This window comes from Xenopus laevis, chromosome 8S, assembly GCF_017654675.1.
Source record: "Xenopus laevis strain J_2021 chromosome 8S, Xenopus_laevis_v10.1, whole genome shotgun sequence".
Taxonomy (NCBI): Eukaryota; Metazoa; Chordata; class Amphibia; order Anura; family Pipidae; genus Xenopus; species Xenopus laevis.
The window spans coordinates 7,276,135-7,512,833 of NC_054386.1; the positions used below are offsets into that span (position 1 = coordinate 7,276,135).

The following is a 236,699-nucleotide window of genomic DNA, read 5'->3' on the forward strand; positions in this document are numbered from 1 at the left end:
CTCTTCGCCTGTAGAATGTCACAAAGCCGCGGTATTTTAATCACTGTCACAATTAAGTGGTCGATTCAGAGCCAAGCAGGCAGCTCCCCTTTGTTTTCCTGGCAAATTGGTCTTTTTAGTTGATGGTAAATTCGTTCGATCGTTCTGAGAAGATCGTGGTCTCACGATCAGGATCTGATCTTTTAAAAATCTCAACATCTATGGCCAACTTTAGAGCACAGTTAAAGTCGGATTATTTTTATAACATATTCAAAAAAAAAAAAAGCAGAGCATTAAATACAGTATGTACAAAGTACTGACTTTGTTTATTATGAACAATCACCTACGTATATTGAAAAGAGTAGTTGGAAAAGGAAAACAACTCTGAAGTAGTCTCTGTTTGTTTTAATATCAATTCTTAGCAAAATTGCAATTGAAGGTGGTTCAGCAGTACTGGGGTTAGAGTTGCTGTCTCGCATTACTGGGGTTCCAGCTGAGATGTTATGGGGCAGATTCACTAACGGGCGAATTTTCACCAGCGTCAGCTTCGCACCCATCGCACCACTTTGCCAGGCACAAATACACTATGAATATGATAATTCACTAAAATTCGAAGTATTGTCCGGGTGTCGAAACACTGGCAACTTTTCGCTAGCGTTACTTCGGCTGTGTGAGCATTTCATAGTGAAGATGCGCCAGCATTCATTTGTGCCTAGCGAAACTTCGCTAGTGATCTTGCGCTTAGGTCAATTTGCATAGAGCGGGAAATTTGTATGGACGTCCTTATTATAAATGTCGCTGCAAATGGTTTAAGTTACCGGTTTATATTACAAATGTCCAGGGAACCTTAATAAAGACAAGAGAGTTAATATAATGCCCTACACATGAGCCCACTGTAAAATTTATGTTCCATATGTTAGGAAATGTCTGGAAAAAATTGGTTCCCCAAAAAAAGTTTGCTAGGACTTTTGCAGGCAATCACGCTGAAAAAAGGAAAAGTCGCCAACTTTTTTTGAACTTTGATGCATTTTCCGGCTCACAGGATATGATGTAAATGTCAGAAGATTTAGGAAGATTTAGCTGCTTTATAGCACTTCGTCTGGTCTGAGGTGTATAAGGCAACTCTGGCGAAAGAGATAACGTTCCGTAAAATCCGCATTTGCAGAGTAACGTCCGTTTGTCAGAGAGAAAAGTCATCTGCCGATAGAGTGCGATGACTAGCGAATTGGAGCCTGTGCCTGTTAGTAAATCGCCAATGTCCCTGCGGGTGGCAACGCTGGCGAAAAATAGCTAGCGTTAGCCACTTCGCTCTTTAGTAAATCTGCTCCTATGTGTATGGCATTACAGTTTGTTGTGGGTTTCATCCAGGTCCAGAACATGCAGAGAATATCACTTGACTGCATTTCACAATGTCAAACTACACGCAATATTCTGGTTTGTAATCCTTCATCAATTGTTATAGGTGCGTGAGTGTATACTGTATTCCCTTAGTGCAATAAAAGGTGCATCTCGGTATCCCCGTATCCCTATATCAAGCTATTTTTAAGTCTCACAGAGCAATATCTTTTTGAACTCCAGGGTCAATGACTCCAATGGGAAAGCTGGAAAGAGGTTGCAGAGAAAGGCTAATAGTTAAAACATTATTAAAAAATGAAGAATAATTTTTAAAAGCTAAGAAAAGGACATTCTAAGACATAATAAAAGATGAACTTCTATAAGTTGGCCATACTCAATAAGTGGATGTTTTATGGATTTTAAAATGTGACCATATCAACAAAGCAAACCTTTAGTTTCTACCTTCACATCAAGTAGATGTTGCCCATCAATGTTACCCTGACTCTGAATGATCTTTCCCATGACCGTTAGTCGTGGGAAAGATTAACATTTTTATGTGTATGGCTTTAGGCTGATGGCACCCAGGGGACATTTTCTCCAACACTGAATTTCAACTGGCATTAAATAATGACTTTGCTTCTATATCACTTATATAGTGTATTATTACTTCTTGTTGCTAATATTGTGACTACACAATACTTAGAATACTGTACCGAAAATGCAAATAAAGTTACGTATTAAAAAAAAAACAGTTATATTAAGTATGAATCGTTTTACGGCTCCTTTGAATAGAATTTCATTTATCAGTTTATTTTTAGGTTTCCTTTAAAGAAATAAAATTAAGTGCCATGTGTTTTTCAGCAAAATGAAGCCATTTGATCCAACTTAAACACTCGCGGTGTTTAACAGCCCAGCCATTATTCTTATAATAATAATCACATTTCTCTCTTCTTGCCAAAGCAATAGAACTACAAGGAAAGGGCCTCTTGGTTCATGTTTTCTATAAGCCGGTCTCTGGGAGCTCAGGTATTATTTTCAAAGAGCCCTAAACCTGAATATTACAAAATAGAGAGCCCGTGGTCTGCTTTGGATCATGCAGTCGGGAACTGCATATGGAATTCCTTATGGTGAGTTTTTTTTTTTTGTTCACTTTTTTATTTCCACCATGACTTGCAAATTGTAGATGTTTGAGATGCAAGCTCCATTTATATTTTCATAATGTTTTTAAACATGTTGCCGTAAATCATGTTTTTATTTGCTGTTATAATAATGTTCTCATTTTTTTTAAAAAACTATATGCTTCCCTAACCCATTCCCTGAAGCCCCTCGGGAGGGTGCGGTGCATAATAATGGGTGAGAAAGTCTTTCCTAGGGGCTTGGGTTAATTAGGGTTTTTGCTCAGAGAGGTTCTACATTGTAGCAAAATCACAGACACTGTAAGGGTAAGAGCACACGCTAATATTGGGGGAGATTTAGTCGCCCAGCGATAAAACGACTCTTCTTCGGGCGACTAATCTCCTTGAAAAGCCTTCTTGCTGGCTAGAATCTAAATTGGCGGCGGGATGGCACTCGGAGCGCTTCGTTTGGGCGACTTCGGAGTGCCGTTCCGCGAGTGATTTCGATTGTAGCCGGTGGGAAGGCTTTTCAGAGAGATAAGTTGCCCGAAGAAGAGGCGATTTATCACCAGGTGACTAAATCTCCCGAATCTTAGCGCGTGCCCTTACCCTTACTGCTGTTGTAACAATATTTATTGTTCATCTTGATTAATGATGGGCGAATTTATTCGCCAGGCGCGAATTTGCAGCGAATTTGCGCGATTCGCCGCCAGCGAATAAATTTGCGAAACGCCCGCGAAAATTTGCGGCAAAAATTCGCCGGCGTCAAAAACGTTTCGCTAATTTCACGCTAAATTCACGAATTTTCCGGCGAAGCAAAAGGGCGCAAATTCGCCCATCACTAATCTTGATGTTTGTTACATATTGTTTTGAGACTTTACCAATGTACCTCAGTTATCATGAACAAGAAAAGGTTCCTTTTGAAGAGTATTGTAACTTTTACTTTAGTTTTAAGTGTACTTTAGTTTAAGGGCTCTTAAGTATATGAAACAAAGATTGTTAGCAAAAAGCTTCCACATTTAACCTTGTTTTAAAGATTTTGATCCAGAAAACTGTATTCAAGGATAATTCGCTAACACAATTCCTTATTTCTGTATTTGTCTTATGTTCTGAACCTGGAGCTCTTGGTTTGCTGCTCTTGTTGCTTCTTGCAGCTGCTTAGTCTTATTTTAAGGTCTAAATCAAATCAAAAGCTGCACTGAACACTAAACAGACTAAAGAATTACATTAAGGCAGGGGTCCCCAACCTTTTTCACCCGTGAGCCACATTCAAATGTAAAAAGAGTTAGGGAGCAACACAAGCATGAAAAAGTCCCTTAGGGTGCCAAATAAGGGCTGTGATTGGCTATTTGGTAGCCCCTATGTGGACTAGCAGCCTACAAGAGGCTCTACTTGGCACTATACTTAGTTTTTATGCAATTAAAACTTGCTTTTAAGCTTGGAATTTAAAAATAAGCAGCTGCTTTGAGGCCACTAGGGGGAACATCCAAGGGGTTGGAGAGCAACATGTTGCTCACGAGCTACTGGTTGGGGATCACTGCATTAAGGGATATATTTACAAAGTATTGAATGAGGAAGTCCGAAGGATTCTGTAATAAAATCTCACCCTGGTAGTCTAGTGGGGGGACGCCCGCCGAGCTGAGTTGCTGCTCCTCTGCAGGCGCAGGTTACTTTAGGGGCGCGCGCGCGCACTGGGTCTTGATTTGTAACGCATGGGCGCTGGCAGGATGACGTCAGAGCGCAGTGGCGCGAAATTTGAAAAGTATTTAAAGGGACTTCTGTGTTTATTCAGTGCCCGTGATAGGATTGTATTTCCTGGTGCTCCTGAGCCTTGTGCTATCTTCTGAGCCTGTTTGATTCCTGTTGTGACCCCTGCCTGGCTATTTTGACTATTCTGACTTCTGGATCCTGACCCTTGCCTGCTTACGACAACTCTTCTGTTTAACCCCTTGATTGATCACCCGGTTTTGACCCTTTGCCTGTTTGACGATCCTTGCTATCTGCCTGCCTCGACCCAGCCTGCCTGACTACGATTCTGCCTAAACCTTTGTACCGTGACCTTCGGCCCAAAAAAGACTCTGCTAACAGCCATTGGCCTTTGCCAGCCAGAACATCTCGCCTTGTACCCCTTGTTAAAGGTCCCCATAGACGCGACGATTCTTCTTGCCGAACGACCGATTTTAGGGAAGCCCGACCAATCCTTCGAAATTATCGTGCGGTTAGTGGTATTCGAACGATCGTACATCTTACGATTTTTCGGCCGACATCTGTCGGGAAATTGATCGGCTAGGTCAAAAAATCTTTGTCGGTCCCAGTGCAATCTCTCTATGTTTGCAGGGCCAAGCAGGCAGCTCCCCTTTGTTTTCCTGGTAAATTGGTCTTTTTAGTTGATGGTAGATTCGTACGATCGTACGATCGTTCTGAGAAGATCGTGGTCTCACGATCAGGATCTGATCTTTTAAAAATCTCAACATCTATGGCCAGCTTAAGTCCAGGTGGCACCCAAGTAAGCTGAGGGCTCCTCCCGAAGCCCAACGGTGGTCACACTACTGGTGAAGCCGAGCCGAGACCTGGGTACTTGGCACTTGTTCTGGTATTGGGTGCCGGTCGTGACAGATTCTTAACAGTTTGATTATGACAGTCCGTTTTCGTGACTGTCAGAAACATTTATAAAGAGCTGGCACATGTAACAAAGCTGATTAATGTGTCAATTTAATCCCGATGTGTCGTGTGTCACTTTGATCAGTCGAGTACATTCATTTTCTATAGAATATTGTCAGCAGAAATACCCATTGAATTGTTAAAGGAAAACAAACCTTCTTGGTTCCCTTTTTAAACTGATCACCCACCGACCCGCTGCAGAGACTCCTGCGCCAATTGAACGACATTAGTGCTTTTCCTTAAAAGTCAACGGACCCTCGTAATTCGGTACAGTAACTGCAGAGTTGTGCAGCAGAATTGGTTATGCAGGGGCCAGAAACCGCATCTAAATCTTTGCAACTCTGCAGTTTCAAAGCAATAATGCATACTTCGGTCTATTTTATTATATTTATTATATGCATTATATATTACATTTTTTTTTTTAATTATGTTATTAGTTATTATTTCATAACAGCTAAAAGGATAAAAAGTATTTACAGTACCTTTATAAATCAACTTTCTGTATTGCTTGCTGCCTGGCGGAAAGACTTAAAATGTCACAAAAGGATCTACTCAGGCATTTAACCCACCGACAAAATGTACAAAATTATAAAATAAATAAAGGATTGTCATGGAAAATCTGGTTTCTTATCTGAGTACACACTGAGATAACTGATAAGTCTATCGAGACAGTTTCCTGTTTTCTTTCTGCATTATCATTTGAGTGTAAAAAACGTTTCAGAAAAGAGCCGATGATCCAGATAAGGGAGACCAGGAAGTTGCCTAATTTAAAGGCCATGAAATTATATTCTGGTTATTATTTATTCTTCTTTTCAGAATGGAAGCTCCAATGTCCATGATGTATTGGAAAGAACTGCTTTTATTGCACTTCTTCCCTCAATGATCTTTTGTCACGGTAATAAAGGTTCATCATATGAGGCACACTAGAGCAGGGATCCCCAATCTTTTTCAACATTCAACAGCAACATTCAGATGTAAAAAGAGTTGGGGAGCAATACAAGCATGAAAAATGTTCCTGGATGGAGCCAAATAAGGGCTGTGATTGGCTATTGGTAGCCCCTATGTGGACTGGCAGCCTATAAGAGGCTCTGTTTGGCAGAACATCTGGTTTTTATCCAACCAAAACTTGCCTCCAAACCAGGAACTAAAATATAAGCACTTACTTTGAGGCCACTGGGAGCAACATCCAAGGGTTTGGGGAGCAATATGTTGCTCACGAGCTACTGGTTGGGGATCACTACACTAGAGTATAAAGCTAATTTCACATTGGTGTTTTCTCCTCCACATCTAGAGTATACAATTGTCATTGTGCCTTTTTTTCCACTGTATCTTTCCATGTGCCCATGAAGGAGCCTTTCGACGCGCATGCGCAATTCTAAATATCTGGAGAGGGGATCTGGCCTGGCGGGGGCCCACGAGGGTCGGGCCCACGAGGGTCGGGCCCACCGGGTTTTTTCCCGGTATCCCGTCGGGCCAGTCCGACACTGCCTGCACACGTGATTTCAATAAGGAATAAAACATCACAGTGCAATGCATTGTGGGTTACGTAGTTCCTGCATGCTGTCTGTAAGCTGTGGAGAAGTTGTTCCAATTTGTAACATCAGTGTTTAGTCCCTCCTTCCCTGCCAGGATTTCAAATGTTTCAAATGATACAGAAAAAGATAAACTCTTAAACAGCTGGATTTCAGCATAGAAAATGACATTTATTCATACTTTCTGTAGAAACAGGTAACTGTGATGGATATATTAGGGGTTTCTGTGTTATGTGGCCTCTTTATCAAATTTTGGTTTGGAGTTCCCCCCTAGTGGTATACATGAGAATAGCACCAAAGCAGGAAAACCCCTAGGTAGCACAACTTGGGTCATGGTGAAATACAATGGAAGGGGCTCAGAATTAGGCACAATGCACTAAGATGGTTGCCTCCACACCAATATTAAAGCTTAAAGGGATTCTGTCATCTGAAAACATGTTTTTTTCAAAATGAATCAGTTAATAGTGCTACTCCAGCAGAATTCTGCACTGAAATCCATTTCTCAAAAGAGCAAACAGATTTTTTTATATTCAATTTTGAAATCTGACATGGGGCTAGACATATTGTCAGTTTCCCAGCTGCCCCTGGTCATGTGACTTGTGCCTGCACTTTAGGAGAGAAATGCTTTCTGGCAGGCTTCTGTTTTTCCTTCTCAATGTAACTGAATGTGTCTCAGTGAGACATGGGTTTTTACTATTGAGTGTTGTTCTTAGATCTACCAGGCAGCTGTTATCTTGTGTTAGGGAGCTGTTATCTGGTTACCTTCCCATTGTTCTTTTGTTTGGCTGCTGGGGGGGAAAAGGAAGGGGGTGATATCCCTCCAACTTGCAGTACAGCAGTAAAGAGTGATTGAAGTTTATCAGAGCACAAGTCACATGATTTGGGGCTGCTGGGATATTGACAATATGTCTAGCCCCATGTCAGATTTCAAAATTGAATATAAAAAAATCTGTTTGCTCTTTTGAGAAATGCAGAATTCTGCTGGAGCAGCACTATTAACTGATTCATTTTGAAAAAAAAAATTCCCCATGACAGTATCCCTTTAAAATATACATTTGTTGGTACAAGAACAACATTTTAAATGGTGGAGTGAATTATTTGCAGTGTAAACAGTGTCATTTAGAAATAAAAAGTACACCATAAAAACCATGACAGAAATAGTTCACCAGCAGCAGGCCGGGTATCGCTTGTTTGTCATCATAAAGCATCTGCGTTAACAAAAATATTAACAGGTTCTAACTGAGCCTGAAAAAAAAACACATTATCCTTTGAGATCTATTTTAATGAGTTTCTGGTCTGCGCCTCGTAGTTTACTTTCCAGACCCTCTTTCATTAAATGGTTGCATTTGCCTTCGACTGACTAGCCATCATTTCACAGCCTGTTGGGCAGGGCAGCCATCAGGGGGGGGACAGGGGGGAGAGTTGTAGGGGGCCCCGAGGGTAAGGGGGGCCCCGGTCACGCCACACTTACTTGATTAGCCGGGCCCCCCATCTTTCTGAGAGCTGCTGACTTCGGGAAGGCATGGACGTTTAAGGGGCCCTGGCCACCAATTTTCTTATAATATGGGGGGGGTCCTGGCCACCAATTTTTTTTTCTCATGTGGGGTCCTAGCCACCAATATTTTTTAATGGGGGGGGCCCTGGCCACAAATGTTTTTTTATGGGGGGCCCTGACCACCAATATTTTGTTATTTTTTATTAACATGTGGGAACCATAGCCACCAATATTTTTTTTGTTTTTTTACTGTGGGGTGGGGAGGGCGGACCTGTAGGTGGGGCTTGCGGTGGGCGCAGCCCAGGGGGCTCAGGAAATTTTGTCGTATGGTGGTCCTGCTGTAGGGTAAACCACTATTAATTCTAAATGCACTTACAATTTAACATTTTACTGGGACTGTGTCACATGTGGAATTTATTGCTAATTCTCTAACTGAAAGTTGCTGTATTATAGGTCAAGTTGCTGAAAGCTGAAGACAAGCAAACTGGCTCATGTTGGACATTATTGTATATTATCTGCCATTGTGCTTGATCACACAGCAAACGTTCTACATGGTCGATACCTGCTTTGATAGAAATGGTTATTGAAGTTTTAAACACTCAGTATATTAAATAAACATGGAACCTGACATTCCCTTGTCAGACTGAATTCCGTAGAGCAGAGAAGGGCACTGAGCATATAATGAGATTACCCTGTGCATTGAGCATGTCCTTGTTAAATCCGCCAACGACTGCATTTTTATGACTCTCTGGGGGTTTCGAAAGGTTATTCTCCCAGTAAAAGGTAATGTTTTCGTAACATCTCAGGGACACAAGCTAAGGAAATCTGCAGACAAGTTAAACCACATAATGTGCTTACATCCTACTAAATGTGAGAAAATAATGCATTGCTCATACAAGTGGTGTAACTAAGGGTAGTGTCTGAACACACTAGGGATTTCTTTTTCATAAATGCTGTCTGCTGTGAGGGTCAAATGATTGCATTTCTGCTGCCCCAAGTACTTCACATGTATATAATATTACTTACCTTGTTACCAACTATATACAGTCATGTGAAAAAGTTTGGGAACCCCTCTTAATTCTGTGGCTGAGCTTTTTAGCAACTTCCTTTTAATATACAACATGCCTTATGGAAACAGTAGTATTTCAGCAGTGACATAAAGTTTATTGGATTAACAGAAAATATACAATATGCATCATAACAAAATTAGACAGGTGCATAAATTTGGGCACATCAACAGAGATATTACATCAATACTTAGTTGATCTCCTTTTGCAAATGTAACGGCCTCTAGACGCCTCCTATAGACTTTGATAAGTGTCTGGATTCTGGATGGTGGTATATATGACCATTCGTCCATACAAAATCTCTCCAGTTCAGTTAAATTTTGGTATAGCACACGTTGTATTGACGTTAAGGCTCTTATTAAATTGAACTCTTGACAGTTAAATTTGATGGCTGCAGAGCATGGACAGTCTGCTTCAAATCATCCCATAGATTTTCTATGATATTCAATTTGGGGGACTGTGACGGCCATTCCAGAATATTGTACTTCTCCCTCTGCATAAATGTCTTTGTAGATTTTAAAGTGTGTTTAGGGTCATTGTCTTGTTGGAATATCCAATCCCTGCAGCGTAACTTCAACTTTGTGACTGATGCTTGAATATTATCCTGAAGAATTTGTTGATATTGGGTTGAATTCAGTCCCAGTCCCTGAACTAGCCACACAACCCTTCTGCTTAATGGAACCTCCACCAAATTAGACAATAGGTAGCAGGTGTTTTTCTTGGAATGCCGTGTTCTTCTTCTGCCATGCAAAGCACTTTTTGTTATGATAAAACAAGTACATTTTTGTCTCATCAGTCCAAAGCCCTTTGTTCCAAAATGACTGTGTCTTGTCTAAATGAGCTTTTCCATACAACAAGCGACTCTGTTTGTGTTTGCGTGAGTGCAGAAAGGGCTTCTTTCTCATCCCCCTGCCATACACATGTTCTTTGTGCAAATTGTGCTGAATTGTAGAACGATGTACAGATACACCATCTGCAGCAAGATGTTCTTGCAGGTCTTTGGAGATGATCTTTGGGTTGTCTGTAACCATTCTCACAATCCTCCGCATATGCCGCTCCTGTATTTTTCTTGGCCGGCCAGATCTGGGTTTTACAGCAACTGTGCCTGTGGCCTTCCATTTCCTGATTACATTCCTTACAGTTGAAACTGACAGTTTAAACCTCTGAGATAGCTTTTTGTAGCCTTCCCCTAAACCCTGATACTGAACAATCTTTGTTTTCAGATCTTTTGAGAGTTGCTTTGAGGACCCCATGCTGTCACTCTTCAGAGGAGCGTCAAACAGAAGCACAACTTGCAATTGGCCACCTTAAATACCTTTTCTCATGATTGGACACACCTGCCTATGAAGTTCAAGGCTTAACGAGCTAATCTAACCAATTTGGTGTTGCCAGTAATCAGTATTGAGCAGTTACATGCATTCAAATTAGCAAAATTACAAAGGTACCCACATTTTTGCATAGCCAGTTTTTTGCATTTGATTTAATTTCATACAACTCAATACTGCTTCACTAAAAATCTTTGTTCAGAAAACCCCCAGGACTCCTGGGAAAGGATGTCTAATGTGCCCATGATGTGTTAAGTCTGATCTTGTACTTTAACTCCTACTATCCACAAAGAATAATGAATTTATTATACTCTATTTATATAGTGTGGACACATTTAACCAGCACTTTACAGAGACAACAGAGCCTCTGCTACAGTGGAATGCAAGGTCAAATTAAACATGGACATATATCATATATATATATATACTATATATACACATTTTTCTATTCCTTTTGGAAAATGTATTGCATTGCATACTAAAAGTGGTGTAAATTTTAAAACAGTTTTGGTCATTTGTCAGCTGGTAGAGAAAGGGTCAGGGAAATGACTCTATAGCACCAGTACTTAGAGGCTAATTTTATGTTAGAATTAGTTACTCAGGTGTACTAATTTGAGTAAAGGTTTATACAAGTGTGTGTTCCCTTTACATTCATTTAAGAAATTTAAATGAAATTCTTTGTAAATATGGACCACTTACACCAAAGGGCAGTGTTGGACTGGCTCAACAAGGTTAAAGAAATACTTCTAGTGGGTCCAGGCTGCTCCCTCCTGTTTATTCAACCATTTGTCCTTTTGTACCTAAAAGAAGGAGATTTTTGGATCATGTGTGGAGAGTGCCGACATCTTTCGTCCGGCGGAGATCGGTCATTCAGATTACCCCCGATATAGCCATGCTCGTTAATGGCATATCGGGGAAAGATCCGCTTGTTTGGCGATGTCGCCAAACTAGCGGATCTTTGAGTCTATGGCCACCTTTAGTGCTTGTATCGTTTTTTCTGCTACATTGGCCTGATGTTTATCTTAAAGGAGAAGGAAACCCCCTGGGCGCAAAACCCCTCCCCCCTCCCCTGTGTTGCCCCCCTCCCTCCTCCCCCCTGGCCTACCTGTCCCCCTGGGCAAATGCCCCTAACTTGTTACTGCGCATGCGCCGAATGTCACGAAGTGAAATCGGAAAACTTTGTGACATTCGGCGCATGCGCAGTAGAGCCGTACCGGTAAATGTTCCTACTGCGCATGCGCCAGAAGACGCTGGTCAAAGCCGAAGTGAAATCGGAAAACTTTGTGACATTGTGCGCATGTGCAGTAGAGCCGTACCGGTAAATGTTCCTACTGCGCATGCGCCAGAAGACGCCGGTCAAAGCAGGAAGAAGACGCGCGTGGGAGAAGATGGTGACTGTGAACTCCGTGGACAGGACCTGCGCAGAGGTGTGAGTAACAAGTTAGGGGCATTTGCCCAGGGGGACAGGTAGGCCAGGGGGGAGGAGGGAAGGGGGGCAACACAGGGGAGGGGGGAGGGGTTTTGCGCCCAGGGGGATTCCTTCTCCTTTAATTCAACATCACAAATAAAATTGAGCCAAAATGCTCTCTAATTCCTATCTCAGGCCTTTGAAAATGCAGCTGCTTAATGGGCAGTTAAACTAGAAGCCTTGGTTGCCCAATGTTACTCATTAGCACTCACTCGAGTTGTGATAGCATTCCCTCATCATATCAACTCTCATGTGCTTCATATAGCAAGATTCCCATCATTTACAATCTGGACAGTTGGCAAGTCTTTCCGTAGTGGCTGGAGTGATGAAAAGCTGGGGGGAGTCATTACCAGAAAAATGCAGATACAGAATCTCCTGTCTGACTCTGGCTATATACAAATACTGTATTTTACCAGTCGGAACAAGATAACGGCATGTTTTAGCAGCTAAACATTACACACAAAGCATGATTCAGCCGTACACTGTGTGACCTGGTTAAACTGACTAGAAGTCCAATGATTTTACTCAAACCACAAGTTTAAAGATGAAAAACTTGATAATTCCCAGATGGTCATATAAAGCGCATGATTCTGGGGCACTCACTTAGGGGCAAATTCATCAAGGGTCGAATATCGAGGGTTAATTAACCCTCGATATTCAACTGGGAATTAAAACCCTTCGACTTCGAATATCGAAGACGAAGGATTTTTGCGCAAATAGTTTGATCGAACGATCTAAGGAATAATCGTTCGAAGGAACGATTAAATCCTTCGAATCGAACGATTCGAAGGATTTTAATCCAACGATCGAAGGATTATCCTTCGACCAAAAAAACTTAGCCAAGCCTATGGGGACTTTCCCCATAGGCTAACATTGGGTTCGGTAGCTTTTAGGTGGCGAACTAGGGGGTCGAAGTTTTTTCTTAAAGAGACAGTACTTCGACTATCGAATAGTCGAACGATTTTTAGTTCAAATCCTTCGATTCAAAGTCGATGGTCGAAGTAGCCCAAAAAACACTTCGAAATTCAAAGTTTTTTTACTTCGAATCCTTCACTCGAGCTTGGTGAATGGGCCCCTTAGTCTTACTAAGTCATTTCAAGAAGTTATAGAATTGAATCTGTGAAAATCGAATCCATGTGTCAGATATGTTCATAAAATATGAATTTGCCTTTGTTTAAAATACATTTTTACATTTTGCATCGTATGCCTTATGTTTTTCGTAGCTTCCCATTCGTAGTCTTCAACTCTCTTCTTTTTATTTCCTATATTGTTATTTTGCCTTTATCCCTATCCTTTATTTAATCTGCTATTACTTTGAGTAATGTTTACATCCTTTTTTATTTTCATTTTTATATCTTTCCTGTCGTCTGCATCTTCATTGTCATCCTAATCTAATTTGTTATTTTATAATCTGTTATCTATTCTTATGTTATACCCTTTACCTCTTTGTTTTACCACTATATTTCTGTATCTTCCCATTTCCACCCATTTTTTCTTGCCTTATTTGCTCTCCATTCTGGCTGCTTTCCTTTCTTTTCGGCTCTGTAGTCAGGGTCGGACTGGCCCAGTTGGGGCTCACCGGGTTTGAAACCTTGGGGGGCCCCTCGCGCATGTGCAAAAGCCGGCGCCCAGCATGTATGCGCAATAACCGAAGCGAAAAATGCTGTTCACTGCGCAGCACATACATTTTTTTAGTTTTGCCCGATCACAAAGTAGCTACAGGATTTGTAACTGGCACCTAAGGAAACCTGATGAGCGAAGTTAAGTTGATATTTCAGCCAAGAAGAAAACCAACTGTTGTATAAATAGACTATAAATAGTCAATTTCATGATCCCATCACCCACTAACAGAGATATAGATAGATAGAGAGGGTATAATTCAGAAACGTTGGTGATTAGGAGCATGAGTGTTTTTTGGGGTTCATAAGGATGGTTGACTTGCCCCAAATTTTTTAGTATGGACCACAGGGCTCTATAACACTGCCTTTAATGCACAGTATTTCATATACTGTGTTTTTATATCAAATGATTAATTTAAAGAACAGCAAAACCCTACCTGAAGGGTATGTGCTACAATGTTCCTCCAATAATCTCCTTCTGAACCATATCATTTTTTTCTTTTTAAAAAAAAGTTACATCGCTTCATTATTCCAACCTCCGCCTTGGCCACTTAATTTCTGGAAGTGAGTAGGTGAGGAGTATCATAAAACTGAAGGTGCATTTGACTTTCCGTACCCTTTAGCAATTATATAATGAATGGTAAAGACATATAAAGTAAGAGAAGTTTAGTCACGTGTTTTTAAAACATCAACACTTTTATTTGTTGTTAGCATCAATGGCAGTCCAATAGAGAAAGTGAGAATAGTCTATGAAACAGAAAAGTGGATTCTCATTGTTCTCAAAACCTAAGCAAACACTGACCTTGTCAATGACCTCCCAAATTGTATGGGAATTCCACCCATTGTTACTCACCTCACTGAACAGGTGAGCTAAAAGCTTGAAATGTGTGCTTTTCAAACAAGACAAGATGCACTCCAAATGTATTAGTGTTGACAGTCTCGCTGACAAAATATGGACCTTAAAGGGATACTGTCATGGGAAAAAAAATTTTTCAAAATGAATCAGTTAATAGAGCTGCTCCAGCAGAATTCTGCACTGAAATCCATTTCTCAAAAGAGCAAACAGATTTTTTTATATTCAATTTTGAAATCTGACATGGGGCTAGACATATTGTCAATTTCCCAGCTGCCCCAAGTCATGTGACTTGTGCTCTGATAAACTTCAATCACTCTTTATTGCTGTACTGCAAGTTGGAGTGATATCTCCCCCTCCCTTTTCCCCCCCCAGCAGCCAAACAAAAGAACAATGGGAAGGTAACAGCTCTCTAACACGAGATAACAGCTACCTTGTAGATCTAAGAACAGCACTTAATAGTCAAAACCCATGTCCCACTGAGACACATTCAGTTACATTGAGATGGAAAAACAGCAGCCTGCCAGAAAGCATTTCTCTCCTAAAGTGCAGGCACAAGTCACATGACCAAGGGCAGCAGGGAAATTGACAAAATGTCTAGCCCCATGTCAGATTTCAAAATTGAATATAAAAAAATCTGTTTGCTCTTTTGAGAAATGGATTTCAGTGCAGAATTCTGCTGGAGCAGCACTATTAACTGATTCATTTTGAAAAAAAAGTTTTTTCCCATGATAGTATCCCTTTAAGGGACAACTTACAGCCAGTTTTGCTTATTTATATTCCTATGTTACAAAAGGGGGTTCTTTACCATACAGGTCACTAAAGAAGGGGTGTTATGAAAAATAATTATAACCCTATAGTAGCCTAGGTATGCAATCACTCATTTATACCTTCTGGCAAAGTACAGAAGTTATGTAGTTAATTCTTTGGATCTAAGATATAGCTACTCAACTGGTTAAATTCCTGTCTGATTATTCATGCATGATATAAGCGATCTTCACCCAAGAGATTGCATTGAATTAATAGTAAAAAGAGCGATTTGTGGTAAATGTAAAAAATATGTTAAAAGAACAAGTCTTTTTTATTTCAACAAGTTCTCTGTGTTTAAACAGAAAAAGGGTGTGTATGATAAGTTGATAAGTGAACATCTGCTGAATGGGTAAAACAACTAAAAAAAAACATATTTCTCTTCCAGACTGGGGCAGCTCAGGCCAGAAGAGAATTTCTGCTGAATAAGGTCGTTCTGTTGCTTTACTAAAAAAAGTGCCTTTGAACTGAGCTGTGGTTTTTGGCCTGGGCAGTTTTTTAAACAGTCGTTAACACATGGGATAAACAACACAGTGTCAAATAAATAGGAGGTAGATTAAATAAAAAATAAGGGGAAATATTAAAAGGTGAGAACCTTGACCTCAGGAAGCAGCAAGTGGCTAGTTACAAGGGGAGGCAAAAATCCACCTCTTGTAAATTTAAAGGGATACTGTCATGGGAAAACCATGTTGTTTTCAAAACACATCAGTTAATAGTGCTGCTCCAGCAGAATTCTGCACTGAAATCCAATTCTCAAAAGAGCAAAAAGATTTTTTTATATTCAATTTTGAAATCTTACATGGACATATTGTGAGTTTCCCAGCTGCCCCCAGTCATGTGACTTGTGCCCAGTGGCGCAGGGGGTGCGAGCGGGCCAGGGCCAGCACCCCCTCAGGGCCCCCCGGCAGCCCGTGCGCCACTGACAAATGTGGCCGTACGGAGGGGGGTGGGGCCCAGCTGCGCGTCACGCACCAGGGCCCACCCCCCTCTAGTGACGCTACTGCTTGTGCCTAGTGATGGGCGAATTTGCGCCGTTTCGCTTCGCCGAAAAATTCGCGAAATTCGCGAAACGGCGAAAAATTCGCGAAACGGCGCCGGCGTCTCGTTTTTGACGCCGGCGCCCGTTTTTTCGACGCGGGCGCCTGTTTTTGGCGCCGGCGCCCGTTTTTTTACGCTGGCGTCCGTTTTTGACGCTGGCGTCCGTTTTTTCGGAAAATTTTTTTTGACGTCGGCGAATTTTTGCCGCGAATTTTCGCGGGAGTTTCGCGAATTTATTCGCTGGCGGCGAATCGCGCAAATTCGCCGCGAATTCGCGCCTGGCGAATAAATTCGCCCATCACTACTTGTGCCTCGCTTTAGGAGGGAACTACTTTCTAGCAGGCTGTTATTCCTCCTACTGAATCAGTCTCAGTGGGACTTGGCTTTTACTATTGAGTGCTGTTCTTAGATCTACCAGGCACCTGTTATCTTGTGTTAGAGAGCTGCTATCTGGTTACCTTCCGATTGTTCTTTTGTTAGGCTGCTAGGAGGGGGGTGATATGACTCCTACTTGCAAGACAGCAGTAAAGAGTGACTGAAGTTTATCAGAGCACAAGTCACATGACTGGGGGAAGCTGGGAAACTGACAATATGTCTTGCCCCGTGTCAAATTTCAAAACTGAATATAAAAAAATCTGTTTGCTCTTTTGAAAAATGGATTTCAGTGCCGAATTCTGCCGGAGCAGCACTATTAACTGACATCTAGTATAGGTAAATCTAAAACAACTGGATTTGCTGAGTAATCATCGAAGACGTTTCACTATTCATCCGAGCAGCTTCTTTAGTTCAACTGACTGGTGTGGGAAATTCTCGGCATATAAACTCTTCTACTAATCCAATCACAATGGCACATTGTAACTCTTCAAGGTGACATCTGAAGAAATTCACAGAGGTGTAGATTCTGTATAGTTACTGTGATAGGATTATCCAATGTGTCATGCAACTCCTAGATACAGGTGTTAAGATGGCCATAGACGCAAAGATCCGATCGTACGAATCAACGTACGATCGGACTTTCCCATTTCCCGACCCTCCACTAACCATTCAGATCAAAGTCTTTACCATTCCGATCAAATAAGAACAGATCAGCCAATGTTCTGCCCCTGACAGCAATCGTACGATACTTATGTCTGACAACACTAGTGACAGTCTCCCACTGAAAATCGTACGATCGGCAATACACGCAGAGATATTATCGACAGCCGACAGAAATTTTCTAACCTGTCCGATCGACCAAACGACCGATCTCCGATGGACGAAAAATGTCGGGACTCTCCATACATGGTCCGAAAATCGTACGAATCCACGATTCGTACGATCGGATCTTTGCATCTATGGCCAGCTTTACTCATGAGAGTTGCATGAATGGATGTGTGAAGTGTTCTGAAACCACCAGGGTACAGATGTTAGAACAGCATTGTATGTAGCAGACATGTGGTGTTCAGGGATGGTTTTTCCCACCTTGACATGAATCGCCTCTTTCACGCCTCGTTCAAACCAGCGGTCTTCTTTATCCAAAATTTGGACCTTCCTATCTTCAAAGGAGTGTCCCTTGTCTTTTAGGAGAAGAAAGACAGTCGAGTCTTGCCCTGTAGAGTTCGCCCTCCTATGCTGAGCCATTCATAGGAGGGCGAACTCTACAGGGCAAGACTATATAAACTATAGTAGTGTTTCTGAAGCAATCGCAGTTTTATCAGTGCAGGGCAACACTACATTATATTTTCATTCATTTAAAACACTTTCATTTTTTGGTGTTACTGTTCCTTTAAGATCAGCGTAGCATTTTAAATGGCTATAGCTGAAAGAATAGGTAATTACATAAATACATCTGTGAACTTTTTTGAAGTCACTTACATATTGCATTCTGTATTTTTTCTACTTTTGTATTTTTTAAATATTCTGTATGTTTCAGGACATGTTCATCACAGGATCCTATTATAAGTTTACATCAGCAATCCTTATACAGACATATACTTTTTATGCTTCCTGTCAACTAATATTGTGTTATCCTTATGAAATTTCCCAAACTGTGATGCTGGAGGGGATCAAATCAGTTAATGGGGGAAACTTGGAGTCAAGTCAGGGTGCGATACGAGATGGATGCCAATTTCCTTCCCTAGAAATTCTTTCAAACCCAGCCTGAAGTTAATTTAGGTTAGAACCTATAGGGAATACTAATGTTATTTGTTAGATATTCATCCCAAATTGCGTTCAAATATGTGCAGCTCTTGTTACGGTTTATTTTTAATCATATCATTTTAATATCTGTGTCATATACTTTACTGTCAAGTAACAATCATTTTAAAGAGTAAATTTCTGCAGAAACTTAAATGTTTAAGTTTCAACCTCAACTGTCTTTTGTGTTTAAAAATAAAATGAAAATTCAGCACTCGAGATGAAATCAACCCCTGACACTTCTAAAGTCTGCTGGTTATGACACACGTTGTCACTTTTTAGCCACGGGCCCCTTTTGTACTGAATGTGGTTTTTCGTTTTTCTTGGATGCATGCCTTTTTATCCATTTAGTACAACTAATTTTCCCATTTCTGCTACATGATATTGAGTTTCTTTTTTCTCTGTGATGATCTGTATGATTTATGTCTACCTGCATCTGTCTCGACAATATATTTTAGGTTTTGTTTAATCTAGAAAATTCAATGTGTTGCTCTGTATATATATATATATATACAATGTATATACAATAAAGATCACAATAGGGTCCGAAACGTTAGAATGCACAGTAATTGAGAATAAATGTATATATATTTTTGTAACATACCCTCGTGGTCTAGTGGGCTGACGGGGATGCCAGTCGCATGGTTCCTTGTCCCTGGTTCGTTCCGGTGTGTCCTAGGGCACACGCACCGGGCACATCCGGGTTTTACACGCCGTCCAAGTGACGCCATCACGTTCGTTTGACGCGAAATTCGAATATTTAAAGGGGCTTTGAATCCAAACTATCGCCCGTTGTTAGGTCTAACTTGTTTAGTATCTGGGTGTGAATTCTGACTGTTTTGATTCCAGTTTTGATCCTTGCCTGCCTGACTATTCTGAATTCTACCGGTATTGACCCTTGCCTGCCTGACTATTCCTTAAACGCTGCCTGTACCAACTCCGGCCTGATTGACTTTGCTTGAACTCCGCCTGTACCGACCACTGCCTGCTGACTCTGCTTAAACTCTGCCTGTACCAACCCCGGCCTGCCTTTTAGTCTATTCCTTGAACTGTTGCCCTCTGTCCAATACCTTGGAAATGCACATGCCCCTTTCCTCATTCCTGGCGGCATCTGAGTAGCTGAGGGCTCCCAAGGCCAAAGGCGGCTGCTACAGGTGGAAGGTTGAGCCATGACCAGGGAGCTTAGCACTTGACTCGGCTCAATCGTCCACTTGTAGCGGCCGCCTTTGGCCTTGGGAGCCCTCAGCTACTCCGCCAGGTCTTACCTTGAGCAAAGCAGATGTTCTGAACAAGCAAAGGGGCACGTGCGTTTCCAAGGTTTTGGACTGAAAGCAACAGTTCAAGAAATGGACGAAAAGCATAGTCATTTTTTAAAATTGGGATTATTTGGATAAAATGGAGTCTATGGGAGACAGCCTTTCTGTAATTTGGAGTCTTCTTTTCATCTTTCTTTTCCTCCCTCTTTTTCCCAGACGCTTGTGAAGGTGAGGGGTGTGCACTGGGTATAGTTTTTTTGCATATAAGGAATATTATGTAGGGATCTATAGGGTTAATTTCCCCTATGGTCCTAAAAGTACCACATGGTGGGAATTCCCCTGTCTAGCCAGCTATGGGTTGGACCTAAATTGGATAAGGGAGGGGGAGGGAACCCTTTGTCCCTAATGCAGTGTGTTCTTGCAGATATCGAAGTTGTCCAGAAAGTGTAAGCAGGTTACAGCAATGCGGTAATGGCAGAGCACACCCCGCTCCGTTCTGTCTCCTGCTCGACCGCAGCTCTCGCGATATGCCGGTCACCTCTTGCCGGCTACATCATCAGTTCAGAGGATCGCTGTGGAGTGCTGATCAAAGCATTCAGGAGTCCAGGCATCTTTAATAACAACTCGGCTTTATTCAGACACACTTAAGGATAACATTATAATGGTGAGTGTGTGGATCTAACGCGTTTCATGCCCGCAAACTCTGCACTTCATCAGAGGCCAGAAGGTGTCACTGCTGTGTAACTGCTTCATATAGCTAGAGCCATGTGTTCAGGCTCGAGTTAGTTTCACTTTCACTGAGGACAGAGTGAACAGGAACTGCTGCAAAGATAAGAGGAGCCTCTGGAGGGCTTGTGGTATGGGAGGCCCAAGCCTGGATGCATGACCAGGAGGGTCTTGAGCTCAAATGCAAAAGAGGACTTTTTGTGTGCTCACACTGCACAAAGTGCTGGGAGCTGTGTCGTGAGGAGTAAAGAGGGTTTGTTGTGCTCACACTGCAGATAGTGTTGGGAGCTGTACCCTGAGGATTAAAGCAATCTTTGTGTGCTTGGCTGGAGGATTTAATCGCTGTGGATGCCTGTTCCAGCACTGTGTGAGCCTGCCCATCTGTGTGAGTCCCCAGGTGAGTTTGCCTGTGGGAGGGTAGTGAAAGTGTTGGAGAAACAGGCTGTGTGTGTCTGTTACGTGGTAGCAACTACCTCTGTCCAGCAGGAGAGATATTTGAGCAGGTAGCGCTACTTGGGGAAAGTTTAAGAGCTCTTGGTGGAAAAGGGACTGAGACTCTCTTTGTCCTCCAGGAGTGGAGTGTGGGACTCAGCAAGGAGGTGCCAGGATTGGACTGCAAAGGGTTCCCCAAGGTAGTGGGTCAGTGATATGTAACTTGCAAATTTATACTTATATAAAGTTATTTGTTATACAGCACTTGTTGTGTAATTATTGTTTCCTAGTGGGGCCACCCGCAGGTGTATTCCTGGATCCCATTAGGTGGAGGCACTGCCTTGAGAGGTAAATTCCCAGCACCTTTTCACTTAGCAAAGGGGAGTCAGGACCTGTATATGGTAAGACATGTGTGATGTGTATCCTATATTAAAGGAAGGGAATAAAAAAGGGTTACAATTATATTAAAATACAGTGACAGGTTTGAAGTAGCACTGTCCACTTTATTGTGAGAGCAGCAAAACTGTAGCCTTTATACTAAAACTCGAAGCTGCACCCACATGTATAGCTTGTCTCTCCGCCAGGGTTGGCAAAACGGCAACTTTAATAGGCAACAGCATGAAAATATGTGCCCACCCCATCATTACAGGCTCTTAATATACACTGAGTACTGTTGCATGTGTTGTTCTTGATATACCTCTGGTAGTTCAAATGACCTGCTTTGAAATGATCAGTAGCACCTATGATATTAAGGGTATTAAGGGTATTCTTATACATTTCAGCTGAAAAGCTCAGGTATCATTTCTGACTGCTGAAGTAATATTCTGTATCTTTTATAATGACAGTATTACACTGATTTTCCATCAGAGTTCTTTTTCTAAGGTCATTTGAAAACAAATGCATAGGGTGGAAATAAACCAGCAAAGTCTTCACTGGAAGAATTCTAGTATTTTCCTTGCCTCAAGACAGAATATTCTGCTTCACACAAAAGGTTTAGCCAGGACACTGACTCCTCTCTAATCGTGTGCTACAGACTATCTGGAGTCTTTAACAGTTCTCCTCAGCTGTTTTACTGGACCACAAATAAAACCTCTCATTTGAAATGTTAAATCCAGCGTTTAGAGGTTATTTCTAATAGTTTCCATAATGGTGGGTTATGCCATATTATGAACCTGGTCATTAGGTCGCACAAACCAAGAGCAATAGATCAGATTTCTACAAATAGGATGGATTCAAAAAATTCCAGTCTACAAGTACCATCAGAATTTGCAAAAAAATCCAAGCTTGCATTATTATTCCTAAATAGTTAGTTATCTTGAATAAAGTTCCATAAACATTTACAGGCAGATTTATCAAGGGTCGAATTACAAATTCATGGGAGTTTGTAAAAACTGCCATAAACTCCCATGAATTCCAATGAACTGGAAATTCAGAAAAAAACTACCAATCGTAATTTTTCAAAAAAAATTAATTTTTCAAATTCAGGTGAACGGGATCAACCAGCAAACTCGATTAGAATCAAATTGATTCAAGTTTTTTCACCAAAAGAAACTCAATTTTCAGGATGTCTCCAAACAAGTCCAAACTCCTAGCCCCCATAGGCTAAACTAAAACATAAATTCGGCAGGTTTAAGGTGGCAAATAGTTGAATTCGAAGGGCCAGTACATGATGAATTTCGAATTTCGAAATTCGATTTAGATTTTTTTTTAAAAAAAACTCAAATCAAATTTTAACTATTCCCTAGTCGAATTACACTGAAATAGACTCGAAAAAAAATGGATTTTTGAATTCGAAATTCAAATTTTCACTTCGAACCCTTAATAAATCTGAACAGTTTTTACTTGTTATCCTTCAAAATGAGACTGTAAAGGGTATATTTATCAAATGTTGAATTCACATGAATTTTTTTACTCGAATAAATTTGAATATACTCATAACTCGAATGGGTGATTATTTAAGAAAAAACTTGTACGTCTAAAACTCTAAAGACTATTACCAACCCGAAAACTCGAATCGAATTAGACTAAACTGGAAAATGGTTTTCTCTGAAAAAAACTCGGATTTCAGGAAGGCTAATAACATCTTCAAATGGGTCACTGGACCTCTGCCATTGACTTCGACATGAACTGAACAAGGGTCAAGGTATGATAAATCTTGAATTCGAATGCGAGTTTGGATTATTCCCATCTCAAATTTGTCCAGAAACCCAACTCGAAATTTTGAATTAGAATTTAAAATTCGAACCTTAATAAATCTGCAAATTAGCCTTTGAAAAAAGTGTTGCTAGAGGATTACTGAAAACAGAAACTGCAAGAAAAAGTAATTTCCGAATGCGGTAAATGAAGAAGCGAACGCCATGCATTTCTTTGGAACTACTTGCTTAAATTTTCCAGATCGCTCTTCTATTAGAGGTGAAAAAATCATTCAGATCTCTCTGAGGTCGTATTTGCAAAGTGAGGCTGTATGGGATTAATGAACTCCTCATCGTCGTTTAAACTGCCTCCTGCTGCGTTGACAATGATCAATCTTTAACTTCCAGTGTTTTCCGGAGACACCATTTTAATCTTTGCAATGTCATGTTCTAAAATGGAATCCAGCTGTGGATTCCTCAGGCCTGTGGATGGATCCAGTGCATGATGTGTTAGTTCTAAGTACTATCAAGTCAACACATATTTGCCTCCCATTACAATGCAAATGGAAAAGTAAAACCATAACTAAGTAATGCAAAGTTAAAGTGACAGTATACTCGTTGTTCAACGTGAGTGCAGTTATAAAGGCTTGTACTCAACATACTTTTTGCCTGACTTTAATCACAAGAAAAGCTAGCTTTTTATTTACTAAGCTAAAGAGGGCGAACAGAGAAATTAAAGCTACTCCATGTTTGGTCCTTTTAAGATACATAATTAGAAGGGAGGTGGTTGTATACTAGTTATCTTATTATCTACCTTCCAAGGACTAAAAATGAAGTGTCTTCCTTTTCCCCGTTTGTCCTGTTTAAGGAAAACAGACATTAAGGAATTCAAGAAAGTACTTCAAGGTCCCTTTTGAATGGCAGTTTTTCTGTTTGGCATTATCCAATGTCTCTTACTACTAGAACAGGATATTCTTCGTTAAAAGGGCTAGTCTGTTTTATATGATATGTAGCACCCTACAGACTGTTTGAACATTATAATGCGGGACTATAATTAGTATTAATGGACAATGGATTACTAAATTGCTCCCTGATGTGATAAAACAGAGACTGCAAACATTTGATATTTCTGGAGGCAGAACTATTGCTTGGGGTTAAGAACTACATTTCCAACAAGCCCTTGCTCCAGGAAGTGCATGGAGACAGCCAATAGGAGCCCAACCCAGGAACCGGAAGGGGAGGGGGAATTAACCAGCAAGGAGGACTGTGCTGTGCTGGAAGACTTAGTGACTGGGGCAGTTGTGTTGCAGCCAGGATTAGTGATTAGTCAGAAAGAGAAACTGTCACTAATCTGCAGAGGAAGACACTGCAGTTTTGCTGAAAGTTGGTTCCTGTTATTCCCTGGAGGGAAAGTGCACAAGGTCCCAGTAGTCAGTGTGATCCTGGGTTGTGGCCTTCCAGCCAATTTTGATCAGGAGGAAAATCCAGTGAGAGGAGAAGCAGAGTTCCTGATAAACTGTGAGTCATCATTAACCCCGGCCCTGCCAGTTTGGAAGATTAATACTCAGCCTTATTCTATCTGTGAGACTGTGTGGTTTCTATGGACAGAGAAGCCCCTAAATTGCTGGATGTTTTCACATGTGTTCAGATGTGCCTCCTTTTTGTTGTTACAATCATCAGCTGAGAGTGTTGCAGTGAACCAGTAAAGTTACTGAAGGTGATTTCAGGGATTGCATAGTCACCTCATCAACCTGCAAGGATTATAAGAAAGGCTGACAGCATTGCATTCATCACAAGGGGCCCCCACCTGTACACACACTATATCCAGCTGGCAACTTGTTGGGAGAGACTTAGGTGTGCACACCAGGGTTACACTGGGCTATTCTTACAGCTGTTTTATATTGTTGTTATGTTATTTTATTTACTACTATTCAAAGTAACTAATCTCTTTTCTTACAGCTTCTGCTGTTAAATAAAATAAGGCTGTGCCTGTTGCATTGCCATTCTTGTTTGTCTGTTCACTGGATCTGGGGTGTCACCAGTATACTTTGCAAGATCATACCCAATAGCACAATTTCATAACACACTCACGGGTGTGCTACATTTGGGGGCTCGTCCGGGATTGGGATTCACTTACTGGTACTGACTATGCCCATTTCCCTCAGAAGTTAGCAGACATTCCAAAGATTAAATATGGATCCTCAAGCTGTTGCACAGTGGTGTGAAGCTGTAAATGCCAACCCAGATCATTGCCTGGCACTGCTGCTTCCTATAAAGGATATGACTTCCAAACAGATATATCAGCTAATGGATGAGGTAATTCCCCAGAGCCGCTGCTTCATAAGAGGCATGAAAAGAGACCCTGTTACTGATACCACTAATGTATTATTGGAGTGGGATTGCCAGATACTAAGCTTGGATGTGCTCCCTACTGTAGAGTTTGGAAAGGAGGGTCACAAAGCCCAGCTAGTCTTTCCCCTAGAAAACCCACATGCCACTTCCACTGCTTCTGGATTATCTTCAGCTGCATCTCCAACTATAGGTTCAGAATTTATAACTGCTCTTGGCATCCTTGTAGAGAAATGCAAAAAGAGCAGCGCTTTGTATGCTGGGTTTGGCTATCGCAAGCTGCGGTCCTTCTCTGGGTCACAGCCTGTTCCTACAGGGGAAGATGATTATGAGTCCTGGATGGAACAGACTATGCAAGTCCTGGATGAATGGGATATCCCTGAAGCCCATAAGAAACAAAGAATATCTGAGAGTTTGAGGGGAGCAGCTGCAGATACTGTGCGGAATCTGAAGCTCAGTAAACAAGACTGCACTGCCTATGACTATTTGGAAGCCTTGCAGGATGTGTTTGGCAGAACTGAAAAAGCAGCTGACCTACTATACCAGTTTGAGCACACCTATCAGGAGCCTGGGGAGAAACTATCAGACTACATTCGACGTCTAGATAAGACCCTACACCAGATATTGCTAAAGAAGGGTTTGGATCCCAAATTGGTGGACAAGGTAAGAGTGAAACAGATTTGGCAGGGGGCCCAACCCCTTGACCCCATCATGCTAAAGTTGAGACTGAAACTAGGGGAAGAAACTCTTATTTACAATCAACTGATTAAAGAAGTCAGAGAGGAAGAGGCCAGACTGGAGGAAAAAGGATCTATGGTGAACTCTAGATCTGTACTAAAAGTTGGAGTCAAAACTATATGCCCTATGGAATCGAGCAAAGAGGTTACCCAGTTGAGGGCACAACTAGACATGCTAACTGAGCTAGTAACCCAATTAGCCAAGACTCATGTATCTACTCCAGAGGTGGCTGGCACTATGCTCAGTACAGCAGCTGCAGAAACTGAGAAGCCTCTTCATACCCAAGCTCACTCTGGTGGAAACACAGAGATATGTTATAAGTGTGGCGAGCCAGGCCATTATAGAAGACAATGTTGCAATGAACCAAATCCAAAGAAGGTAATTGACAAATTATCAAAATTATTGAATGAGGAGAAGAGAAAGGCACAGGGAAACTACAAAGCTGGGTGCCCATCTAAAGAAAGCTCCAGGAAAACCTACAGGATTTCTAAAGGGCGAGAGGCAGCCACCCCAAACAAAAAGATTGACTCATTTTCACAACCTCCAATACCTCCCCATCAAATTCCAAAAAAATATAAATGTGATCGTAATTCACTCAAATGGCATACTGACACAGCAAAAGGACACCTACAAAATCGAAAGAACAACATCACAGTTAACTGTCAACAAGGTGGACCAGACCAAGATAAACTGTTGCAAAAGCCAAGGTCACCAAAAAGCCTGGTTGGTCCACCTCTCATTGTACCTGTGCAAATTGAAGGTGTTTACTCCGAGGCACTCCTAGATACAGGAGCTCAAGTGACACTACTGTACAGAGATTTTTATAAGAAGTACCTATCACACATACCTCTGGAGAAGTTGGAACACCTGGAAATATGGGGTCTGAGTGAAACCAAATTCCCCTATGATGGTTATGTCAACATTAAATTAGAATTTTCTCCTCTTGTGGCAGGGACCAAAGAAGTATTTGAGACATTGGCGGTAGTGTGCCCCAGACCTCCAGGAGCCCTGCAGAACTCTTTAGTGGTGGGCACAAATACGGATTTGGTGAGGCGAATGTTAGCTCCTCAATTGCAGTTGAAATGGAAACAGAGAGCCCCAATACACCCATTGCTACAGCCAGTACTGACTTCCCTAACTCAACAGAAGGAGGAACCTTCAGATGGAATAGGAAATGTGTGGTCACTTCAGAGGAAAGAATGTCTAGTACCACCTGGAAAAATCACCTGCATGAGAGCTAGGGTAAAAATGTGCTGGGAACATACTGGACCGAATTTGATGATTGAAGGTGGGCAAGGGATAGATCTACCTACTGGAGTAGAGCTGATTCCTGAAACCTTTCCAACTGATTGTCTGAAGAAGAACCAAGGCACTGTCACTGTTGGGCTGAAAAATACAACCAGTGAACCTGTTGTTATTCATTCACATATACTCTTAGGAAAAGTCTACTCAGCTAGTCCTATGCCTATGGGTAGCTTGGTGAGTGATAGAGCAGAAGCCACAGATGAAGACGAAGTTTTCAATTTTAGTAATCCTTTCATTCCCCTTGAGTGGAAGAAGCGCTTACAGAAGCATTTGAAAGAGCACAGTGATTTATTCTCCAAAAGTGACATTGATATGGGATGCGCTACCAGCACACAGCACAGAATCCGTCTCAGAGAAGATAGACCCTTTCGTGAAAGATCACGGCGCATTGCTCCAGGAGACCTAGAAGATCTTCGCAGGCACCTGGAAGAGCTAAAAGCTGCTGGAATCATTAAAGAATCACGAAGCCCTTATGCATCCCCAATAGTAGTGGTACGTAAAAAGAATGGTTCAATCCGGATGTGTGTGGATTATCGCACTTTAAATCAGCGTACCATTCCAGACCAGTATACCACTCCCAGGATTGAGGATGCTCTTAACTGCTTGGTTGGGAGCAAGTGGTTCAGTGTATTGGACCTGAGAAGTGGATACTATCAGATCCCTATGCACCCAGAAGACAAGGAGAAGACAGCATTCATATGTCCTTTGGGGTTCTATGAATTTAATAGGATGCCCAAGGCCTCTGTGGAGCACCTGCCACCTTTCAACGCCTCATGGAACGCACAGTAGGTGACATGCATCTTTTAGAAGTACTGGTATACTTAGATGACCTAATAGTCTTTGGCAAGACCTTAGAGGAGCATGAACAGAGACTGTTGAAGGTATTCAGTCGGCTTGAGAAGGAAGGCCTGAAGTTGTCCCCAGAAAAGTGCCAATTCTGTCAGCCCTCAGTGAACTATGTGGGCCATGTGGTGTCATCAGAAGGAATAGCCACTGACCCCAGCAAGATTGAAGCTGTCTCATCATGGCCCAAACCCAGAACAATTACTGAACTGAGGTCCTTTTTGGGTTTCTGTGGGTATTACAGGAGATTTGTGAAGGGGTTCTCAAAAGTGGCTCAACCGTTGAATCAGTTGCTGCAAAACAACCCTGAGACAGAAGAATCGAATGAAGGCAAGAAGTCCCGAGGCCAAGGATGGGCCAGAGAGTCCATAGAAGGTAGATGGACTCGAGAATGTGAACAAGCTTTTGACCAGCTAAAGTATTGCCTTACTCATGCACCTGTGCTAGCCTATGCTGATACATCTAAGCCCTATGTGTTGCATACAGATGCCAGCAGGGAGGGCCTTGGAGGTGTTCTATACCAAGAGTATAATGAGGAACTAAGACCAGTAGCTTTCATCAGTCGAAGCTTGTCACCCTCTGAGAGGAACTACCCTGCTCATAAACTTGAATTCCTTGCACTAAAATGGGCAGTGGTGGATAAGCTACACGATTACTTATATGGAGCAGAATTCGAAGTACAGACAGACAACAATCCACTTACTTATATCTTAACCACTGCAAAGCTGGATGCCACTGGTCATAGATGGTTGGCCGCACTAGCACACTACAAGTTTAGTTTGCGCTACCGACCAGGTCGGAATAATAAGGATGCTGATGGGCTGTCTAGACGACCTCATGAAAATCTGCATCCAGATGATGAATGGATTGAGATTCCAGCACCTGGAGTGAGAAGCATGTGTCAAGGGGTGACTTTTAGACTAACAAGTGAATGTTTCGCAGAAAAGGTTGGAATGACTTCCAGTGGGATTCCTAGGCTTTATTGCAATGTGACTTCGGTTGAGACATCCACCATCCCAACTCTCAGCAAAGGAGACATCAAGAGAGATCAAAGTGAGGATCCTCTATGTCAACTGGCCCTGGAGGCCTTAAGGAAACAACAAGCTGATTTACTCAGAACTGATCTTCATCCTCTGGCCAGATTGCTTCTGAAAGAGTGGGACAGACTGCAACTACGAGGTGGTTTAATATACAGACGGGCTCCAAGTATAGCAGACACTGAGAAATGGCAATTGATGCTACCACAGAAACACAGAGACTCTGTTCTTATGGCCCTTCACGATGAACATGGTCATCTGGGGTATGAGAAAACTCTAGGCCTTGTAAGGGATCGTTTCTATTGGCCATGTATGAAACAAGATGTAGAAGACTATTGTCGTACCTGCCTCAGATGTATACAGAGGAAAACTTTGCCAACAAGGGCTGCTCATCTTCTGCATATGGAAAGCCATGGGCCCATGGATCTAGTTTGCATTGACTTTCTATCCATTGAGCCAGAGGGTGGTATTAGCAATGTTTTGGTGGTAACAGACCATTACACCAGGTATGCCCAGGCCTTTCCCACCAAAGATCAAAGAGCCATTACAGTTGCAAAGGTTCTTGTGGAACGTTTCTTCGTTCATTATGGCTTACCTAGAAGAATCCATTCGGATCAAGGAAGAGACTTTGAAAGTAAGCTAGTGCATGAGTTGTTATCAATGCTGGGAGTTCAGAAGTCAAGAACCACTCCTTACCATCCACAAGGTGACCCTCAGCCTGAAAGGTTCAACAGGACCCTGTTAGACATGCTAGGCACCTTGCCCAAAGAGAAGAAATGCCACTGGAGTCACTATATTGCCACAGTTGTTCATGCATACAACAGCACAAGAAATGATTCCACTGGGTACTCACCTTACTTCCTAATGTTTGGGCGCGAGGCTAGATTACCTATTGACATAATATTTGGGGTCACAGCTGATGACACTCCTGTCAAATCGCATCAGAGCTATGTAGAAAGGCTAAAGAAAAACCTCCAGCAAGCCTATGAAAGAGCTGAGACAGCGGCTGGTAACAAATGCAAGCAAAACAAAAGCAGATATGACAAAAAAGTGAAATATCATGATTTGCAGCCAGGTGATCGAGTACTTCTAAGGAATATGGGAATCCCAGGCAAACACAAGCTGGCTGATCGATGGGGATCACAACCATATATTATTTGCTCCCAACTACCAAATCTACCAGTATACCAACTTCGCCCAGAAGGGAAGGACAGTCCTATAAAAACCTGGCACAGGAATCACATTTTACCTTTAAGGGAAGCCACACGGGAGACAAGGTCTCAACCAGCAAAGAGACAAACGAATACTAAACCGAGAAGATCTCAGAGGCTACAAGGACAGACTCCCTCAAGGAATGATAATACCATATCTGAACAGCATTGTGAAGATAACAGTGATGATGATGATGATTGGGGGTTAGATTACTTCTTCTCAGATGGTGCAGTGGAAGGAACTCTCCATGATAACTCTGAAGTCAACAGGAACTTAAATGCCAATGCACCTGAGTTTGTCCCATGTATGCCAGAGTTACATATAGTAAATTCAGGGGCTTCTCAATCAGCCTTCAGAGAGCTTGAATGTGACTCAACTGGCGTAATACATTCTACAGAGACTGATCCCTCTTCAAGAGATCAGCTTGAACTTAATTGTCAAGATGAAGGTCAAGATTTAAGAGACTTAAATGAGGCCCAAGTAGTCAATCCAAGGGAGCCCAGAACTATTAGACCTCCTCAAAGACTGACTTACAATTCTCTAGGAAATAGTACTGAAGAGAGTGTTCTCACTTCACACAGATTGGTTTCTGCCCAGGAAACATTTGTTGAAGAAAAATCTGGTGGCACCCCATATAAGACTCATGTTTGCAATGTGAAACATAAGATTGAAACAACCGTATAAAGTATTTTAGGTGTACTATTATGTACCTATGTGCTAGATAATATGTATGTGGTTAATATATTAATGCCATGTTCATCTTGATGGGGCTCAAGAGTTGTGGTGGGGGGAGAGTGTAGCACCCTACAGACTGTTTGAACATTATAATGCGGGACTATAATTAGTATTAATGGACAATGGATTACTAAATTGCTCCCTGATGTGATAAAACAGAGACTGCAAACATTTGATATTTCTGGAGGCAGAACTATTGCTTGGGGTTAAGAACTACATTTCCAACAAGCCCTTGCTCCAGGAAGTGCATGGAGACAGCCAATAGGAGCCCAACCCAGGAACCGGAAGGGGAGGGGGAATTAACCAGCAAGGAGGACTGTGCTGTGCTGGAAGACTTAGTGACTGGGGCAGTTGTGTTGCAGCCAGGATTAGTGATTAGTCAGAAAGAGAAACTGTCACTAATCTGCAGAGGAAGACACTGCAGTTTTGCTGAAAGTTGGTTCCTGTTATTCCCTGGAGGGAAAGTGCACAAGGTCCCAGTAGTCAGTGTGATCCTGGGTTGTGGCCTTCCAGCCAATTTTGATCAGGAGGAAAATCCAGTGAGAGGAGAAGCAGAGTTCCTGATAAACTGTGAGTCATCATTAACCCCGGCCCTGCCAGTTTGGAAGATTAATACTCAGCCTTATTCTATCTGTGAGACTGTGTGGTTTCTATGGACAGAGAAGCCCCTAAATTGCTGGATGTTTTCACATGTGTTCAGATGTGCCTCCTTTTTGTTGTTACAATCATCAGCTGAGAGTGTTGCAGTGAACCAGTAAAGTTACTGAAGGTGATTTCAGGGATTGCATAGTCACCTCATCAACCTGCAAGGATTATAAGAAAGGCTGACAGCATTGCATTCATCACAAGGGGCCCCCACCTGTACACACACTATATCCAGCTGGCAACTTGTTGGGAGAGACTTAGGTGTGCACACCAGGGTTACACTGGGCTATTCTTACAGCTGTTTTATATTGTTGTTATGTTATTTTATTTACTACTATTCAAAGTAACTAATCTCTTTTCTTACAGCTTCTGCTGTTAAATAAAATAAGGCTGTGCCTGTTGCATTGCCATTCTTGTTTGTCTGTTCACTGGATCTGGGGTGTCACCAGTATACTTTGCAAGATCATACCCAATAGCACAATTTCATAACACACTCACGGGTGTGCTACAGATACATTTATAGAGATCTGCAATGTGCAAAGTGAATTTGAGGGAATTTTCGAAGTGAAAAAATTCGAAATTCGAAGTAATTTTTTGGATCCATCGACCATCAAATAGGATACTACGACTTCGAATTCGATTTGAAGCAAAATAGTTCCAATATTCGACCATTAGATAATCTAAGTACTGTCTCTTTAAAAAAAACATCAACTTCAATACTTCGCCAAATTAAACCTTCCCGAAGTGCTATGTTAGCCCATGGGGACCTTCTAGAGCATTTTTCTACATTTTTTGAAGTCAAAGTAAAATCGTATGATCGTACGATAAAATCGTTTGAATCGTTCGATCTGAAGGATTTAATCGTTCTATCGAACGATTTTACTTGACCGCAGAATACCCAAATTCTATGAAAAAAGTTTGAATTCTATATTCGAATTCAAAGTATTTCAATTTGATGGTCGAATTTCAAAGTATTTTTTACTTCGAAATTCGACCCTTGATAAATCTGCCCCTAGATGTCACTGCTCTCCCCACATTCCCCCAGTTCTCTTTACCATTTAATTGTGTAGCCAGGACATGGGGATGGACATCAGGTCCCCCATTCTGGTGCACAAACAAGATTCTGAGATGATACAAGACTTGTCTTAATAACAGTGTCCCACAAAATGGCTCCTGTCTGCTTGTTATAATTATGAATTCCCAGACTGAAGGAAACAAGATTCAAATAATTTATATTGTATAATTAAAGTTTATTCTGCTTGACTAATGTGATAAAATAGGATTTTGAATATTTTTTTGGGTGACGGGTCCCCTTTAATCTATAGTAATTAAATGTACTTTAAGTAATGTTTGTAGTGCATAAATATGTTCAGTGGCGTAACTAGTTGTTACTGGGCCCCATAGCAAATTCAATTTAGGGCCCCAAAATATTTATAAGTTGGCCTATTTTACCAAGATATATTAAAATTGCTCATTAATTAGGGTCTCACTGGGCCCCCTACACTCCTGGGCCCCCCTGCAACCGCAGGGTCTGCTTCCTCTATAGTTACGCCCCTGAATATGTTCATTTTAGGGATGCACCGAATCCAGGATTCGGTTTGGGATTCGGCCTTTTTCAGCAAGATTCGGACAAATCCTTCTGCCAGGCCGAACCAAATCCGAATTTGCATATGCAAATTAGGGGCGGGAGGGAAATCACATGACTTTTTGTCAGAAAACAAGGAAGTAAGAATTTTTTTCCCTTCCCACCCCTAATTTGCATATGCAAATTAGGGTTTGGTTCGGTATTCTGTCGAATCTTTCACGAAGGATTCGGGGGTTCGGCCGAATCCAAAATAGTGGATTCAGTGCATCCCTAGTTTATTTACATATAGACATGCACAGACTAGTACCGAGAGTGGCAATTAATTATTTATAAAATACAAGTTTCAGTGACAGAAACTGCATCACTAAAACTGATTGCTGATGACTTACTACCACTATAACAATATATTTCATAGAATATATTTCATAGGTTATATTTTTATTAGGGATGCACCGAATCCAGGATTCGGCTCGGGATTCGGCCTTTTTCAGCAGGATTCGTATTTGGCCGAATCCTTCTGACTGGCCGAACCGAATCCAAAACCTAATTTGCATATGCAAATTAGGGTCTGGAAGGGAAATCACATGACTTTTTGTCACAAAACAAGGAAGTAAAAATGTTTCCCCTTCCCGCCCCTAATTTGCATATGCAAATTATGGTTCGGATTCGGTTCGGTATTCGGCCCAACTGCCTTATGCTGACTACTGATAATTGCAGGAGAAATAAATAAATTAACAATTTCCATTTTCTCTGTTTTATCAAAAAGGTAAAAAGTTGTGTCTATCAATCATTGGATGAGCTCAGCAGTTTCCTGATACAGGGACACGCCACCAGCAAAGTTATTGAAATCTATGCTGCCCTCTATCAAAAAGTCCTCACCTGATTAGAAATGACCTGACCACTCAACTAGAACTCGTCACTTCATTAGTATTTGTTGAAGAGTGTAGCTACTGTAGATAGAAATAGTAATTGGTATGATTGGTGCACTCATGTTTTTCTGTGCAGATTAAAAATTCTAAATATTTTTCCTGATATTTCAATTAGATTTAAATGTCTTCAGAAGAACCAACCTCTACATTTTCATAGCCACAAAGTTTATAAATGAAGAGGAATAGAATAAAAAATAACCTTGTTTATGACTATATATTGCCTTTTATAAAAAGTCCACTAAGGGAATTATTTTCCAATTTATCATGGTCGGATATCTCCTTTATTTTAGTTCATTCACCACCATACCATCACTTAACTTTGTCTGATTTGTTGCCTTAACCATACACTTCACCATCAATTGTTATTACTTAATTCTAATTAGAAAGTGCTTGTGCTTATAACTTAACTGATTTACTGGTATCACTTCATGAATTCAGTGTTTTTAATTTCTCCTATGCCAATTGATTACGACAAAGTTAAATTATCAAGTGCCTAGACGTCTCAATTCTAGTGCTTAATTAATCCTTTAAACCCCACTTTTCATATGTGGTCCTAATAAGGTGTGCCAATTGATCGTTAAAAAGTGACTAGTGCAGATAATAAATATCTTGAAGTTATGAACTCTTTAAATGGAGTCCGCTCACTTACTTATAGTTTGAGAGGAGGAAAACAGAATATAGATAGTTGGTGGAGTTGCTCCCAAAATCTAACTGTAATTTTTTCTAAATCCCTAGGAGCACCACAAAGTGGGAGAAGGCAGAATCTGAGGGGCTGCGGACGGTCTTGTTATTTAGTCTTGAGGTAAGAGGCTATTTAACCCTGAAAAAACGCAAACCCTCCAGTTCTTGGAGAGAAAATAGATTCAAGATACAGGTGAAAGTAAAGTAGCTGTGATTTAAAAGGTTTAAAAGTATAAGAGTGTCAGGACTTACCCTGGTGGTCTAGTTGGCAGCGGGGTCCACCGCCGCTCCTTCAGCGTGGATGCCTGCTGCGCATCTCCTTCGAGTGCCGGTTCCCCTATGGTGCGCGTGCCAGTGCGATTCTGGGTTTATGTGCTGGCATGATGATGTCATGCACTATGGCGCGGAATTCAAAAGTATAAAAGGTAGGGATGCACTGTATTCACTATTTTGGATTCGGCCGAACCCCCGAATTCTTCGTGAAAGATTTGGCCGAATACCGAACCGAATCCGAACCCTAATTTGCATATGAAAATTAGGGGTTGGAAGGGGAAAACATTTTTTACTTCCTTGTTTTGTGACAAAAAGTCATGCGATTTTTGCATATGCAAATTAGGATTAGGATTCGGTTCGGCCAGGCAGAAGGCAGAATCCAGGATTCGGTGCATCCCTAATAAAAGGGAAATTCAGTATGCATATGATTGTTGTTAGGTTCAATTTGCCTTGTTCCTGGGTGCTTTATAACTTGTATTCTGATTGATCTACTGTGTTTTGACCCTTGCCTGCCTGTTTGACTGGTCTGACCTCTCCAATCCTGATCCTGCCTGTCTGTGACTATTCTGACCTCTCCAGTCCTGATTTCTTGCCTGTCCACTGACTATTCTACATTCTCCAATCCTGATTCTGGCCTGTCTGACGATTCTCTGCTTGTGCTAGCCCGGCCTGCCTGTTCCTGGTGGTGTTCTTCCTTCCAGTATCCTGGTGAGATGCTCGTCCAGAACCGTTAGCCTTGCTCCCCTCTCTGGCGGCATCCATTTAGCCGAGGGCTCCTCTCGAGGTGAAAGGCGGTGGTTAAAGGCAGAAGTGAGAGCCGAGACCAGGGAGCTTAGCTTGGGTTCTGGATATAGGGTGCCGAACAGACAAAGAGTCTTGTCTGAAGCAGGTCAGGCGAGACAAGACTCTAACCCCCACATGTAATACAAGGCACTAGGTTTGCCCAGCAGCAGTAACCAGTAGCAACCAATAATATGTTTGCTTTTAAACATGTGACCAGGAAATTCTACCTGCTGATTGGTTGCTATAGGTTACTGACCCTGGGCAAACTTAGTGCCTTTAATTACATAACCCCATTATGCTTTTAAACCTTTTAAACTTCTTCTAACTTTCTAACCTTCTAACTTCTTACTTACCCCTTGGTGTAGATTCAGGCATCAGAGTTCACGGGCGCCATCTTCAGCCGCTTCAGGAATCTTCAGAATGAGACCGACGCTTAGGCAATTCTCATGAGTTTCAGCGCATGTTGTCAGGAAACAGAAAATTGCTCCAACTGCGCATGCGCCGAAACTCATGGGAATTGCCAAAGCGCCGGTCTCATTCCGAAGGTTTCCAAAGAGAAGAAGATGACGCCCGCGAACTCCGATGCCTGAATCTGCACCGAGGGGTAAGTAAATGTTAGGGGCATTTGCCTGGGGTAACACTTAGGCTGGGAGGAGGAAGGGGGGTCTATGTAGTGTAGGGGGTATGGTTTTTTTAACGTTAGGGTTTAATTCTCCTTTAACAATGTTCCTCTCTGTGTATGAAACAATTCTAGAATGGGATTTGCCCAGTAGCCCATTAAATTATTAGATCAGTCAGTGGGATAGAGCAAGGTGTAGATGATCAGACTTTAAGATTAACCAAGGCAACTGCTCACTGAATTAAAAACAGAAACCTAATATATGTCCCAATACTCCTCCATATATAGCGATGTTCATAAACCTATCTGACTTTTAAATCTCAAGAGCAGAATGATGTACCACCAGAAACAAATGAGGGAGGCTTGCCTTTCCCAAAGAGGATCTAACAGAGACTTTGATTAACCTCTCAAATACAAAGTCATCAGACTTCTCATCTGGGAGTAAACAAACTGCAGGAAATGATAATAATTGACACGGCTCCTTTCTGCAGCCAAAGGGACTGAAATACGAGGGCAGGGCACAGTTTCCATGACATTGGAATAACTGTACAATAGAGCCAAAATATACAGATGCCTTTGAATTTTCAACTTTACTCCTGAAATCAAAGAATTGAAGAGATTTATTGTCTTCTAAGTACATGGGAAACCTTTAACTGGCTGGGGAGGAAGTATATATATTATACAAATCTGGACAGTACTGTGTTGCATAGCAAAGGCTGGCTATCATCAAGTCCGCTCTCCCCTCCGTTTATAGAGAGACATTTTTTTAAATGTTGAGTCTAAGTGCTTTTGTGGTAAGAGGAGGGAAAGGAATAGAGTGGGACGGAAGGTCTGTTTAATAGCATTTCTAACAGATTTCTTTGGTTGGAGTTGCAAATTTATTTCTCATCCCTTGGGTGGTTGTGTCCCGCTGTGCCTGCCAGAGTCCACTTCTTTGTTTGCCTTATCAATGCAGGTGTTGTTTTTTTGAGTGCAACCACCCAGATTCTACAGAGATCTGATAAAGATAAACACTTTCCTAAGTTCAAGAAGATAAGACGAGGGTGCAGCAAATCTCTCTAAGGGAGGCTAATACTGCAGCCATGTTTTACAAAGGCATAAAGAGGTTGTAGGGAAGTTTATGAAGAGGAGATATATCAGCACTTAGATTATGGTAAATGGACTGCTGAACAACAGAGCCAATAGCAGCCTCCAGTGGCATAAAAGGAAAACAGCAAAACAAAAGCTGTTTGTCCTCACTACAAAGCAAAGTTTTTATTAAAAATTTAGCTCAATTATTTATCATAGAAGAGAAGAAATGTGAAGTCTATGGCATTGGCGCTCGCTGAAGTGTCAGAGCTGTAGATTTTAGGATCTGTGCCATCTGTAGATAAAATAGGTCGCTCATTGATTACTTTTTTATTCAGAGTTCCAAACTGGGATGATTAAAATAAAAGTTACATTTTACTTTATGCAAAAAAAAGGGGAGGTTGTGGGAGCCAGGGTCGGACTGGCGCATCTGGGGCCCACCTGGTTCCAAACCACAAGGGGGGGGCCTCGCGTTAATGTGAAAAATCCGGAACGAGGCGCACATAGGTAAAATCCAGAAGACAACACACGTGCGAGAAATCCGGAAGGCATTGCGCATGCACAAAATCCAGAGCACTGTGCACTGCATATATTTTTGTTTAAAGGGATACTGTCATGGGAAAAAAAAATTGTTCAAAATGAATCAGTTAATAGTGCTGCTCCAGCAGAATTCTGCACTGAAATCTATTTCTCAAAAGAGCAAACAGATTTTTTATATTCAATTTTGAAATCTGACATGGGGCAGTCCGTTCGCCGCTGAAAATGCCGGCAAATGCGGCCATACGGAGGGGGGCGGGGCCCGGCTGCGCGTCACGCACCAGGGCCCGCCCCCCTCTAGGATCGCCACTGTAGAAGTAATCTCGGAGTTCCATGACCTGTATAAAAGCATACAGCCTTCAGCCTTATATTTTACAATAGGGAGTACTTTATTCACTATATAATTATACCAGCATGCACAAAGTGTGGTGTGCCATGGGCTGTATTGTTTTCATGTTTTAAAAGACACAGGGGGTTATTTATTAAAGTCAGATTTTTTTTCTGGTCAGACTTTTAAAGGGGAAAAACACAATTTTTTTCGTAGAGAATAAAACTATAAATTTTTGAGATTTAGTAAACCCCCGTGGTGTAAAAAGTCTGAATAAAAAAGTACCTGCCGAGTTCATGTAGAAGTTAATGGCAGATGTCCCATTGACATTTTGAAGATATCCTGATCTATGGGTTTCGTTCAATATCCCGGCAGAACCGAATCCTAATTTGCATATGCAAATTAGGGGCAGGGTGGGAAATCATGTGCCTTTTTTGTCAGAGAACAAGGAAGTAAAAAAAGTTTTTCCCTTCCCACCCCTAATTTGCATATGCAAATTAGGGTGCGGATTCAGTTCGGTATTCGGCCGAATCTTTCACGAAGGATTTGGGGGTTCGGCAGAATCCAAAATAGTGGATTCAGTGCATCCCTACTACATAATAAATGAGTTGTGAGTGCTGTTTCCATGTCCTTTAGCTATTGCTATCCTGGGGAAATAAGTAGCAGATATTATTATGTGCCAAGACTGTATATCAGTACTATGGGTATACATTACGGGGCCCATTTACTTAGTTTGAGTGAAGGAATAGAGGAAAAATAGTTCGAATTTCGAATGGTCGAATATGGCTACCATCGAATGGGCTACTTCGACCTTCGACTACGACCTTCGACTTCGAATCGAACGATTCGAACTAAAAATCGTTCGACTATTCGACCATTCGATAGTCAAAGTACTGTCTCTTTAAAAATTTCTTCAACCCCCTAGTTCGACACCTAAAACCTACCGAGGCCAATGTTAGCCTATGGGGAAGGTCCCCATAGGCTTCCTAACAATTTCCTGATCGAAGGATATTCCTTCGATCGATGAATTAAAATCCTTCGAAAGATTTAATCTTTAATATTCCTTTGATCGTTCGATTGTAGGAATAGCGCAAAATCCTTCGACTTCGATATTCGAAGTCGAAGGATTTTACTTCGATGGTCGAATATCGAGGGTTAATTAACCCTCGATATTCGACCCTAGGTAAACGTGCCCCTACATTTCATAATGTTTCCTAAGATTAGTATACCCACTTGATTCAGAACTAATCCCGTATTGGATTTTACACATAAGCACTAGGGACCTGACCAAAGATTTGAGCAGTTATCCAATCACATAATTAATCTTTGCTTTTCTCCCTGGTGCTTATCAAACAGAACGCGGCTTTTCCCTTTCAGATATTTTGGCATGGAAGTAACAAGAGATGCAGATGCTCTCTGAATTTATATGCTCTGCTCTTGGAACTGTGATTAAAAAGCTGCCAGATCTCCGATGGTCTTGCTTATATTTTCAGTAGGAATCCATAACTAAAATATATATATATTTTTCTCAAAAAATCTATTTGAAATGGAAGGGAGAATGTGGCTGGTGTGAGACATTCAGGGGCCCATTCACCAAGCTCGAGTGAAGGATTCGAAGTAAAAAAACTTCGAATTTCGAAGTGTTTTTTGGGCTACTTCGACCTTCGACTACGACTTCGAATCGAAGGATTCAAACTATTCGATAGTCGAAGTACTGTCTCTTTAAGAAAAAACTTCGACCCCCTAGTTCACCACCTAAAAGCTACCGAACCCAATGTTAGCCTATGGGGAAGGTCCCCATAGGCTTGGCTAAGTTTTTTTAGTCGAAGGATAATCCTTCGATCGTTGGATTAAAATCCTTCGAATCGTTCGATTTGAAGGATTTAATCGTTCGATCGAATGATTATTCCTTTGATCGTTCGATCGAACTATTTGCACAAAAATCCTTCGACTTCGATATTCGAAGTCGAGGGATTTTAATTCCCAGTCGAATATCGAGGTTTAATTAACCCTCGATATTCGACCCTTGATGAATTTGCCCCTCAGTGTTGGATTGGCCCACAGGGATACGAGGAAAACTCCCTGTCGGCCCAGGTGTCAGTGGACCTCTTGCTTCTTATCATTTGGCCTATTTCATGGTCATTCTCTATTTCTTTATGAGAACAAAGAGGTTTAATAATGGAAGAATAGAGTATAGTATGTAGAGAAAAGAGACTAGGAGAATAAAGAGGTTGAGTGAGGAGAGGAGGTATAAATTTTGGAAAGCGGGCATACTGATGAGAGCAGGGAGGTTACACCGTGAGCATTCATTCATTGCACTTCTGACCCTCGACACATTTTCAGCAGAGAAAGCTTTTGGCCTTGACAACAAATAGATTTCTCTGATTACCCAGCAGCGTCTCCCTCCTGACCCCTTTGGGGACATCAGTATACGTTTACAGAGGGATTACTCCATTATTTCTCCATTGACAGCAAAATGTCACATTTCCTACATAAGGCACGCGTGAATTATCGAAATATTCTTTTTATGCATAAACATTATGGGGGTTATTTATCAAAGTCCAATTTTATCTCAACATTTTCTGCTACAAACTCTGATCAAATTCGCTTGGGTTTTTTAGGCTTATTTATTATTAAATTTTCCTGTAAAAAATTGCTTTGCAGGAAAAAATTTAATTTTCACAATTTTTTTCTGATTTTTCACCAAAAAACTACGATTTCTTATGCATTTTTGTCCGAACCTCAGAAAACTTCAGGGTATTGCACGAAACCCATCGCACATCAAAAAATCTTTGGGATTTCTCCCAGGTCTGAGATGCTGGATTTTCTGATTTGGACTTATCCATCCTCTGGGTCTAATAAATTCTGCAAAATTCGGGATTTTTTTTTAAAAGTCAGATTTTATAAATAAAATAAAAAATCACGAATTTTTCAAGATTTTTGCATTCGGAGTTTAGTAGATAAACCCCTAAGCAAATTTCGAAAAATACAGAAGCTGAAATATAACTTATTTATAAAAAGACATCTAGAAAGCAGAAGGATCTTTGGTTTGCAGACACCGTATGGCAATGGAATGAAAGCAAAACAATAAGCAAATTGGGCAGACACTTTCAAGTATCTTTGCAAATAGTAGAGACGGGGGATACCATCTCAGGGGGGGTGTCTTACATTAATATTTATACTTGTAGCACCTATTTGGCTGTATTTAGTCAAATGCCAACTAGTGTGATCGAGCATGGGCTACACACGACCTCCTTTCTCCAGGATGGGCTTTCGCAAAATTGGAAACACACGTGCTGATGTTGTTGGACTACAACTCGCTACTGCCAAAAATACACAAAAATAGAGTTGGATGCCAGGGGTTCTTTGCAAAACAGTAGAACAGGTTTTATTTAAAAAAACACGCCACAGGCTGTGTGCTTTTATACAGGTCATTAGATTACTTCTAATATCCTCATAATATCCACTTTATTTATTATAATACACAAGTTTTAGTGAGTCATGTGACAAAAATGACATCACTACTCACCATTTATAACTGATGACATCACTAGTCACCGTTTATAAGTATCTAATTTACAGAATATTCACGGCTTTTGTGTATTATATTTGAATCACCATGAAACCAAATTGAATGAATAGCCTGACTGCATGGCAATGCCTGCGCCATTCCAGGTCGGCTACTGACTCACTGAATTGGCCAAATTACTCAAAACAAAAATCCATGGACTTGTGATCATACATCAGGAAATGACTGAATGGCATAAGAAGTCAGTCCATGTGAGAAGAACTAAATGGTAAATGTAACAATAGCAAGTAGAGAAAAGGCATGAATCTTTATTATCAGAGCACAAGTCACATGACTGGGGGCAGCTGGAAAACTGACAATATGTCTAGCCCCATGTCAGATTTCAAGATCAAACATAAAAAATCTGTTTGCTCTTTTGGGAAAAGGATTTCAGAGCAGAATTCTGCTGGAGCAGCACTATTAACTGATGTGTTTTGAAAGAAACATTTAACAGTATCCCTTTAAACCAATCAGCCAAATTCACATATGTGCTTACGTGTCTGTGCCTTTTACTGTGTACAAATACAAGCTACTGTTTTATTATTACACAGAAAAGGGTAATCATTAAACATTTGGATTATTTCATTATAATAGAGTCTATGGGAGACATCCATTCTGTAATTCAGAGCTTTCTGGATAACTGGTTTCCAGATAACGGATCCCATAACTGTACAAGAGCACAAATGGAAAAACCAATTAATAGCAGTGTTTTACTAGACATACAGAAAACGTAGGGGCCGATTCACAAAGGGTTGAATATCGAGGGTTAATCAACCCTCGATATTCGACTGGGAATTAAAATCCTTCGACTTCGAATATCGAAGTCGAAGGATTTTAGCGCAAATAGTTTGACGGAACGATCGAAGGATTATTCCTTCGATCGAACGATTAAATCCTTCGAATCGAACGATTCGAAGGATTTAAATCCAACGATCGAAGGAATATCCTTCGATCAAAAAAACTTAGGAAAGCCTACGGGGACCTTCCCCATAGGCTAACATTGACTTCGGTAGGTTTTAGATGGCAAACTAGGGGGTTACTTCGAATAATTCACTCGAAGTTAGTGAATCGGCCCCATAGCGTTGATTAGCATTACTTGTGGCGGCAACTAACCACTAACATTACTCGCTTCTAAAAAATGAATTTTTTAAGCACTAGCGGCGGATGCCAGCAGAATCAGCTTATTTTACTGTGCACCCATAGGTTCTCATACCACCCCTATGCTTTTGCACCCTTTTTCCCTATCACAACCTTTTGCTACCATTAATACAGGTATGGGATCTTTTGGAAAGCTCCAGATTATAGAAAATATATAAAAATAAATAGTTTAAAAGTTTTTAAAAATGATTTAATTTTCCTGTAATAATAAATCATCACCTTGTACTTGATGGTAACTCAATGGATGAATCCATATTTGTGTCTATTAGGTTTATTTAGGGGCCGATTCACTAAATTCGAGTGAAGGATTTGAAGTAAAAAAACTTCGAATTTCGAAGTGTTTTTTGGGCTACTTCGACCATCGAATGGGCTACTTCGACCTTCGACTACGACTACGACTTCGAATCGAAGGATTCGAACTAAAAATCGTTCGACTATTCGACCATTCGATAGTCGAAGTACTGCCTCTTTAAAAAAAACTTCGACCCCCTACTTCGGCAGCTAAAAGCTACCGAAGTCAATGTTAGCCTATGGGGAAGGTCATGGCTTGCCTAAGTTTTTTTGATCGAAGGATATTCCTTCGATCGTTGGATTCAAATCCTTCGAATCGTCCGATTCGAAGGATTTAATCGTTCGATCGAAGGAATAATCCTTCGATCGTACGATCGTAGCATTTGCGCTAAATCCTTCGACTTTGATATTCGAAGTCGAAGGATTTCAATTCCTAGTCGAATATCGAGGGTTAATTAACCCTCGATATTCGACCCTTGATGAATCGGCCCCTAAATGTCTACTTGATTTTTTAGCAGACCTAAGTATGGAGATCCAAAATATGGAAATATCTCTTATCTGGAAAACCCTGGGTGCCAAGCGTTCATACAATTATAGTATGCAACTAAATGGGAAGTGATTTAGGACACGTAGCATCATTTTGATCAAAATTCCACCTGCTACTAGTGCTCTAAAACGGCACTTTTTATCGTTTAAGTTAATAGATGGATTTAATTCCGGTCTCTGTATAAATTCACTTTCGAATTCCATTGAACCTTTTGGCTCTGATAGGGTCAAATTAGATTTACTATAAATATCATTGTCAGCTTTTATGTCATATTTTGTTTAGATGCCACACAATAATTTATTGTCGTAGACTGAGCGTGGCAGAATGAACCGCTGCTTTATAAATTATAACATTATTATTTTAATTCCCGCTGTTAAAGATGTTCTTGTTAATTTCAGCTAAACATACAAGCAGACAGAACATTAACCATATCTGGGCCCACATTCATTTTATTATTAATGTCTTTCAAGGTCTCCTACACAAATCCCATCTCCTGATAGATGTGCAGCAGCTGTTATAGTGCTTTTCCGGGGCTGAAGGTCTTTGTGTGCAATTTTCATGCTCACATTTAGCAGACTGATGTTGCGCATTTAATGAACCAAAATTATACTTTTTTTAAAAAAAAAAAAACATTTGGCAAGGCAAATTATACTTTTTAATGTAGCCATTTGTTCATTAGTATTATTTTTCTCCCAAAATGAAAGGGGTGTTTAATCGATTTGTTGAATGGGAAATATTCCCTTATTAATATTAAGCAAACATGGAATGGAAATTTCTTTGCAACCACGAATGGTCTGTCTTTAGTAATGTCAGTTTTCATTATGGACCTAGAAGTAATTATATACTGCAGCCAGGATTAGACATCGATCTTATCATTGAATTTATAGTACTTTCCTAGGCAATTTCGTGATGGGATTGGGGGCAAAAATGCACAAAAAAAGTAGTGTATAATGTGTATTTTTTAACGTCTGCTTAAATGCTCACATTTAACATTCAAATAAAGAAAGATTCGCTGAAAGACTATTAGGAGAGAGAGAATGAAAAAGGAATGGTATTATTTAAAAACACAACCAGTTTAGGCTGACAAACATCAAACCAGAAAGTCAAATAATTAAAGCAATAAAAAATAAAGACCATTTGTGAATTTGAAGTCTTCTTCAAGATTTTAAAAGTGTATTTCCTAATATGGCAAACAATCTGGGCCCTTTGTAAGGTTTATTTTCTCCAATTATTTAATTTTTTTTCCCCCAGAATTCCAGTGTTTTGCATCTGCTGCAAAACTGTATGCCGGTATATAAAATGAATATATAGTAGTAATATAGGCATATATCTTGGGCACATTTGTACTGTATATTTAGAGCAAGTTGCGTCTATGTCATTATGGGCTCCGTGTGGGAGTGGCATAGGTGTTCTGTAAGTTGGAGCAAAAATGAAATAATAGGTAGGCACTATTGATACATGGATGAGGCTGAACCTGGTAGACCTGTTTTTTCTGGTTGTCTCGTACATCTTTAGGGCAAAGTCACAAGAGCCGATTTTACGTGGCGTTTTTTTAAAAATGTGCGGTCTAGCGTATTTTAGGAAAGTATGTTTTCAAACCTGCATATTCCATAGATCAGCGGCCCCCAACCTTTTTTTGCCCCAGGGACCGGTATAAAGCCAGAATTTTTTGCAAGGACCGGGGGGGGGCGGCAACTGAACGCGCCATGTCAAATTCGTTGCAATTTTATGCATGCAGCATTAAATTTGGTGCATCTGTGTCAAATTTTCGTAAAATTCAGGGCGTCTGCATAAAATTCGGTGTCTCTGTGTCAAATTAGGTTCGTCCGTGTCAAATGTAGACTTGACTCATCGGCCCAGTTCAGGTATGTCCACGGCCCAGCAGTGGCCCGCAGGCCGGCGGATGGGGACCCTTGCCATAGAGTTTAATAATATCAATAAAAAATGCAAATACTGGTGTCTTGTGGTGGATGTTGGTTCACAAAAGCCCACTAGTGGGAATTGCTATAGTGAGTATTTCATTATTTTCAGTAGGGCTTCATTTTGTGTATATTTACGCTTGACCACGCCTTTTTATAAACACAACATAAACATGCCCCGTGTGACCATGCCCTTAGGTTCCACCTGTTATTTCTCCCCTCAGTTGGTCATGTGTGGGCTGTACTGCCGCCAACCTAACCCTTTCCCAACCCTCCACCCTACACCAACCCCACACCTGACAGTGAAACTGATTGTTATTTATATACTTGCACCTACCTAGTCCTGTGACATGATGGATGGATAAGACATGGGTACATAAATTGATGTGGTATGGTTAGCGCACGTAACTAGTGGACACAAAGGGGCCGATTCACTAACTTCGAGTGAAGGATTCGAAGTAAAAAAACTTCGAATTTTGAAGTGTTTTTTGGGCTACTTCGACCATCGAATGGGCTACTTCGACCTTCGACTATGACTACGACTTCGAATGGAAGGATTCAAACTAAAAATTGTTCGACTATTCGACCATTCGATAGTCGAAGTACTGTCTCTTTAAGAAAAAACTTCGACCCCCTAGTTCGCCATCTAAAAGCTAACGAACTCAATGTTAGCCTATGGGGAAGGTCCCCATAGGCTTTCCTAAGTTTTTTTGATCGAAGGATATTCCTTCGATCGTTGGATTTAAATCCTTCGAACCGAAGGATTTAATCGTTCTATCAAAGGAATATTCCTTCGATTGTACGATCGAACTATTTGCGCTAAAATCCTTCGACTTCAATATTCGAAGTCGAAGGATTTTAATTCCCAGTCGAATATCGAGGGTTAATTAACCCTCGATATTCGACCCTTGGTGAATCGGCCCCAAAGAGTGAAGTTAATAGTGAAATTCCGCCACTTTCCATTCATTTCTATGGGATTTTTAAAGGCGTATTTATCAAGGGTGAACTTTCACTTTCACTCATTGATAAATATGCCTTTTAAAATCCCATAGAAATGAATTGTGAGCTGCAGAATTTCACTCTAGTGGCGGAACTTCACTCTTTGATAAATTTACCCCAATATGTGAAGCAATTCCTTTCCATCATGCCTGGTCAATGGCTGGTGTAGAGTAGAGAATTTCTTTGTCCCATATTGTTCCACACTGTGCCTCAAGGTTGAATTGCCATTACACCAGAAATTACAATATTACCCCAATCTGTGCATTTCCCAGTTTTGCGTCTAGCACTAGGTTTACTTTCCTGCTCTTAATTAAGAATAGATGCCACTACAATACAACAGTATTTCCCAAAGAAACCATCACTAAAGTCTGACTGAGGTCTCAGAGCTTTCGTCCACTCAACAATCTTTTCCTATATAAATATTTAATGAAGAAGGCATGCTAGGCAAAAAAGGAAACATCTCCAGGTAAGAAATATAGATTCCTATCAACTTCACATTTCCTCTCTTGTTTGTGCTTCAGGGGAAAAAATAAACCAGTCCATAACCCATCATTTTCCCAAAACCCATGTCTGTTTATGTTTTCTGACTTCCAGATAAATGAAGCAGAACTGGTTTCCTATGGAGTGGGACTGGTGTGAGACGGGCAGAACTAATGTGATTTTCCTTCAAACTAACTGCTTATTTGTTCTTTAAAACCTGTATCATTAGTCTTTTAGAACCGATGGTATTTTGTTGAGAAATTACATTTGCATCATGAAATACTGTGTTAACATAATTGGCAAGAAAACTGACTTTCATAAGAACATGTATTTATGTTATATGAATGATTAATTTAGAGCAAAAAACAGATGGTCATTATTAATCACATGAAGGCATATTACCATCTGGTGAATATATAACTAGCTGCAGAAAAATAAAGAAAATAAAGGATACTGAAAGGCTATTCTGTATTCAAAAATGGCATCTGATCAAGTTTAGGGCCACTTTGATGCACTTGTGGGCTCAGGGCAAAGATTTGTGGCAGTGCTGCCCTCATCCAGCTTAATATATAGATGAAGGAGCACTTCCATGTCCTTCAATTGTGTGTAATCTATCTGGGGAAATATGGTCAACGACAGGTGCACTACATACATTATTTACTATTATTTACTGACTGCTCAAAGAAGGCCAGCGACAGACACTTCACCATTTAGTAAATCTAATCAAATTTATTATATCAAATATAATAAATAAATAAGTGTGTGCAGATTTGCTTTAGAAATGTCTTAAATTTTGTTTATAATATACTTTCTAAAGAGAGAAATATTGTGGCTAAAGATAGATGATAGATAATCTTGAATAGTAAGATTTATTAAATGACATTTTGATTAAGTTGCAATATTTTAGTGGTGTTGACCTACAGTTATGGATTTTAGTATTGTCTGCAAGGCTCCAGCCCTTCTGTGTTTGAGACTGAGCTTTCTTTCATGCTGTGGTTTTGACATACAAGTCAACTATTCTTTCTAGGAAGAAAAAAAGGCCATTTCTCTGAAAAGCAAAAACAAATCTCTTATTCAGATAGCTCAATAAGCAATAATAGTGGTACCCTGGCATGAACTTTAACACATTTATACATTTGCTGTATTCAAACCACATTGTTATTATAGGTCAAAGTCATACTCTGATATTGGTTCCTGTAGAAATGAATTCTACCCAAAGGCTTATCCCCAGAGAAACAAAATGCTATAACAAGACTGTATATTGTAAAGGTGCATGTTTCAATTGTCAGTGTATTTTGCTTTCTTAAAGGAGAATCCAACCGTAAACTTTAAAAACCCTACCCCCCTACCCTACAATGACCCCCCTCCCTCCTCCCAGCTTAAGTGTTACCCCAGGCAAATGCCCCTAACTCTTTACTTAGCTGTAGAGGAAATCGCACACCCACGACAGACGTCCAATATAGTGGTACCTGGTGCCCGGTGATAAAGGAATCGGCAAACCTCTCAAATGGATACGAAAAAGCACACCGGCACACAGGATTTGAAGCTGCAGGGCAAGCCCTTGCAATTTTTTAATGCAGTGCAGGTGCAACGTTTCGGGGTCACGCCCCTTTGTCAAGCATCATGCTTGACAAAGGGGCGTGACCCCGAAACGTTGCACCTGCACTGCATTAAAAAATTGCAAGGGCTTGCCCTGCAGCTTCAAATCCTGTGTGCCGGTGTGCTTTTTCGTACCTAACTCTTTACTTACCCCTCGGTGCAGATTCAGGCATAGGAGTTCACGGGCGCCATCTTCTTCTCTACGGAAATCTTCGGAATGAAACCGGCATGATGGCGCATACGCAGTTGGAGCAGTTTCAACTGGCATGCACCGAAACTCACAAAAATTGACAAAGCACTGATCTTATTCCGAAGATTACTGAAGCGCTGAAGATGTTGCCCGTGAACTCCGCTGGACTGAATCTGCAAAGAGGGGTAAGTAATAATTTGGGGCATTTGCCCGGGGCCGGGCTGGAACTAGGGGTAGGCAGAAGAGGCAGCTGCCTAGGGCGCAACGATTGGGGGGCTACCTCTTCTGCCCACCCCTAGACCAGACTCACCTGACATTGAACGTGAGCGAACGCCGCTCTGCGTCACCACGCATGCGCAAATCACATCACTGCACATGTGCGAAAGCCCTTTGCATCATTGCGTATGTACAAAAGTGTGCCACATCACTGTATATGCGTGAGCGAGCAATGACGAAGATATAGAGAGGGTACAAGTCAGAACAGAACAGGAAGCAGGAACAGGCAAGGCAAAGTCAGGCCAAGGCAGAAATAGGTTAAGGCAAGGTAAAAAGTAGGACTGGAGCAGAACCGGGAGGGAAGAACCAGGCAGGAACAGAACACGGTAAAGTGAGGAGGTAAGGTTCAAGGTAAGGCAGGACAAGACAAGGCAAGGCAGGGAAAGGAGGCTAGAGCTGGAACCCTTAGCTAGGAATGATGCCACACTGCTAGTTTGGGAAACAGGCAAGTAGTGTTTTGAGGGCTGGCCTTAAATATGGCAGAGTCAGCACTGATTTGCTGACTGCAAACCAATCAGGCTATTTCTGGGCTAGGGCTGCAAAGGCCAGGTAATAGACAGTGAACAACCTTGCAGGCTGCCCACCCGGCCCAATGGTCAAGGCAACGAGCCAGAAACCCAAAGGTCTCTGGCTTGAATTCCAGCAGAGCCCAACACATTACCATGTACTGTCCTCTCTTACCAGCCATTATAGGCTTAGATAAGGATCACTGTAAGGTCCGTTGGTAGGCTTTTTTTTTTTTTTATACAACTGTTTTATTGTTTTCAGAAATAAAATAAAATACATACATGTAGCAGAGGTGACATTTCAAGAACCGTGCATTATCTATTTCCTTGGTAGGCTTTTTAATAGGAAGTCTAATGTGAATGGGAAAAATTCAAGGTCAGAGCCATTTGCTAGATATATTTTGTTGGGACAAACTCCTGAAATATTCATATCTATAATTCCAATGTATTAAATGTTGAGTGTTACTATAACATAAATAAAAGGCAGAAGCTACTGGTCCCTCATCAGATTCTTTAAGGGTTCCCCAACCCTAGAGAAGAAGATGATATTTTGGTTCACACACAAACTGCCCCCTGGGAACCTCAGATTATTGAGTTGTTCCGTTAATAAAAGGATTGGTCTTTATTTTTGCCCTAGGAAGCATTTGAGAAGTTGTAGAGAAACACAAGTCGTTACAGGCCAATGGTTGGATTAAAAAATTAAAGGGAAGCAAAGTGGTTTATGGCACCATTCAGAAAATTACATTTTAAGTGGACTGTCTGGAAAACTTAAAATATCAAGAACTCCTGGAAGATTTAACAAGGTGCACACACTCCAGGAGAGTCATTAAATGGAAAAGGGGAAATTTAAAATCTAATTTGTTCAAATTGTTCTGGATTCATAAGCAAAATATTAGTCAGGCTCAATTTCATGACTTAATACTTCCAAGCGATTTCTAAATAGTTTAGCCAAATAAGTAGAAATATTTAGCACCGTATAAACTTGAAAAGAAAAAAAAAGCTGCGAAGTGTGACATTCACTTCCAGGCAATGGAAAATGTTCCCGCGAAATAACATTTCCTCCACCACATGCTGCAAAACAAGGGTCCCTTTCATTTGCATGGGTCTAAAAACAAGAAGTCTGGTTGTAAGAAGCAAGAGAGAAGCAGTGATTTTTTTTATGTATTCTCTTGGGAGTTGCTTCATGGAAAAAAAAAGCCATTTTGTTTGATTTCTGGCCTAACCGACCATTTTTTTTTAACCTGTAAAACCGAGCCGTGTTTCTTGCTGGTCTGTCATATAAATGAAGCTTGCCGCAGAGCGTGGCATCTGTCCAGGAATTAGAAGCAGTTTGTTTTTCTATTATAAAACAAAACGTTAATATTTCTATGAGCTGTGGCTATGAGGTATTTACTATGTACTAAAACAGCACCTTCAATGTTGTTTTTCCCCCAAAGACGTATATGTTGTAGAATGTGAAGCTGCAATGATGATCCTGGTCTTACACATGTTTAGAGGAATTTTTAGTGGTTGTGGTCCCCTTGTAGAACATTATTTGCAGGACCATATTACTATAAACCTTACAATTTATAGGAGTCATTTTCTTCAGTGTGCAAAAATGGGCTACAATCTCCAATTTTGTGAACTTTGCAGAAGCCTAATTTTATCAGAAAGTTAGAGCAATGGATACCTCCCAAAATTTTGGAAAGAGAAAGAGGGACAAAAAGAAACATTTTTTGACGATGCCCATTTTTCGTGTCTACACCCTCTAATCATGTTCATTTTACAAAATTTGGCAGGTTATGAAAGTTTGAACACATTTCTGAAGTTTTTATGTGTTATTGAGGTGAATTGCCCTTTATGCTGCAAGTCACAGTTTCCCCAAGAGACCTGCTTATCTTAAACTGTTACAATTGCTTCTTTCCTTATCTTAAATTGATACAAAACTTTTGAAGTGCACCTGGTGGCTGTTCTGGGCTCTCTGCCAAAAGCCAATTAAGTTAGAAACTTTGTATATTTATCTGGCTGTTCAGTGCAGGAGATCAAAGAGTAAGTCGGGACATTTCAGTAACAATCCTGGACTGCAGGTTGCGCTGTCAAAATCGGGACTGTCCCCCTCAAAATGAGACAGTTGGTAGGTATGGCAATGTCTAGGAGGAGTGGGTGGTGGTGTCAAAGGCTGCAGAGAGATCTAAAAGGATTAGTATAGAAGAGTGGCCTTTACTCTTTGCCAGGAAAAGAACATTGGTTACCTTGGAACAGTTTTTGTTCAGGTATTGGATTGAAACCAGACTGCAGAATAAAGTTGTGTTAGAGATGCTGGAGACAGGGTGATAGTTGCTGGGATAGCTAGGATCAAGGGAAGGCTTTTTGAGGATGGAAATCATTAGCACATGTTTGTATGAAGATTTAGGGGCACATTCACTTAGGGCCGAATATCGAGGGTTAATTAACCGTCGAAGTTAAATCCTTCGACTTCGAATATCGAAGTCGAAGGATTTAGCGCTATTCGTTGGATCGAACGATCAAAGGAATAATCGTTTGATCGAACAATTAAATCCTTCGAAACAAACAATTCGAAGGATTTTAATCCATCGATCGAACGATTTTCCTTCGATCAGAAATTTGTTAGAAAGCCTATGGGGAAGGTCCCCATTGGCTAACATTGATGCTCGGTAGGTTTTAGGTGGCGAAGTAGGTGGTTGAAGTTTTTTTTAAAGAGACAGTACTTCGACTATCAAATGGTCAAATAGTTGAACGATTTTTAGTTCGAATCGTTCAATTCAAAGTCGTAGTCGAAGGTCGAAATAGCCAATTCGATGGTCGAAGTAGCCAAAAAAATACTTTGAAAATTCAAAGTATTTTTTATTCTATTCCTTCACTCGAGCTAAGTAAATGTGCCCCTTAAAGTACCAGGAGAAAATCAAAGATTAAATAGGTGGGTAAGTGCAGGACTGAGTATATCAGAAATTGGGCAAAGTACAACGTAGAATATAATATTTAAAAATATCATAAAGTGGCAGCTGTGCAACATTTGTGTTACATGGAGTCCACCAACCTCTGAATTACATTCCACAATTCTTCTGCATTTCTTGCTTTTGCCTCAGAAACTGTGTCGGACTGGCCCACAGGGATACCAGGAAAACTCCCGGTGGGCCCAGGTGTCAGTGGACCCTCCTGCTTCTAAACAGTTGTTTTATTTCATGGCAATTCCTTATTTCCTTAACAAAGAGGCTAAATAGATGTAATAACAGATTATAGTAGGTAAAGAAAAGAAAATAATAGAGGTTGAGTGAGGAGAGGCAGAAAATAGTACTGAGAGTGACCCCTGATCTAAGGTTTTTTGGTGGGCCCCTGGCGTCTCAGTCCGACACTGCTCAGAAACAGTATTTTTTATGTCACCCCACAAGTCTTCTATTGGATTAAGGTCCGGGGATTGGGCTGGTCACTCCATAACGTCAATCTTGTTGGTCTGGAACCAAGATGTTGCTCATTTACTGGTGTGTTTGGGGTCATTGTCTTGTTGAAACCCCAATTTCAAGGGCATTTCCTCGTCGGCATAAGGCAACATGATCTCTTCAAGTATTTTGATCTATTGAAACTGATCCATGATCCCTGGTATGTGATAAATAGGCCCAACACCATAAGAAACATCCCTATATCATGATGCTTGTGCCACCATGCAATTACACGTCATGACTGTTGGGTCTGTTGGTTTTCTACTACTTTACTACATTTACTAGTAAATTATTTGTCATGAAGAAATAGAATTTCTACCAAAAACAGTGATTCATCAGGTTAGTGATGATACACACACACATATAAACTATTATATGCCAATAGTTATACTAATTGTAGATCTTGGTATCACTATAGCCTTGGACATTATGTCTGTTCAAGAAGACATCCAAGCCACTCTTAAAAGCATTAATATAATCTATATCGATGATCTCTTATCCCCACATTATGGCATATAATATCATACCTGCCAACATTTTGAAAATAAAAAGAGGGACAGAAAAGTTGCCGCACACGTAGTACTACGTGCATTTTTGTGGCCACACCTCCTAATTACCATGTCCATTTTACAAAATTTGGCAGGTTATGAAAGTTTGAACATATTTCTGTGTTTTTTTTTCAGTTATTACAGTTTTGCTAATGAAGGTGAATTGCCCTTTAAGCTTTGAGTCTAACTTTTCTCAAGGGACCTGTTATCTTATACTGTAACAATTACTTATTTGCTTATCTCAAAATTATTACAAAAGTGCGCTGTAGCTGTTCTGGGCTCTCTGCCAAAAGCCAATTAAGTTAGAAACTTTGTTTCTTTTTCTGGCTGTTCAGTGCAGAGAAAATGGTGACTTTCCAGTATAAATGAGGGACTGTGGGTTGAACTGTCAAAAGAGGGACTGTCCCTCTAAAAATGGGACAGTTGGGAAGTTTGTGTGTATTCTTATTTCAACCCTACACTAGTTTTCCTGATATAAATAGTACATGTGATGTTATTTTAGAATGATTGTAACACAAATACAACAAAAATACAGTTTGACAAACCTCTACAATAAGGGGGTTATTTACTAAACTCCGAATGCAAAAATCACGAAAAATTCATAATTTTTGTTTTATAAAATCGAACTTTTAAAAAAACTTTTCAGAATTTATTAAACCCCAAGGATGGGAAAAGTCCAAATCTGAAAATCTGCATCTCAGACCTGTCGAGGTTGCATATAAGTCAATGGGAGAAGTCCCAATGATTTTTTGATGTGCGCTGGGTTATTGTCAATACCCTGAAGTTTTCGGAGTTTTTGGGCAAAATTCAGGTGAAAAATCATGAAAATCGGATAAAAAATGTGAAAAAATTGTGAAAATTCGTTTTTCATGATTTTTTCTCTCAAACAAAATTTTCAGTAAAGTGTATTAATAAATAAGCCCAAAAAACCCATGTGGATTTGAGTTTTTTTTCAGAAAATATTGAGATAAATTCGGACTTTGATAAATAACCCCCTAAGGGTCAGGCCACGCTGGGCGTTTTGGGGAGATTTGGTCGCCTGGCGACTAATCGCCTAGTTTTTGGGGTGACCAATCTCCCCAAACACCTTCCCTCACTCTGCGCCGGCTAAAATGAAAAAACGCTGGCGCTAATCACACGTGGAGATTAGTTTTCTGAAGTGCCGCGTGTGATTAGCGCCGGCGTTTTTTTCATTTTAGCCGGCGCAGAGTGAGGGAAGGCGTTTGGGGAGATTGGTCACCCCAAAAACTAGGCGATTAGTCGCCAGGTGATAAAATCTCCCCAAAACGCCCAGTGTGGCCTGACCCTTAAAGTAATGTTTTCTGCTTTACCTGTTATAAGCAGCAGTCTCGTAATCACAATACAACTACATTTACAAGAATTTGTGAAAAATAAGAGAAGTTTTCTCCCAGGCACAACTGAGCTCAGATATTATATCAACCCAATGGACAGAGCCTCTGGATGGGTCGTATAGATGGTATGTAAAATATTTCCTTCTATGCAAATATCTTTGTCAGTAATGCTTATTTGTATTTACAAATACGAGAAAAAGCTGCCACATCGCTTCACTCTACTGAGGCTTTCTACAAAGGATATAATCAGTGTATCAATCACAGTTACAGAGGAATGTTCTTTATGAGAATGTCTCGGCATTACCTTGCATTATGGCTGCTCCTTCTCATGTAAATGCAAATACGTAAGAAGAAATGCTTTGCACACGGGTGGAACTATGTCCAAATATTTTAATGTCTGCGTAAGGTAAAATAAATTGTGTGTGTTGTTCAGCAATTTCTATAGTGACTTGGAGCTTGAAATGTTCTTGTGAAACACGTCAGGATGTTTCTATTATTGTGTGATTCCCATAGCCCAAAATGTAAAAATTAAAGAGAGTCATTTGCAAGGAACCAATAGTAAAATGATAATCTGAATATTTACCGACAAAACACAGCTTGACATGTTTAGCGCAACTAGCACATAGGGGCCGATTCACCAAGGGTTGAATATTAACCCTCGATATTCGACTGGGAATTAAAATCCTTCGCCTTCGAATATCGAAGTATAAGGATTTTAGCGCAAATAGTTCGATCGTTCGAATAGAGCGATTCGAAGGATTTTAATCCATCGATCGAAGGATTATCCTTCGACCAAAAAAATTTAGGCAAGCCTATAGGGACCTTCCCCATAGGCTAACATTGAGTTCGGTAGGTTTTAGATGACGAACTAGGGGGTCGAAGTTTTTTTCTTAAAGAGACAGTACTTCAACTATCGAATGGTCAAATAGTCGAACGATTTTTAGTTCGATTTGTTAGATTTGAAGTCGTAGTCGAAGGTCGAAGTAGCACATGCGATGGTCGAAGTAGCCCAAAAAACACTTTTTTACTTCGAATCCTTCACTCGAAGTTAGTGAATCGGACCCTAAGTCACAGGCATAGCCCTTATCCCAAAAAATGAATATTGCAGCAATGTACTTTAATGTACTTCACTGCACAATTCTGAACCGTAGTTGCAGCAAATCATTCTGGGGTAGTTGGATACAGACAAGCTCCCAATGTACCCTTCTCCATTGCATCCATTACAGCTGCTAAATGACTCTGAACAATGAAACAAAACATTATAGCTTTCTGTAAACACAGGCAGAGAAAGTGATGGTTTCTTATTCTTACATTAGAGGAATAACAAAAGGCAGGACGAGGTGTGTCTGTGAACCAAATATTTCATCAGTCACCAGCAAAACTGAAGACAAAGGAAAGCAATAGGGTAGGGCTGCTCCCAAAGTCTGGTGTTCTGGATGTAGATGAGGGTTGACATCTAGTGGTGATTGGGAGCTACAACTGAACACTCGCAAGGAAACTTGGGCGACTACGGAAAACGATATGATCCGAGTGCCCTCCCGCCGGCGATTTACATTCTAGTTAGTGGGAGGCAATTAGGGGAAACTAGTCGCCCCGGGGAAGAGGAGATTTGTTGCCAGGCGACTAATCTCCCCAAATCTGAGAGTGAGCCCTGACACTAAAGGAATATAGTGTATAGAAAAAAGGAAGGGAGGTTCAGTTGTTTTTCATAATTAACTGAGACCACTTGGTTGTCTAGTGTACAGGGCAGGAGTGTATGTAGGTCTGATACTGCCCTAGGTACCACATCTAAGTGTTTTAACCCAATCCCCCCTTGTTCCACTGCCAGATTTATCTGAAGGAGTAGGGGACATACTGTTATGTTTGCCAAGAAATATTATGTATATAGGCAACACCCTAGTAACAGGAACTCAAATGCCTATATGTTCCATGTGGCCCTGGTTAAAGGAGAAGGAAAGTCTTCTTCCACTTGGGGGTGCCAAATATCAGGCACCCCAAGTGATTGTATTGACTTACCTGAAACCCCCGGGCCGGTGTTCCTATCAGCAGAAAACTACACCGGCCTGGGGTTCTTCCATGGAGCACTACAAAGCCACCCACTTCCGTCTTCTTCTTTCTTCTCGTGGATGTGCATGAGCAGTAGAGCGAAAAGCGGAACTTTAACTAAAAAGTCTGCGCATGCGTCTGCCCCGGGAAAATTTAAGAAAGAAGAAGCCGGAAGATTATCACTTTGTAGTGCTCGCTGGAAGAACCCCCGGGCCGGTGCGGTTTTCTGCTGAGTAGAAAGTAAATACAATCACTTGGGGGTGCCTAAGTGGAAGAAGACTTTCCTTCTCCTTTAAAGGACAAGGAAAGGCAAAAAAATAAAATCCAATTTTTACTTTCTTTAATGAAAAAGAAACCTATTTCCAATATACTTTAATTAAAAAATGTGTACAGTTTTTATAAGAAACTTGACTGTATGCAGTGAAATTCTCCCTTCATTTACTGCTGTGGATAGGAATTGTCAGATGGTCCCTAACTGCTGAGCAGGGAAACAATCATACTTATGAACAGCAGGGGGAGCCCCCGCCTTACTTCCCAGCCATGCAGAACTCAAGCAGCTTTGTTTATGACGATCCCTAAGCAGCCCAGACCACACTGAGCATGTGCACAGTCTTGGTCTTGCAAAGATGTATAACAAAGTTACAAGATGGTGACCCCCTGTGGCCAACTTTGAAAGCATAAATCATTTGTTTGATTAGGCTTGTGGTGCACTAAGTTCATGCTTATATTTAATATACAAAATACAGCATTTCTAGCCTTATTCTATTTTAGAATTTCCTTGTCCTTTAAAATAGTAAAAATGTATTTAACATTTAAGGAGAACGAAACCATTAGTAACACCTTGGACCTCATTCTTTTGCTCTTTATAAATTGTCACATATTCACTGGAGATATTTACCCTGGAGAAAATGTGGTTGGGCCGATTCAAAAAGAATTTATAACCAATGCACACTTGTACTTGTCCACTGGGCAGCTACTTCTGGGGTTCTGATATATTATGGTAAGGACTGATTTACCAGAAATATCATGGAGTGCAACAATTATTCAAGCTCATCCCATTATACCATGAGCTGTCCATGCATAGACCCAGTATCCATGTTATTTGCTGTTATAACCTCAAAGCTTCCTGCTGAAGCCTAAAACACTGTAGCCATGTATGTAGCCATGTACTAAAAGATGTGTTTGGAAATGGTGACCCATAGACTACATTTGGCCCTTAAAGGAATTGATATGGCCCCAGTGCTGCCCAATGGCTCTTAGATTTCTTTGTATAATAAAATCTGCTCCAGGGACAGATGGAATACTGTATAAAGGGGCCAGTTCCCAGTACAGCCATGCCATGCACCAAAACAGTAGCTTTTTGTCATTAGTTGCACAGTTTCCTCTATCCAAGTCCTGAAGTTTATAAATCATATATAAATCATAATTGGCCTTTAATGATTTTTTCCCCAGAGATATTGCAGTCACTTGGTTCCATGGGCTCCTCTTTCTCAGACAAATGAGAGCGGCTTAAAGGCTCCAGTGGTACTTGCTCACTAGCTTTTTTACTTTTTACTTTCTTCTGGATATCTTTGGCTATTTTCTTCTCTGTGTCTTCTAGTAGAGAAGTCAGTAAGTTAAATAGAAGAGAAAGCCATGCTAGTCCAAATAGAATCCAAAGGCACACCAAGGCACGGAAGCCACGGAATGGCATGTAGTGCTGAGGTCCTAAAATTTTTTAGAAGAAACATAAATCACGTGTTTTCTCAGGTTGCTTAAACTTTTAAGGAAAACAGTTTCTAAACAAGCATTGGATCCGTTATACAGAAACCCATTATCCAGAATGCTCTGAATTACAGAGACTCCATTTTATCCAAATAATCCAATTTTTTTTAAATTATTTCCTTTTTCTCTGTAATAGTAAAACAGTAGCTTGGACTTGATCCCAACTAAGATATAATTAATCCTTATTGGAAGCAAAACCAGCCTGTGGGGTTTATTTTTGGGTTTATTTATCAAGGTCCGAATTTCTCTCGAATTCCCGAATGGACCTTATTTATGAAGAAGAAAGCTCGAAAAAAATAGGGTCGGGCAAACGTCGGAGCTTTCCCCGAAAACTCAGAATTGTTCTGAGTTTTCCAAAAAACTACGATTTTTCGAGGTTTTTGAGCCAAATTATCTGATATCGGTACAGACATCAGCGTAGATGCCGGGGTTTTGGATTCTGAGTTTTTAGACCATCTGACTTTAATAAATGTTGAAAAATTCATAGTTTTTTTTTTTGCTCCAAAACGACGAATTATTCCACATTTGGAGCTTGATAAATAACCCACTTGGGGGCAGATTCATTAAGGGTCGAATTTCGAAGTTAAAAATACTTCGAAATTCGACCCTCGAATTGAAATCCTTCGACTTCGAATATCGAAGTCGAAGGATTTAGCGCTAATCCTTCGATCGATCGAAGGATTTTTTTAAATCCTTCGAATCGAAGGATTTTAATCCAACGATCGAAGGAAAATCCTTCGATCAAAAAAAGGTTAGCAAACCTATGGGGACCTTCCCCATAGGCTAACATTGACTTCGGTAGGTTTTACCTGCCGAAGTAGGGGGTCGAAGTTTTTTTTAAAGGGAAAGTACTTCGACTATCGAATGGTCGAATAGTCGAACGATTTTTACTTCGATTCGTTCGATTTCGTTCGAATTCGAACGAATTTAACCAATTCGATGGTCGAAGTACCAAAAAAATACTTCGAAATTCGAATTTTTTTCATTCGAATCCTTCACTCGAGCTTAGTGAATCGGCCCCTTAATGTTTATATGATTTTCTAGTAGACTTAAGGTATGAAGATCCAAATTACGAAAGATTTGTTATCTGGAAACCCCCTGCTCCTGAACATTCTGGATAATAGGTCCCATACCTGTATCATAATTCAGCCAGTGATTTTTGAAACAGTATTGAAATACTGCCCTTCTAGTATTTCCACATTGTACATTTGCTATTTCAGTTTTTTGATAACATAAAACAGTACAAATGATTTACATAATCTTAATTTCGTACCTTTCTAGATGCGTTATTAAAGTTATAAGATTTGAGTTTTAGGGGCAAATTTATCAAAGGTCGAATTGAAAATTCGAAGTAACAAAATTTTAATTTCGAGCTAATTTTTGTGTATTTCAACTAGGGAATAGTCCAAATTCGATTCGAATTTGAAAAAAATTAGAAAATTAGAATATCGAAATTTAAAACTTCGACTTCGACCATTTGCCATCGAAAACCTGCCGAATTGCTGCCTATGGGGGACCTCCTACAACCTACATGGAGTAAATTGGTGGACTTTGAAAAATCGAAGTTTTCGTATGATTCTAATTCGAACAAAAACAGACCTATTAGATCGAAAATTGGACCTATTCGGCCAAAAAAAAATAAAAATTCCGTTTGGTCTTTTTGAATCCGAATTTCGAAGTTTTTCAAATTCGAAATTCAACCCTTGATGAATCTGCCCCTTAGTGTCACATACCATAGCCGACAACATAGTCGCCAAATCCAATGGTGCTGAGTGAAATGAACGCATAGTAAACACCTTCTGTGTAAGTCCAGTTTTCTGTTTTTGTAAGTAGCAGTGGTGGGAGCCCCAAAAAGACAATCATTCCAGTCACCAAGAAAAATATCATTGTCAGTACTTTTGCTTTTTTCTGTGGGAGGAAAAACACATATATGAGTTTATCAGTTTATAAGTAGCACGGCTAGATTGATGCAAATGAATGGTACAGGGTAGTGGTAGTTTTGGGCTCATCCACAGCTAAAATAAAGTGGTGGAAAATATGCCCTGTGTGCCATTTAATTATGTCATGGATAATTCAAAAAAGGTTAACTTTCCATTCAGTGCAGTTCTGTTGCCTACAAATAATAATGTGCATGGGCGAATTAGTCCCGTTTTGCTGAAAAATTTGTGAAATTCCTGCAAAATACGCGAAATGGTAAAAAAATGGCGAAACAAGAATTTTGACGCCCACATCAATTCTGACGCTCACATCAATTTTGATGACGGCGTTAAAGTCAATGGGCAAAGAAATGCGAAGATTGCACACTCAAATTATATGAAAAAAAGTAATTTATTCCATCAAAAAACAAAGTTACAAAAATGGCCCCAAGGCATATGCCCTATGCGTTTCGACCCTAAAGGTCTTCATCAGGAGCAAAAAATACAAAACAAATAAAATAAAAACAGGCAATTAAAGTCAATGGGAGTCCGAATAATGTTGACGTCCGACCGTTTTGACGCAAACGATTTTTCTGAGGCACGTCCAAAAATGTTTGACGCCGTTGAGCTTTTGCGGCAGTTTAGCTAATTTATTCGCCGGTGGCAACACACAGAAATTTGCTGCAAATTTGAGCCTGGCGAATTTATTCGCCCATCACTAGCATTGAGTAAATATTCACAGAATCACTGGCAGAAGAAATAGCACTCTGGAGGAAAGGTTGCTTATAACTTATAATATCCTTATATTTTACAAGAGGGGGTTCTTTACTCACTATATAAATTGTGTTAGTGATGTCATCGGTTCAATTTGGTGTTTAGTACTGTGATGTTTAGTATGGTGTTTAGTTTAGTTGTGCATGGCTTGCTGAAACGTTTATATAGTATTATGTATAATGTAAAATAATGAACCCCCTACTTTCATATATAAGGATATTAGGGGGCAGATTTATCAAAGGTCAAAGTGAAAATTCGAATTAAAAAAAATTGAGTTTCTAGCTAATTTTTGTGTACTTCGACTAGGAAATAATCCAAATTCGATTAGATTTTGAAAAAAATTAGAATATTGAAATTTATCATGTACTGTCTCTTTAAAACCACGACTTTGACCATTCGCCATCTAAAACCTGCCGAATTGTTGTTTTAGACTATGGAGGACCTCATAGAACCTATATGGAGTCAATTGGTAGGAAAATCTAAATTTTTTTAAATACTTTGAATCAAATTAGATCAAAACTGATCTTATAATCGAATACAGCCTATTCACCCTAAACTTTGCTTTTTTTTAATACATTTCGGTTGATCTTTTTTTATTCGAATTTTGAAGTTATGGGAGTTCAAAAAAGACTCCCATTACTTCAAAATTGAACCCTTGTTAGATCTGCCCCTAGAAGTTACCTTGGTGTTCCATGACGTGTTTAAAAGCAATCGCCCTACACCCTTATACCTTTATATGGTCATGGAAATCTTTGGTGAATACCAATATCCATATATTTTACAGGGGTATATTTTTCCTTATATTATTTTTAGTCTAGGGCACATGTATAACTATCAGTGAGAGTTTTTTTCGACCTTGAAAAATTGTTTCTGCAATAAGCTTTTTGGGTAGTCCAATTAACGGAGACCCAATACTGAAAGCTCATAATTGTTGTGATATACCCCCTGGTTGGACAGGTATAGTTCAACAGGGCCACACATTCTACTAGAAGGACATGGCAATAATGCTGGAGATACATACATCCTGCTAAATGGACACTTGAAAGGGCAGATTTATCAAAGTCGAGGTGAATTTTCGAATGAAAAAAATTCGAATTCCAAGCTATTTTTGTGAACCTCGACTAGGGAATAGTCCAAATTCGAATTGAATTTGAAAAGAATGCGAAAATCAGAATCGGAATTTATCATGTTCTGTCTCTTTAAAAATTCGACTTTGGCCTATGAGGGACCTCCTAGAACCTAACTGGAGTCAATTGGTGGACTTTGAGAGATCAAAGTTTTTTTGGGGGAAAACTTCGAATTGAATTTGATCGAACTTCGATTCATACAATTCGAATTTGCCCGAATACGGATCTATTCGATCGAAAACGGACCTATTCGGCCAAAAAAAACTTAATTTTGTTTGGTCTTTTTGAATTTTTACCTGTTTCATTCCCTTATTAAAGCAATACTGGCCAAATCTGTGGCACATTCTTGAAAGAAGTTTTCCAACATGACCCAGAACAATAATGTTCAATGGGATTCCAAATAAAGCATAGATAACACAGAATATTTGTCCTCCTGGAGTTCTGGGTGCAAGTGTGCCATAACCTATAAAATAAATAAAAACACTATATCAGATACACAGAGCACTATATCTATATCAGATACAACTGGGCGGGTACCTTTTGAATATTCTTCTGCCCACTCCAGCATATTCTGCAGCGCTGTACAATAAGGGGCAGATTTATCAAGTGAAAATTCGAGTTTTGAGCTAATTTTTGTGTACTTCGACTAGGGAATAGTCCAAATTCTAATCAAATTTTTTTTTTGATTTTTCAAAAATTCAAATATCGAAATGTACTGTCTCTTTAAAAATTCAACTTAGACCATTCGCCATTTAAAACCTGCCGAATTGCTTTTTTAGCCTATGGGGGACCTCCTAGAACCTATTTGGAGTCAATTGGTGGACTTTGAAAAATCAAAAATCGAAGGTTTTTTTGGAAAAATTTCTAATCGAATTCGATCAATTGCTGTGTTACCTTGATTTGTACATTTTGAATTCAAATGAAAACGGCCTATTCCCCTGAAAAAAAAACTTTGGTATTTTTTTTGATAAATTTTGGTTGGTCTTTTTTTATTTGAATTTTGAAGTTATGGGAGTTCCCATTACTTCAAAATTCGACCCTTGATAAATCTGCCTCTAAATGTGTATGTACATTGAACAAACAAATTTACATACAAAACAGCCAGTATTCAATAACAAGAGGTCACAATAGCAGCTTCTCCTCCTATATAGATTAGGGTTTTGACAACTATAGGGTGAACGTCTTGAATAGAAAATGAATTAGAATTTTTTTTTTTTTGACTGGCCTTTCAAAAAGAATTTTTTTTTCTTTATGAAATATTAGGGGGCCGATTCATGAAGCTCGAGTGAAGGATTCGAATTAAAAAAACTTCGAAGTGTTTTTTGGGCTACTTCGACCATCGAATGGGCTACTTCGACCTTCGACTACTACTTCGACTTCGAATCGAACGATTCGAACTAAAAATCGTTCGACTATTCGACCATTCGATAGTCGAAGTACTGTCTCTTTAAGAAAAACTTCGACCCCCTACTTCGGCAGCTAAAAGCTACCGAAGTCAATGTTAGCCCATGGGGAAGGTCCCCATAGCCTTGCCTGAGATTTTTTGATCGAAGGATATTCCTTCGATCGTTGGATTAAAATCCTTCGAATCGTTCGATTCAAAGGATTTAATCGTTCGATAGCAGGATTTGCGCTAAAATGTTCGACTTCGATATTCGAAGTCGAACGATTTTAGTTCCTAGTCGAATATTGAGGGTTAATTAACCCTCGATATTCGACCCTTCATACATCTGCCCCTAGATGTAAATTTAGGACTCGCCAGAAAAAAGGATGTTACAAGTATGGGATCAGTTATCCAGAAACCCAGAATTATGGGAAGGTCATCTCCCATAGACTCCGTTTTAATCAAATAATTCAATATTTTAAAACATATTCCTTTTTTCTGTGTAATAATAAAACAGTAGCTTGTACTTGATCCCAACTAACATACAATTTATCCTTATTGGATGCAAAAGAATTCTATTGGGTTTATTTAGGGGGTTGTTTACTAAACTTCGAATGCAAAAATCCTGAAAATTTGTGATTTTTTTTTTTATAAAATTGGACTTTTAGAAAATCACGAATTTGTTGGAATTTATTAAACCCCGAGGATGGAAAAGTCTGAATTAGAAAATCCGTCATCTCACACCTGTCGAGGTTACATATAAGTCAATGGGAGAAGTCCCAATGATTTTTTGATGTGCGCTGGACTTCGTGCAATACCCAAAGGTTTTCAGGGGTGTTTTGGGCAAAAAAAGCATAATAAATCTGAGTTTTCAGGTGAAAATTTTTCGGGAAAATTGAAAAATAAATAAGTGTAAAAAACACAGAGTTTGTAGCAGAAAATGTTGAAACAAAAACGGACTTTGATAAATAATCCCCTTAGGGGCTGATTCACTAAGGGTCGAATATCGAGGGTTAATTAACCCTCGATATTTGACTAGGAATTAAAATCCTTCGACTTCGAATATCGAAGGATTTAGCGCAAATACTGCGACCGTACGATCGAAGGATTATTCCTTCGATCGAACGATTAAATCCTTCGAATCGAACGATTCAAAGGATTTTAATCCAACGATCGAAGGAATATCCTTCGATCAAAAAAACTTAGCCAATTTTTTCCTGCTGCAGGCTTATGTTATCAGATGGATTTCCTGTGGAGTGTGGGAAGAAACCCACACAGAGGAAACCCACAGTCACAGGGAATTGAATTGCATGAATTTTTAAAAAAATATTGTCGGGTGATACCTACCAATTGTAGTCACTACTGTACCAGCAAAGAAGAAGGAGCTGCTCATATCCCAGTTGGAGTGGCTGTTTTTAGTTTGATTTTCTAGAGGATGAATACCTTGTTTAACAGCCTCAGTAATTACCTGCTCTTAAAAACAAATATGTATTAATTTAAATAACATCGCATTTAGGGGCAGATTTATCAAGGGTCGAATTTTGAAGTGTAAAATACTTCGAAATTCGACCATCGAATTAAAATACTTCGAATTCGAATATCGAAGTCAAAGTATTATACCGAATTTGGCCATGGAACGATCGAAGTAAAATTGTTCGATTCAAACGATTTTAGAGTACGATCGAACAATTTTACTTCGATGTGTTAAGACTTAAGGTCCCCATAGACGCGACGATTCTTCTTGCCGAACGACCGATTTTAGGGAAGCCCGACCGATCCTTCGAAATTATCGTGCGGTTAGTGGTATTCGAACGATCGTACATCTTACGATTTTTCGTCCGACATCTGTCGGGAAATTGATCGGCCAGGTCAAAAAATCTTTGTCGGTCCCAGTGCAATCTCTCTATGTTTGCAGGGCCAAGCAGGCAGCTCCCCTTTGTTTTCCTGGTAAATTGGTCTTTTTAGTTGATGGTAGATTCGTACGATCGTACGATCGTTCTGAGAAGATCGTGGTCTCACGATCAGGATCTGATCTTTTAAAAATCTCAACATCTATGGCCAGCTTTAGAAAATGGTTATAGAAGGTCCCCATAGGCTAACATAGCACTTCGGCAGGTTTAATTTGGCGAAGTATGGAAGTCGAAGTTTTTTTAAAGAGACAGTACTTCGATTATCGAATGGTCGAATATTCAAACTATTTTTACTTCGAAGTAAATTCAAAGTCGTAGTATCATATTCGATGGTCGAAGTATCCAAAAAATTACTTTTAATGTCGAATTTTTTTAGAATTGAATTCGAAGTAAATTCAAAGTCGTAGTATCCTATTCGATGGTCGAAGTATCCAGGCCCGGACTGGCAATCTGTGGGTTCTGGCAAATGCCAGAGGGGCTGCTATAAGGTCCCATAGAAAGTCAGTATTTAGTGGGCTGGTGAGAGATGTTTCGGCCTCTGTGTGGGCTGATTGGGCCTCTGTGTACCTGAAATGCCAGGGCCTATTTTAATTCTCAGTCCGGACCTGGAAGTATCCAAAAAATTACTTTGAATTTCGAATTTTTTTACTTCGAAAATTCCCTCGAATTCACTTCGACCCTTGATAAATCTGCCCCCTGAAGTCATGATGAGGCCTGTGGTACTCAGCAACACTGACATTTATTGTGTTAAAACGCTGATGTTTTTGTATATTTTCGGGATGCACTGAATATGAGATTTGATTAAAGGATAAGTAAAACTTTAAAAATGAATGTAAAATTTCTCAGGGTGCTTATCTAAGCACTTTTGCATTAATTATTTATTTTTTTCAGTTTCAAAGAGATATATATTAAGAAGGGAAATAGAGAAGAGCACCATCACCAGCTTCTCTGCTTTCCTTCTGAACATATTTCTTTTGACTCTTTGTTACAGTTACAGCAACTGACCATGAAGTGGCGCTGTTGTTGCATCCTTTAACTGTAGGATTAACACTGCTGCAAAAAGCTGCTACTTAGATGAGCCAACTCTAAAAGGAACAGGAACATCAAAAAATGAAATAGTTTTAAAGTAATACAAAAATAATGCAGTATTGCCCTGCACTGGTAAAACTGATGTGCTTGCTTGTTTATATGAACTATAGTAGTTTTTCTGAAGCAAACACATTGGTTTTACCAGTGCAGGGCAACACTGCATGATATTTTCATTACTTTAAAACACTTTAATTTTTTGGTATTACTGTTCCTTTAAAGTCTCGTAACTTCAGGTATGTGGTAGTGACACTTTCTTTATTTATTGTGAGCGTATAGATAGTTTGGTTTTAGTATATGTGGTATGGAACCACCGGGTTCCATAGCTCCCGGACCCCCACGGCACACGTGTCATGCATGCGCGAATGCAGACGCATGTGCACATGCGCGAACGCTGCCACGTATGTGTGCATGTGCGGACGACATCAGGTATGCACGGACATCGGCGTGTATGTTTGTTTGTTTTTTAATGGGCCCAGCCAAACGGGGACTGTGTCTGGGCCGACGGGGGCCCACAGGGCCCAGTACGACCCTGCGCGGTGGCATCTGGGGCCTGGAAGGAAGTTTAGGATTAATAGCAGTTCTGGGCTAGCGGGGCCCACCGGGTTTTCTCCCAGAGTCCCGCCAGCCCAGTCCGACCCTGTGGGCAGGGCTATGACGTGGCTGGTCACCATGTCAATCAGGGGAAATCCTTCCTTATTTGGAAAACCGGGCAGACCGTCTTGACCCGGGCAGACCTTCTGAAAACTGAGCTGTCCGGGTCAAGGTGGCAACCCTACTGCCTTCATTACTGTGATATAACACCCACAAACTGTGGAATGGTAAATAATTAGACTTTATTCAAAGCTGACCTTTTTTAAGAAAAAGAAAGCAGCAGGGAGGGGGATTTCAACACTATAGAGGAATCAGACCCTCCCTTTTCCCTGGGCCCCCCCGCGTGCGACTGTGGGGTCTGCTTCCTCTATACTTACACCAGTGACTAGACTGTAGCATGGAACATTATGTTCAGCACTATCTCTTTTTCCCAGGCTACATAACAGAGAAACCAGTGTTAAAGGACCATACATGGGCAAACAAATGTATACAATTCTTAAAGGGGAACTATCGTGAAAATTAAAATTTTATATTAGCTCCAGCATACTGAAATAAGAAGTTTTCTGAATATAATCAATTAAATATTCTGTACTGTTTCTGAAATAATCAAGTTTATCTTCACTATTCCTCTCTCTTATTTCTCTTCATTCTCTCTTTATGCAGCAGTTGGGTGTCAGATATTCATTGACAGTTAGATCCAATATATCTTATAGGGGGGTTCCTTTTGCCTAGAAGATGTATCAGAGCTCACGCTATTAAATCACCAGACATCATGTCTCTCTACATGCAGGATTTGTGCAAAAGGCAGTTATTTTGTTAGATTTTGTTTGTACTGGAATTTTACTGATATTTAGGCACCGGACCTAAACACGGGCCTTATGTTGCGCGTTTGGCACCAGTGTGCCGTGCTTGTGACATCACACAGCATATGCCGTGTCTGTGACGTCACTTCCGCGTTTTTCCTCGGCCCCCCTACCCTTCACCCCCAGCTCCGTCACCAGAGTTACTATGGAAATCTGTGGCTGAGGGTGGGGAGATTTAAAAAAAAAAAAAAAAAAAAAAAATAAAAAATGTGGGTGCCTTAATATAAATACGCCCTGACTGGAATCAGTTATTTGAATTAGCTAGCTCCTATAAGATATATTGGATCTAACTGTCAATAAATATCTGACACCCAACTGCTGCATGAAGACAGAATGAAGAGAAACAGATGCTGAGAGAGTGATAGTGAAGATAAACTTGATTATTTCAGAAATCATGGCGAATATTTAATTTATTGTATTTTCTTATTGTATTTCTTATTTCAGTATGATGAAGCTTATATTACATTTTCATTTTGCGATAGTTCCCCTTTAAGATTCAGCTGTCAGATGACATATCCTAGATCAATTCAACTGTTATGAATGGTTTTGTGCTTTCAATGCCCTTAAATCATTAGTGAAATTAAATAAAAGTGAAACTAATACAAAGCCATGTGACACGCCACACAGGCTGCTTAATGCTTTTACATTTCTTGAATTAATTGAGAACAGTACTGGGTTAATATTAACCATATTTGTTCTGTGCATAGAAACAATTGTCTGCATGTTGTAGTAATGAACTTACAGTTATAAATGGGACTAGTCTGAAGTTTAGTGTCTTCATTGACTCAGTGTATGTTTGTTTGTTATAACACACATTATGGGGCAGATTTATCAAGGGTCGTAGTGAATTCGAGGGAATTTACGAAGTAAAAAAATTCGAAATTCAAAGTAATTTTTTGGATACTTCGACCATCAAATAGGATACTACAACTTCGAATTTGATTCGAAGTGAAATCATTCGAATATTCAACCATTCAATAATCGAAGTACTGTCTATTTAAAAAAACATCAACATCAATACTTCGCCAAATTAAACCTGCCGAAGTGCTATGTTAGCCTATGGGGACCGTCTAAGTCTTGACACATCGAAGTAAAATCGTTTGATCGTACGCTAAAATCGTTTGATCGAACGATTTTACTTCGATCGGTCGATGGCCAAATTTGGTGAAAAATACTTCGATCCGATATTCGAATTCAAAGTATTTTAATTCGATGGTCGAATTTCAAAGTATTTTACACTTCAAAATTCGACCCTTGATAAATCTGACGCCATATGTATATACATGCAATATTACAAGTAATGCTACCAAGGTGCTCTAGTATAGCACCTCTACCACTACTCCAGTCAGTATCTGGATACTCCTGTCTTCACCACACTAATGGACACATTTACAAAGATTCTGAATGATCCTGTACAAGTTCTTGCGCTTTTTTGTTTTTTTTTCAGAAAAAAATGTTTCTTAATGCAGTTTATTATTTTTATCCCACATTTAAAGGAATACAACAATTTTCTCTCGCATGCAGAACCTAATCAAAAAATTGCCATTATATATATATATATATATATATATATATATATATATATATAAACTGCCATCATAAAAAAAAATCACCCTAGGTGAAGCAAAAAAAAATAAAAATTTGAACCACATTTTTTAAAGAGTGCTGAAATGTAAAATACATCCAAGCCGATCTACCAAATTCCTGCTTTGAAGAAATATAAATATATATTTAAAGGGGAACTCCGGCTTCCAAACCAAAATTTGATAAAGAAGCCCACATAACACATATACCCCTGATATACCCATCACAGTCAAAAAGTATAAATAAATAAATGCCATTTTCTATGCTGAAATCCAGCTGTTTAACAGTTCTTCTCTTTCTGCATCATTTGAAATCCTGGCAGGGAAGGAGGGACTAAACACTGATGTTACAAATTGTATCACCTTCTCCACAGCTTACAGACAGCATGAAGGAACTACATAACCCACAATGCATTGCACTGGGATGTTCCTTTCCTTATTGAAATCACATGTGCAGGGAATTGTGGGGTTTGGAGGATGCAGGCTGAGGACAGATGGCTGTTGATACAAAGTAACAGTAGTCAGCCAGCTCAGCAAAGTAGTCAGACAGATCAGCAGGAGAGCAGGGGGCTAGGCTTAGGGAACTGTCGGAAACCATTAAAAATCATGAAAAGTCTGCATATTTTTTAATTGATGTATATTGCAAAATTGCTTGAATTATGTTTACTTTTCAAAAAGCTTGAGTTATGTTTTTGTGGAGTCCCACTTTAATAGAAATATAATGTTATATATAACTCATCTTGGCCATTGAGCAAACTTTTACTATGTATAATTGTCATATCTGCTCCCCGTCCCATATTATTAAGACCTGTAAAATTTGCTATGGGTGACAGGGCATGCAGAAGAGGTAGAGGTGGTTCTGAGAAAGAAAGAAAGAGAGAAAGAAAGAGAAAGAAAGAAAGAAAGAAAGAAAGAAAGAAAGAAAGAAAGAAAGAAAGAAAGAAAGAAAGAAAGAAAGAAAGAAAGAAAGAAAGAAAGAGAAAGAAAGAAAAAGACCTAGGGTTACATATGTGTACAGATGATACTTGGCTAGCTATAACTGTAAGCAAGCAACCAGCAGGTGGTGCTGCTGTACAGAAATAGGAATAACAAATTAAAGGGGAAATAAACCCAGAAATAAAATTTGGCAGAGAAAATACAATTCTTCAAAGGCAACTTTGTTTAACATATTAATTACAAATTACAAGTCTTTATTATGTGTCATAGTAACAGTGCCTTGTATCATTAGGATATTCTCTCTCCAACACAAACTTCACTACACTGATTGCCTTAACTTTGTGCAAATATAAGCACTTATTTAGGCTGCAAGAATGTAACACCGAGCAAGTTTTCATCAATGCTCAAAACAGAACTTTTGACACCTCCTCCGTGCCTGTATATACAATAAATAACCATCATGCTTCCAAAACAATGCCTAAAGTCGTCTGACTGGGCAACCCACATCCCAATACTCTGTGACCCCACTTGGCGCCTTGGGTTAAGTAAACTACTGAACAAACTGTACGTAACGAGTAGCAATGCAGAGATGTGTAGGTTTACACACCTACAGAGATATTTTAACGTTTTTATAATTCTTAAAATCTTTTAACATGTGTGACTAGCCTTGTCCCCCATGCCCCCAGTGACTACTAGCTCCATTGTAGCTCATGTCCCCTGCATTTGGAACTGTGCTGGACTCTCCATATTACAGATATTTACCAACCAAGTGGATTACTGGGTGCTGTGCACTGAAGGCAGCTACTTTATCTGTGACCCTGGAGTTTGATCATAACAGTACTTGTAAAATCCCAAGGGGCAGATTTACTAAAGGGCAAAGTGGCCAATGCTGGCGAAAGAGACTGGCGCTAGTGCCCGCAGGGACATCACCAATTTACTAATGGGCACAGGTGCCAATTCACTAGCGAAAGAGAGAGACGCTAGCGGTCATTCGCACTCTATCACCAGGGAATTTTCACTCTGGCGAATGGACATAACTGCGCAAATTCACTAAAATTTGGATTTTACTGAACGTTACCTCTTTCGCCAGACTTGCCTTCGCCACCTCAGACCAGGCAAAGTGCAATAGAGTTGCTAGATCTTCCTCAATCTTCTGTCATTTACATTATATTCTGTGAGCCGAAAATGCATCAAAGTTTAAAAAACGCAGGCAACTTTCCCTTTTTTCAGAGTGATAACCTGCAGAAGTCCTAAACAAATTTTTTTTTATATAAACGGCCTCCCCCATACATTTTCTAACATATGGAACATTAACTCTATTGTCTTTAATATGGTTCCCTGGACATGTGGTTTAACAGTGGAAATGTTAAGTATTTGAACCAACAATAAAGACGTCCTGACCTGAGCGCAAGATCACTAATTTTCGCTAGGAAGAAATGAACACTAGCGCATCTTCGCTTTAAAATGCTTGCACTAACGAAGTACCGCTAGCAAAAAGTCACCAGTGTTCGGCGCCCAGGAGGAAACTCTGCATATAAGTGAATTAGCGTTGTCTGATCGCATTTGTGAAGTGTTGCGCTGGGTGTGAAGCGGATGCTGGTGAATTTTTGCTGGTAATTGAATCTGCCCCCAAGAATGTGTGCATAATGTTGTCCCTCAATACATTATCATTCTGGCAAAACAACATGCAGGGCCGGAACTAGGGGTAGGCAGAGTAGGCACGTGCCTAGGGCGAAAAAGCTAGGGGGGCGCCAGGCACGTGCCTCTCTGCAAAATCTTCTTCTATTTGGCCTTGTAGCTGTGCTTCCGAGCATGCGCGCGAACATCAATTGGCGCATACACGAGCAAACGGCAAAAGGCACATACGTGAGCGTCGGTTTGCACAAAAGTGGGAGTTTGCGCATGCGCATCGCCAAGAAGTGCCGGTTTACGCAAGTGCGCGGCTAGCAGGCACCAGTCTGGCCAGGTTGCCTAGGGCATCCTGATGAAGGGTGGGTGTTTCCCCCCCCCCGAAACGTTGATGTTTGGTGGTTGAATAAAAGGGGATAATCCCCGACTGCACTAATCGGTGTGTGTGCGGATCCGTTTCTTTTACACTAGGGCGCCTGGCCGGCATGGCCCGGCCCTGTCAACATGCTACCCATATACAAATTGGAGGCAGTTTTAGGCTTTTGGGGGGTGTATAACTGTGTCAATGGAGCAGAGTATGTGCTCCAGTATGTAGCTAATATGATACCACTTCCCTCCTGCACATTTTAAACACATAGTTGAAGGACATTGACACACAATGTATTTTGATGCCAGTATTTTGTCACAGCTACAAAATGACCATCTCTTAGGAATACCGTGAATCTTTAAATGCCATGTGCTGTGAGATTTATGGAGGTTTTTTGTTGGTTTTTGTGTGGCACTGCAGGTAGCGCTTCATGAGTAACCCCCAGTAGCTCTGGGAAAATAAAGTCCTAATTTCCACAACTATTTAAAGGCCAGCTCTGTATAGTGAACACTGGGTTGACTGTAGCAATAATATTTTAAAGTGCAGTCTATTACTGTAAGCAAATCCTTATGCAATGGGAACTAGACTGCCCTGCTGATTCCCAAGCATGAAATATGGCACAGATGCAGGTAGTTTAAAATATAAGTGAGCCCTGCGGGTGACCTAATAGTTTTATGGCCCTAGCATTACCAAGTGGCAATGCTTAAGGGTTAAAACAGCTTCATTCCAGCAAGGTTACTAAATAATCCCTACTTACACTGTATGGTTTCAATACACTAACTGGGAAATGGTGCAGTATCCTTCTTTGGAGAGTACCCCAACCCCACTACTCTCATGGACTCCTCTGGACACACAGGTGCAACCATACAGAGACGGTAACTTTCTGCTGTATACAATCATTTATACAAGACTAATGTTTAGGTAAGTTTTACATATCTCCCAACTGTCTCCAGACCGCCCGATTTTGACAGCTCAACCGGCAGTCCCAGGTTTGTAACTGAAATGTCCCGACTTTCTCTTTGATCTCCTGCACTGAATAGCCAGAAAAAGACACAAATGAATTGGCTTTTGGCAGAGAGCCCAGAATAGATACTTAGGGGCTTATTTTGTCAATTTCCCAGCTGCCCCTGGTCATGTGACTTGTGCCTGCACTTTAGGAGAGAAATGCTTTCTGGCAGGCTGCTGTTTTTCCTTCTCAATGTAACTGAATGTGTCTCAGTGAGACATGGGTTTTTACTATTGAGTGTTGTTCTTAGATCTACCAGGCAGCTGTTATCTTGTGTTAGTGAGCTGCTATCTGGTTACCTTCCCGTTGTTCTTTTGTTTGGCTGCTGGGGGGGGGAAGGGAGGGGGTGATATCACTCCAACTTGCAGTACAGCAGTAAAGAGTGATTGAAGTTTATCAGAGCACAAGTCACATGACTTGGGGCAGCTGGGAAATTGACAATATGTCTAGCCCCATGTCAGATTTCAAAATTAAATATAAAAAAAACTGTTTGCTCTTTTGAGAAGTGGATTTCAGTGCAGAATTCTGCTGGAGCAGCACTATTAACTGATTCGTTTTGGGGAAAAAATGTTTTTCCCATGACAGTATCCCTTTAAGTTGGCTAAAATTGTCAATTGAGGCACTCTTAAACTAGTTGCCAGCTTATTGGTCCTTGTATGGAACCAAAAGGGGAGTCTCCTCAACCAAGCTGGGGTTCATACCATCACAAATCTATTGGCTGGGATGTACTATCACAAAATAATCCCATGAGGCTGTAGTGTTTGTCCTCCCATGAATCTTTATACCACTCCTGTTTGATACAATCATTGCTCTAAACGATTGGATAAGCACAACATGGTCCAAGTCCAAGCTACACAATAACTCTGCAATGTGTCATTGGCACATATGGCGGTAAACAAGTTAACAACAATGGGGAGAATAAGGATGATATATGTTGAATTTATGGTTGCTATGGATATTGCACTAAATAAAGCAGAAAAACAATACACATACCCCAGTTGGCTGACTTGCTCCTGGCAGAGTTTATGACTCTGTACAGTTTTGAAAATAGTTTTCCCCTGAATGAATGGATGTAACATGCTCTTTATTGCAGAAGCTGCAATTTTTAACGGAAGCCCCTATCAGTGCGATGGTAAATTAATCGTGTTCCATGCACATGGCTTTGATAAAACCCAGAACACCAGGCAGATCTGTCTTTTTGCTGTGCGCTGCAGTTTTTGTGAAGGATTGCTGGAGAAAAGTATTAATCAAGAACTAATGAAAATGTGTAATGGGAAAAAGCAGAAATCCTGTTGTGAATATTTATTTATCTTTGTAATTTACTGATTGTAAGTGAATATGTATACCGCAGTTGAGGCAGCAATGCTGAGAACCTGAGATATGGAACAGTAAACAGAGAACATGAGAGAAGAACAAGCTGCCACTTACAATGTTCAAATCTAGGGGTAGACAGCAGAGACAGGGGCTCATGGCACAACAATTTTGGGAAACTTTACCCATAGCAGAAGGTCTTTATCTGCCACTAACTAAGTCAAACAGGGTGCGATGGCCTAGTGGGACTGTGAATGTGGCTTTACTCAGACTCTGCTACTCAGAAAATAAAGACGCCAGCATTTCTTCTGTAGCGCACCCTTGAGTGTACTTTTGCTGTGTGTTAATGCTGTGTGTGACCAGGCTAAAACTGCTTATAATGTGCTCCAGACCCAAGGTACACGTGCAACTCCTGGCAACTCCTGGTACCTGGTGTAATTCAGTGCAGCAGGATACTCAGCCAGACAAGTTTCTTTGCAGTAAAATAGGAGCACTTGTTTATTAACTGTTGCAATGGAGTAATTCAAAGGTACTTTGATATTCACAGAGAATAATAGAATAGCTTCAAACAGCAATATTCCCTCCAGGGGGTACAAGGTGTTCCAGGTGAGCCAATATCCAATATATCAGAGTAACAGTAATAATAGACTTAGAAGATAGGCACTATCCCTCCAGATGAACACTCAGCCTGGGATCTTGTCTCTCGACACCTTATATGGTCCTCACCTCACCCACTGTATTTAGCCTGGGGTCTTGGGTCTTTGTAACCTATCTGGTCCTCAACTCACCCGCTCTAGTGGTTTACACACCACGGGGTCATAACCCCTCTACTTCTCTTCGTTGGAGCCATATCTGCTCACTAGCTACCCTGTGCTGACTCTCACTCCTAGAGTGACTATTACTGTATCCAATGTTTGCATTGGGTCCCCTCACAAGATTTTTTAGCTGGAGGTGGGGGGGTATAATTTAGACATTTTTGAAACTGGTTTTCATTTTCTTTCTCCATTGTGAAATGTTGGCAGTGCTCTGGTTGCTAGGGTCAGCGACCCTATCTGACAGCTGCAGAAAAATTTTTTTTTCAAAGACTATGAAGACCAATTTAAAGGAGACATAGCATGTAAAAACCATGTGCACCAAATTTACTGTTTTTAAATTCGCCCATCCCTCTCCACACATCCAAGCCTGTTAATCTCTTGGAATAAAAATAAAATGAATAATGAATGTAAATTGCAAAAGTCTTTAAAATTCATAACATTTTGGAAATAAAAAGAGGGACAAAAAAGTTGGAGCCTGTAGCGTGTCAAAATTTATTTGACCACGTCCATTTTTGTGGCCACACCCCCTAATTACCATGTTCATTTTACAAAATTTCACAGGTTATAAAAGTTTGAACATATTTCAGTGTTTTTTTTTCAGTTATTACAGTTTTGTTAATGAAGGGGAATTGCCCTTTAGGGTTTAAGCACACAGGCAGATTCGGGGAGATTTAGTCTCCTGGCGACTAATCGCCTCTTCTTCGGGGCGACAATATTCCCAAACTAGCTTCCCCTTGCCTTCCGCCTGGTAAAATAAAAAAACGCCTGCGACAATGCACTCGTGGCGCTTCGATTTCCGAAGTTGCCCATAGTTTCCAAGTGAGGCACTCACTGAAAATTGTACGATTGGCAATACACGCAGAGAAATTATTGGCAGCCGACAGAAATCTTTTAACCTGTCCTATCGACCAAACGACCATTCTCTGTGGGAAGAAAAATGTCGGGACTCTCCACACATGGTCCGTAAATTGTACGAATTGAGGATTCGTACGATCAGATCAGATCTATGGCCAGCTTTAAGCTGTGAGTCTAACTTCTCCCAAGGGAGCTGTTATCTTACATTGTTACAATTACTTATTTGCTTATCTAGATACATTTGAAGTGTTACAAAAGTATCTAATCTGAAGCTGTGGCTGTTCTGGGCTCTCTGCCAAAAGCCAATTAAGTTAGAAACGTGTTTCTTTTTCTGACTGTTCAGTGCAGAGAAAATCAGGACTTTCCAGTACAAACGAGGGACTGTCCCTCTAAAAACGGGACAGTTGGGAAGTATGATCTCAATTTTAACTTATTTTAAAGGTTTCTTTATCTTTTAAAAAGATAAATGGCTTATATCGAATTATCAAAGCAATTTTGTTAAAACTGTGACTTCAGAGTCGGATTACTCCGGTTTATATTGAAAGCCCCCACAATTAGCCTGTTTTAGCCATCGACTCGCCTCCTATTGTGACCAACAGATACTATTCTCTTTTCCCACAGATAAAAGGAAACGGTTCCCTCCACATACTGCGCCGGGAAATGTAGTTTGCTGAAGACGGCAGGTAACGGAACAAGAGCAGGTAGAAACTACAATCCCCAAAATACCCTGCGTGTTATCAGCGTTCCATGCGCACGGGTTAAGCGTCCCATTGTATCCTATCACACCAGAGGATGATGTCACCTGCACTCGGCTACACACAGCGGCGAGGAAGGATATTGTTTTTATAGGGTCTATTGTATGCAGATTCCGTTCCGCTTGGACTGATAGAGAAGCATGGCTTTGTGCAGGTAAAGTAGTGCGCCTTCCTATACAGCTGCTTGTGCAACTGCTCTCAGTGCCGGTTAATATGCGTCTTGGTGTGAACTCCAGGAGACAGGGAGATGCCTATAATAAACCAGTCGTTCAGGTTATGGGTGTGCCGGGGAAAGCTCTTGTGCTGCAGTTCTACTATTTACCCTATGACTCTTAGGGTTAGTTCACATGAGGAGATTGGGGGAGATTTTGTCGCCTGGTGACTAATCGCCTCTTCTTCTCGGCGACAATCCCGAACTGCCTTTGCATGTTCCTCTTAAGGCGACTTCGGAAAACACAGCGCCTCGTGTGCTTTAGCGCAGGCGACTTTTCATTATAGCGGATGGGAAGACACGCGGGGGCAGTTCGGGGAGATTGTCGCCCAGAAGAAGAGGCGATTAGTCGACAGGCGACAAAATTTCCCCGAATCTCCTCGTGTGAACTAAGGGCAGTGATACACCAGGAGATTAATCGCTAGCGATAAATCGCTGCTTCTCTGGGCAACTAATCTCCTGCACTCTCCATAAAAAGCTTTCCCATAGGCAATAATGTGAATCGCTAGTGGTTAAACCCATGTGTTGCTCTGGTCTCCCAAAATCGCTACAAGGCGAAACTTCAATCGATTTTGAGAGACTGGAGCGACACATGGGTTTAACCACCAGCGATTCACATTATTGCCTAGCGATTAATCTCCTGGTGTGTCACTGCCTTAACCCTTAGCAGTGCTACTTGTCTTGTTCAACTGGAGCAGGGTTGCCAGGTCTAATTTTCAAAACCAGCCAAAGTTGGCTACAAAACCAGCCTAAAACGAGTCAAGAGGCACTTCAAAAGTAGCCCAAAAATAGCACAACATGTGCAGTGAAAAAGTCTTAAAAATATATGTGAAAATACACCATTTTCAAATTTTCTCTGTGTCATTAATTTTTCCATGAAACAAAACGGGACAGAGTTGCCCGTCGCTACAGAGGGGGGCCCTAATACATATATAATTAAAATAAATATTGGAAAAACGGGTCAACCTCTAGACATTTTGGTGGCCAGCAGATTTTTGTCACTGAAATTGAGGAAAGTCACCGGAAAACATGAGAATGTTTAAGAGTGACAGGAGACTGGGGTACAGAGCCCAAAATCTGGTAACTCCCGACTTCTACATCGACTTCTGCTGCCCTAGGCCCGGGCCTTTGTGGCCTTTCCACGAATCCAGGCCTGCCGGTGGGAAGGCATTTGGTGAGATTAGTTGCCCGAAGTCGCTGGGCAACTAATCTTCCCGTCTGCCACCAACCTTAATTTCATTCCCCCTTTTGGGGGGAGTCAGAAGCAGCCGTACAGAGAATAGCAAGGGAAGGCTACTGCTTCCAATAGCAATTAGGGATGCACCGAATCCAGGATTCGGTTCGGGATTCGGCCAGGATTCAGCCTTTTTCAGCAGGATTCGGATTCGGCCGAATCCTTCTGCCCAGCCGAACCGAATCCTAATTTGCATATGCAAATTAGGGGCGGGGAGGGAAATTGCTTGATTTTTTGTCAGAAAACAAGGAAGTAAAGAATGTTTTCCCCTTCCAAATTAGGGGTCGGATTCGGTTTGGTATTTGGCCGAATCTTTCGCAAAGGATTCGTTGGTTCGGCTGAATCCAAAATAGTGGATTCGGTGCATCCCTAATAGCAATTACATTTAAAGTAACATGTAATAAATTAAAAATTAGAACGTTGTTTGGAATCACATTTTCTTCTATTAAGCACATTTCTATTTTGGTTCTACAGCTCATTTAAAACAAGTAAGAGATTGTATATTCATGCGGATCAATAGATCCAACGATAGCTGCAAGCTATGAACTTGAATGAATGACCCACTGTTGTGACTTAAAGCCAGAGGAGGGGCTGGCACCCTGAGTAGAGTTTAGTGATAACGGGTTATTAGGGGCTTTGCTAATCTGTTGAATAAGTGAGACAAGCCTCTTGTTCGTTGAATTGCTTTTCTGATCTGCTGCTCATAACAATGGTTCCGCTTCTGTGCTATGCACTGGTTTGAAATGGTTTATTTTCAAAGGTGCATAGAGTATGGTCATTTAAAAGCATTAGGGTTAGTTCACACGAGGAGATTCGGGGAGATTTTGTCGCCTGGCAACTAATCACCTCGTCTTCTGAGCGACTATTTCCCTGAACTGCCTCAGCGTTTTTCCCGTAGGCTACAATTAAAAAGTCACCTGCGCTTATGTGGATGGCATCTCTCTCTCTCCAGACACAGTTGGTTCACTGTTTACATTGGACAACAAATCAGATAATGTGCAGTAAATTCTCAGGAAACCTGTTAGGTTTCCTTAGTGGCAGGGAAGGTGGTTAGGCAAGTTACTAACTAATAATCTTTAGGGTCAGGGAACATGCTCAGATCAGGGCCGGATTTACATAGTGGGCACCCCTAGGCCCACTGCCGTTCGTCGCCCCCTGTCTCCTCCCCTTTATTTGTGCAAATTTTCATCATCTGGAATGGAGCAATGGGGATTGGTGCACGGGAAATTTAAAAAATGATTGGATCTCCAGTGCATCCCCAGTGTTTTTGAACCAAAGTGGGTGTGGTTGGGCAGCATGCCACCTCCTAAAATCCTGCCGGCCCAGGCCCGGGCCTAGGTGGCCTTTACAGAAATCCGGCCTTGCTTAGATTCGGGGAAGACCAGGCTGTTTGCCATAAAATGTACCAATAAAGGCATTTTAAATTGATGGGTGCTGTACGAAAATTTCTTCTTTGGATCAATGGTGGATGATGGACCACTGATGGTACGTGCACCTGATACTGCTTTCTGATTAAGGAATCCAGCTGACTCAAGCATACAAGTATTGCTTAGATTCGGGGACATTAGTCGCCTGGCGACACCACTTATTCTTCGGGTTGACTAATCTCCCCGTACTGCCTCCCGGCGGCTAGAATGTAAATTGATGGCACGCGATTTGTTTTCCGAAGTCGCCCTAAGTTTCCTCATTTGTTGTCTGTCAGTACACCCAATACCTCTGGATAGGGTGCTGTGAAATCACATCTTGTAAATAGTGTAATGTTAAAGGGATACTGTCATGGGAAAAAAAACATTTTTCAAAATGAATCAGTTAATAGAGCTGCTCCAGCAGAATTCTGCACTGAAATCCATTTCTCAAAAGAGCAAACAGATTTTTTTATATTCAATTTTGAAATCTGACATGGGCTAGACATATTGTCAGTTTCCCAGCTGCCCCAAGTCATGTGACTGATGGGGAAGTCACGGACTTCCCCATCTCCCGACCTGCCACTAACCCTCAGTTTAAATAAAGTAGTAAAAGAACAGACGATGTTCTGCCCCTGACCGCAATCGTACGAAAGTTTATGCGACAAAAGCTGGTGACAGTCTCCCACTGAAAATTGTCCGATTGGCAATATATACAAATCTTTTGAACTGGCCGATTGTCCAAACGACCGATCTCCATGGGACGAAAAATGTCGGTACTCTCCACACGCAGTCCAAAAATTGTACGAATCGAGGATCGGATGTTTGTGTCTATGGCCACCTTTAGAATAAGTATCCAGAAAATGTACATATACCAGTGTGGCGCTGATTCTCTCTGGCCAGAGGACTAGATAATCAAGTTTCACTGTATTGATACAGTTCTGCAGTTCAACCCTTCCTTATCCCAAGGCGATGATGATTATCAGCTTAAACCCACCCCTGGCTTCTACCATTACAGCCATGGAATGTTTACAGGTTATCCCTGCAAGAAACTCATTAGACACACACCTGTAAAACTTAAGCAAAATAAAAATGTCCTGGTGTGTGAAGTGTGACTATTGAGTTGAGATTAAAAATGATCATTTCGTTCAGTAATGCGTATCACAGCCTATATGTTATTTGCTTATTTGTTATTTGCTTGTTGTGGCGATTTAAACTGTACTATGTTACACCATCTATTTCATATATATTGAATTATATAGAATGGTTTGTGTCATTTATGTGTGACCACCCCCTAAGGGTAGTGGCACACGCTGCTACTGTCTCCCAGTGACAAACCACCTCTTCGGGCGACTAATCACCCCTAAATGCCTTCTTTGGGCGACTAATCTCCCCCGCTTCGTTTTCCAAAGTTGCCTCATAAAGAAAACTTTGGGCGACTTCCGAAAGCTGAAGCTATCCGAGGGCCACCCCGCCGACGTTTTACATTCTAGCCGGTGTGAAGGCATTTAGGGGAGATTACTCACCCGAAGAAATGGGATGGTTTTTTGTAGCACAGGTAGTGGGGGCAGGTGTAACACTTGTAGGGGCCCTAGTGCACTCAGTCTGGCATGCATGCCTTCTGGAATTGGTTGTAAGTGGGTGATTACTAAAGGTATGTTTAGGGGAGGAGGGTTTTCATTGGATTGTGAGTGTATTTTGCTTTTGAGTGAATTTGAGGCTGTTCGCAAGCTGCAGCTCTCTTATGGGTGAACCTATACCCTCAGCTTGTAGCAATGCATTTCATTCAAGGAGATGTAAACACGCAAATAAAATGTGACGGCTGAAAGAAATTGAACACTTTCCGACATTGCGTTTATTACAATGTGGCTTTTGAATAAAATATAATAAAACTGTCCTTTTCTGGGCTCCGGTAGTTTTGACTTCTGAAACAATGTAGCAGAAGCCAGCCGATTAAAGGTGGCCATAGACGCACAGATAATATCGTACTGAACGAATTTTCGTACGATATTCGGTGCATGTATGGTGGGAAAAGAACCGACCGATATCGGCAGAAGACTTGGATATCGGTCGGCTCGCCGATCGGGTGTCTTTGAAGGCCCCCAAACATTGGCCACCGTTAGTGCTGAATCATCAGATACAGGTAGAATTCTATTGTTTCTACTTGTATATCCGATGATTCAGCTGTACACGTGTGTATTTAAACAAACAATCTTTCTTGGAAAGATCTTTTCCTCGAAAAGATCGTAATTGTTACGTCTATGGCCACCTTAAGGGTCAGGGCACACAGGCAGATTCAGGGAGATCTCCTCTTCTTCGGGCGACTAATCTTCCCGAACTGCCTCGCCTGCCATCCCATCGGCTAAAATGCAAATCGCCGGCAGGATGGCACTCGGTACGATTCGTTTTCCGAAGTCGCCCGAAGTTTCCTCGTGAGGCAACTTCGGGCGACTTCGGTAAACAAAGCGCAGCCGTCAATTTACATTCTGGCCTGCGGAGAGGCAGGGGATAGAGAGCTTGAACTCTACTAGCAAGCGCAGAATGACAGCCTAGATAGTAGATGAATGAATGTGGTAGCACAATGATTATTCATTTTGGATTATGGATTCCCCATAACAATGTCACCTACACAATGAACTCGGGAGAGCCATGTTGGATGTCAGTGCAGACAGGGCTTTGGTTAGACGGTGGCACAGCTGCGGGATACTTGAAAAGAGACAGAGATCTGTCCGGCTGCCTATCTGTCTGGCAGAGTAGGGAGAGATGGGCCTGCCGTTGCCTTAGTAACACTCCCTGCCAATAAAGCGTTCACATCTGCTCGCAGCTCTTCTATAGAGGTTGGCTTGTGCTGGAGGCAGTGTGGGGGGCGTTTCCATGGGCGGAGCCGGCTGCACGCTTGTGCTGGTTCACTATTCCCGGTGTGTTACTGAGTGTGCGGAGAGCGAAGGAGCGAGAGGGGAGTGAGAGGTGAGTGAGACAAGCTATTTTGCCGGCTGTTGCATTTTGTAGGTGCCGGTGTAGCATTTGGTACTGTGGTATGTGAGCACCCGGACTGGCAATCTGTGGGTTGTGGCAAATGACAGAGGGGCTGCTATAAGGTCCCATAGAAAAACAGTATTAAGTGGGCTGGTGGGGTCTAATTGGGCCTCTGTGTACCTGAAGTGCCAGGGCCTATTTTAATTCTCAGTCTGGACCTGTTAATGTGAGCGTGAAGAACAATCGCACTGCAACAATTGGTAATATTCCGTTTCATTCCCGGGATTATGTGTCAACTGGACAGTACTTTCCTCCCTCTCCCGTTTTAGGATAGGACTACACGGGCGTTTTCTGTGCGATCCGACGCGCTGTGCAAAAACGCAGGTGTCAAATCGCAATGCAACAGAAATAAGGTAAGTGTCGCATCAATGCTGCGACTTCATCCAACATCTCCATTACTTACCTTATTTCTGTTGCAACCGATGTGACGCCTGCGTCTTTGCACAGCACGTTGGATCGCACAGAAATTGTCCGTGAAGTCCTACCCTTAATGCAGTTAGCAGGTCTGTGTGTTTGGGCTTCAGCATGCACTCTCCTCGCATATGTTTCTAATATGTTTCCTTTAGCTAGGCTGTGCTGCCCGGGGGCCCTCCGTCTGTTCATTGACAGCTGATGGTTCTAGGACCAATACATTGCACTTCAATAGAATATTCTGCTGCTGCAGAACCTCTTTGGAAGGTGCTCATTGGGCAGGGACACACATTCGCTTGTCTGCACTGTGTTTCAGTGTTAATTTGTGAATTTCTGCTTCTGGAAGGAATACAGGGCAACTACAAATGTACAGAATTGGTATATGTGGGCAGATTAACTTTCTTTAATCTTCATTGCCAGCATTGGACAGGAATATCACTTATATGTATAAATGTCATGAGTATTAATGCAGAAGTGCTAATTTTAGTGATGAATTTAAAATTGCGTGAAGCAGAGGGATTTGTGTATTGCTTGGGGTACAGGGAGTTAGACTTGGCCAAGGATTTCCTAGTGCCCGAGTCTAGTACCTTAATTTGTAAACCATTCCCTCTCCACTGACCCTGCATTTCCATAAATAATGCTTATGGTGAGGCTGAACTCCTCTCTTTCATTCATTTGTCCCCCTTCCTGTTACTGTACAATGGATTGTAAGCTCTGTGGGATAGGGATTATGTGCTCAGAAGTACTTGTGAAGCATGCCTGTTAAAGTGCAACCCCCCATGTGTTTCATTACTGCATGTTGCAGAAGTGGCCAGTTCCTATTTGCCTGTTATACAGAGTTGCTCATCGGGTATTATTTGCTTACAACGCATGTTTACTTGTGCTCTGTGTGCTCAGAGATTGGTGTTAGCACCTAGTCTGGTGTTTAGAGAAGCTCAAGTAAATGCAGGCTGATAGTGAACTTTGTTCTTTTTCTTCCTCCCAGGCCTGCTGTGCACGCCAATATATATGTCACTGCAGAGGGCACCGGCACAGATTAATGACCGATTTAGGGAAACCAATGCTTCACATGAGTCAACTGTACAACTGGCACAACAGCTTTATTTACTCTTAAAGGGGAAGGAAACCTAGTCGGCGCAAACCCCCCACCCCCCCCTCCCGTTTGTTGCCCACCCTCCCTCCTCCCCCCTGGCCTACCCGTCCCGCTGGGCAAATGCCCCTAACTTGTTACTTACCTTTCTGCGCAGGTCCAGTCCAGGGAGTTCACAGACGACATCTTCTTCCACGCGATCTTCTTCCTGCTGTGAACGGCGTTTTGGCGCATGCGCAGTAGGATCATTTCGCCGGTACGGATCTACTGCGCATGCGTCAAAAGATGCGCAGTAGATCGTACCGGCGAAATGATCCTACTGCGCACGCGCCGCTCAAAGCAGGAAAAGGATCGCGTGGAAGAAGATGTCGTCTGTGAACTGACTGGACCTGCGCAGAGGGGTAAGTAACAAGTTAGGGGCATTTGCCCAGCGGGACGGGTAGGCCAGGGGGGAGGAGGGAGGGTGGGCAACAAACTGGTGGGGTGGTGGGGGGTTTGCGCCGACTAGGTTTCCTTCCCCTTTAAGCTGGTCATAGACGCAAAGATCGTACGAATCGAGGATTCCTAAGATTTTCAGACTGTGTGTGGAGTCCCGACATTTTTCATAACGCGGAGATCGGTCGTTTGTCCGATCGGACAAGTTAAAAGATTTCTGACGGCTGACGATAATATCTCTGCGTGTATTGCCGATTGTACGATTCAGAGGGAGACTAGCTTTTGTCGGCCATAACTTTCGTACGATTGCGGTCAGGGGCAGAACATCGGCTGATCTGTTCTTCGAAATGGTTAGAGGCAGGTCGGCGTACGATGATTCGTACGATCGGATCTTTGCGTCTATGGCCAGCTTTAGAGGACACCGTTCTTGTAACTGGGAATGCTGCTTTATTTTAAAGTGAAATGGTTATTTACAGGTGTATGTCAAGCACTGTATTAGAAGTTGGGCAGGATTGGTAGTCATGGCTGTCCAGCTGAACTATAACTATTAAGCCCAGCTAGCAATACTGGTAGTTTGGTTTTCACAACAGCAGATATGTCCAGCCAATAGCCCTTTAGTATCTGCTCTCAGCACCTACTTTTATTGCCTGATATAGTTGCTAGCCTTGTCTTTGGCATGTTTCATTCATGTCTACCAGAGCTCAACACACATGTTAAGATATGCTTCCAAGTTCACTGATGGTGTGTGTGTCTGTTCCCATTCAGGATAATGGGACAACTGACAATTTTGGGTGTTTTTCTGGCTGGAAATGCATACCATCATTCTAAAGGGTATTTATGGCCAAGTTATAAATATTATTTGGTAGATAACCTTCTAAAAAAAATCTTTGGAAAATTATGTTGCTTAAAATTCTCCAGACAACAATGAAACCAGCCCTCTTGCATTCTTGTCATTCTCTCTCTGATAACCAAGGTCTCTTATATTTGTGTTCCCTGACCATGGACTTCTATAATTGGCATTTAAGGCAGAATTGTTTATCTGTTCTCTGGTCCTGATAAGCCATTTATTCTCCAGTCTGTTAAGCTGGCCATAGACGCAAAGATCTGATTTTCGGATTGTGTGTGGAGACTTCCGACATTTGTCGTCCGGCAGAGATCGGTCGTTTGGTCGATCGGACAGGTTAAAAGATTTCTGTCGGCTGCCTATAATATCTCTGTGTGTATTGCCGGTCGTACGATTTTCAGAGGTAGACTGTCACTAGCTTTGGTCGGACTTAACTTTCTTACGATAACTGTCAGGGGCAGAACATCGGCTGATCTGTTTGATCGGAATGGTTAGTGGCAGGTCGGGAGATGGGAAAGTACGATGATACGATGATTCGTACGATCGGATCTTTGCGTTTATGGCCAGCTTATGGTCGGTGGCACGCGGGGACATTAGTCGCCAAACGCTCTACTGCGCATGTGCAGCCGCGCAAAGAAGGAGGAAGCTGGAAGAGGATTGATGGTATATTGCAAAGTTGCTTGAAATTATGTTTACTTTTCAAAAAGCTCAAGTTATGTTTTTGTGGAGTTCCACTTTAAGCAGAATATTCTGCATTTTAATGTTTGCATGATATGAGTTGAAGCGGCCAGAATTGTTGCCTCTCTCTGTTGATCGCAAAAAAACAATAGCGCCCCTGCTTGTTGTAAATAATCTACTTTTGCTGTCACTCTTTGTGAGTGCCTCCGATGACACAAGCAATATGGAAGTCCTCATTAATGTTTTTACTGTTATTGTAAAAAATGTATCGTTGTATTCTTTCTGCTCTTCTCAGTTGTATTGTGTACAATTCATTCCATGAGCAATATGATGTTTTGATTGATTAAAACTGTGATTTCATTAATAGGGTTAATATACTGTGTGATTCTGCAAGTGACTGTCCGTAGATAAAATCCCATCATACAAGAGACAGTGTGTGCTCTCTTTCTCTTGACCTTGAAGCGTATTTGGCCTTTCAGCGAATAAATGCAGCTCTTTATTTATTTGACAACTCTTGTTTGGGTAGGTCTCCCTGCACCTCATGTACTAAAGAATTCTCTATCTGCAGGCATGAAAATCCAACATGTGCTTTGCAGGGTTATTAGTTGGGACAGGCAAGTGGATTCCTGTTTTGTTTTGCTTATTACATGGAATGTTGTGGAGTCTGCCTATTGCTCTCAGGTTTCATTCAGAGGGGAATCTTTTATGCGTGTAGATTACATTTTAGGGTAAGGCCACACGAGGAGATTCAGGGAGATTTTATCGCCTGGCGACTAATCACCTCGTCTTTTGAGCGACTATCTCCCCGAACTGCCTAGGCGTTTTTCCCCATAGGCTGCAATGCAAAGTCATCTGCGCTAATGCACACGCGATGATGCGTTTTCTATAGTCGCCCGAAATTGCCTCAATGACCTTTGTGCCACTGGTTTGTCTCTCTTGTAAGCTAAAGTTGAATTATATCTGATATATGAAGACTATTTTGTGACATTTAATTAATCCTTTGTAAGCAGTTTCTTCATGGGCTAGAATAAAATATGTATATAATTTACTAAGTGTAGCTTTAGTTTTTTTTGCCCTAGTTTGTTCAGAGATTATACAGTCACAAGTTATCACATTTTTTTAATATATCAATATATTTTGTATCTATAAATGTAACTGTTTAAATGGCATCCGATTCGTCCTAACACATCTTCACAGGTTGACCCGCACCTGTCCAATCAGTATGAAAGACGTGTGGTGTTTGTGGGCAATTTGATGGAGGTACCTTTTTAGTTACTGGATAGTCTAATCTGTGTTATAATTTGTTTAAATTACGCTGGTATTGTTGGCTATGTCTGCATTAATAAGCACTGTAATACTTTGTGGTGCCAGTGTGCCAAAGGCAGTCTAGTTCTCACTCTTCTAAACCAGGAGATCGCTGCGGCTATTAAAGGAATTGTTCAGTAAGAAATAAAAACTGGGTAAATAGACAGGCTGTGCAAAATAAAAAATGTTTCTGATATAGTTATTTAGCCAAAAATGCAATCTAAAAAGGCTGGAGTGACTGGATGTCTAACATAATAGCCAGAACACTACTTCCTGCTTTGCAGCTCTCTTGCTTTCCACTGATTGGTTACCAGGCAGTAACCAATCAATGACTTGAGGGGGGCACATGGGTCATAACTGTTTGCTTTTGAATCTGAGCTGAATGCTGAGGATCAATTGCAAACTCACTGAACAGTTATGTCCCGCATGACCCTCCTTAAGGTCGCTGACTAACTCAGAGTTAGAGAGCTTAAAAGCAGGAAGTAGTGTTCTGTTAGACATCCATTCACTCCAGCCTTTATACATTACATTTTTGGCTTACTAACTATATTAAAAAACATTTTTTATTTTGAACATCTCTTTACCAAGTTTTTAATTTTACACTGAACCGTTCCTTTAAGCAAATTTGATTGGAAGCAGGACAGTATTTGTGGAAAGGCCACCTAGGCCCGGGCCTAAGGCGGCAGGATTTTAGGGGGGCGGCATGCTGCCCAACCACACCCACATTGGTTCAAAAACACTGGGAATGCACTGGAAATACAATAATTTTTTTTAATTTCCTATGCACCAATCCCCATTGATGATGAAAATTTGCACGAATTAAGGGGAGGGGACAGGGGTGACGAATGGCAGTGGGCCTATGGGCGCCCACTATGTAAATCCGGCCCTGATTGGAAGTACTGTGCCGCTTGTGCAAGGTGCTACAATTAGGGATGCACCGAATCCAGGATTCGGTTCGGCCTTTTTCAGCAGGATTTGGATTCCCCCCCGAATCCTTCTGCCTGGCCGAACCGAATCCTAATTTGCATATGTAAATTAGGGGGGTAGGGAAATCACGTGACTTTTCACAAAAGAAGATTTTTTTCCCACTTTTTCCTTTCCTGGCCCTAATTTGCATATGCAAATTCAGGTTCGGTTCGGTATTCGGCCGAATCTTTCACCAAGGATTCGGGGATTCGGCCGAATCCCAAATAGTAGATTCGGTGCATCCCTAGCTACAATATCTTTATATTCCCAAACACGTCATGGCTGACTGCCATTTTCTGATAAACAGCTGGCCATTTTTGTGTTGAGGCAGCAGAAAGTGGATACTCGGAGGGCACACATAGCAGTCCTTGTGCTATTCCCTTCTGTTGCGCCTCTCCTTTGGGAGTGAACTGATGAAACAAGCCTATGTGCCTGGAATGCTCAGAACTGAAGGCTTCATAAACAGGGCTCACTGTTCATCCCTCACAAATGAGCATATTCACTAGAATGTGGGGAGATTTAAATAGCTGTATTGATCCAGGTCCAAACATTGCTGGCCATATGTATTTGAAGAACTTGCTGCTATTTTGGTTGTGGGATCCCTACCCTTAGAAGAAAATTACAAGCTACTCTTGTATAAAGAAGAGCGGTGTAATATTCACGGTTAAGGTCATACATTCCATATCTCTGTACTCAGTGAGCAAACCCATAAAACAAAAACCACACTAAATATATGACACAGATATGAGCTCTTCTTTTCTGAAATATTAGGAACCTGATAGAACACCTAAGGATGAGAGCTAGAGGGATTATTTTACTTCTTTATCTGTCAGATTATGGGAGTTGTAGTTACAGTGCATTTGGCAACCTTGATAGTACAAGTATGTGATTGATTATCCAGAAAGTTCCAAAGGTCCTCCCAAATTTACAAAAGCGCCTAACGCTAGCGCAAATTTGCCAGCGTGTTGTAATTTTGTTACTTCGCCATTTACTAACGGGCACTGGTGTAAATTTGCTAGCGAAGTGGACCTACTCTAGCGCTACTTCGCACCCTTACGCCAGACGAAGTTGCGCTCTGTCGAAGGGTCAACGTAACTACGCTAATTCACTAACTTGCACATTTTACAGAGCGTTACCTCTGCGCCAGACTTGCCTTCACCACCTCAGACCAGGCGAAGTGCAATAGAGTAGATAGGGATTGCTTTTTTTTCTAAGTCCCAAAAAAACGCTGGCGTCTTTTCCTTGTTTAAGGGTGATAGGCTGAAAAAGATCGTACTTTTTTTGGGGGTACCCTCATTCCCCCCTACATTTCCTAACAAATGGCACCTAAACTATACAGTGGGCACATGTATAGGGCAAAATAACAACTCTATTTTATGAAGCTTTCCCAGGCTTGTGTAATGTATTTGCTGCTACATATACGTCCATTGTACTTTAACTTGGCGCCGTATGCAAATTAGGCATCGCTAGCGTAACTTCGCTTTGCTTGACAAATTAACGCTAGCGCAACTTCACTACCGTTCGCCTCCCTGAGTGCATCTACATTTTTTAAAAATATTCTTTTCCTCTATATTAATAATACATGACCATATACTTAGATATAATGAATCCATATTGGAGGCAAAACCATCCTATTGGGTTTATTTGATGTTCCAAAGTTTAGAGAGACAGGTGCCCCAGAATATATTGTAAATATATCACCAAGTAGTAGATGTGGTCCGGGTGTACCAGGCCCAGACCCCCAGCTTCAGGGAGCGGCACACCAGAAAAATCGATGAAAGAACAGGGCTGGCCGGCACTCAAAACGGGAAGCCTATGATTACCGTATATACTCGAGTATAAGCCGTCCCGAGTATAAGCCGAGGTACCTAATTTTACCTCCAAAAACTGGGAAAGCTTATTGACTCGAGTATAAGGCTAGGGTGAGAAATGCACCAGCTTCTGGTAAGTTTCAATCAAAAAATTGAGGGTTTCTGCTCCCATTGGAGGTGCCGGCGTCTTGTTTTTGGATGCCGGCGACCATTCTTGGATGCCGGCGAATATTCTTGGAGACTATTCTTGGATGCCGGCGACCATTCTTGGATGCCGGCGAATATTCTTGGAGACTATTCTTGGACGCCGGCGACTATTCTTGGACGCCGGCGACCGTTTTTGCGCTTGACCCGAGTATAAGCCGAGGTAGAGTTTTTCAGCATATTTTGGGGGCTGAAAAACTCTGCTTATACTCGAGTGTATACGGTAAGTACCCTGTCGGGTGCGAAACGCGCAGGGCGGATGGAGATAGTATACATTTTTAACTTTTTAAAATAAAGATATATTTTTTTACTTAAAACTTTCCTGGTCCCGTGGATCCGTTTTGAATGCCGGGCAGCCCTGTTCTTTCATCAATTTATTTGATGTTCACATTATTTATTTTTGTTGTTCACCTTTGAGATACATTTTAGTATGATGTAAGAGAGTGATATTCTGACACAATTTACAGTTGGTTTTCATTTTCTATTATTTGTTTTTTTATTTGTATTTTTGACTTATTTAGCTTTTTATTCAGCAACTATTCAATTTGCATTTTAAGCAATCTGGTAGATAGGGTCTAAATTCCCCTAGCAACCGTGCATTGATTTGAATAAGAGACTGGAATATGAATAGGAGAGGCCTGAATAGAAAGATGAGTAATAAAAAGTATCAATAACAACACATTTGTAGCCTTACAGAGCATTTGTTTTTTAGAAGGGGTCAGTGCAGCCCATTTGAAAGCTGGAAAGAGTCAGAAGAAAAAGGCAAATAATTATAAAACTATAAAAAAATAAATAATGAAAAGTTGCTTAGAATTGGCTATGCTATAAGTTACCTTAAAGGTGAACCACCCCTTTAAATAAGGAAATCGAAATTACGGAAAGATCTGAGCATTTTGGAAAACTGCTCCCATACCTGTGCCATGTATTTAAAAACATATTTCATAGCACTGCACAATAGATGGACCTGTGACTATAGCTCTGCTGGGCCTCATGAGGAAAATGGCTTTACTTGCTTGGAAAACAGCGCACACATTACTATATATCGCATACTATCAATCCCAGTAGCCGTGGGTTAATCTCATAGCTCCCCATCCCCAGTAAACTACAATAAGTCATCATTGTTGTCTTAAAAATTTTGGAGGACAGAAAAGAATGCTTACCTTTAAACTATATACTACTATACTAAAAGTTATATCTTTCAAAGCACAAAATTCTGAAGTTCTAAAAGTTTTGTCCGTGAGCAGTTGCCTTATATTAAATACAATGAATAACTCAAACTCAGAGGATAGTTGTATTCTCTAACTGTTTTCATTGTATATTAAGAATGAGTTGGAAGTTCATGTGAACTGTCTGGAGATTATGTGGAATGACTTGGCGGCTCTTTGCTTTCTCGCATAGATAAGACTGCTATTTGGCGTGATGTCCTGTTTCAACCCGAATACCATTGGTTTAAAGTTATTTTAACGAATGTTCTCCTAATATGGAGCAGGACCTAGGACACTTCTATTTAAGCTCTAGTGTAACACACACATGAATTGCCAACAACTACAAACCAACCTCCAACACAGATGGAGATCCTCTGGGAGTCCAACGTTTCACCAAATAAACCCATTTCATATACAGGTATAGGATCTCTTATCCGGAAACCCGATATCCAGAAAGCTCCGAATTATGGAATGGCTGTCTCCCATAGACTCCATTTTATCCAAATAATCAAAATTTTAAAAAATGATTGTCTTTTTCTCTGTAATAATAAAACAGTAGCTTGTACTTGATCCCAACTAAGATATAATTAATCCTTATTGGAAGCAAAACCAGCCTATTGGGTTTATTTAATGTTTAAATGAATTTCTAGTAGACTTAAGGCATGAAGACCCAAATTACGGAAAGATCCGTTATCCGGAAAACCCCAGGTCCCGAGCATTCTGGATAACAGGTCCCATACCTGTATATACAAAAGCCTCTCTGCTATATCTCCGGACCCAATCGTGTCATTCAATTGGGTCCGGAGAAAGTGGGAAAGTGAGCTGAATTATGAACAGAGGAAACATGGAGGAAAATAGTATCTCTCAAATTCTTCTTCTCCATGCTGCAAATTCCAAGAACAGAACTACAAAATCATTTCACATTGGTACAGAACCCCAACCCAACAAAAACAATTCTTCCCCTCACTATCATCCTTATGTTGGAGATGTAAGGCTGAAGAGGGAACATTATATCACATTTTTTGGGGGTGTACAGCACTAAACAGCTATTGGCAGACCGTCACGGACACAGACATTCCAAATGATCCGATACAATTGCTATTACATGGCACACAGTTATAGAAAAATACAAGAAATCTCTCATACCAGTCCTATTGGACACAGCAAAGATACTCATTCCTAGACATTGGAAGACACAAAACATCCCTACACTTAGGGGCTTATTTACTAAACTCAGAATGCAAAAATCATGACAAATTAATGATTTTTTTTTATAAAATCTGGCTTTTATAAATTCACAAATTTTTTCGGAATTTATTAAAGCCCGAGGATGGAAAAATCTGAATTTGAAAATCTGGCATCTCAGACCTGTCGAGGTTGCATATAAGTGATGGGAGAAGTCCCAATGATTTTTTAATGTGGGCTAGGTTTCGTAAAATACCCCAAAGTTTTCGGGTGAAAATTCCAGATGTGAAAATCGGATGTGAAAATCGGATAAAGGGGTTGTTCACCTTCCAAACACTTTTTTCCATTCAGTTGTTTTTAGATTGTTCCCCATAAATAAAGACTTTTTTTCAAATACTTTCCATTATTTATTTTTTACTGTTTTTCCAAAATCTAATTGTAAAGTTGAATGTTTGTGTCTTTGTGTTTGAGTCTGGCAGCTCAGTAATTCAGGTGCAGATTCTAAAAGTTTTGTAACATTTAGTTGATCCATTTCTCAGCAGAATCTCTGGAGTATCAGCAACTATTGTATCAAGTCTAACAGCTGCCTGTAATGAAACCCAGAGATTCTGCTCAGCAGGGAAAAAGATAAGAAATGTATCAATTTAGAACAGTTTACAGGGTCGGCGACCCTGTCTCTCAGAGCTGCTTCAGAAGGTGAAAATTACACTTTACTCTTCAATATTAGAAAAACACACATAGAAAATAGAAAGTCATTGGAAAAAGTCATTATTTCTGGTGATCTATCTGAAAATAACTAGTTGTTTGAAGGTGAACCACCCCTTTAAATAAAGTAAATGAAAAACTGAGATTCGAGGAACTAAAATCATACTCATGACATGAAACTCAAAATTACATCCAAAGATGGTTTTACTGGACAAGGTTTAAGGAAACAGAAGACTATAAAAAATGGATTATAGACTCATAAATTAAATCAGAATCGACCTAGAGAAGCCTCGCCAAGTAGGTAAATAAATCACTCGCAGTTCAAGAAAAGAGATGCACATTCTCACAGAGAAGAACAAAAATCAGCAGCAGATGAATCATAAGAAATCACACTTCATGCTATAAAGGTTCTAGGTGGACCAGCGCTTGCCCCAAGTCTCCAGACCATGCATCCGAATCCGCATGGAATGAAATTGTCTTATTAAAAAAAATGCAGAGAAATCTGCAAACGCACAGTCAGACTCATGTATCCAGCTTTGGGTAAAGTTACAGTTAATGTTAACTTTATCCCCCTCTCAATGTGCTCATATGCTTATACTAATCTACTAGACATTTACTTCTGCACCAAATGACTAATACAATAACTGTACACGATGTATAATGAATGGTTGCATTGATATGCCTCAAATTCTGCTTTATTTGTATTGCTATTTAAAAAAAAAAAAAAAAATGAATAAACGTATATGAAAATAAATTCTAGTATACAGAGATGTAGCCAATTATCGAATTTTTTTGCTCTAGACCAGAAGTCCCCAACCTTTTTCACCAGTGAGCAACATCCAGATCTGGCAGCCTACAGGAGACTCTGTTTGGCAGTACATCTGGTTCTTATGCAACCAAATCTTGCCTACAAGCCTGGAATACAAAAATAATCACCTGATTTGAGGCCACTGGGAGCAACATCCAAGGGTTTGGGGAGCAACATGTTGCTCACGAGCTACTGGTTGGGGATCACTGCTCTAGACTTTGCTGGCAAGAGTGAGACTTGCTCCTGGAGCTTTTACAGATATGGTCTGTGAGCAACTTGTTTCCTTTTTCCAGTTGGCTGCAAAACTGCTTTATTTGGGTAGAAGGGTAATGCCTATGGTACACTGATTTTGTTATAATCCTTATATGGCACTTTACTGCTAACAATTTACATTATTAGGTATATTGGTGCCTTGATCCAACATTAGAGATAAAAATGCACCGGTATTTTTGAGGATTATTTTTTTTAAAGAGGTATTTCAACTTTAAATTAACTTGTACAGGTATGATACCTGTTATCCAGAATGCTCAGGACCTGGGGCTTACCATAATTTGTATCTTCATACCTTAAGTCTGCTAGAAAATCATATAAACATTATATACACCCAATTGGCTGGTTTTGCTTCCAATAATGATTAATTATATCTTTGGATCAAGTACAAGCTACTGTTTTATTATTACAGAGAAAAAGTAAATCATTTTGAAAAATTTGGATTATTTGGATAAAATGGAGTCTATGGGAGATGGTCTTTCCCGAAATTCAGAGCTTTCTGCATAACAGGTTTCCTGATACCTGTAGTATGATGTTGACTGTAAAATTCAAATACATTTTACAACCAACCTTTTTATTTTTAGATGTTTGTCATTTTTAAATGATTTAGCTTTTTTATTTAGCAAGTTTCCAGGGAATTTCAGCAGCACTCTAGTTGCTGGGATCCAATTTACCTTCGCAGCCGGCTGGTGTGAATGAGAGACTGGAAGATGATAGGAGAGGGCCTGAATAACAAATAAAAAGTAAAATTGAAGCCTCCCAGACATAGTTTTATGGCTGTTGGAGTCAATGACCCACCCCCTCCCCCCCACCACGTTTGAAAAATGGAAAAAGGCATAAGAAGATGAAGGCAAATAGTTAAAAAACTATAGGAAATAAAAGAAATATATACCAGTTGAATACAACAGTCCGTAACACACTAAGTGGATTGAAAGGTCAACTACACCTTTAAGCATTATATCAGAAGTGTCATGCAGTGCTCCACTGTGCAGAAATTATATGAATGGTTCCTCTGTAGGACAAGCCACATGACTGGCTATCAGCTGAGAATCTCATGAGAATGTAGCTGTCTGCATTTCCTATATATATATATTACTATTGATGGCATGACCATTAGCCCAGTTAACTCGGCACGCTGCTTGGGGGTCATCTTTGACCAGTCCCTCTCCTTTAATCATATTAATAATACTGCCAAAACCTGTCATTTCTTCCTCCGTAATATAGCCAAGATACACCCCTTTCTTTATAAAACAACAGCCAAAACACAAACCCATGCCCTTATCTTATCCCGTTTAGACTATTGCAATCTCCTCCTAACTGGTCTTCCTGACTCCCATCTCTCTCCCCTCCAATCAATCTTAAACTCTGCCACCAGGATCCTTCCTCTCTCTCCTAAAAGGGAACCTGCTCAACCCCAACTAAAATCCTTAGCGTGGCTGCCTGTTAAGCAAAGGATAACATATAAAACCCTTCTACTAACATTCAAAGCCCTTCACTCCTCTGCTCCTCACTACATTCCTTCTCTTGTCTCACTATACGTTCCCGGTCATCTTCTCCGCTCTTCTCAGAGCCACCTTCTCTTCACGCCATCCACATCCACTGCCACCTCACGTCTCAAACCCTTCTTTCTTGCTGCTCCTTACCTCTGGAATTCCATCCCTGAATTCCTCCATAAGGAATCCTCTCTCAAGCTTATCAAGAAAAAACTAAGAGCCTACCTTTTGAAGCACTAGTCCTGTGACTACTGTCTATGCCTTACCTTGTGAACTTTTTCATCTCCAATTTGTGCTTGTATGTTAGCCTCCCATCCACTTAGACTGTAAGCTCTACGGAGAAGGGACCTCCTTCCCACTATGGGGCAAATTTACTAAACTTCACCAGCGACGGCTTCGCTCACATCTCAACACTTCGCCAGGCGTAGATTCGCCAGGACAACGCTAATTCACATAAATCTGAAGTTGCGTCCAGGGAGCTGAACGCTGGCGAAGTTGCACTAGCATTACTGCGCCAAACGAAGCGAAGTTGCGCTAGCATTGCCTAATTTGCAGGGAAGTTAAAGTTCAATGGACGTATATGTTACAGCAAATACATTACACTACACGAGCCTGGGAAACCTTAATAAACTAAAGTTGTTATATTGCCCTACACATGAGCCCAGTGTATAGTTTATATGTGCCATATGTTAGGAAATGTAGGGGGAAGCTGGTTACCCCAAAAAAAGTTCACGCTCTTTTGCAGCCTATCACCCTGAAAAAAGGAAAAAAAAAAATTCAACTAAATTTTGAGGAAGTCCTATCTACTCTATTGCACTTCGCCTGGTCTGAGCTGGTGAAGGCAAGTCTGGCGCAAGACGTAACGTTCAGTAAAATCCGCATCTTAATGAATTTGCGTAGTTACGTCCATTCTCCAGAGCGCAAATTCACCAGCCGTTAGGCAGCGAAATACCGCTAGTCTATCTGCTTCGCTAGTCAAGTTACGCCACCATTAGTACATGACCGTTAGTAAATCGGCGAATTTTATATATATTATACTTTTATGCACTGTACAGTGCTGCGGCTGCTTAACAGCGCTTTACAAATATATATATATCCCTTATATATCCAAGGAACCTTCCAACCTTTGCTGAGTTTTGTTACCTGCATGCACACACTGCCATCTGACGTTTTTTAATAAAGACATTTTTTATAGTGATTCATCACATAGCAATCAGTACTCCCCAAACCAGACATATCGAAAAAGCAAGTGAGTCCCATAGAAATCTGGCTCACATTTTTCTTTAATTACTAATTGTTTTTCTTGGTCCCAGAATAGATTAAATTTGATATACTATAATCTGGATTTGTGTTCTTGTTTGGGTTGCTAAACGCAGTTTGTCAGATTTACACATGATTCATACTTTCTGGAAGATTTATTTTCATTCTAAAATAAAAGAACACGTATTCTTCTGGGTTTTTTTTTTTTTACATTTAAAGAGCCAATATACTCCTAGAGCTTTAAGCAAATAGATAAATATATTCGGGAAATGTAAAGTCATCACCAGTGAAAGGAACGGGGCTAACCGAAGGAGTGCGCCTTGAAAGTAATTGTCATGAACATGGAATGACTTACATACAGTAGGTATTTCAACAGTAGCCCTTTTTTTTAGTAGGCGTTTAATTAGTCTGTATATGAAGTCTATTGTGACCGACAGGAGGGATTTGCAACTTCCATTTAATTACAAGTTTTCTACATCAGAAATTAAGCTCCTTTCAGGATATATGCTAATAAAACTAAACCCATTTTAATTTCTTTTTCTGTGCATGCTCCGCTTTTCCATATCTTTTTGGGTTAGTTTGGTTTTTGTAGTGTTTATAATCCACCCTCTTTCATTTTGCAATGAGATAAAGCCTGACAACCTGATGTTCACTGCATACAATGGCTAATGCTCTGTTTTGTCCTACTGTTGAGTCTGAATCAATAAATTGATCTGTCCCACAATGCGTATATATATATATATATGTAGTGGCTGTCCTGCGAGCAGTAGAATTGAGGTCACTCTTCAGTCTGGCTCAGAATAAAATCTGGGACATACAAATTGCCTCCAACGGGCTTACACTGAATAGAAAAGTAGGTTGTGAGGCTTATACACCAATCCCTTATTGAGAGGCAAGTAGTGTGGAGACACGAAGAGTTTGCTATTTGTTATCTTTGTAATATTTGTAAAGCCTTTGGGCCAAAACTATCTAATTTCTCCATTTAATGATATTTATGTGCATATCTCACTAAGTGAATATACTTTAAGGGGAATACTCTGGGCTGTGCAAATACTGAACTCAAAAGTCGGGTAAAATATGCAATAACTTACATGGGCTGCACCCATAACACAATGCAAGGTTTTATTCTACACAAAGTTCATGACAGCACCCTACTTAATTTCCCATGTAGGCAGTGGAATGATGATATACAATAATAGGGGTTGTGGGATCACTCATGGGGTGTGGGGTTTACCTTGACGTGGTATGGTGGCTTATCAACTTTATGATCATAACGTTGTAACAAAAAAACCCTGTTTTGTAAACATATGCACTTGCGTTTTTACTGATTTATTTGTGAAACCTGGGACCAAGGAATGTGCATTGAAAAATAGCACTTCCCTTATACTTAAATATAAATTATACTTTTACTTAGCCTTTTGAGTACTCCCACAACCCCCTATTATTGTATAGTGGAATGATGATCCCATTCAAGCCAGTTAGTGTACACACTGGGTAGTAGCCGGTCAGCATCCGAAAAATGCAGTCAATTGTGTTATCCCATGGAATGAGTAGTACAATTGCATAGGAATCCATTTCTAGGGCATATTTAAGATGGCCATACATGCAAAGATATAGTGGAACCAAACTTAATTTTGTACAATTTTTGGACCGTCTGTGGGTGTAATCGTCCCAGCATTTTTCGTACCATGGCTATTGGTCGTTTAGTTGATCATGTGCAGGCCAGAAAATTTCTTTCGACCAACAATAATATCTTTGCATGTATTGCCTATCTGACAGTATTCATGGGGGTATCCATACTATTTCTCGGACATAACTTTTGTACGATCGCTGTCTGTCTGTGAATGGCCAGAACATCGTCATCGAGTTATTTTTCCTCCTTGTTTTAAACTGAATAGTTAGTTGTAGATCATTACTTTGAAATAGCTGATCGTTCATTGTACAAAGAATAAAATCTGCACGTCTGTGGCCAGCTTTAGTGTTTGGACTGGACTCAATTGCAGTCTAATTTGATTGTGACAGTAGGCGTGCCATGTGGTGTTACCATTGCCCTGAGAGAGTTTAAAGAAGAACTAGAGCCTATTATGGCATAGGGCCATGGTGCTGCTTCTCCTTTGCCAGCAAACCCACAGTATACCTATACCCTTACAGTATATCCCTTAGGACAGAACAGTTCCGTTTTATCTGACCCATTTTGGTCCCTTGAAATAGTCACCCTTTGTGGCACACCACCCCGGGGTGAGGGGTACAGATGTACAAGTTTATTAACTACATTGTACCCTATCAGGGGAATGTAATAAAAGTCGCAAAGAGCAAAGCAATTCGCACCAATAAGACTAAAAATCCACATCTCGCAATGTAATATTGTTCCTTAAACTATTATTGCATTGCGAATTTTAATTGCGCATTGCGAATTTTAATTGCGCACTCATAAGAAGTGCTTGAAGGTGTCGTAATCTTTTGGAGCAAACATAACGACTTTTTCAGTAAGAAGTTTAATTACATTGACTGCGCATTGGTGCAAACTATAAAATTCGCAAACGGTCTTTCACTGTCGGAAGTGGTCGCTAAACAGTTTCCGGGCTCGCAAAAGCTATATTAAATTCGCACAAAGCAAAATTTGTTCGCACAAAGGCATAACTTTTCACATTGCGAATAGTTTTTCCGTTTGCGATTTTTATTACATTCCCCTGTATGGATTCTAGGACTGGAGTTTCAGGGCTGTGCTGGAATTATGCAACAGTGTGATTGTATTATATTTGGCACAGGGTTGTTGGCTGTCCTTTGCCATACGTTTATTTAGAAGAACCTAACTTTATTAAGGACTTTAGTTGCCTTTAGTCAGTTTAGGAACATCACCTGTGTGGGACCAACTGGTTTCACTATACGTTTAATCCCTCCTTTACACAAGTATTCTCTTTATTTTGGAAGTTGAATCAGACTGAAGGGATATCACCGGTTAAACTCACAATTGAATAATGAAAACAACTTCTTGGACTGAGCAACATGATTATGTAAGAAGGAAAGCTCAGATAGATCATAGAGATGAATGTTAATGTCTACGGAGAACTCTTCATAGTTAAATATTTTCAGCTGCCTAGGCTCATCTTCCTTTGCTAAAAGATGGATAGAAATGCTGCAAGCCTACATTGGCTTCTCTCCATTAATAGTTTCTGATTTTCTATCTTTTCCCTTATCCTACGCCTCGATGCACAGTGTGGAAGCCTGTAACTCTGCCCCATCAAATCTAGGCCAGAAGTCCTCTATGTGCCGCCATTCCTCCTTAAGTGTCATAAGAGATTTTCTACATCATTGTATTGGGAGCCATTATCCCTTGCCTCTCCGAGAAGCACAGTGGAGATATTATTAGGTTCAGAATTTCCATTTCTAGTTTCTGAATACACTGTGGCCATATGTTTTACTGAGCATTTACAGGAGAAAGCAATGAATGTAAACCTTATGAAACCGTTGAGCTGGTAATAGTCATGGGTTGTGTATAATGATTACACAATCAACATGTTTTCATTTTCCATTGGTATCTCACTGTAATTATATCCTGTAATTATAGTTTGCTTTACTTTTTTAATGAAGCTGGCAGACGTTGAGGGCATAACATTCGCCAAATTATATAAGTTCACATATTTAGCTTTGCTCTGTTCTGGTTCTAATGAATGCTTCATTCCCGTGGATAACTGATTTGTGAGCACTTTGTTGCTGTGCTGCCTAATATATCAGCAGCCTGAGAGCTGTATGCAGGGATTTAATACTGATTTATATTTGTATTCATATTTTCTTAAAGGAGAAGGAAAGTCGTTTCACACTTGGGGGTGACAAATATTAGGCACCCCAAAGTGAATCAGTGCAAAATTGAATACTCATTGTCAGCGCTGACCGATCACACAGTGTGGGAATAAAGCAGTGGGTGTACAAAGATCCAAAACCAACGCGTTTCGTGCCCCTAAATTTGGAACTTCCTCAGGGTTTTCTTAAAGGAAAAGGAAAGTCGTTTCACACTTGGGGGTGCCAAATGTCACTTACCTTTTGTATAAAAACTCAGCTGTTGATAGTGAACTGTTAACCTATGACTAAGGAATATACTCCCGAAACGCGTTAGGTTTCCACAGCAGTAACTCAAATAAACCTAATCCCAGAAGTGTCATCTGCCGGTTGAGTTTTGGTGCCAAATGTTAAGTCACCCCAAGTGAATGTATTGACTTACCTGAAACCCCAGAGCGGTGCTGGGGTTTATATTCTGATCTTTCAATACACTCAATGACAATTGTGGTTTAAGTGTTTGCAAGTTTAGCAGTTGTTTCAAAAACCACTAAAATCTGACTTCTAGGGATACTTAAAAATCAATATTTTAAACGCACTCTTTTGTCACAGGAGGCCCCAATGTTTCCGGACTACTGACCTGTTCGACAAAAGCATCACAAAAAAAAAATGTAGGTCTTACCAGTTCTAAAAGAGAATTTTTATTTGTACCAGATTATTATCTTGTCAGTTCAGATGTAGAATTTTCAGGTTTATAGCAACCCTTGGGGATTATTTTGTGCTGCCCTTTTGTGAAGTTCATATATTAGCTGCCGTAGCTATTGATACATTTATGTCAGCTCAAGATAGGGTCAGACTGGGCCGGCAGGGAACTGGGAAAAAACCCGGTGTACTCTAGGTTCAGCCGGCCAGACCCGCTCCCTAGACCCGCCCTTTTTCGGGCAGGTCGCACCGAAGCAGGGCAGGGGACCCGGAGGCTGGCCCTGCGGCAGCAGCAGCTGTGGGCCCCGGTGGCTCAAGACATGCAGTCCTTACTGTAAATTTCAAGCACTCTTTCAGTAGTTGTGTGAATGTGTTTCAGCCAGTTTTATCCACTTGTACTAAAGGCAAACATATAAAGCTCTGTCATGTGAGCTGTCAAGTATATACACCTCTCGGAAATTGTGCTCTTTCAACTCTTCCAGCACCTGAAATAAAAGCAATAAATGATAGGACCAGTACCATCAAAAAAAATTGTTAAAAAAATTTGTTCATAAAAAAAAAACCACCAAGACAAATTAAACTTTAAAATCGTAAAGTCTTTATTAAGAAATAACCTACCGAAACTCCGCTTACACTCCTCTTCAGACAGCGATCGGGCGATCCATCGTGCAGCAGTCGATTTCTCCTCCTTGCCTTCCTTATAGTAGACAGCCAGGGAGGAGAAATCGAGCGCCGCACGATGGGTCTACGCTGCGTCGCCTTTTCTGAAGAGGTGCGGAAGCGGAGTTTGGGTAAGTTATTTCTTAATAAAGGCTTTGCGATTTTAAAGTTTAATTTGTCATGGGGTTTTTTTTCAAATTATACTAACGAATTTTTTTTTAATGTACTTGCAGATTCTGTCTTGTTTTGCTCATCCACAGATTCTTTCTTAGAGACACACGCTCAGATTCGGAGAGATTTAGTTGCCCGGCGATAAATCGGCTCTTCTTTGGGGCGACTAATGGCCTCCGAACTGCCTCCCACCGGCTATAATCTAAATTGCAGGCGGGATGGCACTCCGACCGTTACGTTTTCCGAAGTCACCCTGAAGTATTTTCGTGAGGATACTTCGGGCGACTTCAGAAAACGAATCGCTTTGATTGCCATTCCGCCGGCGATTTACATTCTAGCCGTCAGGAAGGCAGTTCAGGGAGATTAGTCGCCCCGAAGAAGAGGAGATTTAGCGCCACGTGACTAAATCTCCCTGAATCTGAGCATGTGTCTCTGCTCTTAAAGTCTTATTCCACTGGTGGCTGTATACACATATCAACCACTACAGCCTTTGTTGCTCATTGATTATTGATAGCTGGCCATAAATAAAGATATTATATTGTTATTTTTGATCTCTTCTCTATTCAGAACGTCTCATATTCATATTTTTTATTTTCAGAAGAGCAAAACAATCCAGACACTAAGAATGAGGACCAATTGCAATTTGTCAAAATAGCACTGTTCATATGATGTTTAAAGTTAATGTAAATGTTCACTGCTTAAGGGTAAGAGCACACGGGCAGATTTGGGGAGATTTAGTCACCCGATTTTTCATTATAGCCGTCAGGAAGGCAGTTCGGGGGGAGATTGCCACCCCGAAGAAGAGGCGATTAGTCACTGGGCGACTAAATCTCCCCGAATCTCCCCGTGTGCCCTTACCTTTAAGTATGAATGTGTGTAATGCAGTTTTTCCCATCAATGTGTCCCTCAAAGTGTTCCTTGCTGGTTTAGTTGCTTTTGGTGATAAGGAATCTGTGTTCGTTACAGAGTCTGGGTGAGATAGTGGCATCAGCTGATGTCTAGTGATCTAGAACTAATGCAATAAAAAGCTCTCGTTCTGGCCGGTAGCCAGCAATGGAGGATGGAATCTCAGCATTCCTTACTGCTAGGGAAAAAGTGTCTCGGATGACATTCACCTACAGTGGTGCTTAAAAGTTTGTAAAGTCTTTAAAATGTTCTATATTTTTGATCTAAAACAACATATGATTTTCAAAGAAGTCCTAAAAGTAGAAGAAAACCTAGTCAATGAAACACAAATGATTATATTTGGTCATGTTTTTATTAAAAAAATGATCGAATAACATACTGTATATGCATGTGGCAAAAGTAAGTGAATCAGTATTCCGTTACTTTTGCTCCCCCATGCAGCATTAACTGCAACTAAACATTGCGGTAAGGGCAGGGGCACGGGCAGATTGGTGGAGATTTAGTCGACTAGTGACTAATCGCCTCTTCTGCGGGACGACAATCTCCCCGAACTGCCTTCCCCTTCCTTCCGCCTGCTATAATGAGAAAACTCTTGTGCCAATGCACTTGTGGCAATTCAATTCTTGAAGTCGCCCGAAGTTTCCTCGCGAGGCAACTTCGGGCGACTTCGGAAATAGAAGCACGCGAGTGCCATTGCACTGGCGGTTTCTCATTATAGCAGGGGGATGGCAGTTCGGGGAGATTGTCGCCCCGCAGAAGAGGCGATTAAATCTCCCCTATTCTGGCCGTGTGCCCCTGCCCTAACTGTTGATCAATTTGAACACACCAAATGTTACTGAGCAAAGACTCCAAAATTATCACTTGGGCTAAGAGAGTTGGGGTGTCCACAAGAAACCAATTAAGAAATGTATGCTTAACTTAACCCCCAACCATAGGCCCAAAGGTAACAGAAATTCTTAAATAATCAAAAGATAATTAAAAAGGCAATATTTATTCACAACCATGCCCTTATGCACATTTAAAACCAATTACAAATGTGAGGTGTTGCATGTGGGAGAAGGGATCCCTTTCAAATAGATGCTTAATCTTACAATCCAATATGAGTGAATCAGATGTGGGAAAAATGCGTACAAGGTTATGTATACAGGCTAAACACCTTATCTATAATATAAATGCACAATGAAGTAAGTCAAAATATGACATATGCAATAATATTAAGCATCTGTTGGCATAACTGTGTAACATGTCACGGGACTCAGAGGCCTTATAGGAGAAGGAAAGCTACCAAAGCAGTTTATTGCCAATAGATTAGCCACAATAGTGCAAGCTATTATTCTGCAGAATACTTTACCATACCGGAGTAAACGGCTCTAGAAGCTCTCACTATTTGTTTAGAATAGGGGCTGCCATATTAGCTTGGTGACATCACTTCCTGCCTGAGTCTCTCCCTGCACACTCATAGCTCTGGGCTTGGGTTAGAGCAGGGAGGGGAGAGGGAGAGAGAAGCAAACTGAGCATGCTCAAGCCCTAGCCCTGGAGGTTTAAGCTGAAACCAGGAAGTCTGATACAGAAGCCCATGAGTACACAATAGAAGGAAAGAAATGCTGTGTTTCTTTTGACAGAGGAATCAGAGCAGAATTACTTTGAGGGTTTACTGGTTTATTTATATATACCTTTCTGATAAAGCTTACTTAATTTTTGCCTTTCCTTCTCCTTTATAGTGAACAGAAGGTGATATGATGGTGTGGTCACCATAAGTTATTCGATATAACTGATATTGACACAACTGCTGCAAGCAAGGTAAACTTTGCACCTTTGATGCAAAAGTGCATGAAATGGCTTGCTAAAGGGGCGTAACCCCTAAACTTTGCACTTTTAAACGTTCAAAGTTTACCTTGCTTGCAGCAGTTCTATGTGCCATTGGATTCCCTTTTTTCCCCAATCTGATTTTAGGTTGCCAAACCTCTACCACAGAGCACCAGACTTAAGCAGTCAAAGGAGGCAAGGGTGTGGGAGAGCCTGCTGATACATACTTAGCATTGCCAACTTTTATCCATTGCTATGTGCAGCTATAGGGTGGAATGCAAACCAGTAACAGCTGATTTTGCTTTTGCTCAGGGACATGATCTATTTCATGTATATCATGTGCTGTATTTTTTTTGTTTTAGGGGGTGGGATGGGGAATGCGATTTGTTGCACAAATATTTGCTTTCTTGTAGCAGTCTTTCTGGAGAACTTGTCAACACGTAGCTCGTAAATATATTGTGCAATACAAGAGATGGTGATTGAAGGGTTGTGACATTGTTGTATTTTAACTGATGGGGAAATATTTACATTATTAGACAATTTTTAGACTTTTTAAAAGAAAACGTTATCAGCAGACAGGCTGTAACTCAATATAATATACACTTACATCAAGATCTGAACTACAATCAAAATCGCATTCTTTGTTCCGGAACCCGTGTGGAAATGTAGCTAGGTTAATATGTTTAACAACAAAGAGATTTTGTTTCATGTTTGTTAGGGATGCAACTATTTTGGATTCGGCCGAACCCCCGAATCCTTCACGAAAGATTCAGCCAAATACTGAACCAAATCCGAATCCTAATTTGCATATGCAAATTAGTGGTGGGAAGGGGACAACATTTTTTACTTCCTTGTTTTGTGATAAAGTCGCACGATTTACCTCCCGCCTCTAATTTGCATATGCAAATTAGGATTCGGATTTGGTTCGGCCGGGCAGAAGGATTCTTCTGCCTGGCCAAATCTGAATCCTGCCGAAAAAGGCCAAATCCCGAACCGAATCCTGGATTCGTGCATTCCTAATTTTTTTCTTTTCATGATAATTTTTACCGTTCTTTAAATTTGTTTTCCCTACCGCAGCAAAATAGTGCCTAGACAAGGTTGTGGCTGAGCATTGGCAATGCCAAGAGAAATATTGCGTCTCTTTCTGTCTCAAGTATTTAATGTACAATAGAACTGAATGGGAAGAGTTATATCAATCCTATGCAGTTTTCCCAGCACTTCCCTTAACTTTTAGTAAGTGGGCTCACCTTCTTAATTGGGTCACACCGTAAAGACCAAAAGATTCACGTTGTATGAAGGAGGCCACAAAGCATCCGCAGTACTGTGCTGCAAAACTTTTATTCCAAAATACACAACATGTTTCGAGTCAACAAGGACTTGAGAAAGGGGTCCTTGTTGACTCTAAACATGTTGTGTATTTTGGAATAAAAGTTTTGCAGCACAGTACTGCGGATGCTTTGTGGCCTCCTTCATACAACATGTATTGATGAATGGGAAGAGGGCCTGGCTATTAAAGGTGGCCATACATCGATGTGTTGATATGGTCCTCATCTGACAGAACTCCAGAAGCCAGCGCTTGTGGAACATCAGGTCTACTGGACCAAAATGTTCAGTATTTAGTTCTCACCTTACTCATACATTAGTAAAGTTTTGGCCTTAGGGTTGCCACCTGGCCGGTAAAAATTATGGTTGACCCCAATGTTATTAAACGGGAAAAAAGATAAATATATATATAATATAAGCAAGAGGAATTGCCTTTTCTGTGTTACTCCATACATTGGGTCGTTAAATATTAACAGGAAAGAATGGAATCTGATATTCATCAGCTTATTCCCATATAATGGCAGGACACCGCAGATTTATGTTGTGTGGCTCATTCCTCGGGCATAATCAGGACACAGACAACAAAAATAAATAGCAATTCATGTATTAAAGGCATAGTATATTTACGTTGTTGGTGCCATACATTAGCTAGTCATGATCTGTGAGATGTTCCTTCATTTTCTCTTTCTAGACTACAGTGATGTTAATGAAATGTTTCTTGTTGTGGGCATGAGCCTTGGGTCTTGATTCTGTAGGCCCAGCCGCAAAGCCCTTGCCCTGGATTCATACTGATGAAGAAAAGCCACTTTTGAGATTGCATTAGGCAGTAAGATTCTATCAATAGAGCTTGGTATGCTCACCTTTACCCTCTGTATAAGGGCAGAGACAGATAAGAAGATTCGGGGAGATTAGTCGCCCGGCGACAGATCGCCTCTTCTTCGGGCGACTAATCTCCCCGAACTGCCTCCCCGTTGACTAGAATCTAAATTACTGGCAGACCTTCGTGGGGCAGTTATCAGGGGCAAATTAATATTGTTCATAATGTGTTTATTTTAGCAGTAGCCACAAGGATCCTTTAAGTTCTTGTGTCTCTGGTCTAGATAGTGAAAGGTGTGTGTGGGGTGGGGGTGATTAAAATGTGCACCAACATTTCTTATTTGTTGCTCTTTGTTTTCTAGGCAAAATATATCTCCAATCTAAAAAGCTGCCGTCCTTCTCATCTGCACTGACATGTAAGTACTGCACGACTCGATGGAACAGTAATACTGTTACTGTACAGTAATGTTTGCTTATTTATCATTCACAATTGTCCATATCTTGACTGTATTGTGTTGTACAGAAGATCAAATAAAAGTATTTCCCTCTGCCTTATCATTCTCTAGCAGCTCTGTCTGGCTAAACAGGAAGTAGTGTTCTGGCTATTATGTTACACATCCAGTCACTCCAGACATTATACATTACATTTTTGGCTGACTAACTATTTTAGAAATATTTTTTATTTTGCACAGTCTATCTATTTACCCAGTTTTTATTTTTATACTGAACTGTTCCTTTAAAGTGGTACCCTATCACAATTCCTGTACTTTTTATAATCCCAATTGATTCTCCATTTTAAATGGCTCTGTGGAATTTTTATGAAGTCCATTAGATGTTAAGATTTCATGTATTAATGAAAATTTTGTTTTCCGAAGCCGGCCGAAGTTGCCTCACGAGGAAACTTCGGGCGACTTCGGAAAACGAAACGCCACGTGTGATTAGCGCCGGGGATTTTTCATTTTAGCCGGCGCAGAGAGAGGGAAGGCGTTCGGGGAGATTGGTTGCCGCAAAGACGAGGCGATTAGACGACAGGCAACTAAATCTCCCCAAAACGACCAGTGTGGCCTTACCCTTATGCTTACAGACAGTCACTATTGCAAATGGCCATTATTAGCCCTCCTAGATAAAGAACTACTTATTTTCTATGGTCTAATGATTTGTAAATATTGGTTTTAGAAAATGATTTGGGCCTCTTAGGTTAGTCGCCCAAAGTTGCCTAACGAGGAAGTCGCCCGAAGTTGCCTCACGAGGAAACTTTGGACGACTTCAGAAAACAAAGCGCTCAGAGTGCCATCCCGCCGATGATGTATATTCTAGCCGGTGGGAGGCAGTTTGGGGAGATTAGTCACCCCAAAGACTCGATTTATGGCGGGGCGACTAAATCTCACTGAATCTGAGTGTGTGTCTCTGGCCTTAGTCTGTCCATAATAAAAATGACGATAATGATTCCTAGGTACAGTACACAAAAGAAAAGCAAGTGTTGGGGCAAACTCTCTAAAGTTCTTTATCGTAATGTTTTTGCCCAAGAAATCACAATTATGTTTACAGTACTAGATCAATATAAACATACAAATTCTGTACCCGAAAATGTATCCCTCCTGGTGTGTTCTCTATTTGCCCTCCAAAAATAATTTCCAACAGTTATATAACATGCACATGTCACAGATGAGTCAAAAGCTGTGTAATTGTTATTGCTGTACCCTTCAGAGATGTCTAGACATAACAGTGAAAGAGTAGTGGCAAAGAGTGGCCATGGTTTCATCTGGGATTTAACTGGCCGACAATCCAGCCTGTGCAAGGTAGAACTGGTGGGCTCTGCACAGTATCATGGTAGTTATGTCACCATCACATTCCAGGGGTTCCATACTTGTATATATTGATGTAATCGTGTGTGTTGGTATGTGTATTTATATATACGTACAAATATAATATATATTCTATTGTTACAGAACGGCTGACAGAATACCTGGGAAAGTCCTGGACACAGTTTATGTTTCTCCCAGGTTTCTGACAGAATGGTTCCAGGCCATGTAGCCGGCCCAGGTTTTCTTGCTAATTTAAATATCTTTTCCCAGTGAGTGAGGGGATTGTGTGAGTATCTGGGAGGGAGACTGGGTGTTTCCATACTGAGCTGCATCTTGCTAAAGTATCATTAAAGGTGGCCATAAACGTAGAGATCTGCTCGTTTAGCGATGTTTCCAAACGAGCGGATCTCTCCCCTATATGCCCACATTGAAGTTGGTGATATCGGGCTGATCCGATTGTGGGCCCTAGGACCCAACGATCGGATCATACTGCATCTGACACAGGCGGTCGAATCACAGGACTGTATACATGAACAGAGGCGGCCTGGATTTTTTAACTTGCCCGATCGAGATCTGGTCGACTTTCAGCCAGATATCGATCGGGTAAGCCCTTCGGATGGCCCCACACGTGCCAATAAGCTGCCTATTCAGTCTGTGGTCAGCGTTTATCGGCCCATGTATGGAGGCCTTAAGTGACTGGAGACAGGAACCGAAAAATCCCTCATAAGAGACAGTTTATAAAAAACAGCGGACACTGGGACTCGATAACGCTAATGCTGGACACCTTTTTATTTCTGTATACACCGATGTGGGTGTTGAAGTGGGACTGCTATTCCTAATTTGCAGCCAGTGGGTTGACCTTGTTCATTTTGTTTATAACAAAAGCCATCAATATGGGGGGGTTTGTGGATGCACACCTAAGGCCAATTTCAAAAAGTATAATTTCAAAAAGTATAAAGCCCTGTCTAAGTAATTCAAGTAAATATGCCAGTGCATGTAATTTTGAAACAGGGTTTTTTTGTTACAAAGTTATGATCATAATATTGATAAGCCACCATACCACGTCAAGGTAAAACCCCACATGGTGGTCCCTAACTTATTTATCTTTAATCATAGTAAACAAGGTACATTACCTCTCTGTAGTAACAATTCTTTGTGTAAACATCTCCTGTGCCTTGGTTTCAACTCTGTGCTAGATCCTCCCCCGCCAACTGCATATATATATATATATTCATCTTTCCACTTGAATATGCCCTGACTTGCCCTCCTGTTATGCAATTTATGTAGCCAGAAACTATTTTCCATCATGTCTGTAATAAACAAAACAATGTCTGCAACTCCCTGTATTGCATAATTGTGTTGATTCTTATCACATTCTTACCATACTGGCCTGGATGTCTGCTATTAGGCCTTGTTTGTTTATCTATATACTTTGATTAATATCTTTTTTGTCACCAAGCACAGTCATTGTGTGATCGAAGTTATTTGCCTGTAAGGGGAACCTTTCCTGATGTTTACTACCACTTTTCTGTACTGCCATTTCCTTTATTCATAGGTAACTAGAGAACGACGCCACCATCTCTGATTCTTACAGATAAGTGGAAATACATTTTTAACAAAAGGTGAACCAATATGTTCAGGTTTGCTTCTCCCATATATCTGCCTGTTATCCAGAATGCTAAGAATCTGGGGTTTTCCCGATTATGGGGCTTTATGAAATTTTGAACGCCAGACCTTAAGTCTAAAAATCTTAAGTGCTAAAAATCACTTAAATATTAATAAACCCAATAGAACTGAGTAGGCTCCAATAAGGATTAATAATGTCTAAGTTGGGATCAACTGCATGGTACCATATTATTATTATTACAGAGATAAAGGAAATCATTTTAAAAAATGCAAATTATTTCATTAAAATAGAATCTATGGGAAATTACCTCTCTGTTATTCAGAGCTTTCTGGATAACTGGCTTAAGGATAACAGATCCCATACTTGTACTACCAATAATACATAAAATTGCAATAGGGGGGCTGGAGGTCCGCGCTTGCTGGGTGTCAGGGGGGGGGGTTTGAGCTGCACCAGGAAAAAGTGGATCCACGTATCCACAGATGAGTAAATTGATAAAGCAGAGGTAGGTGCGCTTTTTGCTGGAGTAACTGGTATTGCCTAAAGAGAGAAGAGGGGGACCCGATAGTGTATTATCCTTTTATTAGCAAGTGTGGTGTATGCTGTGGAACTACTCACGGGGAGATGCGGGTTTGTTTCACAAAAGAGACTCCTAGTGACTTCGATCTGGCTTGTGGTTCCTAGTGATCTGTCTGGAGAGAAATTTTCATAGCGCAGAAAAGTCGATGTGCGGGTGCGGGAAATAGGTTTAAATACTCTTACCGGACTTCACAGCATTCTGGAATTATACTGATGGGTATCGGTTGGTGCCTTCCTCCTGGGTCTGATCGATCCGTCGGATTCAGATGTATCTAGGCAATTGGAATCCTTGTGGGTAGCGGTCCTGTGGCGCCTTTCGCTTAGGATTCTTGTCGCTCTTCTCGGCGATCTGCAGGTATGGTTGTGGGGATTAGTGATGGCTGCTGCCGGAAGCTGTTTCTCTCCTTGTGTGTAATTCCTCGGGACTCAGCGTATCTTTTCGCTGTAGATTTCTTTCAGGCACTTAGTTAAACACAGCGCAATGTTTCCATAATTAAACTTTTATTTGCATAAATTAGAATTTAACAGAGCATAAATAGCCCAACGCGTTTCGTATCTTAAAATACTTCCTCAGGGGCGAATTTCCCACCTTCCCTTTTGCTTCTATTTATCGGGTTTGTGGGTGGGTATGTCAATTACCTTAATTGGTGTAATTGAAAGTTAATTGGCTGCAGGTGAATGATATTCCGTTTTAAAAAGCCTTCTGAAGACGAAATAAATTACTTTAAAAACGAAGTACCTTAATTGGTGTAATTGAAAGTTAATTGGCTGCAGGTGAATGATAGTTCGTTTTAAAAAGCCTTCTGAAGACGAAATAAATTACTTTAAAAACGAAATTACTTAATTAGAAGACGAAAATGATCAAACTTAAAAACAAAATTAGTCAGTTAAAAAACATTTCAAGTCTATCTCGATATTTAATCCTTTTGGTGTTAAGGTTTTTAATTTATGGATCCAAAAGGTTTCTTCTTTAGAAATTAAATTAGTTATATTGCTACCCCGCCAATGGGCTTTTTTAAGGGTTATTCCCATAAAGGTCAATAATGAAGGATCGGAATTGTGGTGGTCTTTAAAATGGGCGGAGACACTATGTGTCAAAAATCCTTTTTTGATATTGTTAAGGTGTTCCCTTATTCTTATTTTTAGGGATCTGCCTGTCCTACCTACATATTGTAGTTTGCATGGGCACTCTAATAGATATATGACATTTTTACTGTTACAGTTAATATGCTGTTTGATGTCAAATGTTTCGTTTGTTACGTTGGATTTAAATTTAAAGATCCTTTTTTCGTTATTTTTGCAAGTTCTGCAAGCTTTGCAATCCCTGCAGGAGAGAAAACCCTTGTTTTCTTGTGAAAGAAAAGTTTGTTTTTGTTTCTGTTTTGGTGGTATACAGCTTGGTGCCAAAATTTGCTTTAAGGTTTGTGGTTTTTTATATATTATTCGTGGATTATCTGATATGTGGTTAGATAAATCCTTATCTTTTTTTAGAAGGTGCCAATGTTTTTCCAGAATGTGTTGGAATGTTTTATTTGACTGATTGTATGTGGTAATGAATGGAATGTATTTATTAGTTTTATTGTCAAATTTTTTCTCTTCAAATTTTTTCTTTTTGGTTTTTAACATTTCGTTGCGATCTTTCGAGTCGCACACTTGTTTTGCCTTTGTGACAATTTGGTCACTATATCCCTTCTCTTTGAATTGTTTTTGTAAAAGTTCACATTCTTTAGCATAGTCCATTTGTTTGCTACAGTTACGTTTTGCTCTATTTCGTCTTCAGAAGGCTTTTTAAAACGGAATATCATTCACCTGCAGCCAATTAACTTTCAATTACACCAATTAAGGTAATTGACATACCCACCCACAAACCCGATAAATAGAAGCAAAAGGGAAGGTGGGAAATTCGCCCCTGAGGAAGTATTTTAAGATACGAAACGCGTTGGGCTATTTATGCTCTGTTAAATTCTAATTTATGCAAATAAAAGTTTAATTATGGAAACATTGCGCTGTGTTTAACTAAGTGCCTGAAAGAAATCTACAGCGAAAAGATACGCTGAGTCCCGAGGAATTACACACAAGGAGAGAAACAGCTTCCGGCAGCAGCCATCACTAATCCCCACAACCATACCTGCAGATCGCCGAGAAGAGCGACAAGAATCCTAAGCGAAAGGCGCCACAGGACCGCTACCCACAAGGATTCCAATTGCCTAGATACATCTGAATCCGACGGATTGATCAGACCCAGGAGGAAGGCACCAACCGATACCCATCAGTATAATTCCAGAATGCTGTGAAGTCCGGTAAGAGTATTTAAACCTATTTCCCGCACCCGCACATCGACTTTTCTGCGCTATGAAAATTTCTCTCCAGACAGATCACTAGGAACCACAAGCCAGATCGAAGTCACTAGGAGTCTCTTTTGTGAAACAAACCCGCATCTCCCCGTGAGTAGTTCCACAGCATACACCACACTTGCTAATAAAAGGATAATACACTATCGGGTCCCCCTCTTCTCTCTTTTAGGCAATACCAGTTACTCCAGCAAAAAGCGCACCTACCTCTGCTTTATCAATACATAAAATTACTTCCTTTATATTGAGTAGTTATTGCTATCTAGTACTTGGAAAAAATGTTTTTTTGTTGAGACAAAATATTATTATCAATTTTATAATTGCAGATGTCTATTGTACATATTTATTAAGGCAGTTAATTGGAGGTGAGGGGGAGGAGAGAGAGCTGAATTCTTGTCCTAGAAGCCTCCTCTCAGTGGCACTGTGATGAAATGGAGTCAGTATATGTTGAGTTATGGCGTATATCATGTATACATTTTGGCGTATATCATATATACATTTTATACATACTTTGCAGTGCATTCAGTTGCCATTCACGTTATGTAGGGATGCACCGAATCCACTATTTGGGATTCAGCCGAATTCTTGGTGAAAGATTTGGCTGAAAACCGGACCGAATCCGATTCCTAATTTACATTTGCAAATTAGGGGCAGGAAAGGAAAAAGTGTGAAAAAAATCTGCTTTTGTGACGAAAAGTCATGATTTCCCTACCCTTCCCTAATTTACATATGCAAATTAGGATACGGATTTGGTTCCACCCGACACAAGGATTCTGCCGAATCCGAATCCTGCTGAAAAAGGCCGAATCCCAAACCGAATCCTGGATTCGTTGCATCCCTAACGTTATGCAAGTTTCGGTAAGTTGTGGAGTATCTAGACATGGAAAATGTTAGCCAGGACTGTGGTTCTGCCCCTTTCAACATGTTCTTTATATAAGATTGGCTTGTACTCATTGTAGAAGCATATGTTAATCAGTTGCTATCCTTCTGCCTGTCAAATGAGCAAAAGATTCTTTTCAGTGTACATACCCCATGCTCATGCTCTCAACCTTTATGGTAGTGGCACACGTAAGTTGCCCAGCGACAAATCTCTTCTTCCCACAAATCTCCCCAAAATGCCTTCCCGCTGGCCGAATGGCACTTGGATCGCTTTGGAAGAGATCCGAGTGCCATCCCGCCCGTGATTCAGATTCTTGCCGGCGGGAAGCTATTTCTGGGAGATTAGTCACCTGAAGAAGAGGAGATTTGTCGCCGAATCTGAACGTGTACCACCACCCTAATAGACTACCATGTTGAGCTTACAGGGCACCGTTCAAATAAAAGTGTGACAACAGTGTTAATTTATTGATATTTTACAACAGGGAGCTGCCTGGCTGGTTGATTTCTTACTGTTCTAATGCAAAACACTAGCAAGACAGCTTTTAGCTGTTACTTTAAGGAGCAGTCTGTTTGAAGAACAAACTATAAAATAAAGTACCCCTTGAGAAGAGCATTTATTGTTTGCACAAACAGAACTGTAAAAGAACTCCGGAGATAACCGACTTCTTGGAATAGTAGGAAATTCGCCTTTTCTTAGAGAGGATTTTTTTTTAAATAAAATAGTTTTACAAAAGTAATAGTAACTTAAGGGGGAATGTAATAAAAGTCGGTAACGGAAAAAATATTCACAATGCGAAAAGTAATGCCTTTGTGCGAACAAATTTTCCTTTGCCCAAAATCTAATATAGCTTTAGCGAACCCGGAAACAGTTTAGCGACCACTTCCGACAGTGGAAAAAGTTCTGCGAATTTTATAGTTAGCGCATGTGCTCAGCGAATGTAATAACGCTTCTTACTGAAAAAAGTTATGTTTGCTCCAAAAGATGAGACGCCTTCAAGCACTTCTTAAAAGTGGGCAGGGCGCCATTAAAATTCGCAATGCAATAACAGTTTGAGGAAGAGTATTACATTGCGAAATGAGACTTTTTATTCTTATTTGTGCCAATTGTTTTGCTCTTTGCAACTTTTATTACATTCCCCCATTAGAGTTGTGATTATTGTATCTTTTGGAAACTCCTCTCTGAACATTGCGTATGAGTTGACATATGGAGGCATTTTACATTCAGTGCAAAGGCTTTATGATTTATTTGTAACCAATGGATTATCGTATATACTCGAGTATAAGCCGTCCCGAGTATAAGCCGAGGTACCTAATTTTACCTCCAAAAACTGGGAAAGCTTATTGACTCGAGTATAAGCCGAGGGTGAGAAATGCAGCAGCTTCTGGTAAGTTTCAATCAAAAAATTGAGGGTTTCTGCTCCCATTGGAGGTGCATCGTCTCGTTTTTGGATGCCGGCGACCATTCTTGGACGCCGGCGAATATTCTTGGAGACTATTCTTGGATGCCGGCGACTATTCTTGGGTGCCGGCGACCGTTTTTGCGCTTGACCCGAGTATAAGCCGAGGTAGAGTTTTTCAGCATATTTTGGGGGCTGAAAAACTCGGCTTATACTCCAGTATATACGGTACTGTTTCTAATATTAAATGAAAAATGACCTTGGCTGAAGTGCACAGTATACCCCCCACAATATGCTCCCTTGCAAATTCAATTGTATATAAGCAGCAAAGGAAAGATTGCGCAGAAATATACTATGAACGTTATCTCATGGAACTGAGAATTTTTGTAACTGTAACCAATTAAATATTCTGTACTCTTTCTGAAATAATCAAGTTACTCTTTAGTATCCCTCTCCCAGCCATTGGTCTCTCTTTAAAGCTCCGTGCTGAAAAGAATATATTATGAGTAGCTTGATTATTTCAGAACTGGTACAGACTTGTTCAGTGATATTTATTTCCATAAAATTAAACTTACAGTATATTACATTTTCATTTTTGCCACAGTTCACCTTTAAAGCATTCCTGGTCTTGCTGCAAAATTTTTTTTATAAATTGGCGAACATAAGTTGGGGAAATGCTGAGATATCTAATCTCCCATTTATAAATTTGTGGCCTACCTTACCCAGTATACATTACACTTTACAAACACCCATTGAAGAATCAGGGGAATTTCTACAGTCTTCCATAAGGGAAAGGGCACACCTGGCGATTCGGGGAGATTTAGTCGCCTGGTGACTAATCGCCTCTTCTTTGGGGGTGACTAATCTTCCAGAACGGCTTCCGCCGGCTGTTATGAAAAATCGTCTGCAGCATGGCACATACAGCGCTTTGTTTTCCAAAGTCGCCTCACAAGGAAACTTTGGACGACTTCAAAATACGAAGGGCCGCGTGTGCCAGGCCGCAGGCGATTTTTCATTATAGCCGGCTGAAGACGCGGAAACCGTTTGGGGTGATTAGTTGCCCCAAAGAAGAGGCGATTAGTCGCCAGGCAACTAAATCTCCCTGAATCACCAGGTCCTTACCGTAAGACCCCTGGGTCAGATAGTTGTTTAAAGTTATTAAAAAAAACTTTAAACCTAATTGGCTATTAAGGAAAACTGAAACCCTGGAAACAAAACATATTATATACTTCCCTTAAATCGTGTTTGCTTTACTAACGGTTACTGGAACGTATTAAAGGAGAAGGAAACCTAGTCGGCGCAAAAACCCTCCCCCCCTCCCCTGTGTTGCTTCCCCTCCCTCCTCCCCCCTGGCCTACCTGTCCCGCTGGGCAAATGCCCCTAACTTGTTACTTACCCTTCTGCGCAGGTCCAGTCCAGGGAGTTCACCGACCCCATCTTCTTCCACGCGATCTTCTGGCTGCTTTGACCGGCGTTTTGGCGCATGTGCAGTAGGAGCATTTCGCCAGTACGGATCTATTGCGCATGCGCCAAAAGTCACGAAGTCGGAAAACTTCGTGACTTTTGGCGCTTGCGCAGTAGATCCGTACCGGCGAAATGCTCCTACTGCACATGCGCAGGTCAAAGCAGCCAGAAGATCGATTGGAAGAAGATGGGGTCGGTGAACTCCGTAGACAGGACCTGCGCAGAAGGGTAAGTAACAGGTTAGGGGCATTTGCCCACCGGGACAGTTAGGCCAGAGGGGAGGAGAAGCAACACGGGGGAGGGGGGGAGGGTTTTTGCGCCGACTGGGTTTCCTTCTCCTTTAAATTCTATTTTTTGTAAGTCGGTGGCATTTTGTACGGCAGTGACAGAATGTGCAGCACAACCACGTGAAAGATATATAGACGTTCCCATTTCGCACACATTTAAAAATCTCTGCTGAGGAGAATATACACCCTGGCCTTTTAAGAACATGCCCTTCACAAGTGCAAACTTTATGTCCATATTTCGGAACAGTGCGGAATTTGTAACTATAACATTGGCTCATAAATTCTAATCTATGAAAAATGAATTGCCTTACTGTTTTCTAAAACTCAAAAATATATATATTTTAACGTGTGGTCAGGTCACCACTTGTTTATGCTGATTATTCCTTACAGCAGTTCTTTATAGGATCGTCACATGTTTAGCTGTGGCTCATTTAAAGGGACAATCAAACATTTTTAAGTGTGGATAACTAAAAAAAATAGTTTTGCTTTTTTTGTTCTTACAGTTCAGACTGTTGGCTTGGAAAGATAAACTTATACAACTATCTAAGGGTAAGACTACATGGACGTTTTCGGCGCGATCCGATGCACTGCGACAAAACGCGACATCCGACACGACTGTTGGATGCAGATGTGGCATGCTACATCTGCATCCGACAGCCGTGTCGCGTCGGATCAACGCTGCGACTTCAATCGCCATTTTTTATCTCTTACCTTAGTTCTGTTGCATGCGACTTGTCACAGGCGTTTTGTCGCAGCGAGTCGGATCGCGCCGAAAACGTCCATGTAGTCCTACCCTGAGGGCATGCTAAGATTTTCCTTTATTTTTGTGTATAAAATGTCTCTGGATAAGAGCCAGCTGTGAGACAGTATTCCAGGTGCGGTTTTGCATCATTACTTCTATTTTTTTCAAGTTTCTTTTGGCCAGAAATATATGATTAGGCACTTTTGACAATTTAAAAATGACCCTAAAATGTAACTGTTTCGTTTTTTTTTCTTTTTCTTAATTGATGTAGTGGACAGCTGCTCCTGCATACATAAATCAGGTATGGCTTGCCAGATCTGCAAATTACAATTCACTTTGTTTACAGCGCTGGGAATTAGCTGAGGAGTTGTTAAAGGAGAACTAAACCCTAAAAATGAATGTGGCTAAAAATCCCATATTTTATAGACTGAACTTATTGCACGAGGCTAAAGTTTGAGCTTGTCAATAGCAGCAATGATCCAGGACTTCAAACTTGTCACAGGGGGTCACCATCTTGGAAAGTGTCTGTGACACTCACATGCTCAGTGGGCTCTGATTGGCTGTTGAGAAGCTAAGCTTAGGGCTCGTCACTAATTATCCAGCAGAAAATGAGCTTCCCTGGCTGTAATATAAGGTGATGCTACAGGTTTGCTGATTATTAAATTCTGATGCTAATTGCACTGGTTTCTGTGCTGCCATGTAGTAATTATCTGTATTAATTACTAATCAACCTTATATTGTTACATTTCTATTCTATGTGTACTGTATATTGTGAGTGGGTCCCTAAGCTCAGTAAGTGACAGCAGCACAGAGCATGAGCAGTGAATCAGCAGAAAAGAAGATGGGGAGCTACTGGGGCATCTTTGGAGACACAGATCTTTACTGCTAAAGGGCTGTGGTTGCCTTGGGCTGGTACAGAAGCACAAAACATCATGTACAACATTTCTAGCTACTTTGTTTTTAGTAAGGCTTTAGTTCTCCTTTAAACACTGAAAACTCTGCTTTGTCATTTCTGAATTCATTACCATGAGAACCTTCAGACATGTCTGTCACTGCTCTGCTTGTCGCTTCATACTAGTGGGCTTCTCCGGTGGGCTGGCTCTTGCAGGTTCTGCCCATTGAGATCTGTGTCATTGGAGAGAGGAGGAGGAGGAAGAGGAGGCAGGGCATACCCACTGCATCAATGAAGAGCCACATCTGTGACCCTCAGTGTAACCAGTGCGGCTGGAGAAGGGGATAAGGGGGGTTGTGGAATATTCTGCAGGCTTTAAAAGAGAAACACATCTGCCATGAGAGAGAGAAATGGTGAAAGGTGACTAGATGCTTGGAGACATTGTGTTAATGGCTTGCCGGGACTCGCCCTGTGGGAGTGAGGAATCTGATTGCTGCTTTACCTTGTCCTTCTCAGCAGGTAATGAGGCATCTACGAGTGTGTGTGTGTGTTTGTACTGTAGATTTAGCATGCGAGTAGTGTACATACTCCTGTGTCTCTCAATATGTCTAGTGTATATATATGTGTGTTTCTGAATAATATTGTGTGTGAATATGTAATATCAGGCAGGGTTTCCCATATTATTTGTTTCATATTGAAAAGAATATTTATAATACTGTAGCATTAGATATGTGTTTATTTTCTCTATATATTGCTGTGATTTAGTTTTTTCGTAAACCCAGCAAAACCCTCAAGCCTCAAAAACCTGTAGCCCTTCTGCCATTGTAGCCCAAGGGCTACTGTGTAATGATATCCTTAAGGGCAGAGACACACGGTCAGATTCGGGGAGATTACTCGCCCGGAGGCAAATCTCCTCTTCTTCGAGGCGACTAATCTGCACGAACTGCCTCCCCTGCCTTCCCACGGGCTACAATGCAAATCGCCGGCGGTATGGCACTCGGTGCGATTCGTTTTCTGAAGTCGCCCGAAGTTTCCTTGTGAGGCAACTTCGGGCGGCTTCAGAAAACGAAGCGCTCAGAGTGAAATCCCGCAGGCGATTGACATTCGAGACGGCAGGAAGGCAGTTCGGGGAGATTAGTTCCCCCAAAGGAGAGGAGATTTGTTTTAATCTCCCCAAATCTGACCGTGTGTCTCTGCCCTAAAGGGTTTTTATTTCGATTGCCTCCAGTCATCCACTTTGAAAGCATTGGGTTATATGTATATTTTTTTTGGACTTTGGGAAAAAAAAAAAAAAAGATTTCCTATAGATGACTACGGCTATTACAATTTGTATGAAATACTTGAATACCATTTGTTTGGAGTAGAATTCGAGTTTTTGCTTTTTATTTAAAATGTAAAGTTTACTGTCAAATACGTTTAATGAAGGTTTTATGTTTTAAATGCTACCGAGCGTGGCCAGAATTTTACACGCTGTTGGCCGGCCACTGCACAGAAAGGCTGTTGCCATGGTGATTCTAATAGATGTCTCATATTGGTGTGTATGTAGTAAATGTTAGGTACCGTATGATTAAACATTACCGTGAGTCTCCATACCAGATTAATTAAGGGCTTTACTGGGAAAACTCATTACTCACACCAGCCTTTTGCAATTGTCTCGTGGGATTAACAATAAAATGGAGTGCAACGGAATGGAAATCCTAGCAACCGGTGCCTTGCATTCAATAAATCATGGTTACGGAGCAGAAATTTCATTGAGTGAAGAATGTACTATGCTTGTCAAGAGATCTAAACATTACATTAATAACACGAGTATTGTAGTCAAGGTTGTTTAGAGAAGGCTACGATTAAAAGCCAGTCTTTATAACTAGGTCTAAAGCTGGCCATACACGAAGAGATCCGCTCATCTGGCAACATCGCCAAACGAGCGGATCTTTCCCCGATATGTCCACCAACCATTACAACTGGCTCTGACGGGTTGGTCTCCGGATAAATGAAACCTTCCCGATGGCCAGATATTGATTGGGAAGACCAGTCGGAAGCCCTCATACACGGGCAGATAAATTGCCGACTTGGTCTAAAGGACCGATATTATCTGCTACCTTAACTCGGGATTATTGTTTTGTTTTGAATGGCCCCTTGAAAACTTGGGTTTTCCACGTGAATCGGATATTACCTTGTCGTAAAGGGCGGGAATTTTACAGTGTAGTATAAGGGTGAAACTATGCAAGCAAAGTGATGTCCATTGATTCTACTCATTTTACTTCAGACCGACTTTTCTTATCAGTTCCCCGCCACCATATTGTGCCCCAGCATTTTCTACGCCACCCTAGGTGAGTGCATTGGCATCATAGAAAATCTTTGCTGTAAAAGTGAAGTGTATGTTGCATGCAGTAGTAATCTAGCTACAGCTGTGATTTTCCCTTATTATTTGTATTAGTGATGTGCCGGCCCGATACCCGTGGTACCCGCGGGTTTACTCCCATTTGCGCCCGTCCCTTTTGTGACTTCATTGGCGGGTGGCCCGGGTCTATAAAAGGAACCCGGAAGTCGGCTTGGGCAGGCGCGGGTGGTGGAAGGTCGGATATCGAGTAGGTGCGGGTTGGAAAAACCCGACCCTCACCTCACGAATTTGTATCTTTGCGATCGATATACCTTTCTACACTATCTGTGTAATTTGCCAAGCAAATTTGTATCTGCTTGCTAGGTTTACTGCACCTTAGCAACCATACAGTAGTTTAAAGGAGAAGGAAACCTAGTCGGCGCAAAAAACCCCCCCCCCTGTGTGGCTTCCCCTCCCTCCTCCCCCCTGGCCTACCTGTCCCGCTGGGCAAATGCCCCTAACTTGTTACTTACGCCATCTTCTTCGAAGCAATCTTCTTCCTGCTTTGACCGGCGCATGCGCAGTAGGAACATTACACGGTACGATCTACTGCGCATGCGCCAAAAGTCACAAAGTGAAATCGGAAAACTTCGTGACTTTTGGTGCATGCGCAGTAGATCCGTACCAGCGAAATGCTGCTACTACGCATGCGCCAAAACGCTGGTCAAAGCAGGAAGAAGATCGCGTGCAAGAAGATGGTGCCTGTGAACTCCGTGGACTGGACAACACACGGGGGGGGGGGGGAGGGTTTTTGCGCCGACTGATGTTCCTTCTCCTTTAAGATCAAGACCAACTATTTACACAGTACTGTCCATTATATTTTTTTAAATGTTTTCTTTGTTTAGATTATTTTGTGATGATGTGTTTGTTATAAAGATGGGGTTGCTCTCTAGGGGTTTATGTAATAATAGGTACTAATTTTGCCCAGAGGCAGTAACCCATAGCAACCAATCAGCAGGTAGCATTTACTGGTCATCTGTTTAAAAGTAAGCATCTTATTGGTTTCTATAGGTTACTGCTCCTGGGCAAACTTAGTACTATTTATTACATATTGGAGTATATCTCTTATGCCTCTAGATCTTAGCAGTGCAATCATTGCACACACCACATTCACCACTAAATCATGTTTGACATCAAATATTCATGCTGCTGCACTAAAACAAGCAATAAAGAAGTTGATTTTCTTTGGTAGTTTAATGTTTTTTACAGAGATGCTTTTTAATGTCAGGCGTTTGAGTTTATCGTTGGCAACTAGTGGTTTCCATAAGGTGCAGTTCTGCAGGAAGCCGTGTTGTGTTTTCGGGTGCAGTGCGCTTCTTGTTGTTCACTTGCTGGAAATCTCTCAGGTAATCCTACTTTGAGGAAATTAGCAAGAGAAGGTAACTGGTTTCATCTGTTATTCTTTTCCTGCTGCAAGAGAAAACAGAATCCTGTGCCATCAACAGCAGCCCGTGAACGTTTGTTAATAGGATGGGTGGAACCAGAAGTCCGTGTGTCATCTTTGAATGGGCGGTATTGTGCCGGTCTGGGAACCTGCAGAGGAAGCAGGGCTAGGGGCAAATTCAGTAACCTCCGAAAACATCGCATCGCAACACTTCGCCAGGTGTAGATTTGCCAGGACAACGCTAATTCACTAAAAAGTTGCGTCCAGGGCGCGAACGCTGGCGAAGTTGTGCTAGCGTTACTGCGCAAAGCAAAGTTGCGCTAGTGTTGGCTCATTTGCATACGGCGGGAAGTTAAAGTTGAATGGACATATATGTTGTAGCAAATACATTACATTACACAAGCCAAGGGAAACCTTAATAAAATAAAATACCGTAAAGTTGTTATATTACCCTACACATGAGCCCAGTGTATAGTTTTGTGCCATAAAGCATGGGAAGCAGATTACCCCAAAAAAAGCTCTTTTTCAGCCTGTCACCCTGAAAAAATTAAAAGATGCCAGCGTTTTTTGGGACTTTCATTTTTCAACTATTTTTTGAGGAACTCCTATCTACTCTATTGCACTTCACCTGGTCTGATGGTGGCGAAGACAAGTCTGGCGCAGGAGATAACGTTCAGTAAAATCCGCATCTTAGTGAAGCGTCCATTCACCAGAGTGCAAATTCGCCAGATGTTCGCAAAGTAACGTCTATCTTCTTCGCTTCACGACCGTTAGTAAATCTGCGAAGTACTTAAATGACGTCACGTCGCCCGCGTTAGTCACTTCGCCCCTTTAGTAAATTTGTCCCCTAGAGTCCACAGTAAGTGCCCTAATTAAAGGAGAATTTCAATATATTTTGGTAGAATTGGGCAACTTACCAAAGTTGGGTCCCTAAATTTAATTTGTTGGTTGGGTCCCATCGAGTTATGCCACTGCACTGAGGTGTTAGTTCCGTGTAAAGTTAAAAACTCCTTTGCCTAATAGTAAATATTCAAAGACCATGTGACTTTCAATAGACCATTTACCTTTTGTTAGTTCCCATCCTGATTTATCTTTGGCATTACCAAAAATCTGAAGACTAATTCTGTTGCAGAACAGCTCCCTGCAAGTGTCAAACACTAGAGAGCCCAGTTTACTGTATTTTTCTGCTAAATAGCCCCAGATAGTTGAAACTGTTGTTTTATGTATTACTACAGAGACCATTTTTTTCAAAATGAATCAGTTAATAGTGCTGCTCCAGCAGAATTCTGCACTGAAATCGTTTCTCAAAAGAGCAAACAGATTTCTTTATATTTAATTCTGAAATCTGACATGGGGCTAGATAAATTGTCAGTTTCCCTGCTGCCCCCGGTCATGTGACTTGTACTCTGACAAACTTCAGTCACTCTTTACTGGTAGATATAAGAACCTCACTCATTAGTAAAATCCAGGTCCCACTGAGACACATTCAGTTACATTGAGTAGGAGAAACAACAGCCTGCCAGAAAGCAGTTCCATCCTAAAGTGCTGGCTCTTTCTGAAAGCACATGACCAGGCAAAATTACCTGAGATGCACCTACACACCAATATTACAACTAAAAAAATACAATTGCTGGTTCAGGAATGTAATTTTATATTTGCAGTGTAAACAGTGTCATTTAGAAATAAAGACGACATCATAAAAATCATGACAGAATCCCTTCAATCTGCATTCATGGACATGTTCTGTCAGTATGAAGAAATAACATGAACAGATGAATGTACATTTGTGTAGATGTTTTAGTTATATGAAATTGCTGCTGTGCCTTAACAAGGGGCCATCCACATGGAGCATGCAGAATAAAACCTTATGTGAAACCAAGCTTTGATGTGGCTGCTAATTGCTTGTTAGGGGACCTGAAGCCCAGCATAAAACAGCAGGAACAAACTCTTCTGACGTTGTGTTACTGGTGCAATTCTAATCTGCATGTTAGAGAGGGATTTTAAGATTCCCAGGGCACTTGTAAATGAAATACTAAATGGTACGGGGGCCTTGCGGTTAATGTTTCTCGTCAGCACTGGTTCATTTTGCTCAGGAGGTTTATATTAGATCAGCAAATGAACACTGAGCGTGCCACATTTTTCATATATATATATATATATATATATATATATATATATATATATATAAATCACTGATTGAAGACAGGAAAATGCCAATAATTGTAGTGTTTGTGCCTCTGATTTTAGAACACATTTACTCTGTCTGCACTGATTTCCAGTAGTTATTTTCAATTGCTTTGTTCAAATCTGATATCACGGGGTTTCTATACTGTAACGCAGTATATATTGCTACCTATGACTCTACTGGCAAAGGTTGAGCCATTGCTCATTTACAGTAACTCTTGTACTTTTTGTGATTAATGTCTTGCCTTTCCCACTTAAGGCATTGGTAAAGAACTTGCTAATAACAACATGTACCGTCTGTAGTGTTATTAATCGTAGAAAGAATGTATTATGTCTGCAGTTGCACTTGCAATAATAACTATTGGTAAATTCAGGTGGCTGTGAATGGGTTTATTTTGGCAATGGAAGAATGGCAGAACCGAAGTCAGGGTTGTGTGTTTTACAGGCTCGAAACTGGCAATTCCGCAAGTGCCACGGGGGATAGTTACATACGGTAGTTACATAGTTAAATTGGGTTGAAAAAAGACAAATTCCATGAAGTTCAACCCCTCCAAATGAAAACCCAGCATCCATACACACACCCCTCCCTACTTTTAATTAAATTCTATATACCCATATCTATACTAACTATAGAGCTTAGTATCACAATAGCCTTTGATATTATGTCTGTCCAAAAAATCATCCAAGCCACTCTTATAGTCATTAACTGAATCAGCATCACAACATCACCCGGCAGTGCATTCCACAACCTCACTGTCCTGACTGTGATGAACCCCCTACGTTGCTTCAAATGAAAGTTCTTTTCTTCTAGTCTAAAGGGGAGGCCTCTGGTACGTGATTCTCTTTATGGGTAAAAAGGTTCCATCTATTGGGATGCCCATAGATTCCATAGACACACTCTATTTATTGGTGCTATTTGGGCCTCTATGTACTTGAAATGCAAGGGAAACATAACCCAGTGTCATTACCTTCTAAAATGACCAGAGATAACCAAGAGAACTAATTATATCCTCTTGTATTAAGAGTTAATACAGAGCCTTACTAAAATGTTAAGCTTCTGGGTTATTGCGTTCCAACTGTGGCCTCCACTAAAGTACAACAGAGATTGTCTGCTGAGTGTCAGCTGTGTTTGCGTGTCATTTTAATAAAATAGTAAGTAGCTGCAAGCACAGAGACAATTATATTGAACTTCCCATGTCTGAGTAATAGCAGAATGTGTACTTCTCTCCGGAAAGCTACGGGAAGAAAGTTATTTGTGCTTTGTTCCATCTAGCTAGGGTATTTGTACAATGTACCAGTAGATTAAAAACTGTTTGTGGCAAGCAGTCTGCTTTTGGAGTCTCCTCGTGGTAATCTCATGTAGTGCATTGGAGTGGGCATGTGTACAGCCTATGATTAAGTGCCTATTGGCACGAAACGTATAAGGCTATGTAATTATTTATTTTTGTGGCCTAAATAAAGTTCTCAATTCTTTTACAAGCCTGTTTGTGGGATCTGCCTGCCTTTTTTTTCATCTTTAGTTGGATACCACCACTTCGAGCTGTAGGTCTGGGGCATGAGTACCCAGACCCCAAGTATTACTGGTGAGATAATAAAGAAATGTTTTAGGATTTTTACATTGGGATTTTCTTTCTGAATATAGTGTGCCAAACACAGGATCCACAGCATTATATAATGCAACGGTGCCCAAAAGAGAAGCAGTGCTCTCATAATCATAAAGATACAAGGAGAATATCTCGCTCTAATTCACTATAGGCTTTGAACACTGAGCAATTTTAAGGACTGAAAAACAGAATTAAGCATTTTATTTGCATTTTCTCGCTCTTTTTATTGTCTGCTTAAAGGAAGTGCAGAGCCTGGTAAATAAAGGTGTAGTATATTTCTTCAAACTTTTTCTAGGGAAGCCTGCTTGCTGTACTGCCTTGTTTCATTGCAGGAATCCTTGGATTGCTTTCCTTCTGCGCCCAATGGAACTATTTGGCTGTAAACCAGTGAAATAAAATAATGCATAAATTATTATAACTTAAACTATCTAAATGCAGCTGGTTTTGTTTTCATTAGTTAACCCTATACATGTAGAAATAAATGCAGTGTACTACTCACCCCAACCTTCTACTTTATACCAGTACATGAATCTATTATGCATGGGTCCTGATACATAATTCAGTATGCACTTTCTTCTAATGGCACACTTGTCTTGGGGCTATGAAATGGCTAGCAGTCGATTCACCCTTTAATGGTACAATCCACTGTGGTCACTTTAAGATGCAGAATAGGGTTTCCTATGGGTATTCCAAAACAGGATAAGGCATAGGGAAGATACCACTCATGTATCACATTAATGGGAAGTTGTAGGAAAAGAGAGTTCCTTTGGACGGTATCGCTTTCAGCTGGTCTAAATGTGAATACAATGCAGTCCAGAGTCACCGGTTTTAAATAAAATATTGTGAAAGCTGCATTATTTATGACACTTTCCACCGGGGCCATGGGTAGGCTGAGGATGCCTTACATTCACTTTGCTCATTCCTGCTGTGTCTACCTTTGCTATCAGTGTAGGAAACAAAAAGTGATAGAAAAGTGAGAAAACACATTTTCTGCATTATTTTCTATGAGTTAAAATAAATGAGCTGGGAGACATACTGCTTTATTTATAATGCAAGTCAGAAATTGGTGCAATACAATAATTATGTATTTACTGATGACTTTTTTTTTTTTTAAACTCAAATGTTTTTGGGAATATGTTCTGAGGAGTGTACTTCTAAGAGATTGGCAGAAACACTCCACGTATTACTGGCCCAATGGCCCCTTTATCCTGATAGTGGGCCTAAATTGCAATCCTTCATGCAGGAGATGAATGGGTTGATGAAACCAATGATCGTTGGGGACCTGTTATAATGAAGGGGACCTCTAGCTATTTTGCCAGACAAAAAAGTTTTTCTACATGATTAAGATAAATTGTGTGGATTTGCATAATCATGTTGTTGGCTCAGTGTTAAGGGTCAGGGCACACGCTCAGATTCGGGGAGATTAGTCGCCCGGTGACAGATCTCCCCCTCTTCTTCGGGACAACTAATCTCCCCGAACTGCCTCCCGTCGGCTAGAATGTAAATCGCCGGCAGGATGGCTCCCGGACTGCTTCGTTTTATGAAGTCGCCCAAGTTGCCTCACGAGGAAACTTCAGGCAACTTCGGAAAACAAAGTGCTCCGAGTGTTATCCCGCTGGCAGGCCCGGACTGGCAATCTGTGAGTTCTGGCAAATGCCAGAGGGGCTGCTATAAGGTGCTATAGAAAGTCAGTATTTAGTGGGCTGGTGGGGGCTGATTGGGCCTCTGCGTACCTGAAATGCCAGGGACTATTTTAATTTTTAGTCCAGACCTGCCCGCTGGTGATTTACATTCTAGCCAGCGGGAGGCAGTTTGGGGAGATTAGTCGCCCTGAAGAAGAGGAGATTTGTCGCCGGGCAACTAATCTCCCCCGAATTTGAGCGTGTGCTCTGACCCTAAGACATAACTTTTTTGACTAAAATAATATGAATTAACAAAGAGCAGCATAAGTAAAAATGTTTCCCTAGCCATCTTATAAATCACACCAACAGTTGGCTTTAGGTTGTCCTAAATGTTCTGCAGCAACATCCCTCTTATAAAAGGTCCTGTATGGTTCTGTTAAACGGATGCTATTGCAGCTCTCAGATGCTGTTAGATTGGCCTGAATGAATGATGTCTTCATACTACATAGTATGTCCTACCCCTGGCCTGAGAAATGGAAGTAAATGAGCTAAGATCAATGAATTAACACACTCCTTATGAAAAATCATGTGGCCTCAAATCAAGGGTCATTCGGTTTAATAACCCTAGATTTTATGATCACATCAATGAATGCTGTGAGATTTAATCAGCTGAGACAATATGAGATAATATGATGGCAGTGTGATGTTTTGTGGGTTTTTTTTGCAGGCACACACTGGATTTCAGCGCTGAAATGCATACTCTTGTGTTATGGCACCAAAATCTACCACCCTACACCCAGGCTCATGTAGTGATTCTGGGTCCAGGTAGTAAAGAAGCCTGATGCCAGTGGAAGGGATAATTCTTGGCCTTTGGGTTTCCACAGGCCGAGAATCGGTCCCATGTGGCATTAGACTAAAGGTGGCCACACACAGGGAGATACGCTCGTTTGGCGATGTCGCCAAACAAGCGGATTTCTCCCAGATATGCCCACATTGAGGTGGGCGATATCGGGCTGATCCGATCAATATGATTGGATCGGATCAATATGGAGGCCATACGGGCAGACGGATCGCTGGACCGCGTCAACGAACAGATGCAGCCGCGTTCCGACAGGATTTTTTACCCTGCGCGATCAACATCTGGCCGACTTTCGGACAGATATCGGTCGGGGACGCCCATCGGATGGCCCCACACATGGGCCAATAAAATGCCGACTTGGTTTGTCGCCAGCTTTTATCGGCCCATGTATGGGGGCCTTTAGTGAAAACCTGTTGAAAGTAAAATGTGGCCAGTGATCTTTTAGCAGCCTAAGGGCCGGGCATGGTTGGCAGCAAGGATGGCTTTTATCTTTGTTCTGACTATAACCTGTTGTGGTGTAAGTTTGATCCTGGGCCATGGAGATATTACTGTAGTGTGCTGAGCCATAGCTGGTTGGGTGATCGGAGCATATTCTGTTTCTCTCCCTATTTCCCTGCTCTCTGCAGTCAGAACCCATGTTTGATGTTAAACAAGCAGATAACAATGTGATTTATTTTGGCTTCTTTTATTTTGTCCTCCCCCCCCCTCTTAGCCTTCAGCATTCAGCATTCAGCATTCAGCATTCATAGAATGTTCTGCCCTTAGGAAACTCTGTGATAGGATTGTATAACAAGTTTGGGTTAACGCACAAAGTATGTCACTGTGGCCTGAAATGTTTTTTTCTCATGGTGTCAGATTCGTTCATTGAAACGGAATCCGTTTTTGTGAAACAGCCTTGTGATTCCCCATTGCATGATTCAAAGGGCACTTTATTTCTCTGGCCTGCTACAGGAGGATTACTTTCTGCTATCGTCACCTCTCTTCATTTACACTTGGCTTTCTAGGCAAATCCACTGTAAGGGATATGTATTGACCAGGAATTTAAATCTGTTGGACTGTTGGGACTTGCGGTTTCCAGCAACAGCTGGCTATGGATGCTGGGTATATTCGTTTACAATCACTGGAGATCTGTGGTTCACGTAAGAGTTATCTTCGTTTAATTACCAGATAAGCTTTTATATGTGATGAAAACAACTTGTAAACATGCGCTGACATCCAGCCAAGACCAATAGTGCTTTGTGCATTGATGACTTTATTGGTCGCTGTTGCAAAAGATCAAGATCCAGTGGTTGAACGTGGCCTTCACTACAGGGCTATAGCCAAGAGAACACTATGCTTCCACCCCACCTGCCTACTACACTGCTGTCTCACTCTTTTGCTTTCAAGGGCTTGCTAAGGCTTAAGGTGGCCATAGACGCAAAGATCCGCTCGTTTGACGACATTGCCAAACGAGCCGATCTTTCCCCAATATGCCACTAACAGGCATGCCTATATTGGGGGTAATCTGAACGTTTGGCCCTATGGCCGAACGATCGGATTACGATGAGAGCGCAATGGTCTCCGGCGGGACAGTCGGGACAAAATCAAACCTGTCCAATCGACCAATCGACCGATCTCCGCCGGATGAAAAATGTCGGGACTCTCCACACACGGTCCGAAAATCCTTGATTCGTACGATAGGATCTTTGCGTCTATGGCCACCTTTATACCCTACCAGCAGGTGTCAAGGAAACATCTTGTTGCAGCCTTCAGATGTTATACATGGTAGTTTATCTCTGTCCCCACTGCCCTTAGGCTTATTGTGTCATACATCCCCATCCTCACTTTTTGCTCCATTGTGAAGTGATGGAATCTGGGACTTTAAGCCACACTGCTTTTCATAGTGGGTAGTGCATTAATTCTGTGGAAAGCAGAGGGGCATCAAGTTACAGAATTCATCACTTCACAATGGAGCAAGATGTGGGAGAGGTTGCATTACACTGTGAGCCTAAGGGGGTTTGGAAACTATCTGCAGTGAAGTGAGCACAGAGACTAATCTGTTCAGACCTTTCAATCTCTGTGTGTGTCTGTGCTGCCCCCCCCCCCAGCTTTCTGAGAGCTGCCGACTTTGGGAAAGCAGGGCAGGAGCACAGGGGGAGGTATCTTCTGTCCATTTCTTTCCCTTATTGGTCAGAGAGTTTAAGTCCCAGTTGAGCTGCTCAGGGATTGGATAGCTGAGGTTTGAACTTCCCCTCCAGCTCATCCAATCACCATGCAGCTTTACCAGGACTTGAAATTCTGTGACCAATTAGGGAAGAAAATGCTGTCACTGGAAGAAGATGCAGCCACCTGTGCTCCCCTCCTCCCTTCTGTAGTTGGCAGCTCACTGACAGCAGGTGGGCCACACAAATGAAGTAAGTGCACCATGGCAGGGCCACCCTAAGGGCCCTGGGCACCAATTTTTTTTAAAACTTCTGGGGGGGGGGGGCAATTTTTTTACATGGACGTTTAAGGGGGGCCCTGGCCATCAATGTTTTTATAATGTGGGGGCCCTGACCATAAATGATTTTTATGGGGGGCCCTGACCACCAATATTTTTTTTATTAACATGTGGGGACCCTAGCCACCAATGTGTTTTTTTTGTTTTTTACTGTGTGGTAGGGGGTGGACCTGTGGGGTGGGGATGGCAGACTTGTGGATGTAGCTTATGGTGGTCGCAGCCCAGGGGGCCCAGGAAATTTTGCCGTATGGGGCCCTGTAATTTCTGATGGCGGCCCTGCATGCAACAGATGTGCAGCAGATCTCAGAAACACTGATTATACAACTAAATATTAGTTCAGTCATTCAAAGGAAATCAAAATCATGAAACATTTTTCAGTTTATACAGTGAACGAGTTTGTAAAGAAGAATACAGACACTGCTATTTTTGGAACAGCCTAATATCTTCACTTTCTGTAAAGGAATAACACAAATTTGCTATTTTTTTCTTGATGATTTGATTTGGAATAGAATGCGCATTGTTTCTGATGCATTTGTGTGTATGGAAATAAAAGCTATTATAAGGATTTAGGGTTTTATTCACTTTTGTAAACACACTGCTATTATTCTGAACACAATTGTATATACACCTTTAATGCATCTGCAACATTTTATTATGACTAAGACCAGTTCAGGTGTCATTGAATTTCTTGCATTTGCATACATGTAAAGAAAAGCTATACCCCCTTGATCAATGTATAGAAATATATTGCATAAAACAGCTCATATGCAAAACCCTGCTTCATGTAAATAAACCATTTTCATAATAGTATACTTTTTTAGTTGTATGTGCCATTGGGTAATACTAAATAGAAAATTGACATTTTAAAAAATAAGGGCCGCTCCCTGGGATCCTAGTATTCACGGTGCAACCAAAAACCATACATTTTAGGTCACATGAGCCAATTAACAGACAGAGCTGTGTCTTTTGCTTCCACACTTCTTCCTGTTACAGTTAGAGCTGCAGTATTTCTGGTCAGGTGATCTCTTCTTGTTACAGTTAGAGCTGCAGTATTTCTGGTCAGGTGATCTCTGAGGCAGCACACAGACCATCACGAAATGGTGGTTCAAGGCAAGAGATGTACAAGGACAATATTTACTTAAATATATATTCCAGTTTGATAAGATTCTTTAATATGCCACTTAATTTTATATAAACTATATGTTTCTCAAGTATTCATTTTGGGGGTATAGTTTTCCTTAAATCCACAGCTTTGTAAATGCATGCTTGTAATGTAATGCATGTAAATCAGTTTAGACCGCTATATATCAAGTGGATAAACCAGTAGGTTTTAAGTTGTGCTGCCATTGACTGAATAATTCCAGTGACGAGTCTCTAGAACTAGCAGGTCAGGACTACTTTATACAGACTTAAATGAATAGGACACTAAGGTGTAACATTTACAGAGCAGTATGAAAATATTCCAAAGTATTTGTTTATCCCATGGGATGGAAGGTCAGATATTAATGTAATTTGCTAAACAAGTAAAATATAATCTTAAGATTTTGTATAGGAGTAGAAGCTGAGCTCAATTTTACATGTACACTATTAATAGTTTTTGTTACCATAATGCACATATTTGGCTGTAATGGTTGGATTGGTATAAATTAAATTCTTTGCACATAAAAATATTCTGTGTGCATTGCCTAAAATATTGTGTTTTTTCCCTACTATATATAATAATTGTGTGCTTTATTGCATTTGTAAAATACTTATCATAATATACATTACATATCATTTTGTTTGAAGTGTTTATTAAAAAATGTATATACCTGTATAGACTGTATTCTCATAAAGTTGTAGTTCGTCTCTTAATGGTGAAGAACGAGGTCTTATAAGATTCTTTATTTCCATTTTTAGGATTTCATAGGTGAAAGCAACTGACAGACCTGTGGCCATGGCCCCGAGAAAGCGGAATAGCAGAGGGGTCTCCTTTATCTTCTGCTGTTTTAGAAGCAGTGAGCACCCAGAGATCACGTATCGGTTACGAAATGACAGTAACTTTGCTCTGCAGTCGATGGAGCCAGCATTGCCAGTGCCTCCTGTGGAGGAATTGGATGCCATGTTTGCTGAACTGGTGGTAAGTTCTGGTTATGCATTTAGGATGTATTGGTTGACCATTGTATTTACACAGGTGCAATTACCTGGTTAGGATAGAAAGTCCCAGAATTCCAACTAGACATTTATTAATCCCAGCAGTAAAGGTTATGTAGGGATTCTTTTATACCTTAAGATTGATATATTTATAATGAAAAAGGAACCTTTGGAGTTGATTAACTCTTTATCTGAGCATCTAATGGGTCTCAAAACTCCAGCAGTATTAGCAGATGTTCTTAGCAAGGTGTTAGTGTTAGAGTCCTGCAGCGGGTCGGGTACCCGCGGGTTACCCGCAAAAACCTGCAGTACCATGCGGGTTTTTCGTTGAAGTTCAAGGTGCTGGTATACCCGCGGTTCTGCGGGGTTGCGGGTCGGGCTGCGGGTCTTCTCAATATCAATATTTGCTCCTTTTTTCTGGTCACGCCCACTTCCGATGATGTCATTTCCGGTACACAATGACAGCACTTCCAGTTTTACTCCCTTTTTCTGATCACATCTACTTCCGATGATGTCACTTCCGGTTTATAATGACAGCACTTCCTGATTCTTGATGGTCAGCGGGTCCGGGTTGCAGAGAAGGTACTTGCGGGTCGGGTTGCGGGTCCAAGCGGGTAAGAATGCAGGTTGCGGGTGCGGGTCGGGTTCGGATCCCAAAAAATGGACCCGCGCAGGACTCTAGTTTGTGTGTTTGCCATTCCTAATATTCTAATAGATACTACTTATATTGTTGTCAGACATGGCTGACTGTGAGATTGATTTACGGGTCACTGTGCCTTTATTTTCTATTTGAATCTGTCTAATGGAAATATTTAAAGGTGGATGAATAATATTTTCCTTTTCACGAGCTACTAACATTTTGCCAGAATGCTGGAGGGAATTAAGTAAAAGGAAAAAGTGGTCTTACAAGTTTAACTTGTCTGCCCAGTCATTGTCTCACTGGTACACTTCTATAAAGTCTCTTAGCCATCCATTTGTGTTGTAATTGCTAACAAAAATTAAGGAGGGTTGTCACATGTATTGTATATGTGGCCAAACAAACTGACACTGGAACAAGGTAGAGCAAGCGCACACCCACGGCAACCTCCTGAAGATAACGCCAGGTGCTCAGTAATAGAGGATACGGCAACCTCCAAATTAAGTCGAGAAAGAAAAGATACCGGCACACAAGGCTTGCTTGCAGGGAAACCCTTGCTTTAATTCAAAAGTGCGGAAGTGCAACGTTTCAGGGACACGCCCCTTTCTCATGCATCTTGATGCTTGAGAAAGGGGCGTGTCCCCGAAAGAAAAATCGTTCAATCGATGGATTAAAATCCTTCGATTTTTCGTTCGATCAAACTATTTGCGGTAAATCCTTCGATATTCGAAGTCGAAGGATTTACATTCGGCAGTAGAATATCGAGGGTTAATTATCCCTCGATATTCGACCCTATGTAAATCTGCCCCTAAGTGCTTGGTGTCAAGGAAACAAAAGGCTAGAGGACCCTTTTGAGAGGTGCCTTAGAGGGGGAGGGTGAAAGCCGTCTGTATTAACAAACTCCCCCTCTCTTTCCCTAGCTGCAGCCTTTGTTAGGCTTGGTGACAAGGAACAATTTAGAGGGATTCACAGTGGCCGGGTAATTTGTTTTGATAGAGTTTGTACAAATAGGAATTAAAATGTTGCTATTATTTAAATTCTAGATTTTGCTTTTAGTACAGGGCACTAAAAAAAATAGACGTTTCCTAGCTATAGGCAAAAAGAATGTTGAGCACAAGCCCTATTTATTGAGCTAATGGGTAAAAAGGATTTATACAACCCCTCTAAATAATTCCAGCATAGGTATTTCCCAGGTACCGTTGGGCTGTTTTTCCTAGGGTTGTCACCTGTCTGTTTTTGACCTGAATAGCCTGTTTTTTGGATGAGCTTAAAAACAGACAGATGGCAACCCTAGGCAGAATAGCCCAAATTAACAAATCCAAACAGAACTCTCCTTTATTTTCATGGGAAATGGTAATCATAGCCCCACCACAAGGGAAGGAAATTGGGCGTGTATGATAGAGTCCTGCAGCTGGTCAGTTAGCCGCAAAAAAAGCAGGCACCCTGTGGAATGAGGGGAGGATTTTCAGGTGCGGGTATAGATGCTGGTCAGGTTGCGAATCTCATCTAAATTTCTTATCTTATGTAATATTGTCTATATTTTACTCTTTTTAAAGTTTTGCAAAACTTCTTTCTGTCCCGCCCACTTTTGATGACGTCACTTCCGGGTTGCAGCACCATCACTTCCTGTTTGACGGTGTTCGGTGGGTTGCGGGTCCGGGTCTTGTAGTGGATCAAAGTGGGTAAATATGCGGATTGCAGTTCAGGCTGCGGTTTGCAGGTCCGGGTCTTAGAAATTGGTTCTGCACAGGACTAGTGTACGGTCTTGCCATGTGATGGCACAACCCAGAAACGGAACTAGAGGGGGGCGGGCCCTGGCGCAGGACGTGCAGCCGGGCCCCCCGCCCCCCTCCGTACACCCGGAACTAGCCGCAAATATGCGGCGCGGCCGGGAATATGCGCCGCGCGGACTGCCGGGGGGGGGCCTGAGGGGGTGCGGGCCCTGGCCCTCTCGCACCCCCTGCTCCCCCGGTAGTTCCGCCCCTGGCACAACCTCTCAATGTCATCTCCTGCCCCCTGCCTGGAATTTCACAAACTGAAAGGTGCTTACCTTCTTTGTGCCACCCAAGGCAGAAGAGTTCAGAAGCACAGTCTTCAGTATCCCTTCCCAGGTACCTGTCTTGCTAGGGACCTGGGTGAGGTCAATATGCTTCTACCGAGCAATTTACACTAAAAGTCGCAGACCTCCTGTTAAAGAAAAGTGAAGTCTGCTTATTATTTTTATATATGCCTTGTGGGGTCAAGAATTGGCACAACAGGAATAGTGTTACCTTTCATCCAGTCTGCAGATAATTTGTATTTTGACTCCTAATAAGAGATTCGTGAGGATGTTTCGATGCAAATGTTACGCATGTTGTATGTTCTTAGTTTGTTTACAAAGTGAGAACAATTGATATTTACAACACAATCTGTTGCAGAGCCCACTGTATTTGTACAGGGTTTCTATGTCATACATGGAAATAACTATTATCTGAATATTTTCCTCATTGGAGCATTCGCCTGCAGTATGTTTGCAGCTTACATACTTTGCTGGGTTTTGACCTCTATATTTTTGACAGGTTACTTGAAATTTCTCTAATTACCACTTAAAGGACCAGTAACATTGTATCCCTTTAACACCGTACAAGCCAGAAACATCATCACGATTAGTAGTCAAAATGCAAATAATCTGCAGATTGGATGAAAGATAATAATTTTCTTGTTGGGCCAGATCTTGTCTTGGTGGTTTTTTTTCTATGTATATTAACAATTTTTTTAAAAAAAATATTTTGACGTTACTGGTCCTTTAATTCCATATTAAAACGACACATATCTTGGTGCTGTGCTTGTTTTTTTAACCCCAAAAGGCCATACAACCATTCATGGACAATATGTGCCTCTAAAAAGAAAAATTATAAAAATGTAGTGTGACTCCTCTGTTGGACAGAAACCCTTTGGAACCCCAGTACTCACATAATTGTTTTGTATGAGATGGATTGGTTCATTTCAAATGGCACTCGCAACCAGCATGTGTGCTACTTTATTCCATGTTTATTGAGATCTCTGTGGTATAAATAGCACATGTGAATGCCATCTGATTTTTTTTTAATATACTGCAGTACATGGATTTTTGAGCAATGGGGTGTCCATATAGAGTACCACATGTGTTTTAAGAACCATATACAGAACTAGGGACTGATTTAGAAATTAGAAGGTCCATTTCCCATTTTAGGCATGACTTTTTCAAAATTCAGGGACTATATTAAAGGATAAGTAAACCTTTAAAATAAGTAAATGTAAAACTGATGAGGGGCTGTTCTAAAAATGTTTGCAATGTACATTCTTAATTTTTTTTGTTTTGTTTTTAATCCCAAGATATTAAGGGATACACGTACTGTTAACACATGACCAGGGGCAGCTGGGAAATTGACAATATGTCTAGCCCCATGTCAGATTTCAAAATTGAATATAAAAAAATCTGTTTGCTCTTTTGAGAAATGGATTTCAGTGCAGAATTCTGCTGGAGTAGCACTATTAACTGATGCATTTTGAAAAAAACATGTTTTCAGATGACAGGATCCCTTTAAGAAATATACAACCAGTGATGCCTGTCACCATAGGTATGTTTAAGAACTTAATTAGAATGTATAGTATAGGGCTGAAATACTCTGATATATTATGAGTATCCTAATGAACTATAACTGAGTAATAGGATAATTATGGGTCTACAGGTTGAAGAATTACCTGCTGTCTCTCCAGACTGTACTAAGGCAGCTGAATCATGTTATCCTTATGCTCATTAACAGAATGGGTGAAGTGTGGGTGACCGTTCTGACTTGCATTAATGTGCAGTTAGGTTCCTTCTTCTCTTGACATTTTCCACAACTTTACACTGATTTAGTACATTTTATAACACCAGACCATGAATAATAAAACTTAGAAAGTATAATGAAATAGCTAGAGGGAATTACCAAACCATGGTGCCTGTTTGTCATTATGTGAAGTTACGCTTTCTTAAGTCTTCAAGGGTTTTCCCATATTTCTTTCATCTTTCGTTTAATGGACACGCAGTTCTGACTTCTACTTCATCAAAGGTCACAATTTGTATTTGCTAATATTTCCCAGTCCATCGGGCTCTGAGCATACAGTACAAATTACTCATCAGGTCTGAATTTTGTCTGTGTAGTATTTCATATGTAATCATGGTGTAAACTGAGCAGGGCTATCATGATCTTTTGACCACTGCATTGCTACAGTCTATAAGGGCAGAGACACACGCTGCAATTCGGGGAGATTAGTTGCCAGACGACAAATCTCCTCTTCTTTGGGGCGACTAATCTCCCCGAACTGCCTCCACTCCCTTTTTCGCCGACTAGAATGTATATCCTCGTAACTTTGGAAACCGAAGCGCTCAGAGTGCCATCCTGCTGGCTATTTGCATTCTAGCCGGCAGGAAGGCAGTTCGAGAAAATTAGTCGCCCCGAAGAAGAGGAGATTTGTCAACAGGCGAATAATCTCCCCGAATCGCATGTGTGTCGCTGCCCTTAATGAGATTGACTTGGTGGCTCAAGGCTTACTAATTGGAAGTGACTCTCCATAGGATTTTTTATTGCCCTAAACTGCCTAAGGTCCCCACATAGTCTAATTTCTTTGACAACATAATTTAGTTTAATGTGGCCCTTTAACGTTCTAATCTGTTGTACAATCTGCCCTGTGCACTGAAAGTCCTAACCTTTGCAGATAAATTTCTTATGGTGTTTTGGGACATGGGTGCATTGGGTGAAACCTCTTGAAGCACCACAAGTAAGCATGACGAGTGGAAAAGTTCAGTAACTCAAATATTACCCATAGTAGTAGCTGTAATGACTGTTGGGATTGGATTATTTTCCACCCCGCACCTCTTTTGTTAAAAATAACACCCTGCACCAACTGAAGCACTCTAGGTTATTGTCTTTGGTTCAAGCACTGGCATCATTAAGGTCCTTCTTGTTATTCCGAATACTAAGAAAACCACAAAGTGAATATAAATACTACTTACATATAGGCTATATAGTCTGTTTAAAGCAGTAGTGAAGTCTTGGAGACTGTGCACTCTTAAAACAAAGGGATGTCTATTGTGCCAAAATCGCCAAGTATTTATTAAGCTAATATATATATATATTTTTTTTCTTTGCTATGAACTTTATCTAGACCTTTGAAGACAAAACATTTATTTCATTTAATGCGCAATATAGTTTTAGCATTACTCATGTTAATTTTTTTCATATTAGGATAATTCTTTATAGTAAGTTTAATGTAGTTTAATCAGTAGTGGCCAAAACATACTATTGGTCTAATAAAATACCGAGTTATTGCCGCCTTCAGTCTACAAAAAATACTTTTATTCCCATGTTCTAGCTTTATTTTCATTTTGTTTCATGGGAAGTGGTCCCAAAAAGCATGACTTCAATAGGCATATTTCTAAGAATCTTTACCGTTACGTTATCTTATATAGCACTCCAAATAAAATCTCTTCAATTTACGTGTATGAAATGCATTGGGATCAGTAACAACAACAAAGTGCCCTTCCTGATAGTTTAGGCTGAGCCCTTGAGACATAGTGAACCTGCGGCATTGGCAGTGGATGTATGCTGGGAGATGTAGTTTATAACAGCTAGAGGACAAAGAGTTTTTCTTTCCTCCCTGGCTTAAGATCTCTGTTTATGGTTTGTGGACTGAAAAACTAATTTTTGGGACAGCTAAGGAGTAAAAAGGAAGGAGTTGACTTTGAGTAGGAAGTAGCAATGTTGTTGGCCATATCTGAATAGCCATAAAGTTGGGTATCATTATAGGAAACCAAAAGGCTTATAAGGAAGGGGATGTTGCATCAGAAACGTGGTGTTGAAAGGGACATGGAATTGTTATTGTATAAGCACCTAAACACACTGAAATCCCATCTTGCTGGATGTTGTTAGTATTTAGCACCATCGCTAATTGCGTCTCAGTTTGTATTTGCTAGAGCTATTCTATATCTGTCCCAGAGTATTAATGGCACAACCTTTATGCTTCTCTTATATGATAATGGCATTTTTGGGACATGTCATGATTCATGTGATAGCTAGGAATTATAGGGCTTGAGGCGGATCGGGCAGGACAAGAGGCGGATCGGGCAGGGCAACCAGGCGGAACCACCAGGTGGAGGTCAGGAGCGGAGGGGGAGGCAGTCACTATGTGGAACGGGTCTGGGTCCGACGCTGTCGGGGAGATTAGATGCTCCGAAGAAGAGGAGATTTGTCGTCGGGCGACTAATATCCCCGAATCTGCCTGTGTGTCCTGACCCTGAAGAGTTGGTGACCCCCCTCCCAGAGCTGCTTTAGAAGGTGAAAAATGTAGCTTTACACATCAATATTAGAAAAACGGTCATAAATAGAAAGTACTTGGAAAAAGTATTTATTTCTGGTGAACTGTCTGAAACCAACTGAATTGAAAAAAAAAGAGTTTGAAGGTGAACAACACCTTTAATGATTAATGATGTAACCTGCTGCCAAAATATGTTTCAATGAAATAAGGTTACTTTTCAACTTAGCAATGTTCAGCCAGTAACCTTATTATGTTATTAGATGCTGCTGAAATTCTCAATTGGATTATAAAATATGACCTGTTCTATGTAATATACAGAATACATGGCTGTTGGCTGGGTTGTAAGATGGAAAGACTCACTTAGGCAGCAATTACCGTATATACTCGAGTAAAAGCCGAGTTTTTCAGCCCCCAAAATATGCTGAAAAACTCTACCTCGGCTTATACTCGGGTCAACCGCAAAAAATGTCGCCGGCGTCTAAGAATAGTCGCCGGCATCCAAGAATGGTTGCCGGCATCCAAAAACGAGACACCGGCACCTCCAATGGGAGCAGAAACACTCAATTTTTTGATTGAAACTTACCTGAAGCTAGGCTTATACTCGAGTCAATAAGCTTTCCCAGTTTTTGGAGGTAAAATTAGGTAACTCGGCTTATACTCGGGACGGTTTATACTCGAGTATATACGGTAATCCAGCAGTCACAATAAGCCTTGAGGGACTTCAGCCGTTACTTTTGGGAGCATGTCTTTTGACACCTGTATTGTATACGAAAACTACCTCATGTACTTTAAAGTTCATTTATTGTGGACAATAGATGTAGAATGTTGTACTTTCTGCTGACTGCATCCTATCAGGCTCTTTTAATATTAGGCGTATGATATCTGAAAGGGGATGGCAGTTTTACAACAACCACAAGTGCTGTGGTGTTCCTTTATCATTTTTGAGTTTACCAAGTACTTATATAAGGCATCTACAACAATTTTCAGCTGAAATGACCATACAGTGAATTGGGAATTGTGACAAGGTGTTATAATTACTTACCAAAGACCTACAAACTGCTAGGTCATAGAACTCCCAACCCAACAAGACCTTTTTCCCAATGTCTCTTCATGAGTGGGTTTCTTGAAATCGTAAAAAGAAGATGAGTGAAAACAGAGAACTGCGTTGAATTTACCAATGTTAAAAGGTTGACCAAATGAATAAAGAGTTGACACCCGTAACTGCTTTTATCTGAAAGGGTGGAGCTTATTAGTAGGTCAAATATACAAGTGTTTAACGTTGATTTGATAACGTTGAATGACTTCAAGAGAAAAAGACTATGCCGTTATTTCTACTTCAAAAGGGTTTCTCTGCGCCCCAAACATCTGCTCTTCATTTATACCGCAAAGGAGGACTAAGATGCAGAATTCAGCGTGTTAGTTAACCATTAAGTGCGTTCTTACCATTTGGAATGGAGGCACAGAGCTGGGAAATTACTTGTCGGCATCCTAACTTCAAAGATCTGCTTTCCGATAGAGCTGCTTACTTACAAGAAGAATAACAATTGCCAAATGGAAAGGCATTTTGGGTCAAGTCTGCTTAATATAGATGTACTCTTTAAATTGCTTAATATCCTCTATAACCGAATAGACTGAAAATTATTTAGTAGAGCTTGAAGGGTTTTTCTTCTTTAATAGAACACAGGGCCCGTTATATTATAGGTCAAGAATTCCTATAATAATTCTCCATCACACTTTGTGGCATCTTTTCTTCTGTGAAATTTTCAGAGTCACATTTTCTGCCACTGTTGCCAAAACCTTAATTGTTAAAAATGACAGCAGACATCTGTGTAATCCATTAATTAAAATGGGCATGCTGTTGTAAATCCCAGTCACATTGAAGTTGGCGTTTTGTGGCTCTGTAGTTCTTCTCTTGGATATGCCATGGTAACAAATTATCAGAAACTTTCTCAACTTTGGCAAATGATTTCTCTTCTCATGCACTGGCGAGGCTGAATGCCATTAGCTGACTGTCAGTTGAGTTGAGAGCTGATCACCAATGCCCATTGTAGAAATCAGCTGGTCATACACCACTCACTTGCAGCCCACGGGAAGCTAATTTTCCCCGACATTTTGTATATATGGAATAAAGCCTGTCAAGTCCTAGTCATTAAGATTTTTGTCTTAGTCCAGGTCTTCAGCATTAGAAGTTTTGTTGGAATGCTTGCCTTCATTGTTTTTGCTAGTTGCTTGGCTGGAAGGAGATTAATGATTTCTACATGATGACAATGTTTAGGATTCAGCCAGGGAGATAAATCAATCACTCAAGCACTTAACTTTTATGATGTATTTTTTATTTCTAAATTACACTATTTACACTGCAAATAATTCACTCTACAATATAAAATGTCATTCCTGAACCAGCAAGTGTATTTTTTTTAGTTGTTATATTGGTGTGTAGGTGCATCTCAGGTCATTTTGCCTGGTCATGTGCTTTCAGAAAGAGCCAGCACTTTAGGATGGAACTGCTTTCTGGCAGGCTGTTGTTTCTCCTGTTCAATGTAACTGATTGTGTCGCAGTTGGACCTGGATTTTACCATTGAGTGCTGTTCTTAAATCTACCAGGCAGCTGTCATCTTGTGTTATGGAGCTGCTATCTGGTTACCCTCTTATTGTTCTGTTGTTAGGCTGCTGGGGGGAAAGGAAGGGGTGTAATATAACTCCAACTTGCAGTACAGCAGTAAAAACTGACTGAAGTTTATCAGAGCAGAAGTCACATGACTGGGGGCAGCTGGGAAACTGATAATATGTCTATATGTGAGATTTCAAAATTAAATATAAAAAAATCTCTTTGCTCTATTGGGAAATGGATTTCAGTGCAGAATTCTGCTGGAGCAGCACTATTAACTGATGCGTTTTGAAAAAATTTTTTCCAATCACAGTATCCCTTTAAGCTGTGATAGCTACCAATTATTCTTCGCTAAATGAAAAAGGGCTTGCATGCAAGCAGTGGGATTTAGAGAGAGCCTGTGTGTTCATTTTCCAGCCAGGTGTACAGGAGAGTATATAATGGCTCATAAATCCACTTTAGGGAGGCTGTCTCCTTCACACAGACACTGAGTATTTCTCTGTGTATTTGCACTCTGCACGCCCCATCTGATAACAGCAGCCTTATAGTGCAGCAGATATTGTAGCCTTCAGCCGTGAAACATTTGTTTCATATTTCATGGCACATTTACCAGAATTCCACTTTTTAAAGTAAACATGTGGTAACACATCCTCCTGCATGTGACTGATAACATATGAAGGATGATCTGTATAAGTTCAAGTTCGATTTCCTTTCAGCCGAAATAGCCATAAATATTTATGTGGCAATTCCAAAAAAAAATGCTGCTGTTAAAGGGGTGATTTCACCTTTAAGTTAACTTTAAGAATGTTATCGAATGGCCATATCTAAGCAACTTTTAAATTGGTCTTCATTTTTTCTTTTTTTACAGTTTTTAATTTATTTGCCTTCTTCTTCTGCCTATATTCAGCTTTGAAATAGGGGTCAGTGATCCCATCTAAAAACAAATGCTCTGTTGGGCTGCAAATGTATTGTTATGGTTTATTTTTATTACTTTTTATTCTGGCCCTCTTCTATTTATATTTCCATCTCTCATTCAAATTGGAGAATGGTTGATAGGGAAATTTGGACCCTAGAAACCAGTTTACTGAAATGAAGAGCTGCTGAATTAAAACCAGTTAACTCAAACCACTAATTATAAAAATGGAAACCAACTGCAAATGTTTGCTGTGATGAGCAGCGCGGTGGTAGTACAACACCTGCCCATACAGTCAGTTGATGAGCCTGTGCCAGTGACGTATTTAGAAGTTCCTTGCGCTCATAACAAAAAATCATTTTCGGGCCACTCAACGCTTTTAGTCTGGACCCTGTATATTTCTGGACCCCTGCAGCAGTCTGTTTCTCTTATGTCATTTAGAAAAGGCTATGAAACTGTAGGGCAGGCATTTAACCATGAGCCACAATCAATTGTAAAAATAGTGGGGGAGCAACACAAACATGAATAAAGTTCCTGGGGGTGACAAATAAGGGTTCTGATTGACTTTTTGGTAGTCCCTATGTGCAATGGCAGTCTAAAGGTGGCTTTGGTAATACATCTGGTTTTATCCAATCAAAACTTGCCTCCGCGTCAAGAAAAAGCAAACATCTGCTTTGAGGTCACTGGGAGCAACAGCCAGGGGTTTGGCAAGCAACATGTTGCTCACAATCCACTGTTTGAGGATCACTGCTTTAGGGTATGGGCACACTGAGCTGTAGTGATGCGCGGGCCGGCACAATACCCACGAGTTGGTCAGGTTTGGGCCGACCTCTCATCCCCATTTGCACTGCCGGCTTCTGACTTCCGGTTTTATAGCCGCGTGCCTGCTAGCCCGGCCCCTTTTGTGACATCGTCAGTGGCGCGGGATTATAGAAGGAACCCGGAAGGTGGCGCGGGTGGAGGGAGTCCGCATCCAGGTTGGGTTCATCACTAGTAGGCGCCACTGCTCTCGAGTATTTTTGCAGGCTGAGAGAAGCTTATCTACTCTATGTCCCTGCTCCATTGATCTAAGCCCCTTCTGCCTTCATGCACACATGCCAGGGACCGAAGATGCCACCATGCTCTTATTTGGTCTGACCTCCGCTCTGCTATGTGTGCCCGTAGGTGGATATAATTTAAATCAATGGAGCAGGAGCACAACACAGATCTGCTTCTCTCAGCCTGCAAAAATATGGTTGAGGGATGGTCCACAACGTCTGCGGAGGGGTCCAGGAGGCTAGCGGAGAGAGAGTCCAATTGTGCCAAAAGAGCCAAATTTCCGGTTGGCTGTCCCTGGTAACTAGTGGGGTGCTGCCGCCTGAGGAGAGTTTCTCAACTTGGCGCAGTGCCCCTGAGTAAGGCTTCAAATACATAAGGATCTGTATATAATGTTATTATAAACTTTTATGGCAAAATATATTGAACATGAATTAAACCGCTAAACTGTCAGATTGGCAGAATTTACTCCTGATTGCTCCACCAACCTTAACTTTAAGAAAATTTAAGGCTTAAGCCAATCAAGTATGTTTTATGGCACTTATGTTAATACATGTGTTTGTCTGTCGGTTCTAAATGGAAATGGAGGGGATGCATGTTCCACAATTTAGCACAGAAAGATAATGTTAAATGGAACGAGATGCCTTTCTATGTGTGTAATAAGGCTGTTGTATTTTCTGTAGGATGAACTGGACCTGTCGGACAAGCACAGGGAAGCCATGTTTGCCCTGTCAGCTGAGAAGAAATGGCAGATTTACTGCAGCAAAAAAAAGGTAAGGATGTCTCACTGAAGGTCACTTTAGATATTCCACCATGTTAAAAAGACCAAATGCTAAAATGCTATTTACCATTTATAAAGTATGACTGTAGTTTATGGGTCAGTGAGGGCAAGCCTGACATACCTGCTTTATGGCAGAAGCAAAGGCCCATTTATATGTTATGTAGCTCAGTGGTCCTCAATTTTTTTTTTTGCAAAACGGACCAGTATCGAACAAGACAATTTATCCATGTGGGGGGGGGGGGGGGGGTGCATGGGCGCATTTCATGCTTACCAAAAAAACCTGTCCAAAAAGTATTTTGCACCTTGTCGCAATCAGTAGAAACTGTTTTCATGTCAATGGTGCCTTAAGGTGGCCATAGACGTAGAGATCCGCTCGTTTGGTGCTGTCTCTCCCCGGATCTCTCCCGATATGCCCACATTGAAGTGGGCGATATCGGGCTGATCCAATCGTGGGCCCCAGGGCCCAACAATTGGATCAAAATGGATCTGATACGGGCGGTTGGATTGCGGGACTGCATAGCCGCACAGATGTGGCCACAATGCGACTGTATTTTTTAACTTGCCTGATTGAGATCTGGCCGACTTTTGGCCAGCTATCGATTGGGGAAGCCCATCGGAAGGCCCCCACACGGGCCAATAAGCTACCGACTCAGCAGCTTTTATCGGCCTGTGTATGGGGCCTTTAGGGATCTGAGAATGCAGGTAATTGGGGCATTTTTCATTGTTTTTGCAGCTATTGTAGACTGCAGCCATAGCCAGAGGCGACCCGGTTCAGCACAACCCACGGCCCAGTGGTTGGGGACCCCTGATCTAGCTAATTAGACATGGAATAAACGAATGTAGTCCAGTTGGGATTAATAATTTCCAAAACAATCAAAACTGAATGGAAAGGATAAGGAGATGCAGACCCTGTTCTGCCAAACCCCTTATTCGACCCCCGAGGTTAATTATCAGAAGCTGAACATTTCCGTTTTAACAGACCAACTGCAATCTGTGCAGAACCTGCCGCAGAGGTGCCCACAAATATTTAGATGGCCAGACTTTAGGCTACATTTGTTCAGATCTGTTTCTATAAGGTTGTGCTTCGTTTCGTTTGAGAGCAGGCCAGAGAGAGAGAACAAATGGTTCAGCCACTTACAAAGGTTTAAAATATCTGCTCAGATCCTTCAGTAAACACATTCCTCCTATGCCAGCTTGATTTAAACCTGCAGGTCGGAGATGAATGAGAGAGCTACACCACTGATACTTTCTGCCAGATATGGACATTCCCCTGGGTCTCCGCATAAAAAAATTCCCACAATGTATATACAAAGCATTGCTGCACTCGCTGCGCTCCAGCCAGAGATAATGTTGTGTGCTAATGAATCCCACTCTTGCAGCTGGAGCGCGTAGCCCCTCTACACGGAGGCTGTTTACTGCTAACCCACTAGAGCCATTTTATTGGCTTGTAAAGCACCTAATGGGCAAATGCTCTGCTTTTTCATTTAACCCTCGACCCCATCCGTATTAACCCATCATTATCACCAGCCGCTCTTACTGCTCTGCTCAGATGACCCAGAGGCTGTAAAACGGCAAATAAGAAAGCTGCTTGTTTACAAAGGTCTAAAGTTACAACAACAAAAAATACCAAAAAATGTGGCAACCTTCCCACCCATCTGAGTCCTAGCCTTAATAGATGTGCCATATTCACCTGACTACAATATGTAAATATACCGCACCTTTCCTACGACTCTCTTGCATTGGTGGTTCAGATCTCCCTAGACCAGGGATCCCCAACCTTTTGAACCCGTGAGCAACATTCAGAAGTAAAAGGAGTTGGGGAGCAACACTAGCAGGAAAACTGTTCTTGGGGTGCCAAGTGCTGTGATTGGCCATTTGGTAGCCCCTATGTTGATTGTCAACCAATATTGAGACTCTGTTTGGCAGTGCATCTGGTTTTTATACAACCAAAACTTGCCTCCAGGCCTGGAATTCAAAAATAAGCACCTGCTTTGAGACCACTGGGAGCAACATCCAAGGGTTTGGAGAGCAACATGTTACTCACGAGCTACTGGTTGGGGATCACTGCCCTAGACAATTGACGTCCGCTTTGACAAAGGGAGGGTTGAACCCCCTGAAACGTTGATGCACAGGTGGTCACAATAAAAGGGCTAAGCTCCCCACCTGCAGTAAATATGGTTTTTGTGTGACTCTCTTAAAAACCATATTCATCTGACAACACCTTGTGTTGGTCATGTTCAGAATCGCAGTCGCTTTATCAGGATCTCCGGATGCTTTTTATCTAGATATGCTTTGAGAAATCTAGTAAAAATACTGAATAAATATGCATTATCCTTGCAATCGCGCGCAATAAATAAACAAAAAAAGCTCACTGTGCCAGAAGCCTTCAAAGAGCTGCAAAGAGCTATTTAGCAGGGTGAGCTTTGCAATCGAGGGTTATGTTGGTTTTTCAATAATGTTCTAGTTGTAGACTGCCAGTTCCTACAACTTACTAGGTATTAAAATGTAGTAATTATAATGTAGTGAGGTAAAACTTTAAGAAGGCTGGTGCCTGCATCTAAAGGGGAAGATGTAATTCAGAAAAGGGATACTGATATGGGGAAAAAATATTTTTTTTTTAAAAAAAACACATCAGTTAATAGTGCTGCTCCAGCAGAATTTCTGCACTGAAATCCATTTCTCAAAAGAGCAAACAGATTTTTTTATATTTCATTTTGAAATCTGACATTGGGTTAGACGTATTGTCAATTTCCCAGCTGCCCCTGTTCATGTGACTTGTGCTCTGATAAACTTCAGTCACTCTTTACTGCTGCACTGCAAGTTGGAGTGATATCACCCCTCCCCCCCAACAGCCTAACAACAGAACAATGGGAAGGTAACCAGATAACAGCTCCCTAACACAAGATAACAGCTGCCTGGTAGATCTAAGAACAACACTCAATAGTAAAAACCCATGTCCTACTGAGACACATTCAGTTACATTGAGTACAATTGAGCCATGGGCATAGAGGTGGGGCAGACAATTACTTTCACTTTCCATTCAGCACTTCCTACATGTCACTGCTCTCCCCACATTCCCCAGTTCTCTTCACCGTTTAAATGTGTAGCCAGGACATGGGGATGGACATCAGGTCCCCCATTCTAGTGCACAAACAAGATCCACAAAATGGCTCCTGCCTGCTTGCTATAATTATGAATTCCCAGACTGAAGGACACAAGAGTCAAATAATTTATATAGTGTAATTAAAGTTCATTTTGCTTGACTAATGTGATAAAATGGGATTTTGAATAATTTTTTTGGGCGACGGATCCCCTTTAACATACTGTAACCATACAGCTTGTATAATAGAACAGATACTTGAATTGTCTCCTGAGCATGACCCTGGTCACTTTGAATTTTTTATTCCAACTGCAAATTTCTTCTGTTATAGATTCGACGTTATTATGAGAAACTTTAAAGGATTATTCAAATAGTCATCATAATATTTAACACATCAATTAAGACATCTCTCTGATACACACGTAAAAAAATGTAATTGCTACATATCCGTTGTTTTATCTGAGGGCATTTTCAAGTCAGTCGTCCTGTAATGAGCCATGCATAACTATTGAGCCCTGTTAACCTTCCTGTGTAAGAGCTATACCTGCTGTATTGTACATAGATTAACTGTTATTTTCTATTTATGCTTGTGTTGCCTAATTTCAATTTGAATTGCTGCCACATGACTTCGCAGTAGCTTAGTAAGGTAACTGTTCGTTATATGTAAATGCAGAAAAACCTTTCATTTTTTTCATGTTGCTGGTCTTTTATAATGTCGCTCTGCCCTCTTATGAATCCCCCATTCTCAATTTCATCTTTATGTTCTGCCATGCAATATAAACATTGATTTATTTCATGAATACATATGTGTTAGGGATGCACCGAATCCAGGATTCGGTTCGGGATTCGGGCAGGATTCGGCCTTTTTCAGCAGGATTCGGATTCGGCCGAACGCTTCTGCCAGGCCGAACCGAATCCGAATTTGCATATGCAAATTAGGGGCGGGAGAGCAATTGCGTCACTTTTTGTCAGAAAACAAGAAAGCAAAAAATGTCTCCTCCTTCCCACCCCTAATTTGCATATGTAAATTAGGGTTCGGATTCGGTTCGGTATTCGGCTAAATCTTTCGCAAAAGATTCGGGGGTTCGGCCAAATCCAAAATAGTGGATTTGGCGTATCCCTAATATGTGTATATAGCAGGATAGCTTCTCTATACACAGTTGGTGTTGCAAAACAGAGCTCATCAGAAGCCAGGAGGTCAAAAAAGTTCCCACCCTTCCTCTTAAATTGGGAGCCCTTACTGCGCATGGTTTGTGTACCCATGTACACATCATTGGGACTTCTCTGGGACTCCAATAACCACACAAAACTGTTATATTTTTAAATATGTGTTGTTTTGTTTGTGAAAAGAAATCTGTTCCTGTTAGCACATAGTTCAATATATGTACATTGTTTTTTTTTTATTATTATTATTATTATAGGATCACGAAGAAGGAGCTACAAGCTGGCCTGAGTTCTACATTGATCAGCTGAATTCAATGGCTGCTGTAAGTATCTGCCTGATGTTTTTGTTCAATGTTTGAAGGAAATCTGCATGAGTAAATCTGTGGGGACTGGTGAAGGAAAACTAATGTGTATTATTAGACCTCTACAATATGTGGAAGCAGTGATAAAACTTGTATTTGAAATGACTGGACAGCTGATGAGTAATGCCGTGAGTAATGTAAGGTGCACACTTAGCAGGACATCCCAGACAAGTCCTCCGGCCTCAAGAAGCAGAAATTTCTCTCAGGCACTTGTGCCCTACTGGAGTTTCTTTTGCCCAAGTCACAAATAAAATTGACCGAACTGCTTTTGTCTCCAAAGCCTAAAACTGCAGATGCCAAATATAGAGCTCAAATTCCTACTCTAGCCCCCACAATGGACCAGCAAACCGGACTTATACCAACTAAATCCTGCGTGTATGACTTATTGCACACATTTAAACCTTTTTTTGAGAATATATTGTTGGTTAATGTGAATTTCTACATATATTGATTATATATTGATTAGATAATAATAATATATATTATATAATTAGCTTTTAGTTACTGATTGTAAGTAGGAGTTACATAGTTACATAGTTAGATCGGGTTGAAAAAAGACCAAAGTCCATCAAGTTCAATCCCTCCAAATGAAACTCAGCATCCAAACACACACACTGACCCCTCCATGCACTCACACAAACTATATATACACCCTTATCTATATAGGATATTATACTTGTCCAAGAAATCATCCAAGCCACTCTTAAAAACATTAACAGAATCGGCCATCACAACATTACCCGGCAGTGCATTCCTCAACCTCACTGTAAAGAACCACCTACGTTGCTTCGAATGAAAGTTCTTTTCCTCTAGTCTGAAAGTGGGGCCTCTGGTACGGTGATCCTCTTTATGAGTGATAGGTTACTATGCTTACATTGCTTCTTGAAGATCCTTAGCAGTTAGTAGAACAAATGACTTAGAAAGAATAAAAAGAGTGAATGTTCAGCCATGGGATGCGCAGGCCAGGGTTACACACACTGTACATTTATCTATTTTGAATAAAGCTCCTGTTCCTCCTTATGTTAAAAGCTTGACACTGCACATTGGTCACACGCTGCGGCCTTGTTTGCTTGCCCTTTGTGTCATTTGCATTGCTCTTAATGATAACATTGACTAGGGCAACGTGAAGTAGAGTCCTGCAGCGGGTCGGGTACCCGCAAAAACCTGCGGTACCCTGCGGGTTGCGTTTAGGATTTCCAGGTGCGGGTATATCCGCGGGTTGGCGGTTCTGCGGGGTTGCGGGTCGGGCCATCGGTCTTCTCAATATCGATATTCACTCCTTTCTTCTGGTCACGTCTACTTCCGATGACGTCACTTCCAGTTTACAATGACAGCACTTCCTGTTTTACTCCTTTTTTTCTGATCACGTCTACTTCCGATGATGTCACTTCCGGTTTACAATGACAGCACTTCCTGATTCTTGATGGTCAGCGGGTCGCAGGTCCGGGTTGCAGATAAGGTACTTGCGGTTAGGGTCGGGTAGCGGGTCCAAGCAGGTAAGAATGCAGGTTGTGGGTCTGGGTTGTGGATTGCAGGTTGCGGGTACGGGTCGGGTTCGGGTCCCAAAAAATGGACCCGCGCAGGACTCTAACGTGAAGTGCTCATTGCACAGCACAGCTGTCGGGCAACTGTGGTGGAAGCCTGCCAGGTACAAGAACCAGATAGAGGAAATATCTCCAAACATCTTTTTAAGATGCCTAACATGAGGAGGGGTTGGATTTGGAAAGAAACAGATGTTTTCTATATAGATGCCATGTATGTATTGTAAATAGCCGAACATGCTGTTGCAGATGTTTTACATATCTAGCACAGCAGTTTGGCATGATGACAGCGTATTTACCATTAACGAGGACAGAAAGTGTGTAGCTGAAGGCAGTTGTAGGGCACTAACAGCTATGAGGCCTGAGCTGTGTACCTTCTTTTAAGGCTTTTGTTATGAGATTGTATGTATAAGACTGTTGTGGCTCCTTGTAGGATGGGGTTATTGCAACAGTTGGAGAAGTGCATGGTTCATGATATCTTATTACGTTACAAGTCTATATTATAGAACATCTGACATTAGCTAAAAAAGGCTGTAGTACTGCAACACATACAGAACTGCCCTTCGAATTTCACTTCTATCCTTATTTATGAGTGTATTATTTCTTAGTTTACACACATGATGCCGTATCTGTAAGACAATATTGTTATAATTCTCTGATGTCAGAGACACTTCGGGGCCGATCCACTAAGGGTCGAATATCGAGGGTTAATTAACCCTCGATATTCGACTGGGAATTAAAATCCTTCGACTTCGAATATCGAAGTCGAAGGATTTAGCGCAGATAGTACGATCAAAGGATTATTCCTTCGATCGAACGATTAAATCCTTCGAATCGTTCGATTCGAAGGATTTTAATCCAACGATCGAAGGAATATCCTTCCATCAAAAAAACTTAGGAAAGCCTATGGGGACCTTCCCAATAGGCTAACATTGAGTTCGGTAGGTTTCAGATGGCGAACTAGGGAGTCGAAGTTTTTTTTTAAAGAGACAGAACTTTGACTATCGAATGGTCGAACGATTTTTAGTTCGAATCCTTCGATTCGAAGTCGTAGTCGAAGGTCGAAGTAGCCCATTCGATGGTCGAAGTAGCCCAAAAAACACTTCGAAATTCAAAGTTTTTTTACTTCGAATCCTTCACTCGAAGTTAGTGAATCGGCCCCTCACAGTGCTTTTATTGCCGTGTACAACAAATGAAAGAAAATTAACATTTGTATAATAGAACTAATTTTGTAGTTCCCACTTTGAGAAAACGCTGCATGCTCCTTTCTGCTCCCAGTTTATAGAGTACAATTTTCCATCCCATTGCCATTTTTCTTCCCTCCCAAAAATAAATCCATATCGTTTTACCGTAGGTGCCATCCCAACAGCAGTGTGCCAGTCTTTCTCGTAGTCATCAATAATTTGCTGGCACAGCTTTCTCACTGAAAAAATCTTTGACTGGTTAAATCATTACAGTGTATTTAGCAATGAGCCTATCAGGCTGGCTCTTTTCATTATACCACCCATGTTACATGTTCTTAGTTTTATACCATCCTCTCCCCCCCCCCCAACTTATATATATATATATATATATTCGTTAAAATATTTTAATTGTCTTCAAGATATTACATATACAAAAGCAGAATTCAAATAATAAGGACTCAAATTCAAGTATCCGACTGTGCTCAATTGTGATTTCATATTGTCACTCAGGTACTGCTGGACTCATTTACTAATAATGGAACAAAAGGGGTCAAGTTTACACCATCTAATTTGAAGTAGATCCATAAAAGCATATGGCTTCTGTGTATGTTGCTACACTCTAGTGTGGAATACCAGTGACTTTGGTCTTGTTTATTGAGATACCCATTAACCAGCTCCATTCGTTTGATTACTGGGTTAATAAACTAATCCTTCTCATAAAGTGAAAAGGTGCTCCAGTTTGTAAATTTAAGCCTTGCACTTGTTTTCATGTATCTGTTCCATACACTCAAGGATGCCCTTTGTCACCCTGTGGAAAATCGCTGCTCCCGTGGGCCTGAAAATACATTATGACCAGTCACAATTGGATGCACTGCAAGTACAACCATCTGCATGGGCCAATCTTATGTAATCACACAAAAATGACTCATTTGTTATTACATATTAAAAGCATTTTGAATGCAGTAATTCCAATAGCAACAGATGGGAATTTTAGATAGATTTGTCATCCTTTGGGCGGAAAAGAACTCTGTGTGTCATTGCTTTTAGCATTGCCATACATGGACCTAAAAAATCTGGCAACGGACTGAATCGCAGCTTAATGGTTCTGACAGACCTACCCAACCAATATATGTCCAAAAGTCATCCAGGTGTCCATTGCATATGTCTGAAAATCAAGGATGAGGATTGCATCTGTTCGTTGAGGCCAAATGATCGGATCAACCTGAAAGGTGACATATTGAGAAAGATCCACCTGTTTGGTGACCTGGACATATTGTGAACCATCCACCTGTTTGGCGACCTCACCAAAGTGGCTGATCATTCCATCTATGGGCACCTTTGGGCCCTCCTCGTGAGACCAGAGTTTGGAAACCAGAAGCTAGTTACACATCCATCTCCTCCTCTGTTGAATTTGGTGATTGAGTGCTGCTGTCATGACGCCCTATCGCCAGGCGAATTTTCGCTCAGGCATACATGACCAATCAGATATCCCTGTTGTTCTGATGCTTGCTTTGTACTGGCCCCAGCTGTCTGCTTACCATGGGACAGATTTCTAGAGGACAGAGAAAATATTAATACAACATTGCTTCTGTTTCAGCATAGAACGTCTCCTTGCAAAGACATGTCCTTATTTGTCACATATATTTCCAACCCTGAGCCCAGCGTCACTATAAAAAAACAACTCGGCATGACCAGGGTTTTCAATAATAAGTAATGCTGTACTACTGTAACCATATAACCATATCTTAAAAAGGTCCCTCTGATGTTTATGCTGGGGTTTGTTTCCATGCCAGTAGCACTCCCAGAATGGTTATCAGCAAACGGTGTTCTGTTATTAGTTACCTAAACCTGTTATTTGATGTCTGTGTGCATCTGATCTTGTTCACGGTCCTGAGAAACACGATATATAAATCTTCTTGTATATAAGTGTTAAAGTTCAGGCGTGAGCTTCTGATCTGCAGCTGTTGGTTATAAAGCAGCTGGGCTATAAATGTGGAAGCCACTGAATGCTGGTATATACTTTAATAAGGATTTTTTTTTAGATCAAATAGAAACTATAATGCTTTAACTACTTCTGCTTCTGCCGAGCGGTGAATTATCATTTGGATCAACTTTCTCTTCGCATAGTGTTATGGCCAGAGATTTAGGACACTCTGTGGCAAATTGCCCAACCAGTGCCCTCCCCAGACTGCGGTGTAATCTCCTCTGCCAGTGACTCTTCTCAGTGCACGTAGATCAGGAATGCCCATACTTTACTAATGTGGGGTCTACTTTTAGTGATGTTGTCCCATTATGATCTACATCCATAATATTACTGTTAGCATTCTGTTCCATGGAAAATATTACTTAAATATTATATTGATTTATAAGAGAATTTATATTACTGTATTGAAAAAACAACTATTTCTTGTGTAACCTTAAGGGCAGAGACACACACTCAGATTCGGGGAGATTAGTCGCCCAGTGACAAAGCTCCTCTTCTTCAGGGCGACTAATCTCCCCGAACTGCCTCCTGTCTGCTAGAATATAAATCGCTGGCGGGATGGCAATCGGAGCACTTAGTTTCCCAAGTGCCCGAAGTTGCCTCACGAGGAAACTTCGGGCGACTTTGGAAAACCAAGCAATCCGAGTGCCATCCCACTGGCGATTAAGATTCTAGCTGGCAGGAGACAGTTTGGGGACATTAGTCGCCCCAAAGAAGATTTGATTTATCGCCGGGCGATTAGATGTCCCTGAATCTGAGCATGTGTCTCTGCCCTAACAGAATAAAATCTGAATGAAAAGAAGAAAACTGTTGTTGACAGCGTCTTGAGATATACTGATCACCAACTAAAGGTCTACTGGTATTTCCCCATCTACCTTTTGAACACCCCTGACGTAGAGGGACCTGTAACTATTCCACTATTTTGGATTCAGCCGAACCCCCGAATCATTTGTGAAAGATTCGGCCGAATACCGAACCGAATCCAAATCCTAATTTGCATATGCAAATTAAGAGTGGGAAGGGGAAAACACTTTTTACTTCCTTTTTTTTTCTCAAAAAGTCAGACGATTCCCCTCATGGCCTAATTTGTATATGCAAATAAATTTACATATGCAAATTAGGATTCGGTTCGGCCAGGCAGAAGGAGTCGGCCGAATCCTGTTGAAAAAGGCCGAATCCTGGCCGAATGCCGAACTGAATCCTGGATTCGGTGCATCCCTAGTAATGTGCAGTTATAACTGACAACATGGGGACAAAGAGCCTTACTAATATTGCACAACGTATCTAAGAAATCAGTTAAAAGTCCACAAATCCACTTAAAATATGCTTAAGGATCAATGCTGTCCTTTGTGTGAAGGTGCAATTTAAACGAAGAACACATGCCTAATATGCTGAGAAGTATCCATGACAGATGGATCATATATAATCATATTAGATTATATAATCGTCAAGGTCATTGTTTACATTTGATTGAAGATAATGCCTGGATGGTGTGTATTTGAGGGTTTTGGGTTTTTTTTCACTTTTATACTTTATTAATGGAAGGATTACTAGAAATAACCCAAGTCCTTAATCTTATTCATTTGTCTTGCAGAGAAGGACACTTTTTGCAATGGACAAGGAAGATGAAGATGAAAGAAGCAAAACAATAGAAAGCCTGAAGACTGCACTTAGGACCAAGCCTATGAGGCAATACATTTCAGCTGTTTTTTTCATGACATCTACTATAATTTTGTGGTGCACAGTGCTAATACTTATTCGGCCCTTTTGGATATTATGCACCAATTCTGAAAAATACAGATTCTTTCATTTAATTGTTTTGGGGCATTGCAACAAATGAAACCTTTTAATTTTTGGTGTTAATGGTCCTTTAATGCTAAAGGAAATCTGTAGCTAAAACAGATGTGCATGGTGTAGTTTTTGGTCTATTTCCAGTTGTTTCTTTTGTTTGACCAAAGCATTCATTTGTTTCTGGCCTTTTAATTGGTAATGACAGATGTATGTCCTGATTTCTCAACTCTCCCAAAACTCATCTGATTAGTGTGGAAAGGCGCTCATGTAACTAGGACTTACTGGGCCCCAAGGCAAAATTTTTAAGAGCCTCTATCCTTTAACGCTTGTGGCTTTTCATAGGTGTGTCCAGGTCCTCTGTACTCCTGGGCCCCAAGCAGTAGGTGGACATGTTGTTACACCCTTGAAACTAAAGAATTGTCTGGGGATTTAGAATATGATGCCCTGTGGTTATGAACGTAGGCACACCCTGTCACACCACAGAGCTCTGAGAAATTGATGCTTATAGCTTTAGCCTTTACTCGGAACACTAACACACTTCTCCCAAGAGGCTTCAAAGAGTAGCTTTTCACTTCCATAAGGCATAGGCAAAACTAAAAGAAGCTTAAATTCCAGTTTGCATTTTGTTGTTTGCAGTGTGAAAATCTTTTTCCTATTTATGTGTGAGAATCCTCAGTACAAAGTGTGGGCACAGAGCAGGCCTACAAACAAACACGCTGCTGCCCTTTCCAGTGTCTCTTCATGTCATTGTAAGAGGCCGCATATTAAACAATCTGTTCTTCATCTGGCAGCCCCCCATTGTTGGGTTATGACTGAAAAAGCATATTGAGTAGCCAACATGTTGGTCCTTAACATTCTTTTCAAGTCAAATTTGACAACAGTGATTGAACAGCGAGAGGAAGCTGCCATTGTGACCCCAAACAATGGATTATCTTGCATGGTTTAATGCCTCCTATGTTAATTAAAGGGATACTGTCATGGGAAAAACATTTTTTTTCAAAATGAATCAGTTAATAGTGCTGCTCCATTTCTCAAAAGAGCAAACAGATTCTTCTATATACAATTTTGAAATTTGACATGGGGCTAGATATTTTGTCAATTTCCCAGCTGCCCCAAGTCATGTGACTTGTGCTCTGATAAACTTCAATCACTCTTTACTGCTGTACTGCAAGTTAGAGTGATATCACCCCTCTCCCTTTACCCCCCAGCAGCCAAACAAAAGAACAATGGGAAGATAACCAGATAACAGCTCCCTAACACAAGATAACAGCTGCCTGGTAGATCTAAGAACAACACTCAATAGTAAAAACCCATGTCTCACTGAGACACATTCAGTTACATTGAGAACGGAAAACAGCAGCCTGCCAGAAAGCATTTCTCTCCTAAAGTGTAGGCACAAGTCACATGACTGGGGGCAGCTGGGAAATTGACAAAATGTCTAGCCCCATGTCAGAAAATTGAATATAAAAAAAATCTGTTTGCTCTTTTGAGAAATGGATTTCACTGCAGAATTCTGCTGGAGTAGCACTATTAACTGATTCATTTTGAAAAAAACATGTTTTCTGATGACAGTATCCCTTTAATTCTAAGAGATAATTGCTCAATATGCAACAAATTACTCATTATGGGTAGTTTTTCAGATCTGTGCTTGCTTTTGGACTTCGCTTGCTGATTCGAATACGGCAATCTTTCCCGTCTCTAGCCCACCTTATTAGTGAATTAGTAGCAAATGTGAAATATAGTGGCCAACTTAAGTTGTCTTGTAAAGTGCATCCTGAACAATTGCCTTCATTATGGCTATCTAATTAATGATATTTCTATGTTCTATCAGTAAGTTAAATGCTTATGCAGCAGAAGTGAATCCTGCGGATGGGGAGTTCCTGATGTCTTAACATAAGTGCACTCAGTAGTCTTTCTTCCCAGACAGAGGGCAGAGCTTTTATTACCTACAGTGCATTTGAAAGCAAGTTTAATGGGGATTAGGCATAATGTATAACAGGAATATGCATCTGCATTCATTATCTATTGATCTGATCAGCAGACAAAAGTAGCCCTTCTTTGCCCTTCAGTTTTGTTGATCAATTACTTGCTTTAGAGACTTTCCAAAATGTAATCTTGCCTTTGTAAGCTAAAAATAAAAATGAAATGGCTTCTTTTGCATGAGGCCTTCAACCTAGGGAACAAAAGAAGATATGTTTGCTAAGGTTTCGATACTAATTGTATTGTCATGTATTAGGGTGGTGGCAGACGTGGCTACTGGGGGAGATTAGTCACCCCGGAACAAATCGCCTCTTCTTCGGGCCACTAATCTTTCCTAAATGCCTTCCCGCCGGCTAGAATGTAAATCGCCAGCCGGATGGCACTTGGAACTCTTGGTTTTCCGAAGTCGCCCAAAGTTTCTTTTTGAGGCAACATCGGCGACTTCTGAAAATGAATCGTTTTACATTCTAGCCAACGGGAAGGCATTTAGGAGAGATAAGTCGTCCGAAGAAGGCATTTAGAGGAGATTAGTCGCCTGAAGAAGAGGCGATTCGTCGATTGGCGCCTAATCTCCCCCAGTAGTCACGTCTGCCACCACACTTACAGCCGAAATTGGTTCTAGCAAATGTGAAATACCATAAGATATACATAGCGCAGTGTTCTAAAGTGGCGCTCCTATTTACCTTAAATGAGATACTTATGCCAAGCAGTGTTAAGAATGCAATCGATGTATTTATTTTTTTTTGTGACGCAGGTTTGTGACCAGATTTATCGACCTGGATGGGTTAACGTGCATTCTGAACTTCCTGAAGTGCATGGACTATGAAATAGCAGAGTCGCAAATACATACCTCTCTCATTGGCTGCATTAAAGCGCTAATGAACAACTCTCAGGGACGGTCTCACGTCTTGGCCCACTCAGAGAGCATAAATGTGATCGCCCAGAGTCTCGCCACTGAGAATATAAAAACAAAAGTAGCAGTGCTGGAAATAATGGGAGCAGTCTGCTTGGTTCCGGGAGGACACAAGAAAGTACTAGAAGCCATGTTACATTACCAACAATATGCCAGCGAGCGGACACGCTTCCAGGTGCAGTAGTGACAAGATGTCTCTTACGTACATCACTTAGGGGATTATCAATCATTGTACATAGACCCCTTGGAAACTACATTCCAGAGGGACTAAATACTACAATTATTTTCTATTATCTATGCAGAACATGTTTATTTTATGAACAATTCCCTACTATTCTGTCGGTATGCTTCTTTGATGCTGTCTAGCCCAAGGCTTTGTATATTATCATCATGTTTGAATGAAACTAAGGCACATCTATCATTCATCTAAAGAAACTTGCTGGTTTTACTCATCTGACTGGTTCATGGTGAACAAGTTTAATAATTATTATTTAAATGTATTGCTACAGCTCTTTTATTAATTATTAATTAATGTTTAAAACATCTGGAGTCAGTGTATATTGACTGGAGCAACCCATTTCACAATGGCATCCAAACTTCCTTGCGCTGTAGACTTTAATATTGTTGGCCAACCTACTCAAATCTACATACATTCGCATGCCTTGAAGGAAGATAAAAACAAATGGTCGTCTTAGGGGAGGCTGTAACTGTGTTTGTGATCTACTTTTATAGACCCTCATAAATGATTTGGACCGGAGTACAGGAAGGTATCGGGACGAAGTCAGTTTGAAGACGGCAATTATGTCCTTTATTAATGCCGTTCTGAGCCAAGGGGCAGGCGTGGTAAGGTTTTTTTTTTTTCCAATTCGTGTTGTCTCTGTAACAGCTATTCGAATATTGAGAATATTAATATCCTCTGATATGGTTTGTCCCCAGGAGAGCCTAGACTTCAGGCTTCATCTGCGATACGAGTTTCTAATGCTTGGAATCCAGCCAGTGATCGATAAACTGAGGGAACATGAAAATTCGACACTAGATCGGTAAGAAACAATGGCAGAATGGCCGACACTGTATACAAAGAAGCAAAATGTTGGAGCAGGGCACTCAAAATGTCACACATGGATCAGAGTAAAAAAAATAGAAATCTTTATTGGTATAAACTACTTATGACTGACGCGTTTCGTGTCAAAGACACTTGGTCATAGGCTACCATGGTGTCTTTGACACGAAACGCGTCAGGCATGAGTAGTTCATACCAATAAAGATTTCTATTTTTTTTACTCTACATTCGCCTGATCCATGTGTGACCTTTTGAGTGCCCTGCTCCAACATTTTGCTGCTTTGTATACGTTTTGTCCGCTCCCTTGAGCTGAGGGCCTGGGGCAGGAGCACTTGGGCCACCTACTCCATTTGGTGAGTTATTCTACTGGAAAAGTCTATGCTTAAATACATAGGTTTGTTTTGCTAAATAGCCGACACCACCTTGGTCTTGCAATTGTTTCAATACCCAAATGATCATTCAAACAGTGCACCCAACGTTCAGGTTGCACTACTCATCCAAAAAAAAATTTGTTTTGTTTAACAGACATTTAGATTTCTTTGAAATACTGCGTAATGAAGATGAACTGGAGTTTGCTAAAGGATTTGATCTGGTATGTGTCATAGACCTCCCTTGTTAATAATGAGTACATAACAATGAGTTATTAGAATTCTATTGGTCTATACTTATTTATGGATGCTTTTTTTCCATTATGAAGGTTCACATTGACACCAAAAGTGCAACTCAGATGTTTGAACTGATAAGAAAGCGATTAACACACACAGAGTCCTACCCACACTTTACATCTATTCTGCACCACTGTCTCCAAATGCCTTGTAAGTATCATGCAAAGGGTAAAGTAAGAGCTGCATGCTCAGGCCAACGTTATTTTGCTTTATTGGGATAATCCATATATCTGTAACTCTGCCATTTTGCTGTGGCTTAATGTAAATGAAAAATGTAAGCACACATAAACAAAACAAAAAAAAACATGGTAAACATAAATCGTATTCATATTAGTATTGAAGTATTAAAGGAGAACTAAAGCTTTACTAGCTTTTGTGCTCAAGGCAACCACCACCCTGTAGCAGTAAAGATCCAAAGATGCCCCAGTAGCTCCCCATCTTCTTTTCTGCTGATTCACTGCACATGCTCTGTGCTGCTGTCACTTACTGAGCTTAGGGACCCACTCACAATATACAGTACACATAGAATAGAAATGTCAAACTATAAGGCTGATTAGTAATTAATACAGATAATTACTACATGGCAGCACAGAAACCAGTGCAATTAGCATCAGAATTTAATAATCAGCAAACCTGTAGCATCAGCTTATATTACAGGGGAAGCTCATTTTCTGCTGGATAATTAGTGACGAGCCCTAAGCTTAGCTTCTCAACAGCCAATCAGAGCCCACTGAGCATGTGAGTGTCACAGACACTTTCCAAGATGGTGACCCCCTGTGGCAAGTTTGAAGTCCTGGATCATTGCTGCTATTGACAAGCTCAAACTTTAGCCTCGTGCAATAAGTTCACTATATAGAGTATGGCATTTTTAGCCATATTCATATTTAGGGCTTAGTTCTCCTTTAATATATACTCTCATGGAACCAGAGCAATGGGCCAGCAGCAATCGATTCAAATAAGATCAAGTAATTCAAGCAAAATGACGACAATCAGCTCTTTTGACTGATTTTGTCATCTTGTCTTATTCTATGCAAAGGCCACATGCAGAGCCCACTGAGACAAATATCCTCCTATTGAATTCCATGACAATTATGTCATGGCCATAATTTATGATTAATAATCTTGATTGAACCCCTTGCCAACTCCTTAGACCTAGACTAAAAGTGTTAATAAGCAAGCCTATTGCTATGTGAAGTATTTATGGTATTCTCATGCTTGCTCAAGAAAGAGCAAAACTGCACCAACACTATGGAGGTTATTTACTGAACCCTGAATGCAAAAATCACAAAAAAATTTTTTAATAAAATCTGACAAATTTTTTGGAATTTATTAAACTCCGAGGATGGAAAAGTCCGAATCTGAAAATCTGGCATCTCAGACCTGTCGAGGTTGCATAAGTCAATGGGAGAAGTCCCAATGTTTTTTTTGATGTGCTGTGGGTTTTGTGCAATACCCCGGGTGAAAATTCCAAAAAAAAAATCGTGAAAATCGGATGGAAAAATCTGAAAAAATATTGAAAATCAGATTTTTTTTTTTCCCCGCAAAGCCAATTTTCGGGAAAATGTAATAATAAATAAGCGTAAAAACCTGAGCTTGTAGCAGAAAATATTGAGATAAATTCGGATTTTGATAACTAGCCCCCTGTGTGTTTTTGTGCCCCCTGCCCTGCATAGCAGCAAATAACTTGGTGCCGATCTCTCTTTTTACCTTTAGCCCACTGTTCCCATTAGAGTGCAGTTGTTCTAAAAACAGTTGATTTATTTCCAGCAAAGGGTATCTGTTAACCTTGAGCAGACAAAATGTTATTTTATAAAAAAAGATTGTGCTTTGTGTTGTGCAAATATAATGTATGGATGGAAGTAACAGCGCTTGTTGCCTTGTTTTGGCAGATAAAAGAAGCGGTAACACTGTCCACTATTGGCTGTTGCTTGACCGGATAGTACAACAAATAGTGATCCAGAATGAAAAAGGACAGGATTCGGACATCTCTCCGCTAGAAAATTTTAATGTTAAAAATGTGGTTCGGATGTAAGTGGTGCTTTAACATTTCTGCAACATTGTTGTAACTTGTTTTATTAAGGAGAAGAACAGGAAAGGGTTGTTAAAAAGTCATGTTCCCGTAGCCCCAAACTGTTTTGTTAGTGTTCCTTTAAAAGGGTGAGGCCTGGGTGGTGGAAATGATAAGCATTTGAGACCTTGGTGAAAAATATGTGGAAATCACATCAACGCAGCATTTGTTGATCTTCTTTAATGGACTGTATAAACATGCCTCTGTCTGGGATTTTATAGACCATAGGCAACATCACAGTCAACCTATAATTATAAATCAGACTTTAAAGCCTAACTGCAAAACTACTATACATGCGTAACTGTGGGTTGTGGCAAATGCTAGAGAGGCTGCTATAAGGTCCCATAGAAAGTCAGTATTAAGTGGGCTGGTAAGGGCTGTTTGGGCCTCTATCTGGACTGTTTGGGCCTCTATCTGGACTGTTTGGGCCTCTATCTGGACTGTTAGGGCCTCTATCTGGGCTGATTGGGCCTCCGTGTACCTGAAATGCCAGGGCCTATTTTAATTCTCAGTCCAGACCTGTACGAACGTACTCGCTCCTCTCCACACTTTTGTTAAAGGGATACTGTCATGGGAAAAAAATTTTTTTCAAAATGAATCCGTTAATAGTGCTGCTCAAGCAGAATTCTGCACTGAAATCCATTTTTCAAAAGAGCAAACAGATTTATTTATATTCAATTTTGAAATCTGACATGGGGCTAGACATATTGTCAATTTCCCAGCTGTCCCAAGTCATGTGACTTGTGCTCTGATAAACTTCAATCACTCTTTACTGCTGTACTGCAAGTTGGAGTGATATCACCCCCCTCCCTTTTCCCCCCAGCAGCCAAACAAAAGAACAATGGGAAGGTAACCAGATAGCAGCTCCCTAACACAAGATAACAGCTGCCTGGTAGATCTAAGAACAACACTCAATAGGAAAAACCCATGTCTCACTGAGACACATTCAGTTACATTGAGAAGGAAAAACAGCAGCCTGCCAGAAAGCATTTCTCTCCTAAAGTGCAGGCACAAGTCACATGACCAGGGGCAGCTGGGAAATTGACAAAATGTCTAGCCCCATGTCAGATTTCAAAATTGAATATATAAAAATCTGTTTGCTCTTTGAGAAATGGATTTCAGTGCAGAATTCTGCTGAAGTAGCACTATTAACTGATGTGTTTGAAAAAAACATGTTTTCCGATGACAGGATCCCTTTAAGTAAATGTCCTTGAAAAATATCTATGCCTAGCACTAGCTCTGTGGGCATTGGATAGGTTTTTGGGTTAACTCTCATCCACACTGAATGGGAGCACTAGAAACATAGTAGAGATGCCACTGTAAAATTACATATTTTTTGTGACATGCCAGATAGTAGCGTAACACACAATATCTTGCTTGGCACTTAAAAGGGTACAACAACTGTTCTGCTGTGGGTGACTCATTCTGTGGGTTACAGAATGTTATGGACCCATAAGGCAGTCCACCTGGACCCTGTAAATTGGCTTGGGCTCGACAGCTCATTCGAACTCATTTCCATTTCTATGGTCTTTTTCATTTAACTCCTACTCGGGCTTATAACTGATTTATTGCAAACACACCTTACGATTTTATTAGAATAATCTAGTAATTCAATAAACATAACTATTCTAAATTTAGTAATGATCATTTCGGTTTCCACAGGTTTTGGGGAATGCAAGTTGTGCCTCATCAGATGAAGGGTTTATGTTTAGATATCACAGGAACCGAGACAGACGAGATGTTTAGTGGCGCCGGCAACAAATTGCCTCTTTTTCGGGCAACTAATCTCCCCAAACTGCCTCCTCTGCCTTCCCGCTGGCTAGAATATAAATCGCCGGCGGAATGGCACTCGGATCGCATAGTTTTCTGAAGTCGCCCAAAGTTGCCTCACAAGGAAACTTCAGGCGACTTCAGAAAACAAAGCTATATTCTAGCCGGCGGGGAGGCAGTTCGGGGAGATTAGTCGCCCAAAGAAGAGGCGATTTGTCGCCAGGCGACTAATCTCCCCCGAATCTTCTCATCTGTCTCTGCCCTAAATTGATTCATATACAGTATGCCCTAAATTGAGGTATGTTGGAATGGGAATGATCTTTAAAGAATTGTCATTTTTTACCAGCATGCCCAAGGTAAAAGGTTTTAGCTGGGGACCAGAAAAACTAGTCCTCAAATAATGTTGTATCCCCTTATTTAGGTTAGTTAATGAAAACGAAGTCAAGCAATGGAAGGAACAAGCTGAAAAAATGAGAAAAGGTTAGTGGATTTAATTCAGATTCTGCATTCTGTATCAATTCTCTCTCTCTCTCTCTCTCTCTCTCAATTCTATATAGTTATGCCAGTATATGCAAGCTTCATTTTTTAAATTAGAGCTGGATTCACAATTCATATTGCATTCTGCCAAATCAAGGCAAAACTGATTCCAAACCTTTTATTCTATGTTAAGGCTGGATAACAGAAGGCAATAATTTATGTGAGAGATTATGCATTTTTGCCAATTCAGCTCAATTCATCTGATTAGGGTTTTCGATTTTAGTTAATAATTCAACAGAATCTTTTATAGACCACTAGCAGCCAAAATGGGATTGGTTTGTTTGCCCTTATGCATAAACTCCAGGGGGTTTTCAACAGCCGTGACACTATTGGTTGTCATCAATTGTGATTTGAGGTGCCCTTTAAGGGAGAACTAAACCCTTAAAATCAATAGGGCTAAATATGCCATATTTAATATACTGAACTCATTGCACGAGGCTAAAGTTTGAGCTTGTCAATAGCAGCAATGATCCAGGACTTCAAACTTGTCACAGGGGGTCACCATCTTGGAAAGTGTCTGTGACACTCACATGCTCAGTGGGCTCTGATTGGCTGTTGAGAAGCTAAGCTTAGGGCTCATCACTAATTATCCAGCAGAAAATGAGCTTCCCCTGTAATATAAGCTGATGCTACAGGTTTGCTGATTATTAAATTCTGATGCTAATTGCACTGGTTTCTGTGCTGCCATGTAGTAATTATGTGTATTAATTACTAATCAGCCTTATATTGTGACATTTCTATTCTATGTGTACTGTATATTGTGAGTGGGTCCCTAAGCTCAGTAAGTGACAGCAGCACAGAGCATGTGCAGTGAATCAGCAGAAAAGAAGATGGGGAGCTACTGGGGCATCTTTGGAGACACAGCTCTTTACTGTTCAATGTTTGTGGTTGCCTTGGGCTGGTACAGAAGCCCAAAACATAATGTACAACATTTCTAGCTACTTCTTTAGTTAAGCTTTAGTTCTCCTTTAAATGATAAAGTACAGCACATTCATACATTATTGGGGTGATGGCCACAAAAAAAGCAGAAAACTAATAATAGGCTGAATGTTGCTACTGTTCATAACAAAATTAGCAGAATTTAAAAAATATTGTACATAGAATTCTAAAATTCCAGCTTCAATCAGTTGCGTTTCTCATCAAGCTCCTATCTGTGCCTGCCACATTCACAGAACACAATGAACTGCAGCAAAAACTGGAGAAGAAGGAAAGGGAGTGTGATGCCAAAACCCAAGAGAAAGAAGAAATGATGCAGACTCTGAATAAAATGAAAGAAAAACTGGAGAAAGAGACCACGGAATATAAAAATGTCAAACAACAGGTGACAGAGCTGACAGCACAGATCCAGGAACTGAACAGTGTAAGTCATGACATAAGTATTTTTGTTGGTTACTCTTAAAGCAACACCCTCTGTTATACTGAAATACTGTTTTACCCCTGGACATAATAGTTGTATGGTGCAGTTTAATGTCCAGCTTTGTGATCTCTGCAGATAGTGATAGAAACCCAGGGTCCTTCATACTTCATGTGCAGTTAGATATTGAGGATAAACCACACACCCACAACTACTGTATATTGATGTGTCGCTACCTTTACAAAGTGACGCCACTGAGCTACAAACATCATTTATGCTTTTAGAAAACCAGCAAGTAGCCTAAATATAACTTAGGGGCAGATTTACAAAATTCGAGTGACGAATTCGAATGTAAAAAACTTCGAATTTCGAAGTATTTTTTGGGTACTTCGACCATCGAATTGGTTAAATTCGTTCGAATTCGAACGATTCGAAGTAAAAATCGTTCGACTATTCGACCATTCGATAATCGAAGTACTGTCTCTTTAAAAAATACTTCGACCACCTACTTCGGTAGGTAAAACCTACCGAAGTCAATGTTAGCCTATGGGGAAGGTCCCCATAGGCTTGCCTGTGATTTTTTGATCGAAGGATTTTCCTTCGATCGTTGGATTCAAATCCTTCGAATCGTTCGATTTGAAGGATTTAATCGTTCGATCGAACGAAAAATCCTTCGATCGATCGATCGCAGGATTTGCGCAAAATCGTTCGACTTCGATATTCGAAGTCGAACGATTTTAGTTCCCAGTCGAATATCGAGGGTTAATTAACCCTCGATATTCGACTATTGATGAATCGGCCCCTTAGTGTTGTGGACTCTTATATTGTATAAGAACAATATTTAAATACGTAACATTCAAACATTTGTTTTCTATATCATTTAGCTTCTGGTTGGCTCCCTTAAGAATTATGATTTTTATAATTATTCCCTGACCCAAATATTCCCTGACCCAAATGATCATTTATGAGTTGGTCATCGAGGGCATCGCCAGCTATTGCGTCAGCCACTTTATGTTTGTCTTGGTCCCCAACCAGTTGCTCACCAACCCCATGGCTGTTGCCTCAAAGCAGGAGCTTATTTTTAAATTCTTTGCTTGGAGACAAGTTGTGGTTGCATAAAACCAGGTGAACTGCCAAACGGAGCCTCCTGTAGGCTGCAAGTCTACATAGGGGTCACCAAATAGCCAATCACAGCACCTCCAGGGACTTTATTCATGCTTGTGTTGCCCTTCCAACTCTTTTTACAATTGAATGTGGCTCACAGGTTTAAAAAAAAAAAAGGTTAAGGACTCCTGGTCTAGACAGACAGATGGCATTTAGTGATGCATATAGATACAGTTGCACATACATCCACCTGTCTGATCTTCAGGGAAGCTGCAATGAACAATAAAAAGGGTAATATCATCAAAAAAAACTTAATGACATTGTAACATCCCTGATAACTATATGTGTAAAATGTTTAAGGTTTTAAGATTATATTATTTAATAGAAAATGTTCTGGTTCTGTTTCAGAGGGCAATCTGTGCCCTAGTTCCTGGTGGCCCCCCACCTCCGCCTGGTGCCCCTGGAGGACCATTGTCTATACCTTCTGGGAACTTTATGCCACCCCCACCTCCTCCACCACCTTTGCCTGGTGGAATGGCACCACCTCCTCCTCCACCACCACCTCCACCAGGAGGGCCACCCCCTCCACCTGGTCTCCCACTATTAGGTGCTGCACCTCCAGGGGCTCCTCTGGGTTCTACTATGAAAAAGAGGAACATTCCTCAACCCAACAACCCCCTGAAATCTTTCAATTGGTCTAAACTTCCAGATGTAAGTATGTTCTCCATAATAATTCATCCAAACTGTATAGTTTTAACACTGTTAATGTGTAACATTAATATGTCGGTTTAAACATCGTGTACTGTTCATGGTTTGGGAAAATTTGTCTGACGTGTAGGAAATTTTATAGCAGATACATACCAAATTGTACCTAACCATGTAAGCATGATTATGGGGGAAAACACTGTGGGGCTCATTTGTAAACTTTGCGCAAATTGGTTTGTACAGTGAATAACAATTGCGAAAAAATTTTCTCAATGAAAATGTCTATGAGAGCTTTTTAAATATGTCAAAAATCACAAATGGTGTTTGAATTACGCCACAACTTTGTTGGTGGAGAAAATATTCGCAAAACAGTTTTGCAAATTGAGAAATTTAAGTTACTGTCATCTCTATTTTTGCGCATAACAACCTCGCACAGTGGGCGCACTCACACAAATTTGTAAAAATGTATTCACAAAGCGGATTCGCAAAAACAGAGCAGTGCAATATATTAGCGTTCAGGAAAATGCATGTGCAGCACAACTATTTGCGAATAAATAGGCTCTGCGCGAATTTTATAAATGACCCCCTATGTGATTTTATAGCTCTACTTCTTGCATAACAATAATATTATATACACATGCACCAACACACAAAACAGATGTGAGGCAGATACTGTTCCCTATACAAAAAAAAAACACATTTTAATTTGTTTGCTGGAAAGTTGTAATTCTATAATAATATAATTTAGTATATAATAGTTTTTGGGTATAGTTCTCATTTAATAATAATGTGTATGTTTCAGCAAATAAAAGAACATATATATCATTTAAATTAGGGATGCACCGAATCCAGGATTCGGACAGGATTTGGCCTTTTTTTGCAGGATTCAGATTCGGACGAATCCTTCTGCCAGCTGAACCGAATCCGAATTTGCATATGAAAATTATGGGTGGGGAGGGAAATTGTGCGACTTTTTGTCACAAAACAAGGAAGTAAAAAATATTTTCCCCTTCCCACCCCTAATTTGCATATGCAAATTAGGATTCGGTTCGGTATTCGGCTGAATCTTTCACAAAGGATTCGGGGGTTCGGCCGAATCCAAAATAGTGGATTCGGTGCATCGCTAATTTAAATATAAATAAGGAAAAAAAACAAAAATAGCCTCAGCACATTTCATTAGGCCAGCATTTGGTGATACAGGTATAGGATCCCTTATCCGGAAACCCGATATCCAGAAACTCCATTTTATCCAAATAATCCAAATTTTTAAAAATGATTTCCTTTTTCCCTGTAATAATAAAACAGTAGCTTGTACTTGATCCCAACTAAGATATAATTAATCCTTATTGGAACCAGCCTATTGGGTTTATTTAATGTTTACATGAATTTCTAGTAGACATAAGGCATGAATACCCAAATTACGGAAAGATCCATTATCCGGAAAACTCCAAGTCCCGAGTATTCTGGATAACAGGTCCCATACCTGTAGTTTCCCTTTAGGTCTTGAATAATGTAACAAATGGAGTTTTTTGGTTGAATTACAGAACAAGCTGGAGGGGACTCTTTGGATTGATCTTGATGACTCAAAAGTATTCAAGATTTTAGATCTAGAAGATATCGAACGCACTTTCTCTGCTTACCAAAGACAACAGGTAATGGTCCATTTTGATCTTTGGGAGATATCAAGTTGCTGTATCTGCAACAACATTTTTTTATTATAATGATGTTAGATAACTGTAAGACTTATCATGGCACCACTTCATTGGCAACTGTCATGTTATTGCATGTGTCTCTGACATGTTGCTTTGTGGGATACAGTGCAGACTGGCATCTATCTCGAGCATTAGTAGAGCCTCTTGGTTTATTGGACAGCTTCCATAACATAATACAAGTACAGAAAGAGTCTGTCCTTTGCTGTTAATCATCATGAGAGGGAATATGGCATTTCTTTACTTTGCTGCTTCATAGAAACCAGGGCAGAATCTGTCACCTACTGGTTCCCACTGAATCCAGTGTTTCTTACAGAATATATTGCAGTTCATCAGCAGTCTTCATGCTGGACAGGGCTGCAAATCTTAGCCTGTTGCTTTATGGGAATGTTCCAGCATGCTACACGAAGAAAACCTGCACACTTCCAATCTATATTTTAATAGACCTATTGTCAGTGTGCTGTTGGGGAACTACAACTCTCCAACTCCACATTTTGTAGTTTCACAGTAGATTGAATACAAAATGTTGCACTTAAAGGGATACTGTCATGGGAAAAAATGTTTTTTTCCAATTGAGTCAGTTAATAGTGCTGCTCCAGCAGAATTCTGCACTGAAATCCATTTCTCAAAAGAGCAAACAGATTTTTTTTATATTCAATTTTGAAATCTGACATGGGGCTAGACATTTTGTCAATTTCCCAGCTGCCCCATATCATGTGATTTGTGCCTGCACTTTAGGAGAGAAATGCTTTCTGGCAGGCTGCTGTTTTTCCTTCTCAATGTAACTGAATGTGTCTCAGTGGGACATGGGTTTTTACTATCAAGTGTTGTTCTTAGATCTACCAGGCAGCTGTTATCTTGTGTTAGGGAGCTGTTATCTGGTTACCTTCCCATTGTTCTTTTGTTTGGCTGCTGGGGGGGGAAGGGAGGGGGTGATATCACTCCAACTTGCAGTACAGCAGTAAAGAGTGATTGAAGTTTATCAGAGCACAAGTCACATGACTTGGGGTAGCTGGGAAATTGACAATATGTCTAGCCCCATGTCAGATTTCAAAATTGAATATAAAAAAATCTGTTTGCTCTTTTGAGAAATGGATTTCAGTGCAGAATTCTGCTGCTATTAACTGATTCATTTTGAAAAATTATTTTTTTCCCATGACAGTATCCCTTTAAGCAGTCCCAGGTTGTAGGTGCATGGCTATTTATTGGCATCATTATTACATATATGATCTGTAGCATGTCCTTTGTATATAAGAGCAGTTCCATTGAATGTTTTCATGATATGCAGTTGATTTGCATGCTTTCACTATTCAGCTCAATGATGGTATTGTTGCGCTTGAGCAAGTGTTTGGTTGTAGCCTCATGCCTCTCTCTGCTGCAAGCCACTCTGATATGTACCATGAATCTTTGCTGACTTTGCTTTGGCTACTTTCTATCTCCTCTTATTTGCTGTGACCGCTGAATTGCACGCAATGATTGCCTTTTCCAATGCTTGTGATATGACTTCAGGATTTCTTCATGAATAACAGCATCAAACAGGTGAGTAAGCTTCTGCTTTAATTCCAGCCAAATGGCTACTAGCCAGGGCTACTGGTTAATGAAAAGGAGATAGCCGCCTGTGCTTTAATCTGCATTAATCAATTTTCAATTATCATTCGTTTTTGGCAAGGTGTAGATCTTGAGAAAATGTATTTGGTTATTTGTAACCTGAGTTGACCAGTAACCCAAGTTACTGTTAAACTTTTGTTTTCCTATATATGTAATTTTGTTCGCATGGCGAGCTGAATAATGTTGGTCCTCCAGGGATTTTTCCTGTGTTCCAGTGCAGGGAACCAGACAGATTGCATACCTTCTACAACAAGAGAATAGACAGCTGACATACATCTCAGAAGCAAAGTCCACTGCCTGATATTCCTTATAATTTTTTACTCTCTTAAACCCATTGACAGGAATTTGTAACTTCTTTAAAGGAGAAGGAAAGCTATGGAGGCATTTTATTGCCAATAGATTAACTGCATTAGTGCAAGCTAGAATGCTATATTTATTCTGTAGAATGTTTTACCATACCTGAGTAAAAAGCTCAAGAAGCTCTCTGTTTATTTAGGATAGCAGCTGCCATATTAGCTTGGTGTGACATCACTTCCTGCCTGAGTCTCTCCCTGCTCACTCATAGCTCTAGGCTCAGATTACAGCAGAGAAGGGGGGGAGAGGAGCAAACTGAGCATGCTCACGCCCGGGGCAAGGAGGTTTAAGCTGAAGGCAGGAAGTCTGATACAGAAGCCCATGAGTACACAATAGAAGGAAAGAAATGCAGTGTTTCTTTTGACAGAGGACTCAGAGCAACATTACTTTGAGGGTTTACTGGTGAATTTATATAGACCTTTCTGATAAAGCTTACTTACTTTTAACCTTTCCTTCTCCTTTAAGGCAGACTGGTTCAGGATGTCATAGCTCTACTAAAAATGCACAAAAGCATCTGTCTGTTGCGTGTGTGTATATATATATATGTATAGGTAATAGAGGATCCGCACTCTCATTTTCATTTCAAAGTGTAACAACTTTTATTTCTCACATCACAATCCGACGTTTCAGTCCCTCCTGGGGACCTTTCTCAAGGATATTGTGCACAGACAGTGTAACCAATTAAATACCCTCCCCCACCTGTGAATTTGGCGCCCTCATGACGTCATAAGTCCATATATATATATATATATATATATATATATATATATGCTTTTTGTGCATATATCTATTGCACATATCTGTCGATAATGTTGATATATATATATATATATATATATATATATATATATATATATATATATATATATATATATATATATATATATATAGCGTGAAACTGCTATTAAACAGAAGGCAAACAAGGTTATATTAAGGTTTTTGATTTAAAATCACAGGGACCCTCAAGACGAGAGACATTTAAGCGTCCGGTACAGTATTGGTGTTTTGGTGTTCAGACTGTATTGGCAAAACTGTCATTCAGGGCCATCATCTGGAAACAGAGTACTCATTGTAACATCACCCTAATTCCAGAAAATCATTGTCCAATACTCATAGTGTATTAGCCAAATTGAATAGCCATGTAGGATCAAACTAATTTTGATCAGGCAGCTTGGAATATATGATTGCCTGATCATTACATAAATAGTAATGCTTATTTTACTAAAAGGGCCCTTAGCGATCTCGTCTTTAGGCCAAGTACTAATTGTCTAAATCTGTGCTTTTATTATCCACTGCGTCTCACTATGTGTGTGAGCAAATTTAGCCAGAAAAGTGGCATTTAAGTGTTTGATAACTTTACTAAGGCCCCCCCCCCCTTCTGGTGGTGGCTCTGAGAGATAATTGCTTGGCATTTCATAACATAATTAACTTGAGTTTTTTGCCTTAAAAAAATCTGATATTTTCAACTTTGTTTGTTTTGTGGTTTTAGTTCTAACTTTAGCATTATTAACAGCAACACTGTGACTAGTGTGTTGAAATAAAGATTTTGGTATTTGTAGATTCTGACATCCTAGCTAAAGTAGAGCAATTAAAGGCAACATTAACAAATATCAGTAGGTCCTAACAAGTTTGCATTGCTTTGATAAGAACACACACACACTGAAAAAGTTTAGCTTTTTATTCAGGGGTGGAACTACTGGAGGTGCGAGGGGTGTGATCACACTGTATCCCCTTGGGGCCCTCCGGACGCTTGAGCCAATGTGAAGGCAAACTGAGAAATGCATCCGGGGTGGGGTCCAGCTGCTCTGCCTTACGCCGGGCCCCAGCCATCATAGTTCAGTAACTGCTTTTATTTGAACAGTTTAGTGAAATATGGTTTTTGTGCTGTTTGCAGAAAGAAACGGATTGTACTGATGATACGCTCAGTTCAAAAATGAAAGTGAAGGAACTTTCAGTAATAGATGGAAGAAGAGCCCAGAACTGCAACATTCTCCTCTCAAGGTATGCGGTGTTTCCTCTTACCCAGGCATGGCTGTGGCCCTCCACGTGTCCAACAACAGCGACCCAAGATGACCTCTTACTATACCAGTTTATTCATTCTGTTGTTGGCTTGCTCTATGGCAGGGGTCCCCAACCTTTTTTTACCCGTGAGCCACATTCAAAAATAAAAAGAGTTGGAGAGCAACACACGCATCATGCAACAATTTCCTGGGGTGCCAAATAAGAGCTGTGATTGACTATTTGGTGGCACTACAGGAGGCTCTATATAGCAGTACACCTGGTTTTTATGCAACAAAACTTGCCTCCAAGCAGTTTCGGACTGGCCCACCAGGATACCAGGAAAACTCCCGGTGGGCCCAGGTGTCAGTGGACCCTCATGCTGATAAAAATTTGGCCTATTTCATGGCCATTCTCTATTTCATTGAGAACAAAGAGGCTAAACAGAGGAAATAATAGATTATAGTATTATAATATGTAACGAAAAGAGACTATAGAGGTTGAGTGAGGAGAGGAAGAATAATAGTACTGAGAGTGGGCCCCTGGTCTAAGGTTTTTTGGTGGGCCCCTGGTGTCCCAGTCCGACACTGCCTCCAAGCAAGGAATTCCAAACTAGGCACCTGCTTTGAGGCCACTGGGAGCAACATCCAAGGCGTTAGAGAGCAACATGTTGCTCGCGAGCTACTGTTTGGGGATCGCTGCTCTATGGGATCAAAGTATTCTATTTCTGATGACATGCTACAGACAGCAGCCATGCAATTGATTAATAATCAGCCATGTTGCATTCAAAGTACAAAATCCAAGTGTTGGTAAAGGCTATCCTTTTGGTTCTCAGTGTATTTGGTTCATCAGACAGAATTGGTAGTCGCTAAACTTCCTAATCTTCATAACTCACAATATGACACTCTGGAGAACCTTTGCTTCTCAAACACGTGATCTTTTATTGAATTGCACTACATGTTTCGGGTCAAAGTGATCCTTCCTCAGGTGCTCGTGTTTACATTCATGTTTCATTCATGATGCTGAATAGATAAATCTATCTTAAATAGCATTTTCATTCTCAGTTGAACCTGGATAGGAAAACAGGTAGGTTCCAGAGTTCAATTGTAAAAATACTTATTATTATTATTATTTCCATGCACTAGCTAAAACTTAGCTTTCAGACAGACTGGGACATTATTTACTAACTGGGGTATAGCACTTGGCCCCAAAAATCAGCATGGTCTCCCATGTTTTTTACCCACATTGTACATGAAACAGACACAATTTAGCACTACAAATTTGGTTCATCTTTGCTACTTAGGAGCAGATAATAGGCAAGTTGCACCCAGAACATTCATACCATGTCCTTTATATGAATGGTTTCTTTGGATGTACAGATAGTGGTCATGGATCCAATGCACAAAGGGAACAATGTACTTTACTCCCTTGAATCTCAGTTGGCTATGCCTTGTGCCAACTAGCTATAAGAAAACTTGCACATGCTTTTGCCCTTTAATAATTTTCCAATAGAGCATTTGCCATATACTTGTTCACTGGGAGAGATTCTCATTCTAATGTGTCCAGTTCTTTAAACTATTATTATTTACATATATTTATAATTTGGCAAGGTATTCCATCTCTAAAACTAGGGATGCCCCGAATCCACTTTTTTGGATTCGGCCGAACCCCCGAATCCTTTGCAAAAGATTCGGCCAAATACCGAACCGAATCCGAAACCTAATTTGCATATGCAAATTAGGGATGGGAAGGGGAAAACATTTTTTACTTCCTTGTTTTGTGACAAAAAGTCACGTGATTTCCCTCCCGCCCCTAATTTATATATGCAAATTAGGATTCGGTTCGGCCGGGCAGAAGGATTCGGCCGAATCCGAATCCTGCTGAAAAAGGCCGAATCCTGGCCGAATCCCGAACCGAATCCTGGATTCGGTGCATCCCTATCTAAAACTAACCAGCCTCCTTGCTGTTCCCTCTGGCAGTGGAATGGTCGCTGAAACATGTCCTACACTGCTATGGATCTACGCTGCTATTTTGAGCGTATTTAAACACCAGAAAGTGGTGATAACATAAAGAAACCAGACCCTGTACTTCACAAAACACAGAAGACTGTTCTTTGGCACACAAGTGTGTTAGTTGTAATCATATTGAGTAATCGTACAACAGAAATTATTTTCCACTGCATGCCAAGCCAAAGCCTGGAACGGTAGAGCCAATAAAGATTTGTAATGGGCAATGCACAGTTACATTCTTCCGCAGTGCATTCATATGAGAGAATCAGGCATTCTTACAGATATTTACTCAGTATTTATACTACACCTGCAGCTTGTGTGTCTGCCAGCCTCTCTTTTGCTGGGTTCTTTGTTGGTACTGATTAAACTTAATGCAAAAAAAAAAAAGACTTGCAATCTACTAATGCTTAAAAAATGTAATCCAATAATAAAATAAACTTTCAATGGAGAGCACACAGAGTTTAAAACAAAATCCTAAGACTTTTTGCAACTTTGCAATAAAACTGTTTATCATACCTCCTCCTCTTGACTCATTACAAGGTTACTGGCTTATGAAAGTCTATATACTGTGTATATGTGTGTTATGTGGGTGATTTTGCTATGGCATCTACCCTGTCACTGTATGTCCACAGTACATAGAAACAGAAGCCTGTAAATCATCTTAATACAGAGTAGTATTCAGGATTTGATATTGACCTGCTACTTGCCCAGGATAGTTTGTATTTTTATGTTGTATGTTTTGTTGTCATATTGTTTTATATTAGGGTCTGACCCAAATTTTCTTGAGCTTGAAGGAGGACTAAAGCTTAATGAAAGAAGTAGGTAGAAATGTTGTACATGATGTTTTGTGCTTCTGTACCAGCCCAAGGCAACCACAGCCCTTTAGCAGTAAAGATCTGTGTCTCCAAAGATGCCCCAGTAGCTCCCCATCTTCTTTTCTGCTGATTCACTGCACATGCTCTGTGCTGCTGTCACTTACTGAGCTTAGGGACCCACTCACAATATACAGTACACATAGAATAGAAATGTCACAATATAAGGCTGATTAGTAATTAATACAGATAATTACTACATGGCAGCACAGAAACCAGTGCAATTAGCATCAGAATTTAATAATCAGCAAACCTGTAGCATCAGCTCATTTTCTGCTGGATAATTAGTGACAAGCTCTAAGCTTAGCTCCTCAACAGCCAATCAGAGCCCACTGAGCATGTGAGTGTCACAGACACTTTCCAAGATGGTGACCCCCTGTGACAAGTTTGAAGTCCTGGATCATTGCTGCTATTTAGAAGCTAAAACTTTAGGCTGGTGCAATGTTCAATATATAAAATGTGGCATTTTTAGCCACATTCATTTTAAGGTTTAGTTCTGCATTAAGCCAATTCCCAGGCTTCTCCTTTAACACAGAGGAAAAAAATCTTTAAGTAGTCACCATGGAGCACTTCCCAGCACTTTCTAAATGCTGGCACATTAATACATTAATCTGTGCTTATGCTGAAACTTGACCAAAAATATATACGGGGTGTGTATCCTTCCCTTTTATGTGCCGTGCAGTTGGCAAACAGAAGCCAAGAAGAAAAGAGCAGTGAGAATGTTTGAGTCGCATTGTGCTGTACAAGGTTTCATATGAATTCTAGATTCCAATATATATTTTAATGAAATGGGCTGGATGCAAAATGACTTCTAGAATAGCCCAGTGCACAACTTAGTAAATGTAGCACGCCATGGTATATGCAAATGCTATAAAATGCTTTTATATATTTCAAACATATACACAACAGTATACAGTATCTATATTACAAACAATAGCATATACATACATTGAATGTGATTAAGCAGAAACATTGTGCAAAAAGCTACGATTTGTCAGGTTGCAAAAATGAAACCGCTAAGGGTTTATTCTAAAGTTTTTTGTTTTTTCATTGATCTGCCTTTTGATAAACTGAAACGCAAATCATTTTCAGTACCACTAGGCCACCGTAGCCATAAATACCAGAAGCTGTGGTTATCAGCAGCTGGGAAAGCTCAAGCATTAGATTGACAACTAGTACACATTTCTCTTACATGTTAACACTTGCTTCTGAGAGTTCTAGAATTCCTGTAGAATATCATGACAACAGCAAGGTGACCTACAGAAATTATATTTCACCCGCACTTTTTTTTTTTATTAATAATACCTTCATTAGTGACATGACAAGCCACATAGACCTATATGTTAAGTAACGGCACTAAATATATTACACATAGCAAACATGTAGATTATTTATATAAGCCTTTTTAATACAAAGTATACACAACTCATTGCTGCACATTAGAGAGATTGCAGGGCAGTATACAGTTTTGTTCAGAATAATAGCAGGGTGTTAAAAAAGTGAATAATGCTCAAAATCCTTATAATGGCTATAATAGCCGTTTGCTCCCTGTGTGTGCCATACTCTGCCTGCTCTATGCTCCCTGTGTGTGTCATACTTCTGCCTGCCCTATGCTCCCTGTGTGTGCCATACTCTGCCTGCCCTATGCTCCCTGTGTGTGCCATACTGTGCCTGCCCTATGCTCCCTGTGTGTGCCATACTCTGCCTGCCCTATGCTTCCTGTGTGTGTCATACTTCTGCCTGCCCTATGCTCCCTGTGTGTGCCATACTCTGCCTGCCCTATGCTCCCTGTGTGTGCCATACTGTGCCTGCCCTATGCTCCCTGTGTGTGCCATACTCTGCCTGCCCTATGCTCCATGTGTGTTCCATACTCTGCCTGCCCTATGCTCCCTGTGTGTATCATACTCTACCTGCCCTATGCTCCCTGTGTGTGCCATACTCTGCCTGCCCTATGCTCCATGTGTGTTCCATACTCTGTCTGCCCTATGCTCCCTGTGCCTGCCCTATGCTCCCTGTGTGTGCCATACTCTGCCTGCCCTATGCTCCCTGTGTGTGCCATACTGTGCCTGCCCTATGCTCCCTGTGTGTGCCATACTGTGCCTGCCCTAATCTCCCTGTGTGTGCCATACTCTGCCTGCTCTATGCTCCCTGTGTGTGTCATACTCTACCTGCCCTATGCTCCCTGTGGATCGTGACCTGGTATGGTTTGTCTGGGGGTTTGTTAGCATTTGGGAATTGACGAAACCAATATGGAGCAGGCACTCAATAAGGCGAACTTCCACCAGGCAAATGTTCAAAAGTGAAAAAAGTTTTTTGTCTCCACAGCCTGACGCGTTTTGTGTCACAAACACTTAATCATGAGAGAGAGAAGTGCACTATAACCAGCACAGCATTTGCCGCCTTACTTCCTTCAATAAGGACCATAATTGACACCTGTTTGACGTTGCTAATTGAACTCCACACGGCTATTATTTGGAAAAAGCCTCAATTAATGACACAAATTTAGCAGCATGCATGTCATGACTGTTGGGTCTGTTGGATTTCTTTTACTCTACTGAACCCACTAGTAAATTATTTGCTACATAGGGCAGTATAGTCTGAGCTATGATGAGTCTTGTTGGTTTTATGTTCGATTATGATCGGTATAGTGAAAGAAAATGTCTGGTTGCTTTATCCCATTATAGTGGTGCCCAAAAACATATAAGAATTGCGTTGTTTAATTAAAAGTCCCTTTCTATGTTTTCTTGCAGATTAAAGCTGACAAATGAGGAGATCAAACGAGCCATTCTAACGATGGATGAGCAGGAGGATTTGCCAAAGGATATGCTTGAGCAGGTAAATGACATCCAATACAATTAGACTAACACAAGAAAAAGTATCCAAACTTGTAAACTCATTCCCCGTAATTACTTGTTTCGTATGAAAAACTGTTTAATTACTCACAGAAGGTGCTCCACGTAGGCCCTGCTGCAAACAAAAAGTCTCCTTAAATTCCAAAAAGTATAGAACATGGGCACACTCCACATAATGCTTCTGCAGACAATCTTTTGAAGAAAACTTCTTTTATTTATGAGATCCCAGCAAACGTTTCGGGGACGTGACCCTTCATCCAGTGCTACTATCCAGCACTGGATGAAGGGTCACGTCCCCGAAACGTTTGCTGGGATCTCATAAATAAAAGAAGTTTTCTTCAAAAGATTGTCTGCAGAAGCATTATGTGGAGTGTGCCCATGTTCTATACTTTTTGTAACACAAGAAAAACAAATTTTTTCAAGCTATAGTTTGGCAACAGTGGCATTAGCTGGGGAGAATCAAATTTTGAAAGTGTATACTATATATATATATATATATATATATATATATATATATATATATCTATATCTATATCTATATCTATATATCTATATATATATATATATTGTGGGGGTTCACTCGCTAATAGGCTGCAAAAGAGGCGACTTCACTGGGGACCTTTTTGTCACCATACCACTATATATATATATATATATATATATATATATATATATATATATATATATATATATATATATATATATATAATATAGTATACAGTACACTTTCAAAGCATTAGGGATGCACCAAATCCACTATTTTGGATTTGAACCCCCGAACCGAATCCTAAATTGCATATGCAAATTATGTTTGAGAGTCATGTGAGACAAGTAACATCAGTAACCAACACTTAAAACCGATGATCTTACTTTAAGCCATTTACAAGGATATTCTTTGCCCTTCATTTTTGGGCTTTGTAATTATAAATTACTAAAAGTCTCCAGTATAGGAACTACACGCAGAGTATGTGACACTTCATGTTTACGTTCATAGGAAAGTATATAAATGACTAGAAATGATCTCAAATCACTTTGCAAGGAGAATCCTTAATGTAAGCTCATTTAAGCACCTTCCTGACTGGGGACCTGAGAACCATTAGTAATTTATCATTTTTTGTTTGTTTTTTTCCAGCTTTTGAAATTTATTCCAGAAAAGAGTGACATAGACCTGCTAGAAGAGCACAAGCATGAATTGGATCGCATGGCCAAAGCAGACCGATTTCTGTTTGAGATGAGTCGGTATGTGGTTCTGCCTAATTCTAATTATATAATTCTATTACAAGTAGGGATGCAGCGAATCCAGGATTCAGTTCAGGATTTGGTTCGGGATTCGGCCTTTTTCAGCAGGATTCGGATTTGGGCGAACCGAATCTGAATCCTAATTTGCATATGCAAATTAGGGTCTGGGATGGAAATCAACTGACTTTTTGTCACAAAACAAGGAAAATTTTTTTTTATCCTTCCCACCCCTATGCATATGCAAATTAGGATGTGGTTCGGTATTCGCCCGAATCGTTCGAGAAGGAATAGTGGATTCGGTGCATCCCTAATTACAAGCCTCCAACAGGTTTGCAAGAAAGCAGCAGTTGAAGGGCTCTTACTGACGAGCGATTGAAGCTGCCCTCCCCTGCGTTCTGTTTTTCTGCGTTCAGCCGCAGGGGAGCGCAGGAATAGACGCATTTAGCTTTTTCCAATGGGGCTGTACTCACACAGGCGCGTGTAGGCGAACGCAGGAAAAATGCAGCATGTTGCGTCTCAACCTGCGTTCGGCGCCTACACGCGCCTGTGTGAGTACAGCCCCATTTGAAAAATGTAATGCGTCTATTCCAGCGCTCCCCTGCGGCTGAACGCAGAAAAACAGAACGCAGGGGAGCGCAGCTTCAACCGCTCGTCAGTAAGATCCCTTATTGTGTAGATGAATTGTGTGCTTCCCTATAAAGTGTTCTGCAATGTTTCCACTCCCAATATTCTTTTAAGCCTAAAATTAAGATTAAGGGGCAAATTTACTTAATTAACCCTCGATATTCGACTGCCGAATGGAAATACTTCGAATATCGAAGTCGAAGGATTTATTGCAAATCGTTCGATCGATGGATTAAAATCCTTCGAATCGAACGATTCGAAGGATTTAATCGTTCGATCGAACGATTTTTCTTCGACCAAAAAAAGATAGCAAAGCCTATGGGGACCTTCCCCATAGGCTAACATTGACTTCGGTAAGTTTTTGGGTGGCGAACTAGGGGGTCGAATGGTCGAATAGTCGAACGATTTTTAGTTCGAATCGTTCGATTCAAAGTCGTGGTCGAAGTAGCCCATTCGATGGACGAAGTCGACAAAAAGAACATTCGAAATTTGAAGTTTTTTTTATTCTATTCCTTCACTCGAACTAAGTAAATGGGCCCCTAAGTATTTCAGCCCTGTAAAGAGGCAGCTTTCTGCCTTTCAGTGCGTAAGATAATAGAAAGCAAATGTAAGCAGAAAGGATCCTTAAACTAGCAGAATCATCCGCTCCGAGCAGATGGATAGCATTACAGTGAAACTAAAACTGTTCTTTCTGCAGAGAATTCCCTGGTGCTCCGGACTCCAGATTTTTTGGTTTGTCCAGTATAGTTTTCTTCCAGCTGCTTAAGATTTTCTCTTCCTACGTTTTCACATTATAGAAAAACGTTAATATTCACTTTATAGCAGTTTGCCACAGGAGGGAATCTGAACTACTCCCAGCACTGCAGCACACTAGTTACCTGCCCTGTATTGCCTCCTAGTAAGGATAACGGCAGCAGGAGGGTTACTTTGCTCTTGTGTCGATTCTAATAGGAGATTTACTTTCTCCAGGAGCCCCAGTCCCTATGCCAAGAATCACACTGCTCTTTTATAGAGGTAATAAAAATATATATTAGTAAAATAAACCACCAAAAAAAGTCATAAGCACTGAAATTGTGCAGCAAGCCTCTATTATTATAGGGGAATTAACACCAAATACTAGTATGATTATTGTGGAAGAGCTAGTTTTAACATTGACAGACCATTATTTAAATGTACACAAATACTTATCGAAATTAAGGGCTTGCTATATATTTGTATTGAACGCGAGCCCAATAGTCTGCTTGTTCTTTAAAGGAACGCCAACACCTCTAGGTTTATTTCTTGCCTTTCACTTTTGAAGTTGGTAAATTGATTCCTATAATTGTTGAGGGTGATATCTGGGTTTATATGTTAAATGTTATATGATAAACTATTGGAGGCCTTGTATATACCCAGCCAAGATGTCTTAACCCCTCATCATAGGATTCTCATGCAAATCAAATTAAAAGCAATAAACCACACGCTAGAGAAACTTAACATTCAGGGTTGAGTTGTCTTTTTCTGTTTTGGTAGAGTAGAGCCATCAGTTATGGTATAGTAGAGCCATCAGTTATGGTATAGTAGAGCCATCAGTTATGGTATAGTAGAGCCATCAGTTATGGTATAGTAGAGCCATCAGTTATGGTATAGTAGAGCCATCAGTTATGGTGTAGTAGAGCCATCAGTTTTGGTGTAGTAGAGCCATCAGTTATGGTGTAGTAGAGCCATCAGTTATGGTGTAGTAGAGCCATCAGTTATGGTATAGTAGAGGCATCAGTTATGGTGTAGTAGAGCCATCCGTTATGGTGTAGTAGAGCCATCCGTTATGGTATAGTAGAGGCATCAGTTATGGTGTAGTAGAGACATCAACATCAGTTATGGTATAGTAGAGACATCAGTTATGGTATAGTAGAGACATCAGTTATGGTATAGTAGAGCCATCGGTTATGGTTAGCGATGCACCGAATCCAGGATTCCGTTTGGGATTCGGCCGAATCCTTTTGCCCGGCCGAACCAAATCCAAGTCATAATTTGCACATGCGGAGAGGGAAATCATGTGACTTTTTGGCACAAAACAAGGAAGTAAAAAAATTTTCCCCCTTCCCATCCTAATTTGCATATGCAAATTCGGATTTGGTTCGGTAATCGGACGCATCTTTCGCAAAGGATTCAGGGGTCCGTCCAAATCCAAAGTAGTGGATTTGGTGCATCTCTAGTTATATTATAGTGTGCCAGAGACATTCTTTACTAGGATATAATCTTTTGAACTCAGTACAGGCAGGCTTACTTGTGCCACAGCCCAATGGCAGATTCCTTGAATGTAGTTCATGGGTTCTGTCTGTGTATTAGTAACAAAACTGTCTTATTTTCTATTTTCTTGCAGGATTAATCACTATCAGCAGAGGCTGCAATCTTTATACTTCAAGAAGAAGTTTGCCGAGAGGGTTGCAGAAGTGAAGCCAAAGGTGGAAGGTAAATCTTTGGTTAGGCATGTAGAGTAGTTAGATGCTCATGAATATTAAAGCAGCTATTTCATATTAGCTTGTGTGCAGGATGCTCAGCTTTTGAAGGTAAATTAAGGAAAGGTGTTTGAAATGTAGTTTATTTATATTAGCAGCTACTTACATAGTAGCATAGTAAGTTAGGTTGAAAAAAGACACACGTCCATCAAGTTCAACGTTTCAACTCTATTTTAGCCTACCTAACTGCCAGTTGACCCAGTGGAAGGCATAAAAATCCATCTGAAGCCTCTTCAATTTGCCTCAGAGGGGGAAAATTTCTTCCCGACCATGAGCTATCTCCCATATCCCTGTATTCCCTCACTTGCTAAACACCATCCAACCCCTTCTTATACCTATCTAATGTATCAGCCTGTACCACTGATTCAGGGAGACAATTCCACATCTTCACAGCTCTCACTGTAACAAACCCCTTCCCAATATTTAGGGCAGAGACACACGTGGAGATTCAGGGAGATTAGTCGCCCGGTGACCAATCACCTCTACTTCGGGCGACTAATTTTCCTGAACTGCCTTCCTGCTGGCTAGAATCTAAATCACCGGCTGGATGGCACTCAGAGCCTTTCGTTTTCCAAAGTTGCCCGAAGTTTTCTCGTGAGGCCACTTCGAGCGACGAAAACAAAGCACTCCGAGTGCCACCCCGCCGGTGTTTTAGTTTCTAGCCGCCAGGGATGCAGTTCGGGGAGATTAGTCGTACGAAGAAGAGGTGATTTGTCACTGGCAGACTTAATCCCCCCAAACCTTCTCATCTGTTTCTGCCTTTAGGCGGAACCTACTGGTAAATAAATCATTAGAGAGATTATTATATGATCCCCTTATATATTTATACATAGTTATCATATCACCCCTTAAGCGCCTCTTCTCCAGCGTGAACATCCCCAATTTGGCCAGTCTTTCCTCATAGCTAAGATTTTCCCTTTACCAGCTTAGTTGCCCTTCTCTGTACCCTCTCTAATACAATAATGTCCTGTTTGAGTGATGGAGACCAAAACTGTACGGCATATTCTAGATGGGACCTTACCAGTGATCTATACAGTGGAACAATGACCCCCTCCTCCCGTGAATCTCTTTAGTTCTGGTGGAGTCAAAAGGAGCTGATTTTATTGCTCGGTGTCATAACAAATGCATTTTACTAGTTTAATATGACAACTTAACCGATGATAATACTAAATGTCTTCTTCTGCAGCTATCCGTGATGCTTCCAAAGAGGTTCTGCAAAGCAAGAGCTTTAAACAGCTGCTGGAGGTGGTCCTCGCCTTTGGGAACTACATGAATAAAGGCCAGAGAGGGAATGCTTACGGGTTTAAAATCTCCAGCTTAAATAAGATCGCTGATACCAAATCCAGTATTGACAAGTAAGTAAATGGACTAGTGTGTGAAAAATGGAATAACACTGGTTTCTTTGGGTCACTAGACTTTGCCCTTGTTAACACATCATTTCGCTAGTTATGTCGGCATCTATGTGGGGCATTTGCATATACGTTTCTTTATACTCTCACTGCTATTGACCTATTGGCATTAACCTATTTCGGCCACTTTGACAACAAACTGTTAAATCTGTGCGAGACCCTCCTACAAATTCCTGTGTCAGGATTTCTTCTAAGAGGCGCAGTAATAAATCTCATAGAATCATTGTATTCCTGTAGGAAGCATTGACATTTTCCTTGCAGCTGACCTTCCCTAAGGAAGAAAAAGAGTGTTGAGCTGGATAGTCACTAATTTCCCATCAGGATTGTGGTTTTTAATGCAGGGAGGAATCACTCCTGCAGGGGTCGAATGATGTAATGTTAGAACCAGGGAAGCTCTGATGATATTCAGCTGTTTGGATTACAGAACCAGTTGGACGGCCTGTTCATTCCAGTCCAGCGCTGAATGCTTCCCTGCTTAGGTTATTTCTATGGTAATTTATTGTACAGAAGTGTAAATCCTTTTCTGTCTCTAATAGAAATATTAAGGGGCAAATTCACTAAACAACGAAGCGCCTAACGCTAGCGTTAATTCAATATCGTAGCACATTTTCATTAATTCACTGATTCACTTAACGGACGCTGGCGTAAATTCGCTAGTGTTACTTCGCACCCTTACGCCTGGCGAATTTGTACAACGGACGTAACTACACAAATTCACTGACGCGTGCATTTTTCTGAACGCTACCTTTTACGCCAGACTTCCTTCGCCACCTCAGACCAGGCGAAGTGCAATAGAGTAGATTGGGATTGCTTCAAAAAAAGTTCACATTTTTTCTAAGTCCCAAAACACGCTGGCGTTTTTTCTTTTTTTATGGGTGAAGAGTGACAGCATGGGATCCTCAAAGCAACTCTTAAAAGATCTGAAAACAAAGATAGTTCAGTATCATGGTTTAGGGGAAGGCTACAAAAAAGCTCAGAGGTTTAAACTGTCAGTTTCAACTGTAAGGAATGTAATCAGGAAATGGAAGGCCACAGGCACAGTTGCTGTAAAATCCAGGTCTGACAGGCCAAGAAAAATACAGGAGCGGCATATGCGGAGGATTGTGAGAATGTTACAGACAACCCAAAGATCACCTCCAAAGACCTGCAAGAACATCTTGCTGCAGATGGTGTATCTGTACATCGTTCTACAATTCAGCGCAATTTGCACAAAGAACATGTGTATGGCAGGGGGATGAGAAAGAAGCCCTTTCTGCACTGACGCAAACACAAACAGAGTCGCTTGTTTTATCCAAAAGCTCATTTAGACAAGTCACAGTCATTTTGGAGACAAAAATGTTATTTGGTCGTAACAAAATGCGCTTTGCATGGTGGAAGAAGAACACCGCATTTAAAAAAAAACACCTGCTACCGACTGTCACATTTGGTGGAGGTTCCATCATGCTGTGGGGCTGTGTGACTAGTTTAGGGACTGGGGCCCTTGTTAAAGTCGAGGGTCTATAAATTCAACCCAATATCAACAAATTCTTCAGGATAATGTTCAAGCATCAGTCACAAAGTTGACGTTACGCTGCAGGGTTTGGATATTCCAACAAGACAATGACCCTAAACACACTTGGAAATCTATGCCTATGAGTTTATTTAATTGTTACATTTGTTTTAGAAGATTTAAGGTTTGGGGATCGAAATTTCAGAAAGATCCCTTATCCGGAAAACCCCGGGTCCCAAGCATTCCGGATATACCTGTACTACAAATATTGTGCCAGGATAGGTATTTCCCTGTTGGAAGCACAAATCAGCAGTAATATTTGTGCCTAGTGACCCTTCAGTTTATTGGAAGGCACTGACACCCAGTAAATTCTCTTTTTATTATTATTACTGTCACTGTCTAAGGACAGATTGATTTTTAGATTATTGAGCTTACTGGAGCATTGTTCTGAAAGTCTATGTTTGTTTGCAGGAACATCACCCTCTTGCACTACCTTATAACTGTTGTCGAGAAGAAGTACCCTAAAATTGTAAACTTGCATGAAGAATTGCCGACCATCTCCGTGGCAGCAAAAGTGAAGTAAGTGATGGCAAATCTGGGCAACAGTCTGTATGAGATTATTATATAGCAAGACTCAGCCATGTTTATTTTCTTTTTAGTGCAAACTGAGCAAGTATAACCTTTCTAGATCAAAACCAGCTCATGTCCATATTGGGAGGTCTCCTAAATCCAAGATCTAAACATTGTGTCCCACGCACCGATGTTATTGAGTACATGAGATGCATTGTTCAAAATGTTACCAACCGTACACATACAAACTTGAAAGAAAGGACTGCATGTAGTCCTAAAAATTATATTTATAGTTTGTGCAGTTTAAATCCAATTCAATGCTCTCTGTTGGTTCTTGGCTTACCTGCCAGCACATTCCTAAAACAGATCAGTAGTTTCTAGATGGGGGCTTGGTCTAAAGGCGGTGAGATTTGGTTCATTGGTTTACTGCCTTGGATGTTTGAGGAACAAAAGTTGTGAACCCAAAAAGTCTGAAGATCCCTGTTCTAAAGTTATGCTTTGCACCAAATGACCACTCCCCGCTTTGGATCATTAAATAAAAATAGACTGTAAAAAAAAGTAGACTCTAAACAGGCACTTAAAGGACATGTAAAGCCTACATTTTCCTACCATGTATATAAGTAAGACATATCTTCTCCACCCAAGCCACATCATTTTTACTGCATATGCCCCCTTCATTTACCAGCACCATCACATTTTCTTAAAGCAAATAGCAGCTGTCACCAAGCGGCCATTTTCCCTCTGACATCATCAGTAACATGGAGACATGTGTGCTGTCAAGTTCATACAATGCAGAATGCAGGTTACACAGGCACAACATACTTTGATAAAAAGTTCTGATGGGGTTGAGCATTGTAATGGTTAAATTGAACTCAGGAGAGGTGGTTAGGAGAAACAAATAGGATCAGATAGCTTATATACATAGTAGGAAAATGTAGGCTTTACATGTCCTTTAAGTGCCTGTATAGAGTCTACTTTTTTACAGTCTATTTTTATTTAATGATCCAAAGCGGGGAGTGGTCATTCGGGTTTCATGGGAACCAGCAATGCCATCTCTTCATTGGCTGTTAGACTGGAGGGTGTGTTTAGTAATCTGAGCTGATAAGAACTGAGCATGCTCATAAGTCAACAGCCACAGCAAATTCCTGAGGGAGGGGGCAGAGTGGTTTAGAGGAGTAGAAGGATTTCTAAGTGATTAAGGGAATGCTGCAGCCTTACTTTTAACCATTTAACAACCAGAATGGCAGTCCTCTAAAGATTTCAAAGAGGCTGTTCACTGATTACATTTTTGTGAAGGGGGTTTACGTGTCCTTTAAAATCAAAATGGTGTGGCAAGTAAAAAGGGAGAGAATCATAAATGCCAAAAAAAGTTGAGTAAATAGTTAAAGCCACTATTGTTCACTATAACCTTCCTTCAGTTTGGTTGGATTTGGTTGTCTTCCCAGTCATCAGAAAGACAGATGCACAATACTTATAACTGATGATACTTTCTCTCTACCCTTTTCTTATTCATTTCAGTATGTCTGAACTGGAGAAAGAAATAAGCACCCTGAGAAATGGTTTGAAATCCGTGGAAAATGTAAGTTTTGTTTGTTTTTAGTTAATATTTTGAGCTGGTCCTTCTAAAACATTGCTCTTTTGAAGTAAAGTTGTCCCCAAATCGGAATCTAAATGGAAGGCTTTTGTCTTTGTAGAACTTTATGTGATATAATCTGGAATTAGGGAGGATACAGAAAGATGTGTAAAAAGACAGCAAGCAAATGAAATCTCTGTCTCTTTGGAAACTCATTTTAACCCCAGTGTGAACTAAATGCATATGATCTGTTTACAGTCTGTGTAGTAACTAGGGATGCACCGAATCCACTTTTTTGGATTTGGCCGAACCCCCGAATCCTTCGCGAAAGATTTGGCCAAATACCGAACCCTAATTTGCATATGAAAATTAGGGGTGGGAAGGGGAAAACATTTTTTGCATCCTTGTTTTCTGACAAAAAGTCACACAATTTCCCTCCCCACCCCTAATTTGCATATGCAAATTAGGATTTGGATTCAGTTCGGCCGAATCCGAATCCTGCTGAAAAAGGCAGAATCCCGAACCGAATCCTGGATTCGGTGCATCCCTAGTAGTAACTGGCTTGCCCAACAGGGCACCCTCTTAGGGTAAGGGAACACTCAAAGATTCGGGGAGATTTAGTCACCCGGCGATAAATCGCCTCTTCTTCGGGTTGACTGATCTCCCAAAACTGCCTCCCGCCGGCTAGAATGTAAACCGCTGGCACTCTGAGCACTTCATTTCCCGAAGTTGCCTCACGAGGAAACTTTGAGCAACTTCGGAAAACGAATCGATCCCATCGGCGATTTACATTCTAGCTGGCGGGAAGGCAGTTTGGGGAGATTAGTCGCCCGAAGAATAGGTGATTTGTCTCCAGGCGACTAATCTCCCCGAATCTCCACGTGTGTCTCTGTCCTTAAGCTTTTACTGCTGTTGTACCACTAGAGCTTTACCAGGGGGAAATAAAAACGTATTTCAAATATACAAACTCCAATCTGTTCTTTTGCATTATATGTATTGAGAATTTACTTACCATTTTTTATTAAGCTACCCATATAATAACACCTACCCAGTTTGTAGTTGCAAAAAAAAAAAAAAAAAAAAGGTTTTGGGGTGTTGGTCACTATTCCTGTTGTTGAGCTTCTCTGGTTTAATTTAGTGTAAGTAAGAAAAACAAGGAACTGCTTATATTAAACTGTTGTATGTCTGTGTATGATTTCCACATGTGATAGTTTTGAATCAGAAGTTATTGCAATAGAGTTGATATTTCTATGGAGCTCTTTAACAGTAGGTTATTAGTGAACTGGGAGTTTTGCACTTTCCTTGGCTGAATGGCTATATATATATATATATATATATATATATATATATATATATATATATATATATATATATATATATATATATATATATATATATATACTTGGGCTTTATGAGCATGACAAGGTATAACTAGTTAACAATATAGACTATAGCTTATTGTGGGCACAAACCATTCCTTGTTTTATATTATTATTATATTATATATTATTATAATAATAATATTACACATTTATAAAGCAACACAATATTGAGCAGTGCAGTAGAGCAGTGTGAACATTGAACATACAGATTACATGCAAGAAATACGAGCAATATAAGAGGTATAGAGGATAGGAATTCACCGAACCCGTAGGGGGGAATTCACAAAAGTGTTGGTAAAATAAGTAACCCCAGAAGTGGCGGTCGACAAATTTGTAAAATGCCGTACAAATTCACAAAGGCAGATGTTACCATCTGAATGTCTCGTAAGTCCGACAATTTTCTAAAATGTCGTATATCTTTTCATCGTACAAACGACATTTACCAAGACTTTTCAAAAGGCAATTTGACCGACATTTTCATTTTGGAGAGCCTAAAGTGTCTGAAAAATTGTCGGTAAAAAAAAATGAGTTTACGAGTAATTCATAAAAATGTCGGGAAAAGTGGCGCCGAAAAAAACCACGCCCACTTTTAACGACACTAATTCAAAAGTGTCGTACATGTCGGAAAATTGGCGGAGAAATGCTCTGTGAATTTGTCGGCTGTTGCTATGACACTTTCTACGACATTTTAAAGACATTTTTTCGTTCCCGACACTTTTGTGAATTCCCCCCTTAGGGTTTGGCAGAATCTGGGCTCACAGATTATGGTGAGAACCAGACCAGATCTGAATCCGTCTACAGTGCTGAAAATACAGCGGTAAATGAGCAGAAAAACCCAAAGCATGGTGCACCCAAATGTTTTTTTCCAAATTGCCAGGCTCGTGGATTCAGATGAAACCAATCTTGCTAAGAATCGCTCGGATTTGGCTAAATCACAAACACAATCCAGTTAATTGCTTAGTAGGGAAACTCTGCGCTGAGTTGAGTAGAAACAGGGGAGCAGCACCAATAGTAACGGAATGAAAAATATAGGACAGATTTAGTGCGCTAATTAGAGGGAAAAAGCCGTATCCCTTTATACCTAAATAAAAGAAAAACCTGTATGGTGTTAACTTCTCTATAAAAGGTTATTTGCAGAATGAAAACTACTCACAAGAGAGATGTGTATTGAGCGTTTAGTCACAGACTGTTCTTTTCGGTGGTTTGCTCCAGTCTTCTTAAAATTGCTGCAAATAAGATCTCATATGGTGAAGTGCCGTCAGGCTCCCATTCACAGAGCCCTGCTGTCGTCTCTACTCACCGGAACAAAGATATATTCATCGTGAAGTGTGTTCACCAGCGGTTACAGCGGAGCGGTTCTCCGAAAATAGATTTGCTGCTCTCGATCTTAGCTGTGCAGCTGGCCGGTGTCTGCATTGCTTCCGGTGTAATTCCCGGTCCTTGCATTGGGCTACGATTTGCTAAAATAAATTATTATTTTATAAAAACCATTTAGCCCCCCTTTTTCTGACCACCTACTGTACGAGTGTGAATAAACTGATCCGCAAAACAAATTACCTAATTTCCCCTAGGTCTCGCCTGGTAATAGTTGCCCGGTGCTGGCTGGAGGGGTCGGCGCCTCTCCCAGAAATATCTGCAAAGAAGATTAGCCAAACAACACAGGCTGGTGTAGCGGGGATCTCCCCTGCACGTTTATTTCGTCAAGTGATGTAACGTTTCGGGGGCGTGCCCCTTCATCAGACATGCAGATTCACTTTCAAACAGTGTTTAAAAACCCTTTGTAATTTACATAATTAAAACAATGATTCAAAATATAAGTGAATTAGTTAAGTGTTAGTTTATGTTCACTTAGTAGTACTGTTCACAATGCATTTTGCTTAACTAATTCACTTATATTTTGAATCATTGTGTTAATTATGTAAATTACAAAGGGTTTTTAAACACTGTTTGAAAGTGAATCTGCATGTCTGATGAAGGGGCACGCCCCCGAAACGTTACATCACTTGACGAAATAAACGTGCAGGGGAGATCCCCGCTACACTAGCCTGTGTTGTTTGGCTAATCTTCTTTGCAAATAAACTGATCCGGACAGAGTATCAATACCTGGAGTACAAACCAGCGTGCCCCACAAGGACCGGGAATTAGCGCACTTAATGCCCTCTAATTAGCGCACTGAATCTGTCCTACAAACCAAATCCAGGATTCAGTGCATCCCTAATAGAGGGCTCTTCTCGAAAGAACTTACAGTCTAATTCGTGAAAGGGTCATGAAACTCAAGGTGTGTCTACAATCACAATTATGAGAGGGGCTTCCGTAATGCTCGTCTTCAGAGAGGCATCAGCAGAGCAGCTCCATCTGTTTAAAGCAACAAGACACATTTTATTAGCAGGATCTGTTCCACTGCTTTAACATTCATTGATTTATTATGTCACTTGATTTACACATATGACGTCAGTGCTGATAATAACAATGAAGTGAAGTTGTCACTCGGGTAGGATATCTTTACAATAAACCGATTTGAGAATTCCAAATACTTGTATTTCTCATTTAGGAGCTGGAATATCAGAAGACTCAGCCCACGCTCCCAGGAGATAAATTTGTGTCTGTTGTCAGCCAGTTCATCACTGTTGCCGGCTTCAGCTTTTGTGATGTAGAAGATCTGCTATCAGAAGCCAAGGAGCTGGTGAGTATCGAGCAGATCATGAGCAGCCTCTCATACCAGTAAAGGTGGCCATTCACGGAGAGATCGCCAAACGAGCGGATCTCTCTCCGATATGCCCACCTTGAGGTGGGCAATATCGGGCTGATCCGATCGAGGGTCGGATCGCGGGACCGCATCAACGAACAGATGCGGCCCCGATCCGACGGGATATTTTGTCCCATCCGATCGAGATCTGGCCGACTTTCGGGGAAGCCCGTCAGGGGGCCCCATACACGGGCCAATAAGCTGCCGACTTGGTCTGTCACCAGCTTTTATCGGCCCATGTATGGCCACCTTTACTCAGGCCTTCTGGGAATTTCAACCTGTTGAATTAACACTGTTCAGGGGCTGGACTGTCTATACAGAGTCCCAAGTCAGACAGCACAGCATTTGTACAATAACAGACTTGCTGAATTGCAGTCACAATATTGATTTACATCCAGAGCTTACGGAATTCCAAGGTCACATGTTGTAACCGCATTAAGCCAGGAACGTGGGATTCCACCAAACACTCGTGCCCGACATAAGAGAAGGTGCAGTAATGTTTTGAATAGCATTTTCTTTTTATGCGACTGCAAATGTGATCGTTAAAGGGGTGGTTCACCTTCAAACAACGAGTTATTTTCAGATCACCAGAAATAACGACTTTTTCCAATTACTTTCTATTTTCTACGTGTCACCGTTTTTCTAATACTGAAGTGTAAAGTGTCTTTTTTTCAGCTTCTAAAGCAGCTCTGGGAGGGGGGGTCGCCGACCCTGCAAACTGATCTAAATTGATACGTTTAGTTGATACATAGCTCAAAAACCACAAATAATAAAAAATGAAAACAAATTGCAAATTGGCTCAGAATATCACTCTCTGCATCATACTAACAGTTAATTTAAAGGTGAACAATCCCTTTCATAGATGCTTCTTTATTAACTTTGAACTTGAATCCGTCCCCCCAATAATATCATAAATCCTATATCTTACATGTTTAGTCCAACTGTGAACTAGAGCAAGATTTTGGGTAAGAACCCATTAACTTTGTGAAACTGATTAAATGTTGGGCCTCGAAGGGGACCCGAAACTGAATAAGCAGTAAAAATGCTGCAATACAGGCACCTAAAGCTTAACATGATCCTATGCAACATTATTCTAGTTCGTGAAGTCTGCCAAACGTTTTGGAGAAGAGACAAGTAAAATACAGCCGGATGAGTTCTTTGGGATATTCGATCAGTTTCTGCATGCTTTCTTGGAGGCCAAACAGGAAAATGAGAATATTAGAAAAAGAAAAGAGGAGGAGGAGCGGAGGATACGTATGGAGGCGCAGGTAAGAGATCTAATGCAGCGGCAACTCTCCCCTCGTTCTCATGAACTTGATGGCTAATTTGTTTTGGTGCTTTGGTGAATGAAAAGTGCCTTGTTCTGTACACCCTGCTAGTTATAGCTGAAAAAAACCCTGCCCTAAATAAATCAACTTGCGTTTTATTAAAGGGATACTGTCATGGGAAAAAAACATTTTTTCAAAATGAATCAGTTAAAAGTGCTGCTCCAGCAGAATTCTGCACTGAAATCCATTTCTCAAAAGAGCAAACAGATTTTTTTATATTCAATTTTGAAATCTGACATGGGGCTAGACATATTGTCAATTTCCCAGCTGCCCCAAGTCATGTGACTTGTGCTCTGATAAACTTCAGTAACTCTTTACTGCTGTACTGCAAGTTGGAGTGATATCACCCCCTCCCGTTCCCCCCCAGCAGCCAAACAAAAGAACAATGGGAAGGTAACCAGATAGCAGCTCCCTAACACAAGATAACAGCTGCCTGGTAGATCTAAGAACAACACTCAATAGTAAAAACCCATGTCTCACTGAGACACATTCAGTTACATTGAGAAGGAAAAACAGCAGCCTGCCAGAAAGCATTTTTCTCCTAAAGTGCAGGCACAAGTCACATGACCAGGGGCAGCTGGGAAATTGACAATATGTCTAGCCCCATGTCAGATTTCAAAATTGAATATAAAAAAATCTGTTTGCTCTTTTGAGAAATGGATTTCAGTGCAGAATTCTGCTGGAGTAGCACTATTAACTGATGCGTTTTGAAAAAAATATGTTTTCTGATGACAGGATCCCTTTAAGTAACAATTGCTGCTTTTTCAGGGATAGTTTTCACCATAAAAGCCCGACCAACCTTATAGCAGTGCCTAGCTTTGTTTTTTTACTTTGCTCTGTAGAAGCATTTGTGTGGGCATATATCCCAATGTCATGGACCCTGAGTTAGTGATCTTTTCACTTGTTTTATTACCAAACCCCAAACCCAAGAGTCTCTCTGAGGAACCTTGAGATTTGGTAATGGGCTTAAAGGCAATTTTAAAAGCAAAATTATTGGTTGTCGTTTATAATCCTATAATCAGTGAAAAAGGAATGGGAGATAAATCAGACTTATAGACTGGCCATGGTTTCATTGGTTTCCATGAGATAAAATAAATATTATATAGTGAATAAACTTCTGATATCCTCATATTTTACAACTGGGGGTACTTTATTTATTATAATACACAAGTTTCAGTGAGTCATGTGACAGAAATGAACTGATGACATCAGAACTCACCGTTTATAAGGATATAATTTACAGGATATTCATGGCTTTTGTGTTTTATTAATATGAAATACACAAGAGCCATGAATATACTGTAAGTTATATCCTTATAATACACAAAAGCCATGAATATCTTGTAAATGATATCCTTATAAACGGCGAGTTCTGATGTCATCAGTTATAAATGGTGAGTTCTGATGTCATTTTGGTCACATGACTCACTAAAATTTGTGTATTATAATAAATAAAGTACCTCCAGTTGTAAAATATAAGGATATTAGAAGTGTTTTTATATGGTCATGAAACTCCTTGGTAACCTCAAATAATCTTATATTTTACAAGAGGGGGTACTTTATTCACTATATAAATGGTGACTAGTGATGTCATCAGTTATAACGGTGAGTTCTGATGTAATTTATGTCACACGACTCACTAAAACTTGTGTATTATAATAAATAAAGTACCCTTTGTTGGAAAATATGAGGATATTAGAAGAAACCTTGGAGTTCCATGACCTGTATAAAAACATGACTTTTATATGGTCATGGAACTCCTCGAGACTTATAATATCCTTATATTTTACAATAGGGGGTACTTAATTCACTATATTATTAATACATTATTATTTGTTGAATGGAGGTCTGTGGTAAGTGCAGGTACTGTTTAGGCATCTTTCTGATGTGTCATGGCTCCTCTCCAGGTTGCCAGTGCTGCGGGTTGCTGAGAGGGCTACTGTGCTAGTGGCTTTAAATCAGTTCCTTCTCGTGGTGTCATTGGGGCAGGTTCCCTAAAGGGCAAAGTGACTAACGCTAGTGAAATTTCGCCGGCGTGACATCATTTTTGAACTTCACTTATTTCCTAACGGGCCCAGGCGTCGCTTCGCTAGCGTTGCTTTACACTCTAACGCCAGACGAATTTTCACTCTGGCGAACGGACGTAACTGCAAATTCACTAAGATGCGGATTTTACTGAACGTTAGTTACTGACTTGCCTTTGCCAGCTCAGACCAGGCTAAGTGCAATGGAGTGTATAGGACTTACTCAATCTTCAGTTAATTACATCATATTTTTTAGTCCAACAAACGCTGATGTCTTTTCCTTTTTTCTGACTGATAGCCTGTAAAGGTCCGTAAAAATTTTTTTGGGTAACCGGGTTCCCCCATACATTTCCTAACATATGGAACATTAACTATACAGTGGGCTCATGTGTAGGGCAATATAACAACTCTATTGTCTTTATTAAGGTTCCCTGGACTTGTGTAATGTATTTGCTGCAACATATACGTCCATTCAACTTTATAATTTCCCGCCATATGCAAATGAGGCAACGCTAGTGCATCTTAGCTTTGATTGCCGAAGTAACGCTAGCAGAAATTCGCCAGCGTTCGGCGCCGTGGAAGCAACTTCGCACTTTAGTGAATTAGCGTTGTCCTAGCGAATTTACACCTAGCGAAGTGTTGAGTTGAATTTTCGCCGGTTAGGGAATTTGCCCCAATGACTCTCTAAAATTCAGATATGTCCTTGTTTGCTGTCAGTCAGGGCTCACGTGTAATTAAAAAGCTTGAATCAGCTGCAGGAACGAAACCTGTCGCCAATAAAGAAAAATCCTTTTAACTCCCTGACACCAGTAAATTTTATGAATTTGGTGTCTCTTGAGGCAGCAGCAATTATCCTGTGTATAACGCATGAAAGAGACTTATCGTATATTAGAAGTATCTCCAGCAGCATTATCCCCCCTATTTCCACACCCCACTCCCATACTCCCTGTCTGATCTGCATTGGGGGAAAAATGTTTTAAAGGAACATTCCAACAATGTGCTGTATTATATTACTAACATCATGGGAATATTTATAAGGGGAACTAAAATAATTTACAACAAAGCTCCTTTGTTGCCCTTATGTATGATTTAAAGGGGACCTGTCACCCTAAAAAATAATTCCAAATCCTGTTGTATGATGTTAGTTAAGCAAAATAAACTTCACTTACACTATATAAATTATTTAAATGGTGTTTCTTTTAATCTTGGATTTTACAATCTCATGAAACAGGCAGCAGCCATATTGTGGACACTGTTATTAAGGCAAGCTTAAGATCATGCCAAAATTTTGTTAATGCACCAAAATGGGGGACCTGATGAAAAATTAAATTTTGGAGATGAAGGGGGAATGTGGGGAGAGCAGTGACATGTAGGAAGTGCTGAATGGAAAGTGAAAGTAATTGCCTAAGGCATAGAGGAGGGGCAGGCAATATTTGATTGACAGCTGAGAGTTTTAAATGAGTTTATAACCAGTATGGCTTTTTAATAAAAAAAAGAATTTAGGTTTCATGATTCATTTTAAAAGGACTTTTATTATACAGATTTTCAGGTGTGCGCAACAGGTCCCCTTTAACACCATAACAAAGTGCTTACGGGAACATTTAGAAAATAACGGGCTTACGGGAGGCCTGGCATCAACCAGTGAAATGACTGAAGCTGATATTAAATTCCTGTGAAATAAAGTTAAAGGGAAGCTTTTCCGATGCATTTCACTCACGTGAGCCTGTTTTGCTTCCAGCTCAAGGAGCAACGTGAGAGAGAGCGCAAGGCAAGGAAAGCCAAGGAAAATGGCGAAGAAGAGGGCGAATTCGATGATCTGGTTTCAGCTTTACGTTCAGGCGAAGTCTTCGATAAGGACCTTTCCAAACTGAAACGGAACCGCAAGCGCATAACCAGCCAGACTACGGAGAGCAGCCGGGAGAGACCTGTGACAAAGCTGAACTATTAATTCCCGTTACCTGCTTATAAACCCCCGAGCAGACTATACACATTATATAGTGAATAAAGTACCTCTTGTAAAATATAAGGATATTATAAGTTACCAAGGAGTTTCATGACCAAAAAAAACACATACAGGTCATGGAACTCCGAGGTAACTTCTAATATCCTTATATTTTACAACTGGGGGTACTTTATTTATTATAATACACAAGTTTCAGTGAGTCATGTGACAGAAATGACATCAGAACTCACCGTTTATAACTGATGATATCAGAACTCACCGTTTATAAGGATATCATTTACAAGATATTCATGGCTTTTGTGTATTTTATATATATATATATATATATATATATATATATATATATAAACCTCTGTCCAGCTGCCTTGAAACCTGCTGCTTAGGAGAGAGGGTAAACGTCTCTGTACATATGTATGATATGTAAAATATTGCGTGTGCATATGTTTGTGCATAGTCACGCACACGTATGTATATAGATTGGAAGAGTCGGTGTAATTACGGCAGTATTGTGTGTACAGAACCCAGCACATGTATACATAAGCACTGCAATGGTGTTTTTTTATGGTGCAAAAGCACAAGCTGTTCTGCAGAAAGAGGGCAAATACATTCCTATATATACACAGAGCAGTCGGTATAGAAGGGATTTGGGGTGTATAGTCAATGGTTAGAAAGCTGGGGCTCTGCATCTTCTGTAAATCTTAATGGACTAATAATAAGTCCATAGGATGTGGAATAACGGACATTCACCGCACTCATACAGCTGAGTAATAATGTGCATAGTAACCACTGTGTAATAATGTGCATAGTAACCACTGATAACATCTTTCATCTCATGGGACTGTGTGTTTTGGGTCGGACCAGCTAAGGCATTTGGGTTAGAGCTGCATTATCTCTTATTGTTGCTGCAACCAACAAAATGGAGAATATTTTTAAACTGCAAAATAGCCACTGGGCAGTTCAAAGACTCTAAGGGCTTTAGCACACGGGCAGATTTGGGGAGATTTAGTCGCCTGGCAACTAATCGCCTCTTATTCGGGGCGACAATCTCCCGAACTGCCTTCCGCCTGCTATAATGAGAAAACGCCAGCACAATGGCACTCGCAGAGCTTTTATTTCCGAAGTTGCCTCACAAGGAAACTTCGGGCGACTTTGGAAATCAAGCCCCAAGTGCATTGCCGCAGGCGATTTTTCATTTTAGCAGGTGGAAGGCAGTTCGGGGAGATTGTCGCCCCGACGAATCTGCCCGTGTGCTAAAACCCTAACTCCTGAATCACCACGGAGCGCTGATCAAATCATCAAATCGTAGCCGGCAAGAAGTGACCGGCATATCGCGAGAGCAGCTTTCGGGTAGGAGACGGGACAGACGGGGTGCGCTCCTCCATTGCCGCATCGTTGTGGTTTGTCAGTTCATAGACTCCGTGGTTTTCTACTGATGGACAGGACGCCTCATATAATGGAACCTCCAGCTCTTGTACTCTAAACCCCCAGAATGCAACAGCTGCAAGGCTTCACAGGGCTGTTCCTGGAATAGGGAATGCCATGTTTTTGTCGCTTAAAAAACCTTGTGTGATTTAATCGATTAAATGGTGCAAAAAAAAACAATCATTTTGCATTTAGGTGAAAGTCGCATTTTTGTTTGTGGTTTGTTTTTCCGTAAAATGCCCCAAACGCTCTGTTAATTTGTTGGAGAAATTGAAGTTACTTTTGTGGAATCTGTAAAATCTGTTACAGTGGTTTTCAGGCAGCGGAACTCTCAGGGACCGCAAATAACCTCCCTCCAACTGTCAGCAGGCAAATAGGCTCAGCCCACGACCCCGCAGCCTTGCGCACTTTCAGGACTGTTTATTTACTTGTTATTTATTGTTCTCTTACATGTTGTTACATACTTTATATTGTACCTGCAGGGAGACCTCTGTTCATGGGTGTGCCATAGAATTCAATCATCTGGAATATATAAAGCAGCAGGGGGTTATCAGCTCTGCACCCCAAGTTGTGAATCTGTACTGTACCCCATTCTCAGGCTACATCCAGGCGTCACATTGGTTTTTGCCAATTAGTTGTTACCACGGGCCGGTTTTGTCTGTCTGTCTGTCTGTGTAGCTCAATGGATCCCTTCCAGCCAATTCCAACTTTCATCATGTCTGGTTGGATGGGGTTCAGTTAGGGTTTTGTCTGCATGGTGGATTCAGTTTCAGCTAAACCTGATCTAAACCTCTAATGTCATGTGACATTAACTTGAAATAAACTGACCCAATATTGTTCCAGTATGATTATGCAACTTAGGGTTTGGATTCGGTTTGGTATTTATCCATCTTGTATGCAGAATAGAGTCGTAGACAGTACACACACAGCCCCTGACTAATTTGAGTGTACAAAACGTATTATTTATAGGACCCAGCAACTCCTAATTACACCGCGTGGGGGTATTGGTGCTTAATTCCTTCACCTCTCATAATTGGGAAGAATCTAAAGCAGGGCTCCCCAACCTTTTTTTTTTTTTTACCCGTAAGCAACATTCAGATTTAAAAGGAATTGGGGAACAACGCAAGCATGAAAAATGTCCCTGGGGTGCTGAATAAGGGCTATGATTGGCCGTTTGGTCGCCCTTATATGGACTGTCAGGATACAGGAGGCTCATTTTGGTCGTACAACTGGTTTTTATGCAACCAAACCTTGCCTACAAGTCAGTAATTTAAAAAAAAAGAAGAGCACCTGTTTTTAGTCCACGGGGAGCAACATTCAAGGGGTCGGAGAGCAACATGTTACTCACGAGCCACTGATTGGGGACCACTGATCTAAAGTGACGCCGAATGGATTTTAGAGAACATTGCCACCTGCATCTGCATTGCTTACAGTGGTCCATTCCGAGAGCAAATGATGTGGATCCCTGCTCTGAACTGGCCCCATAAAACTACTATCTTAAAGGCATATTCCAAACATTCATGTTAATTAGTACTGGAAGCTCTTTAAGGGTCAGGACACACAGGAAGACAAATCTCCTCTTCTTCGGGGCTACTAATCTCCCCAAACTGCCTCCACTTCCGGCTAAAATGTAAATCGCCGGCAAGTTGTTTTTCGAATTCGCTGAAATTGCCTCACAAAGAAACTTCGGATGACTTTGGAAAACGAATCCCTCCGAGTGCCATCCTGCTGGCCTAGCCGCCGGGAAGACAGGGGAAGGCATTTCGGGGAGATTAGTTGCCCTGAAGAAAAGGAGATTTGTCTAATTTGACTAATCTCCCCGAACTGCCTCCAGCCGGCTAGAATCGAAATTGCCGGCTGGATGGCACTTGGATTCCTTAGTTTTCTGATTCGCCCAAAGTTTCCTTGTGAGGGGACTTTGGTAAACGAAGCGCACCGATTACCATCTCGCCGTCGATTTAGATTCTAGCCGGCTGGAGGCAGTTCGGGGAGATTAGTCGCCCCGAAGAAGCGATTTATCGCCGGTCGACTAAATCTTCCCGAACCTGAGCGTGTGTCTCTGCCCTTATTCTCGTTGCAGAGAGTCACAGTGCCGCATGCACCAGTGCATCTATAGCTTTGCAATGATTTAACTTACCAGAGAAATATACACAAAGCCTCTCCTCATCTGTTTCCATTACGTTCATGAGTCACAAGATAAAACAGGAACTTTTTTTCCCTCAACAGGAGCAAATGCACCTTTGAATCCTTAAGGGGACACATGCTAAAATACAAATGGCTCTGATAAACGAGAGCATGAAGCTGGGGAAAACAATAGTCTCTGTGCAGTATTGGAGCACACGCTGAGCTGGTGCTGATTTCAACACAAGGAGACATACTCTTTGTTTTCCTTTTATACTTTGCCTTTCATATGTTCTCTCTTACGTGAGTGACACTTGTATTTTTGCAGCGCGTCCCTTAGCTCTTTGTATGTATTCACTTTTTTCTCTTACCTTCCAGTTAGCGTGTTAATGATTCCATGTACAATATATTTCCAAGCACAGCCAAGGTTTTGTGCCTCATGAAAGCTGTGAAATAAAAGCTCCCGGCGAGTTTCTAAGAGGTGTTTTTTTTCTTTCTGTAATGTCACTTTGGTGCACCCCACATGCACCCGTCTTTCCTTTTTTTTTTTAAAAGTTTTTATTTAGATTTGTAAACATAACACAGTTAAGAACAATAGAGAGAAAGGAAAGGAAGAAAGTGAAGAAAGAAAGAGGGGAGGTAAGGTATAAAATAATACAACCAACAAAGTAGTGTATAGACTTTCAACCATCCTGAACAGTCAACCAAGTACCCCAGATCGCTTCAAATTTCGCGGGGCACCCTCTCGAGAGATAGGTCAGTTTCTGATTCGAGAGAGAACCATTTACCAGAGTTTTCCAATATTGCAATGTGGGAGGGTCGAGCGATTTCCAGTGCATTAATATGGCTTTCTTAGCATAATACAGGAGCTGCAGATAACATAATCTAGTACATGGGTGCAGCTGCAGATCCCCTATAATCCCCGGTTTCTGGCGAACGTATATTGGGGAGTGCAAGCTTTTCATTCAAGTATTGGAGGACTGCACTCCAAAAACCCCGAATTATTGGACAGGACCAAAATACATGAAACAGAGTACCAGATTCCACCCTGCACTTAGGGCACAGGTCCGAGACCATGCCATATATCTTAGCCAGGCGATATGGGGTTAAGTAAGCTCTATTCCACCCGTCTTTCCTTTATGGTGGGGACGTTGGACTCTTGTGCACTAAGTAAGGTACAATGGGGCAGAGTAATGTTAACGTTTCTTTGGTTTTGGGGAGCCTTAATGCAACCTAAATCTGGCCATAGACGTGTAGATTTACCCTCCTTTCGGACGAGTGATCGTTCGGTGCCATCTCCGACCTGCCACTGACCATAGTAGAAAAGAACAGATCAGCCGATGTTCTGCCCCTGACAACAATCGTACGAAAGTTATTCATGCCGAGAAATCATTGGCAGCCGACAGAAATTTTCAAACCTGTCTGAACGACCGATTGCTATGGCACGAAAAATGTCGGGACTCTCCGCACACTGCCCAAAAATCAAATCTTTACATATATGGGCAGCTTAAAGTGTGTACACATGGACAGATCATTGGCGTGTTCCTTCATCAGTCACCTGACCAACTGAAACAGGCAAGGGAGCCATTCAGTCCATTTTATTAGCACAAACTCTGCTCGCAGGGGGCTGCCCTTCTCTATGTCTAGAACCACATCACTCAATCCAACGGGATTTTTTTGCCTGATTGACATCTGGTGAACTTTCAGCCAGATATTGATCGGAGAAGCCCATCGTAGGGCCCCATACATTGCCCAATAAACTGTCAACTTAATCTGTCAGCATCTTATATCGTCGCGTGTATGGGGAGCTTGAGCCGGCTGTACCTGTACTGATAATACAATATTACGTTTATATACAGTATAGTGACCACCACACAATCCCTACCAATACTTGTGTACTGTAACTGTCAGTTCATTGATCAGGCAGGTTTGAACATTAATTGAATAGAATAATTAAGCCCCAGTACAGTATCCGCCTATTTAGTTTTCCATGGGTGAGCTCTCCAAATATTTACATAAGCAACTGAATAAAGAGTTTGTGATTTTATATCCCATCTCATAGGCAATGTATCTGAAGGGTCTGCAGAATTAGCCATTTTGGCCACTACCCCCCCCCCCCCATGTTTTATTGAACTCAATAAAGCAGTCCTGACCTGTGGGACATTATAATCAAGATTTATTTTATAAAAGGGGTCATATGGGGCGGATCTGGGAAGAAACAAGGTAAGATTGAGGCAGGCCAGGAGCTCATTTTAAGGGTATTACCCATTTACCCACAACTACATTGGCATCAACTTTGTAATGCAGGTATGGAATCTGTTATCTAGAAACCCGTTATACATAAAGCTCTGAATTATGGAAAGGCCGTCTGCCATGCTCCATTTTATCCAAATCCAAATGGCTGCTCTTATTTTTTTTAAATGGCAATTTTCTATTTATGATTACCCAATGGCAGATACTACTATAAAGTATATTATTATAATAAAATGGTTTATTTACATGATGCAGGGTTTTACATGTGAGCTGTTTTAATATAATTATATGTAATATAATTAATATAATGCTTGTTTGTGATTTTAGTTTTCCTTTAAAGGGATACTGTCATGGGAAAAAAAATTTTTTTCAAAACACATCAGTTAATAGTGCTGCTCCAGCAGAATTCTGCACTGAAATCCATTTCTCAAACGAGCAAACAGATTTTTTTATATTCAATTTTGAAATCTGACATGGGGCTAGACATTTTGTCAATTTCCCAGCTGCCCCTGGTCATGTGACTTGTGCCTGCACTTTAGGAGAGAAATGCTTTCTGGCAGGCTGCTGTTTTTCCTTCTCAATGTAACTGAATGTGTCTCAGTGGGACATGGGTTTTTACTATTGAGTGTTGTTCTTAGATCTACCAGGCAGCTGTTATCTTGTGTTAGGGAGCTGTTATCTGGTTACCTTCCCATTGTTCTTTTGTTTGGCTGCTGGGGGGAAAAGGGAGGGGGTGATATCACTCCAACTTGCAGTACAGCAGTAAAGAGTGATTGAAGTTTATCAGAGCACAAGTCACATGACTTGGGGCAGCTGGAAAATTGACAAAATGTCTAGCCCCATGTCAGATTTCAAAATCAAATGTAAAAAAATCTGTTTGCTCTTTTGAGAAATGGATTTCAGTGCAGAATTCTGCTGGAGCAGCACTATTAACTGATTCATTTTGAAAAAAACTTTTTTCCCCATGACAGTATCCCTTTAAGGTATGAAGAGCCAAATTACAAAAAGAACTGTTATCCGGAAACCCCCATGTCCTGAACATTCTGGATAACAGGTCCCATACCTGTAGAAGCCTGGCCTTGGCAAGAATAGACAGGCCCATACACTGGTAGATAAACTGTTGAATTGGTCTGTAGGGGCTGAATTGGCAGCTTCGAGCGCACAAGGAATTTCAAATTATTATAAAATAGTATCAAAATCATGTAAAGTTTTTTTCATGAGCATATTCATAAAGGCAAACTGACTGCAGATAAGAAGGGACGGCTCCAAAGCAAAGGCCAACCTGAAGCAAAGCAACAAGTGCAGTGTCAGGAAAAACCCAGGTGTGTAGAATATATAATTGTATTTTATGATTTCTTTCCTGTTTCATGTTCCCGAAAAATACATTTGGAATAAAAAGACACATTTGTTGTTAATAACCCAATGAGAACTCTCATAATAACAACACTTTGGTTTGCAATTCCCTCTCACAGTCTATAGCGTCTCCTGGCCGAGGGCTCTAACACACGACATTTCTTCATTCTGTCCCGTGCAGTTTTGTACAACTTCATGGAACATATGGGTTAACAACACCATCATTCGATCCTGTAGTGACCGCACTCTTGGCACCGCCCTGAACCCCCTTATTCAGACTGAGCACTGCTTCTTGCATCTCACTGGCATCTCAGTGGGTCGGTGCCGCAGGTCTGATAACTTGTGTTTCCAGGCAGTGGATCAATACTCCAGCCAATACATGAGACTGTGTAAATAAGAGGCAGAATAACCAGTCCAAGTAGATGCTAATCACTAAGCACGGTGGCTCCAGGTGCCCCAGACCTTCAGCACAGGAAACATCAATGTAGGACGGCACAAACCGCACTAATCAGTCACTGGCTATGACTTAAAGGAGAAGGAAATTCCCTGGGTGCAAAAATCCTCCCCCTCCCCTGTGTTGCTCCTCCTCCCCCCTGGCCTACCCGTCCCGCTGGGCAAATGCCCCTAACTTGTTACTTACCCTTCTGCGCAGGTCCAGTCCAGGGAGTTCACAGACGACATCTTCTCCCAAGTGATCTTCTTCCTGCTTTGTACGGCGTTTTGGCGCATGCGCAGTAGGAGCATTTCACCGGTACGGATCTACTGCGCATGCGCCAAAAGTCACAAAGTTTTCCTTCGTGACTTTTGGCGCATGCGCAGTAGATCGTACCAGCAAAATGCTCCTACTGCGCATGCGCCAAAAACACCGGTCAAAGCAGGAAGAAGATCACTTGGGAGAAGATGTCGTCTGTGAACTCCCTGGACTGGACCTGCGCAGAAGGGTAAGTAACAAGTTAGGGGCATTTGCCCAGCGGGACGGGTAGGCCAGGGGGGAGGAGGGAGGGGAGGGGGGAGCGGTTTTTGCGCCCAGGGGGTTTCCTTCTCCTTTAAGATGGCCATAGACGCACCGATAATATTGTATGAAACTTAATGTGGCCATACACGGGCCGATAAAAACTGCCGACAGACCAAGCTTATTGGCCCATGTTTGGGGACCTCAGACGGCTTCCCCTTGTCGATCAAACAAGACTAAAAATTCCGTCAGATCGCGGCCGCATCTGCTCGTTGATGCAGTCCCGCGATCCGACCGCCCGTTACCCTTCATTATGATCCGATCGTTGGGCCCATGATCGGATCAGCCTGATATCGCCCACCTTAAGGTGATCTCTCTGTGTATGGCCACCTTAATTTTCATATGATATTGGGTGTGTGTATGGTGGGAGACAAGCCAACTGATATCAGCAGAAGACTTGGATATTCCTCGCCTTGTGGATGGGACTGGTCGGAAAATTTTGATTGGGCGCATTTGAAGGAACCAGAACATCGGCCATTGTTAGTGCTGAATCATCAGGTACAGGTAGAATTCTATTGTTTCTATATGTATATCTGACCATTCAGCTCTACACGTGTGTATTGAAATAAACAATCTTTCTTGGAAACATCTTTTTCAGGAAAGATCGTAATTGTTACATCCGCTTGAAAGGGGTGGTTCACCTTTAAGGTAACTGTTAGTATGTTATAGAACTGCCAATTCTAAGCAACTTTTCAATTGGTCTTCATTATTTATTTTACATAGTTTCTTTAGCCTTTTTCTTCTGACTCTTGGCAGCTTTCAAATGGGCGTCACTGACCCCTTCTAAAAAACAAATGCTCTGTAAAGCTACAAATGTATTGTTATTACTTTTTATTACTCATCTTTCTATTCAGGCCTCTCCTGTTCATATTCCAGTCTCTTATTCACATCAGTTCATGGTTGCTAGGGTAGTGTGGTCCCTAGCTACCAGAATTCTTTTTTTACAGGCCCACATGGCCACGTCTCCCCCGTTGGCCGGACTACATGAGGCCACTCTGCTGCCCTGGGCACGTCTGTTACTGTATCGCTTGTGGATTGGGCCTCTGCTCCGACCCTGTGTGCACAGATAAGCAGCAATGTTCCTAGTCCTGTAGCCAGGTCCGGACTGAGAATTAAAATAGGCCCTGGCATTTCAGGTACACAGAGGCCCAATCAGCACATAGAGGCCCAAACAGCCCCCACCAGCCCACTAAATACTGACTTTCTATAGCACCTAGGGTTGCCACCTGGCTGGTATTTTACCGGCCTAGCCGGTAAAATACCTGCCGGGGCCAGTATTACAAATTTACCGGCAATGTAGCTGTCGGTAAATTTGTAATACGATTAAAAGGAGCCCTCGGCCTGCCCCCAATCCCCTGGAACATCCCCTGGTATTTACCTTTTCTCTTACTTCTTCTAGCGTCCGTGTCGCGGCCCCGCCCCTTTTGACATCACGGCCCGCCCCTTTTGACATCACAGCCTGCCCCTTTGTGTCCCCACCCCCCCAGCAGCCGGGATACATTTTAAAAAAGATGGCAACCCTAATAGCACCTTATAGCAGCCCCTCTGACATTTGCCAGAACTCACAGATTGCCAGTCCGGGCCTGCCTGTAGCCCTCCTCACGGCTGCGCCCTAAAAGCCTGGAGATATTGGCATTACGAATGGCGTAAATGAGTGGATTGATGGCCCCATTAGCCCAGGCCATCCAGAGAGCCACAGTGTCCATTAAAGGGGTGAAGGGGGAGTCCCCAGCCGCAGACGCCAGTCCCATGATGCAGTAGGGGCCCGGCAGCAGATAATAAACACAATCATGATCAGCACAGTGGTCACCGTCCTCATCTCGATGTAGAAGCGAAGCAGGTGCGCGTACGTGGTGACTGGTCGGACGCAGATTTCAGATAATGTCACGGCCTTGCAGATATTGTAGTGGCAGAAACACGAGGGCAAAGGGCAGGAGGTAACAGAACAATGAGGGAGATGGAGTAAGTGGCCCCCAGCCTGGAGCCAGTCGAGTGGAACACATAGAGGCAGAGATAGTGGCCCTTTCTGTGCAGCAGCCACTGATCCCGGCCCAGCACAGACCAGGGCACAGAGAAGCCCAGGGAGAGGAGCCAGGTGCCCACGAGCAGTTGCAGGGCCCAAGATCGGCCGATTTTGCTTTGGGGCTGTCGCACAATGGCCTTATAACGATCCATGGAGTCTGGAGATGAGGGTCAGGGTGAGGCGCGACACAATCCCAAAGCAGCAATTGAGGAAACCGCAGGCCAAGCAAAGGCGCTCCCCGGAGGATCAGGCCCCGCCCCTGAGGAGCAGCAGGAAAGAGAGGGGCGGAGAGAGGAGTGCGGACACAGACAGGGAGAGGGTGAAGGAGTTGGTGACTGGGCGCAACTGGCGGTGTTTAGCGATCAGAACAATAACGGCGCAGTTGCCCAGACACGAGACAAGGAAGATGGAGGAGCAGCCGGGCCTGACACGTTACTGACACCCCGAGTAACAATTGGCTCCCCTCGGGCTCCTCCGCCTCCTGCCCCGGGGCCGCCCAGAGCCGACACGTCGGTGAGAAGCGCGAGTTGTAACAGGGGAGGCTCCGTGTGTCTCGGGCAGCCCGGGGGGAGACATCGCTCAGCCGCGGTCACTTGTCCCGGAGCAGCCGGAGAGTCAGGCCCGGGGGATGCGGCGCGGGAGGAAGGGGGCGTGGCACGTGACGTCATGCGGGTTGCCCGGGGAACGGAGACAGTTTCTCTTCCTTTACTCACAGGGAGGGGCTAGTGGCGACTCGCTGAGATTGAGATCGGTCCGCTGCAAACGATAAAAATCGGTCTGTGTGATGCAGTCGGACGATAAAAGTTTGGTACTTTTTCTCCTGGAGAGAAGGACTAAAACAAAATCGTCCGACCGATCTGTACGTGTGTGGGGGTCATCGCTCCCCGATGCGGCCCATAGAAACAAGAGCAGCGCCTGAGTATGAACATGAGAGAAGCCTGTGATATAAGGGTCAGGCCACACTGGGCGTTTTGGGGAGATTTGGTCGCCTGGCGACTAATCGCCTCATTTTTGCGGCGACCAATCTCCCCAAACACCTTCCCTCACTCTGCGCCGGCTAAAATGCAACTTCGGGCGACTTCTGCGTTTTTTTCATGGAGAGGAGCAGCATGAGGAGATCGGTCGCCACAAAAACGAGGCGATTAGTCGCCAGGCGACCAAATCTCCCCAAAACGCCCAGTGTGGCCTGACCTTACATGTCCCTCTCCTCAGTCTCAGTGGTACATTCCTAGTGACTCTCTCACATTCATTCTAAGGGTAAGGCCAGACGAGGAGATTCGAGGAGATTTTGTCGCCTGGCGATTTATCGCCACGTCTTTTGAGCGACTATCTCCCCGAACTGCCTCAGCGTTTTTCGCCATAGGCTACAGCGCAAAATCACCTGCGCTAATGCACACGCGGCGATGCGTTTTCAATAGTTGCCCAAAGTTGCCTCAGTGAGGCAATTTCGGGCGACTGTTGAAAACGCACCGCCGCGTGTGCATTAGCGCAGGTGATTTTGCGCTGTAGCCTATGGCGAAAAACGCTGAGGCAGTTCGGGGAGATAGTCGCGCAAAAGACGTGGCGATAAATCGCCAGGCGACAAAATCTCCCCGAATCTCCTCGTCTGGCCTTACCCTAATGTCACTTTGTTAGGAGACCACAGGGGCCCAGTCATCCTCCAACTGCCACACAAACAAACTGTCACTTATTTCTCTGAGCTGAGACGCCCCACATATCCAGGGCCGGATTTACATAGCTGGCGCCCCTAGTCCTGCTGCCCTTCATCTCCCCCCTCACCCCCGGCCCCTCCGCTTCTTTTGTGCACACCAGCAAATTCTCAGCATCGGGTCCGGAGTTCTGGGGATCGGCGAACAGGAAATGTTAAAAACTATTGTATCTCCTGTGAATCCCCAGTTCTTCCAGACTTGAGTTTTATTATCATGCTCTGAACCTGCTAAAATCCAAAAATACTCCAGCCAAAACCATTCGAAATCACGTAGAAGTTGATGGCAGATGGTCCCTTTAACAATTAGAACATGTTTTTTTACCTTCAGTATTCTCCATAGTTTCAGGCTGTTTGTGAATTAACGAAGAACTCCACTAGCGATTTTACCTGCGATACCTTTCCATTTTGACGTGATGACACTAATCGCAGGCGTGACTGGATGCGCCGAATGTATTGTAAGTAATACAAATGGCGCACGTAGAAGCTGATTGCATCTGACACAACACGACTGTCGGATGAAGACTCAACATGCATGTCAGATGCGAATGTTGCGTCTTCATTGGGGGTTGGGTTATTTTTTAGTTAAGCGTTCAATTCTCATTTAATTGACTTTTGGCAGAGAGCCCAGAACAGCCACCAGGTGCAACTAAGATACTTTGTAACAATTTTGAGATAAGCAAATAAGTAATTGTAACAATTTAGATAAGGAGGTCCCTTGGGAAAGGTTAGACTCACAGCTTAAATGGGCAATTCACCTTCATAAGCAAAACTGTAATAACTAGGGATGCACCAAATCCACTTTTTTGGATTTCACAGAACCCCCAAATCCTTTGCGAAAGATTCAGCCGAATACAAATTAGGGATGGGAAGGGGAAAACATTTCTTACTTCCTTGTTTTGTGACAAAAAAATCACGCAATTTCCCTCCCGTTCTAACTTGCATATGCAAATTAGGATTCAGATTCGGTTCAGCGGGGCAGGATTTGGCCGAATCCTGCCGAAAAAGGCAGAATCCTGGATCCAGTGCATCCCTAGTATTAATTGGGGGGAAAAAAACACAGAAATATGTTCAAACTTTCATAACCTGGCAAATTTTTGAAAATGAAAACGGTCATTAGGGGGTGTGGCCACAAAAATGGGCGTGGTCAAAAATTCCTGCGTTACTCGCAGCAAATGTTTTTCTCCCTCTTTTCATTTACAAAATGTTGGGAGGTATGCTAAAATATAGACAATATAACATAAGATAAGAAATTTAGATGAGACCCACAACTAGGGTTGCCACCTGGCTGGTATTTTACTGGCCTGGTCGATAAAAATGATGGCTGATTCCAATGTTATTAATAGGGAATAAAGATAAATATGTAGGAAGGTCAGTGATCTCAATGTTATTAATAGGGAATAAAGATAAATATACAGGAAGGTCAGTGATCCCAATGTTATTAATAGGGAATAAAGATAAATATATAGGAAGGTCAGTGATCTCAATGTTATTAATAGGGAATAAAGATAAATATACAGGAAGGCCAGTGATCCCAATGTTATTAATAGGGAATAAAGATAAATATATAGGAAGGTCAGTGATCCCAATGTTATTAATAGGGAATAAAGATAAATATGTAGGAAGGTCAGTGATCTCAATGTTATTAATAGGGAATAAAGATAAATATACAGGAAGGCCAGTGATCCCAATGTTATTAATAGGGAATAAAGATAAATATATAGGAAGGTCAGTGATCTCAATGTTATTAATAGGGAATAAAGATAAATATACAGGAAGGCCAGTGATCCCAATGTTATTAATAGGGAATAAAGATAAATATATAGGAAGGTCAGTGATCCCAATGTTATTAATAGGGAATAAAGATAAATATATAGGAAGGTCAGTGATCCCAATGTTATTAATAGGGAATAAAGATAAATATATAGGAAGGCAACTCTATCCACAGGGTAGGACCAGCTGCAGGACTCTATCACTGACTATAGGTGGTGCTGCTGAGGGACACAGAGTTAAACTACAATTCCCAGAACACCGCGCCTAATGTCACTGCTTTGTGCATTGTGGGGGTTGTAGTCCAATAACGCTTTGGAAGCCGCCTCAGTGTGACGCTCCCGTAGCTGCAGCGGCAGCCATATTTACTTCGGCACTCGCCAACCTGACGCGGAGCTACAATTAAAAAAAAATAACTATCAAGCAACTTTCGCTAAACGCTAATAGTGACTGGAGCCTGATGTGTTTGTGCATATATGATTTTGTGTTCAATTATTATAAATTCGGAAACAGAAGCAGAGTATGCCCACATCAAATATGTCACCTAGAGGTCAGCTGATAAAGCTCAGAACATGACGTAACTCTAGGAACGCCCCCGAGGCGGAAGTTTCGCTGTGTCAACTGCAGGTTTCTAGGAAAGGGAACGTCGGCTGATTTGGCGATGGGTGAGTGGCTCGTTATTATGTGGAGACTTATCACTAATGTATCACAACTCTCTTATGAATAATATAAAGCTAAACGTGAACGTTGCTGGTTTCCATGGATCCCCGCGTATTTGTCTTCTATGATCACGGCGGCTGCCGTAAATGAAGGGGAATGTTGTGACAAGGTGCTGGCCGCGCTTTACTTCATACAATGCCCGGCGTATCAGTGTAATCTTGTATCGTTTATATTAGACGCCTTTGCAGAAGCTGTAGTGTATTGATGTGCCAGGGAACTACATCTCCCAGCATGCATTGCGCCGCAGTCTGAGACTAGAACTCTATTCGGGTCTGCAGGACAGATTCCATTGAGTAAAGCGGTGATTCACCTTTAAAGGGAGACTGTCATGGGAAAACATGTTTTTTTCAAAACACATCAGTTAATAGTGCTGCTCCAGAAGAATTCTGCACTGAAATCCATTTCTCAAAAGAGCAAACAGATTTTTTTATATTCAATTTTGAAATCTGACATGGGGCTAGACATATTGTCAATTTCCCAGCTGCCCCCAGTCATGTGACTTGTGCTCTGATAAACTTCAATCACTCTTTACTGCTGTACTGCAAGTTGGAGTGATATCACCCCTCCCTTTTCCCCCCCAGCAGCCAAACAAAAGAACAATGGGAAGGTAACCAGATAGCAGCTCCCTAACACAAGATAACAGCTGCCTGGTAGATCTAAGAACAACACTCAATAGTAAAAACCCATGTCTCACTGAGACACATTCAGTTACATTGAGAAGGAAAAACAGCAGCCTGCCAGAAAGCATTTCTCTCCTAAAGTGCAGACACAAGTCACATGACCAGGGGCAGCTGGGAAACTGACAAAATGTCTAGCCCCATGTCAGATTTCAAAATTAAATATAAAAAAATCTGTTTGCTCTTTCGAGAAATGGATTTCAGTGCAGAATTCTGCTGGAGCAGCACTATTATTGCGTTTTGAAAAAAACATGTTTTCCGATGACAGGATCCCTTTAAGGTAACATTTGGTATCTTATTGAATGGCTAATTCTAAGCAACTTTTTGAATTGGTCTTCATTATTTTATTTTTTTTTATATAGTTTATTCATTATTTGCCTTCTTTTTGTGACTCTCCAGCTTTCAAATGGGGGTCGCTGACCCCATCCAAAAACAAATGCTCTCTAAGGCTACAAATGTATTGTTATTGCTGATTTTTATTCCTCATCTTTCTATTCAGGCCTCTCCTATTCATATTCCAGTCTCTTATTCAAATCAATGCATGGTTGCTAGGGGAATTTGGACACTGGCAACCAGACTGCTGAAACTGCAAATTGGAGAGCTGCTGAATAAAAAGCTAAATAACTCAAAAACCACAGGTTGACTTCTCCTTTAAGGCGGCAGGATTTTAGGGGGTGGCATGCTGCCCGACAACACCCATATTGGTTCAGAAACACCGGGAATGTGCGGGAGATACGACAGTTTTTTAAATTTCCACTGCGCCAATCCCCATTGCTCCAATCCTGATGATAAAAATCTGAGCAAAGAAAAGGGAGGGGACGGGGGAGACGAACGACAGAGGGCCTAGGGGCGCCCGCTATTTAAATCCGGCCCTGGGGAGGGGAGTGACATCTAGGAATTACTCAATATAAAGTGAAAGTAAAAGGTTTCTTCACCTTTGAGATAAAGTTTAGTATGATGTAGAGAGGGATATTCTGAGACAATTTGCAATTTGTTTTCATTATTTATTATTTAAGGTTTTTGCGTTATTCAGCTTTTTATTCAGCAGCTCTCCAGTTGCATTTCAAACAATCTGGTAACTATGGTCCAAATGACCCTAGCAACCATGCAATGAGTTTAATAAGAGACTGCAATATGAATAGGAGAGGCCTGATTAGAAAGATGAGTAATAAAAATCAGCAATAACAATACAATTGTAGCCTTACAGAGCATTTGCTTTTTAGAAGGGGTCAGCGACTCCCATTTGAAGTCAAAAGAAGAGTTAAAAGAAAAAGGCAAATAACTATAAAACTATAAAAAAATAAATAATGAAAACCACTTGAAAAGAATTATCCATTCTATAACTTCTATAACATACTAAAAGTTTCCTTAAAGGCGCACCACCCCTTTAATAATAATTAAACACATGTTGCTGCATAAATCCATTTATTATTGCATATGAATGTTTTGCATGAAGTATATCGTTTATACAATTGCACAAGCATTTTCCCACATCTGATTGTACATCGGATTGTGTGATTGGGAATCCATCTAAGAGGGATCCCTCCCCATGTGTACTACTTTATGTTTTTAATTGGTTTTAATTATAAACAGAGGCATGGTTGTGAATACATATTGCCTTTTCACTTAATTAATTCATATCACTTATGGGCCCACAGTCAGGGGTTAAGTCCCTATTTTAGGTGAAGATATAATAGTTATTATTGCCATCAAAGTAGAAGCACAAAACTAGAGGTGTCACTATCACTTTAAGTCACACTGTAATTTAATCAGAATTCCATTCCCATCCAAGCTTAGACGTAAAACAGGATTATGGAAATGATTTAACTACATGTTAATAATAATAATAATAATAATAATAATAATTATAACTATTGCCATTTTCTATTCCAGCTGTGGACATGCATAAAACTTGCTATGGGGAATACTGTGGAAAACCTGTGCTGGCGCTGAATGGGACAACAGAAATATATGGAGATTGTGGCGTGAGTTGTACAAAACATATAAAGTTATTTGTGTCTTCCCTTCTGCCAGTCTCACAATTTAGAACCACTGCTCTAATGCCCATGGAGAGAATGACAATTCAAATAGCATCATGTATTTATAAAGCAGTAACAAATTACAATATAAAATTTCATTCCTGAATAGGGATGCACCGAATCCAGGATTCGGTTCGGGATTCGGCCAGGATTCGGCCTTTTTCAGCAGGCCGAATCCGAATCCTAATTTGCATATGCAAATTAGGGGCGGGGAGGGAAATCGCGTGACTTTTTGTCACAAAACAAGGAAGTAAAAAATATTTTCCCCTTTCAACCCCTAATTTGCATATGCAAATTAGGGGTCGGATTCGGTTCGGTATTCGGCCGAATCTTTCACGAAGGATTCGGGGGTTCGGCCGAATCTAAAATAGTGGATTCGGTGCATCCCTATTCCTGAACCAGCAAGTGTATTTAGTTGTAATATTGGTGTGTAGGTGCATCTCAGGTCATTTTGCCTGGTCATGTGATTTCAGAAAGAGCCAGCACTTTAGGATGGAACTGCTTTCTGGCAGGCTGTTGTTTCTCCTAATCAATGTAACTGAATGTGTCTCAGTGGGACCTGGATTTTACTATTGAGTGTTGTTCTTAGATCTACCAGGCAGCTGTTATCTTGTGTTAGGGAGCTGTTATCTGGTTACCTTCCCATTGTTCTGTTGTTTGGCTGCTGGGGGGGGAGGGAGGGGGTGATATCACTCCAACTTGCAGTAAAGAGTGACTGAAGTTTATCAGAGTACAAGTCACATGACCAGGGGCAGCTGGGAAACTGACAATATGTCTAGCCCCAAGTTAGATTTCAAAATTGAATATAAAAAAATCTGTTTGCTCTTTTAAGAAAAGGATTTCAGTGCAGAATTCTGCTGGAGCAGCACCATTAACAAAAGTAATATCAATATGAAAAGCTATTACAGTGGACTATAAAAGATTTTATTTGAAACATTTTGTGTAGCATTTGGTGCTCCTCTGTTCCTTTCAGCTGCCAGAAAATGCAGGGAGTTTTTAGTTGGAGAGTGGCTCATTGGGAATCTATGGCTTGGTGTGATGTGCAGATTACTAACTGCAGGTACAGGTATGGGACCTGTTATCCAGAATGCTTGGGACCTGGGGTTTTCCAGATAACGGATCTTTCTATAATTTCATACCTTAAGTCTACTAGATGCATTGGTCAAAAAACACGGAGCAATCAGAGGGAGCAGAAAAATTGATAAAATATCACCTTTAATAGTTCATCTTTAAACAAATCCAAATCATCCCAACTAGAGTCCTGCGCGGGTCCATTTTTAGGAACCCATACCTGACCTGTACCCGCAACCTGCAATCCGCATTCTTACTCCCGTTGGGAACCGATATCCGACCCGCAAGTACCTTATCCGCAACCCGGACCCGCAACCTGCTGACAATCAAGAATCAGGAAGTGCTGTCGTAAACCGGAAGTGACATCATCGGAAGTAGGTGTGATCAGAAAAAAAGGTGTAAAAATCGCTATTAAGAAGACCCGTGGCCCGACCAGCAGAATCGCCCACACATGTCTATACCTGCACCCGGAACTTCTACCCGCAGGGTACCACAGGTTTTTGCAGGTACCCGCGGGTACCTGACCCACTGCAGGACTCTAATCCCAACACTTAAGTCTACTAGAAAATCATATAAACATTAAATAAAGCCAATAGGCTGGTTTTGCTTCCAATAAGGATTAATTATATCTTAGTTGGGATTAAGAACAAGCTACTGTTTTATTATTACAGAGAAAAATTTGGATTATGTGAATAAAATAGAGTCTATGGGAGACACCCTTTCCATAATTCCTTGCTTTCTGGATTATTATTATTATTAACATGTATTTATATAGCGCCAACATATTGCGTAGCACTGTAAAGTAAATATGATTATACAACTAAATCACATGAATTATATACATAGAACATATGGAGTTACATACATCACAATCAATACAGGTACAAAAAGGTGAGGAAGGCCCTATGCATAGGCATACAGTCTAAAGGGAAGGGAGTAATACACAAGGTGTGGGAGTGGACAAGATCGAATTAAGTGGGTGAGAAATGTAGTATTGTATGTGGTGTTGCGTCTGGTAGTTAAGCAGAGTGAGGGTAGGCTTCTCGAAAGAAGTGCGTTTTCAGAGATTTCTTGAAAGCAGAAAGATTGGGAGAAAGTCGGACAGACCGTGGGAGAGAGTTCCAGAGGAGGGGTGCAGCCCTTCCAAAGTCTTGAATGCGAGCATGTGAGGAGGTAATGAGAGAAGAGTTGAGTAGCAGGTCAGTAGAGGAGCGTAGTAAGCGAGTGGGTGAGTATATAGAGATGAGTTCAGAGATGTAGGATGAGCAGAGTTATGAAGTGCTGTAAGTCAGTGTCATTAATTTGAATTTGATTCTGAAAGGTAACGGAAGCCAGTGCAGGGATTGACAGAATGGCGAAGCAGAGGAGGAGCAGTTGCTGAGGTGTATGAGCCTCGCAGCAGTGTTCATTATGGACTGGAGAGGTGACAGTCTCTGGAGGGGGAGGCCAATTAAAAGAGAGTTACAGTAGTCTAGACGCGATATGACGAGAGACTGGGTATACGAATAAAGGATCCCATACCTGTAATATAATGAGCAAAGCTAGTCCTGTTTAACTGATACAATGTAGACAATAAGATTCCTAAGTTGCATTTCTAATATTTTTGTTCACTTTTTCATACACAGATAAAGATTTTGAAACCAATTTCCTACCTACATAGTCTAAAGGCCCCTATACATGGGCTGAATAAAAGCTACAGACAGACCGAGTCGGCAGCTTATTGGCCCGTGTGGGGCCATCCGATGGGCTTCCCCGATCGATATCTGCCGAAAGTCGGGCAGATCTTGATCGGGCAGGTTAAAAATCCCCTTGGATAGCGGCCAAAATCTGTGCGTTTATGCGGCCTCGCAATCCAACTGCCCATATCAGATCCATTATGATCCGATTGTTGGGCCCTAGGGCCCATGATCAGATCAGTCCGATATCGCCCACTTCAATGTGGGCATATTGGGGAGAGATCCGCTCGTTTGGCGACATCGCTACGTTTAAGACTCAGAGTTGCTCCTTTGTTCTTCTTTTTACAGGTCTGCCCAAGAGGCCAAACCATTGATCACAGTAAAATCTGCAGAGAGTGTTCAGAATCTCCCCAGTTGTACGACTGGTTATACCTGGGCTTTATGGCCATGCTGCCTTTGATATTACATTGGTTTTTCATCGAGTGGTATTCAGGGAAAAAAAGGTATGTGATATTTACAATACAGCATCAACATCTTTACTCAAATCAGGAAAAAAAATGACCATGGAGTGCATATTTATAGAAAATGGTTCATCACAATTGCTTGAAAGGGGTGGTTAAAAAAAAGTTAAAGGACCAGTAACATCAAAAAATGAAATTGTTTTAAAGTAATAAAAATATAATACAGTGTTGCCCTGCACTAGTAAAACTGCTGTGTTTGCTTCAGAAACACTTCTATAGTTCATATAAATAAGCTGCTGTGTAGCCATGGGGGCAGCTATTCAAAGGAGAAAAAGCTCAAGATACACAGCAGATAAGCTCTGTAGAACATAATGTTATCTGTTATCCATTACTTATCCTGTGCCATATAGCCGTTTTTCAATTTCCGCCATTGCTACTCAGCAGCTTGTTTATATGAACTATAGTAGTGTTTCTGAAGCAACCACATCAGTTTTACCAGTGCAAAACTACATTGTATTTCCATTACTTTAAAACACTTTCAGTTTTTGGTGTTACTGTTCCTTTAACTTTTAGTATGTTATAGAACGGTTCATTGTAAACTTTTCAATTGGCTTCCGTTTTGTCTTTCTTATAGTTTTTGAATTATTTGCCCTTTTCTTCTCTTTCCAGCTTTCAAATGGGGGTCACTGACCCCATCTAAAAACAAATGCTCTGTGACTATAAGGAGGGCCACATGGGACATTCAGTGAATTTGCAATTGATCCTCAGCATTCAGCTCAGATTCAAAAGCAACAGTTATGACCCATGTGCCCCTCCTCAAGTCTGCTTTTCAGCCTTTCTTGGTTTCCACTGATTGGTTACCAGGCTGTAACCAATCCGTGGAAACCAAGAAAGGCTGAAAAGCAGGAAGTAGTGTTCTGGCTATTATGTTAGACATCCAGTCACTCCAGCCTTTATACATTTCATTTTTGGCTGACTAACTATATTAGATACATTTTTTATTTTGCACAGACTATCTATTTACCCAGTTTTTATTTTTATACTGAACAATTCCTTCAGAGCTGTAAAAAGTATTTTCTGTACTGAATTTTAATCTATTGCTGAAAATGAAACCTAGTGCAAAAGTGCTGTTGCCAATAGCAACCAATCAGCAAATCATTTTAAATTGTCTACACCGAGTTGAATATTAAAAGCAAAAGGCAGAGTGGTTGCTACGGGCATGTGCATTTGTGCATATTTGAATAGTTTAAGGATCGCTATTGCTAATAAAAATTAAAATGTTTCTTTTTGTTCAGTTCTAGTGCACTTTTTCAACATATCACAGCTTTATTTGAATGCACAGTCGCTGCCCTGACGACGTTACTTGTGAATGAACCCATAGGATACCTGCAACTTAATTCCTGCCGAGTAAAGAAGCTGTCGGACTGGTATACGATGCTTTATAACCCAAGCCCTGATTATGTGAAAACACTGCACTGTACCCACGAAGCTGTGTATCCTCTGTAAGTCACATACCTTGCAATGGAACAATAATATATAATCACATTTGTGCTGTAGCTTTCTGGCTGGGGTTTTATGTCAGCCACACTAAAATCATTTTCTAGAGCCAGATGATTAAACCAATTACCATTTTGTTCATTCTCTTTGTAGTTCCTTAAAGGTGAACTATCGCTAAAATGAAAATTTAATATAACATACCTCCCAACTGTCCCTTTTTCGGAGGGACAGTCCCTCTTTTGACAGCTCAACCCGCAGTCCCTCATTTGTACTGGAAAGTCCCTCTTTTCTCTGCACTGAACAGCCAGAAAAAGAAACAAAGTTTCTCACTTAATTGGCTTTTAGCAGAGAGCCCAGAACAGCTAACAGGTGCAAATAAGATACTTTGTAACAATTTTGAGACACAAAAACACAGTTTAGATAAGGAGAAATATTTTCAAACTTTCATAACCTGCCAAATTTTGTAAAACGAACATGGTAATTAGGGGGTGTGGCCACAGAAAGGGGTTTGGTCAAAAAAATTGCTGCGCTACGTGCGGAAAAAAAAATTTTGTCCCTCTTTTTACTTCCAAAATGTTGGGAGGTATGATATAAGCTTCATCATACTGACATAAGAAGCTTTCTAAATACAATCATTTAAATATTCTGTACTGTTTCTGAAATAATCTGAAAATAAACTCAAATAACTGATTCCAGTACAAACAAAATCTAACAAAATAACTGCCTTTTGCACAAATTCTGTATGTAGAGAGACATGATGTCTCGTGATTTTAAAGAACTAAAGCCTAAAAATGAATATGGTTATTAATGTCATGTTTTATATAGTGAAGTTATTGCACGAGGCTTAAGTTTGAGCTTGTCAATAGCAGCAATGATCCAGGACTTCAAACTTGTCACAGGGGGTCACCATCTTGGAAAGTGTCTGTGACACTCACATGCTCAGTGGGCTCTGATTGGCTGTTGAGAAGCTAAGCTTAGGGCTCGTCACTAATTATCCAGCAGAAAATGAGCTTCCCTGGCTGTAATATAAGCTGATGCTAGAGTGAGCTCTAATACATCTTCTAGGCAAAAGGAGCTCCCCTATAAGATATATTGGATCTAACTGTCAATGATTATCTGACACCCAACTGCTGCATGAAGACAGAATGAGGAGAAACAGATGCTGAGAGAGGAAAAGTGAAGATAAACTTGATTATTTCAGAAATAATTCAGCATATTTAATTGATTGTATTTAGAAAGTTTCTTATGATAAAGCTTATATTAAATTTTCATTTTCGCTGTAGTTCCCCTTTAAAGTGATACTGACTGCCTCATGAAAACTGACAGCACTGTGCCATTATTACTACCACAGTAGGGTCATTTAATTATTTTTTCTGACGAAAACTGGACCCCAAGCCTCCCTCAGCCTGGCAGTAGCAGCAGTCGTGACAGGGAGCAATGCTGCTTTCTTGTTCTCATTTGTAGCTAATTTAGCAACCAGCCAGCAGTAAGAAAGTCGGAATACATTTACGGTAGAACTCCACAAGCGTTTTTCGTCAGATCGACGCCTGCCAACAAAACGCATACAACAAGTCGGATGGAGTCGCAAAGCGTGAACATATAATTGGACTGAATGAAAAGTCGGAGGGAACAACTACACGGTCCAACTGTCAGATGAAGATGCTGCTTCCACATCCGACAGTCGTGTCGCGTCAGATGTAATGTAGGTGTTTCCTCCTTCTTTTCATTCAGTCCAATTATATCTTCACGAGGGATGTACCAAATCAACTATTTTGGATTCGAGCGAACCCCAGAATCCTTCGCGAACGATTCGGCCGCATACCAAACCCAATCCGAATCCTTATGTGCATATGCAAATTAGCGGGGGAAGGGGAAAACATTTTTTACTTCCTTGTTTTGTGACAAAAAGTCATCCAATTTCCCTCCCAGCCCCTAATTTGCATATACCAATTAGGGTTCGGCCGAATCCAAATCCTGCTGAAAAAGACTGAATCCCAAACCGAATCCTGGATTCAGTGCATCCCTAATCTTCACGCGTGCGACTCCATCCGACTTGTCACGTGCGTTTTGTCGGCGGCCATGAACCCGATGAAAAACACTCGTGGCACTCTACCCTTATAGTAGTGGGATTAAATAGACAATTAACAATAAAAATAAATAAGAACAATAATGAAATGTAAGCCTCACAGTCGGGGCTCATTTATCAACACTGGGCAAATTTGCCCATGGGCAGTTACCTACAGCAACCAATCAGTGATTAGCTTTTTAAAGCCAGCTGCAAGCAGTACAATGAATGCAGCAATTTGATTGGTTACCATGGCTTACTGTAGATAAATGACCCCCAGTGATTTTTGTTGCTGGGGGTCGGTGAATTAAATGTTAAAACTCAATGTACATATGATTGGCAGTCAAAGGGTTACAGGGCTGTCTTGAATTAATTGAAATTAGAATGGTGATTATTGTAACATTCAAATATATCAACATCATTATGAACTTTAGTGTTGCTGGAATCTCACTGCTTGTATTTCTACTTTTCGACAGGTACACAATTGTGTTTATTTACTATTCCTTTTCCTTGGTGTTAATGATGATACTCCGACCTCTCTTGATAAAGAAAATCGCTTGTGGATTGGGCAAGTCAGACCGGTTTAAAAGCATTTATGCCGCCCTTTACTTTTTTCCAATTCTAACCGTTATCCAGGCAGTAGGAGGAGGGCTACTTTGTAAGTGTCTGTACATGTTACTGTCAGAATGTATAAATTCCAGTAGAACAATTGTAATACATTCTGATCAGCATTTGTAATCTAAATAGAACCGATATAGATCTACTTATAATACACAAAAGCCATGAATATCTTGTAAATTATATCCTTATAAACGGTGAGTTCTGATGTCATCAGTTATAAACGGTGAGTTCTGATGTCATTTCTGTCACATGACTCACTGAAACTTATGTATTATAATAAATAAAGTACCCCCAGGATACCTCGGAGTTCCATGACCTGTATAAAAACATTCTGCCTTTTGCCTTGTATTTTTATATGGTCATGAAACTCCTCGGTAACTTATAATATCCTTATATTTTACAAGAGGGGGTACTTTATTCACTATATAATTAGGGATGCACCGAATCCAGGATTCAGCCAGGATTCTGCCTTTTTCAGCAGGATTCGGCGGAATCCTAATTAGCATACGCAAATTAGGAAAGGGAAATCGCATGACTTACTGTCACAAAACAAGAAAGTAAAAAATGTTTCCCCTTCCCACCCCTAATTTGCATATGCAAATAAGGATTTGGATTCGTTTTGGTATTCTGCAAATCTGTCGTGTACGATTTGAGTGTTCAGCCGAATCCAAAATAGTGGATTCGGTGCATCTCTACATATAATACACAGAATCCATGAATATCTTGTAAATTATATCCTTATAAATGGTGACTAGTGATGTCATCAGTTATAAACGGTGAGTAGTGATGTCATTTTTGTCACATGACTCACTAAAACTTGTGTATTAGCATAATTAGCATATGCAAATTAGGGGCGAGGAGGGATATTGCGTGGATTATTGTCACAAAACAAGGAAGTAAAAAATATTTTTCCATTGTTTTGTGACAAAAAGTCACGCGATTTCCCTCCCCGTCCCTAATTTGCATATGCAAATTCGGATTTGGTTCGGCTGGGCAGAAGAATTCAGCCGAATCCTGCTTCAAAAGGCCCGAATACTGGCCGAACCGCGAACCAAATCCTGGATTCGGTGCATCCCTCTAAAACACCATGAATATCTTGTAAATTATATCCTTATAAATGGTGAGTTCTGATGTCATTTTTGTCACATGACTCACTGAATCTTGTGTATTATAATAAATAAATTGCCCCTTGTTGGAAAATATGAGGATATTAGAAGTTACCTCGGAGTTCCATGAGCTGTACTTTTATCTGGTTATGAAAGGCCTCGGTGACTTATAATATCCTTATATTTTACAACAGGGGGTATTTTATTCACTATATAAAGGAGAAGGAAAGGAATAATCATTGGGCGATGCCAAAATGTTAAAACATCCCTCAGTGATTATAATGGTTCACCCCGTACCCTGGGCCAGCGCTCCCGTTAACAGAGAACTGCTCCGAATTAGGGTTAGTTTTGTAGAATTTCATTTACTGTGATCTTCTTCCTCTTCTTTGTTCTTTTCTCTGTTCCCGGGCACATGACATGGCAGTGAAAAAGGTTGATTTTCTAAATTCAGCTTTCACTCTACTGCACATGCGCCTGCTTAGAACAAAATCAAAAACACAAAACTAGTAGCTGAAGAAGATGGTGAGAAGGAGCTTCAAAAGAAATACCCTGGGCTGGGGCAGTTTGTAGCAACAGAAGCACCAACCTCATAAAGATGCACAAGAGGTGGCAAGTGATAAATGCTTTGTTATTCTTCACCACTTTAGGGTCAGGGCACACAGGCAGATTCGGGGAGATTAGTCACCCCGGCAACAAATCTCCTCTTCTTCGGGCGACTAATCTCCCCCATCTGACTCCTGCCGGATAAAATATAAATCTCCGGCCAGATGGCACTCAGAGCGCTTCGTTTTTCGAAGTCGCGTGAAGTTCGGGAGACTTCTGAAAACGAATCGCTCCGAGTGCCATCCCGCCATCGATTTAAATTTTATCCGGCAGGAGGCAGTTGGGGGAGATTAGTCGCCCAAAGAAGAGGAGATTTGTTGCCGGGGCGACTAATCTCCCCGAATCTGCCTGTGTGCCCTGACCCTTAGTGTAATGGTTGCTTTATCTCGTGCAACCTGCCTGCATGAACTGTATAAAGGGCAAACAAGAGTAACCGAAGACCCCAAGGTTTTTTTATTACATGATCAGGAATTATAATGTACCCATGAATCTGTGAGCATTCCACATTTGTTATAGGGAACATATACCAGTCAGTATAACAATGTAACATTCCTCCTCGTACTCTTCTCAACACCTTTGCAATTTGCATTATTTTTTAATTCATGATGAGACATTTTTACACTGCTTGTAATAGAAGCGCCCCCTGCTGTTCAGTCTGGTTAGAGGTCCGACAAAATAGCAAAATCTTAGGGTTCAAGCACACGGGCAGATTCGTGGAGATTTAGTCGCCTGGCGACTAATTGCCTCTTCTGCGGGGCGACAATCTCCCCGAACTGCCTGCTATGAGAAAACGCCAGCGCCAATGCACTCACGGTGCTTAGATTTACGAAGTTGCCTCACAAGGAAACTTCGGGCGACTTCGGAAATCGAAGCGCCACAAGTTGTTCACCTTCCAAACACCTTTTTCAGTTCAGTTGTTTTCAGATTGTTCCCCAGAAATAAAGACTTTTTTAAATTAATTTTTAATTATTTATTTTTTACTGTTTTTCCAAAATCTAAGTGTAAAGTTGAATGTTGGTGTCTCTGGTGTTTGAGTCTGGCAGCTCAGTAATTCAGGTGCAGACTCTGAACTGTTACAATTTTACAACATTTAGTTGATCCATTTCTCAGCAGCATCTCTGGAGTATCAGTAACTATTGTATCAAGTCTAACAGCTGCCTGTAATGAAACCCAGAGATTCTGCTCAGCAGGGACAAAGATAAGAAATGTATCAACTAAATGTATCCATTTAGAACAGTTTACAGGGTCGGCGACCCCCCCTCCCAGAGCTGCTTCAGAAAAATGACACTTTACACTTCAATATTAGAAAAACGGTGGCACATAGAAAATAGAAAGTAATTGGAAAAAGTCGTTATTTCTGGTGATCTGTCTGAAAACAACTAGTTGTTTGAAAGTGAACCTCCCCTTTAAATTATTCCTGAAGAAGGGTCTCCTTATGCTTCTCTGCTCAGGTCTATCTGTCAGTGTGGATATTTGCTGTTCTGTCTGTCTAGAACAAATTCATATAATGAGAAGTCTAAAAAATGGCAGTTGAGAAATGCTCAAAACAACAAGTTGTACAGGTGGAAATAAAGTGGAGCAAATATCTCTTTTATCCCATTTAGGACAACGTTTCATTATTACTAATTATAAATGCTAATTAATCTTCCTTTTTGTTTTCCAGATTATGCTTTTCCTTACATCATTCTTGTGTTGTCTTTAATAACACTGGCGGTCTATATGTCTGCTTCAGAAATAGAGGTATGACGATCATTGACAATATTTGGCTGTGTATGGGGCAGATTTATCAAGGGTCGAATTTGAAAAACATCGAAATTTGAATTCAAAAAGATCAACCAAAATTAAGTTTTTTTTTTCGAATTCGAATCGTAGAAATCGAAGTAATAGCGCATTCGAATCATACGATTCACAGTTTTTCCCAAAAAAAGTCCACCGATTTAATCCAAATAGGTTCAAGGAGGTCCCCCATAGGCTAAAACAGCAATTCGGCAGGTTATAGATGGCGTATGGACAAAGTCGAATTTTTAAAGAGACAGTACATGATGAATTTCTAAATTTGAATTTTCGATTTTTTTTCGAATCAAATTTGGATTATACCCTTGTCTAAGTACACAAAAATTAGCTCGAAATTAGAATTTTTAAAATTAAATTTTCACTTTGACCTTTGATAAAACGGCCCCTACGAGTTTTGTGATATAGTAGTTTGCTATTTATAAGAACCAAAGATTTGTATGGGACAAGCCACATTTATAAATAAATTGAATATCTCATGCTATAAAACATCACATCTGAACTTCAGAGGCATTTGTTACTTACAGGATATATTAACCCACTTACCTCCTGTGAGTGAAGACCACTAAGGGGGTTAGTTATCAAAGTCCGAATTTATCTCAATATTTTCTGCTACAAACTCCGATCAAATCCGCTCGGGTTTTTTAAGTTTATTTATTATTATTTTATATTATTTATAATTTGTTTTGTGGGGGAAAAAAATCAGATTTTCACTATTTTTTCGGACTTTTTTATCTGATTTTTTCGATTTCTCACCTGAAAACTCAGATTTCTTATGCTTTTTGCCTGATAACTCAGAAAACTTCGGGGTATTGCATGAAACCCAGCGCACATCATTGGGACTTCTCCCATTGACTTATATACAACCTCGACAGGATTTTCAGATTCGGGCTTTTCCATCCTCGGGGTTTAATAAATTCTGAAAAATTCTCATTTTTTTTTAAAAGTCTGATTTTGTAAAAACAAAACCACGGATTTTCTGTGATTTTTGCATTCGGAGTTTAGTAAATAACCCCCTAAGTGTATCCTGGATTTGTCTGGTATTGTAGCTGTATAAACTTCACTGTGCATCACCTTATGTCACAGTGATTATAAAAGCAACGACTACAAATTTATGGCAGAAATAAGTTTTTTTTTTTTTTAAAAAATGTAAAATTGATTATTACAAAACATATGGATGTAACTGTTAAGACTACGGGACAGATTCCCAAAAGGGTGACGTGACTAACGATAGCGAAAATTCGTCAGCGCAACGTCATTTCAGAACTTTGCCGAACAGGCGCAGGCCTCACATCGCCAGCAAAGGAGATAGACGCTAGCGTTGCTTCGAACTCTAACGTCAGGTGAATTTTCTCTCTGGCGAACGAACGTAACTCCGCAAATTCACTAAAATGAGGATTTTACTGAACGTTACTTCTTTCGCCAGACTTGACTTCACCACCCCAGACCAGGAGAAGTGCATTGGAGTGTATAGATCTTCCTCAATTTTTAGTGCAAAAGTCCCCAAAAACACTGGCATCTTTTCCTTTTTTCAAAGTGATAGCGTACATTTTTTATGGGGTACCCGGCTTCCCCCCTACATTTTCTAACATATGGAACATAAACTATACAGTGGGCTCGTGTAGGGCAATATAACAACTCTATTGTCTTTATTAAAGGAGAAGGAAACCTAGTCGGCGCAAAAACCCTCCCCCCCTCCCCGGAGTTGCTCCCCCTCCCTCCTCCCCCCTGGCCTACTCGTCCCGCTGGGCAAATGCCCCTAACTTGTTACTTACCCTTCTGCGCAGGTCCAGTCCAGGGAGTTCACAGACGACATCTTCTTCCAAGTGATCTTCTTCCTGCTTTGACCGGCGCATGCGCAGTAGGAGCATTTCGCCGGTACGGATCTACTGCGCATGCGCCAAAAGTCACCGGAAAACTTTGTGACTTTTGGCGCACGCGCAGTAGATCCGTACCGGCGAAATGCTCCTACTGCGCATGCGCCAAAACGCCGGTCAAAGCAGGAAGAAGATCGCGTGGAAGAACATGGTGCCTGTGAACTCCCTGGACTGGACCTGCGCAGAAGGGTAAGTAACAAGTTAGGGGCATTTGCCCAGCGGGATGGGTAGGCCAGGCGGGAGGAGGGCAACACACAGTAGGGGGGAGGGTTTTTGCGCCGACTGGGTTTCCTTCTCCTTTAAGGTTCCCTGGACTTGTGTAATGTAATGTATTTGCTGCAACACATATACGTCCATTCAACTTTATATTTCCTGTCGTATGCAAATTAGGCAACACTAGTGCAACTTCACTGATTGCCGAAATAACGCTAGCAAAAATTCGCAGCATTCGGTGCCTTCACACTTTAGTGAATTGGCGTTTTCCTAGCGAATTTATGCCTGGCGAAGTGTTGCTATGGCTGCGAAGCCATCGCTGGTGAATATCCGCCGGTTAGGGAATTTGCCCCGTACATGTTCTTACCCAAGTTGTAGATGTTAATGTTTCCGTCTCTTTTCTTTTAAGTCCTTCAAGGATCTCCTGGTGAGGAAAAAACGGCTTGTCGTCCTTTTCAGCCACTGGGTTATTCATGCCTATGGAATCATCTCCATTTCAAGAGTGGATCAGTTTGAAAAAGATCTGCCCCTTCTCGCTTTAGTCCCAGGACCTACGCTCTTCTACCTGCTGACTGCCAAATTCACCGACCCATCGCGGATCCGATTGGAGGAGGGCAGTGGGCATTAACTGCAAATTATCCCAGGAAAATGTTTCCAAAGCAGCCGCCGCCGGCGATGTAGTAAATGTGGTTCTGGCTTTATTTGTTCATTATGACATAACAAGAGACTCGTCTTTATCTTTGTTCTTCTGCATTATTACCGTATATACTCGAGTATAAGCCATCTCGAGTATAAGCCGAGGTACCTAATTTTACCTCCAAAAACTGGGAAAGCTTATTGACTCGAGTATAAGCCTAGGGTGAGAAATGCAGCAGCTTCTGGTAAGTTACAATCAAAAAATGGAGGGTTTCTGCTCCCATTGGAGGTGCCGGCGTCTTGTTTTGGATGCTGGCGATCATTCTTGGACACAGGCTACTATTCTTGGACGCCAGCAACTATTCTAAGGCACCGGCGACTATTCTTGGATGCCGGCGACTATTCTTAGACGCCGGCGACCGTTTTTGCGCTTGACCCGAGTATAAGTCGAGGTAGAGTTTTTCAGCATATTTTGGGGGCTGAAAAACTCGGCTTATACTCGAGTATATACGGTATATGGAGGGCGACATTGTGGAACATTTTGCCTTCAGGCGGCTGATTGTCTGTTGGAAACATTAGCCTTAATGGTTTTAGCACATGACTTTATTTACTACATCCTTTTGTCTGTGAGCAAATGTGTGTGCAATGGACTTTATCTGTACATAATAACTGTTTTGGTTGTGGATGATGGATAAGCAACGCATCCCAAAGCAATAGCATTAATATATTTATTTTTTAAAACGTTGTTTTGTGAATACAAAGAAATGAGGGAAAGGAACTGTTTTCTTGTAATGTTGTGTTGTGTCATCAAAGAATAAAATGATTTAAAAGATCTGTTGTCCTGTTCCAAGTCAGTGAGCCATGTCCGATTTAAAATCTATTTTAATTATATAGATTGCTTCATTTTGACCGTACTTTTTTTTAGGTACCTTCGAGTGCCGTACCTAAAAAATGGGGAGAACTACGGCTGAATATAAAAGAAATTAAAGGAAAACGATACCCCCAAAATGAAGGAACAGTTGATATTAAATTAAGTGGCATTTTAAAGAATCTTTATAACATATTAAAAATTAGTACATACTGACCCCATATGACCCTCTGGTACTTAAATCATAGGTGTTTGTGCCAGTAACTCATTAATCCCAAAATTTAAAACCAGGGTACCCCCATCCCAATCTTCTTAAAACCAATCAGTTAGCGTCTCACTTTTCTCATAGATAATGCTTTCCTGGGGTACTAGTAATGCTCTCTATAACATGTATAAGCAATAATAATTTCTAAAAATTAAACCCTGTAAGGCTTATTGAGGAGATTGAATATAAATGTGTATTTTTTACCAATTATGGGTTTTGGGACATATATTAAAGAATCTCACCATATATATATAAGTATTGACTTTTTTACATCTCTTGCCGTGAACTCCCATTTTGTGATGGTCTGTGTGCTGCCTCAGAGATCACCTGACCAGAAATACTGCAGCTCTAACTGTAACAGGAAGAGATCACCTGACCAGAAATACTGCAGCTCTAACTGTAACAGGAAGAGATCACTTGACCAGAAATACTGCAGCTCTAACTGTAACAGGAAGAGATCACCTGACCAGAAATACTACAGCTCTAACTGTAACAGGAAGAGATCACCTGACCAGAAATACTGCAGCTCTAACTGTAACAGGAAGAGATCACCTGACCAGAAATACTGCAGCTCTAACTGTAACAGGAAGAGATCACCTGACCAGAAATACTGCAGCTCTAACTGTAACAGGAAGAGATCGCTTGACCAGAAATACTGCAGCTCTAACTGTAACAGGAAGAAGTGTGGGAGCAAAAGACACAACTCTGTCTGTTAATTGGCTCATGTGACCTAACATGTATGGTTTGTTTGTGTGCACCGTCAATCCTACAATCCCAGGGGGCGGCCCTTTTTTTTTTTAAATGCAAATTATATATACTGTAGGTATTGCATCTATTGTTCACAAAGCTCAGAAAAACTTTTTTTTATTTATTAATTGGCTTTTTTTCTTTTTTTTTTTAACAAAAAAACGAGACAGGACCCTGAAGTGGTTGGTGTCTAAGCTGGCTTAAACATATTATGGGGCAAACTGATATTGCCTTTTTATTTTTAAGTTTTTATTTAGCATTTTGTAAAAACAAACACATTAAACTTGAAGAATGAAAGATAAGCAAAGGTGTACAACGCACATTTCTAATAATTCAGGGTCTCGATAACTCATAGAGTCACATTAAGCCATCAAACTTCTGTTCACCTTAGTATACCACCCAGACCATTACCAGGTATATATTATTTCGTTTCCCATGTCCTCGATCACATGAATATCTAGTCTGGCTGTTCAATGAAGAGAAAAACAGGACTTTCCAGTACAAACGAGGGACTGCGGGTCGAGCAGTCAAAAGAGGGACTGTCCCTCCAAAAACGGGACAGTTGGGAGGTATGATGTAGACACAAATCTGTTGGCAACTGAAAGTGACTTGACGTCAATGAAGTGTCACTTTCATTTTGACAGCTCCGCATTAAACTCAAAGTGTGGTTTTCTTGTAACCCACAATAACACAAAGGAGCAGATTTATCAAGGGTCGGATTTCGAATTCATGGGAGTTTTTTAAAACTCCCATAAACTCGAGCAATTGAAATTTATTTTAAAAAAAATTGAATTTTCAAAACTCGGGAGAATAGGATTGACCCAAAAACTCCAAATTGAACTTCAACTGAGTAAAACCGCAATTTGTCAAGTTTTAGGTGGCGAATAGACAAATTCAAGTTCTTAAATCTTGAAAACCTAACTTGAATTTTTAAAAAACTCAAATAGAATTTTAATAATTCCCTAGTCGAATTGTGGCCATGAAAAACTCGAAAAATATATTATTGTGGTTTTTGAGTTATTTAGCTTTTTATTAAGCAGCTCTTCAGTTTGCAGTTTCAGCAATCTGGTTGCTAGGGTCCAAATGACCCTAGCAACCATGCATCGATTTGAACAAGACACTGGAATATGAGTAGGAGAGGCCTGAACAGAAATAGGAGTAATATAATGTAGCAATAACAATACATTTATAGCTTTACAGAGCATTTGTTTTTAGATGGGGTCAGGGACCCCCATTTCACAGCTGGAAAAAGTCAGATGAAAGCAAATATTTAAAATACTATAAAAAAATAAATAATAAAGACCAATTGGAAATTTGTTTAGAATTGGCCATTCTGTAACATGCTAAATGTTAACATAAAGGTGAAGCACCCCTTTAAGAAACTGGTAAGGGGGTTCTACCCTACACCAGACCAGTCCAGGCTCCCCTGAAGTCATGGCGTCTACTGGATGGAATTTATGTTATTGGGGATTATGCAGATATATTCTTTTGGTACTCATGAAAGCAAAGCTAAAAGGTGAAACAGAATGTGAAATGGGGTTGAAAACTCCCCTAGATATTGTTAGAACTTTTTATGAACCAAGGTGGGTTTGAACCAAAAAGGTCTGACAACCACCGATCTGTAGTAACAACATTTTCCCTTAGTTGTTTAATACATAGAGGGCACTTATTTATATTTTTTTTACTAGTTAAAGGACATGTTAAGGCAAAAAAATTAAATCCAATTTTTACTTTCTTTAATGAAAAAGAAACCTATCTCCAATATACTTTAATTAAAACATTTGTTCCGTTTTTATAAGAAACCTGACTGTATCCAGTTTCCCCCTTCATTTACTGCTGTGGATAGGAATTGTCAGACGGTCCCTAACTGCTCTGCAGGGAAACAATCATACTTATGAACAGCAGGGGGAGCCCCCGCCTTACTTCCCAGCCATGCAGAACTCAAGCAGCTTTGTTTGTTTCCCTGTAGAGCAGTCAGCGACTGTGTAGAGATTTGTATTGGATTTTATTTTGGCTTTACAACCCCTTTAGGGCAGAGACACGCTGCTATTTCGGGAGATTAGTCACCCAGCAACAAATGTTTCTTTTTCGGCGACTAATCTCCCCGAACTGCCTTCCCGTCACCGAAGCTTCATCGTGAGGCAGTTCAGAAGACAAAGTGTTCCACGTGCCATCCCGACGGCGATTTAAATTCTAGCCGATGGGAAGGCAGTTTGGGGAGATTAGTCGCCCGAAGAAGAATCGATTTATCGATGGACCACTAATTTCCCTGAATTTGTATCTGCCCTTACTGTTTCCAACTCCAGCTGCAGGGACAAAGATCATGGAGCCAGATTTAAACAGATAAACTGGGATTCTATTTGGAGGATTATTTTGCTGCAGCCACTGGTTCTGCAGAGTTGGAGAAAGTTTGCATTAGAAAAAACTATAAAATCCACATTAGATTACATGACAACACAGGACCCAGTGCAGTCTGTATATTCTGATTATTAATCAGTTTTGCTGTATCGGCTTCTGGCAGATATTATTTGAGTTGTTCTGTTTTGATAATTTATGACAATTCCTAAGCAGCCCAGACCACACGGAGCATGTGCACAGTCTTGGTCTTGCAAAGATGTATAACAAAGTTACAAGAT

At 40.9% G+C, this 236,699-nt stretch overlaps 3 protein-coding genes and 1 pseudogene across 9 annotated transcripts; 2 read left to right on the forward strand and 2 right to left on the reverse strand.

Annotated features, from left to right (window-relative positions):
• Nucleotides 1-59,018: 59,018 nt before the first annotated feature.
• Nucleotides 59,019-67,972, reverse strand: LOC733305 (potassium channel subfamily K member 16). Its single transcript, XM_041575177.1, has 5 exons — nucleotides 67,874-67,972; nucleotides 65,911-66,031; nucleotides 63,476-63,642; nucleotides 61,096-61,270; nucleotides 59,019-59,305 (listed from the first exon to the last, which is right to left on the reverse strand). The coding sequence occupies exons 1-5, from the start codon at nucleotides 67,970-67,972 to the stop codon at nucleotides 59,019-59,021; spliced, it is 849 nt and encodes a 282-aa protein (XP_041431111.1).
• Nucleotides 67,973-78,279: 10,307 nt separating this feature from the next.
• Nucleotides 78,280-201,589, forward strand: daam1.S (dishevelled associated activator of morphogenesis 1 S homeolog). 6 transcript variants are annotated; one of them, XM_041574480.1, is made up of 29 exons: nucleotides 78,280-78,427; nucleotides 109,348-109,401; nucleotides 112,346-112,412; nucleotides 135,417-135,636; nucleotides 147,845-147,934; nucleotides 152,464-152,529; nucleotides 158,872-158,966; nucleotides 161,803-162,136; nucleotides 162,694-162,804; nucleotides 162,898-163,001; nucleotides 163,547-163,613; nucleotides 163,719-163,836; nucleotides 165,576-165,714; nucleotides 167,946-168,004; nucleotides 169,234-169,421; nucleotides 170,928-171,230; nucleotides 172,769-172,876; nucleotides 174,443-174,472; nucleotides 175,852-175,884; nucleotides 176,790-176,896; nucleotides 182,525-182,609; nucleotides 183,759-183,865; nucleotides 186,852-186,940; nucleotides 188,174-188,342; nucleotides 190,357-190,464; nucleotides 191,974-192,034; nucleotides 195,962-196,093; nucleotides 197,254-197,424; nucleotides 201,247-201,589. In XM_041574480.1, exons 4-29 carry the CDS (start codon nucleotides 135,454-135,456, stop codon nucleotides 201,454-201,456), a joined length of 3,267 nt encoding a protein of 1,088 aa, XP_041430414.1. In that variant the 5' UTR covers nucleotides 78,280-78,427; nucleotides 109,348-109,401; nucleotides 112,346-112,412; nucleotides 135,417-135,453; the 3' UTR covers nucleotides 201,457-201,589. The 6 variants fall into 6 exon arrangements, with proteins under 6 accessions (XP_041430414.1, XP_041430412.1, XP_018087765.1 ...); XM_041574478.1 differs by lacking the exon at nucleotides 112,346-112,412; XM_041574479.1 differs by lacking the exons at nucleotides 78,280-78,427; nucleotides 112,346-112,412 and adding an exon at nucleotides 84,046-84,088.
• A 9,573-nt stretch (nucleotides 201,590-211,162) lies between these two features.
• Nucleotides 211,163-212,323, reverse strand: LOC108700472 (annotated as a pseudogene).
• Nucleotides 212,324-215,764: 3,441 nt separating this feature from the next.
• On the forward strand, nucleotides 215,765-233,015 carry jkamp.S (JNK1/MAPK8 associated membrane protein S homeolog). 2 transcript variants are annotated; one of them, NM_001094100.1, is given in 7 exon segments: nucleotides 215,765-215,795; nucleotides 218,421-218,512; nucleotides 221,662-221,816; nucleotides 223,070-223,276; nucleotides 225,813-225,994; nucleotides 229,330-229,406; nucleotides 231,957-233,015. In NM_001094100.1, coding segments are annotated over 7 exon segments (936 nt in total). In that variant the 5' UTR covers nucleotides 215,765-215,791; the 3' UTR covers nucleotides 232,176-233,015.
• Nucleotides 233,016-236,699: the final 3,684 nt, after the last annotated feature.

Coding starts and splice junctions, on each gene's coding strand:
- daam1.S (XM_041574480.1), top strand. CDS start 135,454: ATGGCCCCGAGAAAGCGGAATAGCAGAGGGGTCTCCTTTATCTTCTGC. Junction 174,473..175,851: donor TGAATAACAGCATCAAACAG/GTGAGTAAGCTT, acceptor TTAAAATCACAG/GGACCCTCAAGACGAGAGAC. Junction 175,885..176,789: donor GAGAGACATTTAAGCGTCCG/GTACAGTATTGG, acceptor TGCTGTTTGCAG/AAAGAAACGGATTGTACTGA.
- jkamp.S (XM_018232037.2), top strand. CDS start 218,429: ATGCATAAAACTTGCTATGGGGAATACTGTGGAAAACCTGTGCTGGCG. Junction 221,817..223,069: donor TGGTATTCAGGGAAAAAAAG/GTATGTGATATT, acceptor CTTTTTGTTCAG/TTCTAGTGCACTTTTTCAAC. Junction 229,407..231,956: donor TGTCTGCTTCAGAAATAGAG/GTATGACGATCA, acceptor TTTTCTTTTAAG/TCCTTCAAGGATCTCCTGGT.
- LOC733305 (XM_041575177.1), bottom strand. CDS start 67,972: ATGCACACATACGTGGCAGCGTTCGCGCATGTGCACATGCGTCTGCAT. Junction 66,032..67,873: donor TCCGGGAGCTATGGAACCCG/GTGGTTCCATAC, acceptor TTTTAAGAGCAG/GTAATTACTGAGGCTGTTAA. Junction 61,271..63,475: donor TTAATAAGGGAATGAAACAG/GTAAAAATTCAA, acceptor TTCCTCCCACAG/AAAAAAGCAAAAGTACTGAC.